Here is a 236,653-nt window from a genome sequence, read left to right as displayed (position 1 = left end):
CGAGGCAGGCTGCACCTATTGGCCTGGGTGGTGGTGGTGGTGGTGAGGGACACTGATGATAGAGCAGAGGGTGAGTTGTTTTGCATGAACTGAAGCCAGTGTGAGAATTACTAAGAGGAACTTAAAATGAGTAATATGAACATTTGCATTTTACATCAATCTGACACGAAATAACAACTGACAGAAGCAGAGAAAAAAACGTTTTAACCCTTAATAGGGCACTCATTGAAATACTTGCAAATTCCAAATTTCAACCCGAGAGAATATTGGAGGATATTACATACTGCCAGAATGGGTAAAAAAAAAACATATGAAAATAATATTTTGAGAAAAACGTTTACGAGATTAAAGTGGCAAATCTACGAGAAAAAAATGCACAGATTTATAAGATTTAAAGTGGTGAATCTGGGAGAAAAAAGTTGCTTTTTTCCCATTTTTTTCTCGTAAATCTGCAACTTTTTTCGCACAGATTTGCCACTTTAAATCTCTTGAATCTGCTACTTTTTTTCTTGTAGGTTTGCCACTTTAATCCAGTAAATTTGCAACTTTTTTCTCAAAATATTACCTGAAGTTACCAAATATACAGTACAGGCCAAAAGTTTGGACACACACCTTCTCATTCAATGCATTTTCTTTATTTTCATGACTATTTACATTGTAGATTCTCACTGAAGGCATCAAAACTATGAATGAACACATATGGAATTATGTACTTAACAAAAAAAGTGTGAAATAACTGAAAACATGTCTTGTATTTTAGATTCCTCAAAGTAGCCACCCTTTGCTTACTAGAATATAAGACATGTTTTCAGTTATTTCACACTTTTTTGTTAAGTACATAATTCCACATGTGTTCATTAATAGTTTTGATGAATCTACAATGTAAATAGTCATGAAAATAAAGGAAACGCATTGAATGAGAAGGTGTGTCCAAACTTTTGGCCTGTACTGTAGTTCTTTGCCCGATAAAGGGTTAAACTTTGGTAGCAACAAGATAATTGGCTCATAGAGGTTGTGGCAAAATGTGATTGGTTTAAGTGAAAGAGCGAACTCCCTCAGTCAGCTGATTGAGTGGGAAGCAAACAACAAAGAGAGAGTAAGAGACAATCTGTCTTCCTGATTGAATTTACCCAAAGCTTCATATTGTTCTGACTGAAAAAGACAGCTGCCCACAGTCAATTATCCTCCAGTCTGAATGCATTTTCATGTGAGACTAAACCTGCCACTGAAGCTGCCTGACTGACTGAATGAGATGAAATATAGAGAGACATGTTTGTGATCGTTTAGAGGTGATTTATTGCTTCTGAAGTTTATACGAAGGAAACCTGAATACAGCAGCTGTGCGCTTATAAACGACGACAACACTGGGACATCTTTAACAGCAGATCATAAACAATGTGTCAGTTTACTGCTACAGTCAGTGTGATTCATGATAAAAGAAAGTTACACAGAAACCTTTTTAGATGTTGAATCTTAAAATGTGAGAACAGAAGTTGCATTGACAGCTTTCAATTCATCAGCTAAAAAAAATGTATCTCTGTTCAGTCTTTATGTTGTGACACTTGTCACACACACACACACACACACACACACACACACACACACACACACACACACACACACACACACACACACACATACAGTGCACACACACACACACACATATATATATATATATATATATATATATATATATATATTATAAGTAAGGAAATTCAAATTGTCTAAATAAAAAAATAATAATAAATAAACAAATTACAATGTGAAAATTGGAGGGTAATAAAGACAAGAATGAACAAAAACAAAATGTGATACTATAAGAGGAATAAGGAAAAGAATAAATCAAAAAATCTAAATAATTAAAAAAATGCTAAACTAGTAAATAGAAAATGTGATAATATAAGGATGAATAAAGATATGAATAAATACAAAAACAATTAAATTAAACAATTAAAAATCTGGAAATAGAAATAGAAATGAATAAAATAAATATATATGAATAAATTTATGGAAATATAAAATGAAATTTAAAAGAAAATGTGATAACATAAAGAGGAATAAAGATACAAGACAGATTAGCAATTATTTTCCTCCATGTAATTCCTGGTTATCATATTTAAATCCTAACAACCAGAAATATGACACAAAAGTTAAAGTACACACTGAATCAGAGGGAAGATGTGCCAATATGCAATATGGTTTCACTCCACTAGAGGGGGCTCTAACTTCAAATATAAAAGTACATTTTAAGGGTAACTTGTGTATGATATATGACAAAGTTACTATAAAGCTGCCTAAACGTTTATGATGCTGTGGAAATAAATAAAACATTAATACTTTATCCCATTTTTCTGGGAGGTTTTACACCATACATTTCTTTTTTTATTTAAATAGTATTTCTTTTAAATTAATTGTTGATTTGATAAAGATTAAGATTTCCTTTATTAGTCCCAGAATGGGGAAATTTCCACAGTTACAGCAGCAAAGTGGATAGCAAAATAATAATAAATAGTAAAAGCAGTACAAACTATAAATATAAGAAAGGTATTAGCAAATAAAAAAGTGAAAAATATTTTTTAAAGTATTAACAATTTAAAACATCAATAAGTACAAATATAAAGTATTAACAATTCAAATGCAATCAAAAAAAGAGGAAAATTACATACGATGTAGACAGTCAGCAGTTGGACCAATATTGCTCATTAAATTCAATTTACAATAGTAGCCTGAGTGAAGATTGATTTTTTTTTACTATTATTACTTAAATCAGTTCATGTCAAGCAGTTGCCAAACAATATCCTGTCGAGATCGGAAGGCAGATGACACGGCAGACTTTATAATGGTGTCAGGAAACCCTGTTAATGTTTAAAGTTCAAAGATGTTTAAATGTGCAAAGCAGACGTTTCACAGCTGGAGGATCATCCAAATGGAACATTTTCCACAGAGAAAGAGAGAGAAATGTTCTGTTCCCATGGAAGCAGTGATGTCACTTTTTTTTTCTTTTTTCTTTTTAGATTTCCTGCTGTGACTGTCTTTCAATTTAATGATGAAGATGATCTGATCCCTTCCTGCCACAACATGAACCACATCTGCATATAGTTACAGTGTCAGATATGAAAGCACCGGGCCGGATATAGAGCTAAAGAAGGAGTTAAAAGTGGAGATCAGGACTTAAAAGTGGGGATCAGTTGTGGTACTGAGTCAGCAGTGCAATATGCTGAACACACGTACAGTAGAAAGAGAGCTGATGGACTTACAGGAAGTGATCAGTGGCTTTGAGCTGGTCTCCTAACGTGACCTGAGACAGACTTCCTCAGGTGCTTTTACAGGATGTTTCATTTGGCTCCGTCAGGCTTTGGATCTTTGAGCCTGGGGGCAATGCTGTTAGTCAAGTAATTACAGGTTCCTCAAAGAGAGAAATAACACCGCAAGACCCAGCAGCCATTTATTTTACTCTGTTCAAACACTTTTCTTCTTCTCATATATAACCAGTGACAACTCAGCCCTCATTTTGGTCTCTGCTTTTCCAACCCATGCCTGAGTTTTGTCTTTATTTTTATATTTCAACATGGTCTCACAGGAATCCGTGAAATAGCCACGGATTCGCTTAACTTAAAATCCGTGGAATAGCCACGGAATCACTCAAATTTCCGTGAAACTGACACGGATTTTGCTACAATGCAAGTTAATGACAGTCATATCCCGTGGCTATTCCAACATACAAAGTGATTATGTACATTCACTGAGTGAATATTTAGAAAATAAAACATATATTTCTCAGTAGAAATGTGATCAAAATCCATTTTTATGCAGAAACTCAGTCAAAATATTGATTTTTTCACTAAAAATGAGAGAACTGTCCGCCATGTTTTTTGTTCTGACCGCCTGGACCTTGAAAGTCACGTGACTTGGAACAAACCAATAGGAAAAATCTCCATGGAATAGCCACGGGATATGACATTAACTTGCATTGTAGCGAAATCTGTGTCAGTTTCAAGGAAATTTGAGTTATTCCGTGGCTATTCCACGGATTTTGAGTTAAGCGAATCCGTGGCTATTTCATGGATTCCTGTGAGACCAGGTTCTTATATTCATAGTGGATCAGTGTGAAAGGGGGCCACTCATAGTGCCAAACACAGAATTATTACCAAACTCCCCTCAGCTCAGCAGCCTTTCAGTCTACTTTAGGTAAATATTTTGGTTTTCTTGTGCAACTCAAAAAAACTCAGTGATAAACCTGCTGTGAGCTCACTATGGAATGTAACTAAGTACATTAACTCAAGTACTGTACTTAAGTACAATTTTAAAGGTACTTGCACTTTTCTTGAATATTTAATTTATGTAATTTTATACTTCTAGTGTATGTTTTACACCACTACATTTAGCTGACAGCTTTAGTTAGTTTTCAGGTCCAGATTTAAAATAGAAAACATGATACATTTATTGATGATTAGACATTTTTGTTTTTAAAAGATACCTCATAACAGTATATTAAGTAGTTAAAATGACCCCGTCTTTACAAAATTAAAACACTGCTTACATAGTACATAAAAGCACCAATAATATATTTAGAATATATTAAACAATCTGAGTGGGTTCGTTCTGCAAAACGACTACTTTTACTTTTGTTACTTTCAGTACATTTTGATGTTGATACTTTTGTACTTTTACTTCAGTAAGTTTTGAATGCAGGACTTTTACTTGTAGTGGAGTCATTTCACAGTGTGGTATTAGTACATTTACTGAAGTAAAGGATCTGAATACTTCTTCCACCACTGCCAGCCAGACCAATGAGTTAGCAACTATCTGGTGGACACAGTGGAGCATTTAGTAACTAAAAAGCCAGATATTTATTTTCCAGGAGCTTGTGGTGACCATAGACTGCATAAAAGACGACACCCATTGGTTTATGGCCTATCATTATAAAGCCTCGAGTTTGGCATTTTGGCTGTTGCCATATCTTGGTTTTTGGATGTTGCCGTCTTGGCTTTTTAGCGCCAGACATGACCATATTTGGAACTAAGTTATCAGCTACTGCTAGTATGAGCTGGCTAGTGTGGTTATCAAGGTACATACAGTACAGGCCAAAAGTTTGGACACACCTTCTCATTCAATGCGTTTCCTTTATTTTCATGACTATTTACATTGTAAATTCATCAAAACTATTAATGAACACATGTGGAATTATGTACTTAACAAAAAAGTGTGAAATAACTGAAAACATGTCTTATATTCTAGTAAGCAAAGGGTGGCTACTTTGATGAATCTAAAATATAAGACATGTTTTCAGTTATTTCACACTTTTTTGTTAAGTACATAATTCCATATGTGTTCATTCATAGTTTTGATGCCTTCAGTGAGAATCTACAATGTAAATAGTCATGAAAATAAAGAAAAACGCATTGAATGAGAAGGTGTGTCCAAACTTTTGGCCTGTACTGTAACCAGCTGTGTTTTAGTATCTGAATTAATCAACTGAATGCTGGACAAAACACTTTCAGGCTTTCCCTGAGTTGCTTGGAGTGTTCTTTTGTCTTCATGGTACAATTGTAGCAGGAATAGTGATGAACCAGAGACTGGACCTCCCAGACACACATGTGTTTTTATACTACGATCACTTGACACACATCAGCTGCACTCAGGTGATCTCCATTTCACTAACTGTGACTCTGCTGGATCAACTAGCTGGAACTTTGCTGAATTAGTTCAGTTATTTTAAAGGGTATGAATACTTATGCAATCTTTTTTTTACCTTATATATTTTTTATTCATTTATACTATTTTGTAAAAATCTGTTTTCACTTTGATATTAAAGACTTAGAGATATAAAGGCATAAAGACTGGAACTTATAATAATATAAAGATATAAAGACTGGAGCTTTGTTGAATTAGTTCAGTTATTTAAAAGGGTATGAATACTTATGCAATTATTTATTTTACCGTAAACATTTTATATTTTTTATTCATTTATACTATTTTGTAAAAATCTGTTTTCACTTTGATATTAAAGAGGGTTTTTTTTTTGCAAATTCTTTTTAAAAAAAGGCCAAATTATATTGACCATGATTTCATGTGTAAAAGCAACAAAAGGGTGAAACATCCAAGGGGGATGAATACTTTTGCAAGGCACTGTATATTAAGAATATATAAAACAATCTGAGTGGGTTCATTCTGCATAACGAATACTTTTACTTTTGATACTTTAAGTACATTTTGATGCTGATACTTTTGTACTTTTACTTCAGTAAGTTTGAATGCAGGACTTTTACTGTAGTGGAGACATTCTGCAGTGTAGTATTAGTACTTTTACTGAAGTAAAGGACCTGAATACTTCTTCCACCACTGTCTGCATGTCAGTGTATGACAATAGGAGAATCTTTAAAATATCTTTCCAAATAGCAATGCAATGAACCAGCTTAAAGCTGCTGTAATCTCTTGTAAAATCAGTGAGTTCCTGAGTTCCTCCCTCTCATACTTCCCTGCTTCCTTTGGAATTTGATGGAGTCTATTAATTTATTTTGTGTACAGATTTTCCGCCTGATAAGCAAGTCACAGCTCGTTCCTCTGCTTCTCTCTGTGCCAACTGCCAAACTGCATCTGTATGTGTCGCTGCAGCTCATCTGGGGAGAGCTCAGAGCGGAGCTGTTGTGCGTTACCAAGACAATTGTATCCACAGTGTTAAATCATCTGGGAGACAGTTCATCAGCACTGTTAGCCACTCGCTGTTTTCAAGTTAGAAGGTAAAAAATCAGAGCGAGATTTTGAGTTGTTGATCTGTTTGAGGCCTGTATTGCAGATTCCCTTTACGAGGAGCTATTTAAATTCATTCTGAATGATGATTTGTGGAGAGTAATGCCAGTACATGCCTGTGCTGGAAAACGGTGAAGCCGGAGCAGACATTTTAAAAGGAAGTTGGCACGAGCGGAGCTGCAAATGTGCAGATGATGAAAAGCATGGCCCTTGGGAGCCTGGTTCAACAGAGCTGAACATCTTAAAGGGACAGTTCAACAGTAAAGATAAATTGTGGTCTAGCTTGTGAGTCCAAAGTACCATGTCAGAAAAGTATCTAGAGAGTATTAGACTCAGGGAAAGCAGTTTCTGTGGGTTAAATTAATCTCATTAACCCTTAATAGGGCACTCATTGAAATACTTGCAAATTCCAAATTTCATCCCTAGAGAATATTGGAGGATATTACATACAGCCAGAATGTAAAAAAAAAACATACGGACCCGGGGGAGAGGGGTAATATTTTGAGAAAAAAGTTGTTTTTTCCCACTTCTTTCTCCTAAATCTGCGACTTTTTTCGCGCAAATTTGCCACTTTAAATCTCTTAAATCTGCATGTTTTTTTCTTGTAGATTTGCCACTTTAATCTAGTAAATTTGCAACTTTTTTCTCTAAATATTCTCAAATGTCATGTTGTCACCATCTGTAACGTAGCCTGATCTTTGCTGATTAGCTGGAAGAAATCCATGTGGTTTTACAACCTCACAGAGAGGCATGGCAACATGGTCTCACAGGAATCCGTGAAATAGGATTTCGCTTAACTCAAAATCCGTGGAATAGCCACGGAATCACTCAAATTTCCGTGAAACTGACACGGATTTCGCTACAATGCAAGTTAATGACAGTCATATCCCGTGGCTATTCCAACATACAAAGTGATAATGTACATTCACTGAGTGAATATTTAGAAAATAAAACATATATTTCTCGCTAGAAATGTGATCAAAATCCATTTTTATGCAGAAACTAAGTCAAAATATTGATTTTTTCACTTAAAATGAGAGAACTGTCCGCCATGTTTTTTGTTCTGACCGCCGGGACCTTGAAAGTCACGTGACTCGGAACAAACCAATAGGAAAAAATATCCATGGAATAGCCACGGGATATGACTGTGATTAACTTGCATTGTAGCGGAATCCGTGTCAGTTTCACGGAAATTTGAGTTATTCCGTGGCTATTCCACGGATTTTGAGTTAAGCGAAATCCGTGGCTATTTCACGGATTCCTGTGAGACCAGGTTCGACATGGGGACCCCATTTTGATATCCACTGAAGTTACCAAATATAGTTCTTCGCCCGATAAAGGGTTAAATCAATTCTAACTACTGAAAAGATCTAAGAGGAAAGGGAGCTCTGTGACAATGAGGACACAGGACCACAGCAGACAGAGGACAGGCTTCCCTGGAGAAGTAAAGGGGAATGCTGTGGTGCGCCACACAGTGCAGACAGTAGAACAGTAGAGGAGCCGTAACACCACTTATGACTTAGCAAACAACATGTGTGGTGCCTCAGCTCCCACAAAGACCTGAAGGCGTATACGTCTAACAGCAGAACAACTCGGTCCTCTGTTGAACAGGACACCTACGATGTTAGCAAAAGGAGTCTAAGACCATGTGAAACCTCATTTCCCTCTGGAGAGTTTCCCAGAAGCCATGAAACAATGCAAATAGGCCGTCTTAATTCTTGTTTCAACAGCAGCACGCATGACTGACAAAAAGAAAAGGAACAAACTGTTTTAGTTTATGTTTATGGAGTCATGGAAGTGCCTTAAGAAAGAATACAAAAGGAAAAGGAAATGAAAGAAAGTTGAATATACAAACAGGAATAAGATATAAAGTAAGGAAATTAAAATTGTGTAATACATTACAATGTGGAGATTATTTAAAAAGGGAAGAATACATCTACATAATTAAATTAAAAAATCTGGAAATAAAGACAGAAATGAATAAAGTCGTATATATGAATAAATATGTGGAAATATTAAAAGTAATATACCGTAACTAGATAATTAGACTAAGAAACTACTAAGAAAATGTGATAATATAAAGAGGAATAAATATATAAATAAATACAAAGAATTAAATAAAATATCTGGAAATATTGAGAGGAATAAATAAATAAAATAAATAGTGACATATAATAATTTTGAATTTTTATTTCACATCTATTTGTTCATTTTTTTGTTCACATTTATTAATATATCTTAAGAATATATAAAAAATAATTTAGACTAAAAATGTATTATTTAATTCCTTTTCTGAATATTTATAATTTATTTATTTTTTTACATTTATTATTATTATTATTATTATTATTATTATTATTATTATTATTATTATTATTATTATTATTATTTTATCCCTATTAAATTCCCTGCACAGCCAGGTTTCTTGAACAATAGGAAAAACTGACTTAATAAAGTAATTTTTATATTTATATTTAATTCAAGTCAGTGAGACCCAGATGGATGAGGAAGTGACAACAGAGGAGTCAGAGAATTTATATACTGCATCTGAATTAATTAATAAATACTTATTCTTAGTTAAATAATTAAAAGTATACAAATAAATATAAAGCTTTATACTTTTCAATTAATCAGTCATTAACTTATTGTATTTGTCTATTACCCATAACGGAATATTCTCATTTGACATCTTTTAATTGACTTTTCTTGTCTGCTGTAGTGTGACTGTTGCTAAATCATTTCAACCAGCCAGCTAATATTAATAAAGATAGGAAGCTGCTTCACAGACTCATGCTTTTATTTTCATGGACCAATCCCTGCCCCGGACACACAGCAGAGTTTTTTTTAAATTTCATTTGTACGCCCAAACTTTATATGTTCCCTAAAATTGCTCATTGCAATCTTAAAGTATTGTCTTATGTCGGTCCAGGCTAAACAAGAAACATTTGCTGACCTCAGTGTATTTTATGAGTGAACCCAAATTGAAGGGGACACTGATGACAAACCCTGAATGCTACTTTAGAGTGCAACTTTTCCCCCACATGTGAGCCATACATCAAGGCGTCTGCTGAATTCTGACACTTTTTACTGGGATGGCAGTATAAAGGCCGAACTCCTGCGTAAACACCAAGCCAGACAGTTGTACGTAGAAGAAAACATGGCCTGCTGCCAGAGAGGAACTGTATAAACAGTGTCAGACTACCCCCCAGTCCACACGATGCTGAGCACAGTGTGGCACGGCCTCATATATCTGTTCAGGCTAAACAAGGCTAAACAAGGCGTTGAATTACTAGCCTGTCTAGCAACCAACAAACACTGCAAATTGTCCAGTCTCAGAACAATTTTTCAGTCGAAAAGAACCAGCAACACTGTAAAAAATGATTCTGTAGTCATTTCATTTTACTTAATATATTTGATAAAATGTATTAAATATAAATGCGTCCTTGATTTTCAGGCAGTTGTTTAAGTAACTTTAATATAAAAATGTTTGAGGTATAATCTACTTATTTTGATCACATTAAATATAATCTTTATGTGTATATAATTCTAAATCAAGAGAATTTTGAATTAATCCAACACAATAGAATTAGTCTGTTTTTAATTGACAGGCACTTCCTGTTTATTATTATTATTATTATTTTATCCCTTGTCAAAAATACTTAAAATTCCCTGCACAGCCAGGTTTCTTGAACAATAGAAAAAACTGACTTAATAAAGTAATTTTTATATTTATATTTAACTTAAAATTAGAATTAGTCTGTTTTTAATTGACAGGCACTTCCTGTTAAGTTGTTATTAACTCAACTTGTAACGCAGTAAGATTTAATTAATAATATTGCGTGCAATCTGTTGCCTCAATTTTATTGAGTAGCTACTGTTTATATATTTTTTTACAGTGGAGGCTGGGGTTTAGCACAATTTCTTGACATTGCACTTTTATTAATTCCATCTTTGGGTGGGCCAATGGAAAAAATGTGGGATAGAGGGGAAGACATAAAACGCTGGTCATAGGTCACATTCAAACCCTGTCAAGATGGACGTTATATTACATCCTACACACGCAGCACACACCCTACAGCACGTGTTGTAGCTCTGATACATTGTTGCCCACTCCTGCCTTTGTACTATCACCCACTCTGCGGAATGTGACTCAGCAGTTAAAGTTCACTTTATAGGGGGTAAACTGATTCAACCTTCACCACACTTGGGGAGTTCAGTCTGGGCCCCTGCACCTCCAGGAAACAAGGATAATTAGCTCAGGCTTTCCAGTCTAATGTGGTGAGCAGATCCGAGCTCTGAGGTCATCGTCGGGCGTTCATCTTGGAAAAGGGGGCTTCCTTCGTCTCTTGGTCCCTCCCTCCAGGCACGTGTGAGTTCTCACGTTTTCACTGCGCAAACTCAAGAAAAAGAAAAAAAAAGCATGAGTGCACAAGTTGAAATATGATCATTCGAATTTTTTTCTCCTCAACAGAAAAAAAAAAACGTCATTGGGGTTTAAAACAGCAGCAGAAGCATTTCCACATTTCCTAGTAAAGAGTGAAAAGACAAAAAGTGCCAAGAAAACACAATGGACCGGCTCAGTTTTGAGATGCAGTTATACTACTGGCAGTCTATCAGCAGGATGGAGTAGGATTGTGCAATCCAGTTCCAGTATTTAAGTTAAAGTGTGTTTCAGTGGAAGATTAGTGTGTGTAAAGGGATTAAACGTACAATATATAGTGTGGATGCTTTCATTGTTTACAACATTGCTGATGAAGCTTTGTCTGACAGGACAGGTAGAAATAATGTTCATGTTCAAATAATGTATTAAAGTTCATGATGCATTTAGTAACGTTAATTTATTGTATTTGTGGTGGCAGCTGATCGGTTACAAAGCCATCAAGGTAAGGTTAGCCAGCTAGCTGTCACTTAGCTTTGCTGCATGATCTTGCATTGGTTGCTACCTGATGTTAGCTAATTTGCAATCAGCAAACTTTTAGTTTACCAGCCAGATCTACGGTGGCCGGGATCTGCCATTTCTGTAAAAAAAGAAACGTTGCAAACAAAAAGAACCTCTCCAAATTACCTAATTATTGTCTTACAGACAGTTTTTCCACTCTGAAAGTTCATGTTTACTTACATAAATCCCAATAAATGTTGTTTTGCCTTAAAAGCCATACATACAATGATGTATTAATACAGTTTAAGAAAGTAGTTGTTGCTAACAGCAGTGTATCAGCCTGAGTGTCTTAACTCAGGGTAAAATACAGTCAGTTTCACTTACTGGATTGGTCTACTTACTCTTACTTCACAAAGAATGACTTCATACGTTGCTAAATGTGTCTGGAGACACTTTATTAAATACTTCCAGACTATTACCGGTCATACGCTGAGGGCCACAGGGCTGTTTGTGTATGCTAGACTGAAGGTGCTAACCATGTTAGCTACTTTCTGTGTATTTTTGTAACGGTTTATTTGCAGAGTTTATTTTATTTGCAGCGCCGTTTCTTTGTGTTTGCAGCTGCGTTTCTTTTTGTTTACAGCATTTCTTTTATTTGCAGCAATGGCGGGTCCTGGCCACCGTAGAGATCAGCCCTGGGAGTCTGGATGCAGGTCTGCAACACCAGGGACTACCGGAGACCTTCAGTTAGCTGCTGTAAAAATACAATTTGTAAACAGTAATACAATTAGTGCAATGGTGCAGAATACAAAGGGTTCTGGAATAAGTATGGGATAATTTAATGCTTTGATGCGGTTCTGACAGCTGTGTGTGTATGAATATGCAATGCTTTTAATATTCATCTTGGTGACTTGATTACCTCTAAAGAAAGTTTTGTAACATTAAACTGTGGTGCATTGAGGCAAGTAGAGTTGTAATGGCCTGTTTGGGTTAATGTGTTTCAGCACCCAGTTAAGTATGTCCTGGATAGACTGGACCTATCCAATTTTCCCTGTGCCCACCCACAATGTAATTTCTGCCTCCTGAAAACTATTGGCCAAAACCCCCAGAAAGGCAGATGAGGGGAACAGTGGACATCCAAAAGGAAAGACTGCCTTTCAACATAACACGGTGAAGAAGTAAGAAGGAATGGTTCTGGTGTGACAGCCAACTGGCCCGTTGTTAGTCTTGTAAACCGCAAATGATGAATTCCTGAGTTGTTATTTTAATATGTACAGTATATGAGCCACAGTCAATCAATCTTATGACAACAGAATCCAAAGTAGAAAGTAGTGTGAAGGACAGAATGTTCAAGACGTACTATTCTGTTTTGACCTAAACATATAGCTATATATAGAAGCTACAATTGAGAGGGACATTCTACAAATTTGACCTGAACTTGTTTGTCCAAACTTTTGTTTGGCGTGCATTAAAACAAACTGTCAAACAAAGAGTGTCAGTGCAGTCTTTGCACTGGAAGTCTATTTGATTTCCAGTGCAATATATCATAAAGTATCTTGGTTCATTACTGCACAGCAGTGTCACATACATATTATTTATTACATTGTTCTAGCTCTTTATTGAAGCTGTATGATGCTTACACTGAGTACAAGACTTAATGATTTTTATGGCTTCACCATTACGAATGAATTATGCTACATAATTTTATACACATTTCCTCAAGATTCAGCCTGATAACTTTGGAATTATAACAAGAATGTAAACCAGACTTTATTTGTGCTTATGGCTGGATTACTGAATGGGTAAACCAGGTTATACCAGGTTATACCAGGTTGCGCAAAGTGTCAGGGGCCCCTCTGGCATTAGCAACTCAAGGTGGTGGGGCCCTTTTCAAGTCTGTGGGGGCCCATTGTCTAATAATCTGCCCATGTTTGTTCAGAGGTGTTTTGTGTTGTGCATGCACCAACGCAGGCATGCATGTGCACATGCTAAAAAGTATGTGTTTTCTTCTGCAGACAATAGATGCACATGTGCAGATGACTCTTGGTGTATTGGTGCATGCATGTCTGCATGCATATGTGTATTGTGGTTGTGGAACAACCTGTAGATGGTCACAACTAGAGGCTAAGGCAGGTATGGTAAGGTATGGCCAAATCACAACATGTCAGGCTTGCAAGCCTATAAGAACAAGGCTTCAATCCAAACTCTTTCCAGCAGAACTCATATCAGTTGGGAACACACCAACAATTAAAAAAAGTTGATTTACATCACAACATGGCAGTGAAGGTAATTTAGCTGAAAATAGATATTAGTTCAAAAATGGCACTGACATTAGGTCCATTGACAATAGTTCATTTTAAGAATAAGCATTTAAACTGAGAGAAAACATTTCCATTTAAACTTATAAATATGATTTATACAAGATAAAACAACTTGCTGAACTCTCTTTTGTAGCTTTACAGTACAAGTCAGAACAGGATGAGGAAGGTGTTCTCCCTGAATTATTGGCAAGAGAACTCAACACATCATCAATGCCTCACAGTTGGAAAAGGAAGATGACAAGAGACACACAGATCTCTGCAGGCAGGGCTGAGGCAGGCAAACACTCCTTACGTGTACCAACTACAACCCGACATGGTTGAATAAATAACTTTTTGAAGAGCTGTCATTACTCAGCTATCAGCTATTTGTAACATTACCCGCCTGAGGTTAGCTTTCCCCCTCCATCACTCAGCCCTATAGCGAAGGCAAGTCAGTCTGCTTTCAGGTTTCTGTGTACATTAAGGGGAGTCTGTACAGGCATGCAGCAGGCATGTTGCAAAGAACACTTCTAGCCAAACATATACTGTTGTCATAGGAGTCCAGGGAGGCTGAGGTGATCATTTTAGTCCATCCATCCATGCATCCATCCATCCATCCATTCATCCATCCATTTTATTCGCTTCTCTGGGGCAGGGTCACAGGGGCAAGATATTCCAGAGGTCCCTCTCCCAGGACACATTTCCCATTTCTTCCTTGGGAACCCAGAGTGGCTCTCAGGCCAGATGAGAGATATAATCTCTTCAGTGTGTTCTGGATCCACCACCTAGGAGGCATCCTGATCAGAGGCCTGAACCACTTCAACTGGCTCCTTTCGATGAAAAAGTGGCTGTACTCTGGATGTCCAAGCCTCTCACCTTATCTCTAAGGCTTAGCCCACCCAGCCACCCTTTAACGGCAATCTTAATCGTTGGGTCACTACCAAAAGGTCATGGCCACAGGAAAATAGATGGACTGGTAAATCGAGAGCTTTGCCTTCCGGCTCTGCTCCCTCTTCACCACAGCGGTCGGGTACAACGCCTGCATCACTGTTGATGCCTGTCCATCTTACGCTTCATTTTACCTTCAATAGTGAACAAGACCCAGAGATGTTTTAACTAGGGCTGGGACCTTAACGCGTTAATTAAGATTAATAAATGACACAAAAATTAACGTGTTAAAAAAATTGACGCATTTTAATCACTTTTCTCACTGGATGAGTTTCAGGCGGACCGATTATACTGGAGCACCAACTAGCATTCATGAGTTCAGACAACAACAAACCACAGTGAACATGAACGAAGAAGCTGATGAGACGCTTTGGTTGGCCCCGTGGATGATGGGACATTTTGTTACAAAAAACCAACGGATGGAAGCGTCGATAAGAGTATGGTTGTGTTGCTATGCAACAAGGAATTCGCATATCACCGCAGCACATCTAGCCTCAAGTATCACCTCAATGCAAAACATATAGCAGCTAGTGTGGATGCTAGTGTGGTAGCTAGCGTGGATTGTGTCCACCAAAGTATTATAGTTTACAGAAGGTCTACCTTCCTATAGGCTCCCTGAATTTCTGAAATGTACTATATTTCTAAATATGCTATTGCTACACTTAATGGCAAAAATTGCACTGGTCTGTTGGACTTGAACAAAAATAAACAATATTTTTGTTGCTTAAGCTTATGTATTCAGTCATTATTCAATGGTATACTAAAAATCCATGTGAAAAAAATTACTTCCCACTGTTCTCAGGTCAAATATTTATATGCGATTAAAATGCGATTAATTTTGATTAATTAATTACAAGGCCTCTAATTAATTAGATTCATTTTTTTAATCGAGTCCCGGCCCTAGTTTTAACACTTTGTTAGGGCATTGATTCACTCCCAACTCAGTGGGAGCAGTCAATATTTTTTTGGCAGAGAACCATGGCCTCAGACTTGAAGATACTGACTCATTCTGACCACTTTATACTTGGCTGGAAACTTCCCAAGGGCTTGCCGGAGGTCCAATAAAAAGTTGGTCCAATGTTCCAAGGCCAGGCCAGAATATGCAATGCTCCTGACGTTTGGCAATTAGTCCGAACCTCCTTTTCAGCATCCTGGAATAAACTTTCACAGAGAGGCTGTGCAGTAGGCTGGAAGCTCTGTTCCTGACCTCCATGTGCACTCTAAAAAAATGACACTGGCTCAACTTTAAAAAATTGTTTTAACAATTTGCATTTATCTTTTTAAGTAATTCCAACTAAGACATTATTGAGTATTTCCCATGAGACTTTTATAGCTGGACTAACTCAAAATATACTAATACAACCAACATGATTTTTTTGTCCTCTACAAGCTTCATAATGTTGAACCAACTCAATTTTTATATCAACGTTTTATTGTTAATAAGTGGTAAAATTACTCTACTTGAGTTGCTATAACTCCTTTGTTTTAGTTTCTTTCTACTCAGAAAAGTCCATGCAAATTGTTACCTCAATTTTATTGAGAAGAAGCAACTTATTTAACTTAAGTCAGACATATTGTAATATAATATTAAGTTTCATTACCTTATTACTTTTCCTTGTTAAGTGAAGGCAGAAATGCTTATCCAAAATCAAAATATTTCTGAGTTAAGACATCTTTCTGCATTTTTAATTTTGATCAACTTCTTGAAATAAATTATCAACTTAATAAAACAATGGACATGTAACAAATTGTATTTTTTATGCTGAAAAAGCTAATGTTTTTAAGTCATACTAACTAACCTCCTGAATCTTTTCTTGTCACTTGTGTGTCACTAAAAAGTCTCTTCCCAACAAACTCAACTTCCCGAGTCTTCAAACTCTCACTCCTCCACAGTGGAAGTGTTGGTCGGGTTCCTCAAAGTAGTTTTTTCCAAGGCTCGACAATATCCCCAGTCCCTGGTTCAGACTGAAGCAGCTTTCCCCTCTGTTGTCATCTCATTGTTTGTCAGAACTTCCTTATGGGCCACCAAACACCTGGGGCTTGCTTTGGCAATTGCTGTAGGCCAACCAAGCCCAAAAGGCCTTCTCTTTAGTACCCCTGCTATTACACTGCAAAAAAAGAAAAGTTGGGTAAACTAAAAATTTCAAGGCAACAACCTTCGATAAAATTTTAGGTTGGACAAATAAACTTAATATTTTAAGTTTTTTTTTTGAGTTTGCTCAACTCTGAATTCAGATTTTTGTCAACTCAACTGTAAGTTGTAACTTATAATTTTACATTGTAATAACTTTTAATACTTACTTCTGCTAACTTCTGCAATGTGCTGAATCGGCACGATTGTAACGCCGCTATTAAATATCAGCTAATGTTGCGACCACAATTTTGAGTTAGCATTGATACGCTAATGTCTACTCTTGTAGCTGTAACAAGCAGCGCCGCTAGCATCAGTTAGCCGCTAGCATCAGTTAGCCGCTAGCTTTCGCTAATGACCGAATTTCCCCGCTTTCCTGCATTTCACAACAAAGAAATAAGAGTTAGCAGAACTATGTTCCCTTGTTTTGAACCCCAACTTAAAGATATAAGTAACAACAACTCACCAACTTGTTTTTGAGCAGACAACTGGTTTCCTTTATTGTGCTAACTTACATTATTGCCCTAAATGTCAATAATTTATATTTCCAAATTAAACCAACTTAAATCACTGTTTTAGGCCAAAAAATACAAGTTGGCTTTTTTGCAGTGTAGGATAGCCTATCTTTGCACTAATTTAGCACTAGTCCGAGGCTTCTTGGTTCCAAGTTTCCATTTTAGTTTTTCCTGTTGATAAAAAATATTTCAGATAAGTTGCCTGAATGGTATTTTTTAGTACAAAAGGGGGCTTTGTAACTTTTACACTGTGAAATGCTTCACATAGATTTCCTAAAACCGTGGCTCTTTTTTCCTAAGGGAATTATACATCTTTCCTCTTGACTCATGAACCTCAGAGTGATAAATTACTTTGGTACATTCCAGTTTGGGTTGGAGGAGACCCCCACTCACCAGACACACAGGGGTGGTTTACCCATCTGTAGAAGCAACTGGAATATATGGGCCAGTCATTTTTTCCCCCTCGGCTGTGGAAAGAAAAGGCTCACATCCTAATAAAAGTGTGACATCACCAGAGTACATGCATTTGTTTTATACCTAGTGATTATCCCTGCTGTTGACTATAACTTTCTCATAAGAAAATGGGCTCCAGCTTCTTTCCTCTCACTTCTCTTCCTTGGTTTAATTTAAAAAGAAATCACAAATCAACAACCATAGTTTGGAGACTCTTATTTTTATTTTAACGCTATCAGAATTTTTTGTGTTAGTGGATTGTATTTATAGAAACTTTACTGGAACAAAAAAAACGTGCAGCACGATATCTCTTTGTTCCATACAACCACTAACAGTGATCAGGGCTGTAGTCAGACACATATTCACATTCTGAGACTATGAAGTTCATTTGACCTCATCTGCAGTGCATTGTAAGAAGAGATGGCTTTATTACCCGAGCTCCAAGAAGCCTGGACATTTTCTGCCTCCGTGTGCAGAATTGCTCCCCAGCTTGTGGTCAAAGGGGCTTGGATCAAAACTGCTTCTGCTATTACACCAAATACTCCTAATTGTACCAGTGTTCTGTGCATATTATGGTTTAAAATGGAAGCTTCAAGGAAGGTTCAAATCGCTCATATTGCTGAGACGAAATGGAATGTTTCATCATGTTAAACCAGTTCTGGTGGTAAAGAGAGTGGGTCAAGCTGTTTAATGTGAGCCAGTGATAGGCTCACACGTGGGTGGAGTATGTTTTTTTTTTTTTTCCCTAATTTTGAACAAATCACATCATGCAGGCTACACTCTGTCAGATGCAAGAGGGGACATAGTGTATCTCCAGGACAAAGCGAGACCAAAGGGTGATAGTAGAATATCTAGTTTATTAACCCTTAATAGGGCACTCATTGAAATACTTGCAGATTCCAAATTTCAACCCTAGAGAATATTGGAGAATGTGTAAAAAAAACAACAACATACGGACCCGGGGAGGGGGATAATATTTTGAGAAATAAATTTACGAGAGTAAAAAAAAAAGCGCAGATTTATGAGATTTAAAGTAGTGAATCTGCGAGAAAAAAAGTAGTTGTTTTTCCCCACTTTAAATCTCTTAAATCTGCAACTTTTTTTCTTGTAAATTTGCCACTTTAATCTAGTAAATTTGCAACTTTTTTCTCAAAATATTTTTTATTTTTATTTTGGATATCCGCTGAAGTTACCAAATACGGTTCTTCGCCCGATAAAGGGTTAAAGCAATACTGGAATACCAGATAATATATAAATTTAAGTATCAAAATTTTGAGGAATGAGGGGCTCGTGGCTTCTTCCTAAAGGGATAGTTCAGATTTTTTGAAGTGGGGCTGTATGAGGTACTGACCCACAGTCAAGCTTAATTTCCACCGGCTGTGTAATGATCGCTGCAACTCTAATTAATGAGACCGTCCCCACCGGAAGCATAGCGTCTCAACAGCGTCCCAGCCGCAGCTCTCTGCTCTGCTGCGCAATCAATCCGTAGATCAATCAACTTCTATTTTTGACGCAAGCCGTTGCTAAACGTGAAGCGTGAAGCTCAACAGAGCAGATCGCACCAGAGAGGATATCCAACACAGAATCAACTTTATTTTTTTTAAACCAAATTTTTTATTGAAGTTTCAAGTGCATATCAAACATTATGTCAAATGTACAAACATTTTCATTTATATCCCCTCGAACAGTCACTCATTCACACAGACAAAGAAATGAAATGAATAAAATGGACAGTGACAACAGACATTGGCGGCTCTAGACCAGTGTTACTGTGGGGGCCAAGCAGGGGCCAGTGTTTAATCAGAGGGGCACATTAAAAAACAGCAAAGATGATATTTAAGCTTTCAAAACCTTTATTTTAGCTTATTTAAAAATCTCATTTAATTATATTTGGAAGATACAAATACATTGATTGAAACAATGGGACTTACCAACAATAACAACTATTTTTGTACGACAATGACATTTTTCATTTTTATGCACAATTACTTTTTTTATTTTGAAAGCGCAGTACAGTGAGAATTATCTTTTTTTTATACAAGCTTTTATTGCACAATTAAACTATTATAAAATATACACATTCTGGGTTCCTTTTGTGTACAATGAGATATTGTTTGAACAAAAAATAGGTAAGAATTGTTCCATCTCTCATCTTTACAAATTGATCATTTTATTATTAATTTGGCACAGGGGCCAAGGGCTTCAGCAGAAAGTGTTTTTGTACATCGACAATAGACAAAAAACCCATAAAATATAAAAAACGAGTTCAAAATAGGCTTATTGAATACATTATTCATTGAACTATCAGAATGAAGGTATCTGCAGTAAGTCACATCCAAGTGGGAGAAGATGCAGGGACAGAACAAAGCAGAAAGTGTGTGCTGTATCTTGGATCTGGCCTGGGAGCGTGCTGAGATCCCCCAGGAGGATCTGGAGGAAGTAGCTGGGACACGTGGGGCATGTTGACTTCTGTGTTTAGCTCACTACCATCACAACACAGAGTGAATAGATGGGTGGAGGGATAGTATTGCACACAAATTCATTCATTGAAAAACTCCATTCGGTAACTATGCTAGTTTTTAACTTGGACACTGTACACAACTCATTTCCTGCCTCTATCACACCCATACTGCAACAGACAAGGCGGGACAAACACTTCCCAGTCCTCACTGCTCCCCTGAAGTCAACCAAAGCTTTATTAGCTATATTAAGCAAGTGCAAACACATCATATAACTGTTCAAAACCCATCTGTTTAAACTGGCATATTTTACCTAAGAATCTCATATTACAGTCCCATTCTGTTTACTAAATTGTTCAATTATTATTATTATTTTTTGTTAGCTGTTTTGTTGTTGTTGTTGTTGTTGTTGTTGTTGTTGTTGTTGTTGTTGTCACTGTATGGTGACCTTGAGTGACGACAAAGGCACCTATAAATACAATTTATTATTATTTTTATAAAACATTGCATAATAATATTAATAATAAAATAAATAAAAATACCCCTATGTAGAGGAAATAAGTGCAAGGCAGTATGGCAGAATAAAAATATTATAAAATAAAATATGATATAATATAATATATTTATTAAATAAACACCATACCACACATACCTTTAAAAAAAACCAATCTTAATACCAGTGGATAAGAAAATTGGTAAAGTGTTTGTGAAAACCTATTTTGAGCGCTTGAAGTAACGTGATGTGATGTAACAGCTGAAATAACAAGGAAACTATCTGTTTTTAAGTGATAAACAAGTGCCTCTTAAGAAGAAAAACAGCGATTTGAAGAAGTGCCGTGAAGTCACAAACTTTCCCTTCACATCCATCAGTGTTCCAGACTCTTCCTGCATGACGATGCCTGGATGCCTGTGGGACACAGTGTGTCAGAATAAGCTGAAAACTAATGAACTCAAGTATTTCTTCATCTCTTCAAGTCAGGCCTGAGCCCCCATCAAACATCAGCACACAAAGCTAACAGCCAAGTTGCCTGCCAGTTTCCAAACAGTTTGACAGCCGTGCTGCTAGCCTCCCGAGGACATGCAAAGTGCCTTAAGCCGATATAAAGCCTCTGCTGCACTTACAAACATGCAAGTCCAGTCCTGTTCCATGTGAAAGGCCTTTAGTGTGATACTTTGCTTGGAAAAGTTAAGGCTTTGCAATTTCTCATTAAGCTCTTATTGTTCCTTAAGCTCATCTGGAAATTTTGAAAGAGGGGAGTTCATGAAAAAAACACATCATAAAAAAACAGATATCTTATCATGGATGAGAGGTCAGGTCATATAAATCCATGGGAAATATACTCATCATGATGAATAAAGCAGCTGCAATGCTCTGGACCAAGTGTTGGGCCTGCTGACTCATAAAAATGAGTCATCCATCACAAGCAGTACAATAATTTCTATTGCATTATAATTGTTTAAACAACAAGCAAATCATTTTACCTGTAAATTGCAGCTTCAATGTTGATGATGTGCAAAATACATCACCTTTTAGCGCTAACCACCACCAGCATGTTCCTGTTTTTGGATCATATCTTATGGTGAAACTATTTTCTTGTTTTCCCTCTAATGTCATCCAACTTCTCTGCCTTGACTGAGGTGATAAGGAGTTTCCTGATGGACAGAACGCTTTACTTGTTGTTCAAAAGCTAATCACTAACTGCTGCTAACTGTATTTGCTGTCAGCTAGTTCCTATACAGATGTTATGGCAGAGGCAATAAGCCTGAAGAGGATGCGGAGAAGACGTATTGGAAGAAAATAAAAAGATAAAATCTTAAACTGGCTTTGAGCTTTGTGACATAAAAGGCTGCAGACAGACACGGAGCTTGGCTTCCTGCTGTTGTAATCATACTTAATATTATCTGGTTTACTATGCTTTGTGTTGATGCACTTGATGTTTGGCTGTGTTTGCACTAGTCACTAGTTTTTGATCATAAGTAATGTAATCATAGCAAATTCTTGTACAGCTGTTCATATTTAAAACAGCGGTGCAGAGGTGGCTTTCTTCGTTACAAACATTTCTGGGTACCCGTAAATTCACTTTGCCAGTCAATCACAAGACTGTGGTCAACATTGTCATCAACTACTCAGACTGGCCTCTTCTCAAAAACGTCAATATAGGTTGTATGAACAGGCAAAAAAATACAAGCTCTGTTTACGTATTACACCATCCTCTGCAATGCATTCAATGTTTACGTAAGTTACGTGAATCATGTTTTTGATCGTAACTTCTGTTTTTTATGTAACTTGCGGTAGTCACGTGACCCTTGTAACTTATTCACTTCTGGCATTTACGTAAAATTACTGTTTAAACTGTCTTTTATAACACCCAGGAAGTTTTTTGCCCTAAACTTAGATCATAAGTTTTGTGACATAAATTCACAGAAACTGCAGCTTTTTTACAACCGTAAGAACCTTACGTGTATAATGATTAGGGGTGTGACGAGATCTCGCGAGATTAAAGTCGACGATATTTCTCGTTGCGTTAAAAATCAGTCTTGCAAGATTTGTGAGTTATCAAACTATTTGTGAGGGCAGTAAAATGATGAGAAGGAGGGGAAGCAGCAAGCAGCCAGAATTACATCGTAGGTGCCGGCGGCTCGTTAAGAAGAGTAAGAACTAATTTGAGAGGCACAGTCCTCCTGCAGCAGTCTCTCCCAGCTGCAGAGCCGGAGTCTGCAAATTGTTAACAGGCTAACAGTTAGCTCTGTAGCAGTACAGTGTGTATGTGCTGCTGCTGCAGGAGGTGTTCACTTAGCGATCTCTGTTTGTTTACAACAAGCACTCTGTGCAGTTAGCGATGCGGGTTAATTAAAGATTGCTATGTCTATGATTATTAGCCATGCTGGTTTGTTTTGATCAGCTGCTGATGTTGTGCAGTTAGCGACGGCGGCCACAGTTGCGTCTCCCGTGTTTAATCCGTTGTGTATGTGATCACGGTCGAAACTGTTGCTAAGCGATTACCAAACGCCACTTCCGGGTCTCATTAATCCCTTTGGGAGATTTTATTTTTTTATTTATCTTATTTTTAACTTTTATCAATTTTAGTTTTAGTTTCAATTTGTGGAAGAAGAAGTTTATTAAAAGTTCATGCCTACATCATGCATGTAAAGAGTTATAATAAATAATTTCAAAATGCATGTGCAACTCGGTTAAATAAAAGTCTGTTGGTCCAGTCATATATTTTGTCATTGTAGTTTTCTTAAAATCTTGTCTCGTCACGTTCTTGTGAACCCAATATCGTGTCTCGTCTCGTCTCGTGAGTTGAGAGTATCATCACACCCCAAATAATGATGTTTGTCTATTTTTAGAACGAGCCGCTGTACTGTGAGCCACGAAACATACATACATATGCGTCGTAATGGGTGTTACTGACACATGTTCTATTCTGTCGTTTAAGTTGAATAACTCATTACAACTACTTAAACCAACATAGATTTTGTATTGGTATGAAATGGTTGTTGACTCAATAGCACAAGGCTACTTTTTGACCTGCCACAATTCAAAGAAATTTAACAGTTTCTGTCAACATTCTGTACAAAACATGAGATATAATGGCAGCTAGCTCGGTCTGACACAGTGAGGAAATGGCTGGCACTGATTCAATTGAAAGATTAGGCATGGTTTTTAACTGGTGATGGTGCAGGATGGAAAGTCATGGGATCTACAGTCATTTGTATCTACCCTCTGGGGACCATGAATATCTGTTACAACTTTAACAGCAATCCATTGAGTAGCTGTCAAGATATTTCACTCAAAACCAAAGATGTCAATGTCATGTTGGTGTTTCAGGTAAAGTCAGGAAATCACCAGTCATAAGGCTTCTCTGGGCACCATGAATGTTGATCTGAGATATGATATTTACACACCTAAAACTATTATATTTTCTTATTATTACTTTTATTTACACTTTCAGAACTGATAAAGTGAAGTTACAAATTTACGTCCATACTTTTTATATTTCTACTTGTTTATATTGTAAATTGTTAATACTTTTTATATTTTTGACTTGTTTATTTGCTAATCCCTTTCTTAGATTTCTAGTTTATACTGCTGTTCACTATTTATTGTTATTTTTGTTATCCATTTTGCTGCTGTAAATCTGGAAATTTCCCCGTTGTGGGACTAGTAAAGGAAATCTTAATCTTAAACTTCTATCAAAAGAAGGGAAGGCTTGGATGGAGCTGAGGAAGCCCAGGGAAACACATCAGGTAAACACATCACAGTCTTCCTCAACAGATTGCTCACTACTTTGGGATTATCACTTTAGTGACTGACATGCAAAGTGTCCCCATTTGGTAAAATACATGCTCACAGTGAGCAGTCGTCACATCTCACCAAAAACTTGGACGAGCTCCTGAGAGGTCGTCATACTTTCCCCAGTCTGCTGCATTTTGTCTCTTTTTCAGCCATTAAGACCCTGACTAGCCATGATCTCATGGGAACTCTATCTACAGAGGCAAACCACTGCTTGAAAAAAAGGATTATTGAGAGCTGCCCACATTATAATTTTGTTATAATTTAAAACTACACGAGCCTTACCATTTTATACTGTTATATTATATTTCCTCCTCTCTTTCAACCAAAAATGTTTTACATTCACTTCTATAATTTTTTTTCATTTATGAGGAAAACATCTTTAGTTCTGTTCAGGCTGTCTGCACATGATCAAAAGTCTGAGGTGGGCGTAGGGTCAGTGCGGAGAACTTCTCATCATTCAGTTAATTTACTGAACAATTTAATATCTTTAAATGCTTTAGCTCCGTCTGTAGGGACTTGGCTTGGAAACTGAAGGGTTGCTGTTTCAAAACCAAAACTGCTTTGAGGGCCAGATTGTGGCAGCCATTTTGCCCCATTAATGCATGTCTAATGGTGTTGTGTGTGCCAGGGTTTCTGATAGAAAACATTGGTGTCACTACAAGATTTCAAGAAAGAGAAATTCTAGGCAAATATTGTCTGAATATATTGAGCTTCAAAACAATTGATCGTAGGCTATATGGAGAATGACACCACAGATAAATCTGAATTTAAATGAAAACCTTTGCTAAAATATTTAACATTTGCAGAGAAATTGTACTTTGCAGGGAAATTAAATAATGTACAGATAAATTAAGCATGTGCAGAGACATTTAAATGTATAGAGAAATTAAACATTTGAAGAGAAATTACACATTTGCACAGAAGTTAAATATGTGCAGAGAAATTGAAATATGTGCAGAGAAATTCAACATGTGCAAAGAAATTAAACATTTGTATAAAAATTAAATATATGCAGAGAAATTTAAATATTTGCAGATAAATTGAAACATTTGCAGAAATTACACATTTGCAGAGATGTCCAGGAAAGTAGTGCCAAACAGAGAATGAAAGTGCCCATTGTCTATTGTCTTCTCTGCCCTGACTCAGCTGATGTCGAAAGAGTTTTTGAGTATATTAATGGAGCTAGACTGGGAGTCTGCCACTGAGCACTCCTCTGCCTGGTGAAGATGTTGTCCAGTATCGACAACAGTTTGTCCAGAGTCCTTCTTTCTGCCACTGTCACCAGAGAGTCCAGCTCTGTGGCCACCACTGAGCCAGTCAGTCCAGCTCAGCGGTCCCTCTTCTTGCTGCTTCCCCCCAGCAAACCACAGCATAGAAGAGAAGAGAAGAGCTGGTGACCTCAGGCCGGATTCGAACCTTTTGCTGCATTTTTACTTGGTCTTGACAAAGCGGACTCAGGATTTTATTTCAAGACCACAACTGTGCATTTTTGGATTTACTTGTTAATATCATTACTGTGATTTTGTGTAAATTGTATTGCTTCGAGTACACCCAATAACATAACTCATATAATTTGAAATTGTTGTCACCGTTAACAGCTGTCACCTCTTCCGCCTCCTTTCACACGCCCCCCTCAAAAGTTAGTGGCAGGAGAAGCCGTGAGAAGATGTCAGCCAACTTGTCAGTAGTAAAATTTGGTTACCTGAACCACAAAGATTTTTTGTGCACAATTACAAAAAAAGAAAACACAGTAACATAAATTTTGCGAAGCAACAGAGACAGCTGGGACTGGTCTCGGTTTTGTCTCGGTCTCGACCCCTGAAAGTCTTGGTCTTGTCAATTCAATTGGCTTTATTGGCATGACGTAACAATGTATATATTGCCAAAGCAAGCATCAGAAAAAAAGATAACAAGATAAGGAAAGCAATATTTACAATAAATTATTATAATTCTGTTATTCATTTTAAAAGAAAAGAAAAACTAATAACAGTAAAAGAAAGCAATATTTACAATCATTGAATTACAATTAACATATAATTTATACAATCTAACTGTCCCAGCAAAAAAAGAAGAAAAAATAAAATAAAATAAAAATAAAAACAAAACAACCAACAGCTGTGTGTCACTTGTCTTGGTCTCGATACACCGTGGTCTTGGTATTGACTTGATCTTGGTTTAGGTTGTCTTGACTACAACACTGCTGTCAGGCCAGGAGCCACTCACCATGTTGCTAGCCTTTTCAAGCCAACCTAGCGACACAGACTTGCAGAGTTGAATCCCCCAGGCAGACTGTTTGAATCAATATGTATATAAATATTTATTTATTCTGAAAGTGGTAACATCTGGTAACAGGGTGTTCTCAAATGTGATCAAATAATTTCCATTCACTATAGACCTTTTTATCAGATAAATACAAGAGAATAAGCAGTGGTGGGGAAAGTATTCAGATCCTTTACTTAAGTTATTATCAGATTATTTGTATTGATGCATTTATGCAAGCATTTTACTGTTGTCCAGATAAGGCCCATTTTAACTACTTAATATAATTTTATGTGGTTTAATTTATAAACGTGTAATCATTTTAAATGTATGGTACTTTTTCATGTTGAATCTGAAAAGTACCTAAAGCTGTCAGCTAAATGTAGTAGAGTAAATAATACAATATTTGCCCCTAAAATGTAGTAAAGTAGAAGTATAAAGTTACACATAAGGAAATACTAAATTAAAGTACAAGTACTTAAAAATCGACTTAAGTGAGTACTTGAGTGAATGTACTTTGTTATATTCCACCACTGAGATAAAGCATGCAGCTTAGAGGGAATTATCCTCATCAGACATTATGACAGAGAGATTCAAATATGTTGGATTTCAACAGATTTTCCCAGACGAAAAAATAAAATTACTGGATAATGGAAACCCAGCTGTGTGCATGTGTGTGCATTTTGAGTGTGTGTAATGAGTAAAAACAACAGAGTGTAAAAATGGTCTTTTTCCCAAATTGAGGATTAATAAAGTACTTTTTTTTCTTTCTTTCTCAAACATCCTCTTAATAAGCACTTTAATTGTTCAAACAGTTGATCAAAACCATTGCCTGTAACACTGAAACGTGTTACGTGAACTAACCCACCATTTTCCCCTTCTCGTGCCTCTCAGCTCCTCTGTCTGGAAAGTAAACAAATGTCTGAGTCCGGCACTCAAAGGCAGGACTTCCATCCCCCTCAAAGATAGCTGGCCAATGACTCATGCTCAGTGGCCTCAGCCCTCCTCATATTTTCCACAAGGTGCAAATCATTTCCCCACAACCATGTAAAACCAAATGTACATGTGGTTAGACATTAGGCCACTCTGAAAACCTTTATACCACTTATTTGCTCTGGCTGTTCCACTTCTCTGGCTGCTTCTGCTCATTTACAGCAACCTCCCATTCTGAAGCTAGCTTTAGCAGTAAATGGGACAAATGATTGGGATTATTATTATTATTATAATAATCTATAAAATAGGTCTTATTTAGGGCTTACCACAAGCTTTGCCTCCTTCTTTTCACATTCAGTTTAGTAGATTTTTGTCAACCTCTAAAAGAGTAATCCTCATCGATTTTGCAGATAGAAGGCAGGTTTCTTCATTATCCCTCGATGAAACGTCATAAATATGTGGTTGCAATAATGATCTACAGCACATGACGTGATATATACCCAGCTACTGACACAAACTGGGGAATGGATGTCTTTCTTTTATACTCTCCACTGAAGAGAATTTATTTTTTGCCATAAATGAGATCCTCTGCTTACTCCCCATGTTAGTCCTCCCACATTACTGAGGAAATCCCTTCCCCAGATCCTCTCGCTGTCCGCCTGGAGGAGCCTGTCTGAGACTGTGACTGATCACTGTTGTGTTATGGCTTCGTTTCCTCATTTGTCACTCGACATTCCTATTGGTTGCTGTGTTTGTCGGGACTTGTTCCGATAGCTCCTACAAGGACCTATTGACGAGCATTTATCACCATTACAAAGCAGGGAATACTGTTGTCAGGAGAAATGGGAAAGGGGCAGTGAAAATAGACATTAAATTGACACATGTACTTGGCTCGGCCCAGCTAAGAGGTCCACTCCCTGAAAGGGGCCCAGTGCAGTTCTTTCTTATCAACAAACAAAATTTATGGGCAAGTTCAGTATTGTACTTCAAAAGCATTTGTATCCTGCATTATTAACATTCACGTCTACTTGCTAGTAGTCTTTGTCCTTCCTGTTTTTGCTGGTACATTGCTGAATATCTTGGTGCACCAAACCTGTAGAATAGTAAGTAAAACATGGGCAGGACTGGTGTTGTATCATTGGCATGCAACAGACAAACAAAACAGAACCCCTTATGGTATAAAACATGTTTCATAGCTCCACCAGTGCTCACTCCACGGTGTACCTTTAAAGCTGCATTAAGGAACATGTTTAATGTCATCAGTGGATCAAGAGACTGTTGTAGGTTGCATACTAGAGGTGTGAATCCCCAGGGGCCCCGAGATACGAGATACACTAAATATCGATACTTGACGGCCATGTATCGATTTTAATATTGCCGAGCAAAATATCACGATACTATGCTGTATTGATTTTTTCCCCTTCTCTATTGCATACAACAAGTGTATATCTCAATACATAAACATAACAATCACTGTTTAAAACATGTCGTTAAAGTTGGGAAATTATCTTGGTTTTGTTAGGTTAAGGAAACCAAATAATGTTAAAAAAAGAGCTTAAAATGCAAATTTCTCTAATAAGCTGCTCCAATAGAAATAGAAATAGAAAGTGTTGTGGTTGTATCATTTTTTACTGTTTAACTGATAGTCCTCCCCCAAAAAATGAGTGCATATGTACAATCGAATTGTTTGTGCATCAGCTTATAAAAACCCATATTTTTATTTATTCTCAGGCATTGGGTCATTTGGTTAAACAAACACAGGACTTTCAGCCAGGAAACCAGTGTTCATGTCCACAGTGAAACCAAAAGTCAATGTTGTTATTCAAGTTACGTATGTACATTAACATCCATGTGTGTCACATTCACATTCTACATCACATTTTATGAGTCCTACGTAACTGCCAGTGGTGGAAGAAGTATTCAGATCCTTTACTTAAGTAAAAGTACTAATACTACACTTTTTACTCCACTACAAGTAAAAGTCCTGCATTCAAAACTTACTTAAGTTAAAGTACAAAAGTATCAGCATCAGAATGTACTTCAAGTTTCAAAAGAAAAAGTATTCCCTATGCAGAATGGACCCTCTCAGATTATTTAATATATTCCAAGCACATTATTAGATTATTTGTATTGTTTGACGTCAAGGTCGGGCTCATTTAACTACTTAATACACTGTTATGTGGTTTTTAATTTATAAACATGTCAAATCACTTTAAATTGATCAAGTTTATATGTTAAATCTCGACCTGAAAAGTAACTAAAGCTAAATATAGTGGAGTAAAAAGTACAATATTTGCCTCAAAAAGTAGTGAAGTAGAAGTATAAAGTTACATAAAATGGAAATACCCAAGTAAAGTACAAGTACCTCAAAATTGTACTTAAGTACAGCACGTGAGTAAATGTACTTAGTTACATTCCACCACTAGTAACTCCATCATCTCCAGCAGTAGTTTTACACCAGGCTATCTTTTCCTAAGCCAGCAACATTGTTGTATTTCTTAACTTAACCAAGTAGTTAAAGTCAAAAATGAACACATACCTATTAGTATGTAGAGTTATACTTTTGGAACTATAAGAAACTCTCTGTAAAACTAGGAAAACCTCATTGCCAATCACCCCTAGGCTTGTTTTCTTCAGGATACTGTGCCCGAGCATCAAGAGTTCAACAGGAAGATGGAGGAAACAATTGATTTCTCTTTGGGGTAAAGGAAGTCCATGCAGGGTTCACTGCAGCATGCAGCGTGCATGTGTGGGCACTGAGGAGGGCCCCTGGCGTAGGTTACAAGGTCTCCCTCCCATATATGCCGGAAATGTGCTTCATGCTAAAAACAACAATCTCCTGCAGCCCAGATGAGTTTTGAATTACATGATCAAAGAAGCTAATTTGGTGAGAACACTGTTTCATCCTCGATTACAGTGAGAAAACAAGGATTTAAAACTACTGAAAAAGTGATGCTCATTTTTTAAAGTAAAGTGTGAAATGCAAAATATCCATTCACAAATACCCATTGCAGTCTTTCTTAATTAAAGTAGTAATGCAGCTTTTTTAATTCAGTATTTATTCAACCCTAGTGGCTTTTTAATCCCACTTGACAATAGAGGATAAGTACCATGAATCAGCTGGACAGATCTGTCCTGATGTGGCTGATTGATATTACAAAAAAGATATTAGATCATTTCTGATGACAGGCACATGGCGGTTCTTTCACCAGAATAGATTTACAACACTATGTAGTACAGAGAGGGAAAAAAGGGCTTCATGTTTGTTTGTGTTGAACATTTTGTACATTTGATGTGCGTTTTGTTCTGTTAAGAAAATTAGATTTCCTTGTTTAAAGTCGTCCCCTGTTATTGTCTCTGTTTTATTGGCCTCAAATGTCTCATGGTTTTAGGAGGGTTGGGGGGGTTGGGGCGAGATGACTTTAGCAGATGAGCCAAGACCATGAAACGGCATGTTAGGAAAGAGGGGAAAGTCATCACAGCTTTGGCAGGCAGAGGCTCAGGCTTAGTCTGGAGGAGTAGAGGGAGGACTGTTGAAGTACAAGTAGGAGATAGAACAGGGGAGATTTTTCCGCTGTAGGAAGTCAAGCTCACCGCTTACATTGCCTGGGAGAATTCTGTCAAGGCTTTCTTTGGCTGTCAGCTCGTTCAGGAGTTTCACTTTCAGTGCAACAAAGCACAGGTTTTGTGTGATTTTATCTAACACTGGTGTCCTCTAGATCTAATTTAACAAAAAGGTCAAAACAAGAACATAATCGAAACAACAGTCGGCAAAAAATGTTGACATTGAACATTTCTGCAAACCACAGATATGGGTCCATGGAACATTCTTGGGGCCCTTTAGCATCTAGAGAAGAAGAATCTGGTGAAGTAGTATGAGTATTGAAGTCCACTGAAGGGGAAGGTTGGTGTGGATGGATGGCCCAACGAAGTTTTCCATATTGGGCCCCTCATCTGTACACAGATGATCCAGCACCATAGACCTTTGCATGGCCCCTTCAGCCTTGGGCCTGTACCCTTTGACCCTCCCTGATGACAGGCCTGGTGAAACAGACTTTCACCCAAGAGACCGGGTTTCAGGTCTCATCCTGTCCCATGTGTACGCCAAATTCAGTGTTTATGTTAACCTGTAAATTGACTTCCGAAAGTAAATACGTCTCACGCCTAAAACATAACCAAGTGGATTTTATTTGCATTCACAACTTTAACCACCTGTTTAAAACTGTAGTTTGCGGAAACATACAATGGCAACATTTATTATGGAGACTGGGTTGTATACCCGCATCAATCCTCTGTGAGATCTTTCAGATCTTTTACAAACTTAGCAAAGGTAATTCATGCTTTTATCTCATCAAATCCAGCTCTGTTTACTCCTGCATCAGCTGGAAAACACTCCTGTTTACAGCTGGCCCAAAACACAGCAGCAAGGCTCTTAACAAATGCCAAAGTTCCACAGGTCTGCAGCTGAATTCAGAATTAAGATTTTACTAATCAAATATATAGTGGTTAATGGCTCAGCTCCAGCCTACAGTTTGGACGCTTTGCACTCTGGAATGTACCCTAAGGTCTGCCAATAAGTTTCTCCTTGAACTTCCCAACCATTCAAAGGGTAATCATGCATTTGTGGCCACAGCCTCCAAACTGGAACAGTCTGTCTCAATCTGTAAGAATATCCAATTCAGTGTTTTTTTCAACTTTATTGTATGTTATTGGTAGGGCATTTTATGTATTTAATAGACAGCCAATAGTAGAGTGATGGCAGGAAATGAGAAATGACCATAGACTATATATAAATAATGGACACAGTCACCGTGATGTCACCCATTGTTTTGAGGGCTGCCAGTTTTAGGCATTGAGTTCAACGTTACGCTTGTCGCTATCTTGCTTTACATGTGTCGCTATCTTGTTCTTGGAAACAGCAGACCATATTTGGACTGTGGAGGAGTGAGAGGGATCTGATCACTGACTACAGCCTCTCTACACCTCAACCTGACTGAGAGAAGCCGCTGCTAATTCATGTTAGCATTAACTGGAGCATTGACTGGGATGTTAATTTTGGCTAGCAAAAAAACAAAAACAAAATGTATGTTACTCACCGAAGAAAACTAAACAGCGACTCCTTGGAGTGTCTGTTAGTCCAACCAAACGCTGAACAAGACATTTTAATGAATAAAAATATGCTTGAGTGAAAATACAGCGTGAAAGGCTCAATGTTTTGAGATGAAATTGGTAAACATCTTTTTTTTCCTTTTAAAATTGATGGACACGTTGCCGTGGATACGCATTGTTCTGCTTCTCTTCTGATGAGGGCTTGCCTTGTTAGCGGCCTGTCAATCAATGGTAGCCACGCCCCAAATCATACGATTCTTTATCATATATTTTCTTCTAAATGGGGCCATGATTTACCCTATTAACATCAAATTGTTTTGAGGAATATTTTTTTCTAGTGATTGAGAACATAGTGTTGTCCTAAAAAAATAATTCTGAGGTAATAAATCAAGTGAGAAGTTTTCTCATTTTGTTTTGAAATAAATGGACCTAAGCGCTTCTGCAACCTTCGTCAGCGACCCCTGTTGGAATTTTTGGTAGAATGCAGCTTAAGGCACTTCCTGGTTTGCATCACTGCTCAGACCCAGAGGTTGCCGCTTGGAAATGACATGCAACAAAGGGGATGTTGCTTACTGTCACAATGCGGAATCCCTTGGAAATTGTCCATGGCGTTTTTGGAAAAGTGCTACATAAATAAAGATATCATAAACAGCTGTGTATAATATGTATAATAATGTAGGTCATCTTGAGGTTTCTTTTTTTTTATCTCCGTGGGATGGTTTGACAGCACTACATACTCTGATATACAACATGGAGGTCTGCATTTTTACAATTGGCTCCATGTGCAATCCATCTGCTCCAACATTCTTCCTGTCCAATCCAATGGTTTAGTTTACAAGAAAGTAACAGAAATAAAAGGAATTCCATCTTGTGGATTAAAACGTGATGTTTGAAAGCCCAACGTGGAAACCATGTTAGTTCTCGGTTATGGCTGGTAACTTTGTTGGAGGAATGGTGAGTTTACTAATGGTGTGTGAGCTCTGGCTGCACAGTCTGTTTATTGCAATATTTTGGCAGGCGTAGCCTTGGAGACTTAGACGCTGATAATTATTTCCATTCTCTGTTTCGGCCCAAAGCTAAGGGGATCGTATCAAAGAAGAACCCCTTATATCTGTCAATACCATCAGATCCATGTGACTCTCTGATATCGGATTGGAATTTACAGCTGTAGCATGATTTTACATCTGCAGAAAAAGCATGCAAAAGCATAAACAACAAATATGAATATTTGGAGAAAAAAAGCTAATCTAAGCATGCTGTTTTAGAATGAGGCCTGACATTCTTGAGCCTTTTAAAAGTGTTTTTTATTGAATCCGCCTGTATCCAACATCACCGCAACAGACGTTTTCTGTAACTGCTGCAGTCATCAATTTCAGCTGCAGTGCCATTTTAGCATCACATTAGAGGAGGAGAATGTGTGAAGTATGCTGTGAGCATAGAACAAAAAAACAGAAAAAAACTATGGTGAATAGGAGGAGTTTAATACTGTGGGAGGAATGGAATGGAGGATGATGGCAGTTGTACCATAGCAATGTTTTGTTAACTACTTCCTTCTACAGCAGCTTTAAAAAATGGCGTCCTACGATCAGAAACAGTTCCTATGCAAAAGCTTGTTTTTATCTGTGTATCTGAAAACTTTCTGCAAAACCCACAAATGACACTGATACAGGAAAAAACTTATTTGTCACAGTTGTGATCTTGTAACATTTAAATGTCTGCATAAGATGAATGAACACAGATTAAAAGCTAATAAAGTTTGCTTCACATCAACTCCTTCAAGATCGTCCAGCTGTAACCTGAAAACATGAAAAGCGTATAATCTGAGAAAAAAAAATCCCATTAGGGAAAGCACAGGTGTTCATAATAAAATGAATAATGGCTGAATTTCCTTTAGCTGCTTCAGGTTCTGACACTGTGCATGTTGATTTACTGTCACGGTTTACCGGGATACTTGAAAACAGATCATCATTATTGTTATTAGTAACACCTGTGCTTTTTGTGCTATGACAAGTTGTAAAAAAGGCCCATTTAGCCAGCTGCTGGATAACAAGAAGATCCTGAGTGGTTTATTTCATAATATAATATTTTTTTTATTTCTATACTAAGCACAATCTGTGTCTACTGTGTTTGAATAGTTTTTTTTTTGTAACAGGTCGGCAAAGAGAGGCCACATGAGAGGCGGAGAGGGTTGGTGTCAATGTGAAGGTTGTCTGTCTGTCTGATGAGAAAAGTTTTTGTCAGGAGTTAAAGTATAAAAGTTACAGCTGTAGTTTAATTTAAAAGACCTTTTAGCTGTTAATTTTAGCCCATGGGACTGCAACAGATCTGAAGTTAGCTGTGAATCTTGTTTGTCATTCTTTGAACAATGTGCTATGAGTAAAACACATTAACCTAACTAACATTGACATCACTTTTTTTTTGCTCGTAAATATAATGTAAGAAGTCATGCTAGGCAATGGCAATATATGTCTGGAAGCCACTGAGGCTAACAGCTTAGCAAGCTAGTTAACTTAATCTTAATGCAAGAAATGCTAATGCTTAATGAACATATGTGACATATTCTCCTTTTAGACCAACGTGAACCTAGTTCTTTGCTGGGCTGGTGCTGGTGTTGGTTCGCAGTTGGTTCAACTAGTAAACAGTCCCAGAACCTGTTTGCTTTTCCACAGGCTGCAGGCCTACACTGGGTCACACACATTTGCGCTGCTATTAACACTGAACGTAAGATGTTAATGTTAGACTTTGTTTTAAGCTAACGTTATGCTGCTAACGATAAACCGCTAGCTCAGCCATGGGGTTGAGCGCTTATTCTGCTCCTGATATGTCTTGAAGCATATAAGAACACCATATGGACATGTTAACAAGCTTAATAAACTGTAATTGAAAGAATTCTTTGAGCTACAAATAGCCTGTAATATATGCTTATGATGGATATTTCACTTTTACAGGGTACAATTCTATGTGACTAAAGAATATTTTCTCTCATACAATGAGGTAAATTATAAATCCAGTGGTTAATTTGACCATTGCTTGGTCTCCATCCCTCTGGCCACACTGACATTTATAACCTTGACCAGATGCCTTGTTGCATGTCCAACTTGTACCATTCCATTAAGTCCCAACAAAAGAAAGGAGAATTCCTTTTTTCCCTCTTTTTTTCTTTCTTTCTGACTTTCTTTCTTTTTTTACAGTCCTGTCAAAGAAGGAAACAGGCATTTTTTTATGTGTCAAGGCAGGAAGCAGAGCTGGATAATTATCTCCAAACCCCCGGAATCTGAATCAAAATAATCCTTCAGTCCTTCACCTTCTCTTTTAAATTACTGTAAGTGATGACAGCATAATGTTCATAACTGTGCCTTTATGTAAAAGGAAACCAGGAGTTGTAGATTGACCTGCTGCCTATCAGATTGGGATCACCCAAGACGTAGGTGCACACGTGCTCCCAAAGCACTGTTTTAATCTTTTCCTGGGATTTGTTGACATGAAAATCATAGAATGTCACCAATCTTACAATACAAGTAAGGATTTCTTGATACAGCCGCCCAACAATACACAGAAGCAGCCAGGCACACTGACTCCGAATGTAGAATTTTGTGTTTACTTTCCAACCAGTTTGCCAATCAGTTGCAAAGCTAGTTTGTATACAGACCAGCAGGGGACAAAACACAAATTGACTCCCAAAGCAACCTTCCCTTTGGCATCATTCTCTATAATGAGAAAATCTTTTGGAAAACAAGCAGCAGCATTTGCAGTGCCCTGATGTTTCCACAGAAAATACAACGGATGCTTCTTGTGAGTCTTGTTCGGGGGAACTGTGAATTGGCTGACCTGGTTTGTGGGCAGGGCGAACAAGAAAACAGCTGTCTTTCCCATTAGCTCAGCTCTCGTCTCTTGAACCCCCCCCCCCCCCCCCAATCCCCCCACCCAACCAAACACACATTTGCACACACCCTGTCTGATGGAAAGCCAATCACCTGATGCTTTTAGCACCTTGTGAACATGGCACACAGCTGTTTCCTGTCATATGCTTTAGGGTTAGTGTGTGTGGCAAAGCTTGGGCGAAAAACCTTTGTGTCATTTTAATAAGTTCCCTATTAAAACATTTATTTGAAATGTGTCTGCAAATAGATTTTTGTGTATTTAGGGTTATTTAACTGCACGTTTAGTTAGTTGAACGATTATTTACAGCTACCAAAATAAGACGTTAAACACTTATTTATTGTTTCTCTGTCAAGATTTTAGAGTTGTTCAAAATAGACCATGTATTCAGAAACTCTTGTTCCTGACCATGAATTGCCACAACTGAAAGAAACTGTGACAAACCACTCTGTAGAGGATCTTTTTTTCCTCCTTATATGTCTATTTTTTTCCCAAGGATGAATCAATGGCTTGTTTCAGTGACTAAACTACAAGAGATTCCTTCATGTCTTTTGGGAGGAAAAGGAATGGCTCATCATTCCAAGTTGTGTCATTTGACAGAGGCGGGGCCATATTAAGACTTACACCCATAAAGTTTATATGTCTGTGTCTTAATCTGGCAGTATATTGACATTTACGTGGCATGTTATGTGTCAACTATGACAGAAAAATATTAGATTGTGTTGTAAATGATATCTTACATCATTACCACCTCCAAGGAGGCGATAATGTTGCATGTTTTCAGCTCGGTTTGTTTGGTTGAATGGTGGAGCCCAGCGGCAACCATCAAGGTTGAAAAATTAAGTAACGTATTTGTGCCAAAAACTGCAATTCCTAGGATGGCTACTTGAGGGTTTCCTCCTATCAAAAACGTCAATATAGGTTGTGTGTACAGGCAGCGAAAAAATGAGCGGATCAGCATCTGCTGTAACACGCCTGCCGCCATCTTGCTGACATAGTTGTGATTGACAGCCAAGCGAAGTTTAAAAGGGCGTTCAATTGGAAGCAAGAGTGGTGGATGGGTCGGACGAGTGGTGGACGTGCACCCAGGAGAGTGGGGTTTGCGTCCCATGTGAAAACAAAAGTAAACCTTTTTTTACCTGAGTCACATTTTTAATAACGTTTTTTAGGTACCTTGAGGCAGTCACGTGACCCTTGTAATTATTTAATTTCCGGCATTTATGTTCATTTATTTACTGTTTAAACTGTCTTTTATGACACCTTACCAGAAGTCTTTTGCCCTAAACCTAGATCAGTGGTTTTACAACATAAATCCAGAGAAACTGCATTATTTTTTTACAACCACGGCCCGTAAATGTGTGTTATTTTTAGAACCTGCCATTGTACCGTGAGCTGCGATACGTGTCTGCGTGCTGTCATTTGTGGTACTGACACACGACCTCTTCTGACGTTTATGTTGGAGAACTTGTTGAATCCCCATAGACCCCCATGTTAAAATGGCCAACTTCACAGCAGAAGCAATATGTTTAGAGCCTGGTTTTGGTCTTCAAAACTGATTTCCCCTTTAACTGTTCTGGGGTGGATTCTAATGTGACTCACCTTTTAAATTACATTAAGATTTAAAGTTATGCAAAATTGAGGACGTGGCCTATTTGAGTGACAGGTGGGTGCCATCATCTCCTACATGCTCCACCTTTTTGCCATTTTTTTGGATTAGCTGGGAGTTAGGAGGAGTCAGGAACAGACAGAGTCACAGGAGCCACCCACTTAAGCTCCACATTGGCTCTCTAGACACTTATAGGTGACGTCATGGAGACTACGTCCATATTTAATATAGTTTATTGGTAAAGTGTGGGAAAAGAAAGAAGCCATTAAATTTTGGAGCAAATGTTAGGCATGGCAACAGCCATGGAGTCGGTCACTGCTCTCTAGTTTTAATATGTGTTAGAGTCCAGATTAAGAACGTTGTTTACAGCCTCATTGTTAATACACACTTACACAACATGCATTGACAAATCTGACTTGTCCAATATTGTTTTTAGTCATTTAAAACATTGTATATTAATCAGAGTTAAAACTGGTATTTAGCAATGTGGACGGATTCCATTTTCTCACCATAAGTCAAGAGGTGTTGACCCCAGATTTCTCTCTAAATTTAAACCCTGGATTCCCCATCATGACCACCTACCACCATGACCACCCACTGTGACTGTCACACACAGTTTCAGTCTGCTTTTTATCTGTCTTTACTCACTTTTGACCAAGAACAGTACAAGAGATGCAAAATTTAAAAGCAAAGAAATCGACAAGAAATGTTGAATGCTTTGGAGTCTTAACTACAATTTTCTCATCAGAAAACAGTAGTTATAAACTCTATTCTTACGTTTAATTGCCCAGTAAAAAGGGATTCTGAGCTTACTGAGCGTCTTGTTTTGTGCCCCCAGAGACAGCAATAAAACAGCACTTTTATGATCTTGCTTAGCGACCACTTCTGAAGAGAGTCAAAAAAATCAGCAGCACCTTAAAATCAAAGTAATTTTCCCTTATCTGTGCCCTTGTATCTTTTTCTGTAAGCCACACTATTACACTGTGAGATAACTAGACAGACAAAGAATCACTGGAAAGTATGAGAACTTGTGAACATGGGTGTAGCTCTCTCACAGCCACAAAAGCCTGTGAGAGGATGGTTATGGGAGAGGGCTGACAAAAGGGGGAGGAAAATTAGGCTGGCCAGCATTCTTCTCATTTAAAGCTGTAACTACACAAAAAAGCACTCACGCAGTCTGGGCTGGGTCTGCTTGCTGCTTACAAGGAGAGATACTCTTGTATTCATGGTGGTGCAGTGATAACCTGAGCATTTTTTTCCCTTTTTCATCCTTTTTTCCCTCGCTTTACGCACAAGGACGGCTCATGTCTTTTTTATAGACATGATGAGCTTTGTGCATTTAAGGACTTTCCTTTTTCTGGTAGCTCAGGTTTTGATTGTTACATGTCAAGACGTGACCAGTGGTAAGTGAACCCCTCTGCTGTTTATTTTAATTTATCTTGAGTGTAATGTGTGAAGGTTGCTGGTTGACCTTTGAATGGGCTGAACATGGACTTTTTGTTTGTGCTTGTACAAGCTGCTGAGTGGCAAAAGAAACTCCTTTAGATGTGCACTAAATTAAGTAACTTTTGGTGAGACAAATTTGTCCGATTTGTTAATTTCCTGCCTCCTTTGTTGAATTTCTTTCTTTCTTTTTTTGCAAAAGTGAACACTTCTTGTACATGACAACTTAATTGTCTCATATAGCAGCTGCAAATGTAGTTATTCCATGGAACATGTAACTTATCTGGTGCTGATTGAGACAAACCTTACTGAAGACTAGCTTACAGAAGATTTAAACAAGATGAGAGCAGCTCCACTGTGGATTATCTGCAATTGGCAAACAAGCCGTGTATGTCAGGAAACAGTCCTGTGGACATCTGTCAGTGATTGCAAGTGATGTCACCCTCAGGCACCGAAAATGTGCAGAGGAGGGAAATGAGCACCTTTGCGGTTTTGCACTACTCCTGCACCGCTCAAACACTTTCGGAACATTCATTACCACAACCGTTTTCTCCCCCCCCCCCCACCTCTCCCTCTCTCTTCGGACTACATTGTACATCTGCAAAAAGAATTTCAGCACCAGAGCTTGCGCGCCTCTGAGGGGAGCACAGACTGCATGTTAATGCAGGCCAGATGTGAGGAGACATGGGAAGGAGAGATGCTGTTGGATTCTCTGAGTCACTCGGTGTTCTGATGTCTGCAGCTGGCAGCAGCGAGACCTGGAACACCTGAGTCTTCTTGTTTTACTTGAACTGTGCTTCCCCCTCTTTTTTTTCTCTGCCGTAGTGTTTGATCTCTTGTGTCGTCACGGGGACTGTGTTGTTTCTATATGATGTCATGGGCCACACTGAGCTCTGGAAAGTTCACTTGATGGGCCCCTGATGGAGTGCAGCACAGACAGCACTGTTTTTTTTTTTTAAAAGCCGCCATTCCCTCTGGATAACTTAAGTTTTTCTTACATTATATCATTAAGTAAAATGAGTTGGCTTTCCTCTTTAAGACCAGTGTCACATATAGCAAAGACAGAGGTGTGAGAGCTGATAGAGTGCCACCCTGTGGTGAACGCAGCACTGGGCCCAGGCCATATCTCTTATTGTGTGAGTGCACTTTAACTGTGCTGAACAAAATAATTTCACTCTACTAATGCTGGAAAATGGGGCAACACCGCATTTGACATGGACAATTATCAAGCTTTAAAGGGATATTATAAAAAAAGACTCAGACCAGAGAAAAATATTTTATTTTAATGTATGTCTGTATTGTGTAGTTGCAAAGTTCTTGGAGGCTCAGTGTTATTCAGCTTCTACTTCCGTGTGGAGGAACTGTCTCTGTCCATATTTGTTCATGTGAAACAGCACAGTGATGTTGCTGGCTTTTCTTTCCATGGAACAGTGGTGGGTGAGGTGATTGCATTTCGACCAAATAAAAACAATGGAAAGTTCATGGTTTTTGTAGACTAAGGGAAAATGTGGTTCAGTGCTTTGAGACTATGTACATGTGTGCATGTGTGGGGAGGCTGGCCTTTAAGGTTTGCTCCACACAATGACCAGTTGTTCTGCAATGGAATGGTTTTTAATGTGCAGATTTTGGGGGGTACCAATGGAATGGTTTAGCTAGTAGGCTTATGCTTCAGTTGACTTGAAAATATGCTAACCACCAAGGGGCTGTGGGAACTTAATAAGACAATGGGGCCAGAGTTACTACCCACAAATAACACTGACATTAATCACTTTGTTCCCCCTACATATTCACTCTCTTTTTAGCTCTGGTTTCGTCCCCACCAGCTCCTGAGGGGAAATACCTGGCTCTTTATTTACTAAACTAGCCACTATGCTTAAAGGGACAGCTCACCCCAAGATAAAATACACAGATTTTTCCTCTTGCCTGTAGTGCTATTCATCAGTCTGTATTGTTAAATAGAGATATCAGCCACAGCCATTCTTATCTCCTATATAATCTGGCTATATGACACTTAGCTTGTGGTGCTCAAAGCGCCAAAATATACATTTGAACAACTCAAAAGAAATGTCTCTTTCCAGGCTGTTTCATGATTGGTTATCTGGTTACTCAAGACAGTCCACAGATCTTGTTCTGAGCAGGAACCATTTCTTTCTATAGTTCCTACATGAAATTATAGATAGTTCAGATGGTAAACTGCTCTGAACAAGGTCTGTAGGCTATCTTGAGTAACCAGGTCATGATTTCTGGAAAGAGACATTTCTGTTGAGTTTTTAAATGTATTTTTTGCCAGTTTGAGCACCACAAGCCAAGCGCCATATACTGCCCCATTATATTTGAGAGAAGGCAGACATCTTGAAGCGAATATCTCCAATACTTGGCAACTCACACCAAAACAATCAAGACTAATAAATAGTACTGCAAGCAAGAGAAAGAATATGTAGTTTTGGTTTAAGGGTGAACTGTCCCTTTAAACAGAAAGCATTCACACTGTTTAAAACAACACTGACTAGCACTGGGGTATTGCATTCGCCGATGGCTACAATTACCAGTGTTACTCCATTTAATTAGGACTTTTATATGGAAAGTTGGAACTTCAAATTGAGTGTGGTTGAATGTTGATGAAACTACGTAATTGCATGCAGTCTCGTTTTCTCAGTAAACTATCAACACAATTTTTGAATAAAAAGAGTCCAGCAGCCTGTTGAGAGCATTGGGGTTATTGGAAAAATATCTGAGGAAGATGAGTTTACAAAATCAAATCTTTCAAAACTGAAAACATGTTTAGAACAAATGTTGCATTTTGTTTCATTCAGCACAGTTATACAGCTCAGAATGGAAGTCATATGGCTGGCTGCACATGTGCGGAAAGTTTGCAAGAGAACATAAGTTGGCGAATGAGATCAAGGAGCAGACTTTAAGCTCACAATTGGAAAATGGTGACGCCAGTATAGATCAGCGGGATGAAAATATAGTTCACACTAAACCTACTGTACAAGGTGTAATGGAAGAAGGAGAAAATAATATTTGGAGTAAGATTTAGGCATGCGAACATGGAAAAAGGAAAAGAAACAGCAACAGATCACTGACTCCAATAACAGAAAGCAGGAGTGTGTGCCCATGGTTTTAGAGATAGAGTCATGCCTCTGCATGTGTGTGTGGAACATTACTCCTCCCAGACACTGACATAGCTGTAAAACATCTTCAAAGATGCCACTTAACGCCTTACATCAAAGAGCCTAAACACTACAGTGAATTACTTAAGTTTGTTAGAGTTACAACTGTCTCTTTATCACCAGATTTTTAATATTCACCGCAGCCAATAAGTTTTCCCCTCTCTCTGAGAGAAACTCAAAAGAAAAAATCTGCTATTTCAAATCAACAAAACCTACATGAGGTCACTCTGTCTCCTAAATTGGTTCCAGTTGTTGTTGCCACATCACTGACATTGCAACAAATGGGCTGTTTTCTACCAAAGCTGAAACGTCCAAACATGTGAATTCAACCAGGTCCACAGACGGCCCTGATTAGAAACACATGCTGCATTTTTGAGCTATGACTTGATTACACGCCTCTTTTCTTCCCAAGTTAAGGGGGTCGGCCTCACCAGATTGAACATTGTCTTGAGTTACACATTGGAGGAAGATAGAGTTTTAACAGTCGTCTGATATGTAGCGTCTGGCGGGGGAACCTGGGATGTCTTGGTGGCACAGATGATGTAGCTGATAGATTTTTAATGCAGATTGTGCCTGCGAGGACCGCTCCATGGGAACTACTTATAAACCAAATTATTGCAGTCAGCAAATGGAGGCTTAGGGGTGGGGGGATGACTTCCAGATGTTAAAATAGTCGCTTTGGCAGTATTCGGAAAATATTCTTTAAAAAAAACTCCTTAGCCTTTAGATACAGTTGGAAGGGGCTGATAAAAGACATAGCGTGCACATATTGCTTTAGGGTGACTTGAGCATGGTTTTCTCTTTACACTGAACACCTCCGCAGGTTCAAGTTAAAGTAAGTATTTGTTCAAAAGCCATGCAATTATGGCTTCCCCTGACAGGCTTCCTGGCCCTTGATTGGCACTTAGTTACCAATCTGCCCTGTCATCCTCTCAGCCTGTCCATGTGGGAGGATGACAGGATGGAGCGTAAACACACAACGGGCTGGGTTCCCGAGCGCTGTAATTGTCTTATTTTCATTCTAATCAACAATGTGCCAGAACGGCTGCTCATAGTAGTCTTATGGAAAGAGCTCGGCCAATAAGTTCACATGGGACGTCTTTTAATTTTTTTAAAATTAACAAATTCCACGTTGATATTTGTGCTCTTAACAGTGTCCATTAATGTACAATGGGTTGATGTCTAAAATGTAAATAGAACAGGATGTGGTAATTTGCTAATCCCTTTTAACATAATATTCATATAATTACAGTGTAAATACACATTCCGAATTTGATGCGGTTTTTTGTAACGTTTTACGCCACATCAAGGTGAACTCCAATGATTTATGATGATGTCATCAGGGTTATCTCAGTTTGGGCTTGAGACTTTAACTTTTTTTTTTTTTTTTTCCGTAAATTTCAGATTCAGATGCTCACATTTAGTTATTATAGAGTTCTCAAGAAAAACAAAATGTGTCCAACATGACTTTTTGATGACGTTGTGAAGTAACGTGGGATATGGGAGTCGTTGTCTTTATTGTTAAACAGCCACTATTACTGATGTGATGTCACTCAGACAGAAATAATGTTCACAGATGAGATAATATACTGTTGTGTAGAGTTACAAGTTCCACCTGTAATAATGAAGGTAATAAAATAATAATATGGAATTACCGTAGTCTGATCCAAGATGGAAGTGCATTTACAGTTTCATTCCATCCATTCCTAACTTTCACAATAAAAGCCCTAGAGATATGCTGCATCACTGCTTACAGAAACAATTTAAATAAACAAGTCAACAACATAGCTTACAGTGTGACAGTAGTTTTACGCACGAAACGTTTTGTCACGTTTAATCAAGACACATCATTTCAGTTGACTTAAAATTGCGGCAAGTAACGTTAGCTAACGTGGCCATGCTAAGTTGCTAACTTACTATTAGATGAGTGGATTGTTGAACATTGAGAGTACTCATGGACATCCCTAATAACAACCTGGAGGTGTGAGGTTTAAAGAAAGGATGTGGACACATATAAGGCCAGAAGGATCTAAGGAAAGATGTCTCCTGTTGCATTATGGGAAATACACTATCCAGTTTTTATAGCTTGAACTTAACGACTTAAAGATTATCTCAGCCTCTGTTTCTTCAATTTTAAAGCATTCTTTTTCAAATCTGTCTCATGTGGGTCCCCCAACCTCATGGAAGTGCAACACTAAATTGGTGGAGTACCTCTTTAATTGTCCATAAAGGTAGTGTTGATATAACAGTGATAGATAATTGCTAGTTCTCGTCTAATTTAGGCACAAATGATCTCTCTTGACAATTAAAAAGCAATATTATTCATCTCTAAGTGCCAGTAAAACAAACAGAACCTTAATGTTAATGCCTTTGTGGTTGCTGTGCACGGCGCCTGCACACTGAGTGTTGATACAGCTGGTTGTAGTTTCTCCAGAAGATCAGTAGGACTTTTGCCCTTTGGAGCTTATCCTCTGCAGGTTGGCAGGTCTTAGTGTAATATAGCCCTCCCTCTGAACATGTTCTCTGTCTCTCCCCTGGTGACTATTTCAAAGGCTGCTGTAATTACTTTGAATCTTGCAATTTCATAAGATGTTATGTCCCAGCTGGGAACCTCTGTCTCTGCGGTCAGGTGCTCTGAGGCAGGTAATGATTCAGCTAAAACTGATTAAGGTTGGTAGTAGATTCAGCAAAGACGAATGCCAGTGTCAGTAATAAGCAATGATTGACTTACAGACAAGTCAGCTTTATAAAACCTTGATATATAAGAATATATATATACAATAATATATAACATCATAATTTTTAGATGTAATCTTCTCATAAATTCTTAAACAACGTGATAATATTGTCTGTCAGTTTCTTAAGCACTACTTGTTTAAATGCCACAACATGGGGACTGTCAGCCATAATTACAGGTTGTGGTCCAACCTAAATTCTAAGTTGTAGCGAGGTTGTGTATATTTCAACTGCAGAGGGTGAACGAGTGGAGCTACATGGGTGACAAGGGTTAGCAATGCGGTCCAAGTTATGTTTAGGCTCTTAACAACTTGTCGGACAGCTGATTGACTTGATGGTGAAATGCCTCATATAAGTTCGGTGGAAGGCCTCAGGGTCATTCTTCTGCTCAGGTGGTCTTCTTGTAGTGGAGCTGAAGCTGGAGGAATTACATTACTGCAGTCTGTTAATAATAAAAGTATTTAATCCTCTTATAAGTGATTCATTTGTAGTTAAAAACCACTATGCAATTTGTTACCACAACTGGTTTTTAATTTCCTTTTGTGGATGTGTTCTCTGGGATCAGTTAAGTACAAATATGAAGACATTTTTGAAAACAGACCAAAGTGCTTGGCTGAAAAGAGACAAATGAACAGATCTGCTGTGTATATAAAATAATGAATATGGAAGTATCATCTTTTCCTTATTTTCATTAAATCCTTCTTTTAACTATTGATAAAGCAACATGTCCTCATGCCTAAATAGCAGAATAGGTAGTTTGTCACTGACTCTTAAAACAACATGAATGTTCTATTTTAATGGTGTGAAACCATCGTGTGGTCACAGTTTTGTTGATGTCATGGTGATGTTTCTGTTTTGAGACGAAACTGCTTGGTTAGATTTAGAAAAAAACACAACAATGTTACATTGTGAAACATCACTTAATTTCACATAACATGACAAAACGTAACTAAATGTAACAAAGCGTAACACAGCATCAGTGGTGGAAGAAGTATTCAGATCCCTTACTTCAGTAAAAGTACTAATACCACACTGTGAAATTACTCCACTACGAGTAAAAGTCCTTCAAAACTTATTGAAGTAAAAGTACAAAAGTATCAGCATCAAAATGTACTTAAAGTATCAAAAGTAAAAGTACTCGTTATGCAGAATGAACCCACTCGGACTGTTTTATATTTTCCAAATATAATATTACATTATTTGTAGCTATTAATGCTTTTATGTAAGCAGCGTTTCAATTTTGTAAAGATAGGGCTCATTTAATTACTTAATATACTGTTATAACATTTAATTTTAAAAAGTCTAATCTCTTTAAATTGATCATATATTTTACATTTAATCTCGACCTGTAAAGAAATTAAAGCTAGCAGCTAAATGTAGTGGAGTAAGTAGTAGAATATTTACCTAAAAATGTAGTGGAGGAGAAGTATAAAGTTACATTAAAATACTCAAGTAAAGTACAAGTACCTCAAAATTGTACTTCAGTACAGTACTTGAGTAAATGTACTAGTAACATTCCACCACAGCAAAGCATAAATGCATAATGATGAGTAACAAAATGTAAAGTAACGTAGTGTTAAGTAACATACTGTAAAGTGAGGTAGTGTTAAGTAATGTGATGTTTAAGTAACGTAATGTTAAGTAACGTGATGTTAAGTAATATAATGTCAAGTAACTTAACCTAATGACGTCACCTAACAGTTAACTTCAGGTTGAAATAACTAACAGAAAAGCAAAATTGAACAAAACATGAATGAGTCGGGAACAAGTGTCTCCTGGGTCAACCCTGGGTCTGCAAAAGGCTAACTACAAACATAAATATTGATCATAAAAAGCTACCTATATGGCCATATTTGGGTCAAAGCAGATCTGGATAATAACACATTTTTTAAATCTTATCTAAGAAGTTGTGTTACTTGCCCATATCATTATCTGATCCGGTTTCAAGTCTTTAGACCAATCAGAACAAATGTGGCTTCTATGGTCTTTGGGCACAAATGGGTTAAAGCTTAAGCTGTTGCATCATTATCAGCGAGCTCTGACATGCTGTATCACTCAGAAACAAATCAAACACTGACTTTATTTGACTTTATATTGATTGTGTGTGATGGAGCCTTAACTGAGTCTGAATACATATTTTGGGATTCCCCTGTTCGCTGTCAAGACTTGTCTGGCGTCCTCCATATTTCTCTACCAGATTAATGGAACATAAGCTTAAACAAAGAGACTCTCTGGCAAAACGACTTAATATAATGAATGTACAATGGCCTTCCATAGTACAAACATAGATAATCTCCAAGAGGCTCATGTTCAGAGGGGAAAATATTAGGTTTAGTAGAGTTCCAACACACGTAATGTAGTGCTGGAGTCAACAGTGCCAGAACTCAGCAGAGGGGATGATGTTTCTTGAAATGTCATCTACTATTAAACTCATAGCGTGTGCAACATGTATCAGCATGGAGCAGCATCAGTTCTAAAGAGATTTAGATTTTTTTCATTGGATCTTGCTCTGTTGCGTCAAAATGACATTTCTCTGAAGATGTCCAGTAAAGAAGTAAAGTAATTCAGCCGAGAGAAGGGAGCATTCTTTAACACAATGTGAGTCTGTGCTGCCCCTTACTTACTGGCCGCAATGTCCAGTCAGCGTTCCCGAACAAACACCTCTCACACAGAGCCAGACCATTGAGATGTGGAAATGTCTGCTTGTAGTCGGTGACTCATGGCTACCATGAGATGATTTCACCAGGCTGCTGCAGAGAAGAGGCTGAGAGAGATGTGGAGAAACAGTTGCAGAGCTAGCATTAAATATCAGGTGATTTAGTTTCTAATTACATATGAAGCATCCTTACTGCCAAAAATGCTGGCATGGTCATTTTACAGTCCGCAAGCTTTCAAATTATCTCCATATGAATATGTACTTTGCCTTTTTGTAAATATGCTTGCGGATTAAAGCAAAGCCACATGGGTTTACTTAAAGAAACAGTATCCTGCTCTTGTAATTACTTCTCTCAAGTTTCCCTTTATCAGCCAACATATAGCCCAGGTTTACATAGATACAACTGTGATGTGCATCCTGCATTCATTCTTTGTTTACCTAGGTTTAATTAGAGCTCTAAGTACAGGCTGGGAGTCTTGATTTCTATATAATCTCACCCCCCTCTAGTCTCTAAGCCTTTCACTGATGTGACTTGGTGTTTAAGGGGGTCGAGCTGTAAACATGGGATCAAGCTAGGACTACGTTTCATCATACTTTAACATCTATTATTATCAGATCAGGGAGGGAAGAGAAAGGAGGAGGAAGAGGATAGAGAGGAGTTGAGGAGAAAACAGGAGGGGGAAAGTGAAAGAGTGGAAGCCCAGAGGATTGTTTGGTACATGCCCCCCTCTGTGGGCTCATCCTCTACCCCCCGTACATCACAATCCACTGGTCCCACTCCAGCACAGGAAGTCATGTCAAACTGGAATTTCCTCTGGAAAAGCACATGTTTCAGCTCGGGTTGTTGTTGTTAATGACTTTTGTGATTCACGGTCAGAAGACAAGAGAAAAGACACATCAAAAACATATTTGAAAGATTTTTTCTTTGTCATGTTTGAGTCAAAACGTCTGAATTCCCTTAAGCACCCGTAAGCATCAAAATCTATAAACGTGTTAACTTTTCAAAAATTTTATTTTTGTAACCATCCAAACTAGGTCAGCCGGCCATTTGTTAGCTCTTTAGAGCTGAAGAAGTTTGCAGCCTCTTTTCTGTGTCTTGTGGGAAGACATTTCTGCAGCTCACCCAGCTGTTGATGACATGGTGAATAAAGTATGCAACTGTTACTGATAGCAGGGAGGAGTTTCAGCAAACAAACTGCAGCACATATGCCAAGAAGTAATCCTCCGCTTGGAACCGGTGACTTTGTAAGAACGCTGCTGAGATGCTGCTAAAATAGTGTTTTATTATAAAGACGCAGTTTGGTGTTTTGCCATAATGTCACAAGGACATGAGCCTCATACTTCTCTCATTAGAGGAATACAGGAAGCTGTGTGTGTGTGTGTGTGTGTGTGTGTGCGCGTGTGCGTGTGTGACATACTTTCCGATTAGACTTAATTTCATGTGGAATTTTATCATTTTATTTATCATTTTAAAAGTCACTGAGCTGTTTACTTGTTAATTTGATAAAAAACATAACATAAACAACTCCAGTTTAATTCATTATCCCTTGAGTGCAAAAAAAAAAACATGATTTAGCAAAATTTAAACATTTGAGATGTCAAGTCAAAGCAACAAGTCGTTGATTGATATTGACAGATATCTTTTTTTCACTTACATTTACATTTAGTCATTTAGCAGACACTTTTATTCAAAGTGACTTACAGAAAAAAGGAAACAATCATGGTATAATGCAATAAAAGCCATTAGTGCAGCAATATTCTTTAAAGAGTAGAATTGTCGTGTTGTGCTAGGAGAGAAGATGCTCTCTGAAGAGCTGAGTTTTTTAAAGGTAGAGAGTGGTGCAGAGTGGATCATGTGCTGAAATATGAGATTTACTTTTTTTTAAAAACTGGACAGAATAGTTTTTTTATTTAGATTTTTAAAGTTGCTGATCTATGGATTGGATATATTTGCGATGGGTTAGGATCATAAGAAAAATGAAATATGTTGCAGCGTGTACAAAGCCTCACATAGTACATAAAACCATACAAAACAACAGAACTACATGAAAGACAGAATCAGTAAATCACTGATTGTAAAACAATGTAACTTTGTAATCGTTTTACATATTAAAATGTAATTATTGTATTACTTCCATCTTCTGATTCCTTCTTGAATGCAAGTAGATTAATTGTAGCAACATTTTGTTATTCAAAAACTGTGACTAAGATACTGAGCTGGACATTTTACAGTTGCCAAATAAAATGTCTCTGATGGATGAGCTTTAATGTAACAGAGACACTGTTTCTAATTATATCTTTGGCCTTTTTGGGTACTGCAGCTTATTAGCAATCTGTCACCATATTTATTTCATGTTGATTTCTTTTGCCTGGATGATTATGAAAAAACTAAAGTTGATCTTCAGCAATATAACCTTTTTTAAAGCATTTTTTTTTCAGGACTGAGCTGTAAAATAAGCTGCAATTTTGTAATAAAATGAAAGGTCTGACCACTGCTACTGCACTTATGTTAACCCATGAGGGTTAACATAAATTCCTGCACTTATGGCTCTTATTGCATTATACCATGATTGTTTCCCTTTTTATGTAAGTCACTTTGGACAAAAGCGTCTGCTAAATGACTAAATGTAAATGTAAGTGAAAAAAAGATATCTGTCAATATCAATCAAACGGCTTGTTGCTTTGACTAGACATCTTTTTCATTTTGCTAAATCATGTTTTTTTTGTGCATTCAAGGGTTAGTGAATTAAAATGGAGTTCTTTATTTTATGTATTTTCTCATATTAACAAGTAAACAGTTCAGTGACTTTTAAAATGATAAATAAAATGATAAAATTCCACATGAAATTAAGTCTAATCGGAAAGTATGTCACACACACGCACACACACACAAACACACACACACACACACACACACACACACACAAAAGTATAGAAAGTTAGGCTCTACTGAGCTTTAAAGAGGCACTTTTTTCAGAATCCATACATGTGGTCACTCGTCTGCCTGACCTCAGTGACCTCACTGACCTCAGATGCATCTCAAAACTTGAGGGCCTGCTGACCTCATCACCTCTCTGTGTCTGTCTGCCTCCAGCATTTAGACAAATGCAGCCTGCTGTAAACTTCAAAGGCCTCATTTAGCAATAAAAAGAAAGTGATAAATTCTTTGTGTCCCCTGGGGCCTCAGCCTGAGTGATGTCACCACAGTGAGGGGCCCCTCAGTGTTATCACTGTGATCTGGCCAGTATAAACCACAGCTAACTCTGGCCAGCACCATGATTTGTACCTGTATGACACTGTTCTCCCTCTATGTTTCACTTCACCTCAGCAGACAGCAGTGCTGTTGGAGTAATAATAGCTGTGACTATCCAAGCAGAAGTGAAGCTTGGGGAACAGTTGATGTAGTTCACCTGGAATTAAGTCATGGTTTCCATTTCAGAGATGATACTGGGCTGACTCCAAATCAAGGATATCTCCCAATGTTTTCAGGAATCTTTGGCCTTAACGTCTGCTCAGACACTGTTTTCTCTGCAGATTCAGTCTGTGCTTCCAAAAGCCTTTTCATAACATTGGCTTTGAGATGGAGTTTCGGGACTGTAACCCATTTGAAAAATTGCATTTCTGTAAATACAATCATGTCACAAAACTTTCAAGCAAGGATCTTGAAAGCAGTGTTTTGGATTTGTTATGCAATTTTCTGCATTAAGACCCCTGTCATTTATAAAGCGCATTTAATGTTTATTAATGTTGGAATGTATGGGATATATGGAAGTTCCGAGTAGCCAGTGAGAAAACATATCTCACTCTAAAAATTGAAGTCTGGTGGAAATTGTTTATGACTATGAATGGGTGAAAACAATCGCTTCATCTGACTATATCGGAAACAGGTGGGAAAAAAGTTTTGCCGACATCATAGTTGGGGAAAAACTGGCATGTAGATTTTTATGTGTTTGTAGCCGTTTTATGCATTTTAAGTGGCTGAAATGCACCATTAACCCGTGTTCTAAATAGGACTAAAACCATTGATTTTTTTTTTTTTTTAATTCCAGCTGAGTTTTCATCTCTCCATGCACTCTAAACACCAGGTCTTGTGGGCAAAATGAAAACAACACTCGATCCTGACAAAAAAAGAGAGAAAGAAAAAAACAGGAAAAAAACAGAAAAAGGCATCCTTTTTAAAAAAAAAACCTGTTTCACAGATGACTTTTCTTTTTTTAAAGAAACTTAGAAAGATTATGCAAGCAAAAAAATGATTTCACCTCTGGGCCTCTCAGTGCTTCAGGACAGACGAAAAAGGTTCTGCATGGTAATTTTTTTTGTTTTTTAGTTACTTATAGAGTGCAAGGAGAAATGAAAAACTCATCTAGAAGAAAATATGAATGCTTTTCGCCATATTTAGAACATGGGATAGTGGTGATCTTCAGCCTCTTGTGGCTAAAATGAGGATTACAACAACAAACACTAACAAAATCTACATGCCATTTTAAAAAATAAACAACATATTTTTTTTAATACTCATTCTTAAGTCATAAACAAAGGAAGAAAAACATTTTGATCAGACCTTTGAATTATTTTTCTCTTGCCTCTCTGGGCTTCCGTAGAGGCGTGATTAAAATGATTAAATTGATTCTTGGATTATTTTTGAGCTGTGTGCATACCTTTTTTTAGCTTGTTCAGGGGAAGCTGGTCCCATTTTTGCACTAATCGCTTCAATAAAACCTAATCTGTCGTTGCAGATATGTTGCAGGGCATTCTGGCTAAAAGCGGCAGAACTAAAACTCCCAGTCTAATGCAAATATAAATACTGTCAAGCCTGTGACCTCACACTATGATGCTGAAGATGTAAATATTTAAGCAAAACATCCTTTGCCTGAGGCGCTGCACACATGATACGGTGTAAGCTGAACTCACAGTTGCATCATTTTCTCCGAGCTTTGGAATAACAAAATTCAAAAAGAAAAAGAACAGAGCACTGAAGGGAAAAACAGAGGAGTGTGGAGCAAAAGTCCAAAAAGCAGGCAGTGTGCTTTGATAGGGATAAGGAGAGAGAAAGGGAGATTGAAAGGGATATGAGAAAACACAGACTAATGCAAAAGAAAAAGTGGGATTTAAATGGAGCCTCTGGCAGACATTTGGTTTGAAGAGTACATGCAGCATCCTTTAAGTGCTGTAGCACTGAGGTCAGACTAAATGTGGAGCAAATCAGTCTCTCTTGCCTCTGGGCCCGCTCCCCTACCTCCCCTACCTCCTCTACCACAAGACGCCTCGTGAAACAAGTTAAACTCCTTCCCGACCTGAGGAATGGCTGGACATGTGCATCCCATCATTTGGCTTTTACAAGTCAGCATGTAGAGCTGTAGAAATGTTTCAAAATGGAAAGTCTCTGCTAAGTCGTGACCACATGCTGTACTGTGTTGTCCAGAGTTGATTTAGAGAGCAACATGTTGTATTAGAAAGAGACATTTTGTGTCAACAGCTCTGTCTGCTGCCACGAAGGAGTAAGGAGTTACAGACAGTGTGCACATTAATCAGTGGAGGAATATAACTAAGTACATAAACTCAAATATTGCACTTTTTACTCCACTACATTTAGCTGACAGCTTTTGTTACTTTTCAGGTCGAGATTTAACACAAACAACATGATCAATTTAAAGTGATTAGACTTTTTTTTTTTTTTTAAACCTCATAACAGTATATTAAGTAGTTAAATGAGCTCTATCTTTATAAGATTCAAATGATGCTTAGATAAATGCATCAATACAAATAATCTTATAAATATACATATAACAAACTGAGTGGGTCCATACTTTTAAAATATATATTAAGTAGTTAAAATGTGCCCTACCATGAGAAAATTACATTTTGCACTATTTTTGAGTAGCTACTTCTACTTTTGATACTTTAAGGACATTTTGAACTTGATACTTTAACTTACGTTTTGACTTTTACTTGTAGTAAAATTGTAATTTTGCAGTGAGGTATTAGTAATTTTACTTTAATAAGAGATCTGAACACTTTTTCCACTGCTGATGTAAGTGCTGTAAACTGTTGGTCGACCCAATTCACTACACATTCTGCTGAAATGATGAGAATTCAGTGTCTGAGATTTCTGCCATGAGCGTCAAAAAATGACATCTGTAAAATGATCCAGCCAAATATGTGTAATAATCTGCAGAACATGCTGTCAGCAGTTTCCATCAAGACTATTTATTGGTGGAAAGTGGCTCAAATGAAAACTGTTGACTGTCAGACCTGTGGATTGTCAATGAGCTTTGCCATTTTTGTTCATTCACAAAGCAATATGATTTTAAAAGCAGTCTCAGTCCACTATCAGGACCTTAAACCAGGAGCCCGGTGTCCACATCTTGTTGATCTGACCGAGTCTATAATATTTATATGTGTATGTATAGACATACTGATATATGACAGTTCAGTATTGGCCGATCATATCAGTTGACTGATTCATCGGTCAGCCTCTAATGTTAAGAATTAACAAATCTGTAGTTTGCAGAAACGCAAAATGCCAGCAGTTATTCTGGCAACTTGGCTGTAACAAGAGTAACTTTCGTCTAACAACAACCTTTCCAATGCTGTGAAGATGAGCAAAATGTTATTTAACTTCATTGAACTGTGGTTGCAGCAGACACATTTCTTAAAACCTCAGGAAATAAAACACATGGCTGCATACCAAACAATGTGATGATATTTAAAGTATGTCTTTATCGTATTAGCATTGTTTGGGAACAATATTTGACAGTTTTGATAGTCAGCACTTTTGTTTTTTTTACAGCGAACTTTGTTGTAAATCCTCAAGTTGAATTAATTTTGCTGGAACAAAGAAAATAAAGCAGATCATGAGTATGTTACCTACAGCATGTTGCCACATTATCTCCAGTCACAGTTTCTAAACACCTTAAAGAGCAGAAACACTACTCTTTATTGTCTTCCACTGTGTTTGAGTCCGGCAGTGTGAGCATTTTGTGCCCTGAGTTCCTCTGCATACACAGTTTATTCTTGCACATCTGGCCGTGTGCTCAGTTGATGTGAAACATCAGGGCGCTCTGACCTCTTGTATATGTTAACGCTCTGCTCTGGAAACTGGAATGTTTGACGTCAGCCATTTTCCTGCATTAACTTCGTGGACCGGCCAAATGTAATATTGTTAATTGATTTTTTTCATTGGAATTTTTGCAAACGTGTCAGTGGAGATTAAATAATGATTGTGCATGTGCTCCACACACTGATTATGTAGATATTGCATGGAGAGGTTAGAAGCAGTGATGGAAGTATTTACTCAAGTACTGTTACTTAAGTACATTTTTGAGGTACTTATCCTTTCGTTTCATGCCACTTCTACTCTTATATTGTTTTTTTTTCATGCAAAACGTGCAAAGATCAAATAAAATCTGACATTTTGTCAAAAATTAAACTACCCTTTAGTTCATGCAAGTACAGCTGAAACTATTAGACCATTTTTCTGCATTGAGTACTTTTACTTTTAATACTTCAACTGTACATTTCTGATTATACTTACATAATTTTACTCTGTAAGATTTTTTTTTTTACTTTGTAAGATTTTCACATAGGATTTTTACTTGTGACAGAGTATTTATTCAGATTAAAATACATACATAAAGTATTTATTTAGTGTCTGTTAGGTACATCTCATAAAGTAAAGGTCTGACAGCTGGTGCAGCACACTGTTCACAGTTAGTGTAGTGTGTCAGTGTGTGATATTTAGCTTGATCAATGTGCTGCATCTGGCTGCAGAGGATATGAAAAGCACATGTTTGACAGTTTACCAGGACTCTTTGTAAGCTTTGATTTTAAATCAAACAGCTCCACCTGGTAAAGTTAAATAGTCATGTTGGTGCTTTGTTCTGTACTCAGAGGCCAATCCACACTTACATACAAGCAAAAGTCCCTTTAGTTAGTTTTGTGTTGCAGTTTGAACACTTTGTATGAATTAATTCTTAACTTTTAAAAAAAAAATGTGTGATGATAGTGTTTGTGTGACTTTAAAGTGAGATTGAACTGCTGAGGACAGAGGACACGTTACTGAAGTTGTTCAAGGTTTAAGAAGTGGAACATAAAGGAGTGAAGTGTTTACATTCCACGTTTGTTAAGATAAAGTCCTGCAAACTAAGTATATGATATTTACTAAACACCACCGCCTCCTGTAGCCACGTCTGCAACACATGTGATGCAGAAAAGCAGAGTACAGAAAGCGGACATAAAGAACATATGTGGTCACAGAGTTACATGGACATTATAGTACAGTATACACATTGTAAAAAATGTTTGTAGAATTTACAATAAAAAACTGTCAATTTGCATCAGAAATAGGTCGTAAAATTAAACATTGTACATCACCGTAGTAGATATTTTTAATTACTGTAAATAAAAGAATAGTATAAAACTTTACATTTTTCCGCCATGAACTGTAGAAAACACAGTTTTGCTGTAAAAATATAACACTTTCATGTAAAGTTAATGGAGAAATACCATGATGACAATTATCCTAAAAGTAATGGGATTATTCATCATAAATTACAGTTTTTGCTGATATTTACATTAACATATGCTCACTGTATTTTTTACGGTGATGTTCTGGCAACCACAGCTGCCGGTATTTTACCGTGAATTCAACTTTTTTTTTTTTTTTACAGTGCAACACAGAGAGACCAGAGGAATGAATCTGTTCTCTTGCCTGAGATTTTCACATCAAGTTTATTCTGAGAACATGTCATGCCTGACCAGAAAAAGACTGCCCTGGCTTTGAACTCTGACCTTAGTGAGAACCTCAGGCCATAGAAGGTCCAGTCTTTGGTGGTCTTATGAAATGAAAGACATTCACTATTTGGTTGCTCAACAGCTTGTGTTTTCTAATTCTCTAATTAAAGCAAATGGATCATTTAGAGCATAACATCTGTTGCATTTAGTCCATAATGAGTGCATGCTGTGATTTGCATTTTCCAAATATCACCAAGACACAGAACCTGTTTGGTTAATACAACTGTACGGACTAAGGATCTCTCTTGCAGTGACGGATGCTGGACAATATGTAATCATTTGCATAATCCATCTTTTAAATGCTTGTTTTTTATGTGTTCCCCGTCTACAACCAACTTAATTGATCTCAGAAAAGGTCACTTTGTAGATTAGACGTCGCATAGATAACTTTGAGCTGCAGATTTAGTCTTCAATTACCAGCTCTGCTCTAATATATACAGTTATAAGACGGAGTGAATCAAATCCGAGGCAGCAGAGAGCAATGACTCAGTCAGCCAAACAGATAAAGAGGCGAGGAGGGGGGATGTGTAATTTAGCAGGACCACAATCCTCCTCGGGCTGAGCACGGGATGGGAAAGGCTCGTAGCTGTGGTTGCCTCTTTAAAGAAGGACCCACTGGAGACGGGGGCCTGTTGATGGAAAAGCCTAGACATGTAATCAGCAAGCTACTTATTCAGTTCAACTTTCCTGGCCCGGGCTTCCTACCCCTCCCTCGAGATACTGAGCTTTGTTTGTGGAAGCCAAGGTGAAGAGCAAGCGTGTTCAAACTAGAGCGTTATTTCAGATTTCAAGCCCTGTGAACTCAATGCAGCAAATCCTCCATGCATTAGAATATGAAACAAGACAGGCTGCTGTTTACATATTAGAATCCTTGTGCCAATCATTAAAAAGATGATAGGGTGAGGGAGGGCGTTGCTCACTCTAAAGCAAAACACTGTGTTGAGACATTTTTGACCCAATACCACTCAAGCTTTGGGCTAATATGTAGTGATGTGCAAATAAAGCTTCATGAGTCATAGTTGTATATGTTGAACTCACTAGATGGCGCTATTAGTGTAAAGGCTGAGATAGTAGCAATTCAGTGTGCTTTAAACCCTTTGTTGAACAGACAGCATCATCTTTGGCCTCAAAAAAAAAAGAAAATGGTTCGTGAAGCTTCATTTGGCTAACACTGCTAATATGGCAAATACTTATATAGGCATAAAAGAAATGGAGTACTATTGTGAAGCCTTGAGTTTAGCATTGTGGCCGTCGCCATTTTGGTTTTGGAAACAGAAGTGACCATATTACGACAAGGGGGTGGACCTAAGTCATAAATTAGCATTAGCTAGCTAACTTGTAAATGAACAGCTTTTAATACAACCAAATGATGATCAAGACAATTTTAGGATACCAAAATGTTAGGTACAATCCTGAATACAAAAAAAGGTTGAGGCATACAAAGATATGTATTTATACTTAATATATTTAATTTTTTTCAAACTTTTGATTTTTGTAAATATACACTTCTATTAAATTCTGAGTTTAACGATGCCTTTATTTATGTTTTACACCAAATCCCAACTTTTTTTGGACTTTCATGAACTGAAAATGCACTGTGAAAGGGTCCAGGTTCTAAGACAGGAACACGAACAATACTCAAACCGGATGAAACCTTTGTAGCAATTTGTCAATCACATGGTAACCCTTCTTTGTTTTTTTTATACTTATTTTGACCATAACTTACAAAAATAGCACCCTGCCATTTTCAAGGAGACTAAAAACTCATTCATTTGATTTTGACTCAAATCATTTGAGACCATAAACTCATCAGGAAAATGTTGAAATGTGATTTAACAAATCAAGTGAGAAGTAGGGCCATTTGCTCATATACTTCTATACAATCAGACTTCTTTTTGTAACCAGTGGAGTCGCCCCCTGCTGGCTCTTAGATATAATGTAAGTTTACTTCTGCACTTCTGCATTGTCTTCACTTTCAGGCCCAGAGGTTGACCGATGTTTGTGAAACGTCTGTTTTTCTGTACAGCTCTATCAGTGGACCAAACACAGGTTGAGCTAAAGGTCCTTTACAGAGGGAAGATTTATGTTTGGCCATGACACCAGGGGTTTCAGAGCAGGAAAGCGCAGCTGCTGCAGAGCCACCCCTCAGCAGCTGTAACTCATCTGCATCTGGACGAGGAATCAGGCTGTGCTCCTTACGGTATTAACCGTGTCAGTTACTCTCTCTGCAGTGAAGATGTTGTTCAGAACAAGAATGGAAACAAATGTCAAAAGTTGTATGATTTTCATAAATTACCATACAGTGGGCACCGTCTCTCTGAAACTAGAGTTTTTGGGGCTGCACTTGGACCCACTGTTCTTTTCTCTCTCTTTTTTTTTCTAAAGGAAATGAGAGTTCCAGATTTATGTGACTCATTGTTTCCATAAGGTCATTTTCTAACCCCTCCACTTGCGGCTGCAATAGATTCTCCCCAAACACCGTGTGTTATGAGTATTTCCATATTAGCCAAGGAAAATCCATAAACTATCTACTTTTTCGTCTCCTCGCATTTGCCTGCTACATCAATGTGATTTTTCCTGATCTGTGCCGTGACATTTTGGGTTTCTTTGTTATCTGGCTGCTGTCTGGTGAACTGTGAGCAGACACATGAGTCATGTTGAAGAGATCCAGACTCCATGTTTTTAAACCAGGAGAGGAAACCCGTCTGCCAGGCTCGCTGACTAGTGGAAAACCCAGATCAAGCAGTCACCGTCGGAAGGGAGCATGCCTTCTCACCGTTGTCACGGTTAAAATGTGCTTTTACGGCGTCTGTGGAAAAGTATGGAACCTGCAATGAATTAGCTGAGAGGAGGGGAAAAAGTGAACGTCCCTCTCCTCCTCCTCCTCAAGGCTTGCGGTGTTTTTTTTTTTTTTAAAACCACACTTCTCTTCCAGTAAATTTCAAAGTGTCCCAACATGCAGTGTTTGAAATCTCAAAACCCAACAGGAAAAATGGCTCTCCAGCTCTGTGGCCAGACATCCCTGCTGTTTTTTTATGTCTAGGCAATGAGAGAGACTGAAGCTACGCACAGTTTAACTCCTGTACCTGAATGAGATTCCAATAATAGATAATGCAGCATGTTTTGACGCTTAAGGTAAAACATAAGGGCATGTTATCAGGAATCCAGTCAGTATTTCTAATGGAGCAGTTATGCTTGTTCTTGTGAAACCAGAGTAATATGTTTTCTTTCCAAAAAATCAAGATTCATGGCTGTGGTGAATCCAAGCGCCTCCACAAATGAAGAGAAATGCACTGTGTGTTCCAGGGAGTGCTGGTTTTTATTTGGAAAGACTGAGATGTTACTGGCTGTTACAAAGCAGGAAATTTCATTGAAGAACTATGTTTTGTATTTTTAGTGTTGTTAAATACTTTGCGGCTAGCAGAACAGGGATGGCTGAGAAAATATACCTTCAGGCTGTATTTTCTAGTTGGAGGGTTGTACCCAGAAAGAAACTGCAGCTAACTCAGCTGCTCGGTAGAATCTTTGTTGGATTTTTGTGTCTGTTGGTGAATGTGACTGTGTGTTCCTGATCTACAGTATATAGTCAGACCCCAGTTCTTTTAAAATTCAATGTATGCACACTTTTCTGGGATGGACAGGTTGCCCAACAATGTGTAAAAGAAGTTTAAAGAGAATTGCTATCATTAGTTTTTGTCATTCTTTGTATATTTTTAAAGGTTTTCCTAGAATTTTTCACAATTATTTCAATATTTTTTTAAAAACTTGTAAGAGTGCATAATCTAGATTTACATATATGATGATATTCATCATTTTAGCATTCTTACAATATTTTCTCTAGATAATATATATTTTTTTCAGATTTGTTTTATCGTGAATGAGAAGGAAAAACAAAATAATAAGCAAAAAATAAACAATTAACACCTAAAAAATCTTGATTTTTTTTTTAGTTAGTAATTATTTAATTTTTACAATATTAAGGCTGTTTTTTTGTTAATTTTGTTCATAATGTTAGGTTTTTAGTTCTCCTCACTCACTGTGGGGCTGGCTGTTTGATTAAACTAGGTCCTAGGGCCTGTACTTCCAATTCAGTGAGCCTCGCCTCCAACACAACTAAAGCGCTACACTTATTATGTTCCATAATTAGTAGAGGAGGACTAGCTAAACATTTGTCACACCAAGCAGGCGAAAGAGAAGCTATTGCTAGCTGCTAAGCTAAGTAGCTAACAAAACAAATACTTGTATAAACGTATGAGATTAGCAATAAAGTCACTTCAAGAAGGAGAAAGATATGCGCATAAGCAAAACTATCACAGATGGATCTGCTATTATCTGCTATAATGTGTAACTTTAATAGAGTTTACTGTAACTGTAACTTTAGCAAGAGCAGACGCCAAGAGCACACAGACACATAGGGAGCGACACAATACGCTCACTGTTGGCACCAAACACAGTCAGCCATATACACGCTCTGCACCCAGTCTTGTTTTGAATCACTTTACAATGTGGCAGATAAGAAACATTTTTTGTATGTTGTGGTCATGGTTTGTATGATCAATAGATCAATAAAACATTAAATTGAAGATGTTATGCGTTCCATGTTTTCTTCTGATAACAGTTGGTAGTGTGGCTATTTCTTTGCTATAGAAGTGACAACACACCAAAGGGCATGTTTAAAAATCATTTAAGTAGGTAACTTTGAAAGTACTTTATCAGTTACTTTCAATAAGGAGTACTTAGTAAAGTAACTAGTTACTAGTTAGTCTTAAGTAACGTTCCCCAACACTGCTTGTTAACCCTTTATCAGGCAAAGAACTATATTTGGTAACTTCATGTAATCTGTGAGAAAAAAGTTGCTTTTTTCCCACTTGTTTCTCATAAATCTAATCTAAAATACATTTTTTCGCACAGATTTGCCACTTTAAATCTCTTAAATCTGCAACTTTTTTTCTTGTAGATTTGCCACTTTAATCTAGTAAATTTGCAACTTTTTCTCGAAATATTTCCTGAAGTTACCAAATATAGTTCTTTGCCTGATAAAGGGTTAAGGCAAGTTTGATTGTAATTCAACTAATAACATTAAAGAATGAAGGACTCATGTATTTGGAACGAATGCTCTGTTCTGTTTATGTGTACTGGTGAGTTTGACAGTTTGACAGGATAACCAACACAAGCCTGAAATCAAAGCAGCTAAATGGAATTCCGCCATCACTCATTTGTTTGGTCACACCTGTGCTTTTCTTGCTGTTACAAGTCAAACTGTCTTCAGTGAAAAATGCCTGTGGAGTGTTGAACCAGTGGGGGGTTGACAGACTGTCTGACAAACTGTTTTTGGCTTCTGCAAAAAGTGGCAAAATAAGAAAAAAATGGAAAAAGTTCATTTCCATTGATATCCATGCTATAAAATATGTTATGCATATACTATTAGTGTTAATGGTGATTGATTACCATTCAATATTATGTCTTACATTACATACGCAACCAAATTAGAGATACTGTGTTAACTTGTGTTAATGTAAAACATTTTTTTATTGATGTCTATAAAAGCCAATACTGATCAGACTTCAACTTACACCATGTTATACTGGTTGTAGGCTATATCTGCATTGTATCTTCCTGTACATCTGGCAGTGTGTATACAATACCTGGCTTGTCTAAATATGGGACTGAGCCATCAGGCCTTAGGTAGACCTGCATGTTTTTGCACTTATGCCTTAGTGGTGGTGCTCTGCATAGTGAGGTAGAATCCATTCAGTCCATGTAACTTAGAATAATAGCCTAGAAAATTAACCTCCATCAGTGTAGATGGAGGATGGAGGTTTGGGCTCCTCTTAGTGTCTTCCTTAACCTGACTTACCTGCAGTGTGAGGCTCAGAGCTGCCACCTGCTGTTTACACCAGGAACAGGTGAACTTCATTCTTATCTCTGTAGGCCTGACAGAGGTGGAGACTGAGTTAAAGCTCCCCCTCTACACCCACATCTCTTATTTCACAACCACACTTCTGGAGAAAATATTTGTTTCCCCCTATTTTTAAAGAAAATATTTCAAGGTTTTATGTGTATAAAGCTGTTGGTAACTTGCTGCCTATGCTCAGTTATTCATGAAGACATTAGAGATAAAAGAAAAAGTAATCTTGCAAAGTCGATAATAGCACTTGTGGTGTTGTGTGAGCTGCAGGTTTGCTCTTTTGAACATGAGTCAAGTTTGTGGTAGTGTGTCTCTGGAGGAAATGATGTCATGTCTGACGGCTGCAGACAGACCTTTGTGGCGTGCAGAATATGGTGGAAAGCCTTCGCATCACATTGTAAAATTTATTAAAACGCCCTGCAGTATAAAGAGGTGTTCTGCATGTTTTTCCCTCCAGTATGAATTTTTAAGATTCTGTGTTGGGATTGACTGTTTAATGATTCGTTTCCTGAAGCAGTAAAAGACACTGTTGAATAATTTAACCTTAGATTATGGCTTTATTAGTGTTTGGAATGTATCCTAATTTTTTCAGCAATTATAATACCCTGCATCATTATTAAATAGTTAGTTACTACTATTCCCTTAGGCAAAGGCTCTGAGGACAAATACATTAATTTCAGCAGCATGGTGGCTACGTGGTTAGTCTTGTTGCCTCATTATTATAGAATAGATTATGTATATTTTTGGTTTACCTGGTTGAAGGGTTCAACAAGGTGTGATTTCTTCCTCATTATCTTCTTTTTAGTTATTTTTTGACACACTAACAAAAGGTCCATTTTGCCCTGTCTCATCTATAGTCCTGGGCTAAATGTCCTTAACAAAGAGCAGGTGTGTTTGGCAAACCCTGAGTGGATAAACAGTTTGGTTTCTTTTAATTTGCCAGACACAAAGTAGATAAACTAACAGTGCCCTCCACCTCTGTGTGTTCCAGGAGATGATGTGAGCTGCACAGCAGACGGCCAGGTGTACTCCAACAGGGACATCTGGAAGCCAGAGCCATGCCGGATCTGTGTGTGTGACAACGGTCAGGTCCTCTGTGACGAAATCCAGTGTGATGAGCTGTCCAACTGTGAGAAGATGGTCATCCCTGACGGCGAGTGCTGCCCCGTCTGTCAGACTGACGCAGCAACGGGCGGCGGCCAGGGCACGTTCGGTGGTGAGCAAGCAGCTGTTCTCTCTGGTTATTTGTCTGTTTGAGAAGAAAAATATCAGTGTTTGGATATATTTGTTATTGTAGATGAAAGGCACAATCACAAGATTAAACAAAATTAAAGCTAGGGAAGGCAGGTTTTTTTTATCTGTCATTCGTCAAATGTTCCCAAATAAAGATGAACTTCTCAAAAAAGACTCCACAAGAAAGTCTGACAATGTCGACAGTGTTTAAAACAAGCCCCCAGTACAGCACCAGGCTTGGAAACCAATTTTACACAGTCGCCAAACCATAATAACAACCTCTAGGTCCATCATAATACCATGGGGCCCAAAGAGACCTTTTCCAATCAGTGGTTCATTCTTTTTGAGGTACGACTTCCCAATACAAACACTTAAATAGCCCTTAATCAAACCATTATGTCCTAACAGTTCACCAGTAGCAAAATCCAGAGTCATTTTTGCCCAAGAGTGAGTGTTTTGGAGGCGGGGCTAAAGGGTAATTTTTCGACAAGGAAGTAACACTTTTTTGGCTTCTGGCACCTCTGAGCAACTTTCATAGAAATAAACAGGGCCCAGCTACCAATGCTGTATTCAATTTGCTTCATACATCAATTGTTTCAGAGAAGGAGAGAAAATGTTCCTAATAGATAAGCTTTCTGCTAACTATAGCTCAAGGCTAATGTGCTAGGCTAATGCTAAATGCCAAGGCTAATGCTGTAACCATAGCCCATGGCATTAGGCCCAGCAGTGAGCCTTTGGCTAAGGCTAGCAGCATGCTAAAATATAAATAACATTTTCTCTCCATCTCTGCAATGCCTCTTTCTGTATTTATATATTTGTGTTGTGAGCTAGAGCTGTGAACCAGTCTGAAAAGGGGCTTTTCGGGCCCACAATCCCCAAAGGAAACAGGATGGTAATACCAGTAGACTTCTCACTATATTGGGAACACAATTACAATCAGAATGATTGAAATGAATGGCTAGCACTCATACAGGTTACTGTATGAAGCACATGCATAGTCCTGTGCACATCTGGTGGGAGGGGCTATTGACAGGAAGGAGGAAGCTGCAGGAGGAGCGCCTTATTTTCATATTCTGGCGTTTATATTTCTTTTATTCTTCCCTGCCAACTGCCAACCCCAGCTTTATGGACAAAAAATGAGAAATAATGCTCACATTTGGAATCAATGATATCATCACCATAAGATATATTATTGCTTAGGCAGGTCTCTGTGTTGTCAGTGAAATAATCAATTTTTCTGTCAGAAACAATCAACAAATCACTGCACATCAAAGGACTCATGCTAAGAATGAGTGACATCAGGGTGACTGTGTTAATTGACTGACTTGCGTAATGATGACAAATGATTCTCTTTCTTTGCCTTCACACTGAAGATGCATTGATGATTTTGTTCCTGACATACAGTCTAATTATAATAATATGAACAAATAATGTGATCTCTTTGTCCTCATTGTAGGTGATGGCAGGATCTATAAGGTAGGCACCAGTTTTGTGATCATCATATGTTTGCTGGTATTATTATCAGCATCATGGAGTCTAAAAATGTTTTCATGTCTCTGTTTATTTAGGGTCAGAAGGGAGAACCCGGAGATGTCCCACATGTAAGTGTTTAAATATGAAACTTTTAAACCAGTACAATAGTATTCAAACATATGCAGGTTATAACAAATGTGTGTGATGATGTCCCCGCAGGTGACTGGTATTAGAGGCCGCCCAGGACCTATGGTGAGCTTCTTTGAAAAATAATTACTTCTTCTGCAAATGACAAGTACCTGAACTGACACTAGATGGCATAAGAGGACAGTTACCTTGTGCACAACATCACCTTACAAGGACTTTTGCACAGCGGGGTAGTCCTCGAGTCACCCCTGCGACGGGTGCTGCTGTGATGTGACTGTGAATGTTCTCACTCTCAGACTTACATTGTTTCTTTGTGTTCGTCACATCAGGGACCTCCCGGCTCTCCAGGAGAAAGAGGATCTCGTGGAAACAAAGGAAGGCCTGTACGTCACACCCACAAGACTCCACACAGAAACAGAACTTAATATTAGTGCAAATGTCTTTTTGTATAAAACCAAAGCAGTATTTAGTGGGTTACAGTTTATATTCATACGGAGTTAACTTTTAGTCCAAAATCTTATTACCTTGAGTCTTAGTCTCTATGTGTAAGTTTCTGCCTATCAGAATGGGAAAGTGGCTTTAATATTCTGCAGTTGATGAACTGATGAACTGATATTTGCGTTGATGCATTTTTATTAAATGGTTTTAAATATATTCCATCGGAAGCTCACTCTGCTCTATGACATCTTGATTTGATTTGATTCTTGCATGCTGTAATGTGATGACCAGAAGGTCCTGTAAGTTATTATAGTGACAGATTTTTCTTTTTAAAATAATGACCTATAGTTCAAAATAAAGATTTAGTTTTGCATAAAAGGCTAAAATCTACAATGACATAGCAACTTTTTTTCAGTTTTCATGATTTTGAGATACTAAGCCATTGTTTTGAGAATACTTTTTTCATTATATTATGATACTCATTCATTATTTTGAGGTTAGATAATCAAATAGAGTTTGAAAAGTCATTATATAAAGAAAAGGAAGTCATTTTTTGGAAGAGTTTGTCATTATATCAAGTAATTTTAATTCCAGATACTAAACATTATTTTGAGATAAGCAAGTCTTTAAGTTATTTTTTATATTTTTATTTTTATTATTTTATAGTAAAGTGATGTTAAAGATATTATTTTGAAAGATGACTCAAAAGTTTGAGACACTAAGTCACTATATTCAGGTACTATATCATTATTTTGAGACGCTAAAGTGATTTTTTTTTACACACTAAGTCGTTATTTTGAAAGATAACTAATACGTTTGAGATATTTAACTAATTTTGAGATACTAAGTCATACTAAAGTTTTTATTTTAACATACTGAGTCATTTTGGGAAACATAATCTCATTCTTTTAAAATACAAGCTTATTTTGAGAGACAAAGTCCTTAATTTGAAGTTCTCATTATTTTGAGATATTAAGTCATTATTATCAAAGTCATTATTTTTGAGGTGCTAAGTCATTATTTTGACAAAGTTTCTCACTTTAATGACTTACAAGATATTTTCTTTTCCATCAGAGGGGCTACATTTTAACTTTCTTTTTCTTTTTCTCTTTTATTGTTGAAACTTGGCTTCCATACCTTATTACTCCCCTTTAGTGTTAAAAAAAATCCTGAAGTATATACATAGAAATATATATATATACTTCTTTGGTTCAAGGGCAAGAGACTTACTGTCAAAATATAATGTAATATGCCAAGTTGATGTATAATGTGCTCTGCAAGCAAAACTGCAGCAGGGTGATGAATGAATGTGCCCCTCTTGGTGGAGTAACAATCGAGTGGAGGGCAGCGCTGTGAGGGTGATTTATTAGTACATGACCAATGGTCTCATACTGTAGCGCTTCACAGCTCATGGCTCATAAACAAACACTATATTAAGCTGCATCATTTGTATCAAACTGTAACGACAGGTCCAACTGGACATGGCCGCCAAAGCTGCCCTGATCGATTGATCAATCTATATTTCATGGAAAATAACTATATGAATACAACCTCTAAATACAAGTGTACCCAAATGTTTTCCACAGTCACAAAGTAATGAATCAATATCAGACTGAGTGTTGTTACAAAATCAAAGGAGTGAATCAGCACCTCTCTCTTTTTACTCAACAGGGACTGCGGGGCTCTGCGGGTTATGATGGTGAGCCTGGTGTTCCAGGTCAGCCTGGTGAACCAGGACCTCCAGGACATCCAACACACCCAGGGGTGAGTTGTGCACTGCACTGCAAAAAAGCCAACTTGTATTTTTTGGCCTAAAACAGTGATTTAATTTGGTAAAACTTGGAAATATAAATTACTGACATTTAGGGCAATAATGTATGTTAGCACAACAAAGGATGCCAGTTGTCTGCTCAAAAACAAGTTTGTGAATTGTTGTTACTTATATCTTTAAGTTGGGGTTCAAAACAAGGGACAATCGGTTCTGCTAACTCATTAGCGAAAGCTAGCGGCTAACTGATGCTAGCGGCGCTGCTTGTTACAGCTACAAGAGTAGCCATTAGCGTATCAATGCTAACTCAAAATTGTGGTCACAACATTAGCTGACATTTCATAGCGGCGTTACAATCGTGCCAGAGAAATTCAGAGTTGAGCAAACTCAAAAACAAAACTTAAAAGATTTAGTTTAATTGTCCAACTTAAAATTTTATCGAAGTTTGTTGCCTTGAAATTTTGAGTTCACCCAACATTTCTTTTTTTGCAGTGTGATTGGCTCTCACATACTGCAAACACACACATGTACACTTACAGTACATGCATGTGCTGACATGCACAGTTAGATTAAAAACAAGACGGATTAGCTCAAAGGAATTCAACATGAATCCAACACTTTACACTCTGTTGTAATGTCGTCGTCACCCACCGCTGTAAATCAGCAGAAACCTACAGAAAGACCTACACAATAATAATGCTAATATTGACTGTCTTGTGTACCATTACAACTTTTAACTTATACATAACTTTGCTGCTACTTCTACACTATGACCTCCTATTTTCTTATTGTTTAGTTTTAAATGTCTTTATCTATTATGCACTTTACTTATTGTCTCTATTGGTTGTGCTGTGCACTTTACTTCACTGTTTACTTTAAGTGTTAGAAATGTCTTGTCCTTTGTTAACCGTGGGATAGTAAGAAACATAATTTTGATAACTATGTATGTCTGCTACATGTGAAGAAATTGACAATAAAGCTGACTTTGACAAAGAGTGCAGACAATACTCATTTTATGTACGTAAGGAACAATAATATACTATCATTCTACCTTCCTGTGTGTTTTGTTGTATATCATTTGTATCAGTCGTAATACTGATGAAAGGCAAATACATAGTGTTTAAACAACAGTTTTTATCTGCAGGGCATGGGATCTCAGATGGCCGGGGTGTTGGATGGAAAACAAGGACCTCAAGGCATGTTGACTGGCTCGAGGGTAAGAGGACTTCTAATCTGTCAATGGTTACTACAATAATCAACCAAAGAGCAGTGTAATGCAACTCTTGTATTGGAAAAACCCTTTTTTCAGCTTGTAGCCTTGGCAGAGGGGCAATTAAGAACAGCTCTCAGGAACAGAGTTGGCAACACTTATTTAACAGATTGTAATCAAGGCTGTAAGGACAGAGGATGTCATACAGTGCATTATATACTAAAGCATTTTTAATCCATTTTGTAATTTTGAGTTGACCTCATTTGACATATTGTCATGATACTCCAACAATTTAGTATTGCAATTCCATAAAGTTAGGGAGCTTAAGAGAACCCTTTTCAGAAAAACAGCTGGTCAGAATTGGTGCAGTAGAAGCCAAATATCTCCCATCATACAAACTGATGCATTATTACTAACTCCTCCCTGTCTGGTAAACACACCCATTGCAGTGAAATCCTGATCACATCACAACATTATGTATTACAACTGGTCTCCCTTCAAAAACGACAGAATAAGGTGTTTTTCTACAGGCAGCAAAGTATGACTCATATTTACGTTTTTGACTGTCCTCTGCTACCAGCTTGCTGTTGTAGTATTAGTGATTGACAGTGATGCTTTTAAATGGTTGATTTCACACTAGAGGTAGGAAGGATGGGAGGTGGATGGGTCAAACAGACGGGGGACTTCATTGTCCCAAAGTAAATGACTTTTTACATAACTGCCGTGGCTCACGATTTGTGAATCCAGCTATTTTAAGTAACTTCCGTGGCTCACGTCATTCTCGTAACGACTTCACTTCTGGCATTTACATGCATATATTAACTGTTTAAACTATATTTTATAACACCTAACCATGAGGTTTTTAATCCTAAACCTAGCTAAGTGGTTTTGTAGCATATATTATGTTCTGATCCAGGAGTCACGAGACACTCATATCTGTGGTTATGGGTGGTATTGACAGTCTATTATGTCTTTTAGGTTGGAGATCTAGTACACTGCCTCTGGAGTTGTACAGCATCATACAACCTTTGTAATTTAAATAGAACTTCTCATGATGAGTAAAAACACAATGGATACGTTGGAGTTTTCCTTTATTCATGAAAAAAACTGTCACTGGAATTTTGGATCTTCCCACCACATAAAAAATTAATAAATAGTTAAGCACCAATGAAATATCCACTTCGAAACTCGAGTTGTGGAGAACAACTAAAGCCATAACTGGCTCATTTAAAAAAAAAAAAAAAGTGATATTTGATTTATTACTCAGCCCCAAAAAGAACATGAACCATCTTGTTTTATAGCCTGTCATCTAATGACTTCACATGGAGACGCTTTTAATTAGAAAGTACATGAAACATTTTAATTAGCAAGTAAACAAGCACACCACTTTGGAAGACTTTTACAATCCATCCATGCTTCTAATTCCATCACCATGAAGCAGAGGAAAAGTTTAACACGGACAATGAGCTACATTTAACATTGACTTCTGTTAGCCTATGCTTGTATTTGTAGAGTTTCTTCATTAAAAATGTATCCATATTTGAGTGTGTCAGAGACTTTTAATCAGTTCAGCACTCCCATGTATTGTTCTCATGCTCAAACCCAAAGGAGCCCATTTAATTTAGTCTGTCATTTTATGTGCTTTAGTCTGAATTCGGTTCATCATTTGATTTTGAGTTTTGTTTGTTTTAGGGAGAGGCTGGAGCAAGAGGCCCTCCTGGTCCAAGCGGCTCACCTGTAAGTCCACAACATCACATGTCACAGTGCAGTAAACACTCATAATACTTAAATGTCGTTTCATGTTGTTTTCGTTTGTCTTTTTAATGCTTGGTTGTTTCTTCCCCTATTTAGGGTCAAGCTGGACCTCAAGGACCTCCTGGAGATGTCGGCGATCCAGGACATATGGTAAAACATCCTTGTTCTGTGGAATTTGTGTATAATATTGTCAAATCACCAGTAAACTTGTTCTGGTTTTTGCCACTACTGTTAAGCCACAGCTGACTCTGCCTGAATACATTGTATGGTAAATGGTAAATGGACCTGCACTTATTTGATGTACCTTATTTGATTGACCTGCACAAATGATGTTTCACCATAGCGCTTTTCTAGTCACTTTGCGGCCACTCAAATCGCTTTACACTACAGACTGCGCTCATTCACCCATTCACACACACATTCATACTGGTGGCAGAGGCTACCCTACACGGTGTCACCTGCCACCATTGGGAATTCATTCACAAACCGATTTGCAATTTGGGGTTCAGTATCTTGCTCAAGGATACTTCGACATGTAGGCTGCCATGGTCAGGGATCGAACCACCGACCCTCTGATCAATGGGCAACCACTCTATCAACCGAGCCACAGCCGCCCCAATGTATGGGTTGTTACTCGATGTTTACACTCTGAATGTGATGTTTTTCAGGGTCCATCTGGACAAAGGGGACCTGAGGGACCTCCAGGGAAACCAGGTGAAGATGTAAGTCAGTTCGGGGACAATATCACGTTGTATCTTATGGAAAACTACATCAGCTTAATGTATGTCTAATGCCTTAGTTCCACTGCCTGCTTCAGCTCGACTTGACTTAAGTTACTTTTTCGTACCAAGTTAGTTTCTCTATTTTGTTTTTGAATGCTGATAGCACTCTCTTAGTGTATACAAAACTCTCAGCTGATCGTCAGAACAACACCAAGTGAAACTACAGTGACATAACCTTCAATGTGACACTGTGTTAATAATATGGTGAAAAAAAGTATTGGTCATGAAAAACTAAAGAATTGAGGTCACTATTGATCACTTTAAGTGTAGTCACATGGCTATTTAAACGCAGGTTTGAACAGGTTAGAGACAGATCTCACTTAAGCCCCGCCCCCACAGGACAGGAAACAATCCACCTCTCTCCATTGACTTTGTATTAAATTGTCAATTCTATCTGTTAGAAAATAGCAGAAAAAGTGTGTAAAGCTGCTGCGTAGTGAAATGCACTACCAACAAGGAAAAAAACAATAACTAAGTTTTAAAAATCTGATAAAATTGAAAAACTGAACTTTTAAGAGGACAAAAGTGAAAACAGACGTGAGAAATCAGCAGTTACAACGGAGAAAACTGCGACCTTGAAACTCCTGAAAAGTATATTTTATGTTAGCTTATGCAGTGCTATTGGTCACTATATAGCCAAAGTCAGTTAGGCTTACTACATTTCTGTAAGTTAAGGTAAAGCATTTGACTCTATGTAACTTGTGTTGTAGTAGAATGTGGATAAATAGCCAACTTGTCATTTCTGGTTGACATAGAGTGCTAAAATAATCATTTGATATGCTTTAATCTAAAAGTTTTAGCTAGAAACAAACATTTTGAACTGAACTGAACTGAACTTTTGCTAATTGAAAATGTAAAGGAGTGAGTCAGGTTGAGTAGATCTGTACCGTACAACCCAGTGGAAATCCGACATAAAAGAACGGCACCCCACCAGCACTCACTCAACATTTCTGATACACTTACAGTACTGTAATCCTCTGTATTCAGCTACAGTGAGGCTGTAATCAGTTAGAAAGTTAGACAAAGGTTGAGTGTAGATCTATAATCTTTCTCATGCGTGGCTGCATCCATAATTATGTGAAGTGGAAGATTGTTGGAGATACAAGGGGGATACAAGGGGAGACAAAAAGTGTTGTGATAATTACATATTATAGAGGGAAAGTCTCCCTTTCATTCAGATACATTTTCAAAGTCATTTTCTGTGTTTTCCTTTCATGGGCTAGTAAGAATAAAATAAAAGACTATGTGACTGTGACTGTAACTGTGTTGTGAACCATGTCATAATGAAAGTGTGTGTGTCTCCAAACATCCTGCTAAGTAAGTAATTCAAAAACCCTACAACAGGCTCCAGCTCTGCAGCCTAGCACAGTACACAGTCTGATGTGTGATTTCATGGTATTTCTTCCACTTTTACAACTAAACTTATTGCTACAAAATAAGTTTGTAACGTATAAACATCTTGTCCTCACACAGGGAGAACCAGGCAAAGCAGGAAATAATGGAGAAGTTGGATTCCCTGGATCACAAGTAAGCTCTATACCTCCAACTGGCATTATTCAAATCACACAGGATAATATCCCAAGATGTTGTTGTTAGTGCACTCTCAATAGATGTGGCTGACAATGCTGTTCAATGTCACATTTTTCAGGGAGCCAGAGGATTTCCAGGTACACCCGGGCCTCCTGGACTAAAGGGTCACAGAGTGAGTACAGACTGTCTGAGTATTTATATAAAGCCTCTTGTTTAGCTGGATGTATGTCACTACTTTAGCTCCTTCATGATACTAAAGAACACATGTCCATGCATTTGGTAACAGTTGTTTCCTTTCTTGTGTTATTGGTGACAGGGCCATGGTGGAATCATTGGGCAAAAAGGTGAAACTGGAGCTGTTGGATCCAAGGTATGAATGACTTAATATAAAAATAGAAAAGTTTTTTTTTTAAAATTGTAATTCCCTCAGTAAAAACCTAGTTTGAATTAACATTTATACATTAAAATGTAGAAAAACAATTAGACCGCTGTAATATATCGATTTTATTAAGTTGTGTACTTACATTATCCCATATTTTTCCAACAACCTTTAAACCCAGAACACTGTCATTTTCTTTAAGGAAATTTCTTTTGGTCAGCTCATCCCTTGCCTGTCAATGACAATATATAACCTTTACCCCCCTAGTTACTCTAACTTACAAGGAAACAAGGGAACACAAGATGATATATTAGAGAGTAACTATAAATCACTATATCATAGAATTATACTCAGTAACAATAATACAGCATATTTTCTGCTACACAGCATCATTTTTTTCATTAACTGCTGCAATTTTGTAACACAGTTAAAGTAACAGGTACCTAATTATTGATATGATATTTCAATATTGATCCAGTTAGCTACAATGTGCTACTATGGCAAGTGCCCAAGCTGATGTGTACGATTACGTTATAGCGTTTCAACAACATTCAACACAATCATAAGTATAATTGATTTGATCACATATAACAGATTGAAGTTCATGTTTTTTGCTGCAATTTGCTTAGTGAAATGATGTAGCTGGAATAAACATATAAAACTATAACACATTACCTTGTTCTTGAACATTGTTTCTGCCTGAGTCTCAGGATCCCACCGTACTTCCTGACATCAACAAAGCCAATTATTTGTTGATTACATCCTGTGTCTTTAATTACTATATAAATTACCTTCCTTGCTAAAAGGCCTGGAAAACATCTTGCCACGTAGCAGTTTTATCATAATACTAAATAAGTACTTTTTCTGTGGTTTTGTAGGGTGCCACAGGGCCATCTGGTCCAATGGGAGGACCTGGACCCATGGTAAGTTTTGTTCTAATGCTTTCTTTTTTAAGGAGGTCTGACACTCCTGGAGCAGCCTATACAAATGATATGAGTATGAGTCTAAATGGCCTGCAGTACAGACACTGTTCTGAATTTGCTGTCTGCTCTTATCTTGAGAGAGGCAAGGCTATATCCAGTCTACTGTAAATAACCCTCTGAACTTAATAACTTTAAACTTGTGCATTGAATAGAAAGCAGCTGTAATTTATCACTGTCTGTGTTTAACAGGGTCCTGCTGGGATGCCAGGGGAGAGGGGACGCTCAGGACCAGGCGGTATAGCAGTAAGGATCATATCCAGATGCATCAGAAGCATCTGCTACCATGCTCATACATTTTTATCACACTATTTCAGAACCAGTAGTTCTACTACTGTACTGATATATGTATTAATTGTTTTTTCAGTGGCAGCTGTCTGTACAGGGCACTTACAAAGGTAGTGCTCTAGTATATCTGTGATTTATGAGTCAGAGTGATAAGATTTATGTCTTTTAGGGTAAACGTGGATCACCTGGTAACGTCGGAAAGCCTGGTCCAATGGTGAGTCAGCTTCAGTCAGTGTTTTATCCATCGACTATATAAAAGAAGAGGATATAACCTCCAGGTTTGGAAAGTGGAGGCAATGTAGAAGTGACTTAGACCTGCATTATTTCTAATGGCCAGCAGGGGGCGACTCCACTGGCTGCAAAAACAATTCAGAATATATAGAACTCTATGAAAAAATGGCCCTACCTCTCACTTGATTTTGACCTCAGTAAACATTTTTCTCAGGAGTTTATGGTCCAAACTACAAGTATTGCTAAATTAAGTAATGGACAAAAAAGTACATTATGCTTGTTGACCTGTCAGTCAGTATAGAGGTGTTGCAATGTGTATCCATGGCACTGTGTACATTTAAATTTTATTTAAAGGTGGAGTCAAGTTCACAATGTGGGTCAGTGTCCATATTGTGCTCAGGATTTCAGTCAGACCCAACTTCATCCAAATAGGGTCTCTTCTGGCTTCAACAAACTAAGATGCAACGGCCAAAATGCCAAACTAAAGCCATCAAATCAGTAGTCCACAAACACATCATGGTGGCTACATCCACTTTTTTTTAATAAGGTCTGGGGTCTTATCATTGTGGATTTACTGTAGACTTTATTGAACATCTTAGTTGTACATAGTGGATTTGTGTAGAAAAGGAATGGAAACAGTTTATCACCTGCTTTATTGTCATTGTTGTTGGTTAACAGGGTCCCTTGGGTCTCAGTGGTCCACCTGGATATCCAGGAACCCCAGGAATGAAGGTAAGAACTGTAAAACACTCCTCCATTAGTTGTATCCCAATGCTTATACGCTGTTTTAATGACTTTCTAATAGGAAGAGAATGATTGGTTTCTAATTAATCAATTATTTAGCCCAAGTTGTCTCTTTACTATTTGCTATTAAATCACCTACTAGCATCATCTGTTTGTGTTTGAGTCATGTACTGTATATAGACCAAACTATCAGTACATTTTCAACTGTACCAATGTCACATTTCTGTGTATTTACTTGGTGATTATCCTCCACAGGGACAACCTGGCCCCACAGGAGTCCGGGGTCCAGAGGGCCCACAGGGACAGAGAGGAGAGACCGGTCATCTGGGCAGAGCTGGACCAATTGGCCTGACGGTGATTTTTTTTTACATTACTTACATATCACACACAGCTCATCATGAGGAAGTTATCACTATACTTAACATGCTGCTCAGTGCACTCCTTTAATGATCTAATTGGAGACATGTTGTGTGTAAAGGGACCCATGGGTACGGATGGTGGCCCGGGTGCCAAAGGACCAGTGGTATGTACAGTTATTTTCTTTAAAATAAGTTATTCACTATATATGATACAAAGGTCACATATAACATGGCTTACTCTTCACAGGGTAACCTTGGTCCACAAGGTCCCGGTGGCCACGCTGGACCCCATGGCCCCCCAGGACCCCGGGGAAGCACTGGTCAGCCTGGTATCAAAGGAACACTGGTAGGCTGGCTTTAAGTTTTTAAGATTCTTGCTTTTTATTGCTGGAATCTTTTTTAATTCCAAAAATAACTGGGGTTACTGCTTGACTTATAGGAGATTCAAATGCTTGTATTTTTGTGTTACAGGGAGATGTTGGTGTAGCAGGATTCAAAGGAGAGGCTGGACCCAAAGGAGAACCTGTAAGCGTTCATACATCTACATAATCAACTAGCTTTTAATTCTGCTCAAGAGACATAGAATTCATATGTGAGTAAAATAGGAATTCATGCTTAAAAATAACCAAAATTCATGTTTGCATGTCACCTTCTAGGGTCCGCCAGGCTCCCAGGGAGTGCTTGGACCTCAGGGTGAAGAAGGAAAGCGAGGACCCCGTGGAGACTCCGGATCTCTTGGCCCTCCTGGTCCTGTTGGAGAGAGAGTGAGTCAGCATATTTGTCAGTCAGAGCAGAGGCCAGGGTCAGCTCAGTAAATGAGAGAGAGAAAAGTAATCACTTTCAGGGGGGGAGGGGATTAGGGAGGCAATGAGTCACTTCTGGTAATTAGTGCATGAAATTGGAAAAGTTTACATTTATGCAGTGAATATATTGACTCGTGAAAATGCCAAGTGGTTAGAAGTGTTAATTCACAGCAAGACAGGTCTGGGGCTGCCTCTCAATGACCCTGCACAAAAAAAGCCAGTGAAAAAGATGAATCAACAGTAGCTGTCCCCGCTCTGTTTGGGGGCTCATACTCTTGCAGGGCCTGGTACTGTTAGTCCGGAGGCATTACCAGATAGAGTTTTCCCATTTACAGCAGCATTTTTCAAGGAATTTAACATAATACAGTGCCTAAAAATCAGTTTATTATTTGCTACAATGTGTTAGTTGCCAAGGAAAAAGACCTTCCTGTAGAGCCTTTGTCCTATTTTGTGTCTAATTGTTCTACAACTGTCTTCATCATTCTGAAACCAGAAGAACAGCCTTACTAGTCATGAAACCCAATTATTATATACTATACTGAAATAGAGTTCATTGTATGAACATTTAGCTGACAAATCTGCTACATTTGAATCAGTCTTATAATCATCTAGACTGCTGTAACGGCAAATCAAGGATCCCCAGCAATGCCAAGAACATGAGGTCTTCAATACTCTGAATTGGATATTATTATTGAAGTCAATTTTACTCAATTATACTAATATATACTCAATTTCTTTAGTGGATATTATGGTAGTAGTAGTAGTAGCAGCAGCATAGAACAACCTCCAATGACCAATGATGGAATGTAACTAAGTACTGTACAATTTTGAGCTACTTATACTTTACTTGAGTATTTCCATTTGATGTAACTTTATACTTCTACTCCACTACACTTTGAGGCAAATATTGTACTTTTACTCCACTACATTTTGCTGACAGATTTAGTTACTTTTTTTAGATTTAACATGAAAAATATGATCATTTTAAAGTGATTAGATTTTTTTTTTTTAAATTAAACCCCATAACAGAATATTAAGTAGTTAAATGAGCCCTATCTTTATAAGATTTAAATACTGCTTAAATAAATGCATCAATATAAATAATCTAATAAATATATATAAAACAATCTGAGTAGGTTCATTCTGCATAACGAGTACTTTTACTTTTGATATTTAAGTACATTTTAATGCTGATACTTTTGTACTTTTACTTAAGTAAGGTTTTGCATGCAGGACTTTAACTTGTCATGGAGTTATTTTGCAGTGTGATATTAGTACTTTTACTTAAGTAAAGGATATTAATACTTTTTTCACCACTGCCCATGACAATGTTCGGGTGCAGCAATAGAACTTGACTGGACCGGCATAAAATAAATAAACCCTAAACAGGAAAGGTCCATTGGGAACCTGTTTGGGGAACATCTTTAGGAGCACGAGTACAGAATTTGTGTGCTCCATTGACCTGGTTATATACTATTATTTCCCATCTGTTGCGTAAGAATAAAGGTATAAACATGATGTAGAATCTAACTCCTGATCTGTTTTTCAGGGATCTCCTGGCAACAGAGGATTCCCTGGTGCTGATGGGTTGCCTGGACCTAAGGTATATCATTGTCTGCAACTATATATTATAGTAATGATTCAAACAATTGAGGCAACATATGTTGACCATAATTTTCTTTCTAAAGGGTGCTCAAGGAGATCGCGGAACATCCGGCCCACCAGGGCCAAAAGCTACTGTAGGAGACCCTGGGCGTCCCGGAGAACCTGGTCTACCAGGTGCAAGGGTAACACTGAAGAGCTTGGCATTCCAGTTTTGATCTACTATATTATTGCATTTACTATGCTTGTCTGTATCTCACATCTCCATTGCTCATATGTTTAAATTTCTTTCCTCAAAGGGTCTTACTGGTACACCTGGAGTCCAGGGAGCAGAGGGAAAGCCAGGACCATTGGTAGGTTAAAGTGCTCAATCACACACAATTAGACATCAAAGTTGGCTTTTAGCTTATGATGAATTAAAGAAAATGACTGAGTAAAGTTGGATTTTTCTTTGTTCAGGGTGCCCCAGGTGAAGATGGTCGTCCAGGCCCCGCAGGGTCCATTGGAAACAGAGGGCCTGCAGGAATCATGGGAGGGCCGGGCCCCAAAGGCTTCAGTGTAAGGCTGCGGAGTCACTCCACACAATGTATTAATAGTCACTCAGGCCAGTCTCTTTATCTCCTGTTCTGACACAAAACATGTCTTTTTACACTCAAAGGGTGACCAAGGAAAGGCAGGTGAACAAGGATCTGCAGGAGTGGCAGGTCAAAGGGTGAGTAGTGTTTCTGAATGAAAAATGTTGAATGGACACTAAAACATTTGCAGGTTTTTTATAGATCTGTCTGTTGTGTATTTATACTTCAGCCTCACATTTGCAGGTGCCTTTCAATAAATTGTTTATAATAATAATATCATAGAAAAGTTTATGTCAGTTATTCAATTAAAAAAGCGGAAATAACACATATAGATATAGACATAGACATATATAGATCCATTACACACAGAATGAAACATTTCATGTCTTCATTTATTTAATTTCTTCTAATTATAATGAGTATGGCTTACATTTAATGAAGACCTAACATTCAGTGCTAAAAGACCAATTTTAATGTTTATAATTTTAGTGTTTTAATTTAATGACCAATTCAATTTCTTTTTGGTTTAATACGGAAATGTTGGCCTCTGAATAGTATATCCATCTAGTTGACTAGTTGACTTGAGCTACTGGAAATGGACTTTTCCACGATTTTCTAATTTATTGAGATCCACCTGTACATTTAACACATTGTTACACGCCACATGTGTGATGGGCAGGATGCTGATTGTCACCTTGTCTTCAGGGTCCTCCTGGCAAAGATGGAGAGGTTGGCCCTGCTGGCCCCCCAGGCCCTAATGTAAGTATATGCTTTCCTCTTTGGTTGCATAACTTATTTTATTTTTATGGCTATCACAAATGACTTAGACATCACTGTTCCCTCTCCCAGGGTGTCGCAGGAGACAGAGGAGAGCAGGGACCTCCAGGTGTGAATGGATTCCAGGTGGGTAATTGTTTTTGGTTGGTAGTAAGACGTGAGAAAATGTAAATGACCTCACTTTGAGACTGTAGATGTGAGAAACATGGTGGTATAAACAATGATTATTGCTGTCTTGTGTTTATAGGGTTTGCCTGGAAATCAAGGCCCTCCTGGAGAATCTGGAAAACCAGGTGACCAAGTGAGTGTGACAGAAGCTTTTATTGCTCTTTTGTGCTAATTGATGATCTTTAATGTCGCTCTCCATCCATTCAATCATCTGAATTTCCATATTAAGAGCTTGATAGTAACCAGGTTTCACTGTAAACTCAACATAAATAATACCATTGGTTGTTTCCTTCAGGGTATTCCTGGAGAGCTGGGTGCTGTGGGACAAATTGGACCAAGGGTAAGTGAATTTCACTGTTGTGCATTATTCAGATGCGTGGTGAAGTTGAATACCTCAAACTGAAGCTGCTGCTTTTTATTCCTCAGGGAGAGCGAGGCATTCCTGGAGAGAGAGGAGAGCTGGGTGCAACTGGTCTGCAGGGACCTAAGGGTATCCCAGGAGCACCTGGTCCAGATGGGCCAAAGGTACTGTACAGAAACCCAAACTTTATGTTACAGCAGAATATTTTCAAACATATAATAGTTCAAGGAGAGTACTGTTGGGTGCAGAACCATTCAAATCACTGTCAGAGTCAAAGAAGTTACCTGATTTATGTGTGAAACTAAAATGACATATTAGAGAGTTAAATAGCCTGATGGTTGGCACAGTAGAATGGTACAGTGAAGGTGAACTAAAAAGATAGAAAAAATAGAAAAGTGCACTCAGTAGAGGTGTGTACAACAAGGCAACAGGACAAGGTAGAGCTAGTTTGTATCCTAATTGATGGTAAAAATTAGTTTAGCAAAATTTTAAAAGGACATTTTTGTTGTTATATTGACCAAAAAGTTGTCCACCATCATTCATGAGTCAAACGACAAAGGCTTTTTCAGCAGCTGGCTGACACACAGCTGTAATGTTTGATTGAATGATTTAAACCACAACTGTAGGACCTTTGCATGCAAAATCTGCATCGGATCAATTCCTAAACACGATGGAAAATGTCAACTCCAAAGTGAAAATGTCAACAAATCTGCCAACAATAATGTGGCCGCCACATCTGTCATCCCTGTTGGGAACATTTCCAAACTGTCCTGTACCAGTGAGGAGTCGGCAGTCAGTCAGTGACGTTGTAAAACAGAGCAGTCAGTCAAATCGGTTTTCAAAATTTGTGAATCACGACAAGAGGTCCTTGAATGTGCACACGGAATCCGAGGCTGATTATTCCAGCAGTACTCTTGTCTATTTGTGTTTGTTTTACATTCAGAAGTGACAGAAAGCTGTTTTTTTCCACATCAGTATTACACCAGCATGCACAGAGACAAACAATAGGAAACAATGTACAAGATAATGATTGACAATATGAATGTACCAATACGAAAACTTTATTATCCACTGAGTGGAAATTCCTCTTTGGTTTCACCATAGACATGTCTCAAAACAACAGAATAAATAGTAAAACAATAAAGAAAAAACATTTCAAGGATAGAAAAATATAAAATGGCCTACAGCAATAACTGTACTTCACACATCACCCATTCAAGTACAAAATTCCATAAAAGCACACCACAGTACAAATCAAGTTTACTGCCTCATTCAGAGTACCTGCTGTGGGAAACCCTCAGCAAAGGGGAAAAAAAACAAAAAAGTAAAAGTAAAAAACAGAAGTAAACAGGGTAAATAGCTACCACATTATGGTTTTATTTATAGCGTTGACAGCTTCTGGGACAAAGGAGTTTTTGTAGAGGTTCTTCCTTGCCATCGGTAGCCTAAACCGCATCGCCGAAGGTAAAAGCTCAAATTCACAGTACATGGGATGGGAGGAGTCATTAATTATCTTCTCAGCTTTACTTCTAATTAATTCATCATAAAGAGCTCAAATGTTTCCGTGGCTTCCCTAAAATCTTAGAGGCCATGTTCACTATTTTCTGCAGTTTATTTCTGATAATAATATATATATATATATATATATATATATATATATATACACAATAATATTTATGTTTCCGTACCACATGATCATATTAAATGACAAAATACTTTCCACCAGGCTCTTATACACTGTTTCTAAGGTACTTTCGATAAGCCGATACAGGTTTCATGCTTGTAAACCAGCTAACAGTGATATTTGTTTGCCACGTGAAGGGCAGTCCTGGTCCTACTGGTGTCCTTGGTGACGTCGGTCCTCCAGGTCTCCAGGGAATGCCAGGAGAGAGAGGCATCTCCGGTCCCCCTGGGCCCAAAGGTGACAGAGTAAGTCCATCATTTTCTTCTTGTTTATGCTGATGTATTATTTTTGTTTTATAGTACACACACACATATACATGTCATGGAAAAAGACAAAAATAGCTGATATTTAGCCATTTTCCATGGTTTTCTTGATAATGATTTTGGTTATTATTAAGAAAATCATGGAAAATGGCTAGAAATCAGCTCTTAAATTAAACTCTTATGAGCTATTTTTTTGTTATCATTATATTTATCCAAACAAATTATAAAAATGAACAAGAAATTGGAGAGAAAGGGTGGTCTAATGATTTTTTTTAATAATTGCCAAATGGGTTGCAAAAATCATGCTGTTGTCATTTTAGAAGATGGTAGGTATTTCAAAATTACAACCAATGTTTCAGAGTTTGAGTCTTGAGTTAAATGGATGTCGCTATGGTAACTAGAGGAGCCTTACACCTTTCTTGTTGTCCATTCTATAGGGAGCAATCGGAGAGAAAGGATCAGAGGGAACAGCTGGAAATGATGGTGCAAGAGTAAGTACCATGAACCAGGAATTGACTTTTACACAAGACTAAAGAAATACCACTGATGATGTATTAGTGCACACGTGAGACTTGTAACAACTTGTTCAAAGACATGTGTCCACTGACTTGACTGCACAAGTAACCGTGATGAGCAGAGACCCCAACAAACACGATCTGTTTTCTGTTAACAGGGAGTTCCAGGTCCTGTTGGCCCGCTAGGATCCGCTGGACCCAGTGGTGAGAAGGTAGAGTCTTCTTTTCTCTCTAACACACACACACACACACACACACACACATGAAGAGGCTGCTATTCACATCACAGTGATTCAAGGTGATGACGAGATGTGTTTTCGAAAAGCGACGGTTCCCAGGATGCCCGCACGCTGTTAATCCTTCTGATTTTATTTTCTTGGCTGCTGTCTGAATCCTCCAGTAAAGGACGCTTTTTGGCTTGCTTTGCCTATTTACACATAGAAATACTGGATTTATGGGCCTCTATGAATGCTTGTAGAAATTATTTTCAGTTAACTTGTATCATCTTTGCAGGGAGAACCTGGACCTAAAGGACCATCCGGACCCCCAGGATCTAGAGGAATGCCAGTGAGTAGACCTGTACTCTATTATAGCAATGATACCGAGTGGCTACACATTATACGAATGCTTCAATATAATAATCTTTCTCTGACAACAGGGATCAAGAGGTGACCCGGGTCCAATTGGTGCTGTTGGATTTGCTGGACCCCCTGTAAGTGAACCTTCGTGTGTTTTATTTCCTAAATGTGATTTATGGCTGTTTAAGGTACTCCAGGTGGTAATTAAAATGTTCTACTGGTTTTGATGTATTTTTTGTTATATTACCAACATTTTACAGGGCCTTGATGGCCAACCTGGAGTCAAGGGAGAGCCTGGAGAGCCAGGTCAGAAAGGAGACGCTGGATCACCAGGACCTCAAGGCTTATCTGGTTCTCATGGACCCCCTGTGAGTGAAAAATACATTTGAGAAAGTTATTTTTAAGTAGTAGTTCTGTGTTTTTTCAGTCATCTTTGTGACTTTTTATTCGTCGCACTTTGGAAGTTTTGTAGTATCCATTCATGTAAACATGCTGATCATGAATGCGTCTTTAATGAAGTGTTGTATTTGCAGGGGCCAGCTGGTGTTGCTGGATTGAAGGGTGGAAGAGGAACACAGGGTGCACCAGTAAGTCTGCACTTCATGAGAAAGTGAATTTATTTCCTGCTGTGTTTGAATGATAACTTCACACTATATTCTCTTACTTTTTCAAACAGTAGATATCACATTCTGTTCATGTACAGCAGTATCTGAGGACCTTGTTTAATTTTCTGCCTTCAGGGCCCCACTGGTTTCCCAGGATCTGCAGGAAGAGTCGGTCCACCAGGCCCAACTGTAAGTATTGCATGAGACTGTATGAAAACACAGTTAGGGTGACAGGAGGACATTTTCGTCATGAGTTTAAAATTGTGGGGCTTACTAATGACTAATATGAAATAAGTCTTCCTAAAAGTTGGAACAATGGAGAAAACATTGCATTTGAATTCAAACTGAAATGAGTCATTTCCTTTGGGCTTAACTCAGCACTAATGTGAAGACATTTTCAAAATTGGTCAACCGTTGAAAATTAGTTTTCAACCGTTTGGCCGCTGAAAAATGAGTTCTTCTTACTAAAAAAGGACGAAAACTGTATTGATTCCACACTTGTTACAGCAGCTCAAGAGGAAAAATGAAGGCAAAGAAAAAACTTGAAAAAAAATGAAACAATATTTTTTCATATTTATCTACATCTTTTAGGGAAAAAACTGTGGTCCCATGTGCCCAGAGATGAAATACAGTGTGATCATAACGGCTGTACCTCAGAAACCACAAGAAGCACAATCAAGTATTTAATATTTATGAACTCCTAACAAGTGGTGGAAATAGTATTAATATCTTTTACTAAGGTAAAAGTACTAATACCACACTGTGAAATTACTCGCTATAAGTAAAAGTCCTGCATTCAAAACTTACTGAAGTAAAAGAACAAAAGTATCAGCATCAAAATATACTTAAAGTATCAAAAGTAAAAGTACTTGTTATGCAGAATGGACCCACTCAGATTGTTATATGTATATTTATTAGATTATTTGTATTGATGCATTTATCTAAGCATCATTTTAATCTTATAAAGACAGGGCTCATTTAACTACTTAATATCAGTATATTAAGTAGTTAAATGAGCCCTGCCTTTATAAGAGTATGAGGTTATATTTAAAAAAAAAAAGTCTAATCACTTTAAATTGGTCATGTTTTTTTTTTCATGTTAAATCTCAACCTGTAAAGTCACTAAAGCTGTCAGCTAAATGTAGTGGAGTAAAAAGTACAATATTTGCCTCAAAATGTAGTGAAGTAGAAGTATAAAGTTACATGGAAATGGAAATACTCATGTAAAGTACTGGTACCTAAAAAATTGTACTTATGGACAGTACTTGAGTAAATGTACTTAGTTACATTCCACCACTGCTCATAACAAGTTGGATATCAAAGATATGAGCACAAATATGCAGTGGAAACATATTTTATATTGACAAACATTTTCTAAACGTAAGTGTTTCCCCTAATGAACATGCTGAGACCTTCATGTTATACAAATCTCATGATCACTTCTGTTCCTGCCAGGGTCCAGTTGGAGAACCCGGACCCCTTGGACCTCCTGGGAAAGAGGGTCCTCTCGGTCTTCGTGGAGATCACGGACCCCCCGGAAGACAAGGAGAGCGAGGACCAGCAGGACCACCCGGTAGCCCAGGAGACAAAGGGGACTCTGGAGAAGACGGACCCACGGTAAACTGATGTTATTGTGATGATATTTTACAGTTGATCACTTCCACCTAAACCAGAAATGACTAATATGTCAATTTAGAAAGTGGCCAGTGTTAAGATCCCTTACTTAAGTAAAAGTACTAATACCACACTGTGAAATTTCTCCACTACAAGTAAAAGTCCTGCATTCAAAACTTACTGAAGTAAAAGTACAAAAGTATCAGCATCAAAATGTACTTAAAGTATCAAAATAAAAATTACTTGTTATGCAGAATGGACCCACTCAGATTGTTTTATATATTCTAAATATACGATTGGCTTATGATTATTGATGTTTTATGTAAGCAGCGTTTTAATTTTATCAATGTGGGGCTCATTTACCTACTTAATAAACTGTTATGAGGTTTAATTTGAAAAATAGCCTAATCACTTTAATTTGATCATGTTTTTCATGTTGAATCTCGACCTGAAAAGTAACTATAGCTGTCAGCTAAATGTAGTGGAGTAAAAAGTCCAATATTTGCCCCTTAAGTAGTGAAGTTGAAGTATAAAGTTGCATCAAAAGAAATTACTGAAGCGAAATACACATACCTCAAAAATTGTACTTAAGTACAGTACATGAGTAAATGTACTTAGCTACATTCCACCACTGAAACTGGCATATATCAACCAGTGTCTATTGGAACTACCTATAAAAAAAACTGCAATTTGTCATTTACATTAACAATATTTGAATTGATCAAACCTACATATTGCTTCTTAGCAATATTGATGAAACAATATAATAAAATCTGATTTAACAGTTCAGTTATAATGTAAATGTTCTTCAATTAAACTGATTTGCAGCTTGCTTTTTAAATGTCGGTACCTGATGTATTTCCTCCTCTTAAAGCGACAGTCCTTACCATTTCACTCCTGTTTGATTTGGGGACACTCGATTTACTCAAGGTACCACAATACTAGGGACAACAAAACAGACTATAGTTTAATAAAGAAGTCAGGCAGTAATTGGCCTGTTTTATTATTCTGGGAGCATCTGGGATGTGATTTGATGCTGCACACAGCTGGAGTCTGCCAGCAGCGAGAGTGAAAGTAGTTGAAGGTTGAGCCTGCAGCTCTTCATCTAACAGCTCACTGTGGCTGCTCCTGACTCTGCATTACTCGGCTGCAATGTTTCAAACTGATCTGCTCTCAGGAAATGCACAAACTGACACAGATTCTCACCGACCAACCAACATGGTCTCACAGAAATCCGTGAAATAGCCACGGATTCCGCTTAACTCAAAATCTGTGGAATAGCCACGGAATCGCTCAAATTTCATATCATATCCCGTGGCTATTCCAACATACAAAGTGATTATGTACATTCACTGAGTGAATATTTAGAAAATAAAACATATATTTCTCGCTAGAAATGTGATCAAAATCCATTTTTATGCAGAAACAAAGTCAAAATATTTATTTTTTCACTAAAAATGAGAGAACTGTCCGCCATGTTTTTTGTTCTGACCGCCGGAACCTTGAAAGTCACGTGACTTGGAACAAACCAATAGGAAAAAATATCAATGGGATGGCCATGGGATATGGCTGTCTTTAACTTGCATTGTAGCGAAATCCGTGTCAGTTTCACGGAAATTTGAGCGATTATGTGGCTATTTCACAGATTTCTGTGAGACCAGGTTCGACCAACACACTGCATCAACTCCATATTATCAGTCAAGCCACAGACACCCAGTTACCCTGCATATATACAACCCTATTGTCTTTAAAGTAAATTAAACAGAATGGGATCATTTGATAATGCTTTGTAACATATATTCAATAAAAACTGTGCAAAGACAATATATTTACCTTTTTAAAACACAACTGCCAACCAGCAGGTGAGGGTAGGAGAGTTAGTTGTAGTTTGGGTTGAGTTTTAGCCTCATGCTAAACAAGCACAGAAAATGCAGAAAATTGAAAGATGTTACCTTCAAAATTAAGCCTCACACATGTGTTTTGGCCTCACATTTCTTCTGTTATAAGATAAGATAAGATGAGATGAGATGAGATGAGATGAGATAAGATTACAAAAACAATTACAAAAACAATCACAATATATGATAATATCAGAAAAACAATGAACAAAATAGGTAACAATAACAATATAAATATAAATATAACAATAAAAAAAAACAAGTGTCTAAAGTGCAGATTATTTGGCAGGATGTAATATACAGATACAGTCATGGAAAAAATTATAAAACCACCTTTGTTTTATTCAATTTCTTGTTCATTTTAATGCCTGATACAACTAAACGTACATTTGATTGGATAAATAATGATAACAACAAAAATAACTCATAAGAGTTTAATTTAAGGGCTGATAACTAGACATTTTCCATGGTTTTCTTTATAATAACCAAAATCATTATTAAAAAAAACAATATAACCAGCTGCTGACTCTATATTTCCGTTTTAATTGTTAATACTTTTTATATTTCTACTTGTTTATATTGTAAATTGTAAATTGATTATTATATTTTTACTTGTTTATTTGCTGATACATCTTATATTTCTAGTTTATACAGCTGTTTACTATTTCAAGTTTTTTTTTTGCATTACTACAAACAGATTTAAAATAAGTTGTTTGCTTGTTGGCCACTGTGGTGTTATTGTGTCTGTCTGTGTTTCATTTTAATGTCCTGTGTGTGTGTGTGTGTTGTCTGCTTCAGGGTCCTGATGGTCCTCCAGGTCCAGAAGGAACTACAGGACAGAGAGGCATTGTGGGTCTTCCTGGTCAGAGAGGAGAGCGTGGGATGCCAGGCCTTCCAGGACCCGGGGTCAGTAATCTTCACATGACTCTTACTTATATTATAAACTACAGGTACAAAATTAGACTACCGTGAAAAAGTTCAATATTTTTTGTCAATTATTTCAGAAAGTGAAACTTGTATATTATTTAGATTCATTACACATAGAGTGAAATAATTCAAGCCCATTTTTCGTGTAATTTTGATGATTCTGGCTTACAGTTAATGAAAACACAAAACTCAGTGTCTCAGAAAGTTAGAATATTACATAAGATCAATAAACAAAGGTTATTTTAACCCTCTGAAATCTTGGGCTATTATGTCCTTTAAAAAATCTGTTAAAAAAATCTTTACCATGCCATGTTGGTATCAGCGTTACCTCAACTATATGTCCTGATAATTAATTTTTAACTTTGACTTACTTGATAAAAATGTTGAACCCCAAAAAAACTAAAGGAAAACATAAAATCTGATCTTGAAAATGTTATTTTCAATCACACATTTCAATTCAATTCACAGAATTTTAAATGTTGCAAATATGAATACAGGTTGAAAATATTACATATAACAGGTAAAATGAGGATAATCACTAGTTCTATATGTTCATACTTAATATGTTTGACATTATCTCTGGTTTTACTTGGCCGAATATAATCCAAAAAAAATATGGCATGTAGTTTCAAGCCAGAACTTTAGAGGGAAGCTGATGGCAAGACTCAATGTTGCTTCATTTTTATGTCTTCACGTCATGAAATAGTCATGTGCAGGTGGTCTCATGGACCCTAGAGGGTTAAACACAAATGTCAGGCTTCTGAAAAGTATGTTCATTTCCATACATCAATACTTGGTTGGGCTCCATTTGCATGAATTACTGCATTAATACTTGGTGGCATGGAGGTGATCAGCCTACAGCACCATGTTGCTCTGATAGCAGCCTTCAGGTCATCTGGTGTCTCTCAACTTCCTCTTGACAACAGCCCATAGACTCCTATGGGGTTCAGGTCAGCCCAGTTTGCTGGCCAGTCCAGCCCAGTAACACCATGGTCACTGAAGCAGCTTTTGGTACCTTTGCCAGTGTGGGCAGGTTCCAAGTCCTGCTGGAAAATGAAACCAGCATCTCCAAAGAGCTTGTGGAAGCATGAAGACTAAAATGTCCTGCTAGATGGCTGCTATGTTGACTGTGGACTTCAGAAAACACAGTGGAGCAACACCAGCAGAGGACATGGCCCCAAATAACCACTGACTGTGGACTCTAATATTGAACTTTTTCACAATATTCTAATTTTCTGAGACACTGAGTTTTGTGTTTTCATTATCTCTAAGCCAGAATCATCAAAATTACAAGAAAAACAGGCTTGAAATATTTCACTGTATACATAATGAATCTATATAATGTATGAGTTTCACTTTCTGAAATGATTGACAAAAACTATTGAACTTTTTCATGATATTCTAATTTTTTTTAGATTTGCCTGTATAATATTCCTGTAACTTCTCCTTTAGGGTCCTTGTAATGCTGCATTATGAGTTGTCTGTTCTTCTTTAGGGTCCACCAGGGAAACAGGGCTCTCCAGGAACAGCTGGAGACAAAGGCCCCCCAGGTCCAGTTGGTGTTCCCGGTGCTAACGGACCTCGTGGTGATCCTGGTCCTGATGTGAGTACAACCACTGTGGTTCTTAAATGACACCAGCCAAGTGTTTACAGCTGTCTTAATATGTCCTATCTGGTCTTCAGGGTCCTGCAGGATCTGATGGTCCACCAGGAAAAGACGGTGTTCTGGGACAAAGAGTAAGTAAGAGACCAAGAGGATTATCACGTGTGTGCTGTTTCACATTGTGTAACTGACTGACTTGGTGGTGTTTCTTTACCAGGGAGACCGAGGAGATTCTGGTCCAGAAGGTCTGGTCGGTCCTCAGGGAATTCCTGGCCCTCCAGGTCCAGTTGGTGCACCAGGTGACGCTGGAAGGAGAGGAGATGCTGTGAGTGGACTTTTTCACCTGAGAAGTGTGTGTTGTGTGTGTGTTGGTCCAGCAGGAAACAAGCCTGTAATAACATCTTGTGGAGGATCTGATTGGAGGCCTGAGGGCGTGCTGGGACGTGTAGGAACTCCACAGTAACAGATAGGAATGATGTGTCTGGGTAAAACAGAGAGGTGGAGAGTCTTCAGTGCAGGCAGAGCTCTCTGTCCCCTGAGGCCTTCTAATGATCTGACTCATTTGCAGGGCTCCAGAGGACCTGTGGGTCCACCTGGCTCAGCTGGGAAGAGAGGATTAGTGGTGAGTCTCAAAATATTCTAATATACACCAGATACAACACACCAACGAACCATTTAAACAAAATTATCAATAAACGTATTTCATCTTTCTAATCCAGGGACCCCAAGGACCAAGAGGAGATAAGGGTGACCTGGGAGATCATGGAGAGAGAGGGCAGAAGGGACATAGAGGTTTCACTGGTCTGCAGGGTCTTCCTGGACCCCCTGTAAGTAATCCAATCCCTTCATGCTGACTCGTCTTTCTGACTTTGTTTATATGTAAAATATATATATATATATATATATATATATATATATATAGATATATATATATATTTGTGCTTATTCCAAAAAAAAAGACAATATCCCTACCGAGCTATTTACATTTAAATAAAAAAAAAAACCTAATATTCCTGTTTAAATACAGCCATGCATACTCATATAGTTTTTTGGTGGTGGAGTTCAGCATGCAATATTTGCAAATATCTAAAAAATTAATTAAGTTAGTGTTTAAGTAGTTGTGTTTCTCCTTCTGACTAGAGATGTGGGCAGTCTTACAGATCTGAACATAAACAATTGTCCTTTTGTTGCAAACTTAGCACACATATTCTGAATGTGCTGTATAAATGTCCAAATAATGCTCATAAAACTCGAATCATATCAATGTATTCAACATGTCTCGTTTGGAAAAGGCTTCAGGCCAAATTTGGAAGATCCAAACATTAGGGATAGTGTCAGATTTGGAATAATAGTGGAATATTAGTTAACAAAAGTAAAAAAGAGAAGAAAATAGATGCGATAGAGAACATTTTATGTAAAAAATAAATAAATAAATAAATAATAATAATAATAAAACATTCAATTTCTATAGTGCTTTTTTGGATACTCAAAGCCGCTTTACATAAAAGAAAAAATTAAATAAACAAATAAATAAATAAGAAAATAATGAAAGGATGACAGATTAGAAATACCATATTTTTTTTAAAATAAAGGAAAAGTATAATTGTTCAATGTAAACGGTTCCTTAGACAACAACAATCAAATAAAGAATGTGTATAAATATTATAAATTCATAGACTGATGATTTTTTTATTTTTATTATCAGGGTACGACAGGTGAGCAGGGAGCTCCAGGGATCTTTGGACCCAGTGGACCCAGGGTAAATGCTTCACTTCCATCTTTTGTAATATTACAAAGAGTTTGTCACGCTGCAAACACAACATTTATTTTAGTTTTTAGATTTCAGCTGATTTTATGGCTCCAGACTAACAGTAATTATTGTAAATATGATGCAGGGCCCTCCTGGACCTATTGGGCCTTCTGGAAAGGAAGGATACACCGGAGCACCAGGACCGATGGGACCTCCTGGAACTCGTGGAATCAGTGGAGAGATTGGACCAGAGGTACTTACTCATTATGCACAGATAAACTGTATGTGAGCTGAACTAATAAAAAGATTGCAGCAAATGTAGTAAAACGAGCTGGTAGAATGTCCAGCTGTTAGGAAACATCAGGCCGTCATTAAACTGCTCAACATGTTTTCAACAGATGTGAACAAGGGAATGTAAATAAGAGCATAAAACTATACATAACAACAAAATTCCCTATTATTCTTAAACCCACAGGGACCTCCAGGAGAGCCTGGACCCGCAGGCCCCCCAGGGCCCCCAGGACGCCCCATGGCTGCCGTGGATGACCTCTTTGGCTCTCAGGATTACGACTCCGGCCCCCCTCCACCTCCTGAGTTCAGCGAGGACGAGGCAATGCCCAACAGCAACGGGTCCAGCATAGTGGCAGTGGACCCCGGGATCCAGGCCACGCTGAAAGCCCTCAGCAGCCAGATCGACAGCATGAAGAGCCCTGACGGCAGCAAGAAGCATCCTGCCAGGACCTGCGACGACCTCAAGAGGTGCTACCCCCTGAAGAAGAGCGGTGAGTGTCAGTGGGACAGGACAGAATATACAGACAGTTCTTTATCCTCAGGTTTTGGTTTCTATAATTATGAAAACAACATGATTGAGACATTATTGTTCAGGATACAGTTTTACAATGATGCCTTGTCTTGTTTTTGGTGGTGCACTACAACATATTTGATCTAATTTATTTGTATTTGTTATTGTTGTATATTAAGTATAAGTTTAATAGTTTTTGTCAGGTTGTGGTAGTGCACTAAAACACATTTGATTACTTTTGTGTTGATGTAAGTTATTTGGATTTATTATTTTAACATGTTCAACATATTAATTAGTTTGTTATTTTAAGGATTTTTATATGATCTATCTATCTATCTATCTATCTATCTATCTATCTATCTATCTATCTATCTATCTATCTATCTATCTATCTATCTATCTATCTATCTATCTATCTGTCTGTCTGTCTGTCTGTCTGTCTGTCTGTCTGTCTGTCTGTCTGTCTGTCTGTCTGCTAGATAAATAAAATAGTATGTATTCTTTTTTATTTATCCGTTGATTCTTTTCATTTTACAACATTTAAAACATTTTCATTTATTTTTTAAATTCATATTATTTTAATTCGTTTTTTAGTTGACTTATATTTGTTTCAGTTTTTTTAAAAGCTCAATTAATTCACATTTTTTCAAAGTCAATCAGTAATTATGTGAAATAACTATTATCACAATATTGACCAAAATGATTGTGATTATAATTTTTCCCATATTTTTGCAGCCCTATTCTCTCATTCTGTATGCCCTCATTTTTTTTGTTGTTATTTTTGCTGTTCATGTAGAAATACTGTGTGGGCATGATGCCTCTGAATCTAGACCAAATGGAGTCTAGAATAAATGGACGCTGTGTGTTTTAATCATGTCTAAAACTCCTCATCATTTGCTGTTGTGCAGGTGAATACTGGGTGGATCCAAACCAAGGCAGTGTGGAGGACGCCATCAAAGTGCACTGCAACATGGACACCGGAGAGACGTGCATCTCTGCCAACCCAGACAGCATACCTCGTAAAGTGTGGTGGAGCTCTTCCAGGAACAAACCTGTGTGGTTCGGAGCCGACATCAACAGTGGAACACATGTGAGCACTTAGTTCACCTTCAGTTCAGTTCAGCTTTTATTTCGAAGTAACGTAAATTGCGAGTAACACAACAAAGTAAACACAAAAACAAATACATCCAATGAGAATAATAATAAAAAAAAAAAAATAGCAATAGTCAAAAACACCCCGCGACCCGGCCCCGGATAAGCGGAAGAAAATGGATGGATGGATAGTAAAAACAAACGCTGTAATGTGAACGCAACTTGTCCGAAAAGGAGTAGGATGAAGCATATGCTTATTTAAACCTACTCAATTAACCCTTTTTTATTTTTTATCCCTAAACATACATATTTAAATAATACATATACTTACACTGTGATGATGGGAGAGAGAGAGAGAGAGAGAGAGGAGCACAGTCAAGTGCTAAAGACTTCATTGAGGCTGCAGAACAACCAGACAATTGGGATAAAATATTGTATTGTTATTAGTGTTTATTAGGTCCGTATTGACTGTTTTATTTGTTTCTCTAGTTCACTTATGGCAACAAAGATCAGCCGGCAAACTCTGTCACAGTTCAGATGACGTTCATCCGCCTGCTCTCCAAAGAGGCGTCTCAGACCATCACCTACCACTGCAAGAACTCTGTGGGCTATAAGGACGAGAAGAACGGCAACTTTAAGAAAGCTGTGATCCTCAAAGGTTCCAACGATCTGGAGCTCAAAGCAGAGGGAAACAACCGCTTCAGATACACAGTAGTGGAGGACTCCTGCTCAGTGAGTTCCCACTCTTCAATATTCATCCAGAATTAACTGTATCAGAGGACACTGGAAGGCTGGCTTTGTTCTACATGTTTCTTCTTCTTAAAAAAATTTGCAAAAAGGCTAAAAAAATGTTCTGTTTTAGTCTCTTGATAAATATTATAGTATGAGAAAAAAAAGTCATGTTGATTTTTTGTCAAAAATGGTCAAATTTTAAAATGCCTAAAAATGCTTAAAAAGGGTCAATTATAGTCTGTTGATACTTATTAGAGCATAATATTGTCAGAAATTTCAGGAAAAAACATATTATGTCATGTCCAAAAACTGAAAAAAGTTGTACTATATGTTGATTTCTTGTCAAAAATTGTCAAAATTTAAAATGCCTAAAATGCTAGAAAATGCCCAATTATAGTCTGTTGATACATGTTGTAGTATAGTTTGTCCAAATATAGTGAAAAAAGCACGTTATAATGGGATGTCCGAAAATTACCCCCTTAACAGAAAAAAAACATACTTTCGTATGTCGATTTTTGTCAAAAATGGTCAAATTTTAAAATGCCTAAAATGGGTCAATTACAGTTGATACATATTAGAGCATAATGGCTAGAAATGACAGAAAAAACATATTATGTGACGTCCAAAACCTGAAAAAAAATTCATACGTATGTCGATTTTTGTCAATGCCTAAAAATGCTAAAAATTGACCAATTATAGTCTGTTGATACATATTATAGTATAATCTGTTCAAAAGAGACAGAAAAACACCAAATGTTGAGATGTCCAAAAATGGAACAAACAGAGTCATACTATAGCATGTCAATTTTTGTCAAAAATTGTCAAATTTTAAAATACCTAAAAATGCTAGAAATGTGTCAATTATAGTCTGTGAATACAGTTGTTGTCCCCCATGTGGCTAAAAAAAAAACAAGTAAAGCTGAAAATAAATAAAAGCCTCAATCAATCCATTGCTAGCTGTGATTTAGAGGGATTTGTTGACATTTACTAATATAGGAAAAAATCCTGAGTGTCTAGAGTTACTTAACCCTTTATCAGGCGAAGAACTATATTTGTTAACTTCAGCGGATATCAAAATGGGGTCGAGAAAAAAGTTGCAAATTTACTAGATTAAAGTGGCAAATCTACAAGAAAAAAAGTTGCAGATTTAAGAGATTTAAAGTGGCAAATCGGCGCAAAATAAGTCGCAGAGTTACGAGAAAAAAGTGGGCAAAAAAGCAACTTTTTTCTCGCAGATTCACCACTTTACATCTCAATAATCCACAAAAAAATGTTCTCATAGATTTGCCACTTTAATCTCGTAAACTTTAAAAAAAAAAATATTACCCCCTTGCCCCGGGTCCGTATGTTGTTTTTTTTTACACATTCTGGCAGTATGTAATATCCTCCAATATTCTCTAGGGTTGAAATTTGGTATTTGCAAGTATTTTAATGATAAAAGATAATTAAAATACTGTGTGTCATTCCATTTAAATGTGTTAGTCACTAAACTTCTGTTTGTCAATCTTTTACAGCAAGCAAATGGCAACTGGGGCAAGACAGTGTTTGAGTACAGGACACAGAAAACTGCAAGACTTCCTATTGTGGATCTAGCCCCTGTGGACATTGGCGGCCCGGATCAAGAGTTCGGCATCGACATCGGGTCCGTGTGCTTCTTGTAAAATCATCAGCAGGGATGCGTCGAGGAGAATCCTGAGACTATTGAACTGACAGCTGACCCGATCAGCCACATTGTACATACGAGTACTGAGGACTTTTCTGGCCCTGTGGCAAGATATTTATTGTGCCTTTCGACCCAGTTCAAGACATCGAAGATTTGTAAGTTAGAATGAATGTTTGGAAAACAAAAATTGGTAAAAATCTGAATCATTCCTCTGTCTTCTTGTGTATGTTTGACTCCGAGTGTGAGGCTCACTAAGGTCCAAAGATATTTTTTATTTTACGCAACAAAATCGCCAAAGATTTATGAATATAAAAGCTTTAAAATGGTAAATATAACTGCTGTTTATAGGCCCAGAGAAATCCCACTGAAGCTACATCAAATGTCCCTCCACTTCTATTTTTAACAGATCTGTCTGTTCATTTTTTTTTTTGTTTGAAATGTTTGCATATACAACAACATTGTGGTGCTATTGAGGAAACAAATACGGCCGATGACGCGTTCACCAGTGCAGGTATTTTCTCAAGACAGTTTTTGATGAACCAATGTCTGTATCCAGTTATTTTAAACTCTGTACCGACCACGTAGAACATTAAAGACACATTAAGACTGTCGATTCCTCAGTGTTAGCTACCTCGTCACCCAAACTGAGAAACGATGACACTACATGTAAATCTTTTTTCACAGGTGCTGTTTTGTAAGTAGTGTGAACCTTGTGCACTTCTCCCGGCTGCGCGGTACAGGCCAGGGTGTGGGGATACCAATAAAGATCTTTCTGTCAACGGCGGAGAGACGAATGAGGTGTCGTGTGAGTGGTGTGTGGTGATTTGTAACATTTTTTTTCCTTCAATTTCAATATCGTACAGTAAAAGGTAGCACAGAATATTCTATTTTTATGCATGTCAGTTCCCCCTTTTTCAGTATCCTGGACTTATATGCTCTTGAAATCCTTTTTATAATCCGTTTTATAGAATAAGGTGGCTGTGAGTGCCTGTTTGCTTTGTATTTCTTGCTATGCAACAAATTAAACAAACTGCTTGTTAATCCCCCAAGCTCCTGTCATATTGATTCAGGTATAGTTAGGTCCTTTATGCTTGTCATTTTGCACACAAACTCATTTTTAGACATATTTTGTAGTAAGTAGTAAAAACATTTATGTATTTAACATAATGTTCAGTGTTTCTAATGTAAGCTGTTTGTTTTAAATTTCCATGAATGTGCCGTCAAGTAATTCTATTGTGACCATTTGGTTCATATTTGAGTATATTTATTATAGATTTGTAACTTTTGCGAGGCTTGACTGCCTGCTAACACCCCAGAGGCAGAGAGGAGGAGGAGGAGGAGGAGGAGGAGGAGGAGGAGGAGGAAGGGGCTTTCCACACTGGAAGCAGATGCGTTTTATCCTTGGAAATAAATATTGAAAATACTTCTCTCTGCCTGTTCTTGTTTGAGTAAAAGTTCATTTGGTCCCTTAAAAACTTTTGTACCGTAATAGAATCATTTCAGCCTCAGGAGGGTTTGATATACTGAGGAGAAAATCCTGGAAAAATAGAGATGAAGGTGAGAAAATGTGATGTCAGACCATAAAATGAACAGCTGGAGAAGTAGGACAACTGCAGAGTGAACTGCTCCTGGGACTCAATATTACACAAGTATCTCTACAGCAAGACTCCACATGGTAGTACTGTGAGGACGTAGCCTACTTTAACAGAACGGATAAAAGAAGCCGACATGACCTCCAGGTCTGAAAAGTGAGGTGAGCCAATGAGCAAGTGATGTTTAACCTGCACTCTTTCTAATGGACAGCAGGGGGAGACTCCACTGCACAAAGTCTGATTGTAACATCTATCATCAGACTATAAAAGAACAATCAACATACTATAGTATGAATTTTTTTTTGAGGGGGTCATTTTTTTTTTTCATTTCTTCTTCCATTTTTTGACATCTCAAAATCTTTTTGAGAGCGGCATTTTGGTCATCCCATGTTAAGGTGTTTTTTTTTTGTTTTTTTTTTCATATTTTTGGACAAACTTTACTACCACATGTATCAACAGAGTATAATTGAGCCATTTCTAGCATTTTTAGATATTTTCAAATTTGACAATTTTTTGACAAATATTGTATGACTTTTATTTTCTTCCATTTTTGGACATGTTAAAATTTTGTGTTTTTCTGTTATTTTTGAACAGATTATACTATAATATGTATCAAGATACTATATTTGGTCAATTCTTAGCATTTTTAGGCATTTTAAAATTCGACCATTTTTGATAAAAATCAACATACTATAGTATGACTTTTTTTCCCGAGGGGGTCACTTTTGGACATCCCATAAAATGGTGTTTTTATGTCATTTCTGGCCGTATTTTGCTCTAATATGTATCAACAGACAATAATTGACACATTAGAAGCATTTCTAGGCATTTTAAAATTTGACCATTTTTGACAAAAATCGACATGTATGACTTTTTTTTTCTTCTTCCATTTTTGGACATCTCAAAATCTGGTGTTTTGTCAAATTTTAAAATGCCTAAAACATTAATTTTATATAACTACATGTGAAGTTAAAGCTTTGAACATCTGGTGGCACCAGAGGAAAAATGATGGGATCACCACATCAGAAGGGTTCATCCTCTGAACTACATGAACAGGGAAATAAAGTCACAAAAATAACATCATATAAAATAATTGAATGAATGAGTAGTGTCATTTTGCAGTAAGATTTTCTTTAATATCTGTAACAGCAAAGTCAATGCAACCAAAAGTAAAAGAACGTACTAACAATAAAGTACTGTATATGGACAGAGGCTGTCCACAAAAAGTGCCTTCTGGTGCAAGAAAAGAGGAGACTAAAATTATGACAAAGTAAAAATATGACAAGTAAATACTGAAATGGCAACTTAAACTTGTGAAATGCAAAAAAAAAGAAGTAACAACTCATGTCAAGAATAAAAAGTGGAAAGATCAGTAAGCTGAAACATATCAGACTGGATTAATTCACTACATACTGTGTGACTTACGATGAGTAAAATAAGCTATGTGACGTTATGGGCGAGCTGAAAGTTTGCGTTAATGATACAGATTCCATTTATTTTCTTCACCAGCTTGTGTTGGTCATACAAACAGGAATGTGTTAACAATACAGAATTCAAATGGTGCATACACACAAACGGTCTCATATGAAAGTGTACCATTGGACATATTCGACTATTTACATCTCTCATTGCCTGTGCAAGCAAAAGTACTTCTCTTTACAAAAATAGTTCTTTTCTATAATGGATCTGAGTTTACCTTGAAATATCGAAAAAACCAATCTAAATGCAAATGCATATAAACCTCAAGATGAAAAGTGTGACATCTTGACTCGACCGCGGAGTGGATTTTGGCACTTCTTCATACAAACGAGTTCATGGTACGAGACAAAGAGCATCTTCTTGGCATCAGCAGCGGCTGTCCAGCGGGTCCAGAGAGAACACGGTGCCCTCCAAGGTTAGTCCCATTTTGAACCCCTCCTGGAACGACAAGGCACAAAACAGCTGTGACGCTCGCTGGACACGCTCAGACCGCCGAGGGTGAAAGAGACTGAAATGCTAAACAGGACACAGATTACACTGCTCTACCATGTGTCATATGTGACAAAAATCAACATTAAAAAGACAAAAAAAAATTTTCTTACATTTTGTGGTGCTTTTCTATCATTTTTGAACAGATTATACTATAATATGTATCAACAGACTATAATTATAATTTTATCATTTTAGGCATTTTAAAATGTGACTTTTTTTCGACAAAAATCAACATGCTATAGTATGACTTTTTTCTTCTTCCATTTTTGGACATCTCATAATATGGGTTTTTTTCTGTCATTTTTGAACAGATTATACTATAATATGTATCAACAGACTACAATTGTTTTTTCTCTTTTTAGATATTTTAAAATGTGACTTTTTTTTGACAAAAACGACATGCTATAGTATGACTTTTATTGAACGGGTCATTTTTGGACATCCCGTAATATGGTGTTTTTCTGTCATTTTTGAACAGATTATACTATAATATGTATCAACAGACTGTAATTATAATTTTATAATTTTAGGCATTTTAAAATGTGACTTTTTTTGACAAAAATCGACATGCTATAGTATGACTTTTATTGAGCGGGTCATTTTTAGACATCCCATAATATGGTGTTTTTTCCCCCTATTTTTGGACAAACTATACAACCACATGTATAAACAGACGACAACTGGTCTTTTTTTTTTTTTTTTTTAGCATTTTTACGCATTTTAAAATGTAATCTTTTTAGACAGAAATCGACTTTTTTTCAGTTTTTGGACATCCCATAATATGGTGTTTGCCTGTAATTTCTGGCCATTATGTTTTAATATGTATCAACAGACTACGGATTCTGATGTGTTTAAGAATTTAAGAGATGTGACATAAAATATTTTAGCATATACCCCTATTTGTCATTTATGAACAGATTATACTATAATATGTATCAACAGACTATAACAGAACAATTTTTAGCATTTTAGACATTTTAAAATTTTACCTTTTTTGACAAAAATCAACATACTGTAGTATGACTTTTTTTTTGAGGAATCAGGTTTTTTTTGGACATCCCATAATGTGGTGTTTTTCTGTCATTCCTGGTCATATTATGCTCTAACATGTATAAATAGACGATAATTGACCCTTTTTAAGCATTTTTAAATAAAACCATTTTTGACAAAAATCTACAAAACTATAGTATGACTTTTTTCAGTTTTTAATTAATTAATTTAATTTGAACTTTTTTTTTTTAACAAAAATCAGCATATGACTTTTTTTCCCTCCCAATTTTGGACATCTCAAAATCTGGTGTTTTTCTGTCATTTTTTTTGAACAAATTATACTATACTATGTATCAACAGACTATAAATGTACAACTGCCATTTGCACGTGCAAGATCGTAAATCCAGCAGTAACATCAATGCAGCAAATATAATAATATATAATATAGCTGCACTATTTTCCATTAAATGTGGCATTTGTTCCAAAAGCTACAGTGTATTTCTAATCAACTATTGGCTTGAAAATCAACATCTTAGATGACAAAAGATTTGTTTTCTCACATTAATTAATTACCCAGAGTGTGAGACAAGAGCAGTTCATTAACTACAGAGCAACGGAGCTGAGAAAACAAACTGCTAATTAAACACACTGAGGCCTGAGCACAGTGTAGTGACTCTGTACTGAGATAGACGAGCTAAATTAAAGCACACGGTGAGTGAGAGCATGCAGCAGGCAACACAGTCAAAACAAACAGCACAGAAATAGAAGCAAAGAGTACGAACCATCTCTGACGCTACAAGTGGAAAGCACAAGAGAGGAAAAGAAAGTTGTTAATAGTTAAGAAGAGGAAGAAATTGTAGGCAAAGGTTACGTGCATTGAAAACCAAAGTGTGCCTGTGCAACGCTGCCTCCTACTGGCAGCAACCTGCTAAATCTGAGCAGAGCACAATCACAGAAACTGCAGCTTATTTCCATTCCCAGAAGTCATTATTTTGTAATCATAATGTAATACAAAACCGTACACAGCCCCAGAGAGAAGCTGGATTGCTGTGGATATGGCATCAACTGTATTTGTAATATATTTCACTGTATGATTGCATGGCAAGTCAAGCTACAGCGCTGATTCACAAGCTTTTTGTCATCCAATACTTTAATGAAGGAGAAACAAAATGTTTTACTAATGACACTGTAAACCAGTGTAACTCCTCCCAAACATCAACATTGATTAGTAGCCTGTAAAAGAGCATGCTATAGTATGACTTTTATTGAGCGGGTCATTTTTGGACATCCCATAATATGGTGTTTTTTTCCCCTATTTTTGGACAAACTATACAACCACATGTATAAACAGACGACAACTGGTCTTTTTTTTTTTTTTTTTAGCATTTTTACGCATTTTAAAATGTAATCTTTTTAGACAGAAATCGACTTTTTTTCAGTTTTTGGACATCCCATAATATGGTGTTTGTCTGTAATTTCTGGCAATTATGTTATAATATGTATCAACAGACTATGGATTCTGATGTGTTTAAGAATCTAAGAGATGTGACATAAAATATTTTAGCATATACCCCCATTTGTCATTTTTGAACAGATTATACTATAATATGTATCAACAGACTATTTTTAGCATTTTAAAATTTTACCTTTTTTGACAAAAATCAACATACTATAGTATGACTTTTTTTTGAGGGAATCAGGTTTTTTTGGACATCCCATAATGTGGTGTTTTTCTGTCATTCCTGGTCATATTATGCTCTAACATGTATAAATAGACGATAATTGACCCTTTTTAAGCATTTTTAAATTAAACCATTTTTGAAAAAAATCTACAAAACTATAGTATGACTTTTTTCAGTCTTTAAAGAAGGAGAAACAAATGCTTTACTAATGACACTGTAAACCAATGTAACCCCTCCCAAATACATTAACATTGATTAGTAGCATGTAAAAGAGCATCAACTAATCTTTCTTTAACAAATCTTTCTCTCTTTTTCTACAGACCTGTTATATTTGTGTAGTTTGTACAGATAAGATGGACTCTTGCTATGCATTTTCAATACATGTTAAAGATAAACTATTTTTTAACCTGGGCTTATTTTCTGGTGATTTGCAAATGAAGATTCATGATCCATTTTCTTTATTTTCTGAGCCCACTAGATGGCGCTCTCTGTTCAACAAAGGGCTGAAAGCTCAAAAAATAAAAGTTACATTGAAGTCCATTTCATAGCTTCCAGCTGCAGCTTTAACTCAATACCCTGTTAGTCACTTAAATACAAAAAACATGGGGAAATAGGGTCCAGGTTGAAAAAGTTTCCCTCTCAGGAACTGTAAGAACTGTAAATGAAAATCGTAAGTCAATTTTTCAGTGTCATTTAACAACTGGTAATAAAAATACTTCATTAACATTATAAAAAAATATTTCAGTTTAACTCTCATTATGAAGGCAGCAGGAGAACTTAGGTTAAATTAAACCTGTTTATAATGTTTTACATGCAAAAAAAACCAACAACCTCCAGACCCCATACAAGTTATTTCATCAAATAATATTACCAAAAACATAAATTGCCTAATTCCATTCACTTTGTCATGTGTTTCTATTGAGCAAATGAAGTCCTTATTTCCAATGCACGGTTCGGGAACCAGGTCCTCTTTGCTATTTCATTTTCCAGTACAGATAGTACCCCTGGGATTCTGAGCGGATCTCCATAGCAACAGTGTGACATCCTCTCATCTGCAACCAAACAGAGCAACCTCTGCCCGCTTTTTTAAAAAAAATCGGTGCCGAGTGAATAAAAACTTGCAATGGCTTTTGCTTGGCTATTTAAAAATGTTTTTTACAGGATGTCCCGTGTCACTCTAGTGATGAATTTCCTGACCAATCAACTGTCTTCACTGTTTTAACTCCACCTTCTAGTATCGACTCGGCTCGCCTGGAACCTCGACCAAAAAAAGGCCCACACTGTAAAAAATAATCTGTTAAATTTACGGTAAATTACCGGCAGCTGTGGTTGCCAGAACTTCCCCGTAAAAAATACAGTGAGGGGGTTTTCTACTGTAAATTTAAATGTAAATATCAGCAAAAACTGTCATTTAGACTGAATAATCACATTATTTTTAGGGTAATTGTGTCATTGTGACATCATGGTATTTATCCATTAACTTTATAAGAAAATGTTATATTTTTACAGCAAAACTGTGTGTTTCCTACAGTTTATGACAGTAAAAGTAAAAGTTTTGTGTTATTCTTTGATTCACGGTAAATAAAAGTGTCTACTACGGCAATGCACAATTTTAAATTTTCCGCCCTATTTCTGATGCGATTTGACAGTGTTTTACTGTAATTTATACAAACATTTTTTACAGTGCAGGTACTGTCACGACTTCTGCTAATGGAAAAGGTAAAAAAAAGTTGAGTAGAGTTGAGTAGGGCTGTGCAATGGAAATGTGGCACAATAGAACCTGAGAGCAAGATGGGGACATTTTTCAGACTTTCTTGACGATGTAATAGCTTGATGCTACATGTTGCTGCAATCATTTTAATATCCATCCTCTTGTTTGTTCCAATGACATGAAAAAGATTATTTACCTAAGTTAAGTTGCTCTTTTACTGTTTTCCCAGCCTTCTTGCATACCACAAATATAATGAAATAAAAACTCCTATATTAAAACATCTTTACCAAATACTGACAATTTAGTTTGTTTTCACTCTACTGAAATGCACAAAGGACCATAAAAACAGAATTAACTGATACACAAATACTTTTTATGAATTCATTATCTTTATGCCTCTGATGAATCTAAAAAAACAGTGAGTCAGCTGAAGACTTCATTAGAAATATAACCATGCTCAGCGTTTACACAATCAAACACAAATATAGACTCGGGTAGTCCCTCACATGTGCTTGTTTTACTGCTCTGTGCACAACAGTTTGTCAAACTTGATCTATTTTAACATTATTCATTTAAATAAACAGTGTGCAGCCCACAACTTAAGAGTTTAGGACCAAACTGCAGAAATAATGAGCAGGTGTCCACCACTGAGGCATTGCCCTTGACACACACACAAAAAAAGAAAATTTGAATCTTCAAAGTGCTGATATTGATAATGAGCCAGACAGTGTTTGCCGTGCCTCCCTGCAGTGTTCACTCACCTGCATCTCGTCCAGCTTTGACTGGATATCTGGAGGGAAGTCAGCTGACCCGCAGGTGAACGGATCAAACGGCTCCGCGCCAAACAAGTCTTTCCCTGCAAACACAGGCAGCACAGGGAAAACTGCTTCAACAGACGGCGCATTCATGTCTTCTATTAACCCTTTATCAGGCAAAGAACTATATTTGGCAAATTTACTAGATTAAAGTGGCAAATGTACAAGAAAAAAAGTCGCAGATTTAAGAGATTTAAAGTGGCAAATCTGCGCGAAAAAAGTCGCAGATTTAGGGAAAAAAAGTGGGGAAAAAGGCAACTTTTTTCTGCCAGATTCACCACTTTAAATCTCATAATTAATTTATCCATGCACTCTAAAAACAAGCTACATATAGTATATTGTGTGTTATCCTTCATTTCATCAGAACAAATCTTTCAGGAGCCAGACTAATGACTACTCACTAATATCTGGTGGTAATGTGGTGGGTGGTGGTGGGGGGCAACCGTTGCTGGCCATGCTGGGCATCAGTGGTGTCACAGGGGAGAAGGGAACCATGTCGAACACATCTGTAGATTGTGGTTTGATGGAGATACTTCCTGCCTGTAAAGAAGGTGAGGAGATGGTTCAGTGTAGATGAACTGAAAGTTATTTTGTTTTTGGAGGAAGCAAGCTGCCAAAATCAAAAGCAAACGACTTGATAAATAAATTAATATTCCAATAAATATACCAAAAATATATGTATTTTTATTTGTATTTGTATTAATTCCCCTATTTATTTACTTTCCTATTTATTTTTGTCTTTAATTAATTTCCATTATTATTTCTGCTATTTACATATTGATTTTTCCATTGATTTTTCCCCTTTTATTTTTGAATTTGTGTATTTATTCATGTATTTGTTTCTGTATTAATTTCCTTTAGCCTTTTTCCTCCTATTTATTTCTTCATACATTTAAAAATGTATATATTCTAAATTTAAAAAATAAAATAAAAACAAATACATTTCACAAAATACATTTTACAAAATGAATATAAAAAAACACATAAATTAATAAATAAATAGAAGTAGAAATATATTGAGAAAATAATATAGAATGATATCAATAAGAAGCAATTTAAAACAGAATTCAATTTATGTCACATTTCATCAATTAACCCATTGAAGCCTGGAAAGCGGATGCGTCGTTTTGTAGTATCTGTATAAGCTCTCAAATAGTTTTTGAATTTCATTTCTATCTGCTACAGAGGCTGATCTATTATAGATCTAGCCTATTATATAGGCTAGATCTATTATTTAGTAGAAGTGTTGACACTTCTGTTGAATTTCCAGAAAAACTTCAGGTTTTAGGGGGTTATTTTAAAATCGCCCAGAGGTTTTACAGGCAGTTTTAGGCGTCAATGGGTTAATAAGTGCCTTCTTTTAATTGTAATGTTGTTTTTGGTAAATGTATTGACATATTTATTTATCAAGTCATTTCTTGATTTACTTTTTATTTTGGCAGCTTTAGTCCTCCATATTTTTTTGATGCAAAAGCAAGAGATGAAGCAGAAAAAGACAAAAGGCAAAAGCAGGAGACACTGAGGCCTCAAAGCAAAGAGCAGACAGACAGAAAGAAGGTGTTTACGCGAGGCCGTGGGATGCTGCATCCCTCGGGAAGCTTAGGAGGAAGGAGAGCAGGTTTGGCAGGAGGAGGAGTTAGTAGGCCGCTGGACAGGTTGGACTCCGGCGAGCTCATGGGAGTGAGCGTGACAGAGGAGATCTCCAGACAGGAGAGCGACGTGATGCTGTGACACCAGAAGAGAGAGGAGGGCCTCTGCAGCATGTACGCTTCATTAGCTGCGTTTATGTGCAGCGGCTGAGAAAAGATTGCAGAGGGACAATGACCACAGAGCAACAATATTATTCAGTCGGGTCGAGGTGGAGAGGTGGAGGTAATTGCATTGGCAGGAGGCTGTCACAAGTACTGGCATTTGGCCCAATTAAATGCTGAATGTATCACATTCCTCATCAGACCAATCAGGTGTGTAATTGCTTTGCTTCAGACACAGCTTAGACCCCTGCAGGCTCCTGCCAGATAGGTGTGGTCCGTCTAAAGTTTGCTGTGAGGCAGTGTGTTTAATCACACGAGCAATATCAGCAAACCCAGCTGTCCCTAAAAATACTTTTAGAATTTGCAAGCTTTAATTTTTCATAAACTTTCATAATTAAAAGATGGCTGTGGTTGTGTACTTTTGGCTGATGTGGAACATTTGAATCCCAGATGATTTGAAAGTCACATTGCATTGATGAGTTGTAGTATGTCTGCAGACTCTGCAGTTAGAGGCACACTGTGTGACTACTGAAAGAAGAAATAACCCTGTTATAATAACTCTGTTTTAGAAATAAAAAGTTAGATTCAGCAATAAAACACACCCTTGTTTAGCTCAGTACACTCAGGGGTTTTGTTTCTACAGCCTCACTTAGTCTGGTCCGACCATTAGCTTATGGTGGCTAATGTTAGCGAATATCAAGGTGAATATTGCTATGAAGCAAATATTACTGAGTCAGTTTGCTGACTTTAGCACTCTGCTGTGCATGCGTTGCTGTTACCCTATGTCAACACTTTCATGAGTCCTTAAAGGAGCAGTGTGCAGGATAAAAGGAGGATCCACTTGCAAAAATGTAATATGATATTCATAACTATGTTTTAAGTATATTAAAATAACATGAAACCAATCATTGTTGTATATATATACATTTCTTGTTCATTGTAATGCCTGGTAAAACTAAAGGTACATTTGTTTGGACAAATATAATGTTAAGAGTTGATATCTAGACATTTTCCATTGTTTTCATGATAATTATTTTTGTTAATAGCAATAAAACCATGGAAAATGTCTAGATATCAGCTCTTAAATTAGACTCTTATGAGCTATTTTTGTTGTTATCATTATATTTGTCCAAACAAATGAACCTTTAGTTGTACCTGGCATTAAAATGAACAAGAAATTGAAGAAAACAAGGGCGGTCTAATAATTTTGACTCTATATAGGGAGTAGGCTTGGGTGCTATTACAAAAATTCTTGACACTTAAATAACGTCAAAAATAAAGATGCAGCTCTTTCAGCTGTTTTTTTCTTTTGTTCGCTCTCTAAAGTCTCTTGGTGCAGTGTGTTCTTACTGGTGGCACGTGAGCTATCATCAGCTGCTCTTCCAGATCTTGAAGCTGTTGCTTTAGCTCAGAGTTTTCCGTCTCCAGTTCTTGAATCTGCAATACAAGAGCAGTTCATTTTAATTATAGAAGCCACACTATATTCAATCCTACATGAACTGTTGTGTGGTGACTGACATTGAAACATCACCTATAAACAATGTTAAAGGGAATTTCCATTTAGTATGGGATTATTTCGTTCGATACATTAAGGACTTGTCCCAGTAAGCGTATGTTATTGTCCTCGTCTTGGGTTGACTGCCTGGGGTGTTTTTTAAAAAAATAATATTTTTTTTTTCTGTATGTTTTTGGTGTCTGTCTCGTCTGTTTGTAAGTGTTTGTATTATATGTTGAAAAATTAAAAATTAAATAAATACTTTAATTATAAAAAAAAAAGAAAAAAGAAACATCTATCTCCTATAAAAAAAAATAATTTAACTACAGAGTTCTACAGGAATTGTCATACATATTATGAATTAGGTTGTTGTAACTTGCCATGATATTGCATAATTATTGTGCTGTGAAAACCTATAATATCTTAAAATAACAGGTCAGTTTTTAGATTTGTGACAATATTTTTGTTAGGTAATCTAATGTTTTGTTAAGTTTGATAACCCTTAATCCTTTTCCACCTTCTTTAAATTAAAAATAACCACATTTGTAGATAGAGATAGATATAGTTGATGCTGGAATGGTAAGCGTAAACTGTGAACATCAACATTAAAAATGGACATCAACAAGTCCCTTTTTTATAATTATCTAGTACTCTGTAATAAAGTTATTTGTTAAAGAAAGCATTGTTCTGAATACTTATGCACAGTCATATAACTACTTAAATGAAAATCTTTTCAATTCTTACTTTAAAACACATGTCACACTGGTGTTTAGCTCCCACAGCCTGTCCCTCATTTAATCAAGTCGGTAAAACTGTTTTAATAAATCAGTATGTAACTAAAGCTGCACAGTTTCAGCAGGGTGTACAATAATCCAGTTATAGCCTGTAACTACACAGCTCTTTAATATTCATTACGGACATTCTTTATCAGCACAGCTTAATTGTTCACACTGCATGATTTAAACCAATCAATAGAAACAAGCCTTGCATTAATTAATAAAAATATCAATGTGTCAGCATGGGGGTAGAAGTTTCCAAAGTGTATCAGAGAACATTTGAGAGCAATGAACTGGATGAGTGGCGTACTCTTTTCTGTAGGGTTCCAATCTGTTTCCTGGTCTCCACGTCCTTGCCTCCAGACTCCAGGAACTTCTTGTAGGCCAAGTCGAAGGCCTGGCCGATTGTTAGAGTGATCTCTTCTGCCTGCAGCAGGGCGGGAACAAAGACTTGCTTACAATATTTACCTCAATGTCACTACAGATTATTTACAGTTGAATTAATCATTGCTGGTTAACCCTTTATCAGGCAAAGAACTATATTTGGTAGTTAGAGTGAGGTAATATTTTGAGAAAAAAGTTGCAAATTTACTAGATTAAAGTGGCAAACCTACGAGAAAAAAAGTTGCAGATTTAAGAAATTTAAAGTGGCAAATCTGCGCGAAAAAAGTCACAGATTTACGAGAAAAAAGTGGGAAAAAACAACTTTTTTCTCGCAGATTCACCACTTTAAATCTCATAAATCTGCACATTTTTTTCTCGTAGATTTGCCACTTTAATCTCGTCTTCTCAAAATATTATTTTCGTATGTTTTTTTTACACATTCTGACAGTATTTAATATCCTCCAATATTCTCTCGGGTTGAAATTTGGAATTTGCAAGTATTTCAATGAGTGCCCTATTAAGGGTTAAAGTGGTGAATCTGGGAGAAAAAAGTTGCTTTTTTCCCCACTTTTTTCTCGTAAATCTGCTACTTTTTTCGCGTAGATTTGCCACTTTAAATCTCTTAAATCTGCTACTTTTTTTCTTGTAGATTTGCCACTTTAATCTAGTAAATTTGCAACTTTTTTCTCAAAATATTACCTGAAGTTACCAAATATAGTTCTTTGCCTGATAAAGGGTTAAAGACGAGATGTCAAACTATCAGAGAAAGAAGCAAAGTTTCAAAACATGAATCATATACAACCATTGTACAATCTGTCAAACGCTGACATTGTTTCACTGGAGGGGAGAGGAAGCACTTACACACTTTTCACTGTCGAACACATAGCAAAGGTGTTTGTTGGACTCAGAGTCTTTGCAGATGAAAGTAAATATCCTTTTATCAGTTTTGTCGTCTGCACAGAAGGATATCCTGTGTAACTGACAGTTATGCTGCACATCCTGGGAAACAACAACAACACATTCATTTTTTATTCACTTCATGTTGACTATGAAACCCTTTTTCTTCACATGGTATTTTTTGTCGGTAAAAAATGCAACAACAACTTTCAAATCTTTGGACTCACTTTTGTCTTGGGATCTAGTATCTTCACGCCATAAATGGAGATCTGTAATTCCACTTTGGGGGTCTTTTGTCCCTCTGACTTCTTGATATGTCTCTGAAACTGCCGACAGAGAAATCACAAACAGGAACTGATTAGTCCAACCTTTTAATGCAATTTACTGTATCTAATGAACAAAAACACATATCTAATGATATACAGTGCAACTAGAAGCCTAGTAATGTACACTCCTTTAATGGTGTGTGTTCTTTGGCCACTAGTGGGAAAGAAGATATGCTGAAAACGCATCATTTGTTTTGACCATACCTGCATTTTTTTTTATAGCCACCAGGAGGCGACTCTGCTGGTTGCAAAAAGAAGTCACATTGTATAGAAGTGTATGACAAATAATGAGCCTACTTCTCAATTGATTTATTAACATTTTCCTGTTGAGTTTATGGTCTCAAATAATAATTTTAGTCTCTCTTAAAATGCCAGGGTGTTATTTTTGTAAGTTATGGTCATATTAAATATATATTATTAAACAAAGCAGGGTTACCATGTGATTGACAAGTTGCTTGCAAGGTTTCATCCAGTTTGAGTCTGTTTCTGTCTAACAATTTCACAATGCATTTTCAGTTCATGAAAGTTCCAAAAAAAGTTGGGATGTGGTGTAAAACGTAAATAAAGATATACATCAAATTCAGAATTATATAGAAGTGTATATTTACAATAATCAAAAGTGAAAAAAATAAATTTAATTGATTTTTGATTTATTACCTCAGTGAACATTCTCAATATGAGTTTGTGGTCTCAGTCCCTAGTTTCAAGACTTTGTAAATATAGTACGATTTTCATTTTCTAAACTATGGTCTCATTTTTGATAAAATTGACTATTAAACAGGGTCTGCCAGGCAGTTGTCTGTATTTTTGCCTAAGAACGTTGACCCTTTTTAAGTGTGGTTTTAGTGGTCTTCTAAAAATGTCTTGGTTGTGCTAAAAGACACTAAGGAGCTGGCTCTTCTAACCAAACAACAAGCGAGCAATAGCTGATAACTTAGTTCTACCCTCTTGCCTAAATATGATCACTTTGGGCTCCAAAAGAAAACAAGATGGCAACAGCCAAAATGTTTGAAGCTTCAAATGCTAATCCACAAACCAATGGGTGATGTTGCCGTGGCTACGTTCACTTCTTTTACAGAGTCTATGGTTATGACTTACACATTAGCAATTCATTGCGTTTATATACATTTAGCGGAAACAGAGCTGCATTAGCATTCATTAGCAATCCATCTCTATTCTTCTTCTCACTCTGTTTTGGTCTCCACCCTCCTGTGGAAAATATCTATTTGTACTTTACTTGAGTATTTCCACATATGTAACTTTACACTTCTACCTCACTACATTTAGAGGCAAATATTGGACTTTTTACTCCACTACATTTAGCTGCCAGCTAATTGGTTACTTTTCAGGTGATTTAACATAAAAACATGATACATTTAAAGTGATCATGCATATTTTCTTTTAATAAAACCACATAACAGTATATTAAGTCGTTAAAATCAGCCCTACCTTTAGAAAATGAAAAAAAAACTGCCTTCATAAATGCATCAATAATAATAATAATAATAATACAATTATATAATTAGAAAATATAAATAACAATCTGATTGGGGTCATTCTGCAAAACAATTACTTTTACTTTTGATGCTGATACTCTTGTACTTCAATAAGTTTTGAATGGAGTAATTTCACAGTGTGGTATTAGTACTTTTACTCAGGGATAAGGGATCTGAATACTTCGTCCACCACTGATGGGGCTCATAGAGTAACCACACTCAAAGCTTCTTTTTTCTGACTTTCTTTGGATTAAAACAGCAGCATCTTATCTTTTTAGGGGCAATTCGACTTTTTTTTAGGAACATATTATATTTAAGGTTAAGTGTTTAACAGAAATCTCAAGAGGAACTTTAACAAATCGGTGATTCATTCAGTGGGTCAGTCTTTCAAACACTGCCAAAAAGCAATCAAAGAGTTTCACGGTTATGCTGCCAACTGACATAAATACCAACAGGACTTGGCAGTAAGTTTAGGTCAATAACCAATGAAAACGTCTGTTAAAAGGGGGAGGTGAATACTATCAGTTAAGTATCATTACACATAGGGGAACTTGCAGGAAGCTTAAAATGCCCTTCAGTTATTTCACTTTCTTTACGTTGCTGCTTACATTTGCCTTAATTGACTTTACATCATTTTGCACGTACACTACTGCTCAAAAGTTTTAGAACACACCAACTTTTCCAGAATTTAATTGAAAATTATGCAGTTTAATGTCTCAGTGTACTCTGAAATGAATGCACATTTGGAACATTTAAAATTCTTTATTGAGCATGATAGTGTTTTGAAAGTAAAAAAAAGATTCAAAATCACATTTCATGTTGGACTAAAGGACTAAAAAAAGACACAAAATAACAAAAAAAAGACACAAAATGACAAAAAAAAGACACCAAAAGACACAAAATGACTAAAAAAAGCCACAAAATGACCAAAAAAAGACACAAAATGACTTACAAAGACATGAAAAGAATTAAAAAATGGACAAAATAGCCCAAGACTCCATAGAGTTAAGTTGTTAACCCATTTCTTGTTCCCTGAAAAAGGCCTACTTGTATAATTCTGAAATGTACATAATTTTTTAGTTTTGGTTAAGCTTACCTTTTTTATTTACCTCTGGCAGTTCACCACTTACCTTTGTACCCTCCCTAGCTGTTCATTTGACTTGAACTGCTTGAATTTCAATAAAAAAATGGAAAAATTGGGGTGTTCTAAAACTTTTGACCGGTAGTGTATGTGTGTGTGCCACCAATAAGATACTGCAGTACTTTGTCTGATGGCACAATGATGATATATTCAGCTGTAACGAGTCGAGCTTCTATAATTTAGGACATTTTCTTTTCAGGGCCTGCAGACAAACAACAGACTGAGAGAGAGAAAAGTAAGTGTGTGTTTCAGGGAGATTTATCTTCTAGTGCTAAAAACACACAAGCAGTGGTATGACACAACAGTATAACCGTGGACATGCCTTTCCACGGCTGTCTCTCAATTCTCCTCATATGATCTTTGGAAACAACAACTAAGCCTGTCCTAATTGCAAAGTGTATCTGGGAGAGTAACCATGGAGCCTTGGTCTCCAAACAGGCTTTCAAGATCAAATGTAATGTAACAATAGAGGTATGGGTTTGGGAAAACAGTCCTCCCCTACAAGTGGCCTCACAGATCTTGGCAGGAGAAGACAGAGGCGAGGCCAGCAGGCAGCGAGCGCAGCCACACTACCAAAGAGCCTCTGCTGCACTATAACCTTAACCCTTCAACACACACCTCGGGGCTTAAGCCACTGGGGCCACATTAGATCCTGTCTAATTTCATTCAATGAAGCACATGACTATCTGGTATTCCTCTAACTATTTGTTTTTTTCAACATGGTCTCACAGAAATCCGTGAAATAGCCACGGATTTCGCTTAACTCAAAATCCATGGAATAGCCACGGAATCGCTCAAATTTCTGTGAAACTGACACGGATTTTGCTACAATGCAAGTTAATGACAGTCATATCCCGTGGCTATTCCAACATACAAAGTGATTATGTACATTCACTGAGTGAATATTTAGAAAATAAAACATATATTTCTCGCTATAGAAATGTGATCAAAATCCATTTTTTTATGCAGAAACTAAGTCAAAATATTATTTTTTTCACTAAAAATGAGAGAACTGTAACATGTAACAGTCACAAAGGTTAAAGGTTATGCCAGGATAATTTTTCTAAGTTCTGTCATTTAAGGACGTGCCCCATGGTGTCATCTATGGGCGACGTCACAAAGACAAAGCCAAGATTTTTTTTCCATTCGTTTACACAAATGATCCTGGCAAAGCGTTGTTTTTCACCCGTAACAAAATAACACAGCAGAGAAGACAATTTAGGTCATAATTGGAAAATGGATCACCAGATTTTTGCCTCTCAGGGATTCTGGAAGGTTTTATGATCACAGTAGGTATTAAAATAAAGATGTATCTGAGGCTACTGATGATGAGAAATGGACCCTACCTGTCTAGAACCAAACAGCACACAGGGTGAGTTAGCAACTAGTGAACACAAAGAAACACGGACAAGGGTAACAAGATGGTGGAAACCAAATACAAGTTGGATGCTGGAAAGTTTTGGTGGAAAGTTTTGTTTACTTTTTTACACTGGCCCTAAGTAGACAAAAATAATTACTGATTACAGGTTAATTTAGTTTTTCAGTTTTGTAAGTTTCAATACTACTTGGATTTGTGTTTTTTCAGCCAATACATTATAAGCAGGACTGCAACTGGTGATTATTTCAATTATCAATTAATCTGCTGATTATTTTTATTATTATTTGTAGATTAATCATTTTGCTATGAAATCTCAGAAAGTAGTTAGAAATCCATCCCAGTTTGTAATAGTCCAAGTTTATGTCTTCCAGTCCCTTGTTTTGTCAGTCTTAAAGCCAAAGATATTCAGTTTATGATATCAATTGAAAAAAGCTAAAAATATCCATATTTGAGAGCCTAAAACTGCTTTTATGCCATTTTTAAATGAAGAATTACTTGAACAATTTATCGATTATCAGAATAGTGGTTGATTATTTTTCTGTCAATAGGGTGATAGATTAGATGACTAATCATTGCAGCAAGGTATCGAGTACCAATAACAAGCCCTAAAAAAACAGCACTAAATGTAACAGAAAAGCTAGAAATGACTGTTATTCAGTAATATGCTTTCATTAAGTCTCTGTGGGTTAGTTACTTAAAGCAACACCTTAACATGACATTAAGTAATTTAAATGATTGTTAATATAAGATTAGTGCAGCTTTAATCAACTCATTAATTAGCAAATAATATTACAGCGCACTTGTGTTTACATGACTGGTATTAAGACTATTAACACAGTGTAACTTAAAGGATTATATTGTTTCGGGAAATATTTTTTTCTCCATTAATATGCAAATGTCAACCCTAGCACCTAATTAGATCATATATTTTACACCAAGAACCAGCGGCGGGGAATATTAAGTGTCAGGAGTTTTTATGATGTGTCACTGAGTTCTGTCAGTGTGTATTAAAGCACCTCTGCTTCAATAAAGTGACTTATTAAGTAATAACCAGTATGTTGGTTTTTTCAAAAACTCAGGGAGAGAAAAACAACAGGTTTCGTGGCAGATAAATATCCCTTTTATTGAATTCTGCATCTACTCGGGGAAGGTTGACTGAGCACACTGTGGTGCTTATCCAGCAGTTAGAGGCATTCACACTTGGGAGCTGAAAAACTCCAAGGGCACCTTGCCTGGAACTGATGAGGGAGGGGAGCATTTGTCACTCACTCTCACCTCCCCTACTCCGAGTCTCCTATCCAATCTGGTCACTCAAGAACACGTTTCTACCCTTCAGGCTACAGCTTACTCTGAGGACTGGCTTTACCTTCAGCTTCCTCACTGCATCCTTTACAACTTCTGTGCCTTTGGGGGCTTCAACCTCTGTGTTTCCAAGGAACTGGAGAGAGAACAAAAAGACATATAATCACATGACAGTAACACAAAGAAAATGACTAACACTGTATATAAGAAAGAACATGGTCTCACAGAAATCCGTGAAATAGCCACGGATTTCGCTTAACTCAAAAATGCTATATTGATCTAGTCGAAATGCTGCCAAAACATTGTAAAAGTCTCAAATGTCCCTGTTGGCAGTAGTATCACATAAAGTATGTGTATCAACATGTTTAAATGATACCGACCCTACGTGTAATGCACCAACAGAACAAAAAACATGACAGTTCTCTCATTTTTAGTGAAAAAATTAATATTTTGACTTTGTTTCTGCATAAAAATGGATTTTGATCACATTTCTAGCGAGAAATATATGTTTTTTTTTCTAAATATTCACTCAGTGAATGTACATAATCACTTTGTGGTGAAGATCTCGCCAGAAAAATATGACTGTCATTAACTTGCATTGTAGCGAAATCCGTGTCAGTTTCACGGAAATTTGAGCGATTCCGTGGCTATTCCACGGATTTTGAGTTAAGCGAAATCCGTGGCTATTTCACGGATTTTGAGTTAAGCAAAATCCGTGGCTATTTCACGGATTTCTGTGAGACCATGTTGATAAGAAAGTGTTGGTGCATTACACGTAGGGTCGGTATCATTTAAACATGTTGATACACATACTTTATGTGATACTACTGCCAACAGGGACTTCATTTGAGACTTTTAGAATGTTTTGGCAGCATTTCGACTAGAGGTGGGGGAAAAATCAATATAGCATAGTATTACGATATTTTGCGTGGAAATATCGATTCATGGTCGCCAAGTATCTATATTTTGCGTTCCAACAGCCATCAGTATTTTCTGCTGTTTTTGTTTATTTCCCGAGGTGACCTCAAAGGTCATACACTGGAGATACTGGTATCATATGAAACTAGAAGATCTACGGAATCTATAGGCACCATGTGCGTCAGGATATCATGTCAGAAAGTTGTTGAAATAATGCTGTAAAGTTAGGCTTTTTATGTTTAATTAAAAAAAAATTGAGAGAAGCTTAAAGTTTTTGAAAGTTTGATAAAATGCTGCAGTTGTTGTCGTCATAGTCATTTTTTTTTCTAAATTTTGGTCCAAAGAGCATCAATTACATTTATTTTTTAAGTTTCTTAAGTTTTGATACTACTTGGTACAAACTCTCAGAAAATAGTTAAAAAATCCATCCCAGTTTATAAAAGTCCAAGGTTATGTGCCTTGGTTTGTCTGTCCAAAAGATAAAGATATTCATTTTAATATGATATACATTTTTTTAAAAAGCTGAAAGTTTCCATATGTGAGAGGCTAAAACTGCCTTTTCTGCTTTTTTAAATGAAAAATTACAATTTATCAATGATCAGAATAGTGGGTGATTGATAGATTAGATGACTAATCATTGCAGCAAAGTATCGAGCCCTGAACCAAAAACCCTAAATAACAATGCACCGAAAGGAAACAGAGAAGCTGGAAATGACTGTTATTCGGAAATAAGCTTTCATTTAACATGATAAATAGTTTATAATAAAAGGTCAGTTGGAAGAAATGTAGAACATTCCTTTGAAGATTTCTCCCCCACATTAGCATACCAATCACCGGTGACATTTGAATCAGAACCGTATGCTATTTCTTGTTATAAGTTCAAATGAATGTAGATATAATTTTATATAATTTCTACCATCTCACACAATTTACACTGTGGTAAGGTACCAAAGCATATATTTGTGAGGAATACAAACATGGACATACACAGTCTCCATCATTGCTTTTGGAGATATTACAATGACTTTGATTTCCTGGAAATTTACTCTTATCCTAACCCTTGACTTTCATCCAAGTCTTGAACCTAAAGTGTAATGATTTACATGGATTTTGTCCCCACATGGAACGTGAGTCCTCACAATGTGACTGTGCAAACAGATTTATATCCCGACAACAGGAGTCATGTTACACACACACACACACACACACACACACACACACACACACACACACACACACACACACACACACACACACGCACACGCACACACTGGAGCAGCACTTCTGCATGTCTCCAACAGATGGAGCCATTAACCTTTGTGCCTGAACATGGTGTTTTCCATCTGGCAGCAGCAGCAGTAATTGTTCCAGTCACACACACTGCTTCAATGCCTCCTGAGCTTAATGTGTGTAGCCTGTTCCAATACCAGACTTCATAAACACTGGTGTCAGACCCTTAAAGGTTGGGGGAAACAAAATAACAATGTCTCCCGCTGGAGCTCAGCAAACAGCTCAGACAGACACGGTTTGTCTCGACGACACGACAGAGTCTGTGTGAAGCTTTCCGTGACTTGGCTTTTGCTAATGTCCGTTTAATCTGGCAGCTTGGCTTGCAGACAAATTGTCATTGTTTATTCTTTATATGGAACAATGCTGTACTCTGCAAGTGGGCATTTGACCTTTGTTCAAGCCTTAAAAAAGTTACTCTGACGTCCCCTGGGGACAAAATGTTCACCATGTCATCAGATTATTTTTCATTTAGTTAAGTTAAATCTTTTTACAAAGTGATTCATTTTCAGAATTTTAAACTTTTATATGCCAGTTTGCTTTTTGTGTACAACCTTTTTTTTTTTTTTTTTTTTTGGTGAAATTGAATTATTTTCTGAATAGTAAATGCAAGGTGAGTTTGTATTAGTCTTTTGTCACAGTCTGAGATAAACATTGACTTTGCATTGCATCAAACAGGGCAGTGCTCCATCACACTGCAGCAATAACTCCTGTGGAAACCATGGAAATAGCATTGGATTTGCCCCATAGGGCAAACATGAGAAAATGTCTCAATCTAGTGGAAAAAACCTAAAATTTAAGCCAGCTGTCTCTGATTGAAAGCCTGATAAATGATTTGGCATGATTAAATGCTGTAATAGCCAGAGGAATGGATGGATTACTGAGCTGGCTGAGCGGGCACAGGCCCAGAGCTTCACTTGGCCTTCACCTACAAAATGTCACTCAAAGAGGCTCAAACCACCATGGAGCATAAAACAACTACAAGACACCCTAAAAAATACAGAGAAAGACAAAATGACTACAAAAAGGGCAAAAACAACTACAAAAGACAGAAACAGTTACAGTGACACAAAACAACTACAAAGATACACAATACTACAAACAAATATGTATCGACACACACACACACACACACACACACACACACACACACACACACACACACACACTCACTAAACAGTTTATGATGGACTTATTATAAGATCTGGAGTTGAGCTTCCAAAATAAAATAAAAAAGAAAACCTTACTCTTTTGCCGAATGCATTACTACAAAAAAATAATTAATCTGAATCTCAATAAATTAGAATATGATGGAAAAGTCAATTTCCAGCAGTTCAAGTCAAACTGCCCCAACCAAGTATTGAGTCATATAGATGGACATACTTTTCAGAGGCCAACATTTCCACATTAAACATACTTTTAAAAATTGGTCTTTTGTAACATTAAAATTGTTTTGAGGCACTGAATGTTAGGTCTTCATTAAATGTAAGCCATAATCATTATAATTAGAAGAAATTAATTAAATTAAGACATGTCATGTTTCATTCTGCGTTATGGATCTATATAATGTGTTATTTACACTTTTTGAATTGAATTACTGACACAAACTTTTCTATGATATTCTAATTTATTGAGATGCACCTGTACATGGAACCGTCTTTCCACTTGTCTAAATGCAATGAGGCAGTGGGAAACAAGACCAGAATGTCAGTTATCAATAGAGCCAGAAAACAGAGCGAGGCTTTATATGAGAGTGTCAGCACTCTGCACCGGTGTGACAAATGTACTCCACAAGACACGTGTGAGAGCGCCGCTGACAGATGCCTGGAATAGAACGGAGGAGCACTTGTTCCTGACCAGTGCATTCTGGGCTACGACTGGGGAGGTTCCACAAGGTAGACCAAGCTCGGAGGCTCATCCATCAAGTGGTGCGTGCAGCTGAAAGACGAGCCACCCCTGACCCTTATTCCCCGTGCAGCAAAGATTCACACATTAGCTTAAAGGGGACTGTGCACCCTCACAATGCAAAAAAATTTAACTAAATATGCACACTCAGATATTTCATCCCCATGGCAGGTCTGAAAAGTTAAGTGAGACGACACAATGAGGAGTGAAGCTGCACTCAGAGTTCCAGCTCATTGTCTATGCACAGCTCCCTCCTCTTGATGGAAAGCTTTTCTCATTTTTTTGACACAGTTCTAGAAAGGGCAGGTTCTGTGTCATGCGCAATTTAAATAGCTTCTGAATGTGATATGATTGTTATGAGCTGAGAAACCTCTCAACATTTTCTCCCCTGTAGTGGCGAGGTCAATGACACAAGTTGATCACGGAGGTCAGCAGGAACTCAAAAAGCACCGATAGCAGCTCTATAACCGCAAAATGCATGGGAGTTATCTCAGGGCATTTAATGAGATGGGCGATAAAAGCAGATGTCAGTCTCTGATGTAATCTCACAAGAACATAAAGATAATTAAATTCATGCCAGGGAAATGGCATCTGGGCCGACTAATCCTGGTCGCTGATGATGATAGGATCAATATGTGGTATAACATGAAACTGCAGATCTGTCTGTAGAGGCTGGAGGGTCTTAATATATAAAATCCTGATTCCAGACAAGACTAGGTCAAACCTAGTTCATGTCCAAGCAAATTTGGTCAATGTAATTTCTCTATGTGGTGGGCATTGTGTTACAGGAATCAACATGATCTCCAACCTTAACCCTATAAAGCCAAGTGTATCATATTAGATACAGTAATTTTTGAGACCTCCACATCATCAAAAACCTGATGTATACATGTGTTGAAGATAAACAAACTGAGCAACAAATTGCACAAAAATACCAGATGTAGCAAAAATGATATGCAGGTTCCACGAGTGGATCAGTCATTGCTGCATTAAAAAACTTCATATCAGCAGATGTGTGATGTTGTGTTATATGGAAAAAATATGTATTTTGCATGGTTGAGGAAAAAGGAAAAGTCAAAGTCTTAATAGGTTAAAAATGTTAGGTTTTATATGTTTTTGTTAGTTTGAGAAAAACAAACTGTGAGCAACAAATTGCACAAAAAGACCTGATGTATCAAATATGATACACATTAGAATTCATATATGCAATTTATTTATTTCTTAAAATTCGTCAGCAGGTTAATAAGCACTCAGTTTTTACAAAAATTGAATTTTCTGGCAATTATTTCATGGTTCAGGCTTTATAGGGTTAATGACAGAATAGAACGTTTGTCAATACCACCTTTAACGACACATATAAGTGTTTGTCAGATTAAGCGTTCTGTGGCGTAATACGTAACACAAATAGCACACAAGTCATGAGACATATATGTACGGTTCACGTTGTAAAAAAGGCTGCAGCTTCTGTGAATTTTTACTCTGCAAAAACACTGAACTAGGTCCAGGGCAAAAAAACTTCCTGGTTAGGTGTTACATAAGACAGTTTAACCCTCTGGAACTCCCTCCCTACTCACATCCTCAATTCAGACTCACTCCACGCCTTCAAACATCAACTCAAAACCCACCCTTTCAAAATAGCTTACAAGACTTGAACTCTTATCTCTCATCGCTGTTTAGTTCTGTTTTCTTCTGCATTTTGTGTTTGTGTCTGTCAAATTCCTGTTATGTTAAGCGACTTTGAGTACCTTTAAAAGCGCTATAAAAATTGAATGTATTATTATTATTATGATCATTATTATTATAAAAAACCTGATTCACAAACCGTGAGCCACGGTAAAAGTCATTTACTTTTGTTTTCCCACAGGACATTAACCCTGTTTTCCGCGGGCACAGGACGAGATCTAAAACGTAAATTTGAGTCGTATTTTGCTGCATGTACAAATGCCCTATATTGCCATTTTTGAGGGGAGACCTGTCTGCAGGAATAGTTAATGTCATGTATATGAACATGTATATGAACGCCATTGTGTCATCCACAAACTGCTAGATATCCGTTCACATTGTGAATTACCTTTGGAATGAAATGAATGAAGTAAAAGCAATGATCTTATGATGTGTTGGGAAATAGGCATGAGCTGCGAACGTAAAAGGGGACAGTGGAGGAGCACCTCAGGCCGCCTGAACAAATCACTCACACACTCAGTCAGTCCGTCACATACACACCCGTGTGTAGGGCTGACCTCGTCAGTCAGCGAAAAAGATATGACATAGTCAAATTTCTACATTTTTAAATGTGAATTAAATAGTATGAAAAATTATTAATCTGTTGTGACTTACATTTACTTGAAAGCTGCACAAAGACAATATATTTCATGTTCAAACTAATTATACTATACTTTTTTAAAATCCCTTTAATCCCTTTATTCCTGACCCTGAATAACAAATATCGACACATTCTGTTTTTACATAACTGATTCGGAACCCTGATTACAAAACAGTTATGAGACAAAAACCCAGCGAGTTTTCTATTATCTTTAAAAAACCTTCACATTTGATTGAAGGAGAACTTCGGCTCTAATTTTCCTAAATAATTAGTACAAAATTACATAAGACGACCCATGAAACCTTCTACAGAAGATTTGTTTTTAACGAAATTACCGACCTGTGAAATTAAGCAATTATAGCTGGAACAATTTAACAATGCAATTAATCGTTTAAAAATCTACAAAAAATCTTGAGTTCAGGCATTTCTTTAAGCGGAGATGTCAATCAGATCCAAACTTTTTTCATGTGAGGATCAAATAAGTGAAGTTTTTTTTTTTTTTTAATTCCTTACTTCCTACCAATAGGCAATATTCAGAAGGTTATTGAAAAAAAAAACTTTGTCAAAGGCCTAGTAGTGCTGACAAGTTTTTAGAGTAAAACATTGATTGATTAAACCAGAAAATATTAATGAAAGTAATGAAAATAATCATAAGTTGTGATCCTGAAAGCACACAGTAACTCTTCTTTCCCAATTTGAGGATTTTAATGTTGTTCATATGAATAAAACTTTCTTATTTTGTTTGCTTAGAAGTAGACAAAGACATCAGACTAGTCTAAAAATACTAAAAGTAACTAAAGAAGTGCAGACACTTTTACTTGTCTGTGACCTTTGTGTTGGCATTAGTATCTACTGCTTCTTGCCTTCTACCGTGTCACAAATAATACTTTAAAAGGAATCCTTCAGGAACGAGTGAAGAGGAAAATATTGCAGATAGTTTAGAAGTGCCATCAAATCACAATGATTCAAGACAAGGAACATTTTTATGACCCCATTGAATCAATGCATCAAATAATTTAAAAATTCTGTCTTTTCTTGAAGGATCCTTCTTCCTTTCTCTCTAGCTAAAAAGATTGTGCAGTAAATTACTAACTGAGCTTATTTTCAACCATTCTGAGTGCTTTAAAGCGGGGAGAATAGGCCAAGCACTGTCTCAGCACTTTGGCTGACTCATTCCCTCCAATTCCTTCAGTGATGAGTGGTGTACTCAGATCTCAGCAAATTCAGCCAGACAGGCAACTCATCAGTGAGAGCCAACAATATGCAGACAGTAAGGGAACTGACAATAAGCTTTGATTTTAGAGATGTGTCCTCTGCCAGTTCCGCCTGCTTCCTCGCTGCATACAGGACGAGAGCTTCAGCAGTTTGGGGGATACGGTAGTTTTGGAGTTCCATCATATGATTTCTGAAGCTCAGGATGTAGGCTGACAGATCCGGAGCCTCGGAGGAGAAAAGCTCTTTGTCGGCAGCAGGAAAACCCGTCAGACAGGGAAGTTCCCCTCCGAGTTAGACAGTCCTCCTTCAAGATGGGTTAGTTGGATGTTTTAAAGATACTTTTTTAAAAAGTATTTTGTTATAAGCCATGTTTCCAGTGTGCTGTTTCCATTCTTCTCATGTTAAGACCAGTTTTGGCTGGTTTTAACCAGATGTCTGTGTCACTTTACATAAACACACCATGCTCACACACTCATTAATAAATAAACAGCTCAAGAAGGGAAAAACACAGAAACTCTTTCAGTTTGACAAGTACAACTTTCTGCCATCACAGCACACACGAACACAGCTGCTGAATACTAGAATATACATTACAGCTGTTTTTACTTAAGGTGGTGTAGAATCCAAATACAATCATCTAACATTAGATGTCCAAACTATCAAGTCATTCTTAAACGGGGAAACTTGGAAATGGAAAAGATGATGTAAGGGAGTAAAGGGTTGTAAAGTGCCATGCTAACTAGACAAACTGAGCTGCTGCTCTCAGTGAAAAGCCTGGTCGTCTCAGGAGAAATGCATCATGGGACACCTGGACTGAGAGACGTGGGTTTGCTTGTTCTGACAGAGAACAAGCGAATAAATAGGAAGGTGGAAGCTTTCTGTTCTGCTGCTGTATTTCAATGTGGACAGAGGTGTGAATCAGCGTATCGGTGATCCACGATGCGATTTTATCCCGATACTTGAGTGACGATCATGATATGATATTATTGCAATTTAAAGCATTTGAGTATTGCAATACAATATATTGAGATTTAGATGTTTAACGGCATTTTGTGTCCACAAAATTAAATTCAATCAAGAATTATTTTGTCAAATAAGAAAAAAATCTTAGTTCTGAATCGGAAGGCAGCCATGTATGTAAAGACTTGTGGGAACCCAGAGAGCCTATTTTCACTGAAATAGCATGATGTCAGAGGTCACATGACCGCTTTGGAAATCACCATAAAAAATAAAAAATAGCCTATATATTCCTTAGATCAAAGTAACTTTAATACATTTTTAAGCCCTTTCAAAATCATATTTAAGACATTTCATGAGATTTTTTTTAACAGAATTTCAGACATTTTAAGGCCTCAATTAAAATATTGAATTTGAGACTTTTTAAGATCCTGCGGATACCCTGATTAACATCTAACGTTCGGTTTTAATAACAACGTAATCACAGTCCATAGAAATCAGAAGGAGCAGCACAAATGTGTTGTTCATGTCGTATTTGGACGCTATGTAGGCTCGCAAAGCCAGGAGCAACATTTGTAGAGAGACGATATAGTCTGCTGCTGTTGTTATTACGCCTAGCTGGCATTATCGTTTCTGGGAAATCGGAGACGTATAAAGTTACGTATACAGAGACGTAATGATGTGAATTTCATAAATTGATATCTGGATTATTTATTCATGTGTTCATGTTGGTGGAACATACCTTGGCATTGTAGGGGATGTAATGCTTAGCCAGTGCTTCCGGAGTGTGCATCCATGATTTATCTGAAATGATACAAACAGCTCACTCAATAAAGCAGTCTGAATCAATAGTCTTATCCAAGAGGATATGGCAGAGGTGCAATCATCTACATAAGTGCTTAAATCTCACACAGGGCAAACGTGCGAGGAATGCATATTACACAGCAAAGAGCATACACGCAACTTTAACATCACAGGAAAAGGAAGAGCTGAACTTAAGAACAGAAATATGTATAAGGTAGGGAACTTCCAGATCAAAACTGGGCCTGATCAAAGCATTTTGTTTAACAGATATGTATTTCATTTCACTGAGAGCCTTGCTTTTTTTTTTTCAGAAACTGCTTCGGTTTCACAGATTTACACCTGAAAGATCTCCAGCACGATCACAGTCTGATTTGTTGGTCAGTGAGCAGCTTCAGTGCACAGCTGGAGGTGATGGGACATTCTCAAGGGCACATTAAGAGTGGCAATTAGGCACGGGGGAATGCTGTGCTCACTTCCCCGCCCTCATTTGCCCTGCAGATATGGTAATTGAAGTCCACTTCTCTAAAATATGTTTGAGGACTGCATTCTGAAATAATGAAAATGTGCAAGGCTGGAAACAGATGTGAATGTCCTCCAGATGGTGCAAATTAAAGAGACCCTGTGGAGTTTCAGACCACTAGTAGCGCTTTGGAGCAATGCTTTTTATCACACGGGCAACACAGCAAACATTCCTGCCACCTGGGTCGTGCTATTCCACTGATCGACATGCAAAGAAGCATAGTAAGGATCCAACAAAGGTAGAAAAAAAAAGACTGCAAGCTAATAAGCATGGACATAATAACTGCATGATTTATAATATACAAAAAAACAGTGTTTTACGAGGAAGTAAATATGTTCAAAATGCTTATCAGTGATGCATTTTGGTGAGACATACTGATAGTAAGCTAAACAACTTTAAATGAAGCTCAAAATGTCTCAACTTAAACGTGAAAAAATTGGACTCGAAACCAAGGAACACTGGGGCGAAGGAAAAAAGGTTGAGCTGGGACTAGCTCTATAAAAAAGTTGATTTTTGCACATTCTAAAAAAAGATAATGTTGCTATGAAGCTGTTAACAGCGCCAATAAAAAAGGATGTTATTGCTAATATTAATGCTTACGTGTAGCCGTGCATATCCGATTGTTTATCATTTGGGAAGTGGAACGGCTGGAGCAGTTGGTTACATTTGCTTCCTTGTGTCAGAATAGGACTATTTCCACCTGTTGGACCATGCAAACACAGCCTCCCTCTTTCATTCCTTCAAGCACCTTGAAAAGGTCAATGTTGTAAAATTTGGACATATAAAAAAAACAAAAAAACCTGTTGATATCTAATCCAAGTCTTCCTGGACAGAATTGTGGGCTTTTCTTTTGGACATGCAGCTGTACAATATTATTATGTTTCCCACTGAGAGTTTTAGTAGAGCTGCAACGTATTAATTTGTTGATAGAAAGAAGAGTAATCTCCAACAGAAAATGATTTTCAGTCCCTCAAAAATAAAGATCTCTTTTTTACACCATATTAAACTGAATATCTTTGGATTTTGGCCTGACAAAAATAATAATTTTAAGACATCACCTTGGATTTTGAAAAGAATGATTAATCGATACAAATAAAATCAAACTGCCCTAAAAAGTTAGGCATTTGCCACAAGAAGTAAAGGTTAGGAGAGTCCATTAGTCTGGGGCTCCAACCTGAACAGATCAGGTACAAGTAGGGCTGGGCGATATGGAAAAAAAATTATATATTTTTTCATATCGTTCGATCTCCATTGAATGCACCATACCTGTGTGTGAAATGCTGTGCTGTGAATGTTAGTTTGCTCTCGATACAGGGGCAGATAGATTGTAATTTCCTTTGCTATTTCCCAACATTCACCTGTTCCTCCCTGGTTTATTTTTCCAAGTCATGGCTGACACCTATTTTGCTGCCCTCAGCTCTGCATTTATCTCCACTGTTTACTTCTCCGGCAACTTACAAACCTACATGTTTGATCGAGTAAATATGCTCACAGCTGATCACCGTTACTGACCTGAAATTTCTCTCAATCACTAATCGCAGGCCTAGCTACAAGCCAAATCCAATGCTGCACAGACCGGGTCTTTCCAAGAGGAGCAGTGGGATCTATTTCTTCCACAGCAAAATGCAGTTAAAACCCAAATTGAGTTTCAAATTCATAATACTCTCATATTCTGCTACATCATGGAATATTAGTGTGCACGTAAACATGGTCAATGAGGGTCAAAAGCTGCCTCAGAAACATACAGACAGGTTGTGTGATGATTAATGGTCAATGATAATTACCACAGAGGCCAAGACAGAAATAGCAGCAGGTCAGAGGGCAGGACAGGTCACTGATGGTTTTCAGCATTTCTATAATCATCCACTGATTGAGCATCATTTTCCGTCTTCATTTCCTCTTTGTGATCGGCTTATCGCCCTTGCTAATGAATCCTGTGGCAAAAGATGCATGACTGTGACCTTGGGGGCTCTCCACTCCTGTAGGTTGATTGCATTAATCAAGGTTTTCGCAAGGTGCAAACGAAGTGAATCAACTTCCTCGTGTCCTCTGTACAAGAATGCTAATGACTTTGTTTACATTGATGTTGTTGGCTAAGTGGCATGATGAATTCAAAGTCTATTCTAATTAGTGTTAATTTGGTGCCCCACATTTGCTTAATTGCGGTTGCTTATGTTTGGTAATCTCCCATATTATTTACAAGGAAACCAACAGGTTTGCTGTTGACTTGCAGAGGAAGTCATGTTTAATCTTTATGGAAATCAGTTTGATGGCTGGAAATACGGATACGGGGAACAGAGCACAAAAATGGTAACTTTGTTTCACTTTTCAGACACTGCATGGTAAACTGGAACGCTCCGTCCTCTACTTGCATTGTATTCCTTTTAAGTTGACTGAACAGCTGTGCAATGAGATTATCCCTGCATGCACCTTGCAACATTCTCCTCTAAAGTGCAATCAATTTCATAGTGGGGCTCTTGAATGAAAGTTGATAGAAGGATGATGTATCTCCTCCCTTCTCGTGCAGCTAAGGAGGCTTATAAAACTGTAAATTCCGAGAAAGAGGAAGGAGGAAGGAGGGAGGAGAGTGGTGTGGGCTGACACAGCGGCATGGCAGGTAGGCTGACATTTTTTCAAGGCGTCAGCACACACTGTTCTGATTAAAGGAGGGAGGGTGGGGGATGGAGGGAGGGAGGGCATACTTCTTTCTCTCACTCTGCCGTATGAAATGGCAACTACGTGAGCACACCAAGAAAGTTACAAGTGCTGCACGGGTTGCCAAAGCTGTTGGGGCGCGAGGATGAGTTGTGGCGCCTGAAGGTCATTCTGTGTGGTTGAGTTGTCAGGTGTTAGATGAAGATGAGGGACAATTCAAAGGATGACAGGCTGAAAAGTGTCGATGCCTCTCTGTGGTGTCCTGCAGGAATCCTCTGGAGACGGGGAGTGTATTGCCTCTCAGTGCTTCCCTGTTTTTCTGCAGGAGCAGTTAGGAGGTGTGACAGCATAAAGGTCATATGTCCTTCAAGCATGTTACCCTCCAGCAACTGCTGTTACTAGTAATAGCTGCCTTCATCTGTCCCCTGTCACATCATGGCTTGGCTCTTTCTCAAAGCAGGTATTTTGTCATTTTCCATCCAGTGATTACAAACCAGAATGGTGACTATATAAGGCCCAATGGGTTTCTCTCTGTATGCCTTGTTTAACACTGAAACCACCAGGATGTCTGGGAGACCTTTTGGGGTTTTATAATGGAAATAATGGTTTAAAAACCATAATAAATATGGAGTCAAGAGTGAAATTGATACGTTTAGTTTGTTTTGTATTTAGTCTGCTTTGCTTTCACAATGCAGAAATGTAAGCGGACCAAATAAAAAAAAAAAGATTTGCGGAGTTGTGTGCACGAATGCGGAGATACTCGCAGTTTTATTTCTCATTGGTTGGAATGTTGGTGGTGAAAAATCTAAACACGGAAATAAACAAAGCAACATGGGGGTGAATCTTTGATTATTCTAGCTGTAATCCTGCTCTGGTGTTCCTACCAAACACATTTTGAAAGAAGTGCTCAGAATGAGCTCCTGTCGAGGCTCTGTGTCGTCAATATGTGTTGATCCATTATTTCCAACGTGCTGCGATCAGACAACTGTATAATCAGAGAAGGAGAGCCTGGACTTTGAGGAATAGATTGATAATTCTGCAATGAGAAATTAGCTTTAGCTCCGTGGTAGCCTACAGAGTGAAACTGAAAGGCACAGATTCATCTTTATGCTATCATGGGACCTGATGTTTTGTTTAGGAGCCCACAAATTGCTGCGTTTTGGCTCATTTCCTGTCATTGGGTCAGATTATGTTGACAGTGCAATCGAACCACACTCGGGTTCGTTTGGAAATGGACCGAGACCCCCTCTCACAACTGGTCTCGGACCAGTTGTTTTGGTCCACTCACAGAACGATTGGAGCGTTCACAAGTGACCAAACGAACCGTAACAAGGGTTAAACCACACCAGAGTTCGATTGAAACGGACTAAACTTTGGGTTTTGAAAGTGCCCCTAAGATGAAACCTACAACAACCTAACAACAAAATGCATCAAATACAGCATTCAGCGTATATATTTACAAAAAACTAAAGTTTATCAGTTTAAACATTGAATATCTTGCTATATTCAATTGAATGTAGGTTGGAGTTTATTAACCATGACTGCAAGTATCTGAAGAGTAGTAGTAGTAGCTTGTGAACATGAAGAATAAAATTACATTGAGACATGTCGTCTCTTTTTATAATTAAAGTATTTATTTTATTTATTTCCAACATATAATACAAACACTTACAAACAGCCGAGACAGACACCAAAAACATACAGAAAATTAAAAAAAAAAAAAATAATAATAATAATAATGAAAAAAAAACAAAAAAACACCCCAGGCAGTCAACCCAAAACGAGGACAACAACATATGCTTACTGTGACAAGTCCTTAATGTATCGAACAAAATTATCCCATACTAAATGGAAATTCCCTTTAACATTGTTTTTCCTGGCAATCATATATTCAAAAGATGCAGTCTACTGATGATAGACATGTAGTCTGGCAAAGTGCTGCGGTGCTTGTGGGGGGAGGCGGAATGCTAGCGTTTGTTAAAATCCTACCTGATCTATTAGCAGGTCTGTGGACGAGAGCTAACAATGCTTCTCATTGATACCCGCGCTAATTAAAGAGAGCAGACATATATAAATGATTAATGATTTGGGATGGGAGAGAGAAAAATAAAAAGAAACAAAGTGTACCTTTAGTTAAGCACTCAGGCTCATTTCCTTGCATTGCAAATGCATAACGGCTCTGAAGTATTGATGCACTTATCTGCCTCAGCTGCAGATAACACACATGCTGCTACACGTTACTGTATTCACATGTTGTGCTGAGCGGTACACTTGAGCGACACTTCACAAAATTAGATCAAATTTTGCCAAGCTATGACACGGAAAAGGTGCAAGAGATTTCATCATACATTATAAATAGCTTAAGCTGCAAGAAGCATCTAAATTGTGTTGAACTGGACAATGTGACGGTCTAGCACACTGAGCTAATTTGTGGATATATTGAGGGTTTGATCTATTAGACCTTTATCACAAACCATCTCTCCTTATCTACAAGCTAACAGCTGTACTCCCCTTTATCTCACGTTCTGCTGGGGATCCAGGCCCTGAGGTGATAAAAGGGTCACAGCAGCAGATCAGATATGCATCCAAAGAAAACAAATGCCTCAGTTTACTACAGTCCACCATTAAAAGATCTGTTAGTCATTTTATTAATATCCGGCCCCTAATCCTCCATCTGGGTAATATATACAGTTTAAAATGAACAAGATCCAATAAGTGTATTTTAAAAATGCAGCTCAAAACGTTTATAACAGCTTCTGGCAGGCAGTGAGGATATGACGCCGCTGACAGGTGAACATAAATTATAGATTTCTCTGGGTTTTGAATAATGTAAGTACACAAGTCAACAAAATATAAAAACATAGGTCTAGCTGTGCATAAATGTGACATGTCATTATTTTAAATTGGCCCCAAAAAAGCTTTCAAACACCAGATATTCTATAACAAATAACTGCTCTCAGAACAGCTATATTTTGCAACTAATTGTCTCAGAAAACATTTTTTTATCCTTAAATTAACAATCAAATGTACCCAATTTGTCTACAGTCTTATGTCTGTCCAATTTATATGGTTGCCTTCTTTTTTTTCTTTTTTTTTTTACTTTATTGCCTTTATGCACATTTACAGACAATTAACATCACAAAGGAAAACAAATCAAAACATCTTGAGATTGGGTCTCATCTGTCACAAAAATGGCACTGTAAAGGGCATTACACATATTTTATCTGGTTCTGTATTCCAAAAAATAATAATAATAATAATAAAAATAAATAAATATATCAAAATAAAAAAGGGCTAATTTAGATAATAATAGTGTTTAAGAGTCTTAAGCAATATAGTCTGTAACTGGGGCCCACCTTCTCATAAAAACAGGTACTTCTAGCTGTAATTGGGCAGTCATATATTCTATCATGTAGGCATGTTTTACTTTCTGTAACCACTGAGTGATCATGGGGGGGTCTTCCTTCATCCAATTTATAGTAATAATTTTTCTTGCAATCATCAACAAAATGTGTAATATATAACATTGTTCTGTGGTAAACATTGCCTTCTTTTAAAGCAGTTTTTTTTAACTCACTTGGTGCAGCACTATTGAAGAAACAAGCAGAATACAGATAGTAATACCATTTTTTTCTATTACTATAACTACAAATGTAAACAGCAATGACTTCCCTATGTAAAAGATTTTTTTTCTCCAATTCATATGGTTAAATGTTGTGGTCACCCCTCTGTAAGATACTCTGAGCTCAGCTCTTACCTTTGAGAGCTTGAGTGCTGCGCTGTGAGAGCACGATTTCTCTATAGGGCCTCCAGAAGTGGGCAGGCAATAGCCTAATTCACTGCAGCGCTCAATCAATGACACACAATGAATTTGCTGGGTATGCACAGTTCTCCATCATGCAGAAGACAACTTCAAAGGGCCTCTGAGCAGAAAGGACCTGCACCACACCTCTACTGAGGCCCAAGAGGACTGTGTTACTTTGATATGAAGCATTTGGAAATGTCTGTGCACAAAAATCCATCTGGTTCCATACGTGAACCGCTGTTTGACATAAAGGGGGGAATGCAAAATTTTGCAATGACACAGAAACAGTGACAGTGGGTCCTTTGAGAGAAGCTCACTTGAGGTTTTGTCTGCATCAGTACATTTGGGGGGAAAATCACACGCTCCTTACAATTGAATGCAATACTACAATGCTGCAGTCTACACATGCAGCCTCTCTGACACACAAAACTACAAGGTTCATGATGGTAGCTCTTATTTCAGGGTTACTGTATTGGATTATGTGTTCATGCCTCTGTGTCGAGCGCCTGTAAGTTCATCTAATGCCACTTCTCTATTACGCTGAAAATCTCTTGAAAGGATTCACTCAATTTAATGTGAAGATCAAATACAGAAAATATTGCCGGTCGGAGGGAATTCGGGGCCCATTCAGGGCTAATACGGATTACACAGAGCCAAAAAAGGAAATGCTTAAGGATCATAGACATGGTCATATGGCTTTATAATCCAGCATGGTCAGAGCAGACACTCGTCCTCTGCAAGCCTTTCACGTCGAGTCCTTCCAATCGAACATGGATTTGTTGTATGTATGTATCTGGTTTTCAATATTAATCATATTAAAACCATTAATATATGGCTTGAGAGAAAGATTTGGACCCAAGCATCATTTGGACATGTGTGTGTATCGTCCAGTGCGGCCATGAGGCAATTAAAGGCTTCAGCACCTCATTTTCTGTGTGACTGCTTTTTGTTGATTCAATCAAAAATGATGGATAGTGGACATCTGATATTATTATTATTAATGAAATTAAATTATGAAAGAGGCTAAATATGATGTGAATGTCACACTTTGAATGAAAAAGTGCCTGAAACTAGAGTTGGCTTCATTTCTGTTTTGTTTTTTTTAAACCGGCTGACCGGACATTTGTTTTTATGACAAGTCGTGGCAAAAGTCGCTGACATCAGCAACCCGTGCCAATGGCGCCGGGCGCTAAATTGGATTTGTATACAGTGTTTCCCAAACATAGACTTTGCTTTGGCGTGCTGCCCTGGTTTATCTATGGGTGCCAAAATATCTCTGGCCACCAATTTTAGCATTTTTTCATGTACCTGAACGCATCCATTCACTATATCCCCTCTGTCTAACATGCATGGTTAGCCGAGAATTAGAGAGACGTTGGACATGATGCAACATGGCAATATGATAAACACAATACTGTGTTTGTTTACAAACAGACAAATGGAGCCACTAGTGTCTAACAACGGCGTACAATGTGCTGCAGAGCAGAGCCCGGCATCTAGGGGGGTCTGTAGAGGTGGGAGGGGGGAAGATGCACATATACTAGAACATTCAGTTTTTGGGTGAAGAGACGAGACACGGCAGAGTAAGTACCAGCCAAGTAACAGCTAAGGCTGCAGGCGAAAGTGGACCAAATCTGAACAGCACACATCACATGGAATCAGATTTTTTTTTTCAAATCAGACCTTGGACACTTTCATTTCTACAACCGGATACAGATCTGATGTTTTCCAATGCAATCTTAGTCTGAACACTCATGAGGCATTTTTCTGCAACTTTTACGTCATTCTAGAGCAATTCTGTGCTGTGCTGGCGGCAGGCAGTCAGAAACTCAGTGATGACAAACATGGAGGAAGTCAGTGAAGGACAGTGAGGTTTTAAACTTCAGAAATATTTGGGGTGCCACTTCTGTGCAAGCTAAAGTTAAGTGGTCTTATGGGGACCGGTCTGTGTTCAAAAGCAAGGAAAGAAATGTCGGGGCACGTCACAATCTACGACTCCTGGCTCCGACTCCTCATCTGACACCTCCGTACAGACTAAAAATTCATGGCACGTAGGTACATATCACAGCTTGCGTTTTCCGTCACATATGTACGTATCGCAGCTGGTGGCTGACAGTACAATAGGGTGTTTTCTAAAAAAACAGAAGTGAAGTAGTTACAAGGGTCATGTGACTGCTGCAAGTTATGTAAAAAACGTAAGTTACTACTACGTCATCAAGATGCCGGCGGACGAATTACAGCGGAAAAACAGATCCGTAGCTTGTTTTTTGCTGCCTGTACACACGATCTTTATCGACGTTTTATGGTGAGAGAACAAGCTGGCAGGTCAGTTCAAGAGGCACGACTCTCCCTCTTCTACTTTTTCTGCTGGATATTGGCAACTGGCAAACCATCCGGGAGGTGCATTACTGCCACCAAGTGGACTGGAGACGTTACACTCTCATTCTGTTCCACACAGGAGCAACTGCAGTGTCAAATGCGACACCTAGTGGTAAATTCAGTATATTTCCCGAACGATGCTTGGGTTAATATTAGGGCCGGGACTCGATTAAAAAAAAAAATCAAATTAATTTGATTAATTTGGCTTTGTAATGAATTAATCGAAATTAATCGCATTTTAATCGCATATAAATATTTGACCTGAGAACAGTGAGAAGTAATTTTTTTCACATGGATTTTTAGTACACCATTGAATAATGACTGAATACATAAGCTTAAGCAACAAAAATATTGTTTATTTTTGTTCAAGTCCAACAGACCAGTGCAATTTTTGCCATTAAGTGTAGCAATAGCATATTTAGAAATATAGTACATTTCAGAAATTCAGGTAGCCTATAGGTAGGTAGACCTTTAATGCGTTAATTTTTGTGTAATTAATTAATCTTAATTAACGCGTTAAAGTCCCGGCCCTAGTTAATAACTGGTTTGAAACTTTTTATATCAACCCAACCCTGACTGTGACCAGACCAGAATGATCCATCCAATCAGTTGGTGTACTTTGTTATCAGCTATCACTTAAACGTAGCCTCTGACTTATATTTAACAACATGCAACATCACACCATGAGTGCATGTATAATTATAGGTAAAATTCTCTGCTCTGGTTCCCAGTGCTGTCAGAGAATCTGGGGCAAACGGTGCACTGTCCTCTACTACTGTACAATCACAGCACATCGGGCCATCGAGGCTATTCTTTTGCACTAACATGACTAATCTTCAGCTACCAGCTGTTGGTCTGACACAGTTGTAATATATGTTTCACTGCAGTCAGACAGATACTCAGATACGATGCAGCACATTACAGTGACCTGCAATTAAATGAACCCAGAACCCTGCAGCTTAGAGAAATACACACTGTGGATCCAGTGTGTGCTTTCAATCACTGGCAGAATTAATATGTCTGGGAGCATATTAATACATCACCAGGACAGTGACATTTTAACTGGACAGACAAGTTTTCATCATCGTAACGGTGACAGCCCAAGTTCTACAGACCTTCTCATGTTGTGGCACTGCAAAACAGGGAGACTATATTCTTCAAATAATTAGTATTATTTTATGTGGTTTTCATGCTCAATGACATATTTCGAAGAAACATAAGTGCACATCTCTGGTGCACACAAGATTTAAAGTGTTGTTTGGCATCATTCGTTGTGAAAAAAGGAATCTATCTATTAAATTAACTAATGGATTAGTCAACAAAATTGGTTTTGAGTTGTGCCTTCATGAGGATTATAAAGAAACAACATGTTGGCTCTGTAGTCCAAACCGAGACAACAAACAAACTTTATTACTCCTTTCAACCTTGACAGTGGCAGCGCATTGCGGAGCCACTCCTTCTGTACTCACCTTTCACAATAAAAGCCTTAGACATATAAAACAACAATTCCAACCTACAAAACCACTGAGCTAGGTTTAGTACAAAAACTTCCTGGCAGTATGTTATAAAAGACAGAAGCAAATATAAGTATTGTAAGTAGTATAAATAAGTAAATATACTGGAAACGCTTTAGTTTAAACAGTAAATTAATGTACGTACATACTAGAAGTCAAGTAGTTAGGAGGGTGACCTGAGCCACGGAAGTTACATTAAAAACATAATTTACGTGAAAAAACTTAAGTTATGTGAAAAAACGTAAGTTATGTGAAAAAACGTAAGTTCCGTTAAAAAAAAAACATGAGCCACGGAAGTAGTAAGCACGTAAAAAGTATTTTACTTTTGTTTTCATGGAGGACAGTCTAAAATGTAAATATGAGTCGTATTTTGCTGCCTGTACAAACGCCTTATATTGATGTTTTTGTGCAGGGACCTGTCTGACATATAAGCTGTTGAACCGTTTACCAGAGGGAACTCAAATTCATTCAGAGCATTTAGTTTAAAATAAACTATAAAATATCTTACAGTAGCTTTGGCTATAAAGCAAGTTCCCTCCGCCAGGCTCTGCTCTGCGCCAATATGATCCCAGTAGTTTGTCCTCTACATATCCAATCTATTTGAACCTTTTATCACTGTCTTTATGTATAGTTTTGAAGGGATATATATTTGCAGGCTAATATTTATTATTTGTGGTGTTTATTTATCATGCACCTGTGTGTAAAGGCCCTTATACTTTCAATAATTCTTCCTTCTTCTACAGTATTTCTATCAATAAGGTTAGACTAAATATAATCTCTCATAAGTTAATACAATTAAACAGAATCATAAACAATAACCTCCAAAACGAACATAAAGTTGAATGAACATATCTGTAAAACAGCCTTTTATAGAGAAGGTTTTATTCAGAATGATTGCATCAGACTGCATTAGAGTGTAAATACAGTATTCACAAGGTCATCAGCTGCCAACTCATAAAATCACTTTTGCAGGTTACACTACTGGTACGGCACATGACGTGTTATATGAGTTCTGCTTCCTGAACTGCTGCTCTCTGTCCAACTATTCAGTGCAAGTCACGTCCAGCAGCATGGAGCAATAAACACAGGAGATAAAAATGATCAAGATCCCCGCTGGCATTACCTGCTAGACGTGATCAAGTCCACAAAACACAGCCAGACACGGATATAAAGGAGGAGGTAAATCATGGCAGTGGACTGGCTGTCAGTGCCAGCCTTCACTCTCTCAGCTGAGAGCAGCCGAGGGACAGGGACATAACATTATTTTATAGGGATGCTGGACTGCATGCTGACTCTTTCTACATGGCTGTTTCAGTAATTATTAAAAATTAACCCATAAGAACCCAGACCTAGTTATCCTTAAAGGAAAGTTATGAGGGATATACCACCATTTCTGATGTGTTTTCAAAAACACTATCCCTAAATGTCAAAGATCTGTGATGTGACATAAACATTGCATTGGGCGCTTATAGTATTTATGTTTATAATATTTCGTATTTTAAAATAAATAAAAAACTAGACACAAATTTGCCTTTTTCTCAGCATCTCCACAACATCTATCAAAATTGTGACATTATTAGTTCTGTTTAACAACAAATTAGTTTTTAGATTTGTTTTAAAGTAGCATAATAATAATAAATCGATAATAAATAAATACAAATAACCATGTGTCTTTTTGTTTATCAAAATTGTGACTTTAATTTGCTCAGGAAATATGGTCAAAACAAGTTAAATGCAATACAGGACACCCTATTAACGGATTAGAATTGTTAAATGGGTTTAATCTTAACCCCGGAACAAAAAAATAGAAGATTTAATGTGTTTGTTACACGGGTGTCACCATGGGTTCTTATGGGTTAAGAAGTGACAGGATGAAAGCCTTCGTCCAAACCCTTGTGTATTCATCAGGCGGCAACCTCCAGGTCCGAGCAGTGAGGCAAACCAGGAAGTGCTTTAAGCTGCATTCTACCAAAAATTCCAACAGGGGGCGCCGACGGCGGCTGCAAAAGCACATGGCTCCATTCATTTCAATACAAAATGAGAAAACTTCTCACTTGATTTATTACCTCAGATTTTTTTTTAGGACAACACTATAGTCTCAATCGCTAGTAAGAAATCTTCTTCAAGACAATCTGATGTTAATAGTGTAAATAATGGCCCCATGTAGAAGAAAATACATGATAAAGAATCGTATGATTTGGGGCGTGGCTACCTTTGATTGACAGGTCACTAACAAGGCGAACCGTCATCAGGAGAGAAGCAGAACAATGCGTATCCACGACAACATGTCAATAAAGTTATACAAATATATAAGAAAAAAGGAAGTTTACCGGTTTGGTCTCATAACTTTGACCCTTTCACTGTATTTTCACTTAATGAGTTTATTTGAATGATTTGTTCATTAAAAATGTCTTGTTCAGCGTTTGGTTGGACTAACAGACACTCCAAGGAGTCACTGTTAATTTTTCTTAAGTAAGTAAAGTACATTTTGTTTTTGTTTTTTGCTAGCCAAAATTAACATCCCAGTTAATGCTAACATGAATTAGCAGCGGCTTCTCTCAGTCAAGTTGAGGTGCAGAGAGTCATGTAGTCAGATCTCTCTCGCTCCTCTACAGTCCAAATATGGTATGCTTCCTGTTTCTGAAAAAAGATGGCGACGAGTGTAACGCTGAACTTGATGCCTCAAACGGGCAGTCCACAAACCAACGGGTGACGTCACGGTGACTACGACCATTATTAATATAAATATATATCAATAAATTATTATCTTTTAGACGGATTAGGGGTTCAGCAGAGACTGAATTATTTACTTGAATGTGAAATCACTAGCATAGTAAACCTGTTCAGCCACTGTTGAAAGTTGTTTGCTGCCAACGAGCGGTCGCATATCAGATGATATTTCCAATCAATGGGAACGCTTCATCCAAGTCAAATTTGGGATCAAACAGAAAAAATTCTGGAAGGAATCAAATCAGTGCATGATGAGACGAGAAACAATCTAACAGTCTGGTCTGAATGTGTTCATTCAAAGTCCTGCCCAGAGGAGCAATTATTGCACTATGCATCTTTTTATCTTCCTCAACGGAGGGTTTTCATTAGGAACAGTTCAAGATATGAGCTTATTCAAACACCAATTCAAACCTCATATAAAGGCCTTTGTTCACACTTTGTATTAAAATCTTTGGGGAATAAACTTCGGAGTGGCATTTAATCTTTTTATCAACATCCATTTTGTTTTGCAACAGGAAACTGAGGTCTACTGAACAGCCAAATATACCGCGCATACACACCAATGCTTCCAGATATTTTTTGTATATTATGGTTCATGCTCTCAATGAGAAACGTTTCATCTTTCTGGGAGGGAAAAGGCTTTTGTTATGCTATCTGTTGTGGACCTTTTGGCTCCATTTGCCACAGACTGAATGGAAATTAAATCTAGAGAGAAAGCCTTAAGGTCAGACATCTGTTGGTGTTTAGATATAATAGTGAATGCTTGAGGTCAGGAAAGTGATGTCCTTCTGCTGGTGAAAAGGTTTTAACACACTTTGATGGCCGATGGGTGAATGGATGCTCAGCATAGGTGCAAAGAGATGGACAGAGTGTGCTTGTCTGTTCACAGAACTGTTTCCTTCCTTTCTGCAGAGAACCATATTATCTATCTGCTGCCAGCTTTAAGATTGTACACGTTTCAGCTGTTATTTACTTTTCACAACATGCCACCACAATGTTAAAGTCATTAAAGATCCTATTAAACAAATAAATACATACTTTCCTACATAAATATGGTTATGGAATAAATAAATCAACAAGCCTATAAAACAAATAAAATAATAAATAAATAAACGAGGCAAAAAAAAGATATAAATAATATATTTAGATAAGTGACTCCCTTAAAATAAACAAGTTGCATTGAAAAAAACGAATGTGGAATTATGAAATAAAAGTCCCTAAAAATAAATACATGTAAAATCAATAAGATCCCTAACAATAAATAAATCAATGTGAAATTAATAAATAAAAGTCCCTAACAATAAATAAATAAATAAATGTGAAAATAATAAATAACATCCCTAAAATAATAAAAATGTGGAATTATGACATTAGTCTCCTGAAATAAATATGGAATTATGAAATAAGACTCCTATAAAATAAACAAATGTGGAATAATGAAATTAAGTCCATTAAAATAAAAAAAACAATACAACAAATAAATAAATGAAATTATTTTAAAAAGACCTCTGAAATAAATCTTTGTGGAATTATGAAATAAAAAACAAAAAAACCCTATTTATTTAATTATTTATTGATCTATTGACTAACTCGTTTCTATATTAATTTCTTTATTTATTGCCTCATTGTCTATTTCAAAAATTTATGCCATAGCCATATTGTTTTATTTTATAGGCTTATTATCTATTTATTTATATAATGCAGAGTTAAATTACATTCCATATATGTACACATAAGCCGGGACACAGCTTGGGTATCAGCTGTAACTCACTGAAATGAATCCACAGTTAAAATGGAAGGAATGGAGTCATTACCATAATACGCGATGAAGGGGAAATTTAATGTGAGGTGAGAAGGGACTATCTGCCCTCCCTGATCACCGTCTTTAGCTCCTAAAATAGAGGACTTAATAGGAAAAAGTCAATTATAACACCCAAACATCATTAAAGCCCGACGCACCACCTGGGCCCCGGACACTTTTCCCAACACTGTCCAAGGCTTCTCCAGGTCTGTTGAGTCACAGCGGAGGGAGCAGGACAGATGGTGGTAAACACATCAAGCTGTTGTGCAAACTGCACTCTCAAACATCCTTTCCTCTGCATTTGGGATGGGTCACCTCGAGACTCTGCAGTGCTGTTTAACCACCTTCACTGTGAACGCTAACATGAATGCAACATGGTCTCACAGAAATCCCTGAAATAGCCAAGGATTTCGCTACAATGCAAGTTAATCACAGTCATATTTTTCTGGCGAGATCTTTACCACAAAGTGATTATGTACATTCACTGAGTGAATATTTAGAAAATAAAACATTTATTTCTCGCTAGAAATGTGATCAAAATCCATTTTTATGCAGAAACAAAGTCAAAATATTATTTTTTTCACTAAAAATGAGAGAACTGTCCGCCATGTTTTTTGTTCTGACCGCCGGAACCTTGAAAGTCACGTGACTTGGAACAAACCAATGGCCACGGGATATGACTGTCTTTAACTTGCATTGTAGCGAAATCTGTGTCAGTTTCACGGAAATTTGAGCGATTCCGTGGCTATTCCACAGATTTTGAGTTAAGCAAAATCCGTGGCTATTTCACTGATTTCTGTGAGACCAGGTTGCATGAATGCGTGGCAGAATGCATATGTTGTAATTGTTTGGTATTCTGCTTGTACTGGCAGTTCTGTTGTCTTTCAAAGCTATACGGAAATTAATAATTTCACATTTGGACTGTTTCATTGCAACCGATGACGGTGAAACAGCCTTTGAAGTTGCATACTGCATGATTTTAATCAAACCAATAAAATCATCTCATCAGCCAGAATAATAAACATAAACATCACACAGTTTTGTTTTTCATTTGAAGCTTTCAAGCGTGAACAGTTTATAGTCCTGCCAGCTTAATCAAACTGTATGGGACTAAAATGAAAAAAGGCCGTTCCAGTCCTCCAGATCAAACATGGTAGATTCATAAAACAGTTTCATGATTCATTGAATGAAACTGTCACTTCAAATGAAGTTCTTTAGCATCTTGTATCTCTTTGCTGTGAAGTGTGCAGAAATTCTGAAGAAAAAACATGCTTAAGTGTAGCATTGCACTTTGCAGTGAGGGCTCAAAGGCTTTGGAATGACCTGCAGGGAGATCACGGCTGAAAACTCTCTTCTTTTAAATCCGTTTATAAAAAAACACTTTATAAAAATGTCTTTATGATGCTTTTATTGATTCTTTATCACAATGGTGTTTTAGTTTAATTTTGTGTTTAATTTTTATCTTTTAGTTCATCAAATGAATAATAATAAATAATAATAATAATAATAATAACACATATTTATTAGACATTAAGTGGCTATATATAGAGATACAATTTCTTATTTTTGAAGTGTTGAGTATCAGGGGATAGGCCTAGATAAGTATTTTATACTTCAGCCTACTCCCTTTTTTTTGAACCAAAATGATATAAGGAAATGCATTTTGAATATTAAGTTAACTGGTTCTTATTTCTATCTTATTACTTAAACAGGGCAGATGCATGTATATGTATAGGGCTTTATATACTGTATGTGTGTAAATGTTTATGTACATCTGTTTAATGGTGTCTATGTGAGTATGTGTATGAATATGTATATGCATCTAGCCTACGCTGTTGTAGTCTATGTTGTTTATTTTTTTTCGGTTCGAAAAGAAGAATTAATAAAATTAAATGAAATGTATTATATTGTATTGTAAAGCTCTTTGTAAAGGTGGTGTAGTGGTTAGCCCTCTTGCCTCAAAGCAAGAGGGTCCCAGGTTCGACTCCAGCCTGTGGCTCCTCTGTGTAGAGATGTCAGCGTGGGTTCTCACCGGGTGCTTCGGCTTCCTCCCACAGTCCAAAAACATACACTTAGGTTCAATTGGTGGAATGAGAGCATGATTGTCTGTCTCTATGTGTCTGCCCTGTGATAGTCTGGAGACCTGTCCAGGGTGTACCCCGCAATTTCGCCTAGTGTCAGCTGGGATCGGCTCCAGCCTCCCACGACCTGAGTGCGAATAGGCGGTCAAGGATAATGAATGAATGACTAGTATGGTCAAAACTCCAAAAGCTCCAAAAACAAGTCCTATATTTCCCATAATACATAATCCTTCTACTAAGGATACCAGGTTTGTTTCCCATGTCGTAACGCCAGTGAACTATGACTCTTTTGGTGCTCATGTCATCCTCTTAACAGCTTCACTTCCGGACTTTAAGTGCATTCATTTTATTTTTTAAAACTCTTTATAACACCTAACCAGGTTGTTTTTTGCCCTAACCTAAGATAAGTTGTTTTGTAGTGCAATCATCAGCAAACTGCAGCCTTTTAACTGAATGTGACCGCTTTGTTTTCAATGAGCAGCCATTGAATGTGCTTCTCAACCTGCTGGCAGGTGGTAAAACCCTGCTGTGTGCATGTTCTTTATTGTCCAGGCCTATCACTGAATAGCTAAAATAACATCACTGATTTGTTGCAAAGAATAAAAAAGCTCCCATAACAAAGAGAGATCTGAGTTCGTCCAACAGCGTTCCTCTCTCAGACTCCTCAAAGAGTCTTTTCAGCCTGTGGCACCGTTGGAGCTAAAACAGGCGATGCTAAATTCCGTAAACTAAATGAGCATTACATGCAGTTATTTCTGCTCACCTTTTTTCCTGTTGAAGGCGCGGTTCATAGTGGAAAATGTGCGTCTCCGAGGTCCCTCGGGAGTATCTGCCTATATTCCACCTGGAAAAGCAGCAGGGAGAAGTGAGTTAAAAATGGCTTTGACCTCAAGCCTTCACTAAAAGTCTGAAAACATACAGTCAGAAGTTTGTTCTGCAAAAAATCCCCACCCTCTGAGAGTGAGGCAATGTTTAGCTGTCAGGATGTGTTCCCATTAAACTCCCAGACCATCTGCATTACAGTTGTTTACTGCTGGGCCGCACCATACTCATCATCTGTGCAGGGTCTAAATTTAATCTTGTGGTGTTGATGATAACGTGCTCACTGTCCTTACCAAAGGACATGTCTAGGAATGGTGACCTAGACAAGTACAGCAATAGTTTGGCATAGTAAAATGTAACATTGTTTACTATGATCCCCTGCTGCATTATTTTCTAGTCTTTCTTAAAGAACTAGGGCATATTTTTATGTCTAAGTGCTGCGTGTTTAGCTGCATCCCCAATACACATCCAGCTACACACACAACATTAAAAAAACATGAAACTAAACCCATCAAGTTTTGAGCCCAAGAGACGCCATAAATGGTTCGTTTGTAATCATCATCTCCTCATTTCTGTCAGTAATAAAATTATCTCACAAAAGCCAACATTAGTACACATCATTATTTCTAATTGTACTTAAATGAGCAATTTGTAATATTGCATTAAAAAAGCTGAAAGGAAACATCAAAATCCATTAAAAAGTTCCTATATTTTGCACACAAAAAAAGTGCTTGCACCAGTATATTAAACACAGAGTCCCTGCTGGGGTTTAGGTCTTAATTTTGGTTTGGAACATTCACATTGCAAAGTTTATCAGCCATCTACTTGGACACACTGTGTACAGTACAGAACAATGTTGTCACAGCACTTCAAGGACTAAATCATGTCATTCCTGCAGAGGTGAAATATTGCTCCCAATGTTTTGGGCAGGAATCACAAATCACACCTTAAATTTGTCTTTGTCTGGTCAACATGAAACATGGCCGATACTAGCTGACATGAAAGAACCATTAAAGACTGACCAGCTGAACCAAACTCCTGAAGACCTCACCATGTTTTTCTCATAGATGGGTAAGATGGCCAAGATGACTCGTTTTGTTTCTTGTTTCCAATCTGTACTTCTTTTACTCTGTTAACTGGATTACAGACATGCATAACCTGTAGCACCAACTTCTGACCATCTAGTCCAGAGTTGGGCATTAGGCGGCCCGGGGGCCACATCCGGCCCACTGGCTGTCCCTGTCTGGCCCACGTGAGGCTACCCGGAAGAAATCATTACAGCCACAGTGCTTTTATTTTGAAGGTGCACAGAAATGTGAATGATAAAAACCACCGTCTTTTTTATTCTGTCATTTGTCTTTTTTTGTTCATTTTGTGTCTTTTTGGTCAATTTGTGTCTTTTTTGGCCATTTTACATTTTTTGGGTCTTTTTATGTCTTTTTGCATTAACCTAATAAATTGCTGGTTTACTGCAGAACATACATGCTCTATATTGTTTTTGTGGTTTCAATGTATGTTGTGTTTAAAATAAAAGGAAAAGTGAGATAATGATTGTAGATTTTACCATTTTTTACTGCTAAATTTGATTTACTCCACATTAACATAGCCTTATCATAACATGTATTCTTACCAGTAGCAGCTCAAAGCCAGATCATTTACTGCTTTTTATAAAGTGATGAAATTAATTTTGAGCAGAATTAAGTTCAGAGTATTGGTCCGGCCCCCCGCAACCTTCACAGTATCTCATGTGGCCCCTTGGGAACATTAATTGCCCACCCCTGATCTAGGCTGTAGTCTAGTTTATTGTTTAGTCTATTTGTGACATTTTAAAAGTTTGCTTAAAAGGAGAAAGAAGACTACTGCCTGTACAAAGAAAGATTAATGTAGGCTGAGGTCAAATGTAGTTTTTTTTCTCTCTTTAACATGTGTAGTTGTAGCTTTGCTCCAACACAGAAACTGGTAAAGCACTGCATTGTAGAAAAAGGTGCTACTTCCTCCTTTAACAAATGCAAAACATCCACCTCCACAGCTCACCTAAAATGTGACACGTTGCTTTGACTGCTTTCAGGGCTTTGCATCAATTCCCCACGAGAGTTCAGCAATCTAGAGGACTGCAAGGACAAAGTGTCCAGGACCAGGTAGCTGTCAGCCTGCTGCACAATCAATATTCTTTACTGTGGAAGAATATGCAAGGCCTGCCGCATAACAGCTATTTCAATCTTTGCCTTTGCAAACAAAATTAACTTGTGCCCGGGCGATCTAGAAAATGAATTGAATTTTTCCATCCTTGGCATTTTGCATTTACCAAGAGAAGGCGTATTTTTTTGTGACCACCCAGATATAGTGGATCTTGAAAGCTATGTTGTAATCATGTATTTATGTCAACAAAATATCAACCTTCAACTGGAGGTTGCAGGTCTTAAAACTAGAGTCCTTGCATATGAAATCTAGAACTGTTCTAGTACACTGACAGGTTTAAAGTCCAAAAAGGGGGAGCTTTACCACACAGGGGATTAAAGATCTACATGGTACATGCTAACACAGTTCACATGAGGCCAGCAACAGCAGACAGTCAGCATACCTTCACATCTCACTTGGTCAATCAAAGATTTATTTTAACCAATCCAGAGTTGGTGATGGTTGGAACAGTGGGAAGTTTAATTTTCTCCAAAACTTATTTAAAAACAAAACACACTTAAATATGCAGATTACTGTGAAAACTAACCTCATGTCGGGGGATAAAACATAAACCTTTGAACTCCTTGACGTTATCTTTACAGTATCACCTCACTTTTGTTAGTTTTACGATCAACAGGAAGTCTCTTTTTGTCCTTTCAAAATAAAAGCGCCCTTTATATATATATATATATATATATATATATATATATATATATATATATGTATATATATATATTATGTATGCATTTTTATCAGGTTTTTATACATACTGGAGTATGTATAAAAACATAGTTAATAATCGATTAATTGATCGTTACATAATAGATAATCGAGTTGGCAGGTTACTTCCAAATTCCCATCCCTAGTGCGAATATATCGACAGCTGCAGTTGCTTGGCTGCTGATGGTCTGTTATAGACTGTTACACTGTTACACACCAAGTGATCTGAGTGCAGTATTACACATACTGATGCACACACCTGGAGCAATAATAGGGATCCTACTTGACCAGATTTAACTGAATATTTTTTGGACCCAGGCTAGCTCAGGCCTCGGATCAGGTCTCAGTCTAGTTCGACCTGAAGACCTCTACCATGGATTTCTTTCATACCCCCATGTGAACCATAATACAGGGGGCCCATGAAATTAATTAATAATTGTTTTTTTCAGACACAATCCTCTGTGAATTGTGGTTTCATTTTCCTTGTGATATGTTTGGAGACTGATTAATAAAGTTTGACTTTATCTGTCATAAGTCTCAATCATTTCATGGAGAGAAGTAAAAAAATATGCTATTCCAACTTTATTGGTCCGTGTGTATACCTCATTGACTTCTACTTGTATCTATACATATCAACACTTAATTGGCTAACCTTGGTAAATCTAAATGTAACAAATGAGACCACATTTTAGATGGTTGGTTTTCTATCCTTTCTCAACAAACTCTGAGAAAGTTTTAGCTGCGAAGTACATTTTATGATGCAAAAAACACCAATTATGAGTGTGACATAAATGATGCCATTGAGAAAATAAGCTGTTATGTATAACACATTATCAACCAATCATCCTTGGGGCTGAGAAATAAGATAAAAACTAAAGTATGTGAGAACAAATTAATCAGTGTAACATGGGAGGTTAATGGGTCATTAGCTCTGAATGAATAGCAGTGAGGTGCCACAGCAAAATGATGGAGTTCTTGCTACTGAGTCAGATATCTTTCAGTATATATTACTGCTGGGAGTAGCTGCTGACAAACAAATAAACCATCCTTAAAAAGACATATCTGTGACAGAGCTCCAATTATTTTTGAGTTTGCATTGAATAGGCTGTGCCATGATAAGACACTGTCTCTTTAAATGGAAAAATGAAAAATCCCTAAGCTGCAGAAGGCATATAATAGGGCACATAATGATATATGGCGTATAATTGAGGGAAATGTAGTTTGCAGATACAAATACAATGTATGTGGGTTTTTACAGTAAGGGGATATTTGACTGAAAAAGAGGCCCAGCACAGGGCTGGACAAAGTTTAAATGGAACAAGCTTCAGGGTGGAGACTGGGACATTCCTCAGTCTGCCAAAACAGAATATCTTTGCTGCTGAAAAAGACAACTTATGTTCCCTATTTACAGGTCAAACATGGTATTGTTGATATTGCAATGGGCAGATGAACAAGGACACTGCTATTGTTTACATTTCACCAAAGCCAGGGAGGAGTGGATTCTGCAGATCTCAGCACCAAACACTGCAGTATCTGGACTGCCAAATTATGACCTTGGCAGTGGTGGGCGTATAGCATTTGGAGAACCAGCTTTTTTGGATTTAAGTGCACTGTTTCCCTGTTGTCGAAGCAAGTTAGATAGCATTCGCTGCGATATAGCACTGCATGAAAGAAATACAGCCTCCCTTTAAGGGTTTGTGGTATTTTGTATAGTGGAGAAATGTTTTTTTAAAATAAAATCTCAGGAGCGAGAGAGAGAGAGAGAGAGAGAGAGAGAGAGAGAGAGAGAGAGAGAGAGAGGCATCAGTTGGAATCTGTTGTGGCAGGAAGTACGGAGGGGGTTTTCACTGCCTCTTTTCATTCCCATCATGAACATAAAATAAGTATTTTTAACCACTCTAGAGGTGTGGTACACCTGAGAACGTGGCTAAAAGAGGCCCGTCTTAAAATTTTAAATAATCTCCCACTGGAGCTGTGTTTCATTATTTTTAAAAAAAGGCCATGAGGCAAGTTTGACAGCTGGTAATCTCAGGTTAAAATTGGAGAAAACAAACAAAGGATTGGGATTTACCCGGCTTAACCCCTTCTGAAAAAAAGTTGGGAGACTGTTTACATGTAAATAGAACACTATGCGATAATTTGCTAATCCTTTTTGAGGATATTCACTGAAAACTGTAGAAATGCAAAATATTTCATATTCATTTTATAATATCAACTTTTGTATTTTTTAAATACACACTATAGTGGGGCGGCATAGCTCAATATATCTTAATAATTGTTTGTTTTGTGATAAAAGCATAAATATGTTGGAAACAAAACTGAATATTGGGCCATCACAAACTCAGACCCTGGTTGCCATGGCAGCAGTTGGTTAAACATTCCTTTCCCACTGGACCAACATGCAATAATGGACATAATCAAGATCCTGCAACTCTGAGAACCAAAAAAAAAACTCACTCACACTTTTACAGACTTAAACAATATAATTGGTCATCTCATTATATCATAGTGTTATATATAGTGCCTTGAATCAGTAAAAAGTGTTAAATTTTTTTGTGCATTTCTTGTCAGATGGTGGATGCTAGATCAAATGTGGTACAGATGATTTTTAAAGTAATTAATCACTTATATATGTGTTATTATTTGGTCATTAGAATGTGAATATGCGATGGCCCAATATCCAGACTTTCTCTCAATACATTAAGCTATATATGTACCAAATTTGGTGGTTTTATCACAAAATGAACAATAGGTTAGCTATGCCGCCCAACTACTATGAATTTGATGCATACTGTTTTTATTTACAGCATCCCAAATTTTTTGAAATTGGGATTATAAATCAAAAAGGACTAACAAATGCTAACACTTTTTTTTTGTAAATGGTGTTGTATTGGATACTGAATCACTCAGAAAATGTCTTAATTGGCCCCAACCTTGATCCGCTGGATTAGCTTAGGTTGTCCTTAAAAGTCACCATAAAGAGCTTTAAGTTGTTAAAGCAAAGCTCGCTCTCAGGACTGGTAGCAGACAAAGCCCGGCTACCTTCCTGTTTGTTTGTGACACACTGAGGTGTAATGCATTGCTCCCGCCTGACACCTGACTGTGATGTCACTCATTTTGATTGGCAGCTGCAGTGTTTGGCCTGTTTTAATAGCTTCCTGTCTGGTGAATCAACAGCACCCCCTTGGGAGAGCTGTCGACCCCAAGACCCACACACACACACACACACACACACACACACACACACACACACACACACACGGACTTAACACTGTGCTGCAAACTTCCTCAGTCCCTGTTCTATGTTTGCTGCAGTGGAGGCACCAGGTTAGACCTGCTCAATTCTTCCCAAGAAGAGATTATAGTGTCTGAACAGTCTGTATAGACTTCTTACCTGGTTTACAGTATATATATTACAGTACTGACTGCTCATTACATTTATGCTACATTATTGTGATCTAGGGCTGGGCGATATATTGATAAAATATATCATTATATTTTTAAATGTGATATGGAATTAGACCATATCGCACATATAGTTAAATTTTTTTCCTTTTTTATATATAAATGCTTCCCTTACTGGCGTTTGTCATATTTAGTTGTTTTGTAATGTTTGGCATTCTTTTCTCATATAAATATATTTATTTCAAAAAAAGATTGGCCTATTTTATTTCATTTAAGATATTTTTGATTTAAATGTGCACTTTATGGGGCTTTGATTAAAAAAAAGGTACTCCTGCTGTTATATAGTATTTATGTTCACTTGAATAAACAGCTTCAATATAAGTACTTGTGACATGTCATATTTGGCTTTGACTTTGACTGAACATTTGCTCTCACTTTGTGATAAAAATATTGCAATATATATCATATATCAATTTCCGCCTAAATATATGGGGATATGACTTTTGGTCCATATCGCCCAGCCCTATTCTGATCCATCATTTGTCTAAATCATAAAAATAGATGAGCCACAACTAAATAGTAATTAAAATCACAGAATGCAGTTATCGAATTTACAAGACCTAACAATACAGAAGAACAGTCTGAATATTAAGCAAACAAAAAACAAACAAACAAAACAAAACAAAACAAATAAAAAACAATCATGAAATCCCAGTCTGTGGATATGAAAAGTATGTTATCTCAAAAAAACAAAAACAAACAAAAGACATACATTTTTTGCAGAACAGAAGTTTGAAATAGCGATATCACTATATTCCATGTGTCTCATTTAAAACTTTGCCAAAAATAAGTTACTTTAAACTAACTGGACCCTTTGAAAAACATTAAATTATGTGCTCATCAGTACAACTGGGAAGACATGATTAATCCTGCTGAGTCACGTGATAAAAAAAATTGTCAAAATTGGACAAAACTGCAGAGCAGAGAGGAGAAAACAAGAGAGGTGGAAAACATTTAAATAGTTCAATATGTATAATATATGAAACCCATTACCATGTTGGTTACACTTAAAGTGTTGTATGTACAGAATGCATTTTATTCAAATTTTTGTCAACTAAATTCAACTTACACTAATACATGTGTTATACTGTCCAACCTACTTCTTGCCATGATTGTGCTGTTTCTATAGAGGTGCAGGATTTATATATTGCAGTGAAAAACAAGGCCACAATGAGTGAAATGTGACAGGATCAAAAAATGCCCAGAAAGTGCTGGGGTTCAGAGGGTTAACAGTAACATTAAAGCACAAACCCCTTAAAAATACACAACATGTGGTCTGACCATTTGTAACAACAGTGGAAAATATGATCCAACATTTCACTTACTTGAATATGATCTTCTCACACGCAAAGCAAAAACCATGTCCAGAGTGTAACTATTCACCTTCAGTGACTCAAACATTAGGAATTTAGCTTGAGAAAGACTCTTTCTGGAAATGAGCGCGACCTACTTTGACCCTATGAAGCCCTCGCTCAAGCCCAAACAACAAGCTAGAAATGAATTCCATGTGCACAAGTTTGACAAAAGTTAATGTTTCAAAAGGCGTATTAAAGATTGAAAGAGCGAAAGAAAGCAAAGTTAATGTCCCATTTATTAATGCCTCTCAGCCAGTCACTAATCTGACCCATATGCACTAAAAAGGCAGCAGGCTTTTAACATGGAATAGCAGCAGAGCATGCACTGTGGTCCCAACATAATGCCTCAGAAAAGAAAATCAACAAAGATCCTTTGTTTTCTACACTTTGCTCTCACCCTGACTCTGGAATCTTGCTTGCCAAAGCGCAGCACATAAGACATCGCAACTCCAATCTGTTTATGAATTTAGTCCCAGAATTCCTCAGTTCAACAACCGTGGTGTCTTGGTCTCTAATCTAAAAGCCAGGCTTGCTCTCTCGCAGCCCGGTATTTAAACTCCTGCGGATCAAATGCAAGCACCCTGACAGACTTTATCACACCGCTAGAGAGAAGAAAAACAGACCTATGGAGAGAAACATGCAAACAACAGCAGAGCTAAGATAAAAGCTACTTACTTGTCTTCAAACTGGGGAGGACTAGTGAGGAGGAAGTTCCAGCGGGTCTTAATAGTTTTCAGCTGTGGGCCAGATGGTGCTACACTAAGGACTGCAGCAGGCAGAGATGATGGGGTTTGCAAACTCAACAAGAAGCTTTTGCTTGGACACATGATACTTGACATTCAAATCCGACTTCCTCCGCCCACAGTTTGTCCAAAAGGATTCTTTTGGAGGTTTGCATGTGCAAAAAAGAGAGACCCCTTTCGACGGGAACTGTTCCACCGAGATGCACCGGGGCATAGCGGAGATGACCTATAAAAGCCAACATGCAAGAGGTTGCAGTGTGACCCTTTTGCTGCAGAACGTGATTCATCATCATGCAATGTGCACTGGCAACAGCCTTAGGTCAACATCTTGGCGTCAATCAACACAGCGGTACGGCCAAAACATTGTGAAGTAAAAGTCACAATACTTCTCCAACACAAAGCCTTAAAAGCCTCCCCTTTGAGATTATGTCAACGTAATAACAACCTTTCCTTTTCCACTGCACTCCAGACACATTCACAGCTCAAAAATGTATATCCTGGGAGCTAAAATTGTGTGATACCACTTTAAAATGTGACACGCCATTGTCCTTTTTATCACATAGAGATGAACTGTCTGGGAAAGCCTCAAAGTGAAGAGCAGAGGGCAGGAGGATCACAAAAGGCACAATGTTTGAGCTGACAAACACCTGAAAGTGAAGCCCAATTACTCAGCTTGTTGAGAGCACGGCGGAGGGCTGTGCGGGAGGTTTTTTTTTATCTCCACATCAGAAACCTCATGCAAATGTTGTCTCCTCTGGGTCTAATCAGTAAACTGTCTGTCAAACACTGCATCCTTCACAATTTCTCAACAGAACTACTTCAGGAAGGGCAACTGACCACTTTTTGAAGGGTCTATAGGAATCTTTTATTTGCTGCATACTATGCAAGATTCTCCCAGAAAAACAAGGTAATAACATTAAAGAATGTCTCGCAACGATGCCTTACAAAGCACCAGAAGTTTGTGGAGGTGTCTATATCTGCAGAGGCTCTGCCTGTATTGTATTTTTTATTTGCATTTTGCTGCGTTTGCCACATTTCTGGGTGTCACCTTTTGGACACAAAGCTACTGAAATAGCGGACACAGAAGAAACACCAAGCGGACAAAGCTTGTTACAAAACTAGAGTGAATCTTAAGTTTACATTAGTGAATCTAAATTTGACTTTAGATTCACTTTCAATATCGGTGGTTGACGTGAACTCAAATTCAAAGTGAAAAAAAGAATAATTCAAAAATATATGTCAAATGACATACAATTATATTCCCTTATATGTGAATAATTCAAAACTGAATGTGTCCATTTCTAATTCTTCATACATTTAGCATATTATTAACTTTTTGGTGTGGTAGTCCTAAAATGTGTCCACCGGTGCAACAAAATAAAGAATGTCATTATCTAATTCAGAGAATGTTGGACAGATAAGATAGATAAGCCCAAGACATATTAGTTATGAATATTTTTATCAATTTACATTATTTTCAATGATCAATCAATGTAAATTGATAAAAATATTCAGATCAATACTCAATACTGCGTTGTACCAAATGACTACCTTAAGATGACCAGTTCCAACACTGCACGGAAATAGTAATATTATGAAAATATTTGAGACAGAACTGATGTTGTGTGCAGTCCACCTGCTCCAGAGATGTCTTCTGTCCTTCCTGATTCTGGAAGGACCCCTCTCAGTAATGGGGTGGTCACATTAATGCCTGTTTTATATCTACATAATGGCGTTGCTCCAGGAGGACACCAGTTTTGCGGACAAAATGTAATGTGTCATAATAACTCTACATAGGGACCTTAACACTTATATCCTCTAGATTCATTAAGTAAACACTCGTATGACATGCATCAAGTATTTTTAATGTATTTAGATTCATTTTTCATTAAATTACAGTTGTTTTAAGATAAGTTATGCTACCTAGGACAGTTGCACCGGTGGACAAATGTCATGTTCAAAATAGAATATTTGCATAGTTGAAGAACAATACTCATTGTTTGCAGATGGATTAGATGTAGAAGAATGAACTGCATATTAAAACATTAATTTTAATGAAATATTATCAAATTTTAGTAATATTTGTCACTGGGAACACAAAAATTGAGTGTCACGTCAACCACCCATATACATGTTCTTATAATCAGTAATTGACAATTCCTACATAGTATACCTAGCCTTCCAATGGCCCACTGGTGGGTTTGACCAACTCTTTGCTTCAGAGGCTGTAGTTGACTTATAGGACAAGCTCGGTTGTCGGGAAGGGGGCGAAATAATGCTCCTGTGTTTGGCTAAAATTTAGTAAAGGAAAAACTGTTATGACCATTTTAAAGGGGTCCCTAGACCTCTAACAACAACACATCTGAATGAAAATGGGCTCTATCGAGTTCCCATGAGTCTCACCTTAACAGACATGCCCAGAAGAATGCAGAATCCCTTTCTCATGCAGGATAAATGTGATATATTCGCCAACTGTATTTGAATATATTTCTGCATAATGGGGTCCCTAAACAGTTTTGAAACTGCATAAATTGGGTACGAATGGAAAGCTGAGATTCAATTTTATTCTTATGTGATGATGTTAGTTTTATTGCAGTGAGAGCATTTCTTTTTAAGCCTGACTTGTAGCATTTTTGAGGGATTTTTTCCCTCATTTTTATCAATTCTATTTATCAAGTCAAAATTCAAAATTTAGCACCAAATCTGAAAAATAGTATCAACCCCCAAATGGCTTCAACAACTTATGAGACACAACTGAGCATTAAAAGATCACCTTTACCCCACCCCTACCTCGGAATGGGGCGGAATGTTAAGGGGTTAAGAAAGGATAAAAATAAGGTTAATAAACTCTAATATACAGATGGCTCACATTTCTTCATTCATAAATATGTTGGAGATGCACAGCTGTCTATGGTTAAGAGCCAAAATGGAATTGGGAATCAGGCTTTAGCTGGTTGCACAACAATGGAGACATTCATCCAAATATAATGGGCATACCTTGGAGCCAGATTAATTCATGTCTATATAAGCATTGATGTGAATGTATAAGTGTGCTGTGTATTTTACATGTTGACTTAAAAGAGCTGCTGTCAAAATTTGTGTATGTAGCTTCAGAAAACCAATGTTAGGGTAATAATCAGTTTTACTCAAAAGACAAAATATGTCAAAAACACTTGCCAGCCAATTTACAAAGGCCTTTCAAAATGAGTGGAAGGCATGTCTGGTCTTTAAATGGTGTGTGGTTGGAGATTTAGCTTGGTCAGGACCTTGGGTGGTGGTGTGTTTTTGCTGGCCAGCAGACCTTCTGGTTTCTGCCTGAGAGAGCATTTAAAACAGGGAGGGTCTCGGGATTTGGGGCTGTTCTGTTCACACTTTATTTTTCTAGGGTTTTTCTTTGCACTGCCCTGTATCATTTCATGTTTGCGTCTTGTATTAACAGCTGTGGTGGGGTAAGGGAAGTGGCTGGCCCAGACACTTTCCGGGAAATTGGGGCCCTTTATGCTACACAGACACAAATAAAACTGGGTAAAACTGTAATACAGATGAAGTGTAAAAATTGGACTTATGATTTCATGTTATGCGTTACGTTGTTCTTTTTCACTAATTTGTCTGAGTATGTACAGTAACTAAGGTTTCTTCTACTGGAGTGCATGTTTAATACAACAGCAAAGAAGCACGACAGACACAACAACGAATACGCATCTAGGTCAACAGTTGAAAACAATACCAATGAGTCATATTTTCAGACTTTGTTTAGTAACTAGGCTAAGGCAACATACTTTTTCCATATTTCACGTTCAGCAGCAAAATGTACAAGGCAAAAAAATCCAGTTGGCCAATATATAACAAACATATACACAGAAGATTTAAAGCACCTTCATATCACTACAAGCTACTTCAGCACTAATGTTTACCGTCCTAGTTTACACATTTACACAAGTTCAGAGTCCAATTATTTCCCTCCTCGCTTGGGATGTGTTTGTGTGTGTGTGTGGTGGGAGTGGGGAGTGGGTGGAGAAGCAGGAATGTGCATCTCAATGAGAAGCATCTCAGTGGATTTTCATTGAGATTTGCAGCCTCTACATGATTTGTGTTCCATCTAAGCAGAAATGCAAAGTAGCAATGTGCGGTACAGGCAATGTATTTTCAGTTGGCATGGCTAGTAAATGTCCCTGCACCACTCACTGCACCAAACATTATGATGACTATAGCCAAGAGTGAAAGCAATCATTCCCATCCACTGCAACAGTCCCAACTACATAAACACAACGCGAATGTTGAAGTTGAATGATTTATATCCAACCTTCCCTTGAAGACCAATTATAGGCATGAAATAAGCTGAAATATCTGGCTACACTGCAAAATAAATTTCAGCAGTTCTTAAAATCTGTTATTTTTTATTTATTTTGAGCTCAAGTTTGTGAGATCAGACTTCAGAAGCAGTGTCCTCTTCAAAACAGGCTGTATATGTTTGTACACTGTGCCATAAGTGGATACACATTGCTACGCCTCTATCCTGATTGGCAGGTCACCATTATGGGACCCTAATTTTTAAAAAGAACATCACGCTGTATTGAAGACGACTTGAATCTAGTTATGACCATTAAGTCATTAGCAATAAGAAAATAAATAAATAAGAAATAGGGTAATTTGGGGCGTTACCTGTGGCACACCTGGTAGAGCGCATACCACAGAGGCCCAGTCCTCGTAAACGGGCGGCCCGGGTTCGAATCCGGCTCGGAGCCCTTTCCCGCATGTCTTCCCCTCTGTCTTCCTCTTTCACTCTCAATCTCTACTGTCAATTAAAAAAAAAAAGCTACAGAAAATGCCCAAAAAATATCTTAAAAAAAAAAAAGAAAAAGGGTTCAGACTTCATTTGAAGCCAGTGGAGTCGCCCCCTGCTGGCCATTAGAAAGAATGCAGGTTTAAGGAACTTCCACACTGGCTTCACTTTTTAGACCTGGAGGCTATTTCTACTTATTTGATCAGGGTCTCTGCAGGTTGAAGACTTTTTGAGGCATTTTAAAGACCATAATCAATACAATTTAAGACCCATTTCACATCCATACTGGCAAAAAAGTACAAAAGACATGAAGGAAAATCTGAATGACTTGCAAGTTTCAAAGTTTTCTTGCAGAAGGTGCAGTGTGCTTCATATGTTTCCATCCACCGGCTTCAATCGCAAATTAAATTGTTCATTCTTGAACCACAAATCATTGAATATGCACTTACCCATCTTACACAAGTACAATACAAGTAATATGGCTTTGCTGGGCTGCACAGGTACTTAGTTCCATTTTGTAGTTATGTTATAGCGTTAGCATTAAAAATTAGACTGAAGTTTATGCATTTGTTTTAAATAAAAGCAAAATTAATGCATTTTCAAGACCTTTCAAAATCGTATTTAAGAAATTTTATGAGCTTTTTAGGAGAAATTTAGACATTTTAAGGCCTTAAATTCAAATCATTTGAATTTAGACTTTATAAAGGTCAAGCATTACCCTGTTGATACAGTGTATGTTTCTAACACTTACAGTACATAATGTACAGTCATGGAAAAATATATTAGACCATTGTTTTCTTAAATTTCTTGTTCATTTTACAGTAGTAGAGTTACAGAGTTACATTTGTTTGGACAAATATAATGATAGCAACAAATTTCGCTCGTAAGAGTGTAATTTAAGAGCTGATATCTAGACATTTTCCATGGTTTTCTTTATGATAACTAAAATCATTATCAAGAAATCCATGGAAAACGTCTAGATATCAGCTCCTAAATGAAACTCTTATGATTTATTTTTGTTGTTGTCATTATATTTGTCCAAACAAATGTATCTTTAGTTGTACCAGGCATTAAAATGAAGAAGAAGGCAAGGAGAAAACAAGGGTGTTCTAATAATTTTGTCCATGACCGTATATAGTCTAGTATATAGTATAAAGTATATTTGTAATAAGGGTAAAATCAGTGGGATGCCAATAGTTAATGTGGGCTTTTTTAGCGATGGAGGAAGCTGGCTTCTTCTACATGCCTGCTCCTGTTTACAAGGAAAATATAACTTCACCTAGGGAACAATCTATAGACAACTACCTACTGAGGCCCAACATTATTAGTTCCCCTCTCAGTATGTGTTCTCATTGTAAACTCTGTCTTAAGCAGTTAAATATTGGTAGGCAAAGAGCATTAACAAAAAGGAAAAGACATCACACTGAAATCAATTTGCTTCCAAACTGTACAACAGGAAAACTCAATAGGTCATGAACTGGCCTCTTTTTGCTGAATCTACACTCAAAGCTAATTAAAAGAGACAAGCCATGCAATATCATGAGGTACAGGGTGAAAACAGGAATGTGTCTACGGCTAATGCTCCTCTTGTCTCTGCAGAGCTATTGCTTTAGACAGCTACAAAGGTCATGTTATATCAACCCTTGTACTGTACTATCAGTATGAAACAATTAACTTTTTGTTTTTTCAATCACTTGTAAATCACCTTGAGTCTCTGTGCAGCAGGTATCTTGAGAAGACTAATTCCACTTTATATAAAGACATCAGGCAGCAAAGGACCCAACAGCACCAGGTACTTATTCTGTTCTGAGCTCTTCTGTATCATTAGCCACTGAGACGTGAAACCTGAAACAGATATACCCGCTCAATGGTATTTTCAGGAAGATTAGTTTCCGCTATAAATGAACTGTAGGGTGTCTTTCTCTTTTTCCTCTTTCCTTTTCTTTCTTTCTTTCTTCTTGCTTAATTGAACTATAGTTTAGAATGGCCCAGAACTTGACTCATATACAGTTTTGTGCAAAAGTCTAAGGTGTGAAGGTGTGAAAAAACAAGAATTGATTCTGGTTTGAAGGTAAAGGGTGGTCACACCAAATACTGATTTGATTTAGATTTTTCTTCTGTTCACTCACTTTGTTAATTAAGAAAAAAAAAACTATTAACATGTCTATTTTTGAAAGCTTTCTTATTTAACAGCATTTTTCATTTTCATTTTTGCCTAAAACCTTTGCACAGTACTGTATTTATTTGGTACAGCACAGTCATTATTTACCAAAAGAAATAAAATAATAATAAAAAGCAACAGTATAACGATTTCAATAGAAGAAAACTTGCAAATCTGAAAGTACAACCACATATATCTATGTTTTATCAGAATATGTTTGTACCTAGCTGTAGCTTCATCATTTCAGCTGTGCATTTATTGTGTGATTCCAAATTAGGATTAAGATTTACACATTAACACTTCTCAAAGAGTTAATCTTAAATTTGCATATGTGTGTGTGTGTGTTTACCAACAAGATCCCCAACCTAATAGTTGTTGTGAAAACCACTCATAACGACACATATGAGTGTTAAAATAAGCTTTCACGGCTCCCACGGAGCGTTCTAAAAATAGCTCACACGTCATTATACATAGACGTACGGTTCGCGGTTGTAAAGAAGGCTTTGAATTTATGCTACAAAACCACTGGCCTAGGTTTAGGGCTAAAAACCTCCTGGTGAGGCGTTATAAAAGACAGTTTAAACTGTTGGATGAATTTCCTTATTTTGCTTTGTAAATGAAAGTGGAAAAAAGGAAAGAGACAAATAATTAGATTATCGGCCCCGTGATCCTAAGCATTCCATCCTCTTTTATAGAGGATTGGGAGTTGTGGTCGAGGACTTTTAGGGGAAGATAGCAGGTCATCGGTTGATTAACATTTATAAATGAGTACAAGGGCTTCAATCATTACCATATGAGTGTATGAAGGCCATTCTCAATTATGTACTGATTACCATTTCTTGCACACATTGTGCTAAATGTTGGCCTTCCACCAAGTTTCAAAACAAACCCAGAAAAAAACAAAACAACAAGGAACCTGAACCAAAAAAAAAGGAATAATAACCTCCTTGGCTGAGGTTATAGACATGTTTTATTTCTTTAATTGCTGGAAAACTCATTCTCATTAACCTTGTTTCAAACCACAGCAAGCAGCTTTGTTCAGCAAACACACTCAGTATACAAACCCAGAACACTGTCTGCACATCACCAAAGACTACATCAGTTAGTGAAGGCCAGAACAGCTGAAAAAACTTTAAAAAGTGCAATCCCCATTGTGTTGTAATAATAACAGACTAATACTTCTTACTGAGGTAATCAGTAGTGATGTGCCAATGAAGCCTCATGAACCTTTGTCATTATTTTCTGAGCCCACTAGATGGTGCTATTGGTTTAAAGAAAACGGCTTGAGCAATGATAATTGAGTGTGCTTTCAGCTCTTTGTTGAGCAGAGAGCACCATCTAGTGGACTCAGAAAATAATGAAAATGGTTCATGAGGCTTCACTGGCACATCACTAGTAATCATGGCTATAATCAGGAGCATTCATGGCTTTTTGCTTGAATTGTGTCAAAGTACCGAATGGCTGTGAGTCACTGTGTTTCTTAGAACCTGGTCTCACAGGAATCCGTGAAATAGCCACGGATTTGCTTAACTCAAAATCCGTGGAATAGCCACGGAATCACTCAAATTTCCGTGAAACTGACACGGATTTCGCTACAATGCAAGTTAATGACAGTCATATCCCGTGGCTATTGGTTTGTTCCATGTCATGTGACTTTTAAGGTTCCGTCAGTCAGAACAAAAAACATGGCGGACAGCTCTCTCATTTTTTGTGAAAAAATCAATATTTTGACTTAGTTTCTGCATAAAAATGGATTTTGATCACATTTCTAGCAAGAAATATATGTTTTATTTTCTAAATATTCACTCAATGAATGTACATAATCACTTCGTATGTTGGAATAGCAACGGGATATGACTGTCATTAACTTGCATTGTAGCGAAATCCGTGTCAGTTTCACGGAAATTTGAGTGATTCCGTGGCTATTCCACGGATTCCTGTGAGACCATGTTGGTTTCTTAGATGTAGCTCAACATTTCATTTGGTAACACCTAAATGAATTAAGTTCTTTCAAATTAATTTAATAAGTTAGATTAACACAATTGATTTTAAATTAATTTGAAAGAACTTAATTCATTTAGGTGTTACCAAATGAAACAATTCAATTAAGTTGGTTCAACTATTTTCTTTTTTCAGTGTATGTATTCTATGACATTCCTGCAAAAAATGTAATAGCATTATCACTGTGTTTCTGACAACAATACAAACAGTTAAGTTCTTTCTTACTTTTCTTACCACAGCTCTAGGGAATACTTTAGCAGTGTCCAGGTTTTCTTTGGCATTCTTTAGTGAAATTTCCAACAAGGAGGAGTACAAAAATGTTTTTCTAGTCACAAAGAACCTCCGTGGAGTGTTTTTTTTAATTTTTTTTTATTAATGCAACAGATACAACGAGGTATTCTGAATTCATTTTTCCTCATATCCACCCACATATCACAAGTCAAGAGAAATGTGGAGGCATATGAGATGGTTCAAGGCCTTTTGCAGCTCGCTGGCCATGAGAAACATTTGCAATGTTTCCTTCCCTGGGAAATCTTCAGATAAGTTTTTCATGATACACACACTCATTTAGCACAAGGTTTCGTCTTTGTACTCTGGACAATTTACAGAATGAACTAGCTAAAACAAAGAAAATTGGCAGGCAACTGTAGTCGTTTCAGCTGATGTTATTAATGGCTGCCAGCTTAAATGAGAGTCCTGAACAATATTGTTTCTGAGGAATTTGCACAAGACAGAGAGAAAGGGATCATTTAGGATTTCATCGAAATCCTGAGTGTATATATTACACTCACAGTTCAGAAAGCTTTCATCATGGTATGGATGCAAACTTGTACTTGCACAATTATACAAAAACTCTCTCTGAAGACAGGGTGAGCCATAAGTTTGTTTTGGTCTCAAATGTTGATCTCTACAAGGTCATTTCATATCATTGACAGGATTGCATTTTGAATGCATTTTCAAGTAAATTTTCACCAGCCAAAAATTCCATCAATGACAACACATTATGGATGGGAGCTGTTAAGATTTTATTGATACCAATGGCATCATCAATTTTGCTTATCTGGTCCAATTCCTTATAGTTTTCCTTATTGATTCCTGATCGATTTTCTGTTTTGAAGTAAAAAAAAAAAAAATAGGCCTACAAAGGTTTTCTGCATCAATGCAACTGGTGCATTTTATTTGAGTGTGAACATAGTGCAGAAAAGGCACTAATGTTATCATAGCAGGATATTTACACTTGGAAACAGACGTGCTGCTGAGTTATGAAGAAGTGGCACTTGTGTAAAGAGCGTCCAATGCATGCCATTTCTGGAATTGAAGCCCATGTTGCATAGAAATATGTTTCAGATAATGCTTGTGTTTCCACCTTTACAGGTACAGACGTTAGAAGCAGCACTGTTTTCATCTTTGTTTGTGCAGTGAATCCACACTTTGGACCGTTTTTGCCTCTCTGCCATGACTTCAAGCTGGCACTGAGAACAGGAATTGATCATATCAGGGAGGAGCGATTCCAATGGATCATACAATTTAGAACGAGTCCATTTATCCCACGTGCATAAGATGTCATCAGGCTCCAGCTACCCATGTCCATATGTTTTGGTCTTGTCCTTCACTACTTAATTTTTGGACACAGATATTCAACTCTATTTCTGTTTGTACAGGGGTTCAATTTGATCTAACAGCATGTACTGCTTTGTTTGGGGTCTTACCTCCTACTTTGCAGCTTCCTAAATGTAAAGCAGACTTTGTAGCCTTTGTTTCCTTATTGGCTAGACGTTTGATTTTATTGAGATGGAAGAACGAGTCCATTAACAATCACACGTTTATGTGAGGGTTAATGCCCAATAAGATGTCCATAATCAAGAAATAATGGACAACAGGGAGGCCTTTAGGTCAAAGGGCATTAACCCACCTACACCATGGTACCAAAAAAGGCTGCTAGCAAGATTCAAAGTCAATAAAATTGCGTCCAGTTGACAAACAGTAAATATAATTTGACAATATGTCGAACAAGAATCGTAAATGATTTGTCTGCAAATTAGTATCAAGATGTTCATGAATGAATGATAACAAACCCCATGTGTTCTGTCAGCTGCAGTCGGCAGTCACGAGTTGAATAGTGAATGATGGGATGTGAGACAATTGTTCAGAGGGAAAAAAAGAAAGAGGTGCAGTGTACTTCCTGCAGCTCTAGTCTCCATTCTGTGGTGTTCAGAGGATGAGGTATTGCAGGATAACACTCAGCGTTGGCAATACATTGTAAGCACAGGCTTTGACTGTGTATCTATTGCTATGGTTACTGGCTGTCAGATCTTTATTCATTACAGTGAACACACAGTTTAATCAGAACTACTTAGTAGGTGTCCATTGTCAGGAATTAATGGACACCCTGCAGCCAATCACAATTGAGTAGTTACCCAGGCCATAAATATGGCTATAATTCATGGTAAAAGAGCAAACAGTCAATAGAAGAAATAGTATTCCATGCAAATTACACATTTCAGTTTTATAGTAACAAACCCTTAAGGGTAATCAGTGTAATATTCTAAAGGCCAAAAGAACTGGAATTGCCTTTCCGTCCAAATTACATAAAACAGGACAAGTTATGATACACAACGTCTGAGTTAAAAATCCTGACCTTCTCTCAAGGCGCTTCTTTTAAGCCCATTAGCTTCTATTTTAAATGGGTGAAGTTCAAAGATGCTTTATCCCTCCAGGTTCTGTCAAAGCCCAACCAGTGGAGACTTCGATTTTACTCGAGAAAATGTTCAATGGAAGGACGGCTACAGCCAAGGTCCAAATTTAACTTTAAAGTATGTGTATATAGACGACAGGCAGGCATAGACACGTGTATACATAGAGTTACACACTCATATAACTCCACCCTAAGTGCATATTAAAATTCCTTTAAATTAAGACTCAACTGAAAGTGAATACTATATTGAGATGAGTGATGGTTTGGTTCTTCACTGCACTTATAGTTTGGAACTATAATAATGTCAGAGTCTCAGTGGGGAACAGCAAAAGTCATGGAAAATGATATGGCTCTCAATAATTCATGCTTTTCTGTGTGAGATATGATACCATGTGACCATATTCAATATTGTCTCTATCCACATGCTGTATGTTGGAGAACGAATTGTTCCAAACAAGTCGGACCACTGCTTCTCTATCTGAATAATCCACTTTGTTTTAGAAAAATCTTAGAAAAAACAAGCTTTCTATCATTATTAGGGCTGGAGCTCCAAAGTGCCAGGGGCCCAACGATCCCTGCCATAACCCCAATTTTTTAGAGGCTTGTGCTGCTTCAGAACTCATAAAAATGGGCAGAAATTGCACAGTTCTGCAGTGACTGGGCTTGCACATGGCCAGTGGACACCATAGTGTCTTCAAGTGTAGGTGATGGTTGGTTCCTATGATGTTCATAGAATTTGCTGGGACCATTGCTCTCATATTAACCCTTCTCTTATGTTGCGGGTCAAATTGACCCATTTCAAAGTTTGAAAATCTAAAACAATATATAGTTGAAAGTATTTTTTTCATAAAAAATGAAAACAATTTTAAGTGTATAATAAATAAATAAAAATCAATGTCATGTAATGCCATTGCATTTTATAAGAAGGTCCTTCGAATGTATATAAAACAATGATTAAACATGCATTTTTTTTATGAAAAACGTGTGAATTATCCTCACTGAACCATGATCTGTGAGAGGTAAAAAAAAACCACCATTGCACTAAATATTATAAATGGTTAGTAATTGAGTTATAAATAAAAAATAAACACGTTTATTACGATTTTTTAATATCTGACACTTAATTAAACGTACCCTGGGTTATTGCCGTTCCTGAAAAAACAACATAACAGGAGGGTAAATCAAACACAAAAAATGAAAAACCAGAACCCTAACATCCCTAACATCTCCAGACTTGGACGCATGTCCTAAATCCAACATGTAATCCAACACACTTCTCCTAGAGAATAAACTGTGATTTTAAATTTGGTCAGTAGGCTATAACCTCATCACGATGCCAAAAACAGAAGAGTGGAAGCTAACTTGACTAACAGAAAGTCAGCCTAATGTAACAAAGACCATCAGATTTGCATGAAGTTTACATGGGGTGGTCAACAAACGAAAAACAGCAATGTGCCATATTATCGATGTGTTTAAGAGCCACATGGTGCACACAGGAAGTGTAACAAATTTTGAAATATGCCATTTCCAGCAGCACACACTCCACGCAGGATACTAAATCTAAGTTGTGCATGCAGTGTCACTTGGTTGTGACAATCCACGGACACCAGTATCTCGCTAATACCCTCCACACACTGCAAAAAAAAGAAAAGTTGGGTGAACTCAAAATTTCAAGGCAACAAACTTCGATAAAATTTTAAGTTGGACAATTAAACTAAATATTTTAAGTTTTGTTTTTGAGTTTGCTCAACTCTGAATTTCTCTGGCACGATTGTAAAGCCGCTATGAAATGTCAGCTAATGTTGTGACCACAATTTTGAGTTAGCATTGATACGCTAATGGCTACTCTTGTAGCTGTAACAAGCAGCGCTGCTAGCATCAGTTAGCCGCTAGCTTTCGCTAATGACCGAATTTCACAAGAAAGAAAATAAGAGTTAGCAGAACTATTGTAGGTTGTTTTGAACCCCAACTTAAATATATAAGTAACAACAACTCACCAACTTGTTTTTGAGCAGACAACTGGCTTCCTTTGTTGTGCTAACTTACATTATTGCCATAAATGTCAGTAATTTATATTTCCAAGTTTTACCAAATTAAATCACTGTTTTAGGCCAAAAAATACAAGTTGGCTTTTTTGCAGTGCATACGAGAAGATGCTGATGTGTGTAAAGGTGTGAATGTCCATTCATCTCTGCTTGCAGCTTTCTAATATTATTATGATTATTATTATTATTATACAAATATTTGTGTTGTGCAGATTAACGACAAAAAAAAAATAAAAAAGACACCTGGATGAAGGGAGAAAATTCTGCCATATCATTTCGAAAAGAAATGCTGCTAGAAATGCTGCTGTCTTGAAAATGGAAAGCTATGGAGGGAGGAAAGTGGTGAACACAATTTTGGGGAAACCAAATTGGCAGTTCAGTGCCAATTTTGTTCAGCTGCACAATCCACACTAAGTGCCCAGAAGTTTTTTTTTTTGTCATCATTTCATGCCATCTAAAGACGCATTTGAAACAACCTGTTCCTCTTGAGATTAACACTTCAAAAGTCAGAACATATTGCTTGAGACATGAGTGCGGAATTCCGTGTGGAAACATAACATTAAAACATTTGTTGCTTACAGGTACAGTAAAAGGTAAATCAAGTTTAAACACAGATCCAAGGCTTCATCACACTTCTGCCTCAAATGTTTGTAACAGCAGCCTCCTGATATTTCTGGTAAATGATGCATCTCTTCAAAAATCCCACATCCTCTGAAAATTTCAAAGATAGCTGCACTTTAGTGCATCCTGCAGATGGGAAGGATCAGGAGGGGTAAAAATATCTTGAGAATGGCTTGTATGAAATATGTTTCGGGCTGTTTTGACTCTGACGTGTTTACCCCTTTGGTATATATTTGTAAGAACTCATGGTAGACTTACTTGTTTTCAAGTGCTTTATGGTAGACAGCACCTGAGCAAAAGTGGTGCAACCTTATTTGAATAAGCTAAGGAAAAATCCCCCATAACAATTATCTCTTCATCAGTTTGATCTACGGTATTATTATTTCAGTTCATGTTCATGTTCATAATTGCATGTTTTCAGTATATCATTTTTTTCCATTCTTGAGGTATATCAGAATGACTCCAAGGAACTGTGCTGAAAGTTGTGCACTGAGGCTAAAAATAGTCACTGTTGGACCAGACAGTGAAATTGGCACTAAAATTTATGGCAGTCTGAGCTGCAATCTGAACTCATGGCATCTTTTAGTACATCTTGATCGTGGTCATTAAGGATTCAATCTGTGACAAAGCTACTTGATAACCTAATGAAGAAAGTAACTACAGGCTGAGAAATCTTTTTCAATCATACATATGCATTGAGTAAAGTCTATTTGTCGTGCTCTTCATCTCAATGGATGGTGAAAATGGCCTCATGATGCTTGATTTATTGAACAAAATGTCCCTAAAGAATCCAGAGAATCTGCTACCAAAACCCAATTAAGATAAGTAAGAAAAATATATTGAGAAAAAAAGGAAACCCTAAAGAAGGCTTCAAAAGGAGAAATCCCATTCCAATCACTGCAATAAAGACCTTTTCAATAGTGTGGTTTTCACGTTCAGAGCATCCCCAGCCTAATTAAGAAGAGTCTTAACAGTCATTCCAAACCTTAATCTAACTTCTATTTCATGACATTTTCAATAATGTATCCACCATGTTACTTCGTAGCAGATATAATTATATGACATGTTTTATATTCTCAATGTGTGGACTTAGTTTATAGTCATTATGTTTGGTTACCACAAGCACTGTTGTTTTGAAAGAAATATTTTCCCTCGGTTTTTCAACCATGTGCTTCACAAAGTCCAAAGTAACCAAATTCTGTTACCCCATTGATGTTGCCAGATTTGGTCCCACTTTGCATGTGCAGAGACCAAAACCTTCACTCACTGACCATGTCTGGCATAAAAGAAGTGGACGTAGGCTTGGGGTGTGAAAAGTGAAGCCAATGTGGAAGTGCCTTAAACCTGCATTCTTTCAAATGGCCAGTAAGGAGCAACTCCATTGGTTGTGAAAAAGAAATCTGATTGTATAAAAATCTATGAGAAAATGTCCCTACTTCTCACTTGATTTTTTTAACGCAGTGAACATTTTCCTCATTATTTTTTCGTCTCAATCACTAGTTTCAAGTCTTCTCCAATACAGCAAGATGTTAATTTAATAAACTATAGTCCCACTGACAGTCAAATAAATAATAATATAGGGAATGCTTTGGGGTGTTGATACCTTGTGGTTAACAGGTTGCTACCACAGCAATCTGTCCATCAGGATAGAGGCATGGCAATGTGTATATTTAAATAGTCATTTTTTAGTTTACCTGAAATAATGGAAACCAACTTCAGAGTGGGGTAGCTAGGAGCCAGCCACGCCCTTGTCCAAATATGGTCATTCTGGCTAAAATAAAGACAAAGCTGGCGCCAAGATGCCAAACTCAAGGCTTCAAAGCTCACAAACCAATGGGTTATGTCAAGGTGGCTATATCTACTTCTTTTTTTTTACAGTTTAACACTGGAAGGTTAAGTATAGGGCAGACTGAACTGGTTGTGTGTCAAGAAATAAAAGACACATGATCTCGCCTAAATACACTTGTCTGTTTATGTACGGTTTGGGTAAATTATTCAGCTTTAGAGGTATTAGTGGGCACATTTCTTCAACTTTACTGAGCAAAGCTAGCAGTTTCCCCCTGGCTCCAGCATGTATGCTATGCTATGCCAGCCACATTCCTGACACCAGCTCTGCACTTAACATCCAGACATGAAAATAACTCCAAACATAAATATGGGGATGGATTGGCGTATCAATTGCACGCACAATTTGATTTTGGCGTGTGCATGACATTTAATTAGAAGGTCTAAAGTTGTGTTACTTGTACGTAGATTGAAGACATTGGATGTTAGAGAAGTTTACCAGGCAAGAAACTTAAAAAGAAAAAAGAAAGTACTTGCAACTTCAGTTGAGCCCACAGTCTTCTGAACTGTCATGTCAGCAGTCAACATGAGAGAGCATCATTTTATAAAGTAGTGCATCACTGACTTGGGCACAAGTCTCATCATTAGTGTCAAAGTAGATTTTCTCTTTATTAAGCTCTGATAGAGAAGTCTGGTTCTCAGCTCCTGTTGAGAGGAAACAGCTGACCAAGCACAGCGTACTGTATCTCGAGGGGCATGGCAGCCTCTCCATAGTGTCTTAATAAATGTTGCACAGATCAGTCAAGGGCCATCATCTAAAGCCATGCTGAATGGATTTGTACGCTGCATCCCAAAGAGAAACAAGTTATTTACACTCTAATGTCTAATCTAGACTCTAGAAATGTATAGACCCTATCAAACTCTGTAATACTTGAACTAAAATGGGGTTTCAAGTTGTAAACAAGGTCTTTTTCTACAAAAAGAGGAAAATATTGGTACCAGTAAGGCAGAAACCAATACAGTGCATGATAGCAGGTACCCATTACATTTGTGATTGCCTCAGGCTTACGGATATGTTTCATGGGGAATAAAAATGCTCTTCTAGGTGATGGAACACTGTCATAAATCTTAAAGAAGGATTTCAATGGCCCATTTAGGACCCAAATCTACCTCGATAATTTACTTCTAATCTACACGCCTGTTCCTGCATGATAAGGCATTCCCGAGCTTCAGCACAAAACTGGCCAAAGTCATTTACACAAGGCCATATTTTACTGTCAGCAACCGTTGTACATGTACCCACTACACAGGCAAGCTCAGTTTTCAAACTACATATAAGAAGACTTTTTCAGGTCATGTTTGCTCTCACTGACACTCAACTATTCAAGAAGCAGACAAGGCACTCAGTACAAGCCAATATGTCTACAAACACTCAGATGGGACCTTCGCGATGAAAGACCTCCTGAGACTATACAAATTGTCGTCTTTTTAAATGGCAAGCAAAGTGATGGTACAGAGACACTCTACTCATGTGAAAACCTTGATCACATTTTCTACAACACTGCCATTCTCAATGCAAGAAAACATCAAAGCTTCGACTTTATAGCGCGCAGCTCTCCTATTCTCTGCCTCTTTATCACTGTCTGTCCCCACTGTGCCTTTGAAATAATGCCTCAAATTGAAGAAGACATACAGCACTTCATAGTTTGGACTCTTTACCGTACAAGGGCATGGAACAAAGAACCAGGCCACAAAGACTAGGGAACCCTGGATGTGAAGGGGTCTGTGATGTGCTTCCTTCTCACCAGTTGTTTAGTGGTATCTTATTATTGATATTTAATGAAGACGAGGACAGAAAATTTGGGGGTGTACCAATTCAGAATGTGTGCACTTTCTGAGAGGGCCGATCCCTGAAGAGATGCTTGCAGCATACCAGAAACGTGGTATGGCGCCTTGCAGTGATTTAGAGAACTGCTCATCCCAACCTGATCTCGCAAAATTACGTTAAATGACCACAACTTCTTAACAACAAATTATACCGAATTATATGCTAGTGCCACGTCATGTGTGAAAATGACATGCCACCAGCACCAAACAGTGGAGCGTTCTAAAAAATAGCACACACGTCAGTATACATAGATGTACGGTTTGCAGTTGTAAAAAAAGGCTGCAGTTTCGCTGAATTTAGGCTACAAAATCACTGACCTAGGTTCACGGCAAATAACTTCTTGGTAAGGTGTTATAAAACATGGAAGAAGAAGTATTGTAAGTAGTATAAATAAGTAAATATACCAGAAACGCTGGAAGTGAAGCCATGGAAGTTGCATAAAAACGTGATTTACAAACTGTTAGCCATGAAAGTTACGTAAAAAAACCCATAAGAACATATTAGATCCTCTCTGTCTCGCCCAGCCCTATCTACAGCCCTACAACCATTGGCAAAATGGCACTAAATTTGGCATGGTCATTCAGTCATCATATCTACACATGTTTACATAATTCAGTAGCAATATCATACAGCGTTCAGGAGATATGACATAGTTTGTTGTCAGGATAGAAGATTTTGACCATATCGTCCAGTCACCGGCCACTTTATTTGCTAGCAAAGTGTACCTAATAAAGTGGAGGTGTGGTCTTCTGCTGCTGTGGTCCATCTGCTTCAAGGTTGGACGTGTTGTGCATACAGAGAGGGTCTTCTGCAGACCTCGGTTGTAACGAGTGGTTATTTGAGTGACTGTTGCCTTTCTATCATCTCCAACCAGTCTGACTATTCTCCTCTGACCTCTGGCATCAACAAGCATCAAGGCTCTCAGGATATTTTCTCTTTTTCAGAACACTCTCTCACGTTGTTAGATCAGCAGTTTGTGAAACACTGAGACCAACAAGCATGCCACGTTCAAAGTCACTTAAATCACTTTTCTTTCCCATTCTGGTGCTTACTTTGAACTCCAGCAGCTCGTCTTCACCATGTCTACATGCATTGAGTTGCTGCCATGTGATTGGCTGTTTCGATATTGGTGTTAACGAGCAGTTCAACAGGTGTACATAAAGTGGCCTGTGAGAGTACATATCATAGTATGTGGCGAACCTGGTCTCACAGAAATCCGTGAAATAGCCACGGATTTCGCTTGACTCAAAATCCGTGGAATAGCCACGGAATCGCTCAGATTTCCGTGAAACTGACACGGATTTCGCTACAGTGCAAGTTAAAGACAGTCATATCCCGTGGCCATCCCATTGATATTTTTTCCTATTGGTTTGTTCCAAGTCACGTGACTTTCAAGGTTCCAGCGGTCCGAACAAAAAACATGGCGGACAGTTCTCTCATTTTTAGTGAAAAAATCAATATTTTGACTTAATTTCTGCATAAAAATGGATTTTGATCACATTTCTAGTGAGAAATATATGTTTTATTTTCTAAATATTCACTCAGTGAATGTACATAATCACTTTGTATGTTGGAATAGCCACGGGATATGACTGTCATTAACTTGCATTGTAGCGAAATCCGTGTCAGTTTCACGGAAATTTGAGCGATTCCATGGCTATTCCACGGATTTTGAGTTAAGCGAAATCCGTGGCTATTTCACGGATTTCTGTGAGACCAGGTTGTATGTGGCGTATGACATGTGTGGGGTGTCCATGGAGGGGTGTCATAATGAAAGCAAAAGTCCTCTGAAGCGGTTTCACGGTTTAACAAACGCTTGGGAACCACTGACCGACTGTATAAGGACAACACTGTTAATCCTATGCTGTGATATTTATCAGAACTGCATGAATTTAAATGCTGCTCTTTAAAGCAGGGAGTAGAAATGTCACATGCTCTAAGAAGATAAGCAGGGCGGCATCAAAATGTCAACTCATTCCTGTTTACGTAACATCACAAAGCAAAGGGCCCCCTGACGAGAACATACACGGCTGAACACGGTGTCAGAACTGTACGTGTGAGTGCCACCGTATGCCAATGGCTGTCTTTTGTTCCCATAATCACAGAGAAAATCAGTGAACAATAGACAAGTGCATGTGCACTGGGAGGATCTCAGCTGAGGCGGATTTGAAGTAGGCGGTATAACTATATAATGATATATAATGATAACTTCACAGACAGCTCTGGAGTGTGTACGATAGCAGATATGGAGCCTTACTGTTACTGTGGGCTGTTGATGTTCAGCTGTCTTTGTTGTGCTTCACTCATCTAAAGGCAGATGGGTGCTCATTAGTGCTGCATCTTCTGTAGGCAGGAAGAAAAAATAATACACTCAGGAATCAAGCTTTTCGAGATGAACGAGCACTGCTGCGTTCTCATTACATTAAGCAATTTAATACAAGTTATTTATCCGTCTAAATGATATTTGCTCATTTCTTTCAGCATGAGGACGCATGTTTGAAGATTGAAAGAAATAACCTTGTGTTTCAGTTGCAATTATTGCTGTGACAGATTCATTATGGGGAGCTGATCCATGTTTTTCTGTTTACACCGTCAAAGACAAAAAAAAAAAAAAGTCTACTGAACCACACAACCATTGAAATGTTTGGAAGAACCTGTTAAGATGATATTTTTCTTATTTCCTTCAATACACAGAGATAAAAACAGAATAATTCAGATTCCACATGTAGCCTGTATCTTACATTTCAAATAGTCTGGGCCCTAATAGATGAAGAATTCAATGATTCAAACTTCCATTTGGTTGATGTCCCCACAGTGTTGCATGACAGGGGGAGAATACACTGAGGATCTTGGATTTTGAATTTATTTTTCCAGTTAGAAAAAGCGTGCAAGTGACTCTCAATCACTATTGAACCACTACGGTGCAATTGGGCTTGAAACATTCTGGGAAGCTGTTTTTCTTGGGGCCCCCTGGAGTCTACTCAGGGGTAAGGCTGAACAGGGTTTTAAAATCTGCACACATTTTGATGCAAAGCCTCCAGTTTCTTAAACCAACTGATTTTTTTTCAGTCTTATTTAATCTTGAAACTAGGGCTGAGCAATACAGCCAAAATCTTCTGTCCCAATATAGGTCATTATATATATCTCAATAACGACATATATCACAGTTTTCTGGTTAATTAATAAATAAATAGTGAGAAGACCACATGGTAGGTCTGTTTTTATATACTCATGTGAAGGCTCAGAACATAAAGAGTCATCAAATTACATAAATATTGCTTACAGGATCATGATAGAAATAATAAAGAACATTTATACAAAAGACATTTTTACATCAATCTGACAATACACAGTCATGGAAAAAAATATTACACCACCCTTTTCCTTCAGTTTTATTTTACCCTTTTTCTTAAATTTCGTGGAAAATGTCTAGATATCAGCTCTTAAATTAAACTCTTGTGAGCTTTTTTTGTTGTTATCATAATATGTGTCCAAACAAATGTACCATTAGTTGTACCAGGCATTACAGACACAACATTTAAGAAAAAGGGTGGTCTAATAATTTTTTACATGACTGTATATTAGAGGTCTGCCACATGACCTGAGCTCTATGGAACCAGAGGCTCGACCTCAGGCTATGACTGTGTTGGGCTTTGTTTTTAAGTACATAATTAGGGGTCAGGTCGGCTCTCTTTTATGTTTGCTTCATGGACCGTGCGTGAAAATGCTGCTGTGCACAGGTTATTGTTCACTTTGCCGTGACTGCTAATTTATTGTGATTGTTTGCTGTGACTGCAGTGCTGATTTCTTGTGTTAAAACTTACATTTTTTGAGAATTGTTCTTAGGAAGTAATTTGCTGGTTTGGGGCCGCGCTGCCCTGCTGCGATTTAAAGATTAATTGTTTGTGTGCGTAAAACTGCTCCGTCGCAATCAATATTTTTTTTCTGTAGGCTAGTAGTTGGTTAGTAGGTTATTTGTGTCGTGTGTGTGTGTGTGTGTGTGTGTGTGTGTCTTTCAGCATAATTTCTGATATTGAAGTTTTAATAATAATAATAATAATAATAATAATAATACATTTTATTTGTAATGCACTTTACATTACAGGAAATCTCAAAGTGCTACAGGTTAAAAGCATAACATTCTAAATATAAAAAGGATAAAAAAGGAAAAAAACAGCTAAAAACAGAAAACATACATACATAATCTAAAAACCATCTAGATGGGAGGAACCAAAGGTTTTGCTAAAAAGGAATGTTTTTAGTCCTTTTTTAAAAGTCTCTATGGACTGTGGAGCCCTCAGTTTTGACTTTAGCACCGGCTTCAAATGTTTCATTCCAGTCTGGCTTATCGTCGGTTGGGTCTCTATGTCATGAGCAGTTCATGGGCACGGGTTTTAAGCCTCAGCCTGTTCAGTCAATTATTTCTCCCCTTTAATAATACCAATTGGTGTTGTACTTTATATTGTTGGAAAACCTGATTAGTCACCTTTACAACGTGGTACAACTCGTAAGGATGCATTTGTGGAATGAGCAACACAGCTAAAGGTGTGGGTAGTGCCCAAGAAAAAATGTGCCAAAATCCCCTACTGCAATATTCTTCTGTTGGTATTCACTTCTGTTTATAATGATTCATTTTTATTTGACTGGCACTCAAAGGTACCTTTGTCTCTTTTTACCCTTTTCAGCTGTTAGTCTGGGATCAACTCCAGTTCCCTTACAACCCTGAATAGAACAAGCAAGATAATGGATGGGTGGATTTCTACCAATAGATCCCCGTCAATAGTACACACTGCTCCTTTAAAGAGTACAAAAGTGTAAAGATCAGCCAACACGTACAAATTAACACTAAAGACACACAAGACAGCTCTGCCTAAACAAAGCAAACACCACAAATAAACAAACTAAATAAATAACTAAAAATACAATCAGAGAATTTATTCGGCCATGCTTATAGTTATGTGCTTGATGACTGAGGTGCTTACTCAGCTCTTTCCAGTTGTTGCACATGAAAAATGTTTTTTATTCAAGCACCATAAGCTGTGCCTTCTGTCCAATACTATAAAGCATTTTTACTCATAAGCTATTCAATTTATAGCACAGTGTCAGCTGTGGAGATTTGTGAACTGTCACTGTTTATTAATAGTTTTAAGAAAACAAACAAACACATTGATCAATCACTCTTGAAAATGCAATGTTGAGAAAAAAAAAATCAATGATATGCTTCTCTGGCATAACCGAGATCAAAAACCGTAAGACGGCCTCTCACTAGAATGCTATATCTTCTTTGTCTTTATTAGACCTGCAGTCACTTCTTCCCATAGGACTCTTGGTTCACCATTTTTACAATTGAGGAAAAGTTAGTTAATTAGTACTTAAAATGACAAACTCCTTTCAAGATTAAAGTGGTTGTTCCTTAGTTGATAAATGAGTAGTTATCATGAATATGCCTGAGGAATTTGTGGGAAATGACATTCAGCGGTAGATGTAAAGGGCAAAGTGTGTGTAATACTGTGGAAGGTCTTAGATTACTGAAAATTCAATGAGGACTGAGTGCACAATTGTGTTCATGTATACTGCTGTAGATCATCATTACAAACATACACTACCAGTCAAAAGTTTTAGAACACCCCAATTTTTCCAGTTTTTTATTGAAATTCAAGCAGTTCAAGTCAAATGAACAGCTTGAAAGGGTACGAAGGTAAGTGGTGAACTGCCAGAGGTAAATAAAAAAAGGTAAGCTTAACCAAAACTTAAAAATAATGTACATTTCAGAATTATACAAGTAGGCCTTTTTTCAGGGAACAAGAAGTGGGTTAACAACTTAACTCTATGGAGTCTTGGGCTATTTTGTCCTTTTTTGAATTCTTTTCATGTCTTTGTAAGTCATTTTGTTTTTTGTTTTTTTTGTCATTTTGTGTCTTTTTTTAGTCATTTTGTGTATTTTTTTAGTCATTTTGTGTCTTTTTTTAGTCCTTTAGGCCAACATAAAATGTGATTTTGAATCTTTTTTTTACTTTCAAAACACTATCATGCTCAATAAAGAATTTTAAATGTTGCAAATGTGCATTAATTTCAGAGTACACTGAGACATTAAACTGCATAATTTTCAATAAAATTCTGGAAAAGTTGGAGTGTTCTAAAACTTTTGACCAGTAGTGTATTTAAAAAAATAAATAGCTTGTGAGGAATTGAAGAAAACAAATTTGAATGCACACAAAGCATTTAGGTTTCACAAATATTTGGAAGTGCTCACCTCCAGGTCTTAAACCTGCATTATTTGGAATGGCCAGCAGGGGGAAACTGCACTGGTTAGAAAAAAGGTTTGACTGAATAGAAGTATATTCTCACTTGATTTCTCACTGCAGTTAACATTTTCTGAATGAGTTTATAATCTCAGTCAATAGTTTCATTACTTCTTTAACAAAGCGAATCGCTGTGGTTACATCTGAAGCCCCCAGGTCCAGGCCATGGGACAAATACTTTCTCTTGCAAAGGGAAAGAGACTGTCACAACACCAGCAAAATGAGTTGCTTCACTATCAGAATTTTATGTGGAAAGTCTGGAGGAGCAGTATGATCAAATCATTTTATTCAGATTAAAGTTAGCAGTGTGCCAAACCCGAAGTAGCTGCTTCAGCAGGTCCCTAGTGTGCTTGCTCTATGGCAGAGGACATCAACTGGCGGCCCGCCGGCCACACACAGCCCGCCATAGCTCCCAGTCCAGCCCACAGAATAATAGCCTCATTCAATTCAGAAAATGTGAGTAGGGAAAAAAAAAGGATTCTGGTGCTTCGCATATTTACAATGAAGTTTCTGTATTCACAGTTTTAACCATCATTCCTCTCTGAACTGCCTCCATGGCTGAAGTCTGACAGCCAAGGAGGGCGGTTGTGGCTAAGTTGATAGATCGGTCGCCCACTGATCGCCAACTGATCGCCAACTGATCGCCAACTGATCGCCAACTGATCGGAGGGTCGGTGGTTCGATTCCTCACCATGGCAGCCTACATGTCGAAGTATCTTTGAGCAGGATACTGAACCCCAAATTGCTACCGATGCAGTTCATTGGTGTGTGAATGAACTCCCAATGGTGGCAGGTGGCACCGTTTAGGGTAGCCTCTGACACCAGTATGAATGTGTGTGTGAATGGGTGAATGAGCGCAGTCTGTAGTGTAAAGCGCTTTGAGTGGTCGCAAAGCGACTAGGAAATCGATATATAAGTGCAGGTCCATTAACCATTACCATCAATCTTCTAGTTAAGTATCTAATTATCATTATGGATTTACTATGTTTATTAGGAGTCTGTTGACACTGGTATAGGCTAATAAAAACAGCATTAATTTAGTAAGAAAGTGACAATATCAAACAATGATAGACTAACTAGGCTTTATTTGAAAGTCCGACCCCCACAGCGTCTGCTTATAAAAGTCTGGCCCTTGGACAAATGTAGTTGATGAGCACTAGAGATCTGGGCAATTTCATTAAATAATAATTGTTTTTGGCTTCAGGCACCCATAAGCAACTTGCATTGGGATTCCTGGGGCCCCGCCTCCAACTGTGTATCCACTTCTCTTTATATATCGATGCTACACCACCCTCTTCCCCTGCCTGTGGTTCATGATAATTATTGCTTTGCCATGCAAGTTCATGCTGCTGTTGATATAGCACCTAAGTCAGACACATCAGCAAAATCTGACGTCCACATCCACAGAGAGAAAGTCAAATTTACGGCCAGCAGTGAAGGCCGCAGTTGACCAACAACTGCACATAACAGATGATAAAAAAAGTGTGCTGAGTAACTGTTTAATCCAAGTCGAAAAGTCAGAGACGACTTTTTTTATTTCTTGAGAATGAATATCCTCCTCTCCAACTATTTCCTTCCCTATATTTTAACTTCCTTCTCAGCGAAAACAAAGCTGACATGATGGAATTTCTCCAGCTGAGGAATAACAAAGAATAGATTTTCTTCAGCTTTTTGTTCACAGTGTATATTACACTGAATAATGTAGGAGAATAGATAAATAAACAACTGTCATTTTGATCTCGCCAAAAGCAATACGTTCATAGGTTTCATAATGTGCTTTTGCATATTAGATCTCAAGAATACAGGTGTTTATGATGCTGTGCATACTGTGAAACAGTTTTATTACATGGTTAAGTAGTTAACAATTTAATTATTTAGAGTAAGTAGTAGTATAAATGGCATTGAAGTAAACCGTTTGGGCTGTAGCTCGTGGGCAGGCAATCAATCCTGCTATAAAAGGCTTCAGTTTATGCTGCATTACTTGTCCCTGTAATAACTGCACGTTGGAATAACATGTGAAAGAAAATGGCAGAGGATCACAGCACCATTCAGCTGAAATTAATTCACCCTGTTCCTCCTCATTAGCAGAAGCCAATCACCCAAAAATCATAATTAAGATACACTGGCAGCGAGAAGCTTGAAGTCCCGAGGACAGGGGTGGGTTACTTGTTATGAAAGAGGGAGGTCTACTGGATTAATCTTCTTAGACAAGTTTTGACAGCTCGGCAGAAAGTCGGCTCCAAAACAAACTCAAAGAAGCAGGACTGATATCTTATTCCAAGTCAAGTTTATTTGTGTGGTCCAATATGAAACTTGACTCGAAGGGATTTACAGGACCCAAAATATGAACCCAGCTCAAGGTTTCCAGGACAACAAAAAGCTCCCTCTCAAAAAGCTCCCACCAAAGAACTCGTCTGCACTCTTTGGCTGCAGGAGACAAAAGAGGGGAAATTTTAATTACAAAAAAAAAGAAAAGTTGTTGGAGGAAATTGGATTATAATCCAACAAGAGGATTATAACAGGTTTTACACTAATGTAGCAAATCCAATATGAAAATCTAATAAAGTAATTCTGAGAAATATGACAGGAAAGAGAGTGATTACATAAGTCCAATCACACGCTGAAATCAGTGCTTCAGGTGCATGTAAGGGGGGTGTGTGTGTGTATGTGTGGGGGGGGGGGGTCAATGTTTTTTTTGATGGATAGGGTCATATAATAATCCTTAATCAAAATAAAGTTTCACTAAGAACTTCCCTCTGGGCTCTAAAGCACAAGTTTCCTGATAAGAAAACACCATCATGTGGGAAGCAGCAGCACAGATCCAGTATGTAACATGCTGGAAATGGTAGATAAGAGACGTGGGACACACAGATAGCACCAGGCTGGCTCCGGCCCATCTTACTTCCTGAGGGGCAGGACTCCTGATGCCTGCACTGGGCAGATGTCAGGGTCTGTGTACAGAGTGAACAGGCTGGCAAGTGCATCTTTAAACCTGCAGTGTCCTGACCCACGGTGCAGCACACAGAGAAACTACAGATAGTCCAAATGCACCGGCTTCGAAACATTTGAGAAAATGAGTTGCTCAAAATAACAAGTGGAGACTTTGCGACTCCTAGGCTTTCTAAATAGCTCAGCATTCATGGAACATTAGTGTTCCTAGAGCATTAAAATGACAATGGGAAAAGATTATGTATGTGTGCTTTAAATACATCAGGGTGAACTGTCGAGTGTAATGAGAGCAGCTCTTGAGGAATTTTGTACTGGAGATTCGAACCTAAAAATATCTTATCATGCCTGTTATTTTTATTTTTTGTTTTGTTATTTGAACTTTAAAGTTACTCATGTTGGTTGTTATTGTTGTTTACTTACTGGATTTATGACTGCTGTGATTCTACTCGATGCACTTTCAATGCAATTTGAATGTGTTTCAACTGGTCAGACAATAGCATAAATCCCCAATTTGACCCCTTTTTTTTAGAATAAACTAAAATTCCCACTACGCAGTTGTATGCCTCTGCCAACCAGCTTAGTTCCAGTGTACATCCATATCTTTCCACACTCATATGTAGCCATGGGAGGACATGACACTTAAAATATGGATGTTGCTACAAATGCTAAAGTGGATCCTTCATACACATCAATATTTTGTGAGATCACAGTGACGTCCAAAATCGAATCAGTTGATCCTTAAGTAGAAGTTATCTTTAAAGTGGTTCTTTAACCCTTTGATGCACAACATGGGTCTAAAGTGACCCGACTGAGTTTTTCATTTTCTATATCTTCGCAATAAATTAATTTCATCATTCAGTATTCCAGGTTTTCCTCAATCAATTTGTTTTTCATCATCATACATCCTAATTTTTTGTTTTTCATTTCTTACTTTTTGAATAAAAACCCTTTTTGTATCACTACGCTTCTAATGCACAACATGGGTCAAAAATTTCATTATGGGGGTATTGTGTGTATAATTTTAAGGAAAAATGAATTTAATCAATTTTGGAATCAGGCTGAAACATAATAAAATGTGGAAAAAGTGAAGCTATGTTAATACCTTCAAGATACACTGTATGTGTGACAAAATGATACATTAACACGTTAAATATATTAAATATATGAGTGTGGAAAGTAACTATTTGAAACAAATTACTATTATTATAGTATCAAGTAATTTAATTTTAATACAAATTTGGATAAATGAGTCATTTTTGACCCATGTTATACTTTAGAAGTGTTGTCCATATGTTGTGCATCAAAGGGTTAATGACATATTTCGTTCAAAAGAATGGGACCGATGTGAGGTCACAGAGCAGTTTCCTTGATCTTTGACCACAAATCTAATCCTTCCATCCTTGAGTCCATGTATGTTTATGCCAAATTTAAAGAAATTCCTTCGAGGCATTCCTGAGATATCGAGTTCACAAGAACAGGATGGACATGATATCACAGAGCTGTGACCTCGACCTTTAACCACACATCAAACAATTCGTCCTTGATTCTAAGTGGATATTGCTAGAACTACTATGACAACAGGCCAAGGTTTTTTTCAATTCAAAAAACCGGATAGGACTTCTTCGGCAACAACCACAAGCCGAGCAGGGCTGTGACCATATGGATTTTTCTGACCATGTGTAAGCAGCTACTAAATGGACCTTGTGGTGTATTTCATAAATTTTAAAAATATACAACACACTATTTTAACTAAAAACTCATTGAGAATTTGAAGAGGTGTGGACACCCTTAATGGACTTTCTCAAGCAACAGTAGATTATATTTATCTGTAAGCACAATGAGTGTAACATTTTTTTTATTTTAAAAAAAATATATTATTATTTGTTGTAATTGTTATTTTATATTCACACACTTTTTTATTTTATTTTAATTTTTTATTCATTTTATTTAATTTATTTTTTTGTGTATGTGTGTTCAGCGGGGTCTGCCTGCTTTTCATTATGTGGCTAGTGTGGTGAGTGTTGATGTGTTTTGTATGTTCTTATTGAAAATTAATAAAAACATTGTTAAAAAAAAAAAATCATTGTAAACATGCGCCACATCCCAGATGTGGTCTGAGTTGAGGCTCATGCACCAGAAAGACACGATATAAGCAGCACTTTTTTATTTTATCATGGTGCTGTGGTTTAAATTAAATGTGGTTGACTTCTGTTATTTGTCAGCAACACCACATAAAATCAATATAGTTGTTGACTAAAAATTTCCCAGAAAAATTGTGAAAAGAGATCCAGGTGTGAAAACCTATATTTCATCACCTTGGTTGGAGATGCGAGGCAGGCGTCCTTCAGTGTATAAGAACATACAGAGGAGGAAACTGAGTTGGACAAGCAATGAATAAAACAAGGTCTGAATACTTCTATTGAGAAGCTGATAAATGGGAGAGGTGCAAACACTGTTTGTGCTCAAGTCATATCCTTTATCTCAGAAGATGCCAGCAACACACACACACAAACACACACACACACACACACACACACACATACCCACACTAGAGAGGATTTCAATGCAGTAGAACACAACTGCATCTCCTGTGAAGCACTTTAGAATAAAAAGGAACATACACAGATTTAATGTAAAACCTGACCCAGTTTAAACACTAACTGATATTCCATGTTAACTTCAGTCAAGCTAGGTTGAACTGTGACTCCATGCGAGCGAAGCAGAATTAATCAGTTTCTCCCCGTGTGCACGCAGCAAGACCGTCGGCTGACAAGTAAATGCAACAAGGGGATTTGTATTATTGATAAAACATTACCAGCGCACCTCCTTGATTTGGAATAAATATAGAAGCACTCCACATCTCTGGTTCTGCTGAGCTAGGCTTACCGTGCACAATGAACCTTTTTACTTCTGAGTGTGTAAGTGAATTCTATTGTTTTCTCATGTGGTTTGAGCGTTTTCGACAGACAACAAATACCCCCAGCTGAGCATTACATTCAAAGCTGAGGGGAGCTTTTCTCCCGTTCTCACAGTGTTGACACTAAGTCAAGCAGCTACCTGAGCATGTCAAACCAAAGACAAAGCTTTAAAGTTACAGAAGTTCTAATCTCTATAGACAGACATCTGCATATGAATTCAGAATCTGTAGGCAACGGGACAATATTTCGGTATCTGGAGAATTCCATTTGTATAGGAGTGGTTTTAACTTGGGTTGGGCAATGTCTGCAGAATTAGCATATCAGATGTACGATATCTTAGACAAACCGCTTCTGAATCACAATATTGAGCTCTTTGGTTGACTGTAACCCAATTAACCAATCACATTCAATGGTTTCCCATTAATTACCTAGACTGTGGCGGCCTAATGTGACTGCAAATGATGGACGGCAAATGGAGAAGAAAGTCTTGTCATATTTTATCTCAATTCTGACTACACCAGAACCATAGAAATATTGGCCATTGCCCCCAGAGGACAATCATCATCAGACTGAATGCTGATGTGTTCCAAGATAGCAGAAGTACTTCTTTAACTGCCAGGTATTTCCAGTGAATGCTGAGACTGAAAAGGAATTGTTCCTGTAGTATTGTCCCAGGCTGGGACATAGGAAAGCAGCATTTTTATCTACAATCAACACAAGAAACACTGATTGCTCTCAGTTATCACTTCCAGTTATATCGACTGAAAATTACACTGAGATAATGTGAGTCACCGCTGATTGGTTTGGAATGCAGCTGTTCAGTCTGATTATCAGGCTAGCAAAATCGATCCAACTGCCCATAATGCAATTGTCCATATAGGTGCTAACAACTAAAGGCTCAGGTAATCTTTTTAGCTCAAGCAGGTTTGAGACTCTGGCTGAGGAATTTCTAAGCCTGGGAAAAAAATATTTAGTTTATCTTTAGCCCAATTATTATTCAGAGGACTGGTAGTGAGAATTTCAACCCTCTTTTAACCCATTGAAGCCTGGAAAGCATTTACATCATTTTGTAGTATTTGTATAAGCTCTCAAATACTTATTGAATTTCATTTCTATCTGCTACAGAGGCTGAAAAATCTATTATTTAGTAGAAGCATTGACACTTCTGTTGAATTTACAGAAAAACTTCAGGTTTTAGGGGCTTATTTTAAAATCACCCAGAGGTTTTACAGGAAGTTTTAGGCGTCAATGGGTTAAGTGGATGCACAGAAAACTTGAATTTTTAATGGCATGTCCTTCCCACTGCTCTCTCACAAAACTCTGGGTGATGAGTTTATGAGTACATAATGCCACAGCCAGTGTTTTAAGAGGATGTCGAACCTGGCCTCAGACCACCATGATTTTAGAATTGATTGCTAAATTGGACGCATGGCCTTGAACCCCAGTTTCACTGATTGAACATCAAAAGATCTATCAGTGGTTCTTAGAGGGTTTTTTTTAGAGTATGTGAAGCTGTTTTTACTTTTTATGATTCTAATGGTTGGTGTACTCTACTAGATTGGAAGTGCATTACATTCGTTAAATGTGTATTAGGGTTGCTCCAAGGTTGTCATTCTTTAAAAGCAATCTGAAACTACTTTTCTTTCTGCACATTTGATCTACTTCCTGTTTGGAGGCTTTTTTTCATTGTTTTTGGTAGTTTTAATTGCTACTAAAAGCTTAGACAGTGTGTACTTCTCTTTGCCTTTCTGTGAAGTAATAGTAGGTTAAGACATTATTTTCAATTCAATGGATTGGAAGTGGTGCACTTAGGCTGCTGCTAAACTTTGTTGGTCTTGAAGTCAAACTCTTTCTATTTCCCCTCGTGTCTCCTGGGGCCAAGTTGCCAATCCGGCTCCACAGGGGTTCCACTCTGGTCATCCATGCTTCCTGACTGTGCGGGTAACGTCCTGGAAATCCTCTCATCTCAACTCATACTATTGTTTTGCAACTGGCTTTTGCAACAAACTGACAACTTGAAATTGTTAATTTATATAATGCAGTTTGTTATAATTTTATTGGAGAAATGTAACTGAAAACCATTTTATGAAGGTCAACCCCCAAAAGCAACCCCATATGTAATTTATACAGTATCTTATAATGACTGATATTTACATTTATTGTTAGGTGGCCCTCAGTATTGACTGTAGAATTATGATGAAAGCCAAGGTGGAATGTTACAGAGTACAAAGAATGGCATGGTCTGTTTCATGGTGGGCAGAAGTGTTGGGTGTTGGACAGGTTGTAGCACAAGGGGCTGCCAACCTGTGCATGTCCAAAGAAAAGAAAAAACACTTGAAAGATGACACAACATAGCTGTGCAGTATCCTGCAGATGCACTTTCCAGACTCCAGGACCACTGCTGGAGTCACAGATGTTGGAGAAACTTTGTTTAATTTGTTTGAAAAATGAATGGTTAAGCATGTGGGTGCCGACAGGGACTTCCTGGTGCATTCAGGTGCACCTAATAAAGCATCAGAGCTATAGATGTAAAGTACCCTTCTGGCATCTAATGGCTCTTTTTGTTGTTGTTTAACAGTTTCAAAAAAGTTATAGCTATGTATATTGTATGTTTTTCTCCAATGAATGTTCTTTTTTGCATTCTTCTGAATTGTGTTTTTATAAATATGTGTTTTTATGAACTAATTTTTTCTAAAAGATCCAAAATTTATAACCATAAGAACCAGAAGCCATAAGCAGAATCAGAACCAGAATCAAACGATGCCCTACCCTAATTGCGATTGCTGACGATGTTATCCACTGCAGTCGGTACTTTTATGTTTGAGGAAGTGTGGATGTCCTGCTACCGGTCTGTGTGTTAATTTAGGTTAAGCTTCTGTGGGTCATTTAGAGGGTAGGTACAAAGACCTACATGGTCAAATGGTTATGAGGACTTAGCCTAACATAGTGCAATGAAAAAGTGGAAGATTTGATCAGTCCCCAAAACATGGACAAGGAGAGTCAGAGTTGGTGCGAAAGTGAAGAGTCAGACAGATCCACTGATGGCAGCTGCCTCTGTAGAAGCACCCAAGGAAAAATGCTTTAAACAGCCTTAATCTTGGGTAAAGGCCATGAAACATTCTGATTTATTATTTTCTCTTCAAGAAACCGAAAAATGACTTATTTTGACTCAATTCAGTGCTATAAACTTGTCAGAAAAGTGAAAAATACTCTTCAGTGAGTGAATCAGCACAGTGTCACAGAGAGGGTAAGCTGCATTTTTAACACCCTCACATTATTCACTCAGAAGACTTCCATTTGACACTGGTTCTTCATGAGGTGAAACTCAGCAGTGGCTTTTTCTCCAAATGTTCTGCATCTATTCTAGGAAAAGGGACCTTTTAAATGTGTTGACCTTTGGTAGCTTCACGGCAGCTGTGATGTGTTGACAGCTGACTTCAGTTTTGATTTTGAATTTGATGTGGATGTGTTGGATGATAGGTCTAAGCCACTGTGATGGGTTATCATCAGTTTTCATTAAGTTTATTGCCATCTCTGGGGAAAAGAGCAGGATGGTGTACAGCGTGCCACTCTAAAGATAGATGACAATGGAGACAATGCTGAGCAACTCTAATAATATTAAACACCAGAAGCAGCCCAAGTGTTTGGAAACAAAGCGGAACAAAGAAGAAGATGCTAAATTGGCTTACTGTATTTAACTGCTTCCTGAAAATGTATTTTATGATGGTAACCTGTGTGGAGGTAGGGGTGGGCAATATGACCTGAAATCCATATTCTAATTCATTGTTACACTTAGAAACAATTTCTTTTTACTGTCGTCTGTGCACAAGATTACCCACAGTACTTGGAGTGTATCAATTCTTTATACTGAACATTAAACTGAAAATCATTGACTATAACTCTTCACACATTCAGAACCCTTAAGCCATCTGTGTGCTGAAATTATAATAAAACCGGCTCTATCTCACATATCCTTCAAATAAAAATATATTGTATACTAAATTATTTAAAAATATAAAAAAAAGATTTATAAAAAACACATTTATGGCTATTATCTGACACTATGGAGTGTGATAAGCAACAAAGAGCTGTCCGAGTTAACTCTGAGAGGGTCTGCCTGTGATTTTTTTCTTGACCATTAGCGATGCCACATTGAGGAAATTATTCGACCAGTAAATAAACTTATGACAACACCAGTGTTATCGATTACACTGGACATTTTCACAAGAAAAGATACTCACTAAATATCTGTAGAGAGCTTACAATTTAATTTGAACAAAACAAAAAGTGGATGTGGCGGCACTTGCTTTTCTTGTTAACAAACTTGATCAAATCTGGCAGCGACTTGGGTTTGGCGACGGCTCCCTCTTCCTCTTTCTCTTTTCTCACGGACAGCTCACAGAGTGGTCATCCGATAAATGCTTTTTAATCTGGCAACCTCTTGGTCTCCAGAACACTTGTGTTGTAGTCAGAGCAGAGCCTTAAATATTGTCTTGTGCACGTGGTTCAAACTTTCTAGAATTATTGGGATTTGTTAGATGTATTACATTCCTTACTTATTTAAGGACATTTTGCTCAATTCTTTTGTGTGTCATCAAGTCAAGGTATGGCCAAAAGACCAATGTGCTGCTTTTTCCCCCTGAACATGGTCTTTCTCATCCATCATTTTCTATATTCTCGTTAGACTGGGTACTAAAGGCCAAGCTAGGTGGAACAATGCAGACTCAACTGTTCTTTGAATCATTCCACACAAAGCAAAAAGCACACTTTGACTAACTGGTAGAACTGAAGTCAGCTAACATATTACGACTTTATATGACAAAAACCTATTCAGTGCCTGAAGCAGAACCTCAACTCAAATCACACTTATTGGTTTTAACTTTTAATAATGGTAGACCTCTTCAGAAAGAATATCTAAATATAATGAAATAACTAGGTGTGTGGATTGACTCTGAACTGATCCTCAAGCTACACATTAAAAAAAAAAAAAGTACATTTTTATGTTCGGCATAATTCCAGATGTTGTTGTACATTTAGTGTTGGAAAGAGTCTTGTTTCACAACCAACAAAAGATCATGCTGACATTGTTACCTAATGCCTCTTCGCCCCCTCAATGTCATACAAGTGAGACATTTATTCTAGCTTCTATTTTACACACCATTGCATTTTTTATTCCAGTGCACTGTAACTATTTAATGTTTAAAACTGTCTTTTGAGGTGATTGAGTGTTTTTGGTGATAGTGTCTAGTCTAATATTGTAACACAGTTAAAGTTGTTTGTTTAGTCATCGTTGCATTATATATTGCTGTTTTTTTTCCTGTCCTGTTTTCCATTCGTTTGGTGAGTGTTTGTTTGACGCCCCTTTGAAAACAAGATTATACATTTCGAGAAAACACATTTTTTGAGATGTGACCTGTTGTCACATGCATTAAAACCGTTTAGATACAAATAACTGCCTGGATAAGTGAATTTACTGGGCTTGCTGACATGATTTAAAGGGGCTGTTGAGAGGCTCAGATTATCAGCTTCAGTATCTGTCTGCCCAGTCCTACATAAAAGACTCATGAACTGAACTTCACTGGAGTGGATTCCAGTCACACAAAGAAAGGCGGACCTCATGCCAACTTTAAAGTTCAATGCATGTGTGGGCCAGTGGCCAAAACAATCTGCCAAGGGGCTATCCTTCTCTGTCAGTGTACAGAGTAGCTGTGACAGGAAATAGCCTTGAGGGTAACTAAGCAAGCGAAATGCATCTTCAGACTTCTTCCAGCTCATCTTGATTTAGTAGTTCAACAGAAAAGGTCAGTATTCCCCACTTCTTACACAGAGCTCAGACTCTCTGTGGGGCACAATAAGACCATTTAAACCAAGTGGAAAATATTTTCCAATGCTGAACGAGTCATCAAGCTCTCATTTGGAAGCAAATTGTTATCTCGTGCATACATATTGTATATCGGGCATGCAAGCATTACACATACTGTAGGCGGGCCAGCTACATAATTCATTATGATACAGTATTTATCACACTCTAAATAACCTTGCCACAGTCTGTAAAGAACAGCTGTCCCACTAACAGTAGCTGTGATCAGAAAGCTGAGAAAACAGATTTTGTGCCCTTGCACAATATCAGACCTCCCTGCCGGGCTGTTCAGGTCAGCAGCTATTAAACATGATTATCAATCATGTCATCGCAGAACGCTCAATGACAAAAGCAGCAACACATTTCAGTTTTTGCACAAAATGTCGTGGCATAGTGAGAAAAATCATTTGAATACCTCCCCCTAACTTCTCTCACAAAAGGAGGTCTGCATTTTATGAGGCGAGACACTTGAAGTCAGCATGACTTGTTATTATCACATTGGTGGTTAGTATGGGGTAGATGCAATTCTGTCTCCTGACAAATTATGTCCCCAAACTGCATTCTCAATTAGGGTCCTGGGGAAACAAATGTTCTTTTCAGTAGGTCGTAGTCTTAAGACACATGGTTAAGTTTGCAAATTGAAACAAAACTACTTGGTTAGAGTTATGAAACAAAACTACTTGGTTAGGTTTAGGAAAATAACTACTTGTTAGAGTTATGAAACAAAACTACTTGGTTTGGTTTAGGAAAAAACAACTTGGTTAGAGTTATTAAACAAAAACTACTTGGTTAGGTTTAGGGGGAAAAACTACTTGGTTAGAGTTATGAAACAAAACTACTTGGTTAGGTTTAAGGGGAAAAACTACTTGTTAGAGTTATGAAACAACACTACTTGGTTAGGTTAAGGAAACAAACTACTTGGTTAGAGTTATGAAACAAAACTACTTGGTTAGGTTCAGGGGGGGAAACTACTTGGTTAGAGTTATGAAACAAAACTATTTGGTTAAGTTAAGGAAACAAAACTAATTGGTTAGAGTTATGAAACAAAACTACTTGGTTAGGTTAAGGAAACAAAACTACTTGGTTAGAGTTATGAAACAAAACTACTTGGTTAGGTTCAGGGGGGAAAACTACTTGGTTAGGTTTTTGAAACAAAACTACTTGGTAAGTTTAGGAAATATTTTTGAATATCAGAAGATTTGGAAAATAATGCACTTTTTTCCTGAGCATTATTTGAGTAAAATGAGTCAATAGTCATACTCATGACTAAGGAAATGTATTAATGGGTTCTGTACATAGCTTTCTAATTAATAATAAATACAGCAATAATTCTGGTCTACCCATATCAATGTCAGGCTTAAAATGTGAGTTTGGATACAAATACAGATAATTTGGTTGGTTACAAGATACAGATATTGGTGTACTGGCTCATTCCGAACTTTTGCTTTCACACTGGACACGAACAGTGGTCTCTTGAGTTAAAGTTCTGTGTTTGATATTTAATTGATAATAGAGTTTGGCTGTATGGAAATGTAACTTTTTAGGCAAGCCAGCAGGGTAGATGATACAGATAACAGAATGTATTTCTGAGAATACTTTCTTTTGAGTCAAATTGTAACTTTAACTTATCATCTCCCTCTCAGTAAAAAATGTCACTGCCAAATGTCAAATCTGTGTCTTTGTCTACTACAGTGCTGTGCTGCTACAATTCATATTCTTCACTCGTCAGCCCACGCCCAAGATGAATCGGCCATCAGGAATAAAAAAGGACAAATAACGGTGACTCTTTTCCACAAGGATGGTGCCTAGTGAATCAATACAAAGCTTTAGCGAAGAATAAGTTTCAGGTCAATACACTTCACTGCCTTGTAAACCTGTTTACCATCAGACTCAATGAGCTCAAGATTTGCCAGCTCACAGCTTCTGAAGAAAGATGAGATAGTGTAACAGTGCCACAGTTGACGGACTGGATCCACTACATTTCTACACCAAATGTGTCATAACTGACCCTACAAAAGCCCAATGTGTGGGACATAATAACTGTATCCTTCACAGCCCCCCAATATCCCATAATCCATTGTTTGCAGGTCAATGGTTCAGGAGGGTATTAAGGTAAGTCTACCTTTTAAAGTCAGGACACTGTTATGGACAAATTTACTGGCTTCAGGTTCACTCAAAAGGAGAGAACAAGAGATTAACCATTGACAGCTATGATGGGATTATGCCTCCAAAAATATCACAAAAAATGAGTTGCCTTGGACTTTATAGTTCTCGTCTTCAATAGCAATCAATCAGTCATCATTTGATGTCCTTCAAATACTGACGTGGGCGATTTTCATTCATATTTAATTGCCTCAAAAGGTTTCCCAACAAAGGAATTCAGCAGCTCATTACTAAAAATGGATTTCTGAATTCCAAAGCAGGACTGCAGAGAAGCACAAAGCAAATTATTTAGTAAACATTTAAGAAATACACTTACAATACTGCAAAAGCTTTTATGAATGGGGCTGGGGTTGGATTCTGTTCTAAAGTTGGTGCAACATTAATTTTAATCAGCTTTCCACAAATATTTCAAGCCATTATTATGAGCAGCAAACCACAGCAATAAACACAACAAAGCCATCTGTGGCAGCAAACACAACACAAGGCATGCTGAGTTCAAAGTGGTTATTTTGAGGTAGCTTTAACAAGACACCTCTCCAAACCGCCATCTCATCTTTAAGCAAATAAATGGTTTCGGGCCACAAAAAGATCATATTGGATATTTTTGACAGTCTCTCACTCTGCAGAGTGTTTCATTTCCTGCACTTTATAAACACTTTATGAATAGCAAAGTAGATTTGAGGCCACTCAGAGCTCACTTTGTATTTCACATCAGAGAGAAAGCTACAGAAACAAGCTGTTTGTATTATTAGTTTGGGGTAATGATTTAGAACAGGTAGAAATATGAAAACTTCTTGTTTGTTTTCCATATTTTATTGAATGCATTCGGACTGCTCAATTGTGGCAAATAATCCCATTGTTTAGGTTAATATCAAGGTCAAGATCATTTAACATGATAACTCTTGACATTCGAGACATTATGTATTCATTGTGCTTCCACTAAGAAGGGTAAAAGCATCTAACACCGTTGTGGGAAGACTGAGTGACGTTAACGAGCTGGAGAGAGGAGCGAATGGGGTTAAGGACCCTCAAAGGCACCTCTGTGGTGGTAATGAGGGAGGGGCAAGCGTTGCGTTTTGCTTTACCCACCCAGAATTATTCCACTGGTCACAAGCTCGCTTCTCTAACCTTTAGGCCACCAACGTCTCCACTGATATCACAGCATTTGTGGTTTGGAACTAAAATCCTCTTCGTCTGAGGCTGAGACGTTCAAAGAAAAGTGAAGAGCACCAATGTCGAGTACACTGACAGTAGCTACCAAAAGCTTGCAGGTGGTGTAATTTAAAAAAGGCCATATTTCTCACCATGTAGGGTCTCTGGCAAACAACAAGCCTGAACTGTTACTGTGGATAAACACTCATAAATTAATCATCAACTGCAACATCATGCTTTTCACCGAAACAACAGCAGCGTTCCCAATAGCGATATTGAGCCAAGGTAAGGGCACTGCTATGTAAAGGAAAAGGGCTACATTGGATTAATTACACAAGACAAAACGAGAGTAGGGCCGAACTATATTTTTAGAGGAGAAAATATTCATCAAATAGCGATACGACTTCTGAAATGGTATGGTATATGGAATGAAAATAGAGCTTTTCTATGGGGATTGATGAACAATTTTGCACTCACATGACTCAGAAGGCTGCTCTCTTCAAAAAATAACTTTCTTAATGTTTATTTCGACATTCAGTTGAAGTAGGGGTGGACGGTATATAAGGTACACCGATAGCAATTTGCCGTACGGTATGGATATTTACTATCGCAATCATGGCTAGCTGAATTCATCGGCCTGTGACCAGATACGAGCCAGCTGGCTCATCTGAAGTCTGAAGACGGTGAGAATGGCTGAAAGCGCTGTGAAGGTTGAAGAGAAGTTTCTAAGACCGTGGAAATGGTAGTTGTTGGAACAGGTTCGGATTGAAAGCATTAGACAAAGAGCTGAAAAAGACACTTTTCAGCCATTTGTAGTTGATAGAGGAAATAACATTTTACTACTAAAACTGACTAAATCATGATGACACAGTGTCTAAAACACTTCAAGCTTTGTTTTCTGCATGATGTGTTCTATAAAAAAGATTGAATATTGGTCTTGCTCTAAACGAGAGCATCATTGTTAAACTCAATGCAGCACAACAACAGATTCATCTTGTTTTCATAATTATTGAGAGCCAATTTTGGCCTTGAAAATTGGAAAAAACCCTAGTGTGCATTATTCTTTATGAGAAGTGCAATGACTAGTGCCTGAGCTCGACAATAGTGGGGTACAGGTACATTACTAACAGTGACAATGGGGTTAGAAATGAGGAGAGTGGCTCATTTATTCATAGGCTCGGAGGGGGAAGCCTGGGCTGAGCTTGTTGACTAGGCGGTGGGGTGGATGGGCACACAGGCAAAGTGATTAGCATCCATCACTGTCTGTTCCCCTCAGACAGCGAGAGGGCTGTGACAGATGAAGGAGGCACAATCAGGGGTGAAACAGCAAAGCATGGCAGAAGAAAGAAGCCTGGGAGGGAAGAGGAATGAGCTCGGTCCGCTAAAACGAATGACAAAGTTGGGACATCAGCTTCTAAAGGTCAAGATAAGGACGGGAAAAATGTGCGCTTTGTGAAGATGACACGAGGTCTGAATACCTGTTGTCTCCGTGTGGGGAAGCTGGAGAAGTAAAAACCTGCGTGCTACAGGTAGAATTTTAATGCACATCTATTATGTGAAACTGTCAGTGAGGACAACATCAGTCTGGAGGGCATTAACACAGGCCACGGTGCATCTTCAACTGACAGGAACAACAGCACGGTCAGCAGAGTTATCAAAAAATATGCCAATGCAAATGTAGGGTATTTGCACTTAGAGCAGGGCTGCAGAGCGTGGCCGTTCCCAGATTTTGTTTCCCCCCGAGAAGTGACACTCCTTTGGTCACACTAGTGTGACTAAAGACCTCAGCTAAGTGTCTGAAATTCTGTGACTTCTAATTTTCCTCATGGAAAGGAAAGTTTCCAAACAGTCTATTATAAAAAGACAAAGTTGCACAAGCTTCATTTGTTACTGTAGGCTACTCTGCCATTGTGTCATCAAACAACTCCATTCGCTGCTCGTCATTTCAGTTTTATTTCAGCGTGTGTCTGGATGCTTGGTGTCATTCTTTTTAATAAGTTATGTTGTCCATTTTTCTCTCTGCTGAAAAATCATATCATTTAGATACAGTCATGGAAAAAAATATTAGACCAACCTTTTTTCTTCAATTTCTTGTTGAAAGCAATTTCATGCCTGGTACAACTAAAGGTACATTTGTTTGGACAAATATAATGATAACAACAAAAATTGGCTCATAAGAGTTTAATTTAAGCGCTCATATCTAGACATTTTCCATGGTTTTCTTGATAATAACCAAAATCATTATCAAGAAAACCATGGAAAATGTCTAGATATCAGCTCTTAAATTAAGCTCTTATCAGCTATTTTTGTTTTTATCATTACATTTGTACAAACAAATGCACCTTTAGTTGTACCAGGCATTAGAATGAACAAGAAAACAAGGAGAAATCAAGGGTGGTCTAATAATTTTTTTCATGTTGACTGACTGACGTTTATTTCCTCCATCATGTGCCATAAAGTGAATTAACTTGCATGCATGTTATGTTTGCAAATGACAGTTAGTGGGCACCTCAATCCAATAATCCAGTGGTATTAGCAAACTGAACCCATCACACTCCCAATGGATCCTGGAGGCATGGGTATATTTGAACCTAACTGGGTCATATCTATGTTCCTTAAGTCCTATGTTCCCTCATTTCTATTACATTTTCCTCCCAATCACAAGCCAAATTTAGCCTGTGTTCCCTCACTGTGATCGGAAAAATTTAAATCTTTCCTCCACAGTTTCCAGGTATCAAGCTTCCTTGAATAGCAGCCATTTGGAAAGGAGGACTGGACAATTTTAAGCTGTTAAGAATAATAATCATTTTCTAAGCTATTTATTTTCCAACTGTGAAAACGTATTAAAGACAGATTAAATTCTTTATTTTATTTTTAATCTGAGGGAAAAACCTCCAACCTGTTTTAGCAAAGAAAGGTTTCTCTGCATATCTTTTATGCAGAGAAATTGATTAAATTCAACACAAAATGACTGATTCAGCTCTCTGGGTGGATGGTCTCAGATGATCTTGCAGGTGAATCAGTTTGATGTGGAGGTCCTGGGCTGGCGTGGTTATGTACATGTGGTCTGCGGTTTTGAAATTGGGTGGATGCACGGTCAGATTCTCGGAAATGCCATTGGACATGGCTGATGCTAATGAAATGAACATGAAATTCATGGGCAACAGCTCTAGCAGACGTTCCTGCAGTCAGCATGCCAATGGCAAAACTTACGCCCACTGTCAGGTAGATAGATTACCTTGGCCAAGATGAAGTGCTCACTAACACGGAGTTTAACAAATTTGTGCACAGAATGTGGGAGAAAAAAGGCTTTTGTGTGCCAAGAAAAATATCTTTTACTTCAACTCATGAAAAATGGGAGCATTGCACTTTATTTTTTATTCAGTGTGGTTCCTTAACTGCAGGTATTTATTAGAAACTGTTGGCCTTTAACCAAACCTCTAGCCAGTCTCTGGCCAGTTCTGGAACCTGCAATGCTGATTTTTTTTTTTTGTCACTCACTGTCTACAAGACTGCTCTGTTTAAACCTCTGCCCAAGAAAGCACATGTTGATCTTGCCTCTCTTAATAATTATTGAACAGTCTCTAAACTTCTGTTAAAGTTTATTAGCTGTTAAATAACAGCCGACAAGTTCGGAAAGATTAAGATGTTCTTTGACTCAAGTTGATGGGACTTTACTTTCTGCAATTATTAGTTAGTTTAAATTGTCTTTATAAGTTATTGTCAGGACAAGCCAAAATCAAGAATACTAGTTATTGCTTGACAATTTAGTGTGATTTGATGTTGAGGAAATATATTTTATACTTCCTGTGAATGACTGTAAATTTCACACATTCAGAAATGCAACTTTATACACATAATTAAGGGATATTAACCCATTGAAGCCTGGAAAGCGGATACGTCGTTTTGTAGTATTTGTATAAGCTCTCAAATACTTTTTGAATTTCATTTCTATCTGCTACAGAGGCTGAAAAATCTATTATTTAGTAGAAGCGTTGACACTTCTGTTGAATTTCCAGAAAAACTTCAGGTTTTAGGGGCTGATTTTAAAATCGCCCAGAGGTTTTACAGGAAGTTTTAGGCGTCAATGGGTTAAATAATTGCAAATTGCTGGTTTATTTCTTCATATCTTTATTGGCTATTTTTGTAATATAAAAATCAATGGAATTCAATCAATCAACCGACTGGAAAATCTATTAGAAGTCACTGTGTATGTTTTCCCTATAGTGATAGTACATCCTGGGGAAAAAAGATCTATCTATATCTGCTGTTATACTGTATACTATAATTTTACTATGTTGGTATGTCCTTTGTAGTATCAAGACTCTTAAGATAGAGTGTGTTGTATGTTGTACTGATTGCAAAGCCCCATGAGGCAAGTTTGTGGTCTCTGATATTATATATATAAATATATATACATAAAATGGACTTGACTTGACTATCCAGCCAAGCTTGTATCAACAGTCTCTGAGGAGTGGCCCTGCAGGTCTGTATCTCAGCTCCTGCACACAGAGCTAACCCGGGCTGCTGTTAGTGCAGCAATTACACACTGGATTTCCTCACTGGCCTCGTTTTTGGCCTTACTGCCAGACAAGCTTTCCAAGCAACAACCAACCAAGCTGGTGAGCTGGATAAAGCAAAGAAACAGCTGACAACAGACTCAATCTCTATTTAAAACAACTCAAGATTTTTTTTTTTTAATTTGGCAGCGTAGGTTGTCTTCTGTGTTGGTCTGTGTGTCTTCAGACACATGAATTAAAATTCAAACAGGTCCACTGACTAAAATGTCCTCCCTGCACTATTTCTAAAAGCACAATCAACAACCTGCATTTCTATATTATTTCAACAATTTTGTTATATTATGTAATGTAAAAGTGTTAATATTAAAATTAGGATACGTTAACATAAAACATTAAACTTGTATGGCACTTGTAACGAAAACAGATATGTTTCGACCATAAATGAAAGTAGTCCTAGCGCAATAAGTCACAGTTATCTTATCTTGTTTATTTTATTATCACGTTTATTGACAGGCCTGTCACAGTAACTACATTTTATCCCAGATATAATTGCAATAAAAAATATTACTGTCATTTATTGTTACTGCATGCATGTGTGCAGGAGCTGCAACAGCCCTGAATGAATGAAGATTATTATTTATTCTCATCAATTTACCAGAAATTGGTCAAGAAACCTGAAAGAACCGTCACTCATTCAGATCCAGAGGGCAGTAAACCATTTGGTAAAGCCCGCCAAAAGGTATAAGTTACCTGTCCCTTATTATAAAACAAATACTCAAAACCAATTAATGTGAAAGTGTCACTGTGTCACCTCACATTAGCTGAAAGTAGTTGATTCTAACCTGTTGTTGGAGGGCAGACTTGTTTTTTGCATTGTGTTTGATGACACCAATTGACATCCAATCAAGATTCAATTTAACAACATTTGTTTCAGTCTTTTTAAATTATGCATTTGATTGTTTGTTTTTGGTCGCTGGAGAGTTAAAGTGTCACCAGTAAGGTAATGCTCTGTAATGACAGGTTGTGTTATTTATACTGCACTGAGCTTTTGATATCCATTTTCCAGACTGTTCTCCCCTAAAAAACGACCAATTGTAATGTTAAGTAAAGTCAGAGGACTGGATAAATGCAGTTAATTTTTGTCATTGTATAACTACTCAATCTGCATCACTGAAAGTGTTTGTTTTTTTTGTCTTCTTTTGACTGAGATTCTCCAAAGGACATCCAGTGCAAACATGGACTTCACAGACTAAAAAAGTTCCCTGCACAATAAATCTCAACTGTACTTTTATTTTTAGCTTGACCACTTCACCTCACTCTAACAAGGACACTTGCTACTGAAGTGTTTATGTTGCTCTCTGGTTAAAGAAAACATGTTTCTGCTGATACCTGTTAAAAAAAAGTTAAATGATAAAAAATAAAAAATACAGATAAACAAATAAATGTAAACTTGCTGTTGCTGATTGTGTTATGAATTTGTTTTCCTACAACAAACAAATAATCTCGATTAAACATTTTAATCATTGTCCCAGTCATCACATCTTCCTTGTAACTATTAAACTTCCTCAATATATTTATTTTTTAAACTTTTATAATGCCTAACCATGCCTAACTGATGATTTGTGTTTTAAACTTAGATCAGTGGTTTTGAAGCCTAAACTTCACCAAACTGCAGGCTTTTCTACAACAGTGAACCTTTATTTTAACCTTTATGTATAATGATGCGTGCACTATTTTTAGAATGATTCGCTCTGTAGTAGCGAGACGCTCATGGGAGTCGTTCTGGGTAGTACTGACAGATGCCCTATTGTGTCGTTTAAGTTGGAGATCTATCTTTTTAGACAGGCATTTTGATGACAAGCCTGCATTGTACATATTATTTTATAATTTTATGTTTCAATGTGTTTTAATTTTCTCACTTTGTGATTTTATCTGTGAAAACTTCTCTATAAATCAACTTTACTTACTTACTTACTTACTTACTTACATCTTCAAGCTGGTACTATTGACCTATAAATATAGTACATTGGTGTATGAATATTATTCAGTATATCACTATAGAACACAAAGTTGAACAGAACTTCTTCACGTGTACGTTTAAAGACTTTGGATAAATGCCATATTATGTACAGCAGATGAGAAAAGGTGGAGGATATATTTCATCAAAAGTATCCAGGCAGTAGGGCAGGGGTTATTATTGATGGTTGGTTTTCAAAGCTAAAGAATAAAGAATAAAGATATATTTTAATCTTCTTCTAATTATGTTTATAGAAAGTGTCTGGACTGAAAAAGGGGTAAACAAGAAGTAAAGAGGCTTATTGCAACAAAAAGGACATTATGTGTTTGTTTCCCCAGAACACCCACACGACTCTACACTGGTCTGACATTGTCAAATCATTCTTAGCTTTGTTTGTGATGTCATCAGTTTGTGACAGCCAAGTATATGTCAAAGTGATAAAGAAGGTTTATGTTGTAGTCAACTTAGAGCACAAACAACAGCAATAGAACAACACTGAAATCCTGACTGTGTTTGCACAGGGAGGCGGCATTGTAATGAGCCTAAATAAATCTAATTAGTTTTAATGTGAATGATCTTTATGGAGGAAGCTTCCAGGCTGATAGTGTAGAAGAAAATAAATAATGTACTTGAGAAGGATAAGTATTTACCCCAGACTGCAGCCTTGGCAAAAAATCTACAACACATAAATAGCCATTCAGGCCTGCAAGGATGAGATACGCAGTATACTCAGAGAACGAACAGAGAAATCAGCTTCCCAACTAAAGTGCTAAACAATACCAATGAAACACACATAACTCCTGCCAATTCATTACCAGGAGGAGGATGGTGCAGTCATGTTGTCTCAAGCGGATGGAGAAAAAAGACCAGCTGCAGCGCTGAGGCCTGCCTCTTGAAATTAATGGTACTCATCAAGGAATAAAAGAGCCGTAAAAAGCGGTCTGTTTTCGCCCACGACGGGATGACTTCTTGAATTAACTGGGGAGGCCTTGGACAAGCGTATGCCACTGATTTCTTTTGGAGGTGTTGGATCAAGAAGACATGAGCTATAAAGCCTCAGCCAAATTGGAACACCAATGCCAACAGTGTTAGTCTGTCTCCTTGTCTGATTTGCTCAAAGCCATCAGCTCTAAATGCTGTTTGTCAGCTCCGTAAACGCCGAGCACCATCTGTGATGGCATGACAGAATGCAGATATCTGAAGCCTTCATCTGCACTGTGCTTTTCACTAATGTGACTAAACAAGAGAAGCACATGGAGGAGGCCTGTTGTGCCAGATTTCTACATGGTTGCGATACCCCGGCCTGGTGCCCAAGTGCTCCTCCACAGAACAGAAATGTCACAGTATAATGTTTACATAAAATACATTATGCGCCTGTCACCTACAGCTCTTCATCTAGCCCCTTGACTGTGGCAGAATCTGCTTTTGCATACCTATCTTATCTGTTGATATGTTAATCTGTTTGCAGACATGTACACACAGCGGAATATGAAAGCTGACGTCAACAAGGGGCCAGATGTATAAATGACAGTGGTTTGGGGCGGCTGTGGCTCAGTTGGGAGAGTTGGTTGGCCCCCAACCGAAGGGTTGGTGGTTCGATCCCTGACCATCGCAGCCTACATGTCGAAGTATCCTTGAGCAAGATACTGAACCCCAAATTGCTCCCGATGTGCTGTGTGGTGTGTGAATGAATTCCCAATGGTGGCAGGTGGGACCGTTTAGGGTAGCCTCTGCCACCAGTATGAATGTGTGTGTGAAAGGGTGAATGAGCGCAGTCTGTAGTGTAAAGCGCTTTGAGTGGTCGAAAAGCGCTATAAGTGCAGGTCCATTTACCATTTGTGAGTGGTTTTGGGTGGTACTGACAGATGCCCTATTGTGTCGTTTAAGTTGGAGATCTTGTTGCAGAGACCTATCTTTTTAGACAGGCATTTTGATGACAAGCTTGCATTGTACATATTATGTTAATATTTTATGTTTCATTGTGTTTTAATTGTCTCACTTTGTGATATAATCTTTGAAAAGCTCTCTGTAAATCAACTTTACTTATTTACTTACTTACTTACATCTTTAAGCTGTTAATATTGACCTATAAATATAGTACATTGGTGTATGAATATTATTCGGTATATCACTATAGAACACAAAGTTGAACAGAACTTCTTCACGTGTACGTTTAAAGACTTTGGATAAATGCCATAATATGTACAGCAGATGAGAAAAGGTGGAGGATATATTTCATCAAAAGTATCCAGGCAGTAGGGCAGGGGTTATTATTGATGGTTGGTTTTCAAAGCTAAAGAATAAAGAATAAAGATATATTTGATTATTCTTCTAATTATGTTTATAGAACGTGTCTGGACTGAAAAAGGGGTAAACAAGAAGTAAAGAGGCTTATTGCAACAAAAAGGACATGAAAAGCTTACGTCAACAAGGGGCCAGATGTATAAATGACAGTGGTTTCCCTATAATTATAAAGGCCTGGCCAAAATATATTTTTCAATGCCAAAAATAACAGCTGACCATGCCGTTTTTTCCCAGGGCTCTCCACTCGCTACTACTGAAGGAATCCTGGTTAGTTTGTTTTCCTCTGCTTTGTAGCATGCGACGGAGACTACCAGTTAGAAAACTGGCTCATACAACATGCTGATGTGCTGAGGGAATCTGTGTTTGTGTGTTTGACCAGATCGGTGATGGTGTTTTTGGAAGGAATGTAATGTAGCCCTGGTGCATTTCAGACTTCAGACTTAGACATAGACAAAATTAATTGTCATTCAGTTATACATATATGCACATGCAATTTCCGATGCAATTGGCTCACAGTGATTGTACTCTGGGATGTCAGATGAATAAAGTATGAATATAAAAATTAGGGCCGGGACTCGATTAAAAAAATTAATCTAATTAATTAGAGGCTTTGTAATTAATTAATCGAAATTAATCGCATTTTAATCGCATATAAATATTTGACCTGAGAACAGTGAGAAGTAATTTTTTTCACATGGATGTTTAGTATACCATTGAATAATGACTGAATACATAAGCTTAAGCAACAAAAATATTGTTTATTTTTGTTCAAGTCCAACAAACCAGTGCAATTTTTGCCATTAAGTGTAGCAATAGCATATTTTGAAATATAGTACATTTCATAAATTCTATAGCTATAGCTTTATTTAACCAAGAGAGGTCCCTTTGAGATTAAAAATCTCCTTTTCAAGTGAGTCCTGGCCAAGACAGAACAAAGCAGCACAAACAAAGAACAAATTCAAACAAAACAGACATAAGACACACAGAAAATATTACAACACACAGTGGTCTATGACTCTAAAAATGCTAAAAGTACAATATAAATTATGAAATCAATAATGACAACATCAGCTAAAACACCTGTATGAATCAATCTCTTGCTTTTTCAATGTGGATATAAAAGCATACAGAGAGATCAGATCTTTGAGTTTTAAAACATTCTGAAGGACATTCCAATCAGTATTAATATTATGACAAAAAATAAACATTTCTGATTTGCTGAGCAAGCCTTTAAATAGTTAAAAATGTACTTTGTAAGAGCTTGTGTCAACACTGTTTCAAAATTATCTCCAACATAAATTTGATATTTTTGTACTTTCTTATTTTTCAGCCAGTATATATGCCAATAACAATATATCCATGATAAGCCGGCCATGTCCATGTGTAGGTCCAGCATAAATTTTCACATAAAAAGCAACTTCGTTACAGTTCTGACAGCATGGCGAAGGAAACCAGGCTCCAGTCTGTCAGATGAAGGCGAGGACTGAAACACAGCAGTGCAGCAACTTTTTTGTTAAACTTCTGAAAGCCGAACACAATAAGGAGCATTGTTAAAGGAGTGAGCAATACCCCCTGCTGTACGCTGGCAAATTAAGCAACATTTCTTACTCTTACTTGAATAATTGTGGGACTGAATGGATCATTTCTAAGCACAAGTTGAGTTGCTTGAAATGATACCGTATTTCCTCAATTTAAAGCCGGGCCCCTATTAATGACCGGCCTCATTTAGTAACCGGGTGTAAAAACAAGTTTCAGTAAATAAAAGCCGGCCCCTTTTATAAGCCGGGTGTCTTACCGGTGTTATGTCAAAGTCTGTTCCCCGTCGATATGTGTCCCCCTTACCTTAACCTGCACCTAACCTGACCCCTGACCCCAACCAGTCCTCCTTTAAGTTGTTAACATGAGCCCAAGTTTACCTTAACCCCAAACAGTTCTCTCTACAAGGCCTAAACTTAAATCCTAACTCCAACTGCAGAGGTGATGCTACGGAGAACACCATTCAGGAAACATCATTTGACGGGTAACAGATTTCAACACAACACCTGTATTTTGAAGTTTGGCCACACGAGTTAGTACTGTAGGTAAATATGGTTGTTTCTCCCGCTGTCCTAGTCATTCTCTGTAAAGTCGAGCCGTTTACGCACGTTCTTCTGGGCTTTTTAGTAGTTTAGACATTTTAAATCCTGTTTAAAATGAACATTCAGCGTGCTGTTCATTGTTTGTTTACATCCGAGTACTTCCAATATGGCCGACATCCGGGTAACTGGCTACAACGCGCTGTGTAAAACACTCTAAAAAGTGCCGGTCAGAGCTGCTCTGCTTTTCTTTTTTTAATAAAAGCCTCCTTCAAATAATAGCCTGCCCCTATTATTAGCCAGGTCCCAAACTGATTTTTTATTCATTGAAGCCCCAGCTACTATTTGAGGAAATACGGTATGTAATATTATAATATCTGAGTAATGTAACAATACTATTACTCAATATTCAATATTCAAAGTTTAATATTTTATTTAAATACAAAGTAAATAAAGCAAATTAAATAAGATGAACATAGAAACGCACCATAGCCATACCGACGCTATTGAATGCACCATACCTGTGTGTGAAATGTAGAAGCTGCATGCACAAAATAAATTAACTGAGGACACATAGGAAAGCATCAATGTTTGGTCCATGAATTCTGCCTGATAGCATCAAATTGCCATTTTAACGGCAATCTTCTATTTTGAGTAATTAAGATACTATGCAGTTATTTGCCAGCTTATTAACGGAAATCGTGTCTGTCCCTATTAACCCAGGGAATTGGTTGCTAACATCTCAAAAAGATTACTATTGAACCCGATATATTTGTGCATCCCTTTTGTTTGAAGTTGTTTCAATGACTTACTTGGCAGTGGAATTTATTTTTCGCTGGTGGAAAGTGTTTTCATTGGAAGTTTGAGCAATGTGGATAGCTTATTCTGCACTACAGTGAGGGTAAGCCATGAGTCAAATAAGCTGCCAAAGGGTGTTGATCATGCACACAGCTGTAGGAATACAAATGCACTCAGAATCCAACAACGTGCATCACCCTGTGGATGTGGACTTTTGAAATCTTTCTGACCAACAACAGGCAGAAGAGGAGACTTTAAACCTGGATTTCCACAATATATTAAAGGTCATCTGGCGTGATTTCTAAGAGCTTGCTGTCAAGGTAAAGACAACTGTGTGAGGAATGCGAGTCGATTCAGCATTCAGACCACGTCGGCTGTGTCCTGCTGAAGTTGCCATCACTATCAAATGTTGATAGCTATGAGCGCTAATTGTAAGAAGCCATGTTTCTCATCCCATTAGCTTATCTCTACAAAAGGCAGAAGCCACATTCATCAGGAAATTACACTGCAGAGAGACTTTCATTAATCAAAATGTATAACCTTTTTAATGCCGAAACTATGCCAAGAAATCCTTATTGACATTCAGCAGTGACCCACCCTTCAATGACAAGAAAACATGCACAAGGCACAGGTTGATCTTGCCAGGTTTAAACATTTCCCAGTGTTAATATCACACTGAAACAGAACACTATAGGAACAAAGCACAAATAGCTCAACCGACGTCTGCAAATGTGTGACTAATTTTAGTTTATCATGTTGTTCTGGCTTTATGAATGCCATGCACTGATTTCAGACAAGAAGGAGAGAGGCAGGGCCAGCACCCAGCATGCAGCACCACACACAGAGCAAAAGAGCCAGACTACATTAAATCAAATCAGCAGCTGTGATTTGCCTCAAATCAGAAGAAGTCTAGAGTCACAGTGTGAAGGCAATAATGTAATGAGGCTGATGGGAGCCGCTCATTTTCCTCTGTAATCGGCTTCCCTTGTCTCAGTTGTGATTTACTTACAAGATCAATCTGACCTATCCTTGAGACAGTGAGAGACATTTCGTCCAAATGCCAATAGGCAACTGATGGTTATGAATACAAAAGCACAGTGGTTCACCTTGCATCTGACTTAGCAGCTAATGTTGAAAGTGCTATGGTAAAAGGTTATAGACACAGACTTGTACTTTTAACTGTACTAGGCAGAGGTGGAAAATAACTAAGTACATTTACTCAAGTACTGTACTTAAGTACAATTTTAAGGTACTTTTACTTTACTTGAGTATTTCCATTTTATGTAACTTCATACTTTTACTCCACTACATTTTGAGGCAAATATTGTACTTTTTACTCCACTACATTGAACTGACAGCTTTAGTTACTTTTCACGTCCAGATTTAACATTAAAAAAATGATCAATTTAAAGTGATAAGACTTTTTACAAATCAAATATTATTATTATTATTATAACAGTAGATAGATAGATTACTTTATTCATCCCCGAAGGGAAATGAGCCCTGTCTTTTCAAAATGAAAACACTTCTTACATAAATGCATCAATGCAAATAATGTTATAGTATATTTAGAATTTATCAAACAATCTGAGTGGTTCATTCTGCATAACAAGTACTTTTACTTTTGATACTTTAAGTACATTTTGATGCTGATACTTTTGTACTTTTACTTCAGTAAGGTTTGAATGCAGGACTTTTACTTGTAGTGGAGTAATTTCACAGAGTAGTATTAGTACTTTTACTTAAGTAAGGGATCTGAATACTTTTTCCACCTCTGGTACTAGGGTTGTCAAAAGTATCGATACTCAAAAAAGTATCGATACTAAAATGTTGTATCTGGATACAATACTCATTTTCAAAAGTATCAAGTATCTAAAGCTTGTTATCATAGTTGCAGTTTCTTTTTGCACAACTGTTTTTTATTATAAATATTAAACCTGTGGTTCTGTTAATTTTTACATGTTGCATTTTTCTTGTTAATAAAAATATTTCAGTTAAATTTTGGGGTCTTTGTTTCTATCCTTGTGGTATCGAAAATGGTATCGAGTATCGAATATTTTCCTGAGTATCGGTATCGAGTTGAAAATTTTAGTATCGTGACAACCCTAAACTGTACACAACTCAAATATTTATGCAAATTACTTTCAAGTGATATGCCTAAAATATGCGAATACCAGTTTAAATTATCCGACCAAAATGTTGTTTGGAGCTGAAAAATATAGTTATTGAAAAGTGAATTATTGGTTGAGCAGTTTGTGGGGATTAAGGGCATTGGCAAAAGTGGAGTCTAAATTCATAATTGTGTTTTCATTAGTGTATAACCACCTGAAACTAAGAATCGTCACCTGAAGGCCGCTACAGCTTCTAATACATGCTTGGAAAAGGTTTCGCAGCTCACAGTGCCGCAGATCATTCATGGTTGTAAAGACGGCTGGGGTTTTGGTGAATTTAAGGCTACGAAACCACTGACATAGGTTTAGCGCAAAAACGTCCATGTAAGGCATTATAAGTTATTATAATTGACAGTTTAAACAGTAAATAAATGTATGTAATGCCAGAAGTGATGTAGTTACTTGGGTGACATGAGCCACGAAAGTTACATAAAACACGGAAGTGATGTAAAAAAAGGGAAAATACGTAAAAGGTAATTTACTTTTGTTTTCATGCAGGACACAAACACATTTGCAGTGTCTGGCTTCTCTCTATGTTGTCAGCGCTCCCTGCTCATTTGCTGGCAAAATCGCAAAAGACAACATGGCGATGTGAATTATTTAAAAAAAATGTTTAATTTGATTTATAATTCCCCCTTTCAGTGCAAGGATTTGTTTTCCATTATCAAAAACAATATTTGGGGGATTGGGAATGTTGGTTGGACAGAAGAAGCAATCAGAAAATACCTCAAACATTTTTAATTTTCTCATGGTATTTTTATAATATTTGTTACTTCTCTGGTTCATAAGGATGTTCAAGCAACAATATTACATTTTATCACTTTGGTTTTTGGAAAAAAAATTCCAAAAATTTGACAAATAATTAAATTTGTCTGAAATTTTTCAGTAATGACTACTTGATTAAAAAAGTAACATAAAAGACAGATTAATCCTGAATAAAAATATTTCAACTGAGGGCCTGCTCAACTGTAGATTTCTTTCACAATAGAGAAAACACCTTTAACCCCAGCTCCACTTCACCTGTTGGCCTTCAGCAGTGGACCGGATTTGCTCAGTTATCATGCATTGTCTGGTTGTTCTTATGAAAGGGACTGAAGGCTCCAGGAAACTTCCAGCCAAGGAATTATTTTTCCATCGTCAATATTTGACCTTGATGTACCTTTGTGTATTTGAAATAGTATGCACTTCAAGTATGTTGAAGTATTGTGTATAACAGAGGCTGACTGACAAATACACTGCTGTCACTATTTAAGAGTGATAGCAGTATCGCTGTACATTGCTATATATATTGGACATGTAGGTTCTAACCCAGGGGTAGGCAACCTTTACTAACAAAAGAGCCATTTTTGCCCAAAAAGAGAGAAAACATGTTGGAATGGAGCCGCAAACCTTATTTTGAGCCTTGCAATGAAGATGAAACTGCCTGCTAGTCTAAATTAGCCTACAAATATTACTAATAGGTTATAATGAGCATTTATTAATATTATTTTATCAGAATGCAGCCAGGACCCAAGTGCAATTGTGGAATCGAAAGCTAGCCTAGTTATGGAAAACTCAAAACTTCACTTGAAGTTGGCAAAATTTAGAGGTTAAGGTGCCGGAACGTAGACTTTTGGAAGCTATAATACACTAAATTTAGTTGACTAAAATGTGAACTTTTTTTTTTAATAAAGCATAATAAAAATGTATAAAATATATACATTTTTAAATGTAGTTTCTAAATCAATGATGTGATCTAAATCAATGTGATCAAAATCCATAAAAATGGATTTTGATCACATTTCTAGCGAGAAATATATGTTTTATTTTCTAAATATTCACACAGTGAATGTACATAATCACTTTGTTGGAATAGCCACGGGATATGACTGTCATTAACTTGCATTGTAGCGAAATCCGTGTCAGTTTCACGGAAATTTGAGTGATTCCATGGCTATTCCACGGATTTTGAGTTAAGCAAATCCGTGGCTATTTCCCGGACATTTTTAGAATTGAAGAATACAAATAGCTTTGCAAAAAAATTTTGTCACAGCCACAGGGAGCCACTGAAGAGGCCTGAAGAGCCACATTTGGCTCCGGAGCCTCAGGTTGCCTACCCCTGTTCTAACCTGTGTATACATGGAGGCTGCATGACTGAACACAATAATGCTTCTAGTTTTTGTTGTGAGGCTTCACCATGATGATGTTTACCGGCCGTTTTTTCCTCCATTTGCAGAGAACAACAACACAATCTATAGAAAGTGATTTCTTGTGTCAGTGAGCACAAAACTTATTACTATCACAGAAAATCCCATGTGTTTGGCAACAAGCCACACACAGGGCACGTTCCAACATCTTACAAATGATATGGCTTAGTAACAGTTCTGTTCAAAGCCCACATTATTTTTTCTATTAAGCACACTGTATGTGGAGGCTTGGGCCCGTGAACAAACAGATCTCCACTGACTGCCTCTGGAAACAATAAGTCAGTTCTGTCAGCTCCACCGGTGACAATTCAGTTTGCCACCAATCATATTTCAACTTTGACTATATTTACAGCTGACCTTTCAAAGTATGACCAATGTGACAGAAGCTATACATTACACAATGTTATCAGAGTGTAGCATTAAAAACATATCACAGCCTTCAGAGAAGAATTATTGCATGACATGTTGTCCAACTGCACACACTCAGGCAGTAAATGCTGATCCTGTGTACACCTTCAGTCACAACTACGGGAAGTATTTACAGAAAAGCCATTTTCATTCTGGCCTGTAATGCAGTATCCAAGGAGCAAGGCCAATAATGGTTCATTTATCACGCTGAAAGTTTTCATTAGGGCCAGCACCTTGTTGCATTCACTTATTTGCCAGATTTATTTACCCTTGACTCTTTTGGCTTTTTTAAAGGGAGTGAATCCAACTGTTGTAAATAGTGTTTCCGGACAAAAAAAAAATGTCCATAATACAGGCTGCTTTAATTTTGTCTTTGGTTTGAGGTGCTTTTTATCTAGTCCCATTTTCTGTTGAAATGATTCTATTTCATTAACCTGTACAGACCTCTTATTGATTTAAAAAGCAGTGGGGTGATTCCAGGTCAGTTTTTAAAGAAATTCACTTACTTTGTGAGTCCATGACATGACTACACTGATCTTTTAAGTGACATTTTTACTTAATTTAGTCTATGAAATGCCCAACAGTTTTGTAAAATCACAGTTCTTCACAGTGGTGATTTGCAATAGCCCTTCAAATAGTTTGTTCTGTCCAACACATGGTCCGAAACACAAAAATATTCAGTTTACCTTTGAATAAATACAGTATAGGTTGGAAGCCTAACTTAATGACTACTTAGCATTAGGCATGGGATGATGTGGAAATATCACAATTATTCTGGCAGAATCACGATTCGAAGTGGTAACAAAATATGCTTAAAACATGGCACTATAACAAACTAAAATAATTTTACCCTATATTTTGTTGAGAAACATATTGCTATTGCAGTTCTGCTGGTGCAGGTTTAGGATTTTGGAAAGGCTGGAAAGATGTAGGCTCCTCCTTGTGCCAATTCAAGATAAATCAGGAAGTCAATAATGGATTGTATGTTAGCGGGCTAGACAGATTTTCACAATATTCACAATTATCTTGATAATAAAAAATTACCAGGATCAATTTACTGTGAGTTTTTAAAAATTTTTTATCACAATCTGATAAAATTGTATACCCCATCCCAACTTGGCATTTTTGTACAATTCTCCCAAAAAGTTGACAATTTATTTTCTGTTGATCAACTTAACAATGAATAGACGGACTTGACAGCCCAGTCACTAGCAAAAAATGACAGAATTTAAAATTTTCCAAACCCCAGATATCTAGAACTGTGTTTTTCTGTTGGGTGACAAGGCGATGTGATATGAGTTGGTGCTATGGGGATAGCAGCTGGTTTTGAAATGTTCATATTGAACAAATTTGTGGTTCAAAAAACATAGAGATTCAACATATCTGTGATTTACAGAAGCGGTAAATGTCAACAGTTATTCTGATGACTGGGTTGGGGTTGCATCAACGTTGCTGGATCGGCTGTGACATGGCCAATACATTTGCTTTCTTAGTGTATTATAAAATTCAGTAATTCTGCTATCAATTACTGTACATTCATTCAGTGACACTGAGCTGTCATGTTCATTTAGTTAGGTTGGTAGAAATGGAACTTAAAAATTATTGCAATAAATGACATGCAGGATGTTATAATGAAGTATCTGTACTTGGTAACAGCAGAGTCCATGTATCTAAATTGCTATCGGGAAAAAAAGTTGGATCAGTCCAATATCACCACTATTACACTAAGTTTCAGGTCTAGTTTGGTTAGCTTCTTTGTTCATCCATGAATGAAAATGAATGATACATTTTTTTAATGTGAGTTAAATTATTTAGAAGCATTCATACTGCTTTCAGTACAGATTGTATTGCACATTTTATTGAAACAGAATTTAAGCTATTTTTTTTTTCAACTACCATTCATTATTACACTACCTTTTTTGGTTAGCTATGTGGATATTTTAAAATGATTCGTTCTGAGAAAAGTGGCACAAAAGTGTTTTTTCCAGCTCAAACATCAAAGCACTGAGTGCCTGGGACTTCAGCGATATTAATATATATTTTTTCTTCTTGTGCTTTTTAATATCCTTCCAGAACGACACTTGATGTAGCAAAGAAAGAAGATCCATTAGTGTGGGAAAGGAGCCTCTATTTAACAAAACAATGCCAATCTCATCCAAGGATACGGGACAAAAGAAACAGGACATGGGTATGAAGCACGGGCAGGAACATGCATAGACCCAACGCTCCCTCAGCTGTCTCATTTGCAAAAGCCCATGATTAATTGAGATGTATAATAAATGCTGAAAGGATTAATTCAATCCCGGAGATGATGAGAACGAAGGCTTTGACATTTGGAGAAGTCAACACCTTCACCCGAAGAAAAAATATCAATTATTTCAAGTCTCTGGTGTGGTTTTAGTCTAGAAGAAGTATTTTGTTTTGACATAGACATGATGGCTAAAAGAAAACCGAGCCAGTAATAAGACGCTGTGTAATCTTCCTGCTCAATTTTGATTCCAGAGGTAACGGCTGTAATAGTCATATTGGATGAAAAGCTGTTTGATGTTTTTCCGACTGGGAATGAGGCTTTCCAGCGATGTGCCAACAAACAGCTCGAGGTGCAGAGATGAACTTGTTGTAATAGAGTTTTTCGGTGACAGTGAGGAATGGGGAGCATCGCTGATAGTAATGATGTTATCAGTCACGGTGAGATCTTACACTGATAGATGAAGCGTCTGTAGAAGCGTCTGAAGGCAGGCAGTGAGTGGTAAACATGAGTGCTGTCAACATTACAGTAGCAATATGCAGATAGTGTTAACTAGCTGCCCATGGTGCTGAGATGTAGTCGTTTCTCAGACGGCATCGGTCAAAATGTAATCATCACAATCACTATACTGCAAGATTCAACTGTCTAACACACATACAGAGGCTGGCTGATGAACAGACTGCAATATAAACCTGATACATTCAGCATATACAACAGTCAGTGGTAGCTTTATTCCAACATGGTCTCACAGAAATCCGTGAAATAGCCACGGAATCGCTCAAATTTCCGTGAAACTGACACGGATTTCGCTACAATGCAAGTTAATGATGCAAGTCATATTCCGTGGCTATTCCAACATACAAAGTGATTATGTACATTAACTGAGTGAAGATTTAGAAAATAAAACATATATTTCTCGCTAGAAATGTGATCAAAATCCATTTTTATGCAGAAACTAAGTCAAAATATTGATTTTTCACTAAAAATGAGAGAACTGTCCACCATGTTTTTTGTTCTGACCGCTGGGACCTTGAAAGTCACGTGACTCGGAACAAACCAATAGCCACGGGATATGACTGTCATTAACTTGCATTGTAGGAAAATCTGTGTCAGTTTCACGGAAATTTGAGCGATTCCGTGGCTATTCCACAGATTTTGAGTTAAGCGAAATCCGTGGCTATTTCACGGATTTCTGTGAGACCAGGTTGCTTTATTCATAGATGATGCAAACTACATATCTACAGCAAACAAAATGTCTTGTTCACCATGTTAACCAAACAGTCTGCAAATTCATAAGTCAAATTTGGCAACACTGCCTCGTAGAATCACATAATGTCTACACTACAGAGGGTTTCCTGCAGCATTTTACAGTGGAGGTGCACTGTCTTGCTAATTAATGATCGATTAATGGTCGTTAAGAATTTGGTCGATCACGTGGAATTTTTAATCGATCTGTGTATTTCTTAATTTTAATTTTATCTCTGACTGCGTATCAGTACTTCCTGAACTGAAACACAATGAGCTGAGAATTAAGTGGATAAAGCTACAGTTTGCAAACTGAAAGTTGCAGTATTAATAAGTAAAAAGAGCAAAACGAGCTTACTGGATCAAACCCAGCTGGTCTTATTTTATCCAAAACTTATTTACATACAAAACACACCTTAGCCAACTCCTTGACATTATCTTTACATTATCATCTCACTTGAGTTAGTTTTACGATCAACAGGAAGTCTCTTTTTTGTCCTTTCAAAATTAAAGTGTCCGTTATCAAAACTGGCTTTTGAATTGTACCGTGTGTGTATGTATATATATATATATATATATATATATATATATATTTTATATATACATACAGTGGTTTGAATAAAAACATAGCGATTAACCGGTTAATTAATCGTTAACATTATAGATGCTCAAGTTGGCAGGTTTCTTCCAAACGCCCATCCCTAGCTTCTACTGACTAATTTTCATCATAAGTTGTTCTACCAATCCTTTTTATCAACAAAGCAAATAACCATTACCTTGTCAAATCTGAAAAAAATTGAAAGGTGGTATTTAATATGGGGTAGTCTAATGGTTAACAGTCATTGACCAGTGATGGCAGTAAAGCCCACCAAATAGGACATATAGGAATTGCCCATAAGACTGACCCCTCCCCCTCAACAACCATATCAACATTGTCATATATTAATTTGGTCCATCGTCCAACCCTACATCTTATGAGAAAGATGACAAAGAAAAGCAACCAGTTATTTTATTTTTTTGATTGACTGATGAGTTAGTCAATTTGCTCAAAATAACAGACTCAGAAGGATTCAGGAAAATGAGCAATAAGGCGCTACATCACACACAAGCATAGACCTCTGCCAAAGCCATGCCCTATCTCAATGTTAACTTCTTCTCTGAAAGTGATTCAGAAAGATAAAAATGTTATGGGTTCTTGCTTGGCCCATGCTTCACCCTTCCATCAAGTTTCATGAGAATCAGGCCAGTAGTTGGCAGACAGATAAACAAAAAAATACCCTGAAAACCTGATCTCCTCGGCAAAGGAGGTATCTATATTGAAGGTGAGTTTCATCAGAATATGTCTGATTGAGCTCAGCAGGCGATTGATTCTGTTCACCACCTCCACTCACCAACTTTCTGTCAGAAATCCTACTACAGGTAAGATAAACGCCACAGGGGCAGGCAGTAAATGTAAATGAACCTGTTGCATGTTGAACTCACACTCCTTCTTCTCAGGGTCATAATTTGATCAAACCTGAACACAAAGGTGTTTGGATACATGCTGCTGGAATCACAACTCTCCCTCTTATTCCTTTTGCAGCACCAGCACCAATACCCAGAGAGGATAAAGTCCTTAAATCGGCTGAGAAATCCAGTCAGAATGAAAAGTGATCCTGCTGATCGTACACTTATGATCACATGGCTACAAAACAAAGGGATATCAGCATGCAAGCAACAGCAGAAGCTCACTCCATCACAACACGCATATCCTGTTTATAACAGCCAAAGCATGCATTCATGTCACGGGAAAAGGCAAACAATAAATGTGCATTTGTGTGAGCACTGACAGTCTGTATGCATTCATACACACACATTTACCATGTGTTGAAAACCTAAGAACATGAGGCAAAAATAATTAATTAGAAATTAGAAATTATTCTTCTGCAAAGAAAATAGCTCCTATAACATAAAATATAGTGCAATTGACACGACAGTAGTGGCTAAAGATTAGAGTGGGACAAATTCAATCCAATGTTATGGAATGGGTTCTTATACTGATGTAATCCATTCAGTAGGTATCAAACTAACATCACCAATCCATGTCCCAATCCATACAATGATGTAAAAGTGGTGGAGAACGTCCTTCCCGCTGCAAAGAAGCTAATGCTAGTTAGTCACGCTAGCGCCTGCTTGTAATAATGCTGAACTTCCAATGGATGACGGGGCGCTCACAGGTACTTTGTCACTTTTCCAGCTGATTTTTACCAACTTCCTTTACTTTCCTTTTCTTTTCCATTCCTCTAAACAAACAGACATCTGGCCTCGACTATTATTCCTTAATCAAAGTCAATGTGTGTTTTAAAACAAACAGGTTTGTCTTATAGCCAACACATTTTGTAATAAAGGGAATTTTTAGAAGACACCAAACACATTGTTGTTTTCATGTGATTTGATAGGGTTTTTGATATTCATTTCTCTACACAGTTCTTGAGCTTACACTTCAAATATTCACTTTGAAAATCTTATGAAGAAGATGTGAATTTACAGTAACACTCTTTGAAATTCTTTTCTTCTGAACTCATATATATATATATATTTATATATATATATATATATATATATATATATAAGTAAACTGACTTCCTAGCAGTTAAGACAGATTTGCTGTGCACTTTATTTGAACTTTTTGAAAACATTAAAGAAGATATGATAGCATTTCCCACTCCTAACACCTGTTTGTATGTGAAGACTACAGTTCAAATAAATTGTATTGGAATACATTTAAATTTGAGACAAAATTGTCACGCAATGTGGGTTTTATCGCGAAACAGCTCAGAATTCGGTGTGCACATGCATGTGTGTAGAGGACAGCACAGAGACCATAAATGACAGGTAACTTTCAGCATAGTGTTGTTAATAATTATTCAGCTAAGATGTTGTAAAAAAGAACAATTACTTTCTAAATGAGATGAGAGAGTAATTAGTGATGCTCTTAGGTTCAACTTATTTAACGCACAGATTCATAAAAATGATGCCCATGTCATTTTTATTTATTTAATTACGAGACATATTTAATAGCATTCAATTTTTGTTGTTTTCTTGCATCTTACAGGCCTATAAAATGCAGTTTTAAGGGCACAGAGAGAAAAGATGAATGCATACAGCAACTGTGCAATCACTTGTTTTAATGTCAACACCACAATGCCTACAAATAATAAACAGAAAAGAGGTGAAACAAGCTTGTCCTTCATCGTCCAACGCACCAATCCCCCTATTTTCACCTTGTTTATCAACCCCTGCTCTGTAGAACTGACATAATCGGTTGGTATCCTTAAAAGTACCAAATTTGGTACCCTTATATTGGCAGATGTTTTAATTCAGGCATCAGAATCAGGACTAAAAAAGGGTCATGGTGCATAAAACAGCAATACATTAGATACCTAGCCCAAAGTCTTCAAGTAAGTGAGGTGAACAATCATGACATGAACTGAAAATGTGTCCTTTTCCCTTGAAACCTAAATAGGAATTGTTTGTGTTTATCATTGTCAAACAACAGCCATCGAAATTTAATGCACAATTACACAATCGTCTAAATCGATAATAGCAGACACATACCAACTCAAATTTTTCGGAAAATCTGAGATAATAATCTTTGAGGATGGTGTTTTATTTTAAAGTCCAGTCACTTCAGTCAAGCTTCCCCAATCTTTGAGACTCATATCCCAGAATGCAATAGCAATTAAACAGCTCAGGAAAGGGTTGTTTATCTTATTGTTAAACAACAGCGAATTACAAGCAGTTTGCAGGAGACGTTTCCAGCAATTCTCAATTTTGGATTTTGAGCACTATTCAGCTCAAACATGAATCATAAAGTTCATTATATTTCAAATGCAGACAGATTGATGCCATTTGGACACAAATGAGAGCAGACTTGTTTACAAAAGAGAAAAGACACACTGCTGGTTCGCTGCAACCACACTCGTCATGCTGAGGTTAATTTGTGTTGCGCACAAAAGTCATCAAACACAGTAGAACACACGCCGGCGGCGGCAAGGCTGCTGAGGCTGAGTAAGACTTTGTCATTTAATTTACATGACCTTTATTTAACACTGCTTGAAATCAGATCTCCATGACCACCTAGCTCCACTCCTGGCAGACTACTAGGAACATGAAAAACTACTGTCCTGAATAGCAATTTGTAAAAGCCTCAAGGCTAATTCATGCCGATTTCCACAGCATACATTATGAGCCATTTGGAGAGCAGCTATTCAATTACCGCCACCAGTGGCTGCAAAACAACCCGAGCTCGTTCAATGAATGATACAGCATCAACCTGTTAAAGGCACACTGGAGATTAAAAATATGTGAAACAATGGTTATTGCTGACTTCAACAAGTCTCCTGAAGAAAAAAAAAAGAAGTCTATTTCACAACCATGGAAAATGGTGACTCCTCAGCCATGAAATGAGAAGTGTGGAACAGAAACCAGAAGTATTACACAGTCAGATGCTTATCCATCATCGAATGAATGGGTGTATCCATTACTCCAGTTATTAATATCTCCCAGCATGCAATTAACAAAGCCATTGTCATATTGAATCCCCGTTGAAAACAGACATGTAGCAGAATATCTAACAATGGAATTATGAAAGGTAAATGCTATTTCAAAGCTCTCTTATTTTGAAGGTGGAGTGTCAATCATCTCAATATGGCACTGCTGTCTGAAAATTATAATAGCAATGCTCTCAATATCACAAGCCTAAGCGTGTATTACACTAATATGGAGGTCAGTCACAGAAAATATGAGCAAAACTCTGAAATAGTGCCCCAGAATACATTTTTCTTTTTTGGTAATAGATGTGTTCCAGGTACAGCAACTTAACCTGGGTTTCGCTTTCTCGTTCAAATTTAGCTTCAAACAGTGTTAGAAGTAGACATTTTTATTTTATTTTGTCCCATTGAAAACAGACATGTAGAATATCTAACAAGGGAATTGTAAAAGGTAAATGCCATTTAAAAGCTCTCTTATTTTGAAGGTGGGGTGTCAATCATCTCAATATGGCTCTGCTGTCTGAAAATTATAATAGCAATGCTCTCAATATCACAAGCCTGAGCCTGTAGGCTATTAGGTCACTCACAGAAAATATGAGCAAAACTCTGAAATAGTGCCCCAGAATATGTTTTATTTTGGTAACAGATGTGTTCGAGGTACAGCAACTTAACCTGGGTTTCGCTTTCTCATTCAAATTTAGCTTCAAACTGTGTTAGAAGTAGACATTTTTATTTTATTTTGTCCCAATGCCGTATTGCTCCATCATTTACACGGTGACCAAAAAATCCATAACGTCACCGTCACTAATGACACATGAAAGCGGCAGTTTTATGCGCCTAAAAGCGAACTGTCAAACAGCGTCAAAGCGAGGAGATGACGCAGATATTCACCGTGTTTTCACTTCAAAGTGACAACTAGTAAACATTTTCGACTAAAGAAGAAGAGAGGCGAACTCGACGCCAGCTCGCAGTACCACCTTGCACGTACTTGCGCAACAAAGTTTCCCGTTAGGTCCGGAGTGTATTTAATACGGAAACACAAGTGCGGTATATTCCGTATAGCGAAACAGAATATGAAAACATGTGCTAAGTAGTCCACAGCAACAATGTCAACTTGGAGTTTTGACGGCAGACAGCGTATCGTGCACACAAAAGATTGTTCCCAGCAGTGGGGAAAGTCGTTATCTAACTCCACAAACAGCACCGTGGGAATGTTGGGAATGTTGTCACGGACAGAGGAGCGGAAAGGAGAGCGCCTTTACTTACACTGGAGAGAGAAGAAGTCCGAACAGTCCCGGAGAAAAAAAGAAGCCCACGGTCCTCTCCTCGGCGCTCCACAGTCACAGCTCTACATCCAGCAGTCTCATTCCCTCTCCTCCTCCTCCTCCTCCTCCTCCTCGGCTCCTCTACAGCTGCTGGATAAGTTTGCTGACGTCAACAAGCACTCGGTCTCAGCCGGCACAGCTCTTTGGTCGCAACTTGAATAATACATGGAAAAGGAGGGGAAAGACGCGACCGGAAAGAATCGGGGAGGCAGGCTGCACATTAGAGGCTACCCTTTCACGACAATAGCCATATTCATTTAAAAAAAAAAAAAAAAAAAAACGCTCCTTGGCTGTGACAAGGTGAGGGAATTGGAAATAATGCCTGGATTTGCATTACAATTTGAAATACACGTCAAGTAGATTTCAGTGAAGTGCTACACCAAAGTTATGAAGTAGTCTTTTTTTCCTGTAAAGAGGCACGTGCGTGCTTCTGCATCAGGATTTGGTTGTCAAAATATCTCAAAACGGACACCTCCATATCGGCACTCTGTTCAAATAATCGCCTAAGTCATTTTTTGTCAGAATTGTTTTTTTTTGCCTAAAATCTCCTCATGACGCCGGCCACCTATGGTAAAATCGCCTACATCCTCAGTTGATCAGATCATGTGATTTTACCCCTTTAAGATAATGGCCTATGTCAAGTGTGCGACTTAAGCGGATTTATTAAGCCTAAATCAAAATAAAATGTGACTTAGGCATTTTTTTAACATGCCTTTGTGACTTCAGCAAGATATGGTAACGCTTTATTCTAAGGTGTCTAGCTACATAAGATTGACATGAGCGTGTCATAAACATGACATGGGATGTGTCATGAACATTAATGACACTTTGAAGTAACATTAATGCTCATGATACTTGTCATGTCATGTTTCTGACAGGCTTGTGTGACTCTTATGTAGACACCTTCAAAATAAAGTGTTACCATATCTTGCTTAAGTCACAAAGGCATGTTCAAAAAATTGCCTGAGTCATTTATTAATCTTAAATTACATAATTTACACACAGTGTTATTACTATACCAATAGCCATTCTTTGTTACATCCTTTTTGAGTGAAATTTGAGTGAAATGATCAATAAATGTCATATGTTACACTTTTGGTGAAGTTTTTTGTGTTTCCTGCAAAACTTGAAAAAATGAGTTAGGCGATTATTTTAAGGGGTGACAATATTCACCAAGAGCAAAGAAGGTGGAGCAAAGAGTCAGCAAAGTCATGCAGATAGGCTGTATTTTTAAATATAATGTCACAATAGGGTTGGGAGATAGTTAAAAAACATATTTTTATCATCATTCAATGGAATATTGCTGTGATGAAATAACATTGTCTGAGATTTGTTGCACAATTACACAATTGACTGAATTGATAATAGCAGACACATAACTCAAATTTCTCAGAAAATCTGAGATAATAATATCTGAAGACTGTGATTTTATTTTAATAATGTCCAATCACTTCAGTCAAGCTTCTCTAACCTTGGTGGAAAATAATGGAGAATAATGTTGCTACCCACAATTTAATTCAACCAAAATGTGGGTTCCATTGTGTCAGGATTTTCTTCATTCATGAATATATTCATTCATTCAGATTTATTGTTCAGCTCCCGTTTGCCACCCACAAATTCTGCCTATAGGAATAGTTAAATCAAACGGTTGTCTTAACCTGATTATACTGAATGCATGTTAGAAAAAAAATTGAATTAGAATCAAGAAAAAGGCATGATCGTCATTATCTGTGTAATTTATGTCTCCCTTTTATGTATTATTACTTGCAAGATTCAAACGTTGCCCTTGTTTTTCCATAACCAATCTATAAATTATATAACATGAGAGTTTCCATAGTCGAGTATCTCATTTTGACAAGCTTGATACAGTTCAGTGGGCTACTTCCTAAATCCAATATGATAAGATGACCTCCATCAGTCTTTACAGTAGTGGAAGCTAAGGCCCATTACAATGTGACAGATAATAATCATGGGGGAAGTCAAAATCACTGGCAATGGGTTGGGAATAACTGTTGCATTTAAATTTATAACTGTGTTAAAAGCATTCTACAGCATTCCCCATATGTTGGTCCAATGATCAAGCCATTGGGGACATGACCAATGCATGTGTATGTTGCATTTGATACAAGCATCAATATTAATAGTAGACATTTTTGCTCATCTTGCATTAACTGGCATGATCCGGTGTAATACCTTTCAGATTAGATTTTTTATTGAATTAAAGCATTGCACATGGATAGAAGAAGTTCCTCTCTCAAAAGAAACCTTGAATGAGAGTGCATAAATCAACACAGTTAAACAAATTGTGCGATGGAAATAATATGTCTGTTATGATTAAAGCTGTCAAAGGGAAGTCTAGGGGGAAAACATCTTTATCTATTAGATACAGGACGACTACAGGCATCTACTGGAAGCCAGGATGCCTCTATTGTATAAGTTGATCAACAGTTTTTTTTCCCGATTCTTTTAGTAGGATTTAAAAAGTTTCTTACTTGTGACTCCAAGGTATCAAAGAAGACGCTGTGGCAGAAAGCGAGACATACTCTCTGGAATCACCATGACCTTGTATGCCTCAGCCTATTGAACATTTTTATATAACGTTACAGAAAAAATCTATGTTTCAATGTCATATCTTCTGATGGGGATGAGACAACTCATATGTTACTGTTGCCTTTTAAACTTTACCACGGTTCACTGCTTTAATAAAAAAAAAGCAGTAGCTAACTGGGTGCACATTATGTCTTTAGTGAACAGGATGAGGGAGAAAGTTGTTTTGAACGAGTCATGACTTTTATCTAACTTTACTGGCAGCAGGTGGGATGCTCTGAAGACAACACCCACAACAAGCTGTCTTATTTATTTTGTCTCAGCTCATTAAACCCCACTCTGTCCCTCCTGCTCTGTGATCACCTATACCGTGTTTTAATTAATATATTCACACTAACAATAAAGGTGTTCTAATTTGCATTTTTTCTTGTTTGTGTTGCCAGGAAATGGAACAGTACTGCGAATAAATACAAAGCGTTGAAATCAGAGTCATTCCCAGGCTGCATTGTTGATCAAGTCATTATTTTATGATACTATTATTTAAAATGACTATACAGGTAAGTGACAACAACTTTTTATGTCACTACCACACACCCTCTGAGCAGGTTGCCAGATGGGAAATGTTAAACTATAAAACCAGAGGCTTGGAAGGATCATATTAGACTAGTAACCATAACCATAAGAACAGAAGGGTGTAAATGTATAATGTCATGAGTGTGTATTTCAACGACTTTTTGACACACATAAAAATCTACCCACATCAGCTGTTTTTTGTTTTTTTTCAAGCAACCTGACATAGTAGTGAGTCACATAGACAACACCATAGTCAGGCGGCTTAGGACCAGATTTGAGAAGAAAGGGGACACGCCGGACAAAAGCACCAAAAATTTTCCACATGCTCTCTATCACCAAAGGTTTCAACTTTTGGTAGGAGCCACTTCATCAAAATTGCAGATCGGAGATGGCAGCCATATAAAGTCTATGAGAACCAATATATCTTCCAAGTCACTTAGAACGTCAATCTTGGTGTCAAAATATACATTTGCTGGGTCAAAGAATCATTTAAAGCTATTGAGAATATGACTGGATGACTCACTGTAAATAATTTGTTGATAAAGATCTGACATGAGATGAAAGCGTTCCCTTGATTTTTTTGAGCAGTGTACATGGCAGCTAATCTGAACTCTCCCGTGAACATTGATTCCAAACATCTTCAACTCAGGATTCCTGCTGCAGCACTTGAAGCGAGTTGCCCAGTCTGAGTGAAAATGAACATATCTATTTGATCAAATAATCATCTAGTGATATTCTCAATAGCTTTAAATGATTCTTTGACCCAGAAAATGTATATTTTGACACCAAGATTGACCTTCTAAGTGGCTTGGAAGATATAGCATTTCTCATAGACTTTATATGGCTGCCATCACTGCAATCTTGATGAAGTGGCTCCTACTAAAAATTGAAACCTATAATGATAGAGAGTATGTGGAAAAAATGTGGAGCTTTTGTCCGGCGTGTCCCCTTTTTTTGGCTAAGCCGCCTGACTACCAAGCATGACTGGTTGGAGAGATGCCACATGAGAAGAGATGCATTCTATGAACATCTATTCTATTGATTTAAGCCTATAAGTTCTTTATACCTAACCAAGTGGTTTTGGTGCCTTAACCTTAACAAAAGTGTTTTTCAGAGGGTTCAAACATCCATCATCACGTCAAAGGTGCGATTACAATGTGTAGTGGTCATCATGTGTTGTGGTGTGTTTTAAATCAGTAGTTGTTAGAATGTCAGAATGGGAACAGTGGCTACTTGGTAGCAAAAAGCTGCTATTATGAGTCCTCTACAGCTTTATAATAGTCTTCCAGTGCAGTCTGTTTTAGATTCTTTTTAATATTTATGAGGCAAACTTGACAGAAGAAGACATTTTCAGGAGAGTTCAAGTGCCAAGCAAGGTGGTGTTGCTGAAGACTCAGGGGTATGCAATTTACACTTCAACTTTGTACTTTTACACTAATATTGTATGGTCATATTGTTGTAAATCATAATGAAACAAAGCTTACTATCATGTTCATTCTGTCGTTTTAACACAAACTTAAAAAGAACACTATTTTAAGATTAAATTCATGCCAGAAAAAGAATACTTGAAAATGACAATAATCAATAATTCCAGGGCTAGGGAAACAAAAGGACAGCTTCCTACAAGCATCTGTGACACATCACATTACATTGAAATATAAATCCACGTCTTCAGGATTCAAAAGAGACTCATTCTCCAAACAAATTCCAAATAGGTCAGTGGCTGGCTCAGAGATTGGCTCTGCACTCTCAAATGCAGGCTCTTGTTTAAAGCATTTACAAGAAAATTAAGTTTATTTCATGGCAGCCAAAGTCTGGCTTAGATATTTCACAGAGGATTATAAAGCCTGATCTCAAAGGAGCTGGCAGACAGTCAGCTTCAAATGACTTTCCCCCGTCTACAGTTTGCTAAAAATGTATCAATATCACAGGAGAATCACCCCAGGTGCTGTCACAGTATTTACAGTCTCTCTCCCTCTCTGGCCAACTTCAGAGACTCTTTTGATGACATTGCAGATACAAAATGTGCCCTGGCTTCCTGATTTCAGGTTATGGCCGACACTGTATTCCACAGTGATGGATTAAACTGTCCACGATGACAAATAACATGAATATTTGAATTATATTTTGAAGATAACCCCCCCAATCAGTAATTAGCATTTATATCTTGTATAATTTTTTTCCCCTATTAAATCTATAGGCCTTCCTTCAGCTGCACTGTCTGGATTTAATCCTCAGTGATAGCACAAACCAATCTGCTAGACATTGCATACAAATTTGTTTTGTCAAATGTGTTTTCCTGGAAACTTAATTGCTGCCTGGGTTACATCTGCGGCAACACTTTTTTCCATTAGAGCACCAGAGGAGTATTTATCTTAAAACTGTTCTCCTTCAAAAAAGACAACTCCCATAGGTCGTTAGTACAAGCTGCTTATTACGACCATAGACTGTATATAAATAATGGACGTAGTGACCCTGATGTCACCCATTGGTTTGTGGACTGCCCGTTGGAAGCCGAGTTCAGCGTTACACTCGTCGCCATCTTGAGTCGCCATCTTGTTTCCAATATGCGGGGCAGACCATATTTGGACTGTGGAGGAGCGAGAGGGATCTGATCACTGACTACAGCCTCTCTACACCTCAACCTGACTGAGAGAAGCCGCTGCTAATTCATGTTAGCATTAACTGGAGCATTAACTGGGATGTTAGTTTTGGCTAGCAAAAAACAAAAACAAAATGTACGTTACTTACCTCAGAAAACTGAGCAGCGACTCCTTGGAGTGTCTGTTAGTCCAACCAAACGCTGAACAAGACATTTTTACTGAACAAAATGTCCATTAAGTGAAAATACAGTGTGAAAGGATCAAAGTTATGAGACCAGATCGATAAACGTCCTCTTTTCTATCTATATAATGTTATATATAACTTTATTGACACGTTGCTGTGGATACGCATTGCTTCTCTCCTGGTGACGGTTCGCCTTGTCAGTGACCTGTAGCCACGCCCCAAATCATACGATTCTTTATCTTCTATTTTCTTCTGAATGGGGCCATTATTAGAACTATTGACATCAAATTGTCTTGAAGATGATTTTTTACTAGTGATTGAGACCATATTGTTGTCCTGAAAATTTTTTCTGAGGTAATAAATCAAGTCAGAAGTTTTCAAATTTTGCACTGAAATGAATGGGCAGATTTTTTTTGCAGCCAAACTTAGCAACCCCTGGATTGCAGGCTTAAGGCGCTTCCTGGTTGGCCTCCATGCTCAGACACGGAGATTGCCGCCTGATTACAACCCATACTTACCTTTATTGTTCGGTGGCGACCTCTAGTGTCCATAATAATTATGACAGGAGTGAAGGAGAAAGTCAGATGACGTAGTATGAAGAGCAACATAGTTAGGAGTTTAGGGTGGATAAATGGGACAAACAAACACAGGACTTTGACCCAGGATACCGCCATTAGTGACTAATTTTGAGTAAACATAACTACGTAACAACATTCTTCGTTATTATTATATGCATAACTACGTCATGTACTGTATGTCCCTGCCCTAGTGAAGTAACAAATGTAGTTATTTTAACCAGAATCTCTTCTTAAACCAACCCAAACCCCAGGGTTCTTAACCAAGAAAATATTTTTTAAATAAAATATTTTGACCTGGGGAATGCATTTACATTACTGTGTGAATCTATATAGTATTCACTGGCGGACTCAGGATGTTTGAAGGGCATAAAAAAAAAAAATAGGGCACCTGCTGTATGCAGTGCGGCACCAGCGCACCTTAGAGGGCACTTTACAATGTTTTGTCCAGCGATTGTTTTCATGTGTCATATTCAGATCTTAATTTCAAAATCAGGAGGCTCTGGAACACAGAACGCAGCTGTGGTTTAGTTGGTCACCCACTGATTGGAAGGTGATGTATCGATCCCTGACCATGGCAGCCTACATGCTGAAGGCAAGATACTGAACTTAATACCCAAATCGCTCCCATTGTTGCGTTCATTGTATGAATGAATTCCTGATGATGGCAGCCTCGGCCACCTGTATGAATGTGTGTGTGATGAGCGCTGTTTGTAGTGTGTAAAACGCTTTGAGGGGTCGCAAAAACTAGAAAGGCGCAAAATAAGTGCAGTCCATGAACCATTTCACAGAGAGGACGCCCTTCTGGCACTTCGGGGGAGAGAAAAAGTCACAAAACACATCAAAAGTCCACATATCAGACCACACCTACATACTAGCTGTTAAAAGTAAACTAAACTGTCACCAAAAACAAAGTATAATTTATTTACATGTTATTATCAGAGCATTCACTATATTAATTATAATCTCTCAGCAGGGAGAGGCACAGAGAAGCAGTTGTTTATTCCAGTTTGTGGAGAAGATTTTTTTTTTTAAATGTCAGCGATAAATTCAGCAAAAACATTCTGGACTGGGTAGTTATGTTCATTAAACACTTCCTCTTTATGTTATGTCATGTTATGATAAATAATTTAAAACAAATTCACTGACATGGACATTCTTTTTTCCTCAGAATGCATTGGGTGTCGCAAATTAGTCGTACTGTGTAAGGACATTTCTGGGAGACTGCATCGGATAACAAGCTTTAGCCCTTTGATCAAGATAAAGAATATTGTTTTTCTTTGAAGATTATAGGGTTATAAAAAACAGCAACTGAACAACAAGATGATTGTTTTTAACGTATTAGTGATTCTTTATTACCATGATCAAAGTATCTTTGTTTTATTGTGCTCAGCTGAAAAATCAAACCTCCTTTTTGCCTCGCATAATATCACAAATCCCTGAGGCAGACAAATACCAAAATACCATATCATATATTTGGTATGTAAATTAAATATCCTGTTTATTTCTAAGTGTTAAAGGTTGGCTGCATTTGTAGCCAAGTAATATACTGCTGTGGATATACTGATGTGGAAGAAAAACTCTCAATTTTCAGGGCAAAGCTACAAACAGTCTCATCCACTTCCTTCCAATTTACTGTTCTTCCCGTCAACTAGCTTCCCTGTTTCACAGTGCATGGAACTGAAAAATATGCTTTTTCAAAAGGCTCCTTCCATTAGAGATGCTGTCTCCTCTGAATAATGTCAAAGCCTGCTTATTCTAACTGCACGGTGAACCCTGCTGGTTGATTGTTTTTGACATGTTTTAGTGTATAGTCAGCTATTTTCAGGCAAATATTAGATATTTGCACCATCTCCACTCTGCAGATTAATTCTTATATAGAAAGAGAGACTAAAGTAGATTTTCCAGTTGCACTGAAGGTCTTGCTTTATGCAAATGCAGCTTCTTTTGTTTGTGTGCTACCCCTACTGTATTTCACTTTTGTTATTTGCAATCCAATTCTCAGTCCATAACAGGGGTCTATTTCCAGGAAATACCCATCAACAAATCTATCCGTTTCCATCTGGTGAGATGAGGCTGAACGTTAAGAGCAGAGCTAAAGACAGATCTGCACATCTATCGTCTTTGCACATATCCAAAATATCAGACACTGCAACTTCAGTGGCAATTTTACAGCTTAAATTCTATCTCGTATGCAGGTTCTTTTTCTGCCTCTTGGTAGAATGAGCCTGCTTTGTTTACTATGTTTAGACATTTCTTAGATCCTTTAACGTATATGCCTTTTCGAGAGACACTCTCATGGATTCAAAGTGTTTAAGTTATTCCCTTATAATACAGTGGGAAGGTGGCTTTCAATACCAAAGACTAGAGTATAAGCAGTCACACACACAACATATAAATCTGTGGTATTAACCCTTTAAAATCTGAGGGGGGCAAACCAGAGATATGAAACATTTCTGCACCCTTAGGCCCTGGCACAGGGCTATAAGACATACCATAACGCAGTTCTCAAACTTTTTCTGTCAGGCCCCCATTTTGGAGGAAGAAAAATTTACGGGGCTCCCCTAACCCCGACAAACACTAGTCCCTTTCATAGTGCAGACCCGCAAATGTCTCACAATATTGCCGGAAAGATCTGTGCCGGCTTTTCACCTTAGGGCGTTCATATTGATCCCGGGAAAGCGTGATATTCGTGCCCTTTCATAGTGCAGTCTGGCGTCGCCGAACAAGATGGAGGAGAAGATAGTGACGTGAGACAGAGTAGCAGCAGTGCTGCACAGTAGCACAGTGCTAATAGGCTACACAGTTAGCTCTGTAGCAGTACAGTGTGTATGTGCTGCAGCAGTATGTGTTCAGTTAGCGACCTTCATTTGTTTACAACAAGCACCGGACACTCAGCGGACAATTAGCGATGCTGGTTTGTTTACAATCAGCGGTGGACACTGCGTGTACGGTTAGCATGCTGGTTTGTTTACAATATGCAACGTGACAAGTTAGCCACAGTAGCCGTGGTTGTTGTGCAGCTGAACAGTGATTCAATAACTGTCAGACCAAGTGGGAGATGTGTGTTAGACATCACGCACGATGTCAAATATCCCGTTCATGTGGTTCCTCGTCCAACAGTCCCACCAATTTTCCACCTCTGTCACTACCTCTGGAGATGGAAAATTGCTGGTGCAGGCAAGACAATACAGAGCTGTAAATGTCCCGGCATGAAACAGCACTATGAAAGGGGCTAATGGGTCAGGTATAACTTTTATTTAAAGAAATATAAATATTATAACCATTCGTTTTGCTTTTCTTTGAGTAATGTGTTGTGCAAATTAAAAAGAGGTTCAATTTATCAACCCTTTTTTCATCACTCATATTTGACACCATATCCAGAGCAGCTGGTAGTATTGGCTCCTCTGCAATTTTGTATGCAACCTTATAGGATGCCAGTTGTGCTTTGTTGTAAGTGTATTCACAAAGTCTCCTGTTGAAAAACTCGAGTTGCTAAGTGTCTCTTCAGTTTGTTAGGTTTCATACTGTCTGCTGCCGGATTATTGAGACATAACACACAGAGAGGTCTTTCTTCATCTCCTACCACATTTGCCATGAACCCAAGACTGGGTTACGCATTGTCATATTTTCTCATCTTGGATTTTGGTGGAATTATTGTTCACATTGGCCAACATTATCTTGTTATTTTCATCCTTTTTCCTTTCAGCCCCATTAAGAAACTTGTCTTTTCTCCAAACCTTTTTTTCCCCTAAACTTAAGTAAGTAATTTTTGTTTGAATTTTACAATGTTGACCCTTTTTTTAAAAACTGGGACCTGGTGCGGCTGTATTTTTTCCCCCCAAAGCTGTATTACCACCACAATAGAGGGTTGCAGTGGTGTAGAAATGATTACAAAAAGATTCATGTCTTTGGTTCACAGAAACATACAATGCCAACATCTATTCTGGCGACTGGGTTTAATCTGCTCTATGTCTTCTTTCTCAGGTGATGTGTTGTAATGCATGTTAAGTCTACACATCATGCACAGGGTATTTCAATATGCTCTGTCCTGTGATCTGCTGCTGCAATAATTGGATTTGAAATCTATGCAGCACATCGTGAGTAGGGGTTGTTTCAAAAGTAGATCGTTATATCCTGTATATCCAATCTCATGAGAAGATGAGAGTGTCGATGTCACATAAAGCAGCCATTAGGGAGCTGTGCTTTGGCGCTTTGTGTGATGTTATTGGCCAAAAATTTCACCATGATTGCATGCATTGTCAGGCCTTAATCACATCAATTACTTCCTTCTCTCTTTGCCCTCACTAGGTGTTCAGGATCCAGGCAGAAGAGTTAGTATAAGAGCATCTGACATCCAAGGGAGCTCTATTGAGGCTTTGCATCTTTAAAAAGGAAACTTTCCTTCCCCCACAAACAAACAGATGGGGTTTAATACGAGCCATATGCCCTTTATTGTAGTGGTGTGCCAATGAAGCTTCATGAACCTTTTTCACGTTTTTTTTAAACCAAGGGGGCCATGTATGGGGCCCTGAAAATAAAGAAAATGGCCCAAGAAGAATCATTGACACATCCTTTTTTTATTGTTAGGAGGTGCCCCTAATGGTCTCAGTAATTACGATAGAGCCAAGTCAGATACAAAGTATAAAGAGCAACAAAGTCCATGTCGGGCGGGTGGGATTGGTGTCAATGGGTCAAACAAACACAGGAGTTATTTGTGTTCTTTAACTTCTGTGCATAGTCATGTTACATTTATGTCACATTACATTTTAGATCACATTTTTATCAACTACAGTATCAGTAGTTATTTTACACCAAACTATCTTTTGTTAAGCCTAAACAACTAGTTCTGTTGCCTAAACCTGACCAAACTGTGGCCATTTGACAACGTGATCCAACCATGGCTCCTTATAGACTGTTACTGTCAGTAGGTGACAGGCTGTTCTCATAAAACATTTATAGATAGTTTTCAGCGTAATGCACTGATATTCATAACTATCCTACAAAATAGTGTCCATTTCTGTAAAATACAGACACAAAGCAATGCTGACACATTCATGACAAGAGTAGAGTTGGACGGCATAAACCCAGGACTTTGTCCCAGGGACCACTGACATATCTGCATCCAATAATTCTTAATGTAAGTAGTTATTTTAAGCCTAACCCTGTTCTCTGTTGCTAACCTTAAGAGAATGGTTATTCGTTACCTAGTTCCATATCACAACATTACCAAAATGTTTAAAACGTGATGATGAAGTGTTTTAAACAGTGACCGTTATGTCGTAAGACATTAAATGTTACATAAGACAAACCCGTTCATGAGAGTATGTGGATTGAGGAAATGCTCCTGCAGGTCATATAAGCGGGTATGGGTATGTGGTCATATGATTTGGTGGACTTGTTTACCAAGTAGTCATGGTAATTACTAAAATACAGTACTGTGCAAAAGTTTTAGGCGGGTGTGGAAAAATTTTGTCAAATAAGAATGTTAATAGTTTAAATATACATCTTATCAATTAAGAAAATGCAATGTTAGGGAACAGAAGAAAAATCTAAATCAGATTAATATTTGCTGTGACCATCCTTTACCTTTGTGGTTTAAATTTACTACTTCTCTGAGTGAGAAAAGTGGATTAAAGAAGAAGTCGAAGTTCCTTCTAGTTTTCTTTATTATCAAACATCAGAATACACTGCCTTGGTACAGCGGAGGAGAACTTTGTCAATTTCAAGGCTGCTGAAAAAAGGTGTCCCGAGTCCAATGGAGCTCTCAGTTCTCTCTGATTTTTCTGACTGTGTGTAAGATCATTTGATTAGAATGTTCCAGCCCATAGGCAACGCATGGGCATGTCTTCCTAGGCACGAGCACGCTGCTAAGTCTACTTTTTAACCTTAAAAGGATACAATCTATACTTGTATATATTAAAAAATTCCAATGCCTTTGCTGTCTGACAACTCCCAGATATTAATGTTCATTATTCTGGTTTGAACCAGTTGTTACATGGAGACTCTGGCTGTTACATGATCTAGAGGTCATACTGAGGCAGCGATCTTAGAGCAAATCTTAAAGCAGAACTCCTATATTAAAGTAATATAAATTATACCATTTGTAGCACAAAATATACAGGGTTCGTACGGTCATGAAAAACCTGGAAAAGTTATGGAAATTGAAAATGCAATTTCTAGGTCCTTGAAAAGTTATTGAAAAATAAAATCCTCTGTAAGGTTTTGGAAAAGTCATTGAAATATTGCTGGATAATATTTAGAATGTGTTAAATAGGGCTATTAACATAACAATCCCTATACTGTATTTTTAGGAGTACGTTTGTTACCTTTAATTGTCGGTGCCAGCTATTTTTAGAACGGCGGAGCAGAGCCGTTAGCTGCTCAGAGCTATGCTATCGTAGCTTAATCGCCTAGCAACAGTTTTGACCGTGATCCATGATCACATACGCGGCGAATTCAACACGGGAGATGCAACTGTGGCCACCGTCACTAACTCTGCACAACGTCAGCAGCTGATCATAAAGAAAGCAGCATGGCTAATTATAATAATCAACACAGTGATTGTGAATTAACCAACATTGCTAACTGTGCACAGAGTGTCCGGTGCTTGTTGTAAACAAACAGAGATTGCTAAGTGAACACCTCCTGCAGCAGCAGCACATACACACTGTACTGCTACAGAGCTAACTGTTAGCCTGTTAGCTATTAATGGCCCGTGGCTTGGAAAGGAAAAGGAAACTGAGAGAAGCAGTGAAGGTCCTCTCAGCAGTCAGAATATATAAAAGGTTTACTTGAAATAATAAGGAAAATAAAAACATGTAATGAAAAGTTGTGTAGATGATTGATTATTTTAGAGAGTAAAGACAAGCTTTGCAAAAATAAAATAAAATTGAAAAGACAAAAAAAAATGCAATAGGCCTAGATAAAATAAAACAGCTGTTTAAAATCCTCCTCCTGTAAAACAGTAATGGGTGAGCATTTAAATGTGATGGCTGCATCTGGTGCTGAATTCTTTTGCATTAGTATTTCTTAAGCAGGTGTCAAGTAACCTGGAACATGTTTCAAGCACTGCATGTGACTTGGCTTGTCATTTTTTTTACTTTAATCCATGTAAATGTGTGTTAATAAGAATTCAAGTTGCAATTAAAACATAGCAAGGTGTATCAAAATGTGTCTGTGGTTTAATTTAGAGGCACCGACCACAGTGGTCCGGCTGAAATGCGTTCATTTTTTGGTCTTGAAAATTCATTGAAAAGTTATGGAGAACCATTGCTAAAAAAGTGTTCGAACCCTGAATATACTACACCATCAAACCAGCATCAGTTCTTCGAAGCATTCTTTCACACCTGCATCACCCTTTTGCACAGTACTGTATGTCTCTAAATATTAATGGATATCATTGCAAAAAATATGATCTCATGTTTGGAATTTACATCATGCTGTTATTCAAAGACCACTTTGCCGTCTGGAGCAGGCTGAAGATGAGGCTTGACTCTGAGCTGTACGTATCTTGATTTGAGTTATTATTAAAATTACAGCTGGTGATATTATTTTCTTCATAAACAGCAAGACAAGTGCAGAGCTATATGCTGAGCCTGGTGGCAAGATCCAAATAGTTTCACTCGGAGAAGAAATGGCCTCTCAGTCTCATGAATCATTGAAGAATGAAGAGTTACAACACAGTGACAGCAGCAAAACAGAATACTGAGGAGATTTGATGGAGGCAAGACAATATATCAGGATAAACAACATCATAAAACTCTATGGTCACCTAGCAGGCCTCTTAAATTTGTGTCACAATCAGTCTCATTGCATGATCTTTATGGCACAATGCTCTTGGGTGGTTGAGCCATCTTCCTTGTCAGCTATTTTCAGTTCTGTTTTTCTGTAATGGTTTAACTTGGTTTAGGACACCATGAGGACTGAAGCAAGTTCAGTCAAAAATGTAACATGCTGAGGCTGTGTAAAGGAGCAGTTTAGGATTTAGGGGAATCTATTGGCAGAAATGGAATATAACATCCCAAACTATATTTTCAATAATGTATTATCTAATACTGAAACCTGAAACGAAGAATTTTTCTGTTAGCATAAAATGAGCCCTCGATATCTGCATAGAGAGTGGGTCCTCTGCCACAGAGTTCAGACAAAGCAAACACTGGCTCTAGAGAGGGATCTTTGTGTTATTATGTTTCCTGAAGGCCCCCATAGGTTCTGTTAAGGGAGAAGTATTCAGTTAGTTACAGCTAAGGGTGTTTCAACCAGGCGGCAATCTCCATGTCTGAGCATGGAGGCAAACCAGGATGCGCCTTAAGCTAGGGTGACCAAGCGTCCTCTTTTCGGACATGTCCACTTTTTACGTCCTGTCCGGGGCGTCTGGCCGGGTTTTATAAATTCACGAAAATGTCCGGTGTTCATTGTTTTTCATAGGACCAGTACACGTGCACGTAAATTGACCGGCGCTTTGCACACAATTTTGCGAGACGTAATTACCAAGAGGCTGCCTAGTGGGCGGGTCAGCGCCGCGCACACACACACAGAGAGACAGAGAGCAGAGCAGACAGAGGGCAGATCGAACAGCGGAGCAGCATTGCACGGGAAATGCCGAATCGTAAGTGCAGCTTCACAGATGAACTGCAAAAAATAATTCCGACGTACCATCCCGGTGGGGACAGGTGGGAGGCGGAGTGCACCGTGTGCAATGCTGGCACATATGTCTCAGTGTCTAATAAAGATGCTGGAGATCTCAAAGCTCAAAGACAACTAAAGATGAAAAGAATAGATCCTTTTTGTTTAAGTTAGTATCTTTGTGAGACTCTTCTATTATTTATCTTATTGCAGTTATTAAGAGATATATTGTTGAAGCTAGATTTTCTAACAGAAGAGTTCATATTGGGAACATTATTTCATATTATTTATTCATTTATTTGAAAAGAGTCTACAAGAGCTATTATTTTGTTACAAGTTTTTACAGATTTCATTTTATTTTATTACAGAAGTTAATTTTGCACCATTGAAGCATAATAAAGCATATTCATCAACCTCCGAGAAGCCTTTCTGAATTTGTGTCTCAAGGCCGTGCCGATTGTCCTCTTTTTTGGAAATCAAAATATGGTCACCCAACCTTAAGCTGCATTCTACCGAAAATTCCAGTAGAGGGTGCTAAGTTTGGCTCCATTCATTTCAGTGCAAAATGAGAAAACTTCTCAATTGATTTATTGATTGATTTATAGACACTCCAAGGAGTCGCTGGTCATTTTTCTTGGGTAAGTAATGTACATTTTCTTTTGCTTTTTTGCTAGCCAAAATTAACATCCCAGTTAATGCTAACATGAATTAGCAGCAGCTAATAACCAGAAGATGGTCAGTGTAACGCTGAACTTGAGGCTTCCGACGGGCAGTCCACAAACCAATGAGTGACGTCACGGTGACTACGTCCATTATTTATACAGTCTATGGCTTCAACCCAGGGATGTATTAAAGAACCAAACATGGTGCCGCTGCTCAGTCTTGCTGACAGTTTACCCAGTGGCCACTTGCATTATTGCAACTAAAAATCCCCCCTTGGCCCAATTGTAGACCTCAATATTAAAAGGCACATCCGTAAACCTGTTGACACCTTGAACAACACACAAGGTCATTTTTTAATACATGGAGATTTTATATTTGTAAAACTTTCCTCGATAGTAAGCCTGTTCAGTTTGCTTTTCTTGGCTCAAGTTATAATAATACATCCATGCTCCATCCCTGTGTCATGAAAATGTAATTTATATACAAATGGTATAGAACAGGTTTTGTAAAGGAAATTCAATGCAGACCGGATTATGCAGACCGGATTACATTTTCTAACATAATGATGGAATGTTTTAACCAATTTATGTGGCATGTCAAAAAAAATTTTGATACCGAATGTATATATATGGTCTGGAGCTGCGTTTTTTTTAAATACCAAAATGAGCTTTATTATACTGTATGTATCTAAGCTGTGGAACAGTAAATGTACCCATATACCCACATCCCCCTGGGTGCTCTCAGTGTCATTTTTCCACAGTCATTGTCTGTGGAGCAGCTCCAGACTTTAGACTTGATCAAATAAAGAATATAAGTAGTAGTTGATGCTTACTAATATTTTGTACTGTCATAGATCAAAGTATGGCTTTTGAAATGTGTGTAGTTCCCCTTTAAGGTTATGGAAAAGGTTCTTTTGCAAAAATAGATATCTCTGTATTGATTTTTTTTCTCCTCTTAATCACTTTTTGTGCACTCCAGGGGATATCAATCAAACTGATGTTAGGTTGTTTCAATAAGGTATCTCAAACTTTTTCCATGTTCTTAAATCATGTATTTTTATTGTGCACTCAAGGGAAAATCAATCAAACTGGTGTTGGTTTATTCATTGTCAGAATTGCTATATATCTGTTTTTGCAGATGACCTCTTTGACTGTGGTCTGGTACAGAACAAGTCTGTAATGACTTGAGACACAATGTGTTTATTGATATTCAACATTTTCCAATTTTAAGTATAAGCTTTTGTTGCCAGTACATGGAAGTCTGTCTATCACTTCATTCACTCAACCTCAATCGAAACCCAGGCAGCGATTACTTTTTTCAAATCCTATAAATAAAATAAAAGTATAATGTAGTTTTGACTTGATGATTGTTTTAGGTTTGGTTAGAGCTTGTTTAATTATTGTTAAATATCAAAGGTAAGAACATTTTACAACCCATATTTATGTTTGTTGTTTGGTGGCGTCCTTTAGCGACCAGACTGATTATTTTGAAAAGGGAGTTTATAGATTAAAAAGTCCACACAGGAAAGAGGGTTGGATGGGTGAGTCACACAAACACAGGATTTTCACCCAGGCAACATGAATCATGAAGGGGTTCATATGATTTTTCTCCAAAATCTTTTGCAGCAAATCTTCATGACATACCTGTTGAATTGCATGAATTCCAGTGCAATACTTTTCTTGATAAAACATGAGGTCAGCCTGACACAGGAGACTGCTGTTCAACTCAAGCCATGATCTGTTCCTAAACTCCAGCATGTCTCTGGAAAGTGCTGGTGTTGAATTCTTTTAGGTTGTGTTAACACAGCAGCCCAAGATTTTCTTGAGTTGTATCTTGACATATGACCACAGAAGTTATTATCCAATCAATCTGAGCAGTCACAACTGTGTGGAGTCACAGATTTTCAATTCTGATCCCGGGCTCATCGCATCGAATTTGCAACATGCAAGCTAATATCTTAATAATGAACCAGTTTCCCCTGTCTCTTAAGGAGACATCTCATAGATTAATGGTAAATATGATTCCCTGTGCAGTCATGTGTAAACGTTACTCTCATTTTATGTGTTTAATACATTCTGAGTGTTTTATTAACCCAGGCGGAAAATGTACAGCCAACCAAAAATACAGGAAAAAACAAAGAGATATGAGAAGCCATTTGGAACCGAGCATGAAAGCTTTGAGCGTGATTGCAGCCTCGGGCATCACAGACCCAGAGGGCAGATACGAGTAAATCAAATCTCCATTACGGCGTTGAAGAGTCCATGTGTTGCAGATGTTATTACCGTCATTATGGTGCTCCTTGGTGGAACACAAAAAGAGAATGAGCTGGTGCTTTGGAGCCTTATTTCCTGTCTGAGGTAATAGTCAATGTATTAGATGTGGTAAACCTGGGAAGTGAAAACTGTCACTGTAAGAACAAATAAATAAAATGGACCAAGATGAACAATTCCATAACTTGTATTCAAAATCTGAAGCAAAGGTCCAATTTTCAGCATTCTAATGTAACCTCTTTAGCTTTTGTTTAGATGATATCAGACAGGTCAGGCTGCTCTCATCCACTGTTTGTAGGTAAATCTATATTCACATCCTCCAAGTCACCATTCCTCCAGGTGAGGAGGGGGCCTATTCCAAATTCTAGCAGGTTGAGCAGGTTGTTACCGGCCTATTTAATGGGCAGCTTGACGTGCTGTTGGCAGCGCCCTTTAGCTGACTGGTCAAACAAACCCAGGACTTTCTCCCAGGAGACTGGAGTTCATGTTGCATGTGATAACAAATGTCAACGATATAATGTTATTTGAATTAACGTCACTTAACTTCCATGCATCAGGTTTATGTTACCAATGTAACTATGTTGCTTTTAAACCCTCTTTTATATTGCACAACCAGAACCTTTTCATGGCCCAACCTTAGAGTAATAGTTTTGTAGCCTAAGCTACACAAAATTGAAGTCTTTTAAGTAAATATAACAGCTTAGTTTTTAAAGACTGGCCATTGCATGGGCTGATAACAACCTACTGCGACTACCCCCCTATTGATCTATACTTATGGGATGATAACCACTGATAACGCCCATTTAATGAAATTAAAACGTTCAAATTGGGTGGTCATATGCACTTTTAACCCCTGGAGTCCACTGGATGCGTAACGGCTGCAGATCCGTCGTCGGAGCCGTTACGCACCCATTATAATCAATGTGTGAGATTCCACCGACTGCAGATCCGCTGCGTAATGAGTCCGACAACGCACGGCCATCGGACAGCCCTCGCAACACTTGCGCAGAGCTT

At 37.5% G+C, this 236,653-nt stretch overlaps 2 protein-coding genes across 6 annotated transcripts; one reads left to right on the top strand and one right to left on the bottom strand.

Moving 5' to 3' along the window:
* The first annotated feature begins 39,700 nt into the window (after positions 1 to 39,700).
* On the top strand, positions 39,701 to 97,170 carry col5a2a (collagen, type V, alpha 2a). The gene is made up of 54 exons (XM_059343091.1): positions 39,701 to 39,924; positions 64,222 to 64,446; positions 65,920 to 65,939; positions 66,032 to 66,064; positions 66,156 to 66,188; positions 66,413 to 66,466; positions 68,193 to 68,285; positions 69,434 to 69,505; positions 71,192 to 71,236; positions 71,351 to 71,404; positions 71,923 to 71,976; positions 73,510 to 73,563; positions 73,685 to 73,738; positions 73,883 to 73,936; positions 74,824 to 74,868; positions 75,118 to 75,171; positions 75,383 to 75,427; positions 76,123 to 76,176; positions 76,444 to 76,542; positions 76,667 to 76,711; positions 76,795 to 76,893; positions 77,019 to 77,072; positions 77,204 to 77,311; positions 78,900 to 78,953; positions 79,039 to 79,137; positions 79,252 to 79,305; positions 79,412 to 79,510; positions 79,611 to 79,664; positions 80,233 to 80,286; positions 80,377 to 80,430; positions 80,552 to 80,605; positions 80,768 to 80,812; positions 80,899 to 80,997; positions 82,655 to 82,762; positions 83,218 to 83,271; positions 83,454 to 83,507; positions 83,809 to 83,862; positions 83,954 to 84,007; positions 84,134 to 84,241; positions 84,407 to 84,460; positions 84,614 to 84,667; positions 85,934 to 86,095; positions 88,789 to 88,896; positions 90,413 to 90,520; positions 90,601 to 90,654; positions 90,738 to 90,845; positions 91,089 to 91,142; positions 91,240 to 91,347; positions 92,226 to 92,279; positions 92,416 to 92,523; positions 92,746 to 93,052; positions 93,981 to 94,162; positions 94,654 to 94,896; positions 96,411 to 97,170. The coding sequence occupies exons 1-54, from the start codon at positions 39,843 to 39,845 to the stop codon at positions 96,555 to 96,557; spliced, it is 4,479 nt and encodes a 1,492-aa protein (XP_059199074.1). The 5' UTR covers positions 39,701 to 39,842; the 3' UTR covers positions 96,558 to 97,170.
* Positions 97,171 to 99,265: 2,095 nt separating this feature from the next.
* LOC131978986 (PTB domain-containing engulfment adapter protein 1) lies at positions 99,266 to 217,680 on the bottom strand. 5 transcript variants are annotated; one of them, XM_059342842.1, is made up of 13 exons: positions 217,538 to 217,680; positions 172,681 to 172,766; positions 143,925 to 144,005; positions 125,615 to 125,676; positions 116,332 to 116,403; positions 110,852 to 110,950; positions 110,589 to 110,726; positions 109,654 to 109,770; positions 108,423 to 108,509; positions 106,887 to 107,117; positions 105,723 to 105,861; positions 105,268 to 105,362; positions 99,266 to 100,068 (listed from the first exon to the last, which is right to left on the bottom strand). In XM_059342842.1, the coding sequence occupies exons 3-13, from the start codon at positions 143,950 to 143,952 to the stop codon at positions 99,997 to 99,999; spliced, it is 1,140 nt and encodes a 379-aa protein (XP_059198825.1). In that variant the 5' UTR covers positions 143,953 to 144,005; positions 172,681 to 172,766; positions 217,538 to 217,680; the 3' UTR covers positions 99,266 to 99,996. The 5 variants fall into 5 exon arrangements, with proteins under 5 accessions (XP_059198825.1, XP_059198821.1, XP_059198822.1 ...); XM_059342838.1 differs by lacking the exon at positions 106,887 to 107,117 and having other exon boundaries at positions 217,538 to 217,679; XM_059342839.1 differs by lacking the exons at positions 106,887 to 107,117; positions 172,681 to 172,766 and having other exon boundaries at positions 217,538 to 217,665.
* Between the last annotated feature and the right edge of the window lie 18,973 nt (positions 217,681 to 236,653).

This window comes from Centropristis striata, chromosome 10 (assembly GCF_030273125.1).
Source record: "Centropristis striata isolate RG_2023a ecotype Rhode Island chromosome 10, C.striata_1.0, whole genome shotgun sequence".
In the NCBI taxonomy this organism is placed as follows: Eukaryota; Metazoa; Chordata; class Actinopteri; order Perciformes; family Serranidae; genus Centropristis; species Centropristis striata.
This window is presented reverse-complemented; position numbering and strand designations above follow the sequence as displayed.

Coding starts and splice junctions, on each gene's coding strand:
- col5a2a (XM_059343091.1), top strand. CDS start 39,843: ATGATGAGCTTTGTGCATTTAAGGACTTTCCTTTTTCTGGTAGCTCAG. Junction 68,286..69,433: donor GACATCCAACACACCCAGGG/GTGAGTTGTGCA, acceptor TTTTATCTGCAG/GGCATGGGATCTCAGATGGC. Junction 93,053..93,980: donor CTACCCCCTGAAGAAGAGCG/GTGAGTGTCAGT, acceptor GCTGTTGTGCAG/GTGAATACTGGGTGGATCCA.
- LOC131978986 (XM_059342842.1), bottom strand. CDS start 143,952: ATGAACCGCGCCTTCAACAGGAAAAAAG. Junction 125,677..143,924: donor CGCCTTCAACAGGAAAAAAG/GTGAGCAGAAAT, acceptor GTATCATTTCAG/ATAAATCATGGATGCACACT. Junction 110,951..116,331: donor ATGCAGTGAGGAAGCTGAAG/GTAAAGCCAGTC, acceptor CTCTGTCGGCAG/TTTCAGAGACATATCAAGAA.